This window comes from Anas acuta, chromosome 14, assembly GCF_963932015.1.
Source record: "Anas acuta chromosome 14, bAnaAcu1.1, whole genome shotgun sequence".
In the NCBI taxonomy this organism is placed as follows: domain Eukaryota; kingdom Metazoa; phylum Chordata; class Aves; order Anseriformes; family Anatidae; genus Anas; species Anas acuta.
This window is the reverse complement of record NC_088992.1, coordinates 5,725,343-5,965,058: the sequence shown is the minus strand read 5'-3', so window position 1 is coordinate 5,965,058 and position 239,716 is coordinate 5,725,343. Positions and strand designations below refer to the sequence as shown.

Here is a 239,716-nt window from a genome sequence, read left to right as displayed (position 1 = left end):
TATTAGCAGTTTTGTAGAGCTTCTGGATTACTGCGGGTAATCATGAATCACCCTCTGCAGCAGTGATATAGGGACTCTCAGCCTCCCGACAGCCGCCCTGCACGTTACGCCCCTGGCTGGGAGCAGAAAACCCCCGATGCCGACGGCTGGGCTCAAAATACGGCGCTCCGCATCCTGCTGTGTGCTTCGGTGCCAGCCTCGAGCCCGTGGCTCCCAGGAGTGTCCCACACATCCACCCCGAGGTCTCGGAGAGGGAGAAATCCCGTGCTGTGCCCCGCTTGGCTTCCAGCCCCCTCCCCAAAATGGGGTTTGGTGTTCTGCAGGCTGGGCAGCTGGGGTGCCTGACCCTAACCACGGGCAGGTTTAGAGGGTCTGGGGAAACTGCACACACTTCTAGGGGATTTGTTTCTAGTAAAGATCTCCAGGAAAACATACCCAAGGGCTAATAATCCTTAATAATAGGGATTTTCTACCTCCAGCAGTGCAGGAGATGATGCATCCCCTCCCCTCTGATCCCCTTAAAGGGTTCAGTGGGCTTCCCTGCAGACCCAAAAGACCCCTGGAGCCCTCCTGCCCTGCACCACGGGGACCAGCACCTCATCTGTGTCGTGTGTGTCATTTGGGTAGACTTGAACAAATAAAGCTCGCCCCGACCCGCTGCTCTGCGAGGAGCTGCCCCACAGCCTGTCCTTCCGTGGACAAATCTCACCCCGCAGAGCTCAGCCGCAAGCGAAGCGTGCTGCAAAAATCCCTCCCGGAGCTTCCCATTTCTGTGAAACCTTGCAGCGCGTTCCCTGGTAAACTCAGCTGATGGGAACTCGCTTTTCTTATTATTGTTTTGGTCCCGTTCCCGTTCAGGAGGGAAGAATCCGGCCTCCCAAATTTCCTCCAGGCTGCCTTCGCTGACGGAGCTCACTGCGCGGCTAGGAAAGGAAGCTCTGGCAGCCCTTGGACACGAATTTTGGGGCAACCTCCTTGCTCTTGGCTGAGGCCCAGCACCCAGACAGGTCTCGGGGTCTCATCATCACCCTCTCAGGCTCATGCAGGGGAAGCAGCAGCAGTGGCTGCGTTACGGGGCGAGGGGAACGCGGGTGCTGGAAGCCCCAGCTTTGGGATCCTGCCTTCCACCCCGCTAAAAGGGCTGTGGGCACCCGGGGCCCTGGGAGAAACTTCAAAGCAGGCAGCACGGCACCTCCTGGTAGCGGGGAAGCTGATGAATAATAGAGTGGACCCACCCACTCCCGCTCTAATCTGTCGTGTTCTGTGGAAATTAAGCCTTTCCCTTACAAGAAGGCAATTTGTGCTCTTGGCATCCTCAGCGCGAGAGCGAGCTCTCATCCCTTCCGCGGGGTTACGGACACCCTTTGTGTGCAATTAACGCGCCGCCTAATTGGGCTCTTTGCCTGCTCCACAACGCTGCCCCCGAGCACCCTGCGGGGTTGGGGCGGGCAGGGGACCCCCACTGCCTCTTGCTGCCACCGCAGTGTGTTTGGGGCCAGCTTTGTGCTTCGGGACATCGCTCCCCAGCCGCCCCTTGTCCAGCAGGGACACAACCCTTGGGGAACAAACCCCAAACAGGCGGCGCTTGCCCTAATGGGTTACAGGTGCAATTAGGACCGGAGGCAGGTGTGTTTTCCTTGCTCTGAACGGGACAGGGGGATAAACAAGCAGGGCAACGGGGACTGGAGTGCCCTGCTGCGAGCTCTCCAGGTGATAAAGGGCTCCTTGTCTGCGGCAGGCACCCGAGCTGGGGGATGTTGAGGGTTTCTCTCCCCTCCTTTGCTGCGCCCTGGCGGGGAGCGGAGCCCGGAGGCGTCCTGCTGCCGGCCCTCGCATCTCCTGCCAGCCCAAACCCACCGCAGGCTTTGAAGAGCCTGAACTTGAAAGGGGAGCTGGAAGGGAAGGGAAAGGATGGATCCGGGGGCTGCCCAGCCCTCGGGAGCTGGGGAGGGGAGCGGGGGGCACCGGGGACGGAGGTGCCCCCGGCCGTGCCCAGGTGGTGCCGGGAAGAATCGCTCCTTCTTAGCGAGCCAGGGGTGGCTGGAGCATGCTTTGAGGAGCGAGTGAGGAGCTCCTGTGTATCCCACGGCGAGCCGTGGCAGGAATGAAGCTGGGGGAGTCCAAAAGCAATAGGCTGGGCAAGCCAACCTCGGGGTCAGGCGGCGGCGCTGCCAGAACCCAGCTATGCTAAACGCTTAAAGCCTTCCTTCCGCCGCCTCGGGACCTTCTCTGCTTCAAAGGGGGCCCTTGGAGGCAAAGGGAGCTGCTGTTTTTGGGGGGGTTATTCGGGTAGGTGAAGCTTCTCCCTTCTGGGGGGTGGCAGAGTGAACACAGCTTCCACCCAAGGAGCTTGAGCTGATGGGATGAGGCACAAACCCACCTGCCTATGGGGACCTCTAGTTTTCCATCCCAAACTGCCCCACGCAGGGATGTTTCCCATCAGCTGGGACCCCCCCACCGAGCCCCGGGGCTGGGAGGTGGCAGCGGGGGGCACCTTGCTCACAGGGGGGGCTGGATTTGGGGTCTGGAAACCGAGGGCTGGGGGCAGAACGAGGAGGGAGAGCACCCAGGCGGGGCGCAAAGCAAGCCATAAGGCATGGGAAGGAAGCAGCGGTGCCAAACCCGCGGGCTCCTCTCCAGCTCATCAGCTCCTCAACGCGAGCACGGCAGTCGGGAGGGGAGGGGAAGGCAGCGAGCTGCTCACCCGGTGCTGGGGTGAGCCCAGGGGACAAACGTTGGAGCAAAGAGCGGGGCTGGGGGCTACCAGAGGAAGGGGAAAGAAAGGAAACACGAGCAGGAATGCGCACAGCTCATTTCATGAGAGAATCGTTGAAATGTGCCATCGGGGACCAAAAATGGAAGAAAAATTCCTTAGCCCGAGACAAGCTGACTCGTACTGAGAGCTTTTATTTCTGGTTTCAGGAGCGTGGGGAGCAGCAGTGTTTTTTGGTCAGGAACAAGCCCTGGCCAAGCCCAACACGTGTGCGTTAGGAGAGGCTTCAGGATGGTGCTGGGGCTTCTGGGCGCCTCTCGGTGATGGTGATTTTCAGCTGCTCCAGTGGCATGGAGGCGCTGGAAAAGGCCGTGTGGCTCCAAAACAAGATCCCAAGTGCTGCTGAGCCCTGCCACAGCCGATTCTATCCCTCTGTGCCCCATGGCCTGTGGGCTGTGGCTGCTCCATCCCCGTGGTGTTAGCGATGCTGCAGGAGCCGGTGCAGATTTGCTCTTTCCTCCCCCTCCAGCTCCATCTTCCAGGGAGAAAATTATGGAGTGTGTTAAAAACTGGGGGGACAAAGCATGCTGGCACATCCCACCCCAAAAATGCGCTCCGGGGGCCACCAGGGAGGAGGCAGAAGTGCTGCGTACCCGCTGTGCGCCAGGCAGGGGAAGGTCCCCTGGGTGATCAGACACGAGAGGAGCACAGAGGCAGGGAAAAGACAAGGACAGGAGCGTGATCCATCCCCTGGCCAGCAGCAGGACCCTCGGGGTCTCTCCGAGGCTCCCCAGGTTGATGGTTTGGCCCCAGCCCTGTCCCGTGCCGGCTCCCCGCAGGGCAGCAGCTATTGGAAACCTCTCACCCCTCTCTCAGAGGGCTTTTTATTGACACCTCTCTCCCAGCAGCCGACCAATTCTGAGACTTTCTCTTAGCAAAGCAGCTCACGGGAGACCTCTGGCTCCCAGCCCCCTTGGCCTCCCACCCGCCCCGCTCCCACCGAGCCCCCAAATCACCCGGCCGTGCCGCCCTCTGATCCTTTTTCCCCCCCCTCTAGACAAAATAACAAGCTCTCTCCTTTCTCGGGACCGCTCGCTTCTTTTCCAGACTTGCCTCGGCTCTTTCATCACGCCAATAAAAAAGAAAATGCATCACACGTTGGCCGGGGAGAGCGGAAACCCTTAAACATCTAAGAGGCGGCAGCGCCGGGCTGTGTTTGCCGAGGCCAGGCACGGCCCCCGATGCCCCGTTAGGTCCTCTGAAGGAGGAGAGAGGGGACTTATTAAAAAAAACCTTTCCTATTTCTCGCTCCCAGGGCCCGTTTCGGGGGGCCAGAGGCCGAGGCGTGAGCCGGGAGCGGGGCTGCCGAGGGGGAAGGGCAGCGAGCCCGCGGCGTGCAAACAGATTGTGCAATATTTGCCTCGCACAGAGCTCCCATTGTACGGCCTGGGAGTTCTGCTTTCAATAATTCCCCTGCTCATAATGCCCCATTGACTGGCGAGAGAAAGGCGGTATTGAGGGCTGGAGGGGCTCCGGCCCCGGGAAGGGTTAAAAAATAAAGAAAAGATGGAGGGATAAAAAAAAAAAAAAAAGAGAGAGATTTGAGGCTTGGTTTGAAGCTTTGCTGTGTGGCCCTCGTGGCAAATCGTGGCCGTGGAGGAGTGTGTGCAGCCTGTTTGCATAACCCGGCGTGCAGCAAGCGCCCTGGGAGCCAAGCGCAAGTGCGGCCAGAGCCGGGGGGTGGTGGGGAGAAGCAGCAGGAAGGGCCGTGATTATTTTAATTCTTGCCCCAGGCCGCACAAAATTAATAATGGAAAAAAAAAAAAAAGAGCTGATGTTCAAATATTTGGTTAGAGGAACAGCTGTGCAAATGCAGGCTGCTGTGCCAGCTGCGGGGACACGGAGAAAAAACGGCCGGGACGTTGCTCCAGGCTCAGCGCCTCGGCTCCTGGCCGAGGAGAGCACCCAGCACCCATCCACCAGGTTAAAAAGCACCAAAAATGGGCCATGAGTCCATAGGGATGCGGAAATATTTGGTTGGGACGTGGGATGCTGCCCGTCCCCGTGAGCAGGCGGAGGATGCTCTGCCCATGGGGTCGCTGCCAGCCCCGTGGGAGCACCCGGCACGGCCCCGTGGGGCTCCCCATGGCCTGGGCACCGCGGGTGGGAGGTGGCTGTGGGTGCCGCGGGGGGTTTAGGGTGGTTGTGCCCGGGGAAGAGGCAGGACAGAGGCAGGCAGCGGCTGTGGGATGGGACACGTAACGCCAGCCCGCTCCGCAGATGCAGCCAGGCCAGCTGCCAGGGGAAGCGTCCCCATTGTGCAATGCTGGAGCTCTCCAAGGAGCTCCTGGCTCTTGAGACATCTCCCAGTGAGGCCGGACAAGTGGCTGCCCCGAATTCAGGGCGGTCTGGGGGGGTGGCTACAGGCCCTGAGAGCTTTTTCCATGCGTAGACCTTGTGATGCATTAATCACCCACGGAGCAGCCTCGCAGCTGGCTAAAACTCCCTGACCCCGAGCCTCCAAAGCTGGCATTCCTCCCGCTGCCTCCGTCACGCTTCTTCCTCTCCCTCCTCCTCCTCCTCCTCGCTCCCGGCCGCTCCCATCCCATCCCTCCGCTTCGAATGATGCCAGCAGGGCTGCTCGGAGGGTCTGCGGGTACTTTTCCTTCTGTTTCTCCTGGGATCTGGAGAGCTCCCCATGTGCCTCTCTCCCCTTCTCACCCTGTCGCCGTGTCCTGGAGGGGACCCCAGGCTGTGCGCCCCTGGGACGCTTCTGCCCGCTGCCACCCGAGCCCTCAAAGCAGGGTCCCTGCTGATGGGTTCGGTGTTTGTGCTCTGCCAGCAGGGCCTTGGGCTCTTGGAAAACCTCCCCGAGCCGAACTAACCCGCTGGCTTCCCCCCTAGACCCTGGGCCGGCTGCTCAGGAGGTCCCCTCTCGGTGCCACCACGTGCCCGTGTCCGTGTCCTTCCCATCCTTCGACCCTCTGAGCTTCCAGCAGCTTAAATTCCCGGTGACTTTCCCAGCCCACGCTTCCTCTGCTGAAGGCGTGGGCAGGATGTGACCCACCACGGGGCTGCAGCGGCCGTGACGCCGTCCATCCCTGCCTCTCCCTTCCTGCACGTCCCTCCCAGCTCTCCAAAGTGTCCCCAAACGCTGTCACACCTGGGCTCGCTCCCCCAGCCCCAGCTCTGCCACAAACCCTTCCCTTCAGCCCCGACACCTCCAATAACTCCCCCTCCGGTCCGTAATTCAGCAGGTCCTGCAAATCCTTCCCCCCGTGGTTCGGAGGGGTGAGCGACGGCAGCTTTCGGTAACACCCTGCCATTAATTCCCAGCTCTGCTATAAACAAAGAGCGTAAACCAGCCGTGTTGGCTAAGTGGAAGCAGGCGGGCTGTGGCAGGGAAGGCACCGGGTTTGAATGTTTCCGAGAGGAACTCATCCAAACCAACTATTATTGAGGGTTTGGAAGGAGCTGGGAGCGCAGTCCCTGCCTCTAACCCTGCCCGTGACCCGAGGTTTTTGCGGGGAGCCACGGGAATGGGGCTGCACGTTGGGGTGCTCCCCGTGTCCCGCAGCCCTGGTGGCTCAGGGGGGCACGGAGAGGTGGGTGCAGGGCCTCCAGCCCCGGCTGCTGGGGTCCGTGGGGAAAAGGAGAGGAGCAGACGGGACCCTGGCACCCAGGGCCACCTCCTTTGTGAACCCAGCCCTCTTCCCCCGCAGTCAGGCCCAGGTTTTTCTGCGAGGAGGGAGTTGTTCCATGCTGAAGGAGAGCGGGGAAGGGAGAGGAGGAGCGGGCGGAAGAAAAGAGTGATTAACCCCCGGGGATTAATCAAACCTCGCCGAAGGGTTTGACCCAGCCCTGCAGCACTGCTCCGAGCGAGCGGGGATTTTTGCCAGTAGGGAAAGGGAAGTCTTGTGCACAGCTGTCCCTGTCCCCGTCCCTGTCCCCTCTGCCTGTTGTCTGATTCCAGCAGGGAGAAGCCCACCCTCCTTTCCTTTGGGTCCCCCCAGCCCAAGAGCGGGGAGCCCGTGCAGCACCTTCCCATCCCTCTCCCTGCTGGTGCTTGGGGTCCCCGAGGGGCAGGCTGGTATGGGATGGGGGGAGATTTGGGGCACGGGGAGGGGCTGGGGGCATCAGGGGAAGGACAGCGGCTGGGGCAGAGTAGGGGAGAGCCCAGAGAGGGGATGTGGTGGGGGGCACAGAGGAGGAGAGCCCAAGGAAGGGGTTCCTGGGGACATGAGGGGACCCACCGGAGAGCCCAGGGGAGGGGACGTGGAGGGGCCTGGCAGAGGGAAGCCAGGGGGAGGGGGCAGCGGTGGGGGGCCCGCAGAGGGGAGCGGAGGGAAGGGGGCCGGGGGGGCCCGCAGAGGGGAGCCATCTGGCTCTGCTGTGCGGCACAGCCATCCCAAAGCCCCCACCGAGCCCCCGCTGCTGCAGCCCTGCGGTCCTAAAGCCAGGCAGTGGCTTGGGGGGGGGGTGTGCTGGGGTGTCCCGTGTGCGGGGACCCTCGGACACGTGCACGTGCCCAAATGTCCCCCCGCATCTCCCAGGGCTCACCTCCTGGCTCCACGAGGGGTGGGGGAACACGTGTGGGTCCGTGCTACCAGAATCCCCCCTCCCCGTGCCAAGCCAGGCTGGGCCCCTATTTCACACCAACCCCTTCCCTGGGCTAGCAGTGGCCATGGCGACTCCAAGCAGCCCCTCTCTGCCTCAGTTTCCCCACCCACAAAGCGGACCCACCTCCCCCCCCTAGTGCCCTGGGGTGGCTTTCTTCCACCCCAGAGCTGTCCCCATAAAGTTTTTACATCCCCCTTTTGCCCGGGTGCCCTCTGGGTGGTGGTTCTGGCCCCGTGGGCGGCCGTCCCCATGGGGCTGGATGGATTCCGGGGGTCCGGGGGGCTGCGGGTGCGGGGTCCATGAGCTGCACGTCCCGGGGCTGAGCCGCAGCGAGGCGCGCAGCCACGCTTAGGACCCTGCAGGCTCGGGTCTTCCCAGCTTTTTTTCCTGGAGTTGCTGAGTGAGCGGGGAGGGGCCGAGCCTGCGGCTCCCCATAAACCTGGCCGCTTCGCTCAGGGCCCGGCAGATGTGGGGACTCTCCTCGTCCCCCCACGGCGTGGCCACAGGCTGCGTCCCGCTGCCCTCGGAGCTGGGCGCCTCGCCCACCCTCCCTGCCGCGCTGAGCCCGAGTTTCCAGAGCTCTTTGCACAGTTGGGAAAGACTTCGGGGCTGGCCGAAAGGAGCCGGGTGAGCAGAGAGGAAAAGAGGGAGGGAAAAGAAAGGAGAAAAAAAAAAAAAAAAGGGGAAAAAAATCATGGTGGTGAGGGCTTGCCAAGAAACGCTTCGGGAGAGGACGGTGAGAAAAGGAGACGGCGGCTGTTCCCCGAGGGGTGAGGACGGGAGCCCAGCACCTCTGGGCTTGAACTTTAGCACCCTCTTCTGCGAAAGCGCACGGAGCAGGATCGCCTCGTCCTGAGCCAGCCGGGAGAAGCCAGCCGCTCTCTCCAGCCAGGCTTTTTCGGTGCTGCTTGCAAAAGAAAACACCAGGAAGAGAGCGCAGGGAAGGCAGCCGGCGCTCGCGGCGCTCGGGACGCTTCGTGAGCAGCCGTGGGGCTGTTGGGAATCGCCGAGCGGGCTTTGGACTGAGCACACCCCGGCAGGGCGGATTTATCCCTTTGTGTGTCTGCCTCCATGGCAGCTCCCCCCGCAGGGGGCAGCCCCTAGGTGGGGGGCTCTGCGGGCACCCCGCGTGGCCCTGGGGCGATGCCGGCACAGTAGCGCCCGGAGGCAGGCTCAGGATGGCTGTGTACGCCCTGACGGGCTTCTCGCTGGTCAGCCTGCTGAGTTTTGGCTACTTGTCCTGGGACTGGATGAAGCCCGGCTTGGTGGCCGACGTGCCCACGGGCCCCCTGGAGAAATCGCTGCCCCCCGCCTTCGCCCGGCCGCCCCACATCATCTTCATCCTGACCGACGACCAGGGCTACCACGACGTCGGGTACCACGGCTCCGACATCCAGACGCCCACCCTGGACAGGCTGGCGGCTGAGGGCGTGAAGCTGGAGAATTATTACATCCAGCCCATCTGCACGCCCTCCAGGAGCCAGCTGATAACTGGACGGTAAGCCCGTGCGCCCCCCCTGCCCCACGGGTCCCCTTCTGGTCCCCTGCCCCTCGAGGTTTGAGCCCGGCTCACCGCGAGGCAGATGCCCCAGGGTATGGGGTTGTGCTGGAGGTCCGCTAGGGAAGGCGTCTTGCTGGCTCCGGGGGTGAAAAGTTGATTTTTTTTTCTGGTTTAATAACAGCACGTGGTGGGTCACCGAGGCCACAATGAGGATGGGGTTGGGGAACTGAAGTCATGTTGGGAGGAGGCAATCTGTGGCCATGAGGGCACAGGGAGGTGTCCTCAGGGTGGTCCCACGTGGGTGACACTGGGGTGCCCGGTCTCTGGGGTGGTTTGCTCTCACGTTGGCCCATGGGGATTCATAGGATCACAGAATCATTAGGGTTGGAAAGCCCTCCAGTATCATCTGGTCCACCCGTCCCCTTACCCTTAGCATCCCCCAATAACCATGTCCCCAAGCACCATGTCCAGCCTTCCCCTGAGCACCCCCAGAGGGATGGTGACCCCACCACGTCCCTGGGCAGCCCGTCCCAATCCCTCACCATTTGCTGCTGGGCTGTGGGGTGGAAGGATTTCCCTCCCCTGAAGATGCTGCCTCTCCCTCGGGCCCTGCTTTTCCTGCTGCTCATCCGATGCCGCATGGACCGGGTCAGGGGGAGGGAGGACGGGGATCTGCACACAGCTGCAAACCCTTTGGGATTGCTGAGCAGCTCCTGCTTGTCCTGGCAAAGAGCCCAACAACTCCGCCAGGCCGGCGGCAGCAGGGTGACTGCTGGTGGCATCCTGGTTTTGAAAGATCAGGAGCCCAGGGTACTTTTGCAATGTCTCCTGAGCGTGCACACACACACACTCTCTTTTTTTTGCACTTGCTTTTGGTGCTTTTGTGTGGGAAAGGAGTTCCCTGCTCTGGCACGGAGCTCATCCCGTGGGGTTGGGGTCCCAAAAACCACACGCTTTTGGGGTCTCCATAAGATGAAGTACCATCCCCCAGCACCACTCCCCACCACCACCAATCCCTCTTGGCTCTCCCCCGGCAGGTACCAGATCCACACAGGGCTGCAGCACTCCATCATCCGCCCCCGGCAGCCCAACTGCCTGCCCCTCGACCAGGTCACCCTGCCCCAGAAGCTGCAGGAGGCCGGCTACTCCACGCACATGGTGGGCAAGTGGCACCTGGGCTTCTACAAGAAGGAGTGCCTGCCCACCCGCCGGGGCTTCGACACCTTCCTGGGCTCGCTGACGGGCAACGTGGACTACTACACCTACGACAACTGCGACGGGCCGGGCGTCTGCGGCTACGACCTGCACGAGGGGGAGGACGTGGCGTGGGACCAGAGCGGGAAGTACTCCACCTTCCTCTACGCCCAGCGTGTCAGCAAGATCCTGGCCTCCCACAGCCCCAGGGAGCCCATCTTCATCTACGTGGCCTTCCAGGCTGTGCACACCCCGCTGCAGTCCCCCAAGGAGTACATCTACCGCTACCGCTCCATGGGCAACGTGGCGCGCCGCAAGTACGCCGCCATGGTCACCTGCATGGACGAGGCGGTGAAGAACATCACCTGGGCCCTCAAGAAGTACGGCTACTACGACAACAGCGTCATCGTCTTCTCCACGGATAACGGCGGGCAGACCTTCTCCGGGGGCAGCAACTGGCCGCTGCGGGGACGGAAAGGGACGTACTGGGAAGGGGGGGTCCGCGGCATCGGTTTTGTGCACAGCCCTCTGATCAAGCGCAAGCGCCGGACCAGCTGGGCGCTGGTGCACATCACGGACTGGTACCCGACCCTGGTGAGCCTGGCCAGGGGCAACCTGAGCAACGTCCCCGGCCTGGACGGCTACAACGTCTGGCCGGCCATCAGCGAGGGGAAGGAGTCGCCGCGCACCGAAATCCTGCACAACATCGACCCCCTCTACAACCACGCCAAGTACGGCTCCTTGGAGGACGGCTTCGGCATCTGGAACACGGCCGTGCAGGCCTCCATCCGCGTCGGGGAGTGGAAGCTCCTCACCGGCGACCCGGGCTACAGCGACTGGATCCCCCCGCAGACGCTGACCAACTTCCCGGGCAGCTGGTGGAACCTGGAGCGGCTCACCGACGGCCCCAGGAAATCCGTCTGGCTCTTCAACATCACCGCCGACCCCTACGAGCGCTACGACCTCTCGGAGCAGCGCCCGGACGTGGTCAGGGCCCTCCTGCTGCGCCTGGCCTACTACAACCGCACGGCCATCCCGGTGCGGTACCCCGCCGAGAACCCCCGCGCACACCCGGACTTCAACGGCGGCGCCTGGGGGCCGTGGGCCGGCGAGGACGATGTGGAGGAGTGGGAAGGGGGCCGGGAGCCCCCGAAGAGTCGGGGCAAGAAGAAGAAGTGCAAGATCTGCAAGCTGCGCTCCTTCTTCCGCAAGCTCAACACCAGGCTCATGTCCAACCGCATCTGACTGGGGGCTCCCCAGCGTCGACGCAGCCCGGCCGGGGGGGTGCCGGCAGCACCGTGGGGTGGGATGGAGGGAGAGGGACGTCCCGGGGGGTGCTCAGCGCCCTCCTGCTCTCCTTAGCCCCTTTGCTTTGGGGCACGCCGCCCCCAAAACGCTGCCCTCCATCCGGACCAGCAGCTGCAGGAGGGGCGGGTGGGTTGGTGGGCGAAGATGGGTGATGAGGCTCAAGGCTGAGCTGTGCACAGCCCCTTCCGAATTGGGACGCATTTTTTTGGGGACCAAATTGGAAGCTCTAAGTGATGGCCATGGCAGCAGCACGAGGTGGAGGTCCCGCCGGCCTCGGCTGCTCTGGCTGCACGTTTCCCTCGGCGTTGCGCTGTAGATACACGTTGCTGCCTTCCCACGTGCTGCCAAGCAGCTGTCTGCTTTGCTGTTGAGTTTCCAGGGCTTTCCCTAGCCCACGACTCCCAAATTTCCCCGTTTTACTTCCCTGCAGAAGGACGGACTCCTGACCACGGATGTCAGACCTGGAGCCACCAGGGCTGGACCCAGCCTTGCTGCCACGGGGACCCCGCGTGGGGCCACAGCTCCTCCGCTCTGGTTTGGGGTGGCCAGGAGCAGCCCTGGGGCTGTGGCCCACAGGGACGTGGCTGGTGGTGGTCCCCTGATGTGCACACAGAGGACAAATGGCTCCGCACAGCCCCACACATTTGGGGCAGGTTTGTCCCAAGCTCCGGCAGCCTTCGCATGGCTCAGGTTCACCCCAGCTCTGACCAGACCCCGCAGCTGCATGGCAGTGGGCACCCCTAAATTCCTCCCGGTGCATCCTCCACCTGCGACCAGCTGACTCCATGACCCCAGGACAGAAAGATCTCAGGAAGGTCTGCGCAGAGACGATTTGCCCTGCTCCACGACCACAAGACATGCAACCACGGGGACACGGGGAAGGAGCATCCCCCTGCACCCCTCTTCTCTTGCTGCAGCCACCCCAGGGACCCCGGAGCTGTCACTGTATCCCCTCACCATGGCCAGACCCTGCACCCCCAGCGATGCTGGCACGGGGGGACCCCCATCTGCCCACCGAGGGGCTCCAGGCGATGCCTTGGTGTGGGGCCAGGCAGCGCGGGCAGCGAGCAAAGCGCCGTGCCCCCGCGCCTTCCGCAGGGTGCGAGCGCGCGTACGTGCGCTCAGATGGGAGCTGGCTTGGATGAAAGAGGGTAAATAGCTTTAAAAGCATTTTGGATGCATGGTGCATTTCCATTTACACAATGTGTTTTACATTTCTCCCCACAGGTTTCTCTTGGTGCAGCGTGTGTAGGCGAAGGCCCTGCTGTGAATTTTGAAAATAGTTATTTTTGTCTCTGGAAAATGAGGCCCGTTAGGACTTGTCAGCTCTTGGATGAGCAGTGTGGGCTTTTTTTTTTTTTTTTTTTTTTTCCCCCTCTCTCTCCCTTGCAAAATAACATTCATTTAAAATCTGTCATTGAAAGATGTGACAATTGGCAGCATGCACGCTGAATACCTTTCAGTGCGCTTTCAAGCCCTGCGTGTGAGAGAGGGACGGGGACGGGAAGAGAATGCAATGACACGTTTGTGTTTCTTTTTTTTTTTTTTTTTACTCTTAGCTGGATTATTTGGGGGAATTGGGATTTTCTATAGAAACAAAGAAAAAAAAAAAAAAAGCTGACAGCAAGGCATAATACAGGAGGCCCTCTCCTTGCAGGGATGGGAAGGAGTTCGCAAAGCCGGAGCCTGGCTGTCGGTGCGCCCGTCCCAGCCGCTCCTCGCATCCCTGTCACCGTGTTGCTGGCTCCGTGGGCACGTCCCCTGCAGCAGGACCAGGGATGGCCTTCACAGGGTGCTCAGCTCCCCCACCAGCCCCACGATGCCCCATTTCCATCCCCAGCTCACTTACCAAGGTGCTCTGCTGGGACACCACCAACCCCGTGCCCATCGGCAGCGCGGCTCCAGCACCGGCTGCCATTTGGCAAAGCCTCCTGGCGAGAAGTTGCCAAATATAAACCGGAGCCTTGCAGGAGGAGGGTGCTCAGTGCTCAGCACGCAGGGGCTGAGGTCCCCCCGGGGTCCCGGCACGGGGCTGCGGGGCCAGGGGGAGCAGGCAGAGGGAGCGGGGCTGGCCCTGGGGCGGCGGCGAGGTGCGAGGAACGGTTTTCATTTCCATATTTATGTAAACGCGTCCAAGTTTAGTCCTCCTTTTATTTTTTTTTTTTTTCTTCAAAAATGGAAATTTCCATGAAAACGTGTTCGATTTGTTCTCCCTTCAGTTTCACTAATATCTCCATGAAAACTGTTCGCCTGGTCTTGTCTCGTTTCCAGTTTCTGATCTCCTGGGCCGGTGCCGGTTTCGCGCCGTCAGTCTAGCCAGAGTTTTAAGTCTGGGTTCTCTCTTTTTTTTTTTAAAGTTGAAATCTGAATTTTATCAAAAAGAAGCATTTGAAGGAAAGTGCTAGTCCCTGAAAAGAGGAGAAGTAGGCAGAAAAACCTCTGGGTGTTGGGAGAGAGTTGTCCCTCTCTCAGCGCGCCCAGGAGAGCGCTTGTTGTTCCCCATATCTCCAGCCCCCCCCAGCACCAGCACCCTTCCAGAGCTTTGCTGCTGTGCAGAATTTGCCCCTGGGAGCTCGAGTTAGGGAAACAGGGCTGGAGAACAGCGGGTGAGCAGCTGGAGAGCTTCATTTCAACGTCCTCTCATCCCCGTCCCAGCATGGCTCATGGATGGCTCCAGTGGCACCCAGTGCCGGGCAGCTCCAAGCTAAGGGCACAAAGAGAAATGTGCCAAAATCAGGTGTTTTCACACCATTCAGCCCGCTTGGGATGGGGTGGGATGGGATGGGATGGGATGGGATGGGATGGGATGGGATGGGATGGGATGGGATGGGATGGGATGGATGGGATGGGATGGGATGGGATGGGATGGGATGGGATGGGATGGGATGGGATGGGATGGGATGGGATGGGATGGGATGGGATGGGATGGGGTGGACGGGATGGGATGGGGTGGAGTGGGATAGATGAGATGGGGTGGAGATGGAGATGAAACGGGGAGGGCATGGGATGGATCAGGCAGGATGGGTGCACCTGGGAGCCTCTCCAGCCCCCCAGATCCCTTCAACCTGAGCGAGCCAGCACCCTGGGCGCTGCTTGCTGGGGAGGGGGTGCTCTGGGCAAAGGGCTGCACCTCACGCCAGACCCTGGTGTCAGGGAAAAAGTGGCCCTGGGGACCCTCATCCCACCAAAAACAGTTTCTGTGTTGCCACTGGCGTGAGTGCCGGGGCCCGCAGGGACAGGGCACGTTTGCAAACACAACCTTAAGTGTAAATCAGCTCTCCTTACCGCGGTATTTATAATCCCTTCCTAAAAATAACCGAGACTTTCAGCTTCCCAGAGGACAGCAATTGAGCATCCCCCAGACCCCAGCCTGCGCGTGAAACCATCCCAGTAATTTTGGGATCTCTGCAGCACGCAATCCTCTTGCTGTGCCTGTGAGAGGCTGCTGGGGGCTGTTAGGGGTGCAGGGGGGGGCTGCTGCAGGTCCTTATGAGCCCTATGGGGCCGCTGCTGATCCCACACGTGTGGGGTTTGCCATAATCCCAAACCAGACCCTGCTCTCTTGGGCAGGCGGCCGCGCTGGGGAGCCCGGCGGCAGGATGCAGACGCTGGGTGCCTGCAGGCAGAGCCGGGGGAGAGCGGGAGGCATTTCGGGAGAGGCAGCCCGGCGATGGAGAGGAGCCTCTGGGGATGAAGGTCTCCATCAGGCGGCCAGAGCCCAGCACGGCAGCAGAAGAGCAGCCCGGTGGCTGCATGTCGAGGGCCACCAAGGAGCGGGTTTTGGGGCTCCAGATGGCTGGGAGAGGAGATAGCAGCCAAGGAGAGGTGTCTGAGGAGGGTCCTGAGGGGCAGGGATGGGGTTTTCCCCTTCCCCTGGGCCCAGGGACCCCCCTTGCTGGCTCCCAGCCCGGAGCAGGAGCATCCCACCCGGAGCCTCGGTGCTGCGCCCAGGGACGGGGCTCGGCGCACGGCGGGGCCAGGGTGGGAGAATTTCGGTCACAACGCTCAACATGCTCGGCACCGAAACACCCAGCTCCTCCTCTCCTCAAAGAGGGAAAAACGCTGATAAAAAGAGAAAAAACAAAAAAAAAAAGCAAACAGAGAGGAGGCCAGCAAGGGAAGAAACCCTTCCTGGAGAGCCCTGCCTGTGCCGGGCTGCGCAAACCCCACAAACCCTGCACACCACAGGGGGCTTTAATGGGATGGGGGGCACAGGGGGCTGCTTTCTGCATCGGTGTCCATCCCTCCCCTTGGGGACAACCCCCCGGCAGGGACAGCACACCCACACTGCTGTGAAGGCATCGGGGTGAGCTCTGCTCCCTGTCCCCGTCCCACTGCCCTCGGGGTCCTGGTCCCCATCCCCGTGTCCGGCCCCATGTGGGAACGGGGCCCCTGGCACCGAGACTGGATGCGGGGCCATGAGGGTGGGGATGGGAGCGGGTAATGGTGCAATTAATGGAAAAGCCATTAGACCTTTCTCCTCCTCCCCCTCCTCTTCCTCACTCAGCCGCTTGCTGTCCTCCTCCACTTCCACCTCCTTTCTTCTCTCCCTCTCCCCGCTCCTCCTCTCTCTCCTCTCAAAGATTTCTCCCTATTTTTGTCTGGTTAGAGCCTTTTCTTTTCCTTTTAACCCTACAGTTCCCCGGGGGGGAGCTGCATCGGCCTTATCTGCCCAAGGCAATGCCTTCCGTGGCCACCCAGAGCCCCGGCTGCCGGGGCCCTTTTCCTCCTGCAAAAATGACCAAAAATGGGTTAAAACCCCAAATGGGGGCCAGAAACCGGGCACCTGCAAGGCTGGAGGTGGAGATGCCGGCAGCAAGGCGTGCTCCCCGGAGGCCTCGGATCTCGTTACTCCACTTTTATCGCCCTTTTTCATTTTTTCCCCCTTTTTTAAACCAAGGGCTCCCCTTGTGGTGTGTTTCAGCCCAAGCCGCTCTCCCCACACAGGGGGTGACCCCCAGGTGCTGGCGATCGGGGCCAGGCCCCCCCGGGGGACCCAGCTGCTGGCGGGGCGGTTTGGGGACCTGGGGACCTGCCTTGGTTTCGCTGCCTTCTCCTGACACACTTCTGCTCCATCCGTGCCGCCCGCCCCGCTCTGCACCACCCCGTCCCCCCCCTCCCCGCAGCCCCCTAGGGATGCTGCTGCAGGGCAACCAGCAGGGCCTGGATTTTTTTTTATTTTAATTTTCTTTTTTTTTTTTTTTTAGTTGGGGGGGCAGTTGCTGGGGCGACGGCATCCTCCTGCAGCATGGAAACCCAGGTTTCCATGGAAACCCATTTTTGCCCCAGTTCTGCCACCGCCACGTCCTCCGATTTGCCTGGAGGGTTGGCGGTTTTGGATTTGCCCCCCTTGCATCCCTGCAGAGCTCGGGGGGACCCCCGGGGCAGCCCCTGGGGCTGGGTCCCCCATCGGGGCCGCGGTCCCCATGGCGGGTGGCGGGGTTTGGGATGCAGTTGCCCAGGCAACGGGAGCAGGGCGTTCCTGGCAGCGGTGGTCTCCATGGGGACGGGGATGCTGACGAAGGCTTGCGAGGCTGAGAAGACAAATTGCCCTCATCATTATCTCCGGGCTTGTCAATCAAACATATTCCCTTATTTACCTCGGCGAGGAGAGAGCCCCGGGAGCACACGGAGAGGGAGGGAGCGAGAGGAGAGCTGCTTGCCCCCAACTCCGCACCGGGAGGGAGCGTCTCCAGCCCCCGGGGATGGCCACCATCACCTGCAACCGCTTCACCGAGGAGTACCAGCTCTTTGAGGAACTGGGCAAGTAAGTTGGAGACGGGGCTTGGATGCGCCCCGGCTGGGGCAGAGCCTCGGCAGGGCTGGGAAAGGACGGATTCAGGGCAGGATGATGGGCACGGAGAAAAGGGAGCAGCGGGGGGACCGTGGTTAGGAAGGGGTCCCCCAGCACCAGCCCTGCCAGCTCCGTCCCTTCCCGATTTGGGGTGCCGGGTGCTGGGTGCAGCTTTCCCCATGCCACATTTTGGGTTCAGGCTCGGGAAGGGGACGGCTGCTCCTCTTAGGGAAAAGCAGCTCTGGAGAGAGGAGGCTGCCGGCTCCCCCGGCAACTTCCCCAGCCAGGAGGAGGGACGGGACAGCCGGGGAGGGAAGCCCAAGCGGCGGGCGCCCCTCCGATTCCTTCGGGGAATTTCTCTGCGTGGATTCACCGGGGTTTGACAACTCCTGCAGGAGACCCAGCCCGCCTGGCAGCCCCCGGAGAAAGCCCAGCCAGAGCTGGGATTCTCCCACCCTCATCCCCAGTCCCAGCTGGGTGTGCGAGTGCCCCACGTTGAGCCACAGCCGGGAGGGGCTCAGTTTGGTGGCTGCGGGTGGCACCGCGTGGTGCCTGCCCGCACGGATCCGTGTGCAGGGAACGCCTGCCTGGGGGGCACTGAGCACCCCAGGGTGGAGCAGGGCGCTGGTCCCAGCACCGTCCATGCCCTCAGTGCTGGGCAGAGGGATGCTGCGTGGCTGGATACAAAAAAAAAAGAAGCACAAACAACAGGCGTGTGCCTCGGGTTCGGTTTCGGTGCCTCTTTTTTGGAGCTGCCGTGGAAATGTGGGCTGCGTGCCCTCGGAGCAGCTCGGAGAGAGCCCCGTGCACCGCGGGGTTGTCTCGGGAACGGGGTGCCCGAGCCTGCTGGCGGGGTGCTGGGTGGTGGATGTGCAGCTATGTCCGTCTGTAGGCATGGAAACTTGCTCCAGCCCCGCAGCCCCGCACCGCAGGGCAGCCTGCGCCGAAATGTGCACCCGCGCGCGCGCGTGGGCGTGCAGAACGGGGGCGAGAGAGAAAGGAGAGGACAAAGATGGAGAAAGCGAGAGGCTGGAACAGGGGGGGACTTCGTGCCGGGCTGAACACAGCTCATGTTTCCTGCCAAAATGAGGCGGGGGGGGGGGCAGGTGGCTGCTGCAAACAAGTGCAGCTCCTTGGAGGCGGGCAGACCCCTGGTGCTGGGATGCGCTGGTGTGCACGCACATCCCCTTCTGCTCGGGGGGCTGGTGGGGAGCAGCAGCTGGGGAGGCAGCCCCAGCCGGTGCTGCAGGCAGGGGGATGTGAACACCCCGAGGAGCTGGGCACGGCTGGGTTCGGGACCTGATTTTCCAGAGGTTTCTCAGCTTTTCTGGGCTCTGCGGGGTGCGCAGCAGGGTCAGCAGTGCCTGCAGGGGTGCTGCTGGGCCCAGCGGGGCAGGCAGGGGTGCAGGGGTCATGGAGGGGAGTTTTCAGGCTGGGCACGATGAGGAAGGACCAGGACAGCTGCTGGAGGAGTTCAGGGCACGAGGCTTTGCCAGGCAGGCACCGAGACAGCTGGGTGGGAGCCCAGACCCCAGGGGCACCCGCAGCAGCGCAGCGGTGCACCCGGGCAGATGCATTGCTCCACGCTCATCAATAAACAAGCAAAGGCAGCAGCAACAAGGCTCCCCGGCCCTATGAGCATCACACCCTGGGCAGCCTGGCCCACCCGACCTCCCCTGCTGCAGGAGGCGATGCAGGGGCTGAGCGGCTCAGCCCGGTGGCTCCTGCAGCTCGGAGCATCCCCCCTGGGCTGTGGGTAGCACCCAGACACCTTCCCAACCCCGGGCCCTGGCTGGGCTGGTCAATGCGCTGCGGAGCTGGTTGGGAATTTTCCACCGGGATGGTTTCCACTTGCAAAAACCCAGTGGTTTCCCATGGGGAAATTTCTGCTTCGTGGGCTCGGCAAGGGAAACCAGGACGAGGCGCTGCACGCCGCGCTCCGCTGCCGCAGCCGCTGCCCGCCAGCTCAGCGGGGGCACCCCCAGCACACGGCTGGCTGCCAGCCCTTAGCTGTGCCCCCTCCGCCCTTCCTGAGCTTCCCGCATTTCTCAGGGGGGTTTTCTACCCCAAAAAGGCCTTGGAAAGGTGCTGGGTGCCAGGCTGCTGCGCCCAACCTGCTTCTTTGCCACCTCCTCGGCTCCCGAGCATCCTGGCACTGAGACAAGCCGGGTTTTAGGATGATGCCACGCAGCTGATGGGGCTTCGTGGGGAGCAGAGCTGGGGAGGGGGCTCCACAGACAATGTCCTGCATGCACAGGCAAGGGGGTGTCCCAAGCAGGGAACGTGGAGCTGTTCCCGTGTCCCTGCTGGGGAAAACCTGCTCCCACAGCATCCCCAGGCAAAGCAGAGCCACCAAGGGGCTGCCCTGCTCCCCCCAAACCACCCCCACAGGTCACAGGAGCCGAGGGACAGGGCGAGGAGCGGGGGCAGCGTGGGGGGGGGGACAGGGAGAGGATCCTGCCCACGGCCACCGGAGTAGGACAAACAGAAAGTGCAGCTCCTCCGGCGCCTCCGAATCCGCCCCCGCAGCGGAGCAGGTTCAGGGAGAGGCTGGCGACAATTACCGAGCGGTACGATCAGCCCCTTGGCTCCCTGAGCTGCAGGAGAGGGTTTTCATTAAAAAGGGAGAAAAAAAAAAGAAAAAAAGAAAAAAAAAAAAAAGCTACGGAGGAACAAAAAATCCCCAGCCCACACTCTTCTCTCTAGAAAGGAGATAAAATGCCTCGGAGGAGGAGGAGGTGTTGAAGAGAGGGAGGGCGGCAGCAGCGCAGCCCGGTGCTGGCAGGGAAGGTGTGAAGAAGGGGGAAGTGGAGCATCCCCGTGGCAGAGCCGCTGTGGGGGCTGCAGGGACCCGAGGGGGGGCATGGGGACAGGGTCTGGGGGTCACTCCTGGCCTGGGGGACCCTGGCAGCAGCTGCGGGGCTGGGAGCCAGCAGCAGGAGGTGGCTGCGTGGTGTGCGTGGGCATGGCACGGCCACTGAGAGACCCCCAGGGGGGTCAAGCAGCCAGCCTGGGGTGCACAAACCTTTTCCTGTGCCCCATGGGGGGGACACCCACGTCCCTCCAGGCCCACGTTGGGTCACGCAGTGAAACCCTACAGCTGGGTTGAGAGCCCCGAGCTGGGTCAGGCTGGGGGTGGTGAGCTCTCCCCTCACCACCTGGGGTTTCCCTGCTGTGCTCATCGCTGCAGCGGGGTGCCCTTAGGGAAAAAAGAGCAAAGAGGGGTCACGGGGAGGAAAGGAGCCCCCAGACCTGGTGCACACAGAGCTCCTGGTGGGATGGGGCGAGTGGCACCGTGCGTCCAGCCCCATGCCAGCAGCAACCCCGGTCTCCCCAGGCTGGACAAGCAGCATTTCCCCCCTGATTTCCAGTTAATTCCCACCCTGGCTATGGGAATACGAATAACTCATCTCTTTCAGTGGCTGGGATGAGATGGCAGGGCTCTGAGCTCGGGAAGTGCCGGGCTCATCTCCTCTTTCTTCTCCCCAGCCCCTGCCTGGCACGTGCCGCGGGCGATGCCGCACGGGGCGCGTGGGCTGGCGGCTCCGCTGGGGCTCCCGCGTGCCCAGCCCCATCCCCTGCACCCCGCCGCTCGCCTATTCTGCTAAAGATCACACTCAGCCCCAAATTGCCCGTCTCCATCCGCCCCCACCGGGAAAAATCAATTATCCACCACTGCTTGGCAGCGCGCTCGCGAGCGCGGCCTTTTATTCCTCGCCGTGCAGCGGGAGCGGGGGCAGGTGGGGCGGGAGGTGGCGTTGCTTTTGATAGTTGTTATTTGAGCGATCGGAGGGGTTTGGCAGGAAAGAGAACCTGGTACAAAGGTTGTGCTCGGCGGGGCTCTGCGGGTGCGTGCGCGCGCGCCGCCGCAGCCCCGGCATCGGTGCCCGCAGCCAGTGGGGATGGTCCTGCTGCTGCTGCGGTGGGTTTGCGGCCACGGGGACCTTAAATCGGTCGCCTGCAGCCACAGCGAGTGCTTGTGCCCGCTTCTGCAAACTGCTGCTGTGTTTGCGAGGTCTAAAGCACGCAGAGAGATGCACACACACAGGGCGAAGTGGCTGAGCGCGGTGCCACAGCTGCATCCATTCCCGGTGTCCCTGGGGAGCCAGAGCTCCTGGTAAATCGTGGCCTGCTCTCTCCCAGGTGATGGACAAGGCAGAGCTTGGAGGGAGGAAAGGTGCACAGCGCCAGCGCTCTGCCAGGATGGTGCCAAGGGGCAAATCTTGCGTTCATCCCCACGTCCATATATGCCTGTCCCCACGTCCCCAAGGACAGTGGTGCCTGGGAGCTGATGGCACACCCACCGTGTTTTCCCCCCTCTCAAAAGCTCCTTCTCGTCCCCATCCCCATCCCCATTGCTGCCCTCACCCCGCAGCACATTAGGGCCAAGCCCCGTCCTCGCCCCCACGGAGCCCTTCACCTCCCTTCTGTCTCCCCAGGGGCGCTTTCTCCATCGTCCGGAGATGCGTGAAGGTGTTGGCAGGACAAGAGTATGCGGCCAAAATCATCAACACCAAGAAGCTGTCTGCCCGAGGTAGGTGCTGGCGGTGTTTTGGGGGTCGGCAAGGCTTGCAGTGGGGAGTTTGTGTCCTTTACACCATGGTGGGAGCCCCCTTGTCCCACCCTGTCCCCACCGCAGTGCATACTGAGCTCCTCGGTGGATGGGAACCAAAGGCACAAACATCTCGGGGCTGGGCCAGGGTCCCTGGGGACTCCTGCGGGGCTCAGGCCCCCATTTCCCTGCTGTAACAGCCCCAGCACCCCACACACCGTGTCGCAGCAAAGCGTGGTTACAGCCTGGCAGCAAGGATCTGCTGACAGCCCCGGCATTGGGCAGCAGGAATTTTGGGAGCATCACCTCCTGGAGAGGGTCCCATCCCATACAGATGCACACACATAAACGAAATGGGTCCTTCGGTGGGGGCTTTATTTCAGTCTGGAGATGGGCACGACCCCCTCTGTGGGGTAATTTTGGGTGCGCTGGAGAGCGCTGGCTCCGGGACAAGGCTCGTTCAGATCCGTGCTGGCTGCTCCTCGGGGCCAGGCTGAGCTGATCCTGCAAACAAACGCTCCAGCCATCCCTCGCCCCTGTGCAGGAGCTCCTTTGCTGCAAATATCTGGCAGAGGAGCTGGGTGGCGAGGTCGGAGGGGACCAGATGGCCCCTGCCACGTCCTCTCCACGGCTCCTCCTCGCCGGGCGCACCGGGGAGCGCAGGATGGGTGCTGGGAGAGTGAGCGCCCTGCCGGGAGGCTTTAATTAACTCCCTGCCTCTGCTTCTCTCCCTGACGCCACTGCTCACCTCTGAAGGCAGAACTGAAACGCAGAAAATGGTGACAAGCTCCTTGCTGACCTCAAATTGAGCCAGCGCTTGCCAAAGCAGCGCGGCGCTGACGCCCGGCGTTGCGCGGTGGGCACCCCCCCTTGGGAGGTGGATGTCCCCTGCAGTCTGCCCTTCTCCATCTTCTCCTCGGGTTTGTGCCGTGCCCTGCAATGGCTCCGTGTCCCTCTGTCACCTGGAGAGACCTCGCTCTGCTGGCCGAGCAGCAGCTCCTTTTGGAAATGTCCCCAGAGCCCCCGGCTGTGCAGAGATCCGGTGATCTCCGGCCTCTTAGAGCAAGCAAATCTGCTTTTACCAAAGAGCAGCAGCAATGCTGGACCTCCTCATGAGGAGATTGCCTCCAGCGGGGGAAAAACAACCCCAAAAAGGGTTTTTGAAGGGGGAAATGTCCCCACAGCCCGGGCACGCCAAGGCAGACGGGCTGGATGTGGGGCGCCCTGGGGAAGGCTGCAGCCCCGCGCGTCTCGGCGGCTGCAGATTTGCTTCGATGCAGAGCGAGACTGCGGGGTGTGAACTTGCAAGGTAGCAGCAAGAGTGCCGAGAGACGAGCAGCCCTAATTATATCCCTGCCTCTCCTGGCTGCTGGGTTCCTGCTATCACCAACTGCCTTCAGACGGAGCTGCGGGGAGGAGGCAGCGCGGGGCAGGGAGAGCGGCACGGGGTGTGGGGAGCGTGGGGAATTCGTGGGGCTGATGGCCCCATTGCCACTTGAATTTTGCTCCATCTTCAGGGGTTTGGTTATTAGATTTTGGGGCCAGAAAGGACCGTGCTGATTGTCTGTGCTCGGCTGAATGCGAGCAAACCCAGCAGGGCTGCAGGCAGCAACTGCCCAGGCACCTCCAAGAGCTCTGCGGGGAGCTCGGGGCTTGTTCAGCAAAGGGATTGGTGATGGGGAGAAGAGGGCGAGGAGAAGAAGCCCAGGACGCCTGCAGCAGCCGTGCCCAGGGCTTGGCTGGGTGCTGCGCCCATGCTGGGACAACGTCTGTCAGGTCCTGATGCAGAACACCTCCCTGCAGCCGTTATCCCTTTGAAACAAGGCAGAACAAAACCAAAAGAAGAGGCAGGTTCGCTCCTCGCCAGCTGCTCCATCCCCCTACACTTTTCCTGTGCTGGCAGCTCCACCGAGAGCACCGGCGAGACCTGGCAGCAGCTCGTTCCCTTCCCCGGCCGCTAATTCGGGGCCGCTGCTTCTTTCAGATCACCAGAAGCTGGAACGAGAGGCTCGGATCTGCCGCCTCCTGAAGCACCCCAACATCGGTAAGCGCGTGCCGCAGGCACCCGGCACTGCTGCCCACCCTGCTCCCCCCCTCGCCAACGCACCCCAGGCACGGGGGGGGCACTGGGACATGGGTCTGGGTGCAAAACCCATCCCTCCTCTTCCTCCTCTTCCTCCCCAGCTCCCTTCTCCAAACGGGGTCAGGCAAAGAGAGGCCCCCGGCGAGCGCAGGGGGATTTAAGTAGGTCCCAACTAACCCAGTTGGCCGCACGTCCCTCCGGGGGGAGCGGGGCTGCAGGGGGGCTATTTTTACCCCTCGGATGCTGTGTTCCTCTGCCTGCTCCAAAAAGCGGCTCCAGCTCCGAGCAGCAGCAGCAGAGCGGGGCGTGGGAGGAGCGATGGCGGGGGGGAAGCGAAGACTTTCCCACCGGCCGTCCATCTGAGAGTAGCCTCCTTCGGAAAAGCTGTTTCAGGAAAACTCCCGAGCCCCTGCAAAAGACAAAAATAGGCCAGAAGGAGAGAGAGAGAGAGAGAGAGAGGGGAGGGGAAAAAAATGCAGCAAAATTCCCAAAGCCCAGCCTTGACAGCGATGCTGATGCAAGCTGCCGGCACCCGGGGCTGGTTTGGGGGCCACTTTGGGGATGAAGCCCCTCTCCTCCTGCAGCAGCCCGGGAGGTGCAGACCTCGGTGGGCTCCTGGAGCTTTTGGGAAGGCATCTGGGGGTAGGAAGGGAGCTCTGCAGCCTTTGCAGCTGGGAGCAGGAGCGAGCTGAGCAGCGCAGAGCAGTGCTGGCAAAAGGGAGAGGAGCCAGTGCTGCCGGGGGTGCGGGAAAACTGGAGCTCAGTGGTCCCCAAAGGAGAAGACCTCATGCACCGAGGGGCTGTGCTGGCTCTTCGGGTTTCCTGCAGCACATTTCCATCCCTCGTCTGCCCTGGGAACGGTGTGCTGGGCAGCTGGGGGTGCAGGGATCCTGCAGGAGGGGCTGCACAGGGAAGTTGTGCACAGGGTGCCCACGACCCCACAGCACATCCATGGGGCTCGGTCAGGGACAGCGGCAGCTTCCCCAGGTGCTTTTACCTGGAGGGAAAGCTTGCTGGAGGGGCAAATTTTGTCTATGCCCACTCCTGGAGCTCTGAGTACCCATCCCTGTCTGAGTCAGTACCAAGCCGTGCCCCAAGCCCGGCTCTTGGCACCAAATGCGGAGCTATTTGGCCACCACGGCGCTGCTGCTGTGCTCTTTCTGACTATGGTCAGCAACAGATGCTTGTAGGACCAGGCTATTTTTAGGGCGGCTGCTCCTCGTTATACCCCCTCGGCTCCTGGCAGCCACGGGCTCTGGGACTTCCCCAGGCAGGGGATGTATCCGGCCCATCTGCTCGTGGTTGCTCGCGCCCTATCCGCACCAAAGGCGCCTAATCCCCCTCTGAACCTTCTTGGATCCCAGGCACAATACCCCCAAATCCCTCTCAGATGAGATGAAACGGGCGGAAACGTGTTTGTTTCAACGCAGGAAGGCAGAGGAGCTGGGATTATGTGTCAGGGAGAGATGCTGAGCAAACACAGGTGGCGGAGCACAGGGCAGCGAACGTCTGCGGGGGCCGTAGGGAAGAATGAGCCGTGAGCGGGATGAGCAACGCTCAGTGCCACAGGAGGGACCTGGCTGGGGTAAACCAGGCTGGGAGCAAACCCTCCTGCAGCAGCGTTTCATTTTCCTCCCTGGTTTCCCAATACAGACCCCAGAGGTGGTGGCAGCGGGATCGGGGAGCGGTGAGGAGGTGGCCCCAGGGCAAAGCGGGGTGTGGTGGGGGCAGAGGACACCAGCCTGATCTACTCACCCGTCTGTCTGCCTGTCCTACTTATTTCTGCACCTTTCCCCTCGCTGCGTGTCTGCCTGCGAAGCCGGGAGCAGGGAGCTCAGCCTAAATTACCAGAATTCAGCCCAAGGGGATGCGCTCGCACCCGGCGCCCCGCGGAGCAGGGCGAGGAGCCAGGCAGGGGAACGGGGCAGAGCGTGGTCCCTGGGCATCCCCAGAGACAGCCTGCCCAAGGAGACGAGGAAGGTCATGACCAGGAGGGAAAAAATAAATAAAAAGCGAGGTTAATGCCAGGGCTTGGCAGCCCGGCACCTCTCCTAATCCTCAGCCCTGGTGCGCACGGCCACAGCCTGCCCGGGAGCTGGGCCAGGTCCCCGCTGTCCCCGATTTGGACGTGACCTTTGAGCCTTGCACCACGGGGGCACTTGGCCGAGCGGGAGCCCCCCCAGCTAGCAGCGAGGGGAAGAAGAGGAGGGGGAGGAAGAGCATCCCTGCTCTGCCCTTCCCTGCTGGGTCCTGGGGGGTGAGCGCGGGCGGGAGCCGGGCGCGCCGTAACCCCCCTGTCTCTGCCGCAGTGAGGCTCCACGACAGCATCTCCGAAGAGGGCCATCACTACCTGATATTCGACCTGTGAGTGCTGGCTGAATGCAGCTCCTGACCCCACAGCCGCTGCGGGCTCCCCCCGAGGCCGTGTGCCCTGCGCCCCCTGCCCATCACCCCAAGCTCTGCTGACACCAGCTCGCTCACGGCTTTCTGGGGGGCGCATGGGGTGGGAACGGGGATGTTTGGGGTCCCCTGTCCTATCCTATCCTATCCTATCCTATCCTATCCTATCCTATCCTATCCTATCCTATCCTATCCTATCCTATCCTATCCTATCCTATCCCAATCCATGCCATGCCATGCCATGCCACCTGTCCCTCTCCCCCTGTGCACGGACAGGAGCACTTTGGGGAGGGTTTTCCAGGGCTGAGCGTGCTGTAAATCAACCCAGCCCCCCTGCGTGCCCGCTGTGACCCCCCTGTCCTCCTGCAGGGTCACCGGTGGGGAGCTGTTTGAGGACATCGTGGCCAGGGAGTACTACAGCGAAGCGGATGCCAGGTGAGCAAGGACGTGTTGGGCAGGGAGGGGACAGGAGGGGTCCCCTTTCCCCATCGCTGCCCCTTCCCAGGGCATTACCCACCCTGCTTGCTGCAGGACGAGCTCCCTGTGTGCTGAGAGCTGTTCCACAGCCGCCCTGCAGAGCTTGCTGATAAACCAGATGTGGAGAGCCAAAAAAAAAAAAAAAAGAGAAAAAAAAAGCTGGTTTTAACTCAGCTCCTGCGCCAAGAGCTGTGTGTGTTACCGCAGGGCTGGTGCCTGCACCCAGCCTGGGGCTGGCATCCTCCTCCCTGCAGCTGCACCAGAGCCATCTGCAAGCGGTGCTCTGGCATTCGCCGCATGAAAGCGCAAGGAGGAGCAGTCGGGGCTCCCAGACACACAGTGCTCCTGCAGGGAACGGGAACCAGGAACCTCTCAGCTCGGCGAGGGGGCCAGGACTCTCCTCGAGGGGTTTCAGTCGGGCTGTGGTCACCCACACGGCCTGGGAGAGCTCCTGGTGCAGCCTCGGCTGTGCCCCGTGCGTGGGGCATCGTCCATACAAATGGCCAGGGTGGTGGTGAGCTCCGTGCTGCTCCTGGCTGCATGGAAATATTCCCCATTTCTAGGCAGAAAGTGATCTTATTAAATGGGCAGCCTGCGCTGAATCCGCTTACAACCCATCCTCTGATTAGCGTCATCCAAATAAAATAAAATACATGTAAATGAAGGCCTTCTGCCTCGCAGACAGCTGGTTGGGAACAGAAGTGCTCATTGCCTCATCCTTTTCCCCTTCCTTTCTCACGCACGCAGCCGAGCCAGGGTTTAATGGCCTGGACACAAAGCGAACAGACACAGCACGAGCCACCAGCCTCAGATGGGGCTGGGGAAATGGGGCTGAAGTGCGCATCGGCTGCTCTGCCCCTGTCTGGAGACCGAACCTGGGCACGTGTGGTGTCCTCCCCGCTGGTCCCCAGCTCCCTGGTGTCACTTCTGGGGGAGCCCATGGGTGCACACATCGTCCCCGCACCCTGCTTGGGTGTCCAGCAGCCCCTGGCTGGGTCACCACCGGCACCTGGGTGACCACCAGCGTGTGGCACATGGTGGAGATGTGGAGAAGGGTGAGGGGAGGAAATGCAGCCCTGCGGGTGCAGCTAAGGCAAAGCTGCCTCTCCAGACACCTACGTGAGCTTTCTCCTCTCTCTTCTGCAGCCACTGCATCCAGCAGATCCTGGAGGCTGTCCTGCACTGCCACCAGATGGGGGTGGTCCATCGGGACCTGAAGGTACGAGCCGCAGGGGAAGGCCCCGTGGGAGGGTGTGGGGGCCCCAAAAGCTAATGGAAAGCTGCAGAGCAAACAGCAGCTCTGGGGTGAAACACCCAAAGGGAGAGGGGGCAGAGAGGTCCTGGTAGTCCGTGGCCCTCTAAGGAGGGTGCTCAATGGGACACAGCTCCCCAAAGCGCTGGGAGCTGCTCTGGGAACCTCCCCCTCCCCGGCACAGCAGAACCCCCGGGTCCCTTCTGCTCCTCTGCAACCTTCCCCTCCTCCTGCAGCCCGAGAACCTGCTGCTGGCCTCCAAGCTGAAGGGAGCCGCCGTCAAGCTGGCTGACTTCGGCCTCGCCATCGAGGTGGAGGGGGACCAGCAAGCCTGGTTCGGTGAGCGCCGGCTGCGGGTTTCCCCCCAGCCCTCCCTCGTGTTCGGTCGGTGGGACCACCGAGGCTGCCCCAGGAGGGGCGAGCATCCCCGGGGGGTGGTGAGGGAGAGCCCAGCAGCCTGGGAAGGGTTCGATGGCTCCCGCTGTGCCCCTGGGAGCAGCCCTGTGCCCATGCGCACACAGCTCGGTGGGAGCTTGGTGCGTCACCGGGTGTCCTGCTGAGACATACAGCCCCATGGCAGGGGTGAGGAAAGCCTCTTCCAAAAGCTGGTGGGCTCGTCGGAGCGCCCCGAGCTTGTGCACCGTCCTGGGGTGATGGTGCTCTTGCTGCTTGCTCTGCTCCCGGGAGCTGGGGGTGTTTTTGGAGAGGGGTGCCCATGCCACCGGGATGCTGCGGGCTGTGCTCGCGGCTCTGGATGTGGTTGTACGGGGAGGCTGGCTGGCTGCAAGGCATGTCACAAGCTGTCTGCCCCAGGTTTCGCTGGCACCCCGGGATACCTCTCCCCCGAGGTGCTCCGGAAGGATCCCTATGGCAAAGCCGTGGACCTGTGGGCTTGCGGTGAGTCTGACTGGGGCCGAAATTTGGGGAGTGGGCTGGGCAGCGTGGGACACCGCAGGCTGTTGGTCTGGCACAGCACTGACCCCACATCTCCTCTCCGGGCAGGCGTCATCCTGTACATCCTGCTGGTGGGGTACCCGCCCTTCTGGGATGAAGACCAGCACCGCCTGTACCAGCAGATCAAGGCTGGGGCGTACGATGTGAGTGCGTTTGTCTCGCTGCCCCCTTCCCTGCCCCTCTGTCCTCCTGCTGTCCCCACTCACCCTGGCCCCTTTGCTCGGCAGTTCCCCTCCCCTGAATGGGACACGGTCACTCCCGAAGCGAAAGATCTCATCAACAAGATGCTGACCATAAACCCCTCCAAGCGCATCACGGCAGCGGAGGCTCTGAAGCACCCCTGGATATCGGTGAGCCGGGTGGCACTGACCCCCAGGGGCTGAAGGTTTGGGGGGCACGGGGTTTGCAGAGGGATCCCGCACCCCGTGCCTGCCCTAAGCAGCTTCTTTCTCCTCCCAGCACCGTGCCACCGTGGCCTCATGCATGCACAGGCAGGAGACGGTGGACTGCCTGAAGAAGTTCAATGCCCGGAGGAAGCTAAAGGTAACTCACGCTCTCTCCTCTCCGAGTCGGCTGCAAAATGCACGGGAGGGTCCCTGGGGGGTGTTCGCCGAGTGGGGAAGGGCAGGGTGGGGTCTGTGGGTCGGCAGCACGGCGCTGATGGAGATTTGGGGATCCCGCTGTGAAGGAGAGACGGGAGGTGGGGTGGGGTGGTGGCACCAAGCTGGGGTTCCCCAGGGCTCAGAGGAAAGCTGTGGTGAAGCAAAGCGCTGAGCCACAGGGTGAGGCTGTGCTGGACACCAGGACAAGGACATTCCTGCTGGTGGCAGCACAAAAAGGTCCCTCTTTTTGGCAAGGCAGGGATCCCAGGGGTGTAGCGAGAGCCCTGGGCCAAGCCACGCTGCAGCCAAGGAGAAAACTCTCCCAGATTTGGGGCAAACCCCCCTGGCTCACAGCCCCACAGGCTTACACCTTTGGGATCTCCATCTCCCCACCCAGCCGGGTCCCCCACCAAGGGGCTTCAGGAGGCTCTGGAAGAGCAAATCTCTCCTCCAGACCAGTGCCACGACCCCTTCCCAGCACGGATCTGTACCAGACCCGCCAGCGTCCCAGCCTGAGCGCAGCGTGGCACAGAGCAGGGCGGCTGCAGGCTACTAACGTGATTATCAGGGAAAGAACCCGGCTATAAACTATTATTACTTTCCAGCTAGACAGGTAATCGAATTAGTTCAGGCGTACACTCCCAAATAGTAATCCATTACTGTAGGCAATTAGTCCTAAGTAATCTCATTACCCGCTGAGCAACTAGTTAGTTGAGTCAGCTGGAGAAGGGGGGAGTTTTTCGGGATGTTTTCTTTGCACAGCTTCCTTGAGAAGCCCCTGCCCCACTGCTCTCAGTGCAATTAAATCCCTCTCTGCTGCCACTGGCTCCCCTCGCCGCCAGCTGCCAGCCCTGGCCGATGGAGCCTGGGCTGAGAGCGGGGCAGAATGAGGCCAAAATGTGCCCCGGGGTTATTTAATACCCCTTTAATCTTTGATGGAAGGAGGTTTTGGAGAACGCAACCCAATGTTGGGGATAAGGAGCTGGGCACCGAGGGCTGCTTCTGATAGCAGGAGGAGAATATTAACAGGGGGACGGGTGACACGCGGGGCTGGGGGGCATGGGGACCCGGTGTTCAGGGCCCTGCACCCCCTTCCCTTCTGCTTCCGTGTGTTTCAGGGAGCCATCCTCACCACCATGCTGGCCACCAGGAACTTCTCCGGTAGGTGCCGTCTCCGGGCTCCTCTCCTCGCCCTGTGCCAGCACCCAGGGCAGGCCCGTGGGGGCCGTGGGGAGGTGGCTTCGCCCCCAGCTCTCAGTGGGGCTGTGGGTGCAGCCGGGTGCTTTGTGGGGTGGGAGAAGGTTGTAAGGCTAGGGCCAGGTCACCCAGCCCCTACGGGGTGGCTGCTGGGGTGGCAGAGGGTAAGGTCTCCGTCTGAGGCTCCCTGGAGGGTTTAGGATCTGGGGTTGGTGTGTGCCCACTCAAATTGCTTGTGCCCTGGTGGTGATGTGGGTGCTGGGGGTGGCGAGGGATGGAGGCAGCTGCTTTTTTGCCCTCCTGGAGATGTTTGTGGTGCAGGGAGAGAGCCTCAGAGACAGCGTCCTCTGCACCAGGTGAGCGCTCAACAAGTCTCCAGGTGCCACTGCGGCAGCAGGGTCCCTCCTGTCCCTCCTGCTTTGCCCTCCTGAGTCAGGAGGGCACAGATCCCACAGGGACACGCACTCTCCCTGCATCCCACATCCCCCAGGCTGCACGGAGACGCAGGGACAGGGACAGAGCGTGGTGGCCCAGCCCGTGCACCAGGAGAGGCCTTGGCACAGCACGGCATGCCACCAGGGTGGGCTTGGCATCAGCTTTTGGGGGAGCTTGGCTGAAGTGCCCAGGAGCTGGGTGTCGGGGTGGGCAGGGGGAGATGGGGGCTCCCCGGGGGGGAGATGGAGAGGTCCCTGGAAGGGGCTGGCATCCGCATTTGTCGCGGGGGGATCGTGCTGACAGATTTAGCACTTGTGGGCAGCGTGTGCGGGGCCGGAGGAGTCCGGCAGCTGGGGGGGATCCGGTTACCGGCGGCGCAAAGCATCAAAGGGCAGGAAATTCAAAAACTTCCCTCCAAACCCTGCCATCCCGCACAGCCCGGGGGCTGCCTGTCCCCACCACCCACCCCAGCTGGGTGACAGCACCCGGCGTGGGGCTGCTCCCACCTGTGGGTGCCTCGGGGTGCCTGGCACAGCCCCGGGGGTGGGGGCCGGGGCACGGCCGGCAGCCGGAGGTGGGCAGCGGGGAAGGCGTCTGCTTTTCATCATTGTCAAAATGTGGGCTGCAGCTGTCGGGCCGGCAGGCCGGCAGCACATGATCCCGGCAGCATGGGGCTAAAATTAGAGGGCGGCAGGCGGGCGGCCCATTCCAGCGCCGCGCCGCCAGCACCCCGGGGCGCAGCCCGCCCGCGGGCTCCCCGTGCGAGGCACCCCACGGACTCGGCGTGACGTTCGGGGACGGTCATGTCCCTGGTGGAGAGGCACCCCAGAAGGACTGGACGGTGCCGGTGGGGTCACCCCTGAGCTCCTGTGGCCGTGCCGGAGGCGGCTGGAGAGAGGAGGAGACCCGCGGGGCTCTGCCACCCGGCACCATGCTGCTGATCCTCGGCCTCCTGGTCCTGGTGCCCTGCCTGGCTCTCCTGACCTCCTTCCTCCTCTCTCCAGGAGGCAAGAGCGGTGGCAACAAGAAGAATGACGGCGTGAAGGTAAGCCCCCTCCTGCCCGCCCCTGCGCTCCCGTGCCGGCCGTGGGGTCCCCGTGGCACCGTGCGCTTTGAAGGGCGGCTGTTGGCACAGCTGTCCCCGCGTGTCCCCGGGCCACCAGTGTGTCCCCCGGGCCAGCGGAGCAGCGTGGAGGCTTTGCAGTGCAGCAAGGGAAGGGGCTGGAGCTGCAGCCAGCAGCAGGAGAGTGGCTTCAGGCTGTGGCTTCAGGCCATGCGGTGGTGGCCACATCTCCCCCATCCCATTGTGGTCCTGCTGCTGGAGGTGGTGGGGCTGGGCCAGGCTGTCCCCCAGCTCTGTCCTGTCCCCAGGTGGCACACGGGTGTGTTTAACCCTCCTGGTGCTGCTCCCAGCCCCCTGTGCCCACTGCAGACAGAGCACAGGAGTGCTCCAGCTCGGCGATGCGCTGGAAAGCAGCCGGTGCTCGGAGGGCTGCAGAGCCCTCGGGTTGCCACAGCTCTTCTCCAGGACCAGGTGGCTCCTGGAGGCAGGGAAATCCTGCTGGCAGCAAGGAGAGCTGGGATTAGCGAGCTGCCACCCTTCTGCGGGAGGCATGGCCCACGTGGAGGTCCTCCTCTCCTTACCTGTGCCTCCACGGACACAAACAGCAAAGAACTTGTGTGTTCACATCCCCACAGCCCAGGGCAGGGATGCAAGGTGGGAGGCACAGCTTCAGGACCCCAATTGCAGCACGGCCTGTTTTTTTTTTTTTCCTCCATCCCTTTTGTCAGGACCCTGCTGTTGGATTGTGAGGGGTGCAGGGTTTGGGAAGGGCAGAGCCCTCGGCTGGTTTCTTCCTTCCTTTGTCCAAAAGTCAAACCCGCAAGGTCTGGGACCACAGAAAACCCTCCAGACCAGGGCTCAGCTCCACGCACACACCCCCCGTTGTGGCCCTGCAGCCTTGTGCTGCAACATGAAGCTGCTGGGCTGCATTGCTCCCAGGGGACGTTGCCTTGGGCCGTGGTGTCGGGGTGCCGCGTGCCTTCCAGGACAGCACTGCGGCGCTGGCACTGCGGCGCTGGCACAGAGGGGACAGCCCCCAGGGGAGCCACCAGAAGCCAGCTGCCAGCCCTGCCAGCCTTCCTCTGCTGCTCTGCACCACCGCAGCAGGGATCCCCCGGGCAGAGGTGGCTCGGTGCGAGCTGCTGGAGCACAGGGGACAGCAACCACCAGCTGCTTTTTTCAGCATTGGCGGCTGGAGAGGTTCTGCAGAGCGTGGAGGAGGAGAAGACAAAGCCAAGCAAGGCTCATTCCCCACGAGCTATGGTGTTGGGCACCTCCAGCGTTACCATCCCCACCTCCTCCCGCTCAGCCTGGGGGGGATGTGCAGCGTAACCCCCTCATGGGGGCACACAGAGGGCCAAGGGGGGCTGGCCGCTGCTGGAGGGGCTCTGGTGGCCACTGTGGGCACCTGGAGGATGCCAGGGCATCACTGGGTGCTGTTTGTTCCTTTCCACCTCGCTGGGAAAGCCGGGCAGGAGCCTGGAAATGTGGGTGGGTGGGTGGGCAGCTGGGGAGGGAAGGGGAAGGGTGCTGCCTGCGTGGAGAGCAGGGCTGGGGTCAGCATGACGCATGGTTCGATGTGGGAAGAGTTGTCCCCACCCGGAGAAACCTCCTGTGCTGGCCTTCCCCGAGGGAGCAGGCACCTCCCTGCCTCCAAGCACCCTCCCGGGGAGGTTCCCCTTACAGAAAGCATTCACGGGACCAGAAATTCCTCTCCCACCCCTGCTCGGGGGTCTCTGGGAGGTCTGCTGGTCCCAGCAGCTCCGATACCTTCACTGCCCTGTGTAGTGTCCCATCTCGTCACATTGTAAACTAATGGAATCACTGCCCCATGTCGCATCCTGTCCCGTCCGAAATTAATGAGCTCACTGCCCCGTGTCGCATCCTGTTACTGTATGTCCCGACCCGGCGCGGTCGCTGCTTTGTGTTGCATTCTGTCGCGTCTGAAACTTCTGCAGTTTACTGCCCCGTGTCATGTCCTTGGTTAGCAGAGGCTGGGAGCCCGTCCTGCAGCTCCTCCGGCTCCCCCCCGGGGGTCCCTCCCGAAGCTCGGCAGCTCGCCCTGCCCTGTGGGACAGCGGCTTCCCTGGAGAAGGAGGGCTGAGGATTTACGCAGGGCCCAGCGAAGGAGGGGAGAGCCTCGGTGGTGATGCTGGTGGGAGCCCCCCAGGATGTGAAGGGGGTGGATCTGAGCAGTCCCTACGCCCCAGCCCAGCCGTACGCCCTCAGGGGTCCCCACTTGTTTTTTTTTTCTGAGAGGTTTGCGCAAGGCTTGCTCTTCCCCTGGTGGGGCAGGCAGGAGCGGTGCCTTTTATAGGTGCTGGCAAAATGCTCCAGATTTGGCACTGCAGCTTCTAGTTCCTGCCTCGGTGCCTCCCGTCGCCAGCTGGGGCTTGTCCCCGGGGAGCTGGAGGAGAGGAAAGGGCACGAGGCCAGGGCGCACGGCCCTTGGTGACCTGGTGGAGAGGGGAGCGGAGCACGGGCAGGAAGGAACATCCAGGAGGGGTTGGGGACTGCAGGCAGAAAGCTGGCTATGGGCTCTTACCCAAAGCCTAGTGGGAGAGGTTGAGGATGGAGATAAACGTGCATGAGTAGGAGCTGCTCTTTGGAGGAGACGTGGCTCGACCCCAGGCACCAGGACAGCTCCCCGTGTGGCACTCTGCCCTGCAGGGCCACGCAGCCGTAGCCACGCTGGCTTTAGAGCAGCCGGCTCGGTGCTGGAGGAAACCCTAGGTCCGAAGGAATGCAGCTCAACTGGGTGAGCACAACAGCCAGCGGCACGGGCAGATGCGCCCAGGGCAGCCCCGGTCGGTGAGCCTCCCGTTTGGTGCTCCCACCAGCCTGGTGGCCTGGGCACAAAGCCACCAGGGCGGCCACCTACTCCTAGCAGCCTCTCAGCCTAACCAGGTCCTTGGGGTGGGCAGAAACGGGGGCAGTGGCAGGCCAGGAGAGGCAGGGTGCCAGGAGGAAGGCGGGTGGGAGCCGGCACAGCCCCAGGAGCACCAGGTTGGCCCCCGCGCCTCTCGCTCGCCCCTCCAGGAGGACCACGGAGGGCGGCTCAGGAGCTGCTGCCTCTCACGTGCTGCTCTCTGCCTTTCTCACTCTGTGTCTCTTCCTGTTCCATCTCTTCTCCTTGTTTTTCCAGAAAAGAAAGTCCAGTTCCAGCGTTCAGTTAATGGTGAGTGTCCTTCGTCTTCCTCAATGCTGATATTGCTGGGCCTCTCCACATGTTCCAGCCTCCCCCCGTTTTTGGAAGTTACCTCGGGGTAGGGAAGAAGGGACAGCGGGGTTGGAGGGAACATCCTCAAAAGCCGTATCACCCACAAACCCCATTCACAGGGTTGGTGCAGGCACTCGCTGGCCGCCAGCTGGTGGGAAGCCAGCCCTGGGTGTCTTGCTGATGGGTTCTCATGCCGTTTCTCCCAGTTCTCCTGACTCAGGTCTGCAGGCTGCATCGGTCCAAGGAGCCTTGGAGAAACACCTTCCATGCCTCTGCGGGGACTGTATGGTCATGGGACACCTTGCCAACCTCCATCGGGGTATTCTGGGTAATACATCAGCAAGGCTCTGCTGGGAAGAGCTCGCAGAGCCATTGCTCTAGCTCCGCTAGCAGAGTCGCCTTGATGGGGCTCCTGGAGAGAGACGGGGGGTCAGGACCCCCATCCCCCCAAACACACACCCCAAATCTGTGTAGTTCGCTCAGCCGTTGATGGAAAGAGCTGTGTCTCAGCCTTCGGTGGTCCATGTGGGTCTTGGAAGCACTCTGTTGTATTGTACATTTCTCTCCCTACTCTGCGGTCAGTGTGGTCTCTCTCACTCCTGCACAGTCCCCCCTCTTTCTCATCCCAGCTCCTCCTCGCTGTGAATTCGTACATCTCTCTCTCTCTCGTACAGTCAACATGGTGTCTTCCACCCCTGCACAGCCCCCTCTCCCTGCCCCTCCTAGCACCCCGCCAGGCCACCCCGGACCTGCCCCGTCTCTGTCCCCGCAGGCGCCGGTAGGAAAAGGCAGCGCCGTCCCTGCGAGACCCTCCCCAGCCCAGCCCTCGTGCCCTCGGCTCCGGGGGCAGGGGGCCGGGGGGGGGCTCTGCGGTGCGATAGAGCTGAGGTTGAGGCCGGGTTGGACCTGCTGGCGCTGCCCTGGGGCGCCGGCCGTGCGCACAGCCGGGCGCTGTGGGGTCGGACTCGGGGGGCTGTCGGACACACGAGCTCCTCCTCGTGCCGGGTGAAGACCGGGCTCACCGTGCCCCCGTCTCCTCTCTGTTCTTTGCTCAGGAATCGTCGGAGAGCACCAACACCACCATCGAGGATGAAGACACCAAAGGTACCGGCGGGGGCACGAGGGAGGCGGGTAGGGGCACCCCGGGGTCGTTAGCCCTGTGCCGGAGGGAACCCCAGGGCCATCCAGAAGTGGTTTTCTCCTCTCCTTCAGAGTGAAATGCCAGCACAGTTGGTTTATCTGACTGCAAGGAGTGATCAGGACAGTGCTGGAGAGCAGAGAGGGCTCCCAAAAATGTGGAAGCTCCCTGAAATGTCATGGAAATGCCTGGCACGGCTGGTCCCCACGGGACCTCCTGCGCTCCCGCTGGGCTCCCGGGCTGCTCCCAGGCCAACAGCCCTTGGGGAAAAGCCTCCAGGGAAATCCCTGTCGCCTGCCTGCCCGAGCCAGCTTTCTAAGAATAACCCAGGGAATAATTTATCGGTGCTAATTTGCAAAGTCACTTGATGAAGTGATCCCTGCACAAAGCAAGGCGGGCTTGGGCCTGGCACTAACGGGACACGGGGCAGGGTGAGAGTGGCACCGCGAGGGGCGATGGACATGGACGGGGTCCCTCTCCTTTAGGAGTGACTCCTGGCACGTCCTTTCATTAGCCACAATTAAAAAAATAATTAAATTAAATTAAATTAAATCAGGTACGGCACTGATTCGGCAAAGAATATGCCCAGGGTTGCGCGTCCCATCCTGGGGTGCGGGGTGCAGGGGCTGGGAGCTGGGTCGGCCACATAGGGGGCAAAAATCTCTGAAAGATAATGTAACATGGGTGTTGTGGCTTTTCTCCCCTTTTTATTTTCCTTTACGCCGACAGTGAGGAAGCAAGAAATCATTAAGGTGACAGAGCAGCTGATCGAAGCAATAAGCAACGGCGACTTTGAGTCCTACACGTGAGTGTGTTGGTTCTGGGCTGGGCTCAGCGTCCTGGAGCGGGTGCCGAGGGGCTTGTGCCCCCCACGACAGCACAAACCTCGTGGTTCAACCACTGCCGTGAGCAGGGTGACCGGGCTGATGTGGTATTAGGGCATGGAGAGCACCCAGGAGACGCAGGGGACTTCAGTTCCCAAACCTTGCCACACCGCTGTGACTGCAGCTCTGCTCCGGTTAGCATGGCTGAGCCCATTTTCTGCTTTTGCAGAAAGATGAATAACTGTAAATGTGATTTATGGAGGCAGAAGGAACATCACATCCGCCGTGTCCATTACGCCCGGACTGCCCCAGGCAGCTTGGAAGCTGCTTTCTGCTCGCAGAGCTGCTGCTCCTCACGAGATGTTTCTTCTGCGTCCAGGGCCGATTTAATTAGCTGTTTCTGAGCGAGTGCAGGTCCTCATCCCTGCCCCAGAGGATGGCAGCGGGGATATGTTGATGCAGAGCAGAGGGAATTGGTTTTTCCCTGCTGTTTTTCTCTCGCCACTTACAAAGAAGGCGGCAGCACCTTGGGAGGTTTAATGGGAGGAGGTGGCCGAGGGAGGATTCGCCTCACCTCACTGGGGTCCTGGTGAAGTTGGGGGGCTGGAGACGAGGGTGGGGGGCTTCCTGCGGGGCCAGGACCAGGTCTGACTTCTGCCTGAGGGCCAAGGAAGGCTGCTGTGCTAGGAGCAGCACGATAACCTCTCCTCTCCCCTCCTCTCCCCTTCCTCCTCTCCAGGAAGATGTGCGACCCCGGGATGACTGCCTTCGAGCCTGAGGCTCTGGGGAACCTCGTGGAAGGCCTGGATTTCCACCGATTCTACTTTGAAAACCGTAAGCAGCCCCTTTCCCACCCCCCACCCCCCAAGGGACCCTTCCCACCTCCCAGGGCCGGTCTGCGCCTTGACCTCCAGCAGCTCGCTGGGGAGAGGAGGGTACGGGTGGCTTTGGGAGCACCCAGCAGGAGGTGAATCGAGCCTGCTAGGGCCATGCTGATGTGCCGAGGGGCTGTTTGGTTCGAGGCTCTCTAGGGGAACCCATCCTGAGCCCACCATTTACTCAGCCTAACCCCAGGATCTCCCCTTCCCAAATCGAGGAGCCACCCAAAGCCCCCCTTCTCCTTGTCCCCTTTCCAGTGTGGTCCCGGAACAGCAAACCCGTGCACACGACGATCCTGAACCCCCACATCCACCTGATGGGGGACGAGTCGGCCTGCATCGCCTACATCCGCATCACGCAGTACGTGGACGCGGGGGGCATCCCCCGCACGGCCCAGTCCGAGGAGACCCGCATCTGGCACCGCCGCGACGGCAAATGGCAAATCGTCCACTTCCACAGATCCGGCGCGCCCTCCGTCCTACCGCAGTAAGCCTGTGAGGCTCCGGGCACGGGGCAGGGTGGGCATGGGGTCCTCAGAGCACCCTTGGGGCAAAAAAGCAGGATTTTGCCCCACGGGGTGCGGGATGGCCAGGAGAGGGTGGTGGGAGCGGGATGCTTGGCTAAAAGGGGTGGCCGAAGCAAAATCCTGCTCTGTCCCTCGGTGTTTTGCAGCTGAAGCGCGGCCCGGCCCGTGTCGGGTTTGTCACTGACTGAGTGCCCGGGGAGACCCCTCCGACTCCCCCCGACGGGACTTTGGCTGTTGGCTCTGCTGCTTGGTTCCCGCTGGAACAACCCCTCGCTTCTCACCGCACACACCCAACGGCCCCGCCGGCGCCCGCAAGCACCCCACCGCCGTCCCCACCCGCCGGATGCGTCCCCTTTCCTCTGCATGAACCAAGACAAGAGACACCGCGAACCTAAACCTCAGCATTTGGCGCCTGCCGGGGCAAAAGCCTCTCCCCCCAACCCCGGGCTGCATGGCATTTCTGGCCCCCCCACGGCCCCGCAGCCCGGCACGGCCCTTGGACTCGGATAGGACTCGTCGTCCGCCTCCATCCCTGCCTCCGCTGGGAGCTCCCCGAGGAAGAGGAGGGCGCGGGGGCAGCTTGGAGCCACCCCGTGCCGCAGCCCCCCGCCATGTACCCGTGGATTTTGCCTTGCTGCTATCGAGGTCCTCGCTCGCCGCCGGGGCTCCCACCCTGATTTCCCACCTCCCGGCAGCCTCAGCCGGGGAATTTGGGTTTAAACCATCGGCAAAAAGTTCAGCGTCTGTGCGCCCTGGGTGAGGAGGGCTGTGTGTGCGTGGAGGGGTGAGTAAAGGCAACCCGGCGTTTTCCTTTCCACGGAACATGGGCCAGCTCCTTCCCAGCAGGGTAAGTAGGTTTGCGCCCCGGCTGCTCGCCCTCCTTCCTCCCTTCTCCCCTGGGAGCCGGGACCGGCGAAGCCGGGAGGAGAAAGGCAACAGCACCCCAGGGCTTGGCTCTCCCAGCCCTGCCGGCGGGTTTGGGGCACCCGCATCGCCCCCACGCCCTCCTCCCGTCCCTTTGGACCCCTTCCCCAGCCCCTCGCATGCAGCACCCGCAGCTCCCCGCGGCACAAGGGCTGGGGCAGCCGAGCTGGCCACCGATTCGAGACGCAATCCGCCATCGCCCACACGACACCTTCCAGCGAAGACGAGGAATGCAAGCTTTAGTAACCAAACTCTGCAGAAATCTGGTCGTGCTTCGAAGAAACAACCAAGCCTTTAGCTATCTTCTACTTTGAGCGCATGCCTTTTTATAGGAACAAAGAAAACCGACCTACCGTGTATTTCGTAACTTGATTTGGAGTATTTGCTGAAATGGATCTTTATGTAATAACTAGAAATGTTCAGCTGTTTAGGGCGGGGGGTGGGGTGGGGTGGGGATTTTCGGGGGTTGCTGTTTTTTCGTTGCGTTTACATTTGGAGAGGGGTTGCATTGCCGTGCTGCTCCCAGCACCGGGGCACCCATGTCCCCAGGGCACCCACGTCCCTGGGGCACCCGCAGGGCTGCCTGCAGGGCAAACCAAGCACCGGGGGCTCTTTGGAGCCACCAGGATGTGATTTTCAGGATGGAAAGCAGGGCCGGGAAGGGGGATTTTTGGTCTCGCCCCTTTGCCGTCAGGTCTGAGAGGCGCGAGGGTGGAGTTTTTTCCGGCAACCCTCCCGTTTCTGGGTCTGTTTTTCCGATGGAAGCTCTTGGCTCGTTGGCGTGGGGCTCCTGCAGCGCCGCCGCCCCGGGGACTTTCTAGCTGCACTCTCTTCATCTGCATGGCGTTTAACTTTCTAGACGGTGCGTGTGTTGAAAAACAAAGACGTGAACAACAACAACAAAAAAAGAAAAACAAAGAAAAAAAACAAGCGCTTGTTTTGGACATAAAAAAAAAAAAAAGGAAAAAAAGGAAAAAAAAAAAGGAAATGTTTTCTCCATGTAAATTCTGAGCGTGTATTTTGCCTTTTCTGTGGTTTTGAGTGCTTTGCTCTCTGTCTAGGCAGGGGTGGCTGCCTCGTGTAACGCAGCCACGTCCTTGCAGACTGCAAAAAATATTTTCCCACTGGATGGAGGGGCAGTAACCCAAAGCGTTGGGGCAGTGAGAGGCTGAGAGAGGTGTTGGCCATGTCCCGCCGTGCCGGGGCTGCGATCCTTGCTGGCAGTGTGCACAGGAGATGCCTTCTGGGGGGACAAATCCGGCAGGACTTCCATGGGCACAAACGTGTCCGTGCGCCCTTGGTGGACCTGTGCTAGGAGTGAGTCTGACTTGCATGAGTTGGCCCCTAAAGCAGGGAAATCCTTTCAGGGAGAGGATTAGCGTTTAAGGTAGATTTGGGGTGTTTTTACAGACCCGATTTTCCTCCTGTAGTCGTGTAGTGATGATTTTTTTTCATTTTTAAGGGAAGGACTCAGCTCGTTCACAGTCCTCTCTCCCCCTCTCCAGCGTGGCGAGTGCTTCATCCACCTCCCAACGTCAGGAGCATTTTGGGGATGGATTTGAGAGGAAGGAGGAGGCCATGGCAGGGCTCTGCGTGGGGCCATGGGGCTCAGCCTGGTTTTGGAGCTGCTGGCAGAAAAAAGGGCTGTGCTGGGGTGATGGGTGAGATGCTGGGGTAGGCACCATCTCCTTCCTTTGAGCCCTCTTTGGGTGGTCGCTGCTAGAGAAGAATATTTTGTGTTCCAGGGAGGCTTTGAGCTGTCCTCTTGGAGATGGTTTCTCCTCCTTGGGGTTTGCCTACCATCATCTCTCCGGGGGCAGGTTCTTTTGGAGGCACCTGGATGTCCTTGCAACACCCAAAATGCTCCCGATCCTTCCAAGGGAAGCAGAGTCTGGGGTTTCAACTCTTTCCAGTCTTCCAGTCGAGCTGAAGCCTGACCGAGGAAGACCCAACTTCCCAACCTGCCTGATGTGGCAGCGTTAAGCACCGGCACTTTAGGGGGCTGTTCTGCCTGGTTTCTCTCCCCACCTTGCCCTGGTCCTCCGGAGCAGGTTTCTGCATCCCCAGAGCATCTCCGAACGAGCGCTGCTAAACCACCCCCTTTTCTTTTAGTAGCCATGGTGAAACACCTCCTGTCCGTCTTCCTTTGTGCTTCCTGATTGTGCCAGAACTTGCAGGAAAACTGAAAAAAAATAAATAAAATAATTAAATTTTCATCAACTGAGCAAGGGCTGCTGCAGCCGCTGCTGGCACCATCCCCAGTGCCACCCCAGCAGCCCCAGTGCCACCCCAGCTGCGTTATCTCCCTCGTACACACGGCCTGAAGGGCCTGGCCAGCTGGGGCAACCTAAATTCACAAGTCCTCCAAACCGATCTCCTTTGCTGTCTCGCAGGCCACAGGATTTGTCAGGGTGAGGGCTTGCCACGATGGTCTCAGTCTCCCAGAGCCGTGGGTAGGGTTGGAGCTGCCCCTTTTCCCTTCCTGACTTTGTGCCCAGCTGCAGCATCTTCATTTCTCAGGTCTTGCTGGAAGGGGAGAGCCCGCTCCAGGGCCTCTGCTCTTTGCTCTTCTCCACACCCCAGCCAGGCACAGAGCTGTCTTCCCCCTTCCCGAATATATATTTCACCCTCCAGACCCCAAACCTGCCTCCTCTCCCTTTGCCCCCCATGAATTCCTGACCCCACGGAGACCCACAGGTTGGAGCTGGCTGCGCTCGCCTCCCCAGGAGGACCATCCGACGGCAGGACCATGTCTGAGAGCCCCATGGACCAAGCAGAAAACCCCATAACCATCTCCTCTGATCACCCCAGGAGCCGGGCTAACCCTTTATGGCCACCGTGGGACATCTCCTGGCCTGCAGAGCTCTTTTGGAGCAAGCATCGTGCTCCCACACCTTGCCACCGTCCGTTCCCAAAGGTGCAGGTCCCAGCCCCTCCACACCACATGGGGAAACCCAGACTTGGGCACATCGGAAGAGGGGACGGTGGCCCCCATGCCACTTGTCCCCAGAGGCCACACAGCAGCTCCCAGCCCCTTGCCTGTGTCCTTCCCTCCTGTGGGATGACAGGGAATGGGAGAGGGGGCATAGAGGGGGCTCTATGGAGCGGCTCCTTCCTGCTTTGGGTTGTTGTCCCTTTTTTTCTAACCGTTGCACAACTTTAGGGCTTTTGTAACATTTTTTTGGACGAGCAGGGAAAATGTTAACAGTGGTTTAAGAAAAAAAAAAAAAAGAAAAACGAGCTCTGTCTCTCTTATATAATATATATATAATATAAATATACACACAGGAATTCTCTATGGAAATATTTATTTAAGATGATTGCAAAAAAAAAAAAAAAGGTAATAATAATACTATATGATCATTCAGAGTATACCGGGCTTTGTCAAGTAACCCAACCCAGGCCCTGGGGAGGGACAGCCGCCCGTCCCCTCGTGCCTGGGGGGCCGTGGGGCTGCAGCCGAAGCCGTCGTCTTTTTGCCAGTGCCCTCGATCTGTCGAGCGGCGTGTGTTGGGTTCAGCGGGCCGGTGTCGGGGTGGGAATGGTTTTTTTTTTGGTGTCCTTTTCCTTTCTTTTTGGCACCTGCGTGAACAGGAGGCTCACTGCTCCGCTCGGATGCTGGAGGCAGGGAGGGTGGCGGGAGGGGAAGGGAAGGGGAGCAGCCGGGTGCGGGAGGGCAGGGCGAATGTCGGTTTAATTCTTGGTGTTGAAGTGCAATAAATAGCTACCAACTTCTGAGCATGGAAACGGGTGGCTCTCCCTCACTGTGGGGCCCTGCAGCCTCCCCAAAACAAGGTCTCAAGGCCCGGAGAAAGCTTGGGGTGGAGGCTGGAGGAAGCCGGAGCATCCCTGGTGCCGGGACACATCTTGGCACAACTTGGCACAGCTTGGCACGGCTTGGCACGGTTTGGCACAGCTTGGCACGGCTTGTCACGGCTTGGCACAGCTTGGCACGGCTTGTCACGGCTTGTCACGGCTTGTCACAGCTTGGCACAGCTTGGCACGGCTTGGCACGGTTTGGCACGGCTTGGCACGGCTTGGCACGGTTTGGCACGGCTTGGCACGGCTTGGCACGGCTTGGCACGGCTTGGCATGGCTTGGCAGGGCTTGGCACGGTTTGGCACGGCTCGGCTCGGCACGGCTCTGCAGCCTGCAGTGGAGCCGTGGCCCCGCGAGGTGTCAGCACAAGGCTGCTGCGGAGGACGCAGCCTCCGCTGTCTGCATAGGGAGGGCAGGGGGCAAGGGGCAGAGGGCTCCCTGCCACCCCCTACCCAGGCACTGGAGGGTCCTGTGTGGGGACAAGGGATGTGTCCCTGCCCCAATCCTTCCTGCTGTGCCTCCATCCGGGGGTGGCCACCAAGGGGGAGGCTGGCCGAGGGGCTCGCAGGGGCGATTTGGGGAGCGGGGACACCACAGCGGGAACGAAACCAAACTGGAGCCATGGAGAGGCGAGCAGGGTGCTCAGCTCGAGGAGCCTCCAGATCCATATTATGCCTCTCTCAGCCTCACCTGCTGCCTGCAGCACGCTGTGACCCCACAAAACGCCCACCCCCTGCTCCATCACACCCCGCAGACCCCCGCCCGTGCCCCCCAGCCCGGGCTCCGCATGCAGCACCCGCGGCGGTGGCTGGGCAGCGCCGTGACCTGCCGAGGCCTCCCGCTCTGTAAATAGTGTCAAGGTTAGAGCGAGGGATTCATTGGGGCCATAAATGTTTATGGCAGGCCCTCCCCGCTCCCCAGCCGCCACAGCCTGAACTTTCCTTCAGCGATGCTTTTATGGCCGGCCTCTAATCATTAACCCGGGGACTAGCGGGGGTGCTTTGCGGCACGGTCACGCTGCCAGAGCTCCCCAGGCCCAGAGAAGGGATCCGAGGGGGAAAAATAGGGCCAAAACCTGCCTGGAGGGGCTCCGGGGTGTGTTCAGCATCCCCAGCATGGGGACGTGGGTGGCTCTGCGTGGGTGCCGTGGTGACACGGCCGTGCTGGAGAAGCCTCGTGCCAGGGTTCGCCCTGGAGTTAGCAACCCAGAGAGAATCAGGGCATAATCCCAGCATAATCCCTATTTTTTTTCCTGTTTATCCTGGGTTTTGGCACTTACCTGACCAGGATGGCGATGTGCAGGACAAAACCCTGGGGGTCTGTGCCCCCCACACCCGGCAGCCCCCCTGGTTGTGCCCTTCCTGCTCCCACGTCAGCTCCTCTCCCTGGCAGGAGGCACGCTGGGGGAGGCAGCATCCCACTGCCCCTCTCTTGCCCCCCCAATAACTCACAGGCTGTGTCACACAAACTGCTTTTTAATGCAGAACTGATGGCACACGGGGAAGGCGCACACAGCAGCAGGGCGATGGGGACTGGCAGCATCAGGGCTGAGCACCCACAAGCTCCCCAACACCCTCCAGACCAGCAGCTACCCCAAAATCCCACCTGGGCATCAAAACCCAGCCCTTCACCTTCCCCTGGGGCAGCAGAGGAGCTACAGCAGCTCGCCCCCGGACCCAAGCAGCACCCAGGGCTGGGGACAGCCCTTGGATATCCCCAGGGATGGACACGGGTCCTCCTTTGGCACTGGGGCCAGCTGAGACCTGTCCACGATCTCCTGCATCTGTGGGGGTCACTCCGCCTCTTCCCACCCTTCAGCTTTTCCAGCCCTGCCACCACGGGGACCTACAAGCTCAGAATATCCCCAGCCAGCTTGTTTAGGAAGCGTTTTTTCAGTTCTTACTCTTTTTTTTTGACTGCTCATTTATTAGGTCAGGTTTCATCAGCAGGACACCGACGCGCCCCGGTTTTGCTGGAGTACCTCTGAGAGCACCGACACGCGCCTTCCTCAGGGCATGGAGGATACTAAAATCCTTCCTTACACCTCTTTGTGGGGTACTGGAGTTAAATACACGTTAGCAGAGAACGGACAAACTCAGCGGGCTGCTGCCCCTGCACCCAGCAACCCTGCACCCAGAAACTGGGCTGGGACTGGGGGGATCGGGGCAGCCCAGTCACCTACACAGACACCATCACACGAATGCACGGATTCATTACACAGCTCGCGACACTGACACTAACACCTTGGGGGGGCCGGGATGGTGGCAGGGGGACCAACAGGGGCAGCAGCTCCCCAAAGCCCCCCCCGCTGCCCCGAGCCGGCCTGAAGTGCCGAAGTGCAACCAGTGCAAAGCCGGGGGGCGAGCCCCGCATCGGGGGGTCCCCTCACATCATGGACTCCTCCTCCTCCTCCTCCTCCTCGATCTCCCGGTCCACCTCGACGGCCGTGTTCTCGTAGCTGGTGATGCCCCCGTACTTGCGCATGTGGACCATGAGTGGCTTGGGGGACTGGCTGCCGGCCAGGCTGGCCACGTAGGCACCCGTGCGGTTCTCCTCCAGCGACGGCCCCCAGTCCATGGTGGGGCGGCTGGCTTGCTGGAAACGCTGCGAGGGGACGGGCAGAGGGAGCAGGGCGCACGGCATCACACTCCCTGCTGTCACCCCCATGGGACGGGCAGAGTGCCCGGTGAGGGTGGGATGGGGATTTGGGGAGAGGCAGCTCCGTATCGGCACCCTGCCGTGGTTTGGGGAGGTGTCCTGGTCTGCAGGGGGTGCTGGGGAGGGCTTGTAGGGGCTGGGGGCTGTTGATCCCCCTAGGTGAGGGGACAGCGTGCAGCTGGGTGGCTCCTGGCCGTGTCACCGTGCCCCAGCTCCTGCCTGCAAGGGCTGCAGCCTGGGGAGGGCAGCAAGCTCTGCGGCACTGCGGGGAGCAGCCCGGGGAGAGCAGCAAAGCCAAGTGAGCTGGGGAGGCTGTAAGCAGCCAGCAGCTCCACGGCGCATCCCAGGAACAAGCCTTTTATCAGAGAACCCCCCCATGGTGCCTGGGGTGCCCCCATACTGCTGCTCCTCCAAAACAAAACCCCTCACACCCGTGCCCACCCCACACGAGGGACCCCATCTTTGCACCCCACAGGCAGCAAACCGCCGGAGAGCCCCGGCCAGGCTTGGGATGACCCCCCCAACATTTCTGGGGTGCTTTGGAGCCTCCTACCTCCCACAGCGTCCCCTCTTCTCGGAGCACGGCCACCAGCATGCCCGCGGGGATCATCAGGCAGGAGAAGAGCCCCATGAGGATGCCCAAGGCCTCGGCCCAGGCGGGGAAGCGGTAGGCGCCGTACTCGGAGGGCTGGTACTTGATGATGTTGTACACCAGCAGCGCCTGCGGGGGGGGGAGGCAAAGTCAGCACAGAGCCCTCGGGAGGTCTCAAACCCATGGAGACCTCCCAGCAGGAGCAGGGTGGTCCCCGGGCAAGGTGGAGGCCAGCAGGAGAGGCCGGCGGAGCGATGTGGCACAAGGGGAGGTCACCCAGGGGTGCTGGCACCACGCAGCACCACGAGCCCAGCGGTTACCATCATCGTGGCCGGGGACAGGACCATCCAGCACGCCCTGAAGTAAGGTCCTGGTTTGAAGCCCAGCATCATGTGGATGTCTCGGCAGAACCTCTTTATGCCTGGGGGATGCAGAGGGACAAGGGTTCGGCTCTGCCCCACAGCCGGGTGCCCGCAGCAGGCCGTGCCCCGTGCCCCCCTGGGGACAGACCCCGTACCATAGACACGTGTCACCACCAGGCAGGTGGCGATCACCACCACCATGAGCCCAAAGCCGGCGCTGTAGTCATCCAGAAGGACCAGCCAGTACATCCCGCCCTGTGGAACAAGGCACCAGTGGCTGGCATCGCCGGGACCAGCGTCCCCATAAAACCACGTCCTCCTGCCCCCCTAAGCGTTCCCTAAAACGAGCCCCTCCTTATCCCTGATGTACCTATCCCCACGCCTCACCTCTGTGGTGAGGATCAGCCCCATCAGGAAGAGGGCAATGCAGATGACAGCCGAGAAAGAAGCTTTCTTTGGCCGCAGGTAGTAGGGAAATTCGTCTGTCACTGCCGTCACGATGGTCTCCATGAAGGCAAACTGCACGGAAAGGACAAGAGGGACCCCTGAGCCTCCCCCAGGGCTGCCTGGTGCCACCGCTGGCTCGGGGGGCTCTGCTCTCACCTGGCTGTCCAGGCCCAAGGTTAGCAGCATGAAGAAGAAGAGGAAGGACCAGAACGGAGACAGAGGGAGCATCGTCATGGCCTGGGGGTACACCACAAAAGCCAGCCCAGGACCTAGGGGAGGCAAAGGGCAGCGGGGTGAAAAGGGTTTGTCGGGCACCTCCCCAAAATCCAGGTACAGGAGGGCACTGGGAGCCTGCGGGAAGGCAGCCAGGGAGGGAAATGCGGGCAGAGAAGGAATTTCCCATCTCAGGTCCTTGCTCTGGCAGCTGGAGATGGAGATGGAGATGGAGATGGAGGAGCTGCCCCTTCCCAACCCCGGCTGCCCCAGGCAGAGGATGAGGGAGGAAGGCTCCTCTTCAGCCTCACCTGCTTTGGCCACTTGGTTGACAGGGACCCCGAGCTCCTGGGACATGTATCCCAGAACGGAGAAGATGGCAAACCCCGCCAGGATGCTGGTGACGGCGTTGCCCAGGGTGACTATGAAGGTGTCCCTAGGGAGGACAAAGCAGATGCTCTCAACCTGCCTTTCCCTATACCTCACCGGGCTGGTACTTCCCAGGGGCAGCAGGACCTGTGTCTAATAACATGGGTCACACCACGGGGCTCCTCCCAAGCTTGTTTTTCCCCAGGAGAAGGGGAAAGATGCCCAGATCTGCGGCACCCAAAGTCCCCTTTTTGCTGGTGGTGCTGGGGACAGGCCCAGCAGGCACATCTGCAGCCTCACACACCCCCAGCCACCAGCACCTGCAGCCCAAAACTCCCACACCAGCTGCTGTCTCTTGATATTTAGGAGGTTTTTCTTCCACCAAACCCTCGAATCCCCCCGCAGCCTGGGTGAGCTTTAGCAGAGGGTATCTGGCTCCCACCTGTAGATGTTCTGATGGAAGGTGTTGTACGAGGCGAAGGTGAGCAGGCCCCCAAAGCCTACCCCCAGGGAGTAGAAAATCTGCAGGGCTGCCTCAATCCACACCTGGGGGGCGGGGAAACGGAGCTGAGCAGAGCAAGGTTTGGGAAGCCCCCTGAGGACTTTGGGTCAGGGGGTGGCCAGAAAAGCCACCCGAGTGAGGGCTCTGCCTCTGCCGCGTGCTGGAGGGGGCAGGAGGAGGTTTGGGTTTGTGTCTTGGGCAGGCTGCAGAAAATCCTGCTCACCTTGGAAGACAGCAAGTGGTCAAACTGGGGCGTGAGGTAAAAGCGGATCCCCTTCCAGGCCCCCTCCAGCGTCACGCCGCGAACGAGCAGCATCACCAGGATGAGGTAGGGGAAGGTGGCGGTGAAGTACACGACCTGCGGGAGCACGGGGGCGGCTGGGGAGCTGGGGGCAGCACCCAGCACACCTCACCCCCTGTAACCCCATCCCGGGACGGGACACCCCAGCACCCAGCACCCCTCTGCAGTGCCGGGGTCCTGGGGATGCAGCAGGGCCAGCAGCACCAGTGTCTGGGTGTGTGAGCCGTGCCCAAATCAGGCTGTGTCCTGCTGCTGTGCGCACGGGTCTCACTTCCCCACGTGCACAGGGAGGTGCAGACGCGGGTGGGCATGGCTGTAGATCCCCAACGGGACCACCCAGCCCTTACCTTGCCGGAGGATTTGACTCCCTTTAAGATGCACAGGTACACAATGGTCCAGGAAAGGAGCAGGCACAGACACAGGTTCCAGCGGATCCTCCCGGGATCCCCGATCCCGGAGCTCCCTTGGATGTGCAGAACATAGCGGCTAGGGGCAAAGGAGAGCCGATGGTGAGCGGCCACTGCTCATCCACCGAGTGCCAGAGACCCTCTCTGATCCCAGACAGAGGGGTCCCATCGCTGCGCCCACGAGCGCGGGCGCCCACGAGCTGCTCAGCACAGCCCCTTCGCCCCCAGCCTGTCCCCGGAGGGACACCCACCCCGTCCCCACATGGGGCCAGGCTCGGTACCTCCAGTACTCCTCGCTGGGGCTGACGGTGTTGGAGGTGTTGACGGGGAAGGTGGCGTTCCCCGCCTTGAGGACGTGGTGGTCCAGGCACAGCTCGGTGTTCCACCAGTTGCCGCAGTGCTGCCAGGGCAAGTCGCTTGTGAGGGATGCAAAGAGGTAGAAGAGAACGTAAGCAATGATCATATTGTAGTAAATGGCCACCAGGGAGACGATGAGGATCGTGCCCATGCCAACGCCTGGAGGAAGGAGAGGGTAAAGAAGGAGTGAGCCATCTCTCCGCGTCGGAGCACTTCCACGACCAGGGGCACACTCTGGGATCCAGCAGCCCGGTGGTTAACCAGCTCCGGGCCAGAGGTTCCCCTCCTGGGGGAACCCCTCCGTGCCCCCGAACATGCCCAAATTGTTGACCTGTTGCATTTTACGCAGGGTTTCACTCCAGCTCCGTGTCAGGAGTAAAAGCGTTGGGGCTGACCTTTTCCTGAAGGTCTCCACCTCTTACCTTTGCCTTCAGCAGCCACCGCGCAGCTTCCATGCTGTGTTTTGCACACTGGCTGGTTTAATTGCTTTCAGGCAATTTCTAGAGCTGATCATCGCATCCAGAGCCTCTGCAGACTGGGAGATCTTACACACAGCTGGCACCTACTGCAATGACCAACCCCGAAGTCCAGCCTGCTCCACCTTCCCCCAGGGCTTAACCTCTGCTGCTAACGGGAGCTTGGAGGATTTGGGATTTGGGGCTGACACTGCTGGTCCACGTCCTCCTCAAGGGGCTCGGGTAGGAGCCCGGCAGAGGCTCTGGGTTCCACGCACGCACCTTTAAAGAGAGGGCTGATCTTCCAGACAGCCAGCGGCCCCAGGCTGGAGAACTGCCCCAGCGACAGCTCCATGAAGAAGATGGGGATCCCGCAGATGGCCAGCATGATGAAGTAAGGAACCAGGAAAGCGCCTGCGAGAAGTGAAAAAAAAAAAAAAAAAAACAACAAAAAAAACGCACACAAAAAAAAACAAAAACACAACAAACAAACAACTAAAATTAGCACAGTGCCAACACCTAAAGCAAGGATTTGGAAGGAAATCGTTCTCGCCACAACCTCCCACTGCCTTCCTCACGAGGAATATTAACGGGGCAGCAAGGGGCAGCGCGCAGCCCCCCGCACCATCACCCACCCCAGCCCCACATCCCCAGTGCAACCTGCCCTTAGTGCAGGGGAAGGGGCTGTGATCACGCCTTGCCTCGTTTCCCCACACACACACACAGACACTTTTTCCTCCATGGATCTTTCACAACCACCACAAAATCCTCCGGTTATTATTGCAAGTGGCAAGCAGCTGCTCTGGGAAGCGTGCACCGAGCACTTTGTGCCATCGCCGCTGGGTTCTTGCATTGCAAAGGGGTCCATTTGGGGTCACATCCCACCAGCCCAGCCCAGCGAGGGGGAGATGCGGCCGGCAGGATGAGCAGTACCTCCTCCGTTGGTGTAAGCCCTGTAGGGGAACCTCCAGACGTTGCCGAGCCCCACGCAGTACCCGATGCAGGAGAGGAGGAAATCCAGGCGGCCCGTCCAGTTCCCTCTGTCCTCGGGGCACTCGGAGCCCAGGTCCCCGTCCGGGCTGCTGGGGCTCACCAGGAGCTCCGGTGTCACCGGCTGGAAGAGAGAGGGAGCAGGGGATGGGAGAGGCTGGGAAAGCAGCCGTCTCCATGTCCCTGAGGTCAAAGGATCCTAGGGAATGAGCCCATGGGGTGAGTCTGAGGGACGGGGGCAAGGATTTGGAGGCATCAGCCAGGAGCTGTGGGTCCCCCTGCACGCAGACCCCCGGGGAATGAGCGCTGGCTGGGGAGCAGAGCCCAGCACGCTCCCTGCCGCAGGACAAGGTGGCACAGTGCCTTCCTCCTCTTCCTCCTCTTCCTCCTCCTCCTCCTCCTCCTCCTGCTCTCCGGCCAGCCCTGGGGATGCTGCTGCCAGTTCCCATGGAGACAGGAGCGGAGCAGTGATGGTGATGGCTGCGTGCTCCCCCCAGCACCGCTCACAGACCCCTCGAGGGGCAGGAAACTTCCCCAAACCAGCCTGAAACGCTCACCCCGAGCAAAGGCCTCGCACCAAAACCCTGCAGAAGCCACCCCTAAATGCCCATCCCTGCTGGATGCCATCATCACAGGGCAAGAGCCGGAGGAAAAGCATCAGAAACACAGGCTGCAAAGTGAAACCGCGACCCAAATATAATGCTGGAGCTACAAAACCTCCCTGCCACCTGGCAGCCCTCCTGCAGTGCCTTAACGGGGCTCTCCGACGTAGCTACTCCCCCAAAACGTGGCCGTGCTGCTAATTAGCCCGGCACCTGCAGAGACCTGTGCTTGTGATGGACAAACAGCCCTGCAGCATCCCTCCTGGACGTGCCAGCTGCCGAGCCCTGCTTTCACCGAGGGCCCTGCCAGGGGTGACAGGGGTGGCCAGACCCCCACGTCACTAAAACCTGGTCTATTAGACTTAAAATAAATTACACAATGTGGTATTTAAGGATTCCAGCCCATCTCTGCCCCAAATAACAGCGAGCCGCACGCCGTGCTGATTCAGGTGGAAACCTCACGCAGCTCCTCGATTTTTTTTAGGCTCCTTTTTTTTTTAGGCCCTTTTTTTTTAGGCTCCCTTTCAGCCCGTGTCCTAACGGGGCTTTTCCTTCTGATGCTCTCGCGCTTTCCACGCTGCCATCTTCCAGACCGCGCTCCCGTCTCGCGGCTACCAACAGACGGGGACCAGCAGCTCCCTTGGCAACAGCATCCTCCCCCTGCACGGCACCGCCACCAGATGCTCCCAGCCCAGCAAAGGTCACCGAGGAGAAGGAGCTCTCCAAGCCCTGAGGAGGATGAGAGCTGGCTTCCCCGAGGAAATTTCCCCGCGCTAATTATTTCCCCGCAAGCCGCTTTGCCGAAGCCGCTACCACACTCGGCTGGCACAAGGCTGGATCTAGCAAGGCAGCCAGATTCGAGCTGTTTTTTTTTCATCGTGTTTTGCCTAAACTCGTACTTGGCAGCGTGGGGCTGTTTTGTCCGTGAGCGCCGAGCTGGGAGAGATGCCACCCGAAGGCAGATTTCTCCCCTGCGGCTCCGTGCAAGCACAGCGCGTCTGTGAGGCGTGAGTCACTTCGGATTAGTCGGAGGTGCGTGTTCATCTCTTTAAGAACAGGAATAAAAGCCACCAAAAAGAATTAATTAGGATGCAGAATGGCTTAGGAAGTGCAATAAATCCGAGTCTGAGCGGTGGGAAGAGCCCCGGGGGCTGTGCTCGCCCTGCGTGCCCCAGCTCCGGGGTCACGGCACAAGCCAGGAGAGGGAGCGAGCCTTGCTGTCGGTGGCCACAGGTGGCTGAGGCCGAAACAAACTCATTGCAGGGATGCCCGGAGCACGGGGAGCGTGCACAGCTCTGGTGACACCCACTGGGTGCCCCCCAGGACCCCAGCAGAGGGCAGAGGCTGGGATGGGGCAGCCCAAAGCCGGGCTCCTGCCCCGTCCCCCACCCTCACCAAATAACCCTCCAAGCAAACAAGCACTCGCTTCAAACAACAGCCACTGGGCTCTTCTGGAAATGCTCTTAGCAGAGCCCTGAGCAGCAGCAGCGGTGGGGGAAACGACCCGAGACATCTGCTGCTCATCCCAGCTGATCGCTGTGGGACTAAACAAAATCCTGAAAAAATGTTAAACGGGATCACCAGCGGCAGAGGAATTCGTTCAAGGGTCTCAGAAAACCTTTCCAAGGGGCAAAGGGAACTTTTAATGGACCTTGCAGTCGCCAAGTGAGCTGAATAAGCAATTTGTAGGGCAGAGGAGAGGAAAGAGCTGCCTCCAAACAGCACCGGGGACAGGTAGGCAACCTCAGGCTGCTGGCTTGCACCAGGCCAGTGCTGGTCCTAGGAATTTCCTTGCAGGGACACAGCTCTGCTCTGTCCTCTCTCATCCCTGAAGGCTGGGCACGGGTTGGAGCCCTCCTCATTTTGCCTTCAGCAGCATGGGCTGGCAGAGCAAAGAGGAGAAAGGCAGAGCCCGAGGGGTTCGTGGCACCCAGGGTGCCCGGGATGCTCCAGGGAGCACAGAGCCGCTGGCAGCAGCAGTGTGTCCCCGCATGGGACCTGGGGACAAGGAGGGGCTCAGCCCCTGGTGCAGGGACAGCTGGGGACCCACTGAGAGGAGCAGGAGTGGAGGCAGAGCCTGGCACGGGGGAAGCCTGAAAGCTGCCTTTAAAAAGGGTTCCCAGCAGGATTTCCAGCTCTGCCAGCCCACAGGGGGCACGAGGGGAGTTCAGGGTGCAGCACCACCCTGACCCCTCTAAACCCTGCAGGGAAGGAGGTGATCCCAGCTGCGGAGAGGCACTGCCCAGCCCTGTGTACTCACCCCATGGAGGGGGGACACCCCAAACCCTCCCAAGCACCCCCAACCTCCCCGTGCCCGGGCAGCCCCAGGCTGTTGGGAGCAGCATCCCCAAGAGCAGCACCACGGGGAGCTGGTGCTGAGCACCCACCCGCGGCCCCCCGGGGCAGCCTGGCCGTGAATCACCTGCAGGCAGGGCAGGGATGGGAGAAGCATCCCTCCGAGCAGGCAACAGGTCCTGAAAAAACGATCAGGATGCCCCAAATCCTCCCCATTTGCAATCTGTGTGAGGGTGCCAGGGCCGAGCCGTGCACCCATGGGTGCCAGCACCCGCTGCCCGCGCTCCCCGGGCTCCGCGAGCGGCTCTCACCTTGCGGAGATGCTGCTGCCGAATCTTCTTCATCCCCCAATCCTGTTGCTATGCGCTCCCCGCTCCGACACTTGGTTTTCTCTGGCTCCGCAGACCAGACGGCCTCTCCGGAGGCAGGGAGGGAGAAGAGGGAGAGGGCGAAGTGATGGCGGGCAGGGAGGGGTGCCGAGCTCCTCCCGGCGCCGCCGATGGAGGCGGGGGGCACGGGGGGACACGGCCCCGAGGGAGAGGAGCTGGCGGCAAAGGTTTTGCCTGGAGTTGGGGATGGCTGCGTGCTGAGCAGGCAGGGAGGGAGGGGACGGCTCTTGGCAGGCTGGGGAAGGGCTGTCTGTCAAATGAGCCCCTGCTGGGGGGGGGTCCAAGCCCTCAGCCCTCACCAGGGCAGCGAGGAGGAGCGGGTGCTGCTTTACGCACGCCACGGATGTGTCAGGTCCCATGGGTGCCCTGCTGCTGGGCGCCCAGTGTTCCCACATGTCCCAGGGGGTGGTGGCAGCAGAGCAGGTGCCAGAAGCGCCCAGCAGCTTTCTGGCTGGCCCCACGCTGGTTTTCCTTCTGGCAGGGCGCAGCTGGAGCCCGAGCAGCTCCAAAGTGCCTTGTGGTCGTGCTGTCAGTGAGCCCAGAGCACGGGGCAGGGGATGCTCAGCAGCCCTCGGTCCCTTTGGGCAGGACCAGTACATCCCAGTGCGCCTGGGGCAGGTCCCCAGTGCTGTCCCCAGCACCGGAGCACAGCTCCCATCCCCAGGGACAGGTGTTCCTGGAGAGCTGTCAGTGGGACCCTACAGCCCCAAAAGCAAAGGTAAAGGGGGCTTTTCCCCCTCGTGCTCAGCCAAATCCCCAGTGAGGGGGCAAGGAGCTGATTTCTGGCTCCTTCACCCACTGCTGCGGTGAGAAATGTCCCCAGCTTTCCTCAGCTGTAAGGCTCAGCAGGTGGCTCTGGGGCTGGGGGGGGGACACGGTTGGAACCGAGGCCCCACATCTCCCCAAAACCTACTGGAGGTCCTGTTTCTACAGCCCTTCAAACACTTCTGAATAATTTCCCCAAAAAGGAAAGAGATCACGGGCATAGAGACATTTCTGCAAAGCCCAGCGCTGGTGAAGCGCCTCAGCGTTTGCACAGCGGGTCTTTGAGAGCTAACATTTACCTGGGATTCCCGGGGGGGAAGGAGGAAGGAACAAACTGCACAATCCAACAAACATCTCCTTTATTCACAGACTCGCAGTTTCCTCAAAAAAAAATAATAAAAAAAAAGGCTTTTGGGAAGTCACCGAGCTGGGTTTTCCTTGTCGTGGTCTTATCCATCCCTTCTCCCTCTCCTGGGATGCGTGGGGAAAGCCGAGCCCAGCTGCCTGGGCTGGTGGCCCGGGGCCATATCTCGCTGTCCCAGCCTCGCCCTTCCTGCTCGGGGCAGCGATGCTTTGTTTGCTTTTGGTGCCCGTGCCATCTGAATCAGCCTTTTCCCTCCGGATCCACCTAGGGAGAAGTGTCCCGCGGGGGCAGGCTGGTGGCAGCTTGTTACGGCTGCCCCAGCCCTGTGTCGCCCTGCACAAACAGCCCAGCCCTCCGCGGGCACCCTCCGAGCCTCCTTCTTCCCATCTCTAGGGCAGAGGGCTGGTGTTACCCCAAAATTGCACTGATACTGCTGCCTGTGGGATGTTCTGTGCCTGGAGCTCCATTTTGGGGTTCAGCTGGTGCTGCTGTGTGAGGGCCACCAGCTCTCCATCCCCTGGGCCAGCAGGGTGTAGATACACATTGTGGGCACCCGGGGTGCTCCAGCTCCTCATTTCAGAGCTGACTCAAGCCTGGCACCACCCCAAAGCCACCCGGAGACCCATCCTGTGCCACAGCACCTGTGAGAGGCAGCAGGAACCAGGGGGGAGATCCCAGGAGGAGCAGCCTGCCCTGGGGACCCCAGCAACCCCAGGGGAGCTCAGGCAGAGGTGGCACTGCACTGCTGTGCCCAGTCCCCAGGACCTGGCACTGGGGAGCGCACGCACCTCTCCAGCCCGATGCCGGGCCTGATGGGCACCAGTGGGGAGGGAAAAAGCAGCCCCCTGGTATGAGGAAGCCCCCTGCCCACCCTGCTCGCAGCCCAGCAGTGCCTGGGGAGGTGCCTGGCAGCAGGACGGGGCCGTGCCCGGATCTGCTCCGTGGGGCACGGGGAAGGCAGCAGCCGCCGCGGTGCTCCCGTTCGTCAGCACCGGGAAGCGTGCCACGCCGGAGGCTGCTGCGCTGCCAGCCACCTGCTGTGCGTGGCCTTATTTTGAGGATTATTGCAAGATTTCTCTGAGGAGGGGTGCGGCCAGGCAGCGGGAGCCAGTGGGAAGCGCAGAGGAAGGAGTGGGAAGAAACTGCGGGGGCTTGCTGGGGACAGTCCCCAGGGTCCCACAGCAGTGCCACCCGCTGTCCCCATAAAGCTGCGGTGTTGTGTGGGGCTGTGCAACCCCAAAGGCGGCTGTCTGGGGTGCTAAAAATGTGCCTGTCACCTGCCAGGGGGCTGGCCATCAGGGTGATGCACGGCCAGGAGCTTTGGGTGCCAAAGCCGGTGGGGACACGGGGACCAGCGGGGACATGGTGACCCCACAGCCCTGATGAAATGGTGGCTGGAGGGAGGCAGGGGAGGACAGGGGTCCAGGGACGCAGCAGATGCCTTCCGTCAGCAGCCGAGGGGTGTGTGTGTGTGTTGGGGGAAGGGGTGCAGGGCGTGTGGGCGCATTTATGGCCCCTTCCCGCCAGCGCCTGCTCCCTGAGCACACACAGGCAGCAGCAACCCAAGGGCACAGCCCCGCGGCTCGCTGGACTTTTACCCTGCTGTGCAAACAGGCAGGCACCTGATTAGGGTATCGGTTGGAATTTCATCCTGTCAACGGTACCGGGAGCTTCTCCGGGGCGGTGGCAGAGCATCTTCCCTCTGCCCGCACCCTCCCGTGGGCACCCTGGCGCCCAGCAGGGCGCAGCCCTTTGGGCAGGCAGCCCGTCCCCTCCCTTCCACTCCCTTCCCTTCTCCCTTGTGGCACCAGCTCCGTTCCCGTTGCCTCCCCAGCCTTTTAGCTACCAAAACCCCATGTCCCCTTGTAGCAGGGCACACAGAGGGATGTGCCGGGCACCCCGAAACCGTGCCGGTGAGCCCAGCTGAGCAGGGTGAGCAGTGGGTGCTGCCACTCCTGTAAGGTCAGGAAAAAAACCCTTTGCTCTCTCCTTCTCCCTGCAAATCCACCTCATCCTGCCTCTGCTCCTCCATCTGCTCTGCCCAGGAGGACTTTATCCCGCACCAGATGTCCCTCCACATCCACCTTCCCTGCCCGGGCACCTCCCTGCCTCCTCCCGGCACGTTTTGGGGCTGGAGGAGCAATTTTGGGCAAGGATTTGAGGGCAGCCCCTGTCTTGGTGCCCTGCAGGATGGCTGGGATGTGGCTGGGATGGAGAGGTGATGGCAGCACGAGGAAGGGAGAGGATGGCAAAGCCAGCAGTTCCCCGGGCCAGGCCCACCCATGCCCGCTCCGTCGCGGCCGGGCACCGATGCCAGCTGTCCCCGGCGCTATCTCACATCCTCGTTCTCTGTTTGCTCTTCTCGGACAAGGAGGATATTCAGCCCGTCAACAGCCATAAAACGAGATTAGAGGCCGGGAGGCGCCAATCGGTGGCAGCCACGTCCGTGGGCAGCCGGCCTTGTTCTTTGGCCTCCAGCAGCCAGGCCCGGCCTCACCCTCATCCCCAGGATGCCCCCGGCACGGACACCCCCGCCGTGGCCATGGGACGGGACGTGGCCACCCCACGCCACCCCATGCCACCCGTGCCTCCCTCGTGCTGGGCACATGGCATGGTGCCACCAGCCCACGAGGCCAGGCTGCTGCACCCAGGCCTCTGTCCCTGTCCTCCCCACTTTTTTGGCCCCATTTGGGGACGTTGGTGTGGGTTTGTCCCCGCAGCAACCTCCCTGCCCTGCCGCAGCAGTGCCCGGGGTGCAAGGAAGCAGCAACGCATCTAGAGCACGCAGGATTCCTGCTTGTTTTTATTTTAACCAATGCCTAAAAAATAAAAAGGAAAAGCAGTTCTGCTTTATATACACGAGCCGTGAGCCGAAGTCCCCAGCCAGTGCCAGGGTTCGTCCTCACCGCCGGGCTGGCAGTGGTGGCCCCAGGGAGGTGTCCCCACAGAGGGGAGGTGTAAATCCTACGTGAGCTGGAGAGGGGCTGTGGGCACAGCGGGACTGCAGGGACCCACGGCGTCCTGCAAGAGCCACAGCACCCCCGGACACTGCTCTCTGGGCCAGAAGGGGCTGGGGGTGGGCAGGGGGCTCGGTGCATGGGCAGTGCTGGGGACATCTCTTGTCCCTGCTGGGGTTTGGAGGGACAGCGCTGGGAAAGGGCAAACAGGGCCCCTGCACCCTCGCCTTGGTCTTGGGAAGCTGCACACCTCGGGGAATCCAAAACCGGGCGGTACATCAGCTGGGCTCATGCGGATCCCAGGAGGCAGCGGGATGAAGGGCATTTTAGCTGCAGTTTTCCAGCAGGAAATAAAAGGGCATTGGTTACTGGCCTTGGGTGTATAGGGCGCACGAGGTGGTGCAGTGCGTGCAGGGCGACAGGGAGAACAAAATCCCAAGTCCTGTGGGTTACAAGAAAACTGTCCCTCTGTCCTGGAAGCTCTCCTTCACCTCGCACCTCCGGCCCTTCCTCTCCCCACGACAGCCCCAGCAGTGGCTCTGGTGGATGTGGCTGATGCCACACCTTGGTGCAGCAGCACGGGGCTGTGCCGGGGTCTGAGGGCTCGGTCCCATCCACGTTTCTCCCCCCAACCCCATCGGATGTCCTGCTGGTGAAGATGCTCTGCTCCCGTGCCATGGGGCTGCAGAGAGCGCAGCTCGGTGCGAGGCTCCGTGATGCTGGGGGTCGGCGTTTGGCCCCTGGGGCTGGCTCCTCTGCCCTGTCCCGGTGGCAAACCTTCTTCTTCTTGTCCTTCCCACCGTGGAGGGTGGTCTCAGACCTCAGCAGGGTGGTTCAGTTACGGGGTGGAGGTCCAGCACATCTCCTGGTGGCTCTTTGTGGCCACAGGGATGGAGCTGGGGACGCAGGCGTGGTGGCTGGGGGACACGGGGGGCACTTGCCCAGGTCATGCTGCAGCTCTCTGCTGTCTCCCAGGTTTGGAGGAGCCCCTGTTCCTCCTCAGCCCCACCACCGAGGGTCCTGCCCGGCTCAGGCCGTCCATCTCACTCTGCCGTGGTCAGATCCCGCAGCCCAGCTGGGATTTGTTCTGCCTCGAGTCCAGCCAAACGTTCCCTCTAGTTCAGTCTCGCTCCAACCACCCCCAAAAGCAGCAGGCAGCTGGATCACCGGGGCGGGGGGGGGACCGGGAAGGAAGCATCCCACCATCTCCACCCGATGCGCCCCCATAAAGCCATCCTCCACCACCACCACCTCACGCCCATCCTGCTGGCTCTGCAATCGTCCTGGGGGGCTCCAGCAGAGCCCAGAGCAGCGCGTTGCCCCCGGGGAGAGCAGCACGCCCTAACCCACGGTTTGTGTGCGGGACCGAGCCCACCAGCCCCTTGGGAAGGCGACGGTGCCACCTGGCCCAGCCTCGCTGGCTGCCCCCGAGCGCAGCCGGGGACAGGGGGGGGGTCTTTGGGCAGGGACCGTCCCTCCTCGGAGCACGGCGACCCGCGGTGCTTATCTCTCGGTGTCCGGAGCTGGCGGAGGGGGCTAAGGCATGAATTCCTCCTTGATGGTCAGCGGCGACGAGGAGACGAGGCTCGGGGCGCTGCCGCCGCACAGGGCACCCATGGGTCCTGGCGTGCCCACGGCCGGGGGGGTCGGCGTGGTGGTGCTGGTGGGCTGGCTCTGCTGCTGCATCTTCTTCTTGTTCACCTTCCGCTCCTTCGCCCGCCGGTTCTGGAACCAGATTTTCACCTGCAGAGAGACACCGAGAGCCGTGCAGAGGAGGGGACGCAGCTGAGGGCAAGCACCCCAAGACTGGGAGGGGGGGCGAATCCCTGGGGCTGGAAGCTTGGTGGGAGCAGCACTGCCCTCTCCCAGCCCCCAATTCCACCATTTTTTCCCCATTTCAGCACTGACCTGCCGCTCGGTGAGCCCCAGGGCAGCGGCCAGCTCGGCCTTGCGGCGGATGGTGATGTAGCGGCTGTAGTGGAACTCCTTCTCCAGCTCCAGGCGCTGGTGGTCCGTGTACACCACGCGGTATTTGTCCTTCGTCCTGGTCTTCCCTGGTGGAGGAAGCAGAGCCGGGGTGAGCCGAGAGGGGCTGGGAGGGGCAGGAGCATCCCCGAGGGCACGGGGGAGCTGCGCAACCCCACGGGTGGCTCTGGAGCAACGTGGTGATGATCTGGGACCATGGGGCGAGAGAGCTGGGGGCTCCTATGGGATCTGACACCCATCCTGGGTAACAGCAGGGTGTTTCTCTGTGTTGGAAAGTGCCTTGGGGCAGGGGAAGTGGCTCGGTGGGAAGGGCAGGAGGGGTTCAGCTGCATGCCAAGAGGGTGGGCTGTAAATCCCACGTGCCACGATGTGCCAGCCCCAAAAGGAGCAGCTCTGCAGCCCCAGGCAGGGAACGTGCAGGCAGCCCCCCGCCGCCCCCCAGCACACCCACACGGGGCTCTTGCATCCCAAATTTGCCAGCAGAGCGATTCCCAGGGGGGTTACAACGTAAATTAAATTTACACATAGTGAGCAGCTCCCTGAGAAACCACACACCCCCTCTGGCTGCGCCAGCCTCAGGGAATCCTACGAGATATCTGTTTTCTCATAGAGTTTTTTTCTTTCTCTTCCGAAAGCAAAACCTTTTCAGGAGAGATAATAACTGAAAAGCGAGCATCTTATTTGCAATATTACTATTTGAATGCCACTGCTTGGTGGAAAAAATAAAATAAAACAGCTGAGAAGCAACGGAATTGACAGCTAAAATAAAGAATACAGAAACAAGGTGGTTTGTGGATACCGCATATGCCAGAAATTTTAGCAGGAATTATTATTTCCTGCTGCAGCCACAAATAGATCCGTCACAGACCGTTTTTTTTTATTCCCTCTTGGTTGCTCGTCCCTGTCGGGTTCCCGGCTCTGCCCCGCTCCTTCCCCCGTGCCAAAAACTGGGGAGCAAACGCAGCCAAGCCAGAGATGGAGTCATTCACCTTGGCTAATCGGCGATGTTTGCTGAACTCAGGAATGTATCGTGGGTGATTCACAAGGAAAAGAAAGGGATTTGCAAGGAATACTGTTGACAATGAATAATGCAGCCCCCTTGAATGTCAATGCGGAGTTGCGCTTAGCTCTCCCTCGGCGGCCCTTTTATGGCCCTGTGAAAGGAAAGAGGAAATTTGGGCCGAGCCAGCCCACTGCTCACGGGGACCCCTCGTGCCCCAGTGCCACCGTGGGGAGCTCGGGGGCAGAGGGGTGGGGCAGCCCCCAGCCTTTCCAGTGGACCCAGTGGAGGAGGATGGGTTGTCCCGGGTCTGTGGCACTGCCCCTGGCTGCTGGAGGGAACACAGACGGGACATGGGGTGCAGGGAGCCTGGATTGCTCCTTGAGGTCCTACAAAGCGTCTTCCCAACTCCTGCCACCAGCCTGCCCAGCCCCATTGTGCATTCGCCCTTCTCGTCCCCAAAAGACCAGCCCAAAGAGCAGCTGGGGCAGCCAAATCAAGACATCCGTGGGGCTAAGTGGGAAAGGTTTCAGCACTGGGATCAAGGCAGAGCCTGTGGCTTCAAGGGGAGAGGGCATCGTTACTGCTGTTAATGTGTAACCCTAATAGCGCTCACCTGAGCCACGATTAGATAAGGGAATGGCTTTAACACGCTGCTCAGGCCCCGGAGGACACACTCCTGAGCGTGCACGCACATGCACTCGCACACGCACTGGGGGAGACCCCCAGCCCTCAGCCTCTCCCGAGGGCAGCCTTGGGGACGGGGATGGGGACCTGGAGATCCCCGCGCTGCACCACGGCACTGGGGCACCTCTGGGACGCACAGGTCGGGGTCACGTAGCCCTGGTGACACGGGGTTTTTGCTTCCCTGCCTCCAGAGCAGGGCAGAGGAAGGGAAAACCAAGCCCCAGCCCCGCACCGTTCATCCCCAGCTCTGCACCCACCGGGCTATGGAAGGCACTCTCCAGCCCCAGCCTGCCCAAGCGATGGCTTTTGGCAAGAAGCTGCACCCACACGGATAGGCAGGGGGTGTTTTAAGGCTGGCGTGGGGCAACTCTGAGCTCTGAACAGCTGAGCTCAGACCAGGGAGGAGCAGAGCCCTGCACCGTTTCCCAAAGGTCTCCATTTCACAGGTCAAAGCAGCTCCAAATTGCGGCGGCTGCGAGCCCTGAGCAGCGCCGCAGCCATCAGGGCTCCGATCAGGGCAGCACGCAGCAAGCAGGGGGACGGCAGCCCCTTGCTGGAGCCGAGGAGATGAGAGCTCACCGCCGCATCGGCAGAGGTCCCCGAGGCCTGGGGACACGGGCACGTGGCGGTCTGGGTGCCAGGCGCCTTGCAGGGCTCTTTGCACGGGAGGTGCTGGTGGGGACGGAGCCGGCGCCGCGAGGCTTTGCACGCCCTGCTGCACAGACACTCCTCGCATGACTGGCGTAAAAAAATTGGGCTGCCCTGAGGTGGCTTGGAGAAACACAGGGAAAAAACATCGTGGGTGAGAGTCCCATCACCAGGGAAGGAGCTTTCACTTGGCGATCCAGCTCCTTTTTTTCTGGAGCAGCATCTGTTTGCAAAGAGGATAAAATCCCTCCCCTATCCTAGGAGAGCGGGTGCTACATCTCTCCCCAGTGGAAGCCTTAATGAAAACTTTCCCTCTGCCCTGACGTAGCCAAGGCAGAGCTATGGATGGGGAAACTGAGGCACGGAAGCAATGCCAAACCCAAATGGAGCCCCAGGGTCAGAGCCGTGAGCCCCCTGGGGAGCCTAAACCCTCCCTCCACCCTCCTACAGCTCCAGAAGGGGAAAATGCAGAGAGGGGGCAGTTGGCACAGCATTGCCCCATGGCAGATACCCCGGGACAAGGGTTGGGATCAGCTCCTAATGCTCAGCTCCCTCCCAGCTGGAGCTCACCCGGCAGCCAGCTGTGCCCCAGCTGTGCTGCACGGAGGGGCCGATGCTCCCTCTGCCGAGCAGAGGCGACCACAGCCCTTGGTGCTGATGCTGGGGACAGACCGCCCGGCACATCTCACTGTCCCCAAACCTGCTGGAAATGGCAGCTCCGAAGCCTGCACTGCCTGCAGAAGGGGCTGAGCAACCCCCGCACACACTCAGGAGCCACCCAGAGCCCTGTGCCGGGAGGTTAAATGCCCACAGGACCCCTGGTGCTGGGACCAGCATGGGGTTCATGAGCCTTCCCCTTCCCTGCCATATTCCCGACCCTATCCCACCCGTCCCAGGAAGGACACGGCCACGTGGATCCCGATTTCTGAGCTGCTGGGCTGCAGGCAGGGCTCAGCCGTACCCACAGCCCCCCCCGAGCCAACACCGAACCACGCCGGGGAGTTCTTCCTGGTGCCAAACTTCAGAGGAAGCAGCACTGCTGCCACGGCCACCCCTCCCACAATAAAATCTCATTTGACTCGATAGGTCAAGCACTGGAAGTGTTTCGGTTACAAAACCACGCACACGGATCCCGATGGTTTTGTAGCCTTTGCGTGCAGGGGATCGAGCTCGGCGCTTCCAAAAAAGCCCTGTGGCTTTGCTATGAACACAACCAGGGGCTATATACCAGGATTTGGGGGCTGGCAAGGCTCAGGGAGCAGCCAAACAGGGGTGGTGAAGCTGGGAAGGAGCAGAAGCAGCCGGGGCAGAGCGGGGTGTGGGGAGCGCAGAGCAGAGCAGGGGAGCGCAGGCTGGCCCCGGCCGGGCAGGGTGCTGGCGGCAGCCACACGTCCCCATCCCAGCCTTGGCCACGGAGCAGCAGCCTGAGGTGATTCAAGCCTTTATTTTGGCAACGGGCACATTCCTGGGGCTGCTCCTTGGTTTTACAAGCACCGCCGGGCAGGCTCCTGCACGGGGTCAAAGACCGCGCCGCGAGGGTGCCAGCACGGAGCATCGCCCCCGTGGCACGGGTCCGCAGCCAGCCCCAAGGCACCGAGCACTGCTCGGTTCCTCCAGAGCTTCACGGGGCAGGAGACACAGCCTTGGACCCTCTCCCCCTTCACGGCCTCAGCGCCGGGGAAGGATCCGTCCCCTTATCCGGGCAATCGCAAAGCTAACAGCGCCCAAGCGGGTGTCCTTGAAGGGTCCCCCGCAGGAAATATCTCCATTGGCCGGGGGGTTTAAGTGTCCCTCGGTTAATCCCGGGGTATTAGGCAGCCCGGCCCAGCACGTAGGGACCTCCAGAGCTCCAGGGAAGCCCTTTTTGTTCAAGGAAAGTCGATTCTAGGAAAGTTTGAGCCGCCTGTACCTTGGCCAGCTAAGCATTCAGCAAACCCCAGCGGAGGCCAGGAGCAGGTTGTGGGTTAATAATTCAAGGGGAGAAGACCGGCGGGGCCCCCAGCGGCATGCAGGCACTCCGGGTGACACGGGGGAGCAAAGGATTTCGTGGGGAGCTGCCACATCCCAAAATTGGGGGCCTATAGGAGAACCCATGCAGGGACCTCCCTTGCCAACGCGAATCCTGCCTGCGCAGGGCTGCTGCATCTCATTCACGGGGGTTTTAGTGTTGCCTCCAGCTTTCAGCGATCTCGCTAGAGCCGAACAAGGAAAAGGGAGCTGGAAACAGAGAATGGAGTTGGAATTGAGGGCTGCACGCCCAGCGGGTCGAACCCTGCTCGTGCTCAGAGCATCCTCACCTGCTCTCCGCCTGGGCACCACGGGCACCACACCACGGGCACCCACCCCGTGCTGCCCCAAGTGCCTCCAGCTCCCCGGGGATGCCCTGGGCGCACTTTCACTTGCAATATTTAGCTGCAGCCGGCTCCATTAGTGACCTAAAGGCCGGCCCCGCGGCAGCACCCGGGCATTTACATAACTAACGAGCAGGGGGTGAACTTCAAAGTTCAGCACGCTGCCACTTCCAGCACCTTCCCGAGCTTTTTATAGAGCAGGGGTGCAATTCACAAGGAAGTTTGCAAATAATTGTGAATAAGGAGGAAGCGCGAGGCTTTGACACTCGGCTCGTGAAGATTTTATGAGCAGAAAAGGAGGTGATGCTGGGGAAGGAAAAGGAGGGCTGGGGAGGCCTGGTTCCCTCTAATTCCTGATTTCGAGAGCCCTGCATCACAGCCCCTGCTGCTGTTCCCTGGGCTGGGTTTTGCCCTCTGCCGTGGCTAGCTCAGGTATTTAGCAAGAGGTACATCAAATCTGCACCCCGTAAGCCTGACGCTGGGAGATTTCTCTCTGATTTTTCCCAGGCTCTGCTCCGTGCGTGCAGGACCCCCAGCACGCTCAGGCCGTGTGTGAAGTCGCCTCTCGGCAAGGCACAGCTCCTTCCCCAGAGCCTGCAAACTGCAGCCGATGGCTGTTTATACAAGGGAAGACGGAGAGGGAGCCGCGATTTACAGCCCTCTGAAGTATTATGATTTACGGCGTTCGCACAGAAACTCTTGATATTTATGGCAAGAAGGGACGCGCATTCGCTTCCTATTCCCACAGCGGCGAGAGGGGCAGTTAATCCATCCAGGCTGATTAATGCTCAGTTTATTGATTTCAATAAAACAATTCATTCCCGAGTCTCACCCTTATCTATGTCAAACCCATCTCTGCTCTGCTCATTTTCAAGCTTTATGGAGAAAAGCGTCCAGCACTTGCAGCTCGCTGCCTTACTCCAAAGGGAGAGAACCCCCCGGGGAGGGCATTTGCTGAAGGTGCCCGTCCAACCCAGGGGGGTTTTGCTCTGCTGCCCTGCCCGCTGGGACTGATCCTGCTCCACATGCAAGGGGATGATGGCTGGTTTATTTGTTCCTTTGTATGTGTTCAATCTCAGAGATACCAACTCAGCAGTGGCTGATTTTTGCAGAATTCAATCACTCACTCGCCACGTAACTCAATCAAGGGGCACTTTCAAGCCCCCGGTCTGTCTCCCCCTTGATCCAGAGGAGGAGAGTGCTGATCTCTTTTCTCCCCGCTTTCATTTTTTCATCTCCCCTCCCACCTCTCTCTAAAAAAACACATGAATTCAGACCAACAGAACCTGCAGAAGCTGTGGGGTCCCATTCACTGCCTAGAAGGAGGGGGCCATTTCTCCTAAATAGCTATATTCAGGGCTTAAAACAGGCCAGGAAATACCAGCCTGCCTCTCCCCTCCTGCTTGCAGACTGGCGCTAGCTGTTTGCACCCCCGGGATGCTCTGCCTGCCCACCACAGCCCCTGCTCCCTCGGGGACAGCCCCGATCCCAACCCCACCACGCACCCAGCACATCCACGGTGCAGTTTTCAATGCAAGGAGACCCCAAACACCTCTGGGCTGAGCCCCTTGGCACCACACAGCCTCTGAACAGATCTTGGGCATCACGGCCCCAGCACTGTGCATTGGCCAGCCCCACATGGTGATAGCGGGGAACCAGAAGCAAACCTAAAATGGGGACATTTTGCACCTCGATGTGCATTTTTCATCTGGGAGCCATGGCGAGGGAGAGGGTGGTGGTTTGGCCAGGCTGGGCTGGGAACCCTGGAGGGGAACATGAAAGGGCACGGGCAGGGCAGGACAAAGGGCCCCCCCCCCCCCCCGCACCTCACCTCGCTGCCAAAGGAGCCGGCCAGCATCTCCATGACAAAGCGAAGCCTTGTCAATTTGGGCTGGCCCCGAGGGGTGACTGCCCACCGCCTTTGAAGTGGGCAGCGGGGCGGCCTGCGGGCAGGGGGCTGCAGGGGCACAGACACTTCCCCCCACCCTGCCCCGGGTCAGGAGTTCAGCGGGGACAGGACCCCAGGGACAGGACACGGGGACAGCAGGGCCACCCGGTGCCAGGCACAGGAGTGGGGACACCCGCACCCACGGCACGCAACACCCTGAGCACCCCCATGCACCCTGCGCATGGCACCCAGTGCACCTTGCACACGCACAGAGCGTGTGGCATCGCCCATGCACACTCACCGACCCCGTGCAACAAGTGCCTTGCACGCAGAGCCTCGCACACCCTACACTGAATGTGCTCTTGCACCTCTTGACCGGGTGCACGGCCACGCTCACTGCTCACACGCACAGCCACAGCCTTGCACGCTCACTCTTGCACGCACCAACAGCCTGTCCGTCACCAACTGGAGCATGGACGAGTGCGCCAGCAGTGCAGGGTGGGGCAGGGCTCCTCCAAAAAGCCCCTTTGGGCTGCCTGCAGCTGGAGCACCCCACAACCCCACAGGTCTCCAGCTCTGCTTGCCCTCTCCAGCAGCAGCAGGTGAGGGCAGGGATGGTGGCTCAGAGGCTGGCTGGGACTTTCCAGCCACATGCAAGGCAGAAACTATCCACTAATCCCGGCTGCTGGCGATAAGGAAGGACAGGGCAGCCCACACGCTGGTACCCTCCATGCCCATCCTCAGCCCGTGCCACCTCGGTGGCCACACAAGCTCTGTCCCTCCCTTGCAGCCACAGACCCCACAGCACGACCCAGCCCTGCAGGACTTCAAGATGAAGGCTCCTCTGAGCAGAGGAAGGAGCTGGGGCACGGGGCCGGGGGTTTCCTTACCGCTGTTGCTGGTGCTGGGAATGCTGCGCCTCATCCACTCGTAGGGGGTGCGCCTCTGTGCGTTAGGGGACAGCTGGGGGACCGAGCTGCTGATGGGCGGAGGCAGGAGTCCAGAGCCCGGGGGCTGCATGGGGTTAAAATCCGGGGGGCTGAATCCGAACTGCCCCGGGTTTGCGGTGGACGAGGCGGCGGCGGTGCCGTACGAGTGCCAGTCCTCCTTGGCAGGGGTGTAGGGAGAGCCCCAGGCGGCCGCCGGCTGCCCGTGGTGCGGGTCGCTGTTAATCCCCGGCACATGGTGGTAGCTGGCGAAGTCCGAGTACTGGGGAGGCCCCGGCACGTAGTTCTGGGGGTTGAGGTTGAGGCTGGGGTGCCGGACGGGGCTGGGATACATGTTGGTGTCCTTATCCAGAAGATAACCTACATACATCTTCCCCGGCTGGCTCCGCGCTCATGCTGCGCCGTGCCGTGCCGCGCCGCGTCGGGCCGGGTGTCGCGGTGTGGCGGCCGCCCCTCCTTCTCCACGCTCACCTGGGCGCCTTGGGGAGCTGTGTCCCGGGGCCAGGCACCTCCCTGCCCACAGGCTTTTATTGGGCCCAACCTCTCGCAGCATTTGCATTGAAAGGCAGGTTTGCATTTCAAAGTGCAGGAACCCCGGCGGCGGGGCGATTCAAACCTCCCGCCTGCACCCCGCCGGCCCTCCGTCCCCTCGGTGGTCACCAGCCCGCTGTCCCCATGGTCCCTTTGTAGCAGCTGGGGCTGGGGACGCTCCAACACCTCCAGCACCGCACGTGAGGATGCCCCAAAGGAGCTCGTCCTGTCCCTAACGCCACTCGTAACCCCAGGAGCGGGGTGGCCTGGGCTGAGCCCGCAAATTAAATCCTGGCTGCAGGCTGGGGACAGGTTGGGCTGCACCTGGCGTTGGCCCCATCAACCATGTTGGGGACACCAAACCCTGGCTGTGGGGTGGCGCTTTCCCCCTTTTCCCTGCCCAAACCAGCTTCTGCCTGGCTTGGAAATGGGTTGGAGGGAAGGGGTGGCTCGGGGTCCCCCAGCTCTTACAGCATTTGGGGGCAAGCCCACCCCTCCAGCCCCATAGCCCAGCCCCAGAGAGCAGGACAGACGGACAGACAGAGCTGGATGCACGCTGGGGGGCACGGCCACTTCCACACCTCACCCAGTGCAGCCTCCCGGCCTGCCCGCTGCTCTGCACGGGGAAGTAAAAAGGAAACCCATAAAACACATAAAACACAAAAACACAACCCTCCTGGGGTCCGGCACAGCCCCAGAGGGCTGGCAGCCCTGCAGCGAGAGGAGTTTCTCGTCTGTTTTCTGTCTTAAAGGAACAAAAAATCCCCAACCATTTTTTTCTGATGGAGAAACCTCCAGGCACAGCCGTTTGCAGGCTCGGGCTTTCACTTTCAGCCCAAGCCCAGGCCCGCGGGGGCTGCCAGGAGGATGTGTCGGCACCTCCCTGCTCTGCAACAGCCCCATCCCTGCTGGGCAAGGGCTGCTCTGTCCTCATCCTCCCCGACTGAAACAGCCCAGACTTGGGCAATAAGAAACCGAAAGAAAGAAAAATAAAAATTTTTTAAAAAATAAATAAATAAAAGTGAAAAAGGATTTTGGATGCAATTGAGAGGAGGGGATAACCCAACAGGCTCTCTGCGCTTTTCCCCATTGTGGCTATGAGCCTGAGATGAGGTTTCAGGGTGGGGCTGCCTCCCAGATTTGTGGGGTTAGAAGGAAAATGGTAACAAAAAACGACAAAGCCGCTGTGGTTTGAGGAGCTCGGTGCACGCATGCACAGCCACTTCTCACCTGTCCCCCTACAGCTGGCAGGGATGTCCCTAGCCATAGCTGGTGGCTCCGGGACAGCACCCAGCCGCTGCTGCCAGCTTGCTGCCACCCCAGCCCCTTCTCCCTACAGCATCCTGATGTTGTGCCAGGAGTGGGAAACCACCTCCTGAGCTGGCATCACCCAGGCTCTGCCTCCTGTGACCTTGCCACCCCGGGGTGGAGGTGGCCCTGCAGAGCCCCCATGGCCAGTGTCCTCCCAGCCCCAGCACGGGGGCTCGGTACGGCTGTCTCCATGCCACAGACCAAGGAACCAAGGACCCCCAGCACCAACCCCAGCTCGGGGAGCCCCTTCCAGCCCTGAAGTCCTTCTGGAAACCCAGAGGAGGCCAGGCAGAGCGGCCAAGATTTCCCTGGCTCTCCAAGGGGCTGGGTGCTGCTATCTGTGATCGAGTGATGCCATCTCCTGGAAGCCACGGGGCTGGGGAGCGGAGGGCCGGGAGGTCCCCAGGGCCAGGCTGCAGCCAGCTAGCACAGATGGAGCAGCTCTGCTGGGGAGGCCACGGCCTCACCGCCTCCTCTGTGCCCATGGGGGAGGCACTCAGGACACAAACCCAAGCCCTGAATGTCCCCGGCTCGCTCCGAGCCCCTTGGTTCTTTCAGAGGGATGGGGAGATGCCCGCAGAGCTTTCCTTTCCCCCTGGATCCCCAGCACCCCCATGGGCATCCAACCTCCCCGCTGCCCCCCAAAACAACCCAAGGTGCCCCATCCCAGCATCGTGTGCCCCCCCTGCACCCCCAGCTCCTCCTGCTGCCCCCCTGCAGGCAGAGGAGAGCAGGGGGCAGAGCGTGGCTGCTGCGCATCGCCCCTGCCACCCGCCCCCAGAGCAGCATCCCGGAGAGCTTGGGGAAAGCGCAGCCACCCTCGGCCCCACTGAATGCCCCGAGAGCATCCTTCCACCCCTCTCTGCCCATGTGCAACCCCTGCCCAGCTGCAGGGTCCTTCCTCAGACCCCTGCGTACCCTCCTGGCCTCGTGCGGACCCGGTGGAGGCAGGGGCAGGGGAACTTCGCTCCCTCCTCGCCTTGTGCCGGTGCGGCGCGCGCAGAGGGTTAACGATTCCCACGTTAAGTGGCTGCAGATGTGTGGGAAAGTCTGGGGCGACCGGACGGCACCGTTATTAACATTCACCCCCCCGAGCCTGCCGCTGCCTCCCGGGGCCCCACGCAGCACATTTCATACCAGGGCTGGTGGCGGGGGCGAGCAGAGCGCGTGGGATGGGGGCGGAAAGAGGCTGGGGAGGGGGAGGCAGCGGGATTTCATCCTCTGCTGCTGCCTGCTGCCTCCTCCCAGCACCCAGACCCTGAGGAGGTGACAGGGCAGCGCCTGCAGGGACACTGCCCTCTCTCGTGGGCTGAGGCTCTGCCACCACATCACAGTGATGCCGAATCTGCCAGGCTGACTCGTGGCTGATATGGGCTCAGAACTGAAGCCACGGGGCCTCGTTGAACCTCCAGAGGAGTGGAAAGGGCTGAGAGCTGCTGCTCCTGCCCTACCCACCTCCCCCCTGCTGCCACACGGGACCTGTCGCTGACTCCTGCACATCCTTTCCCACCGTCCTGCCAGCTCACCTGGCTCAGGTGGCTTAAAAGAGCTTAAAAAAAGTGGCTTAAAAAAGAAATCTTTTTCCCAGGGTCCCCAGCTCATCCTGGGGTGGGACAGCAGGTCACAGAGCTGCTGTGATGCCAGAGCAGAGCACCCCAGAGCATCCCCATCCCGCTGGCTGCTGTGCCCCCCAGAAACCCAACACCACGCTGCCCTGAGCCCACGTAAGCTCTAAGGCCACTTATTTGGCCTTGCTGGAGGCCGGAGACCTCCGCAGAGAGCAGCTCTGGCAGCCTCCCCTGCAGCTGTCCCGGCCCCGGGGGAATCGCTGCGTCCCGCAAGCCTCATGGATGGAAGTGCAGGCGCCCAAAATAGAGGTGAGCAAAGCAGGGGGGAGAGGCAGGGGTCACCGAGCTGCTCCCCCCACTGCCCACGCACCCGCAGGCGCGAGTCCCTCCGGCGCTGGGGCTTCCTCCGTGCTGGCCTTTCCCAGGAGCTGCCGTGACCCCAAACCAGCGCCGGCCCCGGGTGCTGGCTGGGGACGTGCGGCGCCGCGTGCTCGCCGGGTGCCGTGGGCTCTGCAGGGCCCCCCGGCATCCCAAAGCAGCGGTCATCAACCCCAGCGGGCTCCTCCTGGGAATTTGGGGTGTCTCCATCGCCCTTTCTCCCAGTCTGGGGATGAGCACTGGGGTCACCCCTTTATAGGGGGGAGGGGGAGGCGCCCGCCCTCGGGATCAGGCTGCGTGCCGCACCGTGCCGGGTGCCTGTCCCCGGTGCACGGGGCCCAGCAGGATTGCACCGATGGGTTTTTCCCTCTCCTGCTGTTTTGGGAAGGGGGATGGTGCCGGGAAATGGCTCTGCCTAGCTGTTCCCAGCAGGGACCCAGCAGGCACGTCCTTATCCCTTGGGAAAAGCCTGGCAGAGAGCCCTGCGCGCAGCACATCCCCACTGCCTGCCCCCAGCTCTCGGACACTCCTCATTTCAGCTGGGGGGGCAGCCTGGCCCCTTGTGCCTTGTGCCACCAGCAGGTGAGCTCTCCAAGCACGAGCTCTCCACGTTGGATTGCCATCAGTGGGCAGCACGTGCTGAGATAGCGGGAGATAAGCGGCGATGTCGCGGGCTGGGGGGGCACCAGCTGTGCCCTTTGTGCGCGCCTTTTCCCGGCAAGACGGAGGGGCTGGCACTGCCTCGCAAACAAGCCGGGCCCAGATCTCAGCTGTGTTGTCTTTGTGGGAAGGGCTTTTTGATCCTGAAAGGAAAAAAAAAAAGGACATCTTTGCAGGGAAATGTTCTCTTTCAGGATGGATGATGCATTTTCTTCATTATTTTACTTGGATCAGACTAAAGCATGTCCCCAAGGCAGACACGGGGACAAGAAGTGCTGGTTCAGAGGGCAGTCTCCATCCAACCAGCCTCTGCACCTTGTTATGAAGGTGAAACAAATTGCAAAAAAATCCCTGTGCGGACAGGCTGTAACGTTGTGCCTCTCAAGAGCTCCTCAGAGAATTGATTTGCGCTCATCAGTGTGTGGGGGACTTAAAGCGGACCCATTAACCTGTTCCCCGTGGGCACTCAGCCCTAGGGTGCAGCACATCGGGTATAATGGGATGGCTGAGGAGGAGATGGGGGCTTTTAGGGGAGACAGCCAGGTGCCAAGGGCTGGGCTCACCCCTCTGCATGGCCACAGAGCAGCGTGGGGCAGCTCTGTGCCCTCGGCAGCCAAATGCCCCCATCCAGCCCCCACCATACCCACGTCCCCAACACCCTGTGCCAGGACAACCCCATTTTAAGGTATCTTTTATTCCCTTTTCCCCCTCCAAAATCAAAAATCACTATCCTATCCATATCATTATCCATAGGATGCTCTGCCCCAGGAGCATCGTGGGGAGGGTAAAAGTGGCCAAGGGCAAACATTGGAGGTCCGAGGGTCCGGATGGGGGCTTTGGGACTGGGGGGGACAATCCCAGCAGAGCCAGGGCAGGAGGTCCGGAGGGAATACGCAGAGTCAGTTCAGCACAGGCCTTCTTTAATAAAAACATGAGTCAGCTGCTGGCGTGGGCAGCGGATTTTCTAAACATCCCCTCATATCCTGAGAAAGGAAAAAAAAAAAAAAAAAAAGAAAAGAAAACGGGAGGGGGGGGGGGGTGGGCTAGAGAAAAATAAATAAATAAATGAAAAGAAGAAGAAGAAGAAAAAGAAAACAAGGGAAAAGGCCAGAATTGAAAGCAGACACAGGGAGAGGGAGAGCAGCTCCCTTCCCTCTGGTTTAAGGAGGCGAGAGCCAGGCTGGTCCCGGCTCCTTTTGTTTCCGCTAGCTGGGCCCTGCTGCTCCCCTGCTCGGCTGCCTGCGGCCAGCCTCCCCTCTCTGCAGCCTCTTGGCCTTCCCCTCCTTTTATTTTATTATTTTTTTTTATTTGTATTTTTATTTTATCCCTCCTCATCGCGCCGCTCCACCGGGCTTTAATCGAAAGTTTGGCTCAGCCAAGGGTCCCGCAGAGGGTGGAGGGAGGAAGTCGCAGGGACTCCGCTGGAGAGGGAGCCTCCCGCTCCTCCTCCTCCTCCTCCTCCTCCACCTCCTCCTCCTCCTCGCCAGGGCTCGTTTATTTATACACGCACACACACACACGCGTGCACACCCCTCTGCTTTTTCTGCACACCGGGGGCCGAAGCGGCCGAGCCCCCTCCCGGGGTGTGCTGGGGGCTGCGATGCGCTAAAGGGAGCAGCCCTGGGGGCTTGGCCGCAGCCCAGCCCTGGCACAGCTTTCCCTTCCCTTTCTATTTTCTTTCCTTTCCCTCCTCCCCCTCCTTCGTCTCTTCCCTTCCCTCTCTTTCTCCTTTAAGTGGAAGAGCCTTGCCAGCTGGGGAAGGCTGGGAGGGCAGCGGGAGCCTCGGCAGGCAGCAGATAAAGGGCGCGGAGGAGGAGGGAGAGGAATTTGGGAACCAGCGCCCACGGACACGCAGCACCAGAGCTTCCCCGGTGGGACCCCCACGCAAGGTAAGCCCTGGCGCTGGAGGTGGTGAGGGGCTTTGCTGCCCTGCAATAATTTGGGGGCTGGCAGCCCAAAACGTCCTGCCAGCCCTGGGGAAGTCGGGGTTTGGAGAGGGCGGCTGAGCGTGGTGGCATCCCATGGGACAACCTCTCTTGGTGAGCCCCTGGGGACCCTGCGGCTATGACAGGACCCAGGGGACCTCTGCTTCTCCCTGGGGAGCCCCCAGTCCCTCCCTGCACTGTGCTGGGCTGGGGGCTGCCCTGGTGCCACCTCCCAGCCCGGTGGCTGTCACGGGCTGCTCCCTGTCCCCAGCAAGGAGACCCTCAGGGGACACCCTGAGTGTGCTGGGTGTGGGATGCCCGCAGCCTCCAGGCTGTAGGGCCTGGCTCTGCCCCATCCAGGGCCCCGCTGGTGCCATGGGGAGGCTGGGACAGGGCAGGTTGGGGACAGGAGGCTCCTCGCTGAGCTCCACCTGGGCACAGGGTGGGTTTGCAGCAAGGGGACGGGGGTCCCTGCTGCATGTGGTGGTGCTTGAGGTCCGGGCTTCACCCCAAGGCTTTTGCTGACAGCTTCCAGGCAGAGCAGTGTCAGAGCATCCAAACACAGCCGGGGGCATCGCCTCTTCAGTCCCTGCTCCGGGTGGCCCTCCTGTCCCCAGGGGCTTGGCACGGGGAGGGACATCTGCAAGCCCCGCTCAGCGCCCCAGCTGTCAGCTGGGTATGAACCCACGGGGCACGGATGTGGGCAACCACTCTGCTGGCCCACGGGCCCCTGGTGGGCTGGAGCTGGTCTGGAGCAAAGCTGTGCTGGAACTGGAGCTGGGGACGGGGGTGGCAGTGGTGGCAGCAAGGCGGTGACAGTCACAGCAGGACTTTTTGGGGGTGCTGTGGGAAGAGGGCACCCTGCTCCTGCGCTCACCTGCCATGTCGAAATGCTAAATGGCTCTGCACGATTTGGGGAGCCTGTGCTGTGGGAACGGACCCGGGGGCTACGCCGGACACAAAGCAGATTTCAGAAGGGGGAAACCCACAGGGCTTCCTGTGGGATGTGCTGGAAGGAGTGGGGCTGGCTGAGCCAGCGCGGAGTGGTGCCCAGGGATGCTCGCGGGGAGGAAGGTTTGGGGAAGCACAGCAGGTGCTCGGGAAACCAGAAAAGGATGTGGAGAACTGAAAGAGGAGGTGAAGGAGGAGGTGATGGGGTTGGCTGGTTGCTGGGTGTTGGGGTGGCAGCGTGAGGTCTTGGTGCACAGGGAGAGCTGGTTCTTAGGGGGGTGAGGGCACGCTGCTGGTGAGCTGGGTGCCTTCAGCCCTGCAGGGTTCAGGGTTGGGGTGAGGGGGACGTGGGCACGGCCGCGTGCATGCTCCCCTTCAGAGCTCCATCAGAGCACCACGACGTCCTCCAGGGCTTGGGCGAGAAGAAACTGTCTCAGTGAGCACGGAGGTCAGCAAGGCTCTCCAGCAGCAGGCACCGTGCCGAAGCGGGGCGGTGTTTGGAGGGTCAGACCCTGGTGCCCAGCATCTTCCTGGGATGCAGCAGCAAAGGGCAGGGAGCAGAGGGGCAGCGGTGGCCGAATCCCCTGGGGGACCACGGGCTGGATGCGTCCTGTGGCTGCAAGGGAGGACGGGGCTAGGCACGTCTTGGAGTTTGTTTGTTTGTGCTTTAGCCGGGGAGAAGAAATCCCCTGGAGGGGAGTGTATAGACCGGGTATTGTTCCCTGAGAGGCTGGAAAGGCTCCAGGAGGCTCCTTCCGCTCTGCCAGGCAGATTGGACGTAACGAGACTTGTTTTAGGGGTTGCCTAATTAGCCAAGCGCACCTCTGCCCTGCTCTGCCCTCCCCGGGGACGCCTCTTCCTGGAAGCTCTGCCCTTCCCCGGGCCAGACCCAGTGGGACAGGGACAGGGACACGTGCCAGGGATGTGCAGAGGGGCACTGGGACAGGACACGTGCGGAGCAAGGGGGTCCCACGGGTCTGTCCCCTTCCCTACCAGGGCACAGGGGATGCTGCCTGTGGTGTCCTGGCCCCCAAACCCTGGTTTCTTGCCACCCTTGGGACAGAGGCTGTGGCACAACTTGCCCATATTTCACCCTTCCTCCACGCTACCACCGACCTGCAGGGCCAGAGGAGCGTGGCGTGGAGAGCCCACGTGGGCAGGAGTTTGGGAAATCTCCCACGGAGAGGCTGCTGCCAGCAAGCAGGAGCCATGGTGCGGGTGGTGCACGTCCTCCTGCACCCTCGGTGGGATTTGCCCTCCCCAGGGCACACCTGCAGGCGCAGGGGCACGTCCTCATCCCCCCAGGTCTCCTCTGGCACCCACAAAGGGCTTGGTGAGAGTGGGGTCCATGAGAAGAGAAGGTTTGGAGAGGGCTGGGATGCCCCAGTGTCACCCCCCAGGCTACCAACCGGAGGGGGCAGGAGGAGCCCTCTCCTGCTGAGGACAGGGACTTCTCAGCCCATCCCCACAGCCCAGGCAGGGGACGAGGCTCTGGATGGAGCCAGGCGATGGGCAAGGCGCAGGGCCCCCTCCTGCTCTGCCCTCCGCCTTCCCCCCTCCTGGCCCGGCTGCCATGCAAAGGAGGCTGTGACTGAAATCTTAATGCTACCGAGACGCAGCAATTGGCACCAATTAAATTGCTACATTCATGTTTGAATTGCTTTAACTGGCGAGACACACTGTCTTATTTATACAAAAAAATATGTTTGCTTGTGGGTTTGTCTGAACCGGGGCCAGCAGAAAATAAACCATTTCAAGCTCCGCTCTCTGAAAGCGCATTCTCCGCTCGCACGCTGGAAGTCACCTCGGTTTCGGTGTTTGCCGAGCAAAGGGCTGCAGAACAGAAACCCCGCTCTCCTCGGGGCCGGGCGCTCCTGGCACCTCGAGAGGGTCCCCCCCTCGCTGCCAAGTTTCTTTCTCCAGCCTGGGAGCGGTTTGGGAGAATATGGTCTGATTCGGGAAGGCGAATTTTGGCAGGCGCGGGGCTCGGTGACGATTTCAGAGCCGTGCTCGGGGAGGGCACGGGGTGCTGGCAGCTTGTTGGGGGAGCTTGTAGAGCATCAGCGCAGAGAGAAGCTGATTTTTTCTCCGTGACAAGGGGAGAGGAACCGTTGGGGGATATAAAGGAGCCTGCGTGCAGGGCAGGGCAGTGAGGACAGCAAGCAAGGCTCGTGCTGCCTGGCCAGAGCACGTAGGAAGAGATTTTCCAGCAGGGAGGCGTTGCTTTTGTATCCCTCAGGGGACGTGCTTGGCTCTCGGCCCCCATCAGCCACCCCAGAGAGCCCTGTTGCTGCCCCCAGATTGTTATAAGGACTTGGGGGCCTTGGGGTGCAGTTGCCCCCTGGGCTCTGACCCCAGCTTGCAGCACGGCACGGCCACACCGGGGACCTGGTGGCTTCGTCCCCGGTTTGCAGCACGGAGAGGGGACACGCGGAGCTGGGTATGGGGCAGGGGGTGCCACCACCCCGCTCCTCCTGCCCACAGGTGGATTTGGGGAGGAGGGCACAGGATCAGCCCCCGGCACCTGCAGCAGCAAGTGCTGGTCAGACTCCATCCCCTCGCCTGCACCGCCACTGTTTGCTCACCGTGTCCCGCTCCCCGTCCCATTCCTCCGCGACCGCAGAGCTGGCGGGTGGCTAATCCTGGCCACGAGAGCCTAAAGCCCCAGAACCAAGCGATTAAGCGCGGGTCCCTCGCAGGCAGCCGAGAAGAGAAGGGCCGAGGCATCCCTGCAGATTACGTCCTCCTGCTCCGCATCTCACGGACATTTTCCGGCGAGGATCAGGTTCGCCGGGACGTGGGGCTGGGGATGCAGCCACGCGCCGGCTGCTCCTGGAGCTTGGCTGGGGGGCAGAGGAGAGGAAGACAGCTCCGTCTCCATTCTCTCCCCTTGATTAGTGGTTAATTAGAGCCATCCAGGACCTCTGGCCCCAGCTCTGTTCCTGCCACCCTCACGTAGTGGTCGTGAGCGGTGATGGGGACTCCATCGTGGTGCTGGGGGCTATTTTCCTTGAGCTAAGGACTTTTCTTTAATTGCTGCTGGAAGGAAGTGAGGAAAGCCCTGGGGTGCCCTCATCCCTGCATCCCCCCAGCCCCTCTCCACTCCCCTGCATCTAGGAGAAGCTTTAGGTGAGGGGACAGGGATGCCAAGGTCCCCGAGGGACCCCCAGGCAGGGGACAGAGGGGGCAGATTTCTCTTCGAGCCACTGCTGCCAGCCAGCCCCAGCTGGAGCCGCCTTTTCCTGGGGTCAGCAGCAAAGCGCTGCCAGGAGCTGTGTGGGTGCTGGCCCGTGGTGTGCGTGCCCTGCACCCACGCTCATTGCTCACATTGCTCACACGCTCGTGCTGCTGCCCCCCCCCCGAAGGCTCTGCGCTGCCAGGGCTGAGGAGAAGCTGCAGGATGACCACGGGCAGCCCCGCTGGGCTCTGCCGCATCCCTCAGAGCAGCCTGGTGGAAAAAGGTGCCAAGAAAGCGCAAAACGCTTCTGAGGGGCCCATTCACAGCCCCGGGGGGGGGGGTCATTGTGCTGCAGGGGGTGAGATCCAGGGCTGAGCTGACCCCATAGCCCACGTCCAGCTCGAGCATCCCAAGTTGTGTGACCCCACAGCTCGGTCATGGTGACCAAGGGGCAGGATGCATCCGGGGCAAGGAGCAGGCAGCCAGGCACCTCCATCCAACACCCTTCCCTCCTTCCCGGCCCCAGGTGAGCCCCAGCCCCTTTGTCCCCCCCCTCAGGGTTTTCCCACAGCCCAGGCAGTGCTCGCAGGCTCGCGGGAGCAGCCCCGTGCCCGGCCTTCCGCAAGTGGAAGCGAGGGAGCATGCGTGGCGAAAGGGCCACGAATACCAACACTCGGGGCTGGGGGATTATTTATAACGCTGGCCCCGCTCCAAACAGATGTTTCGCTTTATTTTGAACTCGCACTAAATAGGTCACTCATTTCCTCTCTCTCCCATGGGCTTAAACCAGAGGGGGAATGCGAGGGGACCGGGGGTGAGAGCGCAGGGCTCGCCGTGCTCCCACGTCTCCCCATGCCGGTTCCTCGCCGTGCGCACGGAGGGCTCAGGGCACGGTCGTATGGTGATAGAGGTTGGCTGGAAACCCCTGGATGGGGAGTGAAGAACGATGACCCCAGACAAAAAGGGGCTGCGTGGGGTTGGTGCCCGAGTCCAAGCCCTTTTGGAGGCTCCTGACCCCACTGGAGCTGAGTCACGCCGCCAGATCACCCCCTGCAGCCCCCACACGGCTTGGCAGCACGGTGCTGGCTTTTGGCTGCCCGACAGCTGCTGTCAGAGCTGCCCAGGGCAGGGGAGGCTGCTGGGCTCACCCCACGGCTCTCATCCGTGGTCTCACCACCGTGTGTCTCTTCTCCAGGTGCCACCAGAGCTGGTTACCAGTGGCTGGCATTTTAATCCCTAAATTCACAGCCAGCACAGCCAGAAAAACTGCTCAGAGAGCTCAGGTGTTCACAGTGCTGTCTGCTAGTGTGGCTGAGGGATGGGGTTTACAAAATCCTCCTTGTAGATGAATACAAGAAGCCCCCAAGCCCAGGCACGGTGCAACAGGCACCCAGGTTTCTGAGCATCCCTTGGTCTCACCAGCACATGGGTGAAGTGTCAGGAGCCCTTTGGCACTGGCAGATGGCTGTGCAAAGAGGTTTTGGCCCCAGGGATGACCTGTGGGACCCCGGGGACTCCCCAGCCCCCCTGGTTTCAGCTTTCCAACCTCTGCGTTTTATCGTCAGCTGTTTACGGGGCTGGTCGACAGGCTCCCCATGTGTGCACGCCGCCTAATTCCAGCCATGTGCTGGGAAAAAGAAAAAGGGCTCTGTGATGATAATCTGGCCTGTGAGTAAACGTGGTGTCATGGGAGCCGAGGGACCCCAGAGGAGAGATGTTGCAACTCCGGCCAGTTCCAGCCAAGGAAAAAAAAAAAAAAAAAAAAGCTTGGTTTTATTTAGATTAAAGGGTGGGAAAGAAGCAGTCGCGGAGGCAGGGGGGAGGGTGGCAGAGGGAAACAGGGCAAGCCAAGGAGTTTTAGTGCTGGACAAGCAAAGCTGGGCTCTCAGGGGCCAGCAGCCTTTGCTTGGGGAGCTCTTTGCCTTCCAAAACGAGGACGGGCCCCCCCCAGGCCAGGAGGAGCCCCCAGAACCCAGCTGTGCATGGCATTGATCATGGGATCCACGCGGAGCTTTCCTATTGCGCATGGGCACCCGTGATCTCACTTAATGACTCAGATGCGTTCAGACAAAGAAGAAACGAAGGGTATTTGACTTGCCGCTAATTCACACCAGATGTCCTGCGCCTGCTTGGCAGGACCGTGGGGCCAGCGAGCGTGGTGGGAGCACCGGGAACTGCAGCCCGGCTGGAAATGGAAAGCCAGGGGAAGAGCGAGGGAGGGCAGCTCGATTTGCAACCCCAATTTCCAGCAGGCAGCACATCCCCTTGCTGGTGATGGGCTGCGGGGGGGCTGAGCTCCATCCGAGGAGCTGTGGGGCTGCTCTGCACTTCGCAGGCACCCAGAACCTTCCCTGTTCCCATGCAGAGTTTCGCAGGCTGGTTCCCAGCTCCTAAAGCTCTGGGGGTGCTCGCAGGACCCCCATATGGGTTTTTGGCATGGTTGTGGGGGAGAGGGGAGAAACGTGGTCGAGGCATACTCAGGCAATGGGCAGAAAATCGTGGTGGTCTCCTTGGCATGGATGCCCATCGGTATTCATCTCCCATGGTTTAAGGATGATGTAGGGCCAGAAATGGACACGTCCCACATGGGCAGTGCCCTACGATGCTCACACCAGCAGTGACTGCTTCATGCGCTGAGATGCTCTGCTGGGACACCACGCCAAACACATCCTGGGGGCAGAGGGAAGGGGGCTCGGAGGTGTGGCAGGGCATGCCGAGCAAAGTTCCTGCCTCGTTACCCCAGAATGTTCAAGACAGAGCCCACACAGCATATTTTGGGCATTAGCAAAGGCATATTTGCTTAGTAACATCCTTGAGCAAGACATAGGTCTGGGGCAGGGAAAATGGGAATAAATCAGTAGGTTTGGTGAGGCGTGAGGGCCTTAGCAGGGTGCTGTGATGGGGAGGAGTGGCAGAGATGGATGAAGGAATGGTCCTGCCTGGGTTTTTGGGGATCTCCCGAGCAGAAGCTGGATGCAGCACTTGCACTTCCTCACACCCAGCGCCCCGGGCCTCGCCCTGTCCGGCTGCAGAAACTCCAGGCCAAATCCATCATCCCTTGGCCACGAGCAGGAGGGAAGGCAGAGGAGAAAGCCGAGCTCCCATCCCATTTGGGAGGCAGGGAAACTGGCGCATGCTGCTGCGGAGAAGCCACAAAATCATGAGACTGGGAATCACGAGACCTGAGCTCTGTGGCCATGGCCGTGGTGTTTGACCGCTCCGCTCCCACCCTCCAGCCTGCGTCCTGCTCCGTGGGGGCTCAGCACCATGCAGGGAGCCCCATGCTGTGAAAGTGCAAGGCCAGAGGTGTGCAAATGTGCTTTCAGTGGGCGCCCTGGCAGCCCCCATGGTGCTTGTCCCTGGGACACGTTCCTGTCCCCAGCACTGGGACTCCCAGGGCTGGCTCAGCCCCGGTCTCGCCCACAGCTCTGCCCCTCTCCAAGGGCTCGGTGCGGAGGAGGCGATTCCAGACGAGAGATAAGGGCAGACAGCAGGGCTTTATCTCCTGGCGGGGAAGGTGGCGGTGTCTGCGCCTCGTCTGGAGCCCCTCGGTGCTGGGCGCAGCGCGGGGGCGAGCGGGGCCATGGGGCCACATCTCCTGGGCAGCCCGTCCTGCCTCCAGCCACCCGACCGCCCTCCCCTCTCCAGCCAAATTCCTCTCTTAGAATAACAAACAGGCAGCTCGAGTGAAAACGGACGGCCTGCCCTCGTGTCACAGTGCTGGAGAGGGGCCGAGGGAGGGTCTGTGCCTGCACCCGGGGACCTCTTCAGGGAGGAGAGGATGGCGAGGGGATGGGGACCCCGGTGGCAGGTTGCCAGTGCCACCAGGGCTGTGCCAAGGGCCTGGGAGGTAGCACTGGAGGTGCCCAGCAAGGACCTTGCCCATGGCATGTCTCACGGCTTGAAGATGTGCAGCTGATGGTCCTTGGGAAGGATGTAGGAATCTGGGGGTCCGTGGGGCTGTTTTCACCCATAGGGTTGGAGGAGATGATCCGAGGCAGCTGAGCACCACGTTGGTGTGGGTCCTTAGGTGCGATTACGTCTGTGTGCCTCGTTTGGGCACCTCCTCCTTGTCCGGCACGCACAGGGTGCACCTTGTTCCTCTTGCAGAGGACGAAAGCTGAGGCTGAGGAAGGAATCGAGTGCTCTCAAGGCTGGCAGTGATCGGGGTGAGTTTACCTCCCTTGTGAAATGCCTGTTTGCACAAAGTGAGCACAGGTCTGTGTGACGAGGAGAGAAAGGAAGGTCTGGCCGGCCGCTAGGCAGGCTCTGCAGCACGGGCTGAGCCTCTCACCCGGCCAGAGCAGACAAACAAGGGAGAGGTCGCTGCTGTTTGCGAGACGTTGCCACCCTCCCGCTCTGCTCGGGAAGGATCTCCAAGAGAAAAGCTTTTCTGCAAAACCAGCAGTTTTATTAAAACCAGCTCCGAATGCCGGGGAAGCAGCCAGAGGCAGCAGGCGGGGGCTGCGGGGCTCTCGGTGCTCGCTGTGATGCTTCAGAGTGGGGTGAAACCTCTCCACGGGGGCAGAGGGAGCCTTCAGCAGGGCCCGTGGCCACAACTGAGGTGCTGGACAAGAGCTGAGCACGAGCTTGGGAAGATCTCAGCCATGGGCAGGCAGAGATTTGGGGGGTGGACGCAGCCTGGCTCCTGCATGCAGGCAGGGAGGGCTGAAAGGAGACGGTGCCAGTTGTTCTGACAACCTTGAGCACTGGATAATGGATGAATGGCATATCTCTGTCAAGGAGAATTGGGAAACAAAGCTGATTGTTCTCGTGGCAGCGCCTTGGGGCACCGGGGAGATTAGGTTGTTCGCCCTCCTGGCCTCTCCTGCATGTCGGTGGGCACACAGCTCCGGTCATTTACAGCCTGAATTTCCCCTCCATCCTCTCATCCCATCCACCCCTAGCTCCTTCCCGTAAGTGCTTTCACTCCCTCCAGCAAACACAGAATTGAGGACTCACAGAGGGGTTTTATGGAGAGGGAAGCTGCTGAGTAAGCTGGAGACCTGCGAGGGTTTGCTGGTAGCTCGGGCTTTTTTTTTTTTTCTTCTTTTTTTCTTTTTTGGGCCAAAGCAAGAGAATAATAAAAACATCTGACAAGTGCGCGTCATTTAAGAACCATTTCCTCCCAGCATCGAGCAGACAGAGACACCACTTCAGGGCCAGGAGGCAGCAGAGCCACTCGGTAAGGGACGGTGCCTGGGGCCAGGCCAGCAAGCCCCTGATTGCCACCAGCCCTGGGCAGGCAGCTCCTGGGAGCTTCACCTCGGGGTCTGCCTTGGGAGCAGGTCCAAGACTCCCATTTTCCCAGGTTCAGGAGCTCTGAACCCCAGCTTTGGCTCTGGGGTCCCCATTGCTCACCCCGACGGTCAGTTTGCCCACAGCTGGCGCAGTCTCAGGGCGCCCTGAGCCCAGCCCGTCACCCCATAACGTCGGGGACAGACCCCACTGCTCCTAGCAGCCTCTCCTGGGCTGCTGGTTGGCACCAGGGAGGGTTTGACATGCTCTGCAGAAAGGGCTTTGGGAGAAATGTCAATAAAAGGGATGCCTGGATGAAAATATTCCCTTAAAATACATATTTGGGAAAGTGAAATACGAGACACATTTTTTATTTTATCTTTTTTATAATTTTTTGGTTTTTCTTTGGTCTTGTTTTGTTTTGTTGAAAGGAGCAGAAAATGTGGGAGGATGGCAGGGGGGATCTGTTTTCCAGCAAGCTTTATCTCCCCGGGACTGAGGGAAGGAAGGCAAGCGGCCGATCAGAGGGAGGCAGAGAGGCAGGGCTGAGCAAAGGCTGACACCACCCCAGCAGCCTCCAGCTCGAGCCCTGTTTGCTGGCAGGGAATGCCTTAAATCTGCTCCCTCAGCAGATCCAGGGCGAGGGGAACCGTGTCACCACCAGGAGGGAAAGGCTGAAAATTGGGGAGAGAGACAGGGGGTGGAAAGGGGACCCTGGCCCCGCGGTGCTGCGCTCATCCTGTACTGATCTTGGCAGGATTTGGCCGCCGGGCCGTGGAGCCCACCATGCTGTGCCCCTCTCTGAAGGCTTCGCTGCGGCTCCTCATCCTCACCGGTGAGTGGTGCGGCTGGGGAGGTGTGTGCAGGATCGGGCCCTGCCTGGGGATGCTGCCCCGGGATGCTCCCAGTTTTGGGGTGATGGGCAGGAGGTGGTTATGGCACGGGGAGGCACGGGGCTGCTCAGCATGCGCACCCTGAGGACCTGCAGCCACTGAATCCTGCTGAGTCCTACAGAAGGGTGGACACCTAACCCTAACTTGACCCTAACCCTAACCCTGACCCTGACCCTGACCCTAAGCCCACCCCTGGGGAGCACATTCCCTTTCCCAACCCCACGGGGACATCTGGGCGAAGCGAGGAGGCCAGGAGAGCCCTGGGCAGCCATTCAGGAAGACCTCGGCTGCTCTATTGCTTCCATAGGATTTCCTGCAAGGCTTTGCTTTCGGTCCTTTTTCACTTTCCCTCAGACGGACATTGTTTCAGCCCAGACTGTGTCACCTCTGACACCGTCCCTGTGGAGGGGCAGCCAGCAGAGCAGGGAAGTGCCTCACCTCCTGCCCTCCCCGCTCAATTCCCTGTCTGAGCTCCTGGAGGTGCACCTGGGACCTTCCTCTGCCCAAAAGACAGGCTCATTTTGGGGCAGTAGCACTGCTGTCTACACTGGCAGCTCCCCAGACAAGCTCATAGGATGCATAAAAGCTGAGAATTTGAGCAAACATTTGGGATATGCCTAGATCACCCCCACGTGCAGCCCTGTCCTCACCAAAGACGTCCCTTGGGGTGGTCAGCAGCAGCCTGAAGGGTGTCCCACCAAGGTCTGCGTTGGCAGGACTTTCCTGAGGATACACGTTGGGATCCAGCGTGGCTCTCCTTGGGTTCGAGAGGAGCCCAGCGAGGTCTCACCTGGCTCCTCTCCCAGGTCTGCTGGAGGTGACGACAGGCGGCAGCGGGCTGCGCATCGAACCCGAAAAAGCCGAGCACGTCCTCAGCCTCCACAGCACCTTCTCCCTCGTGTGTTATGGGGACAGCGCGCTGGTCTGGGAGTGGGATGGCCAGCCTCTCACCGCCTCGCTGGAGCACAGGAACGGTGTTTTTGTCAGCAACCTCACCCTCAGGAACGTGACGGGCCGTCACACCGGGGAGTACGCCTGCACCTACAGCCCCGACCAGGCTCCAGAGCAAGCGGAGAGGAAAGCCATCTACATCTACGTGCCGGGTAGGGGACAGCGCATCCTTCCCTTTGCATTTCCCTGGGGTTTAGCGACCAGGAGGAAGAGGGGTTTGAATTATGGCTTTGTCTCCAAGCACCCGACCTCCCCAAATCCTTCCCCTGTTGCAGGAGAGCCCCTGTGGCAGGCTGTATGGCTTTGGCAGGGCTCTGACGTGCCATGCCATAGGAGAGGTTCATGTGTCCCACGCAGGGAGGACGCAGGCAGCTTGTAACCGGTGTGCTCTCCCTCCCGCAGATCCCTCCCTAGCCTTCCTCCCCACAACCACCTCTGAAGAGCTCTTCATCTTCATCACGGGCTACAAAGAGGCCGTCATCCCTTGCCGTGTGACCGACCCGCACCTGCAGGTCACCCTCTTTGAGAAGAAAGTGGAGAACCCCATTCCAGCTGCTTATGACCCGCAGCAGGGCTTCAAAGGCTTCTTTGAGGACAAGACCTACTACTGCCAGACAATCGTGGATGACCAGGAGGTGGATTCAGACACCTTCTATGTCTACAGGATCCAGGGTGAGCTGCCCTTACCTTGGCATCCCTGCGTACCTGCTGTGGCTTTTCCTTCAAACCAACAGGGGTGGGACAGAAAAGCTGCCCCCGTCTCTCCTTATTCCTGATCAATTTGGAGGCTGAATTACAGAATGTAATTTCTCCCCTGTCTCCATCACAGAGCGAGTTCCTTTATTAACCTTTATTCCTTTCCTCGGCCCTCCCCACAGTCTCGTCTGTGAACGTCTCCATCAGCGCGGTGCAGACCGTGGTGCGTCAGGGGGAAAACGTCACCCTGATGTGCACCGTGAGCGGCAACGAGCTGGTCAACTTCAACTGGGATTACCCCCGCAAGCAGGTACGTGTGGCGTCCCCGGCCTTTGTCTCACGGCCATCACCCATCGGTACCCCAGAAAAGCTCGGGAAGCTTCACCCCACGGCAGAAGCTGTGTGATGCTGCTGCCCTTCACATGGGGAGAGCCTTGGATGAAGGCTGTCTCAGTGGCTCCTGGGGGTGTATGTTCCCTGTCCCCACTGCAGCCAGGCCAGGGTCTTCTCCCCTTTCTCCTGCCTCCTTGTGAGCCCAGATCTCTAGCTCTGATGGCACAACACGCTCTTGACTTCCCAGACTCTATCTCCTGTCCCCGTTTGCAGGCAGGGAAGGCTGTGGAGCCAGTGACCGACTTCCTGCCGGGGTCCTCCCACGATATCCGCTCCATCCTCATCATCCAGGACGCGGAGCTGGAGGACAGCGGCACCTACGTCTGCAACGTCTCTGAGGGCTACCACGAGAAAACAGATCGGAAAGACATCACGGTCCAAGTCATCGGTGCGTCGCTGCTGTGCGCTCAGAGCCAGGCTGCCCCGGGACGGCACCCTCTGCCCTCCTCTGCCCTTACTAACCACGGCAAAAAGCCAGCCCTCACCCCACAGCATCCCACATCTTGGCTTCAAAACCTCCCAGCTCCCCCGCCACACCTTTTGGGATCCTTTAATCCACCTGAGGGTGTGGGTGAGAGCTCTCCTGCGTGCTGTTAGGTGCAGTTGTCACCTCCCATCTGCACCTGTGCTCCTTTCCTGTGGGTTGAGGGAACCTGCTCCATCTCTACAGGACATCCACCTTTTCCTTCCACGTTACCTTCCCCTGAGCTCCCACCCACACTCTCCTTCAGCACAGGATTGAGACCTTGAGGGATGGGCCTGGAGCTGCTCCATCACTTCTGGATGCTCGGGGTGTTTTGTCCCAGATCCGTGCCTGTCCATTGGGGTGGAGAGGGGGCCGTGTCTCTCCCTGAAGCCTGTGTTCTTCTCGCCCCTCCTCAGAGCGTGGCTTTGTGAAGTTCCACACCCAGCTGGCCAGCACAGTGTACGCTGAGGTCCACAAGAGCCACACCATCCAGGTGGACCTGGAGGCCTACCCGCAGCCGAGCATCGTGTGGCTGAAGAACAACAAGGCGCTGACCATGGAGAGCAGCAGCGAGTTCACCATCACCAACAGGAACCTGTCCGAAACCAGGTGAGGGCTCACCGCTCCTCACCAGGGGGCAGGGAGGGGATAATTCACAAGGCAAACTGGATGGACATGGGGTGGTGGGTGAACATTGGCCTTTCTGCAAGTGGATTTTGTACATTCTGTACAAAATTCTGTACACACTGTGTCTTCAGGTACCAGACGTCCCTGGTCCTGGTGCGGGTGAAGCAGGAAGAAGGAGGATTTTACACCATCCGGGCTGCCAATGAGGACGATGTGCAGGAGCTGTCCTTCTACCTGCAGATAAATGGTGAGGGTGTGCGCACAGGCATGGGGCTGAGGAGTGTGGGGGCAGTCCCAGAGGATGGCTCCAACCTTTGCTGCAGGATTTTCAGGCTGAAGCCTTTACACCTGTCCCTACAGCTTCAGGGTGGTTTGAGTCAAAAGAGAGCATTAGAGTAAGAAGCATGCTCACTTAAAATATCTCCCACTGGTTCTCAGAGCAAGGGGGACACGGCGGCAGTGCAGACACCAGCAGTTTGGCCTTCAAGCATTATCCCAAGGCAGTAGATGCAGGTGTGACAGATGCAGGAGTGTCCAGGACTCTCCTCTGTGGACCCCCTGCTCTCCAAGCAAGCTAGATGGGGACACGTCTCCTTCATGACCACCTCAAACATTTCTTATTGCTGTTAGGTTTCATATGTGAAACATAATCGCTGTGATGAGTCCAACCTCACTTTGTCAGTCCTGGGCCATGCTAGGGATCCAGGGGGAATCAACTTCCCTTTCTAATCCGCATTCAGAGTGGAGGATTAATTCCCACCGGTGTCTCTTGGTTCCAGTGCCAGCCAAAGTGGTGGATCTCAAGGAGAACAGCAGTGCCACCAGTGGGGAGCAGACCGTAACGTGCTCTGCTGAAGGGATGCCCCAGCCAGAGATCAGCTGGTCCACCTGCAGTGACATCAAATGGTAAGTGGGCAGATGAAGCCTATGGGAACTTCATTGATCTCGCATTTATTAAAATAACCAATTATTTTGTTGCATCCCATGGTGGTGCATGGGTCCGGCTGCCTCTTAGGTGCTTTTATCCTCCCCTGACCAGGTGCAGCACCAAGGGGCAGCCCACCCGGCTGCTGGGGAACGACTCGGCAGAGATCAGCCTGCAGACCAACGCCACGTACCACGCGGAGCTGCAGGTGTACCGGGTGAACAGCACCCTGCAGCTGCACCGCGTGGACGAGCCCCTGCTCCTGAGGTGCACCGTGCAAAACTTCCTGGGCACCAACTCCCAGGACATCACCCTGGTCCCGCACGGTGAGCACGATGGGAGGTGGTCGAGCCGGAGGTGGGGAGAGGGGTTCTTCTCTCCTGGAGGTGCTGGGAGCCAGCACCGTCCTCTGACAGCCCTCAGAGGCAGGTAGCCTACCTCAAAGCTTGAAGTTTCTGCCCAAAATGAATCCTCCTTTGAGCTGAGCAGGAAAGGCTGCCCCAGGAGGAGTTTGTAGCCCCCGTGTCCACTGGCCATGGCCATTCTCCTCCCACCACTGAGCAGAGCTATCCCTCCAGGGAGGCAAGAACACCTGAAGAGGTCCCCAGTGTCTTGTTATTAGCCCGAGGGTCACTAGATGGTGCCACGGACCCAAACATCCCCTCACTGTCCCAAATACGAGAGAGGATGGTCTGAGGCCAGGTCTGGAGCTGCCAGCTCTCCCTCGGGGCAAAAAAACACCCCTAGGCTCCTTACACTCTCCTGTGGTCAAACCTCTCCCAGGGTTTTTGCTTTCCCCAGTGTGCAGGGGTGGAGGAGTCTGACTGCTGTCCCTGTGGTTATCGTTGCAGCCTTGCCGTTCAAAGTGGTCATCATCTCCGTCATCCTGGCCTTGCTGGTCCTCACCGTCATCTCCCTGATCATCCTGATCGTCCTGTGGCAGAAGGTAAAAGAGGGGAGTGTTTGCAGGCTGCTCCCGTGGTACCCCCATGCCAGGGTGGATGGGAAGAGCAAAACCGTGAGCTCCTGCTGGCATGGGCCTGATCATGTCCCACTCATACCAGAGATCATGGGCCTCCACAACCCCCTGCAGTCTGTAGGCTAGACAGGGCAGGCAGCAATTGCTGCAGGGAACGAAATCTCCCTGACAAAGCCCATCCACATCCCCTATTCCCTCCCTGACCCCCCAGCCTCTCAGATCTCTCTTGCTTCCTTGCTCCCCTCTCCAGAAACCTCGTTACGAAATCCGCTGGAAGGTGATAGAGTCGGTCAGCTCCGATGGGCACGAGTACATCTACGTGGATCCCATGCAGCTCCCCTATGACTCCAGCTGGGAGGTGCCCAGGGACAAGCTGGTGTTAGGTAAAGGCTCCGCGGGTCCCGCTGGGCTCCCGGCAGTCTGGGGGCAATGGGTGTGGGTTTGGGATCTCCAGAACAGCAACCCAGGCTGGGTACTGTGATCCTTGGAGATATGGCATGGTCCTGGGGCAGAGGGGCCATCTGGGAAGCCAGCTGCTCCCTTTGGCAGGAGGCATCGGGTGATTCCTGGCTGTCCTTCCCCGCGGCTGGCAGCTCCTTCCTTTCCCAGCCTCACCACCAAACACCATAACTCTCCATGTCCACCAAGGCTGGTTCCTTCTCAGACCAGGGACCTGCCTTTTCCACGGCCCTCTCCTATCCTCACCTCTCAATGATCACCCCCAACCTTGTCTCCTCGTTGTCCCCCTGCAGGACGCACCCTCGGCTCCGGCGCTTTTGGCCGCGTGGTGGAGGCGACAGCCCACGGCCTGAGCCACTCGCAGTCCACCATGAAGGTGGCGGTGAAAATGCTCAAGTGTGAGTCCCCCCCTGCCACCCTGTCCCCCCGTCCCAATGCTGTGGGGCCGAGCGGTGCCTGCCAGCTCCCCCCCGGCCCCACAGCTCACCCCGGCTCTGCCCCACAGCCACGGCCCGCAGCAGCGAGAAGCAGGCCCTCATGTCCGAGCTGAAGATCATGAGCCACCTGGGGCCCCACCTCAACATCGTCAACCTGCTGGGGGCCTGCACCAAAGGGGGTGAGTGAGTGCGAGGGGAGAATTGTGCAAAGAGAGAGTGAGTCCTGATTTCTGGTTCAAAATGGCTCGTCCTTCCCTTAGGAAAGCCCTGTGGGGCTCTGAAGCCTCCCTTCCCAACCTGCTTGGGACAGCAGGCATGTTTTTATTAATCCCACCTGCCTTCCCAGACAGAAATTCCACATCCCAAAAACACTCAGAAACAGCTTTTCCCCGTGGCCCTGGCCAGACATCCCGCAACCCCGTAACATCCCCGAGGGACAAAACTCATCAGGGTGCTGTCTCCCCCCCAGGGCCTATCTACATCATCACGGAGTACTGCCGCTACGGGGACCTGGTGGACTACCTGCACCGCAACAAGCACACCTTCCTGCAGGCCTACGGCGACAAGGCGCGCCGGGAGGCCGAGGCGTACGGGAACACGGCCAAGGACGACCATGTGCACAGGTGCTCTTCCCCACTGACCACCCCATCATAGCCCCCGGGGACGAGTATCCAAGAAGGATACCTGTGTACTGATCCTACAGATCAGTAAATAAACACTGGCCCAGAACAGGAGCACAGTGGCCCACCCTGTTACCCTGAGCCCAACCAGCCACCTCCAAACGGCTCCTGGCAGGCAGGGATTTAGCAGAGGCAATCTGTGTGTCCTGGAGGCTGCTTGCTAGCACACATGCCTGCTGCTCCATGCCAGCTGGGAATATTCCCTGGCACCGTTAACTTTACTCGCATAACCGTAGCAGTGAGTACAGGGAAGGCTTTCCCAGCCGTGTCTTAGCCCTTGGAGATCCCAGCTGTGCATTTTCAGGGCAGGTTGTGTTGCTACCATGCCCTAAGGGAGAAGTGCTAGAAGGAGTGCAGTTGCACAAGAGGTGCTCAGAGGAAAGGGAAACAGCCCTCCGTCCGGTCACCAGCTGTAAGAGGTGCGGGCACGTCAGTGCAGAGCAATGTTCCCATGGGAAGTTAGAAAGCAGCATTTCCTTCCAGCAGGCCGAAATACTAGTAGAGTAGAATAATGGTAGGACGCCAGCACAGCTGCCCCCTGCTCTTTCTGCTTGAAGGCAGCTGATATCTCCCTAAGCGCATGGTGCTGCGTCCTGAGCCCAAGGGGCTCCCTCCTGTGCCATTTGCACATCTCTGATGCATGACACAGAGCTCCCTTCCCTGCTGCGGGACATTTCAGAGCTGCAGATGAGGGTTCAGGAATCACAGTCCTTCAGGTCATTTCCCCCCTCCCCTGCGTCTCCTCCTCCCCCTGGGCCTGAACAGCCTCTTTTCTCCCCCTCCAGTCACCTCTCCTTGTCCGTCGAGAGCGACGGGGGCTACATGGACATGAGCAAGGATGACTCCCTGGATTACGTGCCCATGTCCGACATGAAGGGCGAAGTCAAGTATGCTGACATCGAGTCCTCTAACTACGGCACCCCGTACGAGCTGGACAGCTATTCCCCTTCAGGTAACAGCTCAGACAGCGAGAGGGAGAGGAGCGTGGGCTGCTGGATGCCTGTGCTTGCAGAGCTGGGTGGGACACATTGCAAAGTCACCTCTGGGACAAGTCCTGCAGTGGTGGCAGATGCCTCGATGGGAGCCCCCAGCTCTGTCCCCTTGTCACCGGAGGCAGAACAGCCCCCATAGGGCTGAGCCTTTCCTAGTGTCAGTCCGTGAGTGTGCCAATTAACGCTGAAAAACATCTCTGCTTCTCCTCCAGCCCCCGAAAGAACAGACCGGGTGACACTGATAAACGAGTCTCCGCTCCTCAGCTACATGGACTTGGTGGGCTTCAGCTTCCAGGTGGCCAATGGGATGGAGTTCCTGGCTTCCAAAAACGTACGTATGTGGGCTGGTGCCTGTGGCGATGGAGGTGAGGAATGCTCTGCTGTGCCTGTGGTCAGCTCCAGCTTACTGTCCCCTGCCCATGCTGACCTCCTCAAGGAGAAGACCCTCTCACCACGTCTCTTTGGAAGTACAGCCCTGGGGATCAGTGACAGCTAACCCTGACATAGACTGAGCTCCAGGCCTCCAATTTCCTGACTCTGATCTCCTCCAAGCCCCGTGCAGCACAGCAGTGACGTTATATCATCCCCCTCTGCTGGGATGGCCAGCCCCAAACAGCGGTGGCCTCCCCGTCCTTAGGCACAAGCCACTCCAGAGCAGAGCTGCAGCTCCCCATGGACACCCCTATTGCACCACATGCTCTAAGCCTTCCCAGGCCTCATCAGAAGTGCTTGTTCAGTGGAAATTAAGCCACCAAAGGCTCTGGGGGCTTCCTAAGATCTGGCTTAGCCCAGGGCAGGCAGTAATACAGGCTCTCCATGTGAAACAGCACAGAGGGTAGGAATAAGAGACAGGGTGGGGATGGCATGAATGACATGCTGAGGGAAATTCCTGGCTCTTTGCCTACAGCCAGATGTTATGATCCCAAAAATTGCTTGGTCAGTGCTCACCCACGGAGTACAGGAGCTCCCAGCTTTCCACATTCACGCTTTGCAGTGGTGTAACATCTAGTGGCCAAAGCTAGTGGCTTTGCACTATCGTTGTTCCTAGAGGTGGAGGAGATACCTCCAGGGATGTGAGGAGACTCCTGTCCCTGCAGCCACAGAAATGGGCTAGTGCTGGAGCTGGGCTGCTCCCCTGGGCTGTTTGGGTGCCCCTCTCAGTGCCCTGCCTCTCCCTGCAGTGTGTGCATCGCGACCTGGCTGCCAGGAATGTCCTCATCTGCGAGGGGAAGCTGGTGAAGATCTGCGACTTTGGCCTGGCGAGGGACATCATGAGGGATTCCAACTACATCTCCAAAGGCAGTGTGAGTACTGAGAGCCGTGCAACCCAGGGCTTTGTGCCTGGCACCACATACACCCCCCCTCTGTGAGCCTATCGTGCCAGGAGCTGTGCTAGGGCAGCACTCCCAGCTGATGGTGTTAACCAACAGCCACCCCTCCTGTAGCTGATGTGCTCTGCACGCAGAGCTGTGTGCCCTTATCACCAGGCTCTTACAGAAAAACCTGGGCAGCAGCAGCAAAACTAAGGACTGTGTCCTGTAAGGGGCTGCATCCCTTCCCTGTGTGGTGCTGAGCCCGGTCCTGAGCTGCAGGCAGGAGGGGGGCAAGGTTAGGCGGCTCGACGGTGGTGCAGTGAGTCACTGGCCACTCTGGAAGAGGTTCACAGACTTCTGCTTTAACCACTAGACCACAGGGTAAGAGGAAGTGTTTTCCTGCGAGCAGCTACTTTCCAGAAAGACATCTCCAATCTTTCGAGGCAGAAGAGGATGAGGCTGATTTTGAGCTTCCCCAGAATCTTCCCCGTGCTTTTCACAACAGCGTGTCCTCTCCAGAGCTGGGCACTCAGGGGCATGTAACCCCAAGCAAAGTAGGCCATGTAATTAGCCCTGTTTTGGCAGACAGGGAAACTGAGACTAGGGGAGCTGAGAGTGGTGCCAGGCTCCTCAAACCCCATGCTTTATCTACTCACTGAACCACTCAGCTTCTCGCCTGCTTTGTCCCATTTGCATGGGACGGCAGCCAAGTGCTGAGCGTTTTGGCCAGGAGGCCTTCCTGAAGAGGGGCTTGGGTTTTGCAGTCCAGCCTTGGCATAGCTGCTTTTCCTTCCAAAATGGGAAATGAAACTGGGCCCCTTTGCAATCCTTCCTGGAGATTATTTTGGTATTCATTGTGCAAGCAAATCCCTGGAACAGCAGAGCCAGTGCTGCACACAAGCTGATCAAGTGAGGCTCCTTCTAGTGCATCACTGAGAGTAAGAACAGGAAAAGCTGGAGCTTCAGCTCTTTTCTAGTCATCCCACAGCCCTATCCAGCCTAGTCTCAGGTTTCCAAAGTCTACATAGGCCTGGACTCCCTCTGGGAGTACTGTGGTCATGTTGTGCAAGTCAGTGAACTTATCCCAGGGATTAGGGAGCAGAGATGCACACCACGACAGCTCATTATGTCAGACAGGCTGTTGGCTGTGATGGCAATGGATGTAGCACACCTATTTTTCCCTCCTGCCTGCTGGGTTCATCCTGTGCTAAGAAAGAGAGAGCTGGTCCCTCCAAGAAGTGGCTGACAGCAAATGTCTTGGGCTGACAGGCAGCTCCCAGGGGTCTCCTCTGCTTGTAAACTGAGTGCCAGACTCTCCCCTGTTGAAACAAGTGCTGTAGATGCGGCTCACTCTCTTCCTAATCCATTTTTCCTCTCAGACCTTCTTGCCCCTTAAGTGGATGGCCCCGGAGAGCATCTTCAACAACCTCTACACGACCCTGAGTGATGTGTGGTCCTTTGGGATTCTCCTCTGGGAGATATTCACTCTAGGTAAGTGTCCTGGAGACCCTGGTGGTGTCTATAGGAATGGTATCACGTTAGCAGGATCCCTTCCCAAACCAAGAGGGTAGAAATCCATTCTAATCTTCTAATGCCCAAGCACTCTAAACCCTACCAGAATCACTTTATTCAGTATCTCCTTTTTTTTCTCATGCTGACATTGCTGTTTGGAAGTGAAATGAAACAGGAAAGGTAAAGAAAATAAAAAAGGAAACCTTGGTGTGAAACGCATGATGGTAGGGTGGGCGGCAGGCTTTGCACCAGTCTGATCCCCCGCTCTCCCTTTACACCCAGGAGGGACTCCATACCCCGAACTGCCCATGAACGAACAGTTCTACAACGCCATCAAACGTGGCTATCGGATGTCCAAGCCCACCCATGCCTCCGATGAAATGTAAGTGCTGCCTCTGTGCCTTTCCCCTGGGCCTGCCCTGCACAAAGGACAGGAGCATCTCAGCCTCGGGTTTCCTGCTAAGCCACCAGCGTGCCTGTTCTTCCCTCCTGTTAGCTACGATATCATGCAGAAGTGCTGGGAGGAGAAGTTTGAGATCAGACCGTCCTTCTCACAGCTTGTGGTGCTCATGGGGAACCTCTTGGTGGATTGCTACAGGAAGGTACGTTCAAGGGCCCTGAAATGGGGGGACAGAGCGGGTCCGTGCTCTGGGAGGGTGCTGCCTTGGTTAGGGCACTCGCTTAGGGTTTGGAGACCTTAATTAGTGATTAGTAGCGGCTGTGCCAGAGGATTTTGCTGGGATTTGGGCTGTGTCGGTTTGAGCAGCCAATGGAGGTGCTTTGGGCATCCTGGGGACGTTGCTGAGACAACTGGCATCGCCAGGCCAGCAGCTGGTATCTCAGCAACTGCGGAAATCAGGGCTGGCAGGAGACCAGAAAGCCGCCTCCGACTGATATTTTGGAGCTGCAGAGTTGTGCTACTGATCTCTCATTTAGGAAACGTTCATGAAATGTCTGTGCTGGAGTCAGGGTAGCTAAACCCCGCTAGATGTCAGCCCCTTTAGAAGAAGCCTAGCAGCCAGGGAAGGCAAACACAACGCCGGTGCCCTCTCTCCACTCACAAAACCTTCCCATCTTTTTGTCAACCCGCCCTGCGGGAGCAGAGGTACCAGCAGGTGGATGAAGAGTTCATGAAGAGCGACCACCCTGCTGTTGTCCGCACGAGACCCACGATCCCCGGGCTGAACAACACCAGGCTCACTCCCAGCTCCCCCACCGGCAGCATCCTCTACACGGCCGTGCACCAGAACGGGGGCGAGAACGACTACATCATCCCTCTCCCCGACCCCAAGCCCGAGGCGGTCTGTGACCTCCCTCAGGAGGCCTCCATCAGCCGTGCCAGGTAAAAAAAGTCACTTCTGAATGTTGGAGCAAATGGGGATGCCCCACTGAAGGATAGACCTGGGGTGGGTCTACTGGGAGAGAAGGAGGGCTGTGTCACCCCCATCTGAGGTGCTGCGACCTTGCATGAGCCCCCAGGGATGGAGGTGAACCAGAGGGCCTCATTTCTCTCCTCCTCGTCTCCCTGCAGCTCAATGCTGAACGAAGCCAACACATCATCTACGATATCCTGTGACAGCCCCCTGGGCACCCAGCAGGACGAGGAGCAGGGATCCGACCCGCAGCTGGGCTGCCAGGAGCCGACCACGGGGCACCACGAGGTGGAGGAGAGCTTCCTCTAGCCAGAGCTGGGCTGGTGGCACCCCCACGGCTGTCCCAGACGTCGCAGAGAGACACTGCTTGTCCATCGGGACATCCCCGCCTGTCCCAGCCTTCCTCCCTCCCTCCCATCTCCCGGAGCGGGGCGGGGGATTAGAGACGTTTCCCCCATTTCCGTCCCCTTCCCTCCTTACGAAGAGGTGGCTGAGTGCCAGCAACCTCGGGATCACTGCCACATCCTCCTCGGCGATCACACCGCGGCAGGAGGGAGACATCTCACAGCCCAATGTCTTCTTCTCAAGTTGGAGGCGTGGGCCAGATCTCGGCGAGAGCCACCGCTTTCCGCATTGCGAAGAGGATGCTCCAGCCCCTTCCCCATCCCTGCCCTTCAGGTGGCAATGGGTTTCAGCTCCTCTGCACCAGCACTTCTCTGACGGTCTCAGCGCCAGCCACGCACCGTGGTTCTGTGAAAAGCCACCGGGACAGACGATTTCCTCGGAGCCCTTTGCTGGGGTGTAGAGGAGCCGCAATACCCAACTCCAGCTGCTGGGGATCAAGAACACGTGGGGAGGGCTCTCCTCCAAGCACAGCCAAGGCCTGGACAGACCAGGCAGTCTCGGAGACACCGAGTCACCGTCTTCCTAACCTTCCAAACCTCTCCTATGGAGGATGGAGCAGGACAAGCACTGCAGGTACCCGTGGCTCTCTGGCGCACCCTGAGCCATTCTGTGCCCAGCCAGGAGCCCCAGGGGCACGCCAGGAACCCAGCACGCTCTCACAATGACTCTGTTGTAGTAGCAAAGAGGGCGGTCCGGTGGTGGTGTTGTCTGCGTGGACACTAAGCTGATTATTCTCCGCCGAAGATTTAAAGGGAACAAAATATATTAATCCACTAGCCAGGGCCAGTATAAGGAAGCGATATGGCTATTCATTAATCTTCCACTGCCACTAAGCCCAGCTCATCTGCTGGGAAATTTTATAACCCCGTTGGCTGCAAAATGTTTATGCCTTACCTTTGGGAAACAAGATCTCCCTCGTGACAAACTGTTCACCCAAACGCCGTCCGTCTCAGGACAGCAGGTCTCACCAGTCCCTCCCGAGTCGTAGCAAGACTACTGGGAGCAATAAGGATGCCAGAACACCAGCCCAGGGACATCACAAAAGACAGAGAGGCTGGGAAGCCGTTTGGCCATGGCTGTGGCATGTCTCATGCCCTGCCACTTTGTGGGGCCAGGCAATCCCATTCGCAGCTTGCCAGGGCTGCGGGTGAAGTGTTGTGGGGAGCCAAGCAGAGCAAGAGGAATAAGGGAGGATTCCTCTCCCTCGGGAAGTGTTTTGAAGGGCAGAGACCTTCCTCCTGCTTCTCTCCTCCTTCCTTGCTTCTCACAGGCAGGCTCAGGACCTCTTGTGCTCTCAGCTGGTACTTGAAGGAAGAGACTCAAAGCAGGAGGAACACCGGGCTTTTGAAATCAGCCGTGAACCCCACCTCTGCGGAGATGAAATCTAGACCCCAAAAACTACAGCTCTGACACCAGAGAAACCAGCAGGTTTTTCTAGCAGGTTTTTTTTTTTTCTTTTTCCCCAAAAGGAGAAGTTTCGCCTTGCACAGAGCTCTGTCTGCAGCATGTCCCCAGTCCCATTAACCCCTTTGCTGCCCTATGCATGCATATTTCTCTGTGCATCCTACAAATCTTATACAGGCAGGTTTAAAAATTCAATCAGCATATTTTGGATTTCATCCACCTCAGAGCCACTGAGTTTTTTGTTTTTTTTTTTAAATCTGAAACTTCTGCCAAAAACAAAAAAAAAAAAGGAAAAAAACAACCAGCAAAACAGCTTCTGTCTTAAGTTGTCTATCGTTGCAATGCTGCCATTTATGCAACTAAAAGAGGAGCAGATATTTCACGGGCTGATGTCCTTGTTAAAATGTGAACATAAGAAATAGCACTTTTATTGGCAGCCGGTGGAGCATATTTTCAGCCCTCGTGGTCAGACGCCCCATCATCTGTAGGAAACACACTGTGAATGACAACTGTTTTTCCATGCTAGTTCCTCCTGCCTGTCATGAAGGAGCCATCTTCTGTGGTTCAAGAAATGATCCTAACTGTGGAAAAGCAGTAACTTGTGCGATCCTCGGGGTCAGACCACTTTGTTTTCCTGACATGTAAGGTGCTTGGTAGGATGCCTGTAGCTGCAACTTGAGCCCATGGGGTGGCACATCAAATCATCCTGATAGCCCCTGTCTGCACCAGCTCCGTTTTTAATTTGTCCTTCCCTGCCAAGGATGACCAGAATTATCCAGTACTCCAGTAAGGTCAAGTCTAGACCTCACAGAGGGCATTAATACGTTCTGGTCTGTACTGGATTTGTGTTGCCTTTTCCCAGCCACAACATACTGGTAGTTTGGCGTCATCCTCTGACCAACCTTAGCACCTAGTTCTTTCTACTCCAGCATTTCTAACCAAGATACTCCCTGCTGTTCCAGACATTGGGTCATCAGCACATTTCATTAAGAAACTGTTATTTTTGGGGGCTGGACTGACTAATAAAAATACTAAATATTTTTGGCATCAAGAGCAACCCTAGAGAGCTCCTTTTACTACCTCCGTCCAGCCCAAAGATTTCCCCATCAATTAACTCCTTGTTGCCCTCCCTTTGGCCATTTGCTTATTCACTTCACAAACCCCATAATAACTCCATCTCATATAGCTGATTTACTAATTTCCCACTACCAAATACTATCCTACAGTCCTGAAAGAGGAGATCTATTTCTTCTCCCTGGTGGGGGAGCTCAGGTATCCTGTCCTATTAGCTGGGCATTAGCTACACTCGGATGCCTATTGCGTTTTTTCCCATTTGTACATTTATTCCAATTATTCTTCAAGTCAGAACTTGCTCTGGCTGCCAGTGGGGTCAGATTTCTCTTCCTTCTCAAAGCAGGTACGCCAGTCCCTTTGCATATGGTACTGTTCTGCACTCCAGAGAGGTGTGACCAAATATTTGCCCTTGGCCCTGCACTTTGCGGTACTTTCCCACCCTTACTCGCCTCTTCCCACCACACGTTTTGCTAAACACCCCTGCAGCCCAAGGCAGGCAAACTCTCCTCAAAGACAGGGCAGAAATGGTCGGCTCTTCTGGGCCCAGCAGTTTTGCAGCCACGGGTTCTCCGGTGAGATTCTGAAGGGAAGCAGTCCCTCTGGGTTTTTAGTTTTGATAATCAGTATTTTTTGTTTGGGTGTGTTTTCGTGTTTAGAGGTGGACCCAAACTGAGTGCCCCCCAAAGGGACACGAGCCACAGCTTGGGCCCACCTCTAGTGCAATATCTTTTATCTGTAGGTTATATTTTACTCTGCAGCTGTTGCATCGTTATCAGCACCAGTATATGCATAATCCTACTGCCAGTCACTATTTCATACATACCTACGTGTATCCCAGAACCTAAAGCGACACTCTGGTGTCTTTCTGTGTTCCAGATGCTTCTCGGATCGATGTGCGTGCAGGTTTTCAACCTTTTGTCCTCCTCAGTTTGAACGTGTTGCTATTTTTCTAAGTGAGAGTGTCCCGTTTAGTGTTTGTTTGTGTTGCGTTAAGAAATCTAGAGCACAGCGGACTTTACTTGTAACTAAATTCTCTCTGTTCACCTGTCAAGGGGACTGCAAGGAGCCCTGTGGGGCGTGCAGGCAGAAGCACAGTGCAGATGTGCGGCCGAGGGAAGTCAGCCAGAAGCAAGAAATGGCTCTTCCCCTTCTTCCTTGCCAGGGCTCCGGGCTGGGGCAGGCAGCACCGCTCAGCAGGGTACTGGGCAGTGGGTTTGGGCTGCGGGGAAGCCCCAGGTCTGCCTGTGTAGAGCTGGGCGGATCTGCACAAGGGGCTTTCTCAGACATCTCCGTCTGGGGGCTTTTTTCTAAAATGGCATGTCAGCTAACGTGCAAAGGAGGCAAGCCCCATGCTCCCACCTGCAGGTGCTTGGCTCTGCTCCCAGGAGCAGTGTGGCTGCTTCTCCATGCACAGCACGGGACATCCAGGCACCCCGGGCAGGCCAGCTATCGCTCCAAGACCAGATTTCATGGGTCAGCACTCGGGGTGCTGGGCTCCCAAGCATAACTCCCACCTTTCCCTCAGTGCTGAAGTCTCTGGGACGTGCAAAGATGGATCTAGATGGCTTTCACAGAGGCAGGGACCTGCTTTAGCCCCAGAGGGAACTAACTAGCAGGGGTGGGAGGAGGCAGGGAAGCCAAGTCTTGCTGGGAGGTCTGCAGTGTCCCATTGTTCCTCCTTTCCTCCTTCACGGATGGCACTGGAACTGTAAAGACCTGCAAAGCTTGCCCAGAGCATGCCCTCTGCCCTCTCCCCTTCCTGCAGTACTGGCATCGCGCTGTTACTCTGCAGCATCTCTGAACCGAAACAGCTCCTGCCTGCACTGCCTGTCAGAAACCACCCTGAGGGCAAGGGAAAAAACAGAGTTCGGACTAAGGTACCAAAGAGTTAACGTTTTCCTAGGTTTACAGATGTATTTGTAGGACTTGTACTATGTCACTTCTATAGCCATGAGATATTATTTTTATGCTGTAAACTTTTACAAATACATTTTTAAAGAAAGAGTTTAAAAATAAAGATGTTTTTTTTCTTTTTGGAAAGTGCCATCTTCTCTATTTTTTTTCTTTTTCTTTTTTTTTTTTTCCTGTTTTTTGTTGCTGCTACCTGCTCCTGCTCAGATGGGGTTGGGAATACAGCTTAGCCACATTGTGGGTGCAAGCTAAGCACGTTAATACGTTGTGCATGACCCCAGTGCTTAGCAAACACCAAGCTGGGAGCCAGGCAGAGAGAAGCACAGCAAGCCAGCAGCTGAGCCCAGAGATGGGGTGAGGAAAAGGGGCTTCAACATGTCAGGGGCTGCACACGTGCCAGGATCTGCTCCAGCATTCTGGTAACTGGCCAGCCTGTGGGCCCTGTTGCCACGGCAGGAGGTGAGTAGGGGGAAGGACACGAGGAACAGGTCCCATCTGCATTCCCAGTGCCTGAGGTTGGGCCAGCAGCCCCCAGCAAGGGCTCACCGTGCTCCATTGCTGGGTCAGATCAGGGGATGGACAGGGGAGGTGCCAGACTGAACAGTGCTGGGTGGGGGACACCACACTGCCCGTGAAACTTCCACATAATTTAATAACTTGGGGCAGTGAGAGTCAGTGGCTAGCAGTGGGGCAGGGCACCAGCAGGCTCTCCTCCAAGCTGGCTTCTCCTCCCAACCTTCTGTGATGAGGACTTAGCTAATACCCTTTAAAGATGTAACCCCAAAGTCTGTCTCCCACAATAGCACTCCCTCAGGCCCCCACCTTCCTCTGCTTTCCTCCTGCTCCCTCCACCTTCCCCCAGGCCCCTCCCCAGGAGTGCTGAGGTCCCCAGCCCCATGGAGGCACATCCAAGCCCCTGCAAGGCTCCCCTTTCCAGCACTGGGCTCCTGTCTCTGCTTGGTTTGCCAGAGAGGAGGTGTGCGGGCTGCCTGACCAGCTCAGGCTGATTCTCCCCAGATATGATCTGAGTCACCTGGCACAGCTCAGCCGTGACAGCCAGACAGGGCATTTTTCTCCAGAAGCTGAATCAGCAGGATAAAAAAATAAAAAAAAATAAAAAAAAAATCATTTTGTCTCCAGAGGCTGCAGCAAAGGCTGGGGAGGAAGCAGGGAGGGGGAGCTGGCAGACCTCAGCCCCAAGCCCACTGCCCAGTCCCTGCCTGCCAGGACTTTTTGCACGCAGAGATGCACCAAGACTGGGCCACAGGGCTGGGAATGAGGACATTTTCCCCACCCCAAAACTCCCAGCACATCCCCTTGGGGTCTCCACTGACATCTCTGAGCACCAAGTGATGCCAAGTGAGGCTGCAGCTCCTCTGCGAGCATCCCTGCTGTCCCTTTTGCTCAGAGCAGCCTGGACACAAGAGCCCCAGTAGCACTGCTGTTGCTGGATTACAGGATTTGGGGTGCAGGCTCCACGAGGAGCCTCCTCCAAGAGAAGAAGGGAGGCTAAGAGATTGCTTCCCTTCTCTGAATTAAACCTGTCTGGTTTAATACTTGTTCACACTGGTGAGTCAGTTCTCTCTGAGCTGGCATTTGTTCTTGGAAAAGAAAGAAAAAAAAAAAAAAAAAAGAAGAAGGAGGGAAACAAACATCCTTTAAAAAACCCCTTTGGCTCTGAAGGAGGAAAGAGTAATCAGGCAGACGTCTCCTGCGGCTCAGCCACTCAGCAGGCCCCAGCCCTGGACAGGAGCCCCCCAGCACACCATGGTGCCTCCTCTTCATGTTCTCCTTCTCCGTGTCCTGCCAGGAAAAACTGCTGAGAGGAAATCTTCTCTGGCCAAGCACTGCTGTTTCTTCTCTCTGGTCTCCCTCGTGCTCTCCAGCCATCACTCCAGCCAAAACCTAGAGCTTTCTCCATGTTCCCATGACTCTTAGTCATGTCCAGCACAGTCAGCCATGCTCTCATCTCTTGGCCCCAAGACCTTCTCTTCCTGGTACCTTTGTGATCGTAGAGACCCCCAAACCCCTTCCCCTCTGGTCTGCAGAGGCATGAGGAGCACTCCTCAGCCTGGCACCTTCGAATTTCAAGTCCAGGCTCCACAGCTGCTCTGTGCACTTCGGGAAAGCCTGGCTCTTTGTGCTTGTATTTTGCAGCCCCTGTCCCCGTCACCTCCTGGCGGACAGCAGCACGGTGAGGTGGCCACACAGGACCTTCCTCAGCTGTGCTAGCCAGCCTTGGCAGGTGGTGGCCACAACTTCTCAGCCCAGCACTGCTGTGAACTGGTATGAACTTGGAGTGTGCCACGAGGTTATTTGGGGTTTGAGCAGGGAGCGAGGGGCACCACGTGTCATCTCCCTGAATGTCCTGCTGACTCGACCATCCCCAGGAGAGTTGTTTTGCTTCAGTCCTACCCTCTATGTTGTGTGTGCTGCCCAGGAGAGTGTTAACAAAGTGTCTCATTACTGCTCCCAGGTGCCTGTCAGGCTGTTAATTGGAAGAAAGCTTCAAAAGGCCTCCTCACCAACTGGATGAGAGGGGGGTTGTGGGCAGAAAGGGTCCTTGCCTGAGCTCTGTGACCACCTCTTGGTGCTAGAGGAGCTGTGTGCTCCAGCCTGGAGCAGGGTATGGCAGTACAACAGCAGGGACCTGCCTGTGTCCCCAAATTGAGATGGGGACAGGCGAGGGGAAGGGGCTGCAGGGCCAGACCCCAATATGCTGGGCAGGGTGGTGGAGCGGGGTTTGGGGGTGAGCCCGTGTGGCCCCAGGACCCCTCTCTGCACCAGGGGCTGTGCTTTTGGTTAAAGCAAAATAATTTGTTGTCCTTACAGGTCTTTTCCCACCTGGGATCTGTGCCAGGCTGAATCCTCTTTGTGGGATGGTTGTGGGGGAAATCCACCAAATTCCTGCATAGGCCTGAAGGTATCACGAACCACCAGGCCTGAGGTGAAACTTGTCCTTCTGAGGTAAAATAGAGCCACCCAGGGGGGTCCCATCCTATCTCTTTGTGTCCCCAGGCAAGAGATGAGAGTGCTGCAGTGCCCAGGGGTCTGGGTGGCTGCAACCACCATATCAGGATTGCCCCCAAGCCCTGTGCAATATTGCAGCCCCCACCAGCCCTGGGGAGCAATTAGGTGCTGAGCCCTCTCCCTGAGGCAGGGTCTGTGGCAGGAGGGTGGCCCCGGTGGTGGTGGGGGCCCAGGGGCACGTTGTGAGCACCCAGCCTGGCAGCAGAAGGAGGTTTGTCACTGGTGACGTCGCAAAACACCATCTTTTTTTTTTTTCCCCTCCCGTTTCAAAAACAAACAAGCAACAACAAAAAAAAGGAATTTCTTAACTTGTGGTCAACTCAGAAAGGAGAAGCTCCTGCTGAGGGAGAACTGCGGACGGTGCCAGCGAGGAGAGGCGCCTGCTGCTCGAGCGGATCCCTCAGCCGTGTCCCCGCTCCCTGTGGGGACGCCATGGGCCCTGGGGACATGGGCCCTGGTCTCCTGCTGCTGCTGACCGCAGCCGTCATCTGGCACGGTAGGTCCACCAGCCGCCCAAAACCCTCTGGGTTCACCACATCTCTCTGGGGCAGCTTTGGGATGTGGTGAGGGTTTCTTGTGGGTGCTCAGTGCCTCCTTGGGTGGGGTGGGGAGATGGCCCCAGCAGGGCTGGGGAGGGGGAGATGCTGGGTTTGGATGGTGCTCAGCTCCTGCCTGCGGAGGGTGAAACCAGGCTCCTGACTGCATTTACCAAAATTTCACTGTGGAACGTGAAGGTCCTTGCTCCTGGAAGCTGGGGAGCCATGGGCTGGTTCAAGGAGCCTCAGTGAGGATGGACAGCAGGCAAGGGAGTATGTGTGCTCCATGGTTTGGAAGAGACACCAGCTTGGCCTTTATTGAGGACACTGGGGCAGCTTCCATCTAGAGCTGGCTGCTGCACCACTGAGGGCAGTTGTGGAAAAAAGAGTGTGCTGCTGGTCTGTGCAGCCCTGGAGCCCAGCTGTGTGATGGCTGAATTGGTACTACCTGCAACACTGCTGGGTACGGCAGTGTGGTATGGAAAGGTGCAAGAAGGGGAGGGAAAGTGGTGGTGGTGGTGGGGAGATGGGAAAGGGAAACTTTCCCCTGTTTGAGTCTTGGGGTGGGCTAGGAGGAAGATGAGGCTCAGCAGAAAGTGTCCTGAGGGAATCCCTCTCTTAAATAACCCTTTGTCCAAACTGGGCCAGAGATGGAAGTGCTTGGTTGACAGGTGAGAGTCAGGAACATTGGCTAAATCAGCACCTTCCTGTCAACCCCACGCCTGGCTGGAGATGTCTGGGGGTTGCTGTTCTCTGGAGGTGCTGGCACACATGTAGAGCTGGGGGTTAGACCTTATGATGGAAACAGAACTCAGGCAATCAGGAGGGGAAGGTGAATTTGAATGCGTTTTGAGGTTACAGAGATGGCCAAGAGGTGATAACCCGTCAACCTCAAGAAAGTCGTGAAGTCTATTTTGAGGTTTGCAACTAAACAGAAATCTGCCCCTATTCTGCAACCTGTACGAGTAGTCTGGTGTCTAAGCACTGATAACCTCACAGATCTTGTGTGGCTCTTTGCTTAATTTTCCTCTTGAGTTTGCTCCCCTCACCATGAGACTGGTGGGAGAGGAGGGGGTAGCCTGTGAGAAAAGCATTCAGGGCAGAAAAGGCAAGCAGCGTATCCCTCTTGAGCTGCTGCTGTGTTCATATTTTCAGCCCAGGAGCTGTGAATCTCTCTTGCTGTTGCACTCCAAGTCATGTCTTCTACATGCTGTGCAGGCTTTTACTGGGTCTGCTGTGCTGGAAGATGGACTTTGAAAGCTGCAGCGTTTTGTTACAGATCTGGTTCAGGGAGTCTGGCCCAAATTACTTGTTGATTGTTTCTTGCTTCAGACCCTTTCTCTTCAAGTCCCAGCAGCTCTAGGTTGACTCTTGAGGAGCAGTTATATTTAAACGTCTTTTAGTGAGGCTGCTTGTCTCACTTTCAGGAGTCTCCAAGGCCCTGATTTTGGAGGGAAGGATTTTAACAATTTCTTATCGTGCCCTGGTTTGAGCACAGGGCTCTGAATGTTTACATCTTGTATGATTTTAGCTGACTGGACAGAAGTGCTGGTGTGGGAGCAAACTGCTCTCCCACCAGTCACCTCACTAAAGAATTTGAAGTGTGCATGCTCAGACTGGCTTGTAGAAGCAATTTGTTATTTTTTTTAATATCATAGGAACTAGGCATATATAATGTATGTTTGTGAGATCATAATATCTGTCAGGATGTCTCCAGAGGTTCCTTGAAGCACTGGGCCATGCAGGTCACCAGCTGTGACATCCTCATCAGGCCCTGTCTGCCATGGCAGGGGGTTAGACACCCTTGTCTGAGAGTATCAGACAAGCACAGAGCGTGCCAAGGCTGTCCAAAACCATAGCCTCAAGCTGGAGCCTGACTGACTTCCTTCTCCTGCCTTGTGGATCTCAAGTGCATCTTTTGAACATCCCCAGGACTGATGTGGTGCAACCTCTGTGATCTGGGTTCTTGCTGGAGATAAGTCATGGGCTCAGATCCCAGCTGCAGATCAAACAGAGAAAGGATTCAAATCCTGAGCAGCTCATATGTGTTCTTGGCCGGCTTGAGAGAGCTTTCTGGGGATTCTTTTGCTTTTTTGTTGTGGATAAATTTCTGCCTCTGAAGTAGAACCCCAAGGCAGAGATGTGTTGAGCACCCCCCCCACACACACACACACACCCAGATACTGTATATGACTCTGGAGAAGGTGTCCTCAGAGACCAAGCACCTCACCTCCTGCCCCCATCACTGAGGGGAGAGCAAGGGGAGATGAGGCCTTGCATGAGTCCCTCCCGAGGTCCTCAGACCTCCAGGATCAAGTCAAGGCCCTAATGATGGGTGTCCGTGGCAGGGTTCCTGAGCCTCTAGGTCTTATCAGCCTCCACTTCTCCTTCCTCACCACTTCCACACCCACGGGAGACTAACGTAATGTTTCCCCTGGGATGGGAGAAGCAGGGATGGAGCCTGCAGCTGTAACTGGAGGTCATGGTTACACAACTCAACTGTGGTAAAACCTTCGGCCAGCAGTTACCGTCAGTGCTGCGGAAGCTGCCGAGGAGCAGCAGAGAGACATCCTCGGGCTTCGTGCGAGATTGCACGCTGGTCAGCAGGGAGCAAGCCTCCCCCCGCAGCCCTTCTTCCCCTTTCTGGAAAAGGCTCCACGGGTCTGACTCATCCCCCAGTGCACATGAAGGAGTGGACACTGTGGTGGCCTTCACCTGGCAGTGTCCTGCAGTTAGTGTCTGCCCCATCCATCCTTACCCTGCTTGTGTGGTGGCTGTGCCATCGGCAGGAGTTTGGGGTGATGGCCTGAAGGCTGCTGGCTTCTACACTGCACAGGGTTATGGAGAGTACCATAAGTATCTTGGGAGTTACTGGAGGCTGATGACAGCAAGGACACTGCATGACACAACTCTTATCCTCCTGCTGTGGTCACACCAAGGACCAGTTACACCATGGTCAGTCCGTGAGCTGGCTGGGATGCAGCTCAGAGTCGGATCTCGGCGGCCCCAGCCAACTGCTGCAGCCGTGGATGTGGAGTGACAGCTAAAGCAGGGAGGAGGTGAGGCAAAAGCATCCAGTGACAGAGCAAAAGCAGCAGAAACATGTCAAGCCTCCTAGAAAACAGATTAGCAAAGAGGGAGGAATGTTGTAGCTCAGATATGTGGAAAATGTGGCTTTGCAAAGGAATCTGGGATATGTTTTTCTCCGCTTTGGAAATAAATGAGCTTTTTCCTGTTTCCATAGAAAGAAGTGTCTCACTCACACAAAAAATAAAAGGGGGGGGGGGGAAGATGTCAAATATTCCATGTTCCATGCCCTCTGTTTCTTCCCGATGGGCCAGCAAGTTTGATTTGGGCCTTGTTTGGGTTTTCCCTGGGCAACTACATCACTGTCACATAATGGCAAAGCTCCCCAGGGCCTTGAGGTTGGCCCTTCCCTGCCTGGAGGAAGGCATCAGTCCGTGACTGCTTAAATAATGCTCTCCGAGTGCTGGTGGATGGGCTCTGGCATTAAAGCCCTGAGCACAGCTGGTAGGACAGGATGTGTCTGCCTTGGATGTTGAGTTTGATGCATCCCAAGACCAGAATCTGCCCTTGTTTCCACTGTCCCCACCCCAGAGGAGCCCTGCCTGCACTGCTCTCCTCTGCTAAGGAGAGTAGGCTCACAAACTGGGCAGCTCTATTTGTGCTTGCTATTATTTGAACCCTGGTGTGTGTTCCTTTAAGATGTGCTAGGATGGGTTAGTGGCCGTGAAGGAAAGCAGAAGTGGGAGAATAGCCCTGGAAGGGGGCCAGAGGGGGGGTGCAGAGCCCCCCGAGCACAGATAGCCCTTTGCAATGTGTTTCCTGTCCTCCCCGAAGGCCTGGCGTGGGGGTGGTGGTACGGCTTCTTCCCCAGCCCTGTGGCACTGATTCATTTCTCACTTCCCCCCACCCTAAATATAGGTGGTGACTCAAAGAACTCGCTGACAGGGCAAAACGGGGAAAAATATTTCCCTCTGACACTTCTGGCTGGAGTGGGAGCCTGGTTCCCCTTTGTTCAGCCAGCGGGGAAGCCATCTTCAAGGCAGAGGTGGCATCAGAAATCCAGCGGGGCTGCAATGCCAGCATCAGCACGGGCTGGTGAGCAATGTGTTACTGGAGCTGTGGGCCTGCGTGAGCCGTGCTGTGCCTCAGTTTCCCACCACCAAACATGAATAATAATGCTGACTAGCTCCACCGTGTTTTGGTGGAAACTGGGAGGAAAACACGCTGTTTGACTCTATCAATGATGTTAGGTGTCTTTCAAAATCCACTGCCCAGCAGCCAAAAAGCAGACTTCTCAAAATGCGTGCACTGAGCTCCTGCTCTGCTGCTCTCCAGGCCTGTTGCAGCTCATCACAGCACTGATGTAACAGAAACAGCACCATCCATGGGGTTTGGCCTAAACTTCAGCAAACGGTGTTCTGGGCTAGCCAAATTCACATAGCTCTAGCTCTGCCACAAAAGGAAAATGGTTGCAAAAATAGGCAAAACCCAACTGGAACGATTTTCAAGCTAGCATTCGGCCTAATCAGCTCCAGATGGGTGTTATTCCTCTCCCAGTGCTCTGAGTGTTCAGTTGTTGAGTTTTCTCCGTTTCCCGAGGTTCGTTACTTGGAGTATCAGGCTGTATTGGAGTGGTGTGATGAGGAATGATGTGAGACAAAATACCAACATGCATCCCAAGCCCAGTTTCTTGCTGATGCTGAGCTACTCCATTCTCAGCACTGTGAACTCCAGCAGAGCAAGATCAGTTTTTCATCCTCACCATCTCTTTCCTTTGCAGGCTCAGCATCCCCAGTGATCGACCCTGACCTCCCTGCTCTGGTTGTCAACACGGGTGACCCAGTCACCCTGCGCTGCTCGGGAGAGTCGCAAGTTAAATGGAAAACCCAAAAACACACGTCCAGCAGCCACACCAGCAGCACGCTCAGTATCCCGAAGGCCACCTACATGGACACAGGCACCTATGAGTGTGTTTACGTCAACAGCAGTGACAAGGGCATCGCGTCCGTGCATCTGTTTGTGCGAGGTAACCGTGCTGCCTTCCTCCCACGTATGCTGGCAGAATGCCCCCCTTTCAGGGAGCACAGCCATTGTGCAGGCCCCCCTCTATGTCTGTGTGTGTTTGGGGGAGCAGTGCAGGCTCCTAGCAGGGCAGTGGCTCACCCACAACCATATAAACCCACATCCAGTGGGGCCCATGGCTGGAGCACTGGGGTAAGGTACTGGGCATCTCTATCTCAAGCATTTCTGTTAACAGCTCGGACCTCTTCCTCCATTTACTTTGTCTTCCCTTCCTGAAAAAGCAGCGATGAAAATCTGGCAATGAAATTCTATTTGTTGTAAATATAGAGTGAGATCTGGAAAACAGAGAACTGTATTACCGGTACCATCAGTAAGGGAGAGTTGCACAAACCATGTCATTACAAGGTGAGCTGAAACCCAAGTGTTTCTCTACCCAGAATTTTTGTTCTGCTAGCTCCACAATTTGAGTTCATCTCTTCCTTTGTACAGGGATACTGTCCTGGATAGGGACAGCTGAAGGTCTAACAAAACTAATATCACAACAAAAAGTTTTATTAGGGATAAGTATACATCCCAGTCTCTTGTCTATGCACATTTGTGAGTTTCTTGCTCTGCTCTCCTCAAATGCCTTAGCTGGAATTGGGCTTGTCATGTGAGTTTTTGGAGGCTGAGTCAGGCAGGCGTTGAGCAGAGTTGCCCCAACATTGAACTCCCACTGAGCAGCAAAGCTGGAAACTCAGCTTTGCTGGAATGCGTCTCTCAGCTTCAAAGCATACTTTTCTGATCCCGTTCTCTGGCTTGCTGTGTCTCCTCCACAGATCCCGATAATGTGTGGTACACCCCGACTTTCCGGATCCCTGTGACCAGAGGTGATAATGTTAATCTCCCCTGCCTCATCACGGCCCCTGAGTACGGATCCAGAGTGACGCTGATAATGGATGATGCCTCTCCTCTCTCACCTGGAACCAACTATTCGTTCAGTACTGAGAAGGGAATAACGCTATACAATGTGCAACGCCATCAGAAGGGTTATTACCGATGCCAAACGGTGATAAATGGAAGAATAAAGAAGTCATCAAGAATAAGACTGATTGTGGAAGAAGGTAAAGGATTGGGATTGCTGCTGTCCTCAGGGGGACAGCAGTAGCTAAGTTGGTTGCAGTAGATAGTTAAGGAAAAGCTCCTAGCCAGTGGTAGAAAAGACTTTCTGAACCTGCAATCCTTAAAAGGTATTTAATGGAGGTAACATTCCTTCAGCTTTTGGCAAACTGTCTCCTTTAGGTGGGTCTCCGTGAGGTCAGCAGTATTCAGATTATTGTATTATCACAGACCAAAGTCCATGCATCTTTCTGAAGCCCTCAGGCCTTGATACTCGGGATGTAACCACGGCACAAGCATCTCCTTCCCTTCCACCCCACAGTGCTACCTGCTGTGATCTCCCCAGCCTGCACTGCCTCCCATAGACATGTGCACCAAGGGAAGGAGGTGGATTTTCTTAAAGAAATTGAAGAGGTTGGAAAGGAGATGGTGGCCAAGCCCTGGGGAAACTCCAAAGCACATGGTGTCGCTGGGCTAGCTGTTGTTGAGTCTTTCCCTGCTTGTCTTTTTGTAGCAGCGGAGAAGCCTGTATCGGTGACGATGGACCCAATAGACCATGTGCGAATTGTGGGTGAACCTTTTGAAGTCACCTGCAGAGTAATTTCTCCGTCCCACAAGTATGACATCAAATGGGTGACAGCAGCAAAGAATGTAAGTTAAAGTGTGCAACTTTGAGAGGTTATAGGACTTCTCTGGAAGACAGGAGGCATAGGGTGGTAAGGAGAGCCCAAACACAAGCCATCTTCAGCACAGCCTTGAACTGCCCAGCCAAAGTAGCTACTAAAACACACTGTAGGAATCTGCACATCCTTTCCCTCGGCTGATCTCCACTCAGCCCCACCAGGGCTTATAAAGCAGCAAACTTTCAAACCAAACAGCTTCCAAGAGAAAAGATAGGGTGAAGAAAGGGAACACACTTCAAAGTCTCTGATTGTCTGCTGTGCTGACTTTAAATAGCTAGAGGATAAGATTTGCTAGATGTCCTTCTGTGTGATGCCTTTATTAACGAGTTGAAATCAACCTATATGATATGTGTTTGGATCACACACTGTAAGGGCAACTTGGAGTCAGAAGGCTCACAATAGGTGTGACCCTAATTGCTGTGGAATATTTGCCCTGAATACTTGGGTTTAATACGCCTCTTGGTCTCCAGGCAGGTGGCTTTCAGTGGCAGGAGCTGTATAACAAAGCTCAGAACGGAGGGTGGTGGGTGTTTGTTATAAATATAATTCAGTAACAACCTCTGAGCTTCCAAGTGACTGGTTTTTCCTCTCTGCCTGACAGGTCAGGAGTACAAAAATCCCTACCTTTGTAGATGAGAACTATTTCATCAATGCCGTCCTGTCCATTCCAGCGGTGACTTTGGAAGACAGTGGGAAATACACTTGCGTAGCTAACAACTCGGCAGGATTCAAGAATGCCTCGACAATGCTTCGCGTAGTAGGTGGGTACTTCCCCAACAAACTAGGAAGGTGTGGACTGAGCCATGCCTAGCTTTGAGCATTTGCTGCTTCTCCCTCCAGCTTGTTTCTTGTTGCCAGAAACACCATTCTCACTTGTGCATGAAGGCTAATGTGAGAACTGTGCAGATGGTAGGAAAGGTGTTCCCCCTCCTTGTCCTGAGGAACAGGGGGACATTTTTTGGGGTTGATGAACAATCAGAAAGCTCTTCTCAATTTCTGTGTGTCTATAAACAAATTTAAAACAAAAAACTTGCCCCATGCAAGTTCTCTAAGATTCTCCAGCCCTCCTCAGGTAGGGTGTGATATGAGCCATCATGACAAAGGAACAACTTCCTAAAAGTACTTCTTTGAAAACATGAGACATTCATTTTGTGTTAATGCCTCCTTCCCTCCTGCCGTCTCCTAGCTGAGGCTGCTCTTTCCAACAATGGTCTATTTATGAAGCTGCTGTAAGCTTGTCTCAAGTCTCTGTGGATATGCCTGCTGATGGTCATGATCTCATCCATCCTGCAGAGAGAGGTTATATACTCCTGACCCCAGTGCAAGCCACCAGCCAAGAAGTTGCTTTGGGAGAAGATTTGAAACTCCAGGTCCAGATTGAGGCTTATCCAAAACTTGTCAGCTGGCACTGGGAGCACAAAAGCCCCTTCAAGAACTCAGAGAGTACCAAATTTGTGGGCGAAATGATCTCTGGAAACAACTGGTATGTGCTCTCTCTCTCTTCTACACTGGCCACAGCATGTTTCCAACAACGCTTTCCGTGTGAGACAGGCAGACCCCTTGCTACTGGCTAAGAGAAGACTGGGTTTAAAGAGGGGAACTGTTTTGCCTTTCTGTGTTCTCTTTCCAGCATTGTTAGCAAACCACAGTGAGAAGGTCTGATCAGGTCAAGGAGGACACCACCTCTGTCTAACTTAACAGCTTTCTCTTTAGAAAACTTTGTGGAAGTCACTATTGCATTTGCGGTCTTGTTCAAGTTCGCACTCTCCCCACAAGAAGAAATTGCAGGGGTGGGTACGCAGAACAAAAAACGGAGTTCCCTTGCTGCTCCTCAGACCTGTCCCATGTGCTGTGCTCCAGAGGGTGTATATAACAAGAAGTACTATGTGCCCCATGTCAAGAGAAGCCAGATACATCCGTATGAGGATATGACCTAATGGGGGGACGTAGCTGTGCTCTTCCAAAGCCTACAGCCAGCTGAGGCCAGAAGAAGTATAAAGGAAAGAGAATTATCCAGTTTAGTGGGGAGTTTTGGCAATTTCCCTTTCATTTCTTTAGAAACCTAAAATAATCCTCTAGAGGAACTGTCACTCTGCAAGCATAATGGCTTTAAGGTGAACGCTTATTTGCACTGGGGTCTGAGAGATGTGCTGGGGAGAAAGGAGGAGGCACGTGGGACCATAACCTGATGGGCTAAGAAAGTGAATAACTCATCCTCTCAAAGACAGGAGGACCAGTGTCTTCTGGCCTTTCCAAGGCAAAGATGTAGATGTTAAACTCTCCTTTCTGAGTATTCACCCACCCATAGCCTTTAAGCATACTGCACTTTGTGACGGCAAAAGGCCTTTCCTCTGAGGAAGAGCTTTTCAGCAGTGCTGTAGGATCAGACACTGTCTGCTTCCCATGGAGAAGCAAGAAAGCAGATTCCCCTCATGGGCTGGGGAAGTGTTGGGAAGCGTTCACCCACTCCATGGCGCAGCAAACAGCTGCAACTCACTGAGCAAAAACTGTCCGAGTGCCTGAGTTTCCTCAGCATCGCTTTCTTCATGGTGTTTGTTCTCTCTGTGGGAGCAGGTATAACAACACGCTCTTCCTGAGCCGCCTGCAGGAAGGAGAGAGAGGTCTCTATACATTTTATGCCATCAACAATGAGACCGAAGCATCAATTAACTTCAGTATCTCTGTGAAATGTGAGTATTTGGCATTGCCCCTTCCTAAAACCTGCTCGCCTTGAGCAGGGGTCAGGTTCCTGGGCACCTCCAGCCCAGTGCCCACAGGAGACAATTTCTAAACCTGGGACCCAGCCCAAACCTGGGCAAAGCACGGGGATTCCTCATGTTTTCTGGTTCCACAGGGAATGCATTCTTCCTCTGCTCATAGCACTTGCTGTTTCTCTGCCTTCCCCCACAGCTCCCCCGAGGGTCTGCAACGTCTGGGTGCCAGCCAATGACTCCGGCAACCTTCACTGCACCGCTGCTGGCTACCCTGCCCCACGCATCGAGTGGTACCAGTGCCCCACTTACTCCGACAGGTAAGAAATACTCAAGATATTGGGCACCACGAGATGCTGAGGTGTGCGCTTGCCCTGGAATTTGCTGAGCAGCACCACAGGGGCTTGTTTGCAAGCAGTTTGGCCCGTTCAGTAACAGTAATGTTACTGGATGTTCAGGGAGAGGTCTTCAGCTGGGATGAGAGTGACATGCCTCACAGAGCTGCAGCCCTACTGCCCAGTGTCTCCTCCCTAGCCTGATACAGGCACCAAGTCACTCCGAGCCACTGCACTGCAGAGAAACTCTCCTTTTCTCCTGCTTGGTGTCTCTGCAGATACAACGAGGACTATAAGCTGCTTCTGAACGACTCCAGTCCCCAGGTGATGAGCATGCTGTCCTTCCAAGAGGTGGAGGTGGTGAGCGTCCTCCCGTTCCAGGACCTGGGTGCCAATTTCACCTTCTGCTGTGTGGCCGTTAACAGGGAGGGGAACACCTCTGACATGCTTCACTCGATCTCCAGTAAGATCCCAACTTGCAGCATAGTGGAGTGGGGGACAATTTGGCTTTTGGGGACCTGTCTATATGTGTTTCCTTACTGTCTTGTTAGAGAGGTGTGGAATAGATTCCCCAGGCCCTCTGTCCTCACAGGAGGTGGGAGGCTTTGGCATTTGCTACTCCTACACGCCTTGTGGGAATTGCTGGCTGGGCAGAGCCTGGTGCCAAAGGCTGAGCCGTGCCATGAGAGCTTTCTAACTGCAGCAGCACAGCCTGCTGTTGCTCAGCCTGCTGGTGTCCAGGAGTCACATTTTTTGGTGGGTCTGTTCTTGCTGCAGAGATTTTGGTCCAGATGCAGCCAGACCAGCGCCTCTTCTGCTCCTGGTGCTGTTTGTGTAGAAAGAGGGATGCAGCAGGGGGGACTGGTGCACCCTTGGGTTTTGTATCAAGAACTCCTCTTGGTTTCCAGCAGCAATTTTGGGTGTCTCTGAGGCTAGCGCTGCATTGCATTGCCTGTATGGGAAGCTTAAGTGAACAGCTGGGTAAAATGTTCCCAGAGATGGGGCATTAGGGACTGAAACAGGAGTGTTTATTTATCCCCCTTTTTTTTTAATCCTCCAGAACATGTCATGGCCCCTCCAAACAAGCTCTTCAGTCCCATTCTCTCCACCTGTGTCGGCACATCGGTCCTGCTGCTCGTGCTACTCCTCTTCCTCCTCTACAAGTACAACCAGGTCAGACTCCCTTTTACACGGTAAGGGCTGCGGGGCCAGCCCAGCCTGAGCCCACGCTGCCTCGGCTGGCAGCCACAGTCTAGAAGCATTCAGCTCGGTGGTACCAGGCAAGGCAAGCCAAGCTACCTGCCTCATCCCCACTGCCTCTCACCCCACTATGAGTTTCCTGCTGCCGGGCAAGGCTCATGCCCCAAAACTGGTGCATTAATGCCTCTCCCACCCTGGTCCCTCAGTCTCATAGCCCAGAAATCAGTGCAGACATTGCCTGGTGCCAGACAAAGGTGCTCACTCTGTGCTCTTGGTTGCAACTGGTTTTGCTCTAGTCACCATGAATATACAGATTTAATTATCTAGGAAAAAAAAAAGTGTTTTGCAACTTGCATCTCAGTTTTTCTCCTCCCTGCTTTATATAAAGCTGTCTTTATGGGGATACAGGCTGATGTTAGAAGGCGTTTGTCTCCAGGAAGACTTGGTCACTATTTTTATATAAGAACTTAATCTGTTTTCTCCACAAGACTCATCTTTAGCATTGGTTTCCTTCTCTGTTGTCTCTATAAATTCCACCAATCAATAGCCACTTCTACTTCATCAGTGGGTGAAAATCTCCTCTTTTTTGGTTCTCTGGCACTCTCCCTTTGACAGATCATTCAGGCTGCAAATTTTGCAGCAGAGTTCTGGTGCTGGTTGTCGAAAGACCCAGCAGAGCCCACTACCAAACAAGCACCTGCAGTTTCACAGGCCAGTAGTCCGGGAAGAAAGAGGGATGGATGGATGTGTAAGCACAGCTCTGAAGAAACAGCTTTTAGGAAGGCCTTGCAAGCCCAAGAAAAGCAGAATATGTTTATAAATCTTGTATTTTGTATGGTCTTCTCAAGCCAGAACTGACTGTTGCAATGCTAGGGGAATTATAGAGCAGAAAGCAATGATGCTTCCCCTCCAAGAGCAGGCAACAGTGCATATGCCTAGTGCATGTGGTGTTTTTTATGAGGGACCCCCGTGAGAAGCTGTGCTGCTTGCAGCCTCCCATCAGAAACTCTGCTTCTTGCAGCCTCCCATGTTCAGCTCTTAGGCAAAGAAGCAAGCGTGGGAGAGAAAACAGAACCAGCTGCTTTGCATCAAAACTGCAGGAGATCTGTTTGCCTCAGATTTTGTCCCTCATGCCTGTGCAAACCCAGCTTTGAGCATCTACCCGTGGTTGCATCCTCCTCTGCAGCTATCCAGGGGAAGTGGTGAGGAGAAGCGTGTCCGCACACACCTCCCAGTAGCTAGGACATTACATGATTCATCACAGCCATGGTCACTCCACCCACACTTCCCCATGCCTGAGACCACTGTTGCCCCTCTGGGCTGCAGGCATGCCTCCTTGTGAGAGCAAAAGCCAAGCGCAGTGCTCCCGTGCCAAGCTCTTTCGCTGCCTTCCTCTGTATTTGTGCCTCCAGCCCGGGTCCCCAGGCCTCGCAGCGTGAATGACAACACCCAGCACAAGCTGGCAGCTGCTTCTGCCCACAGGCTCTGGCGCTGCTTCTCTCTGCCCTCGCCTGGTTACTTCTGCCGTGAGATTCATGGAAAAGAGAAGAAATTCTTACTTCTATTTCTCCATTTTTTCCCCTGCGAGGGAAGCAGGGCTGGGCCAGCTCCGCTCTTCTGTGGTGCTCAGCAGCCCGGGGTGCTGAGGAAGGAGACGCAGCGGGGACATCTCCCCCTGGGCACTGCTCAGCCACCAGTCTGTGGGCACGCTGGCTTTCCCAGCTCTGTCCCAAGCGAGGGCAACAGGCTGCTTTAAGTGAAAAATGCGAGAGGGCCTTCCTCATACATGGGTGAGGGCTGGGGGGACTTTGTAGGAGCCAAGGGACCAGGCTGTCTAAACTGAACATCGCTTGCTCAGCCCAGATTCAAAGCAAGAAATATCTGATGGAGTTAAACCTAAGGCTTCTCTCTGCCTGGGGTGAGAGCTACAGCTCCTGCAGGGACTGGGGAATGCTCAGGACTCGAGTAACTGGAATCTCTTTTTTACAGAAACCTAAATACCAGGTGCGGTGGAAGATCATTGAGGCCTGTGAAGGGAATAACTACATCTTTATTGATCCCACTCAGCTGCCATACAATGAGAAATGGGAGTTTCCCAGGAATAACCTCCAGTTTGGTAAGAAACTTTCCCTGCTGGCATGAAGCAACCCACAGAGCTTAAATACTCCAAAGGACAAAGCTAAAGCAATCAAGCAGCATCCAGAGCTGCAGCCAGACATTACAGCAACATCATCAGCCCGGCCTTGTTGCTCTCTTCCACGCAGAGTGGCAAATGCTAGGGTACCACCTCTCTTCAGCCCTCTATAACTCTGAAAAATGTTGAGAGGATCACGTCCATCCTCGTACATCTGGGGTCATCCCTTAACATGCACAGTTCATGAGCCCATGTTTGCACTTGGCCTCTTTCATACCGTCCCTGCTCGCAGGAGAGTTCCCCTTAGACGTTCACCACCTTCTGACTAAGGATTACTCACCCTGTCTGGGCCCTGCAGGAACCCCCCAACCTGTCAGACCTCCTTCCCAAAACTGAGTGCAGGACAAGTGCTCAATTTATTTTTAGAAAGCATCTTATAAGCACATTCATTCCCTCTGCAGGGAAAACTCTTGGAGCTGGAGCCTTTGGAAAAGTGGTAGAGGCCACCGCTTTTGGGCTGGGCAAAGAAGATTCGGTTCTCAAAGTGGCTGTGAAGATGCTAAAATGTAAGTAAGTCTGGGCCAACTTGCAAAGGCTGAAATCCCCCAAGTTTTATTGGGCAGGATTTAGTGTGTGTTCATGAGTTGGTGCTCCCAGACTGCAAAACCTGGTTTTCCAGATGTTTGTGTGTAAGTACTGGGTGCTGGAGTCACACTGCTGCCATTATTTGTAGACACGTGGCCAGAGGTTTGGGCAGTGGAAAAACTTCCTCTCTGCATGTCTCCTTTTGTTCCATCTCTCTGTTGATACCTCTTTTTCTTTTGTGTCCCCGTCATCTCTTCCTTGTCCCTCGCTCCCTCACCCAGCCCTTCTCCTTATCTTGCAGCATCGGCAGACACAGATGAGCAGGAGGCGCTCATGTCTGAGCTGAAGATCATGAGTCACTTGGGGCACCACGAGAACATCGTTAACCTGCTGGGAGCGTGTACCTATGGAGGTAGGATCCCACAGACCTGCACCCCAACAAAACCCTCTTGTGGCCTGCTCCTCAGATGCAGCTGATGATCCTGGTGGTGTTTTCTGATCCTATAACTTTGCAAGGGTCTGTGGGCTGGCCATTTCCAGACACGTTTATGTGCTGCATGGGTTCTGCTGCCCCTTCAGCTTCTTCCAGCTACCTCCAGGGATTGGTTTCCAAGGGAAGACAGTCTTCAGGACAGTCACTTCTTAACAAACCCCTTCTGCCTCTCTCCCAGGCCCAATTCTTGTCATCACCGAGTACTGTCGCTACGGAGACCTGCTGAATTTCCTGCGGAGGAAGGCTGAATCCATAATTATCCAGGACTCATCCCTGGACACCTCTCTGGACAGCACTGCTGATTACAAAAACATTGACCTGGAGAAGAAATACATCCGCAGGTAAGAGCAGAGCTCTGGTGGCCTCAGGGCTGAGCAAGACGGGGCCTGGGTGTCTGCTGGGAAAAGTGTGCAGGAGGCTGTGCTGGGGAGAGGTCAAGGCCAAAGCTCTGGGAACTTGCAGAAGATCGGGATGCCAAAGTCACTGGGGATGCATGCATTTGGTTCTGGTTCCAAGTTTTTCAGTCTTTTAAAACAGTTATTGAATACGCCAGAATAAATCCAGGTTTCCTTGCAGTCTGCAGTCCCGCAGTCTGCAAACAGAACTTGTTGGCTTCCTGCACTGCTGGGCACCTGGATTTTATAGGGCAGGAGGCTGAGCACCCCTCAGCACTCCGTGGCAGTCCCTTTGCAACAGGGGATCAGTACCTGGAGCCCCACACCACAGGGCACCCAGGTCCCCTTTCTGAACCAGTCTCAGCGCTGACTTTCCCTCTGCCCCGAAGCCTCTCGCTGAGCCACTTCCTGCAGGCAGGGATGTGGTTTCTGCACCCAGTGGATGCGGAGAAGGGCAGAAGGCACTGCTGGGAGGCTGCTAACAGCCTGCCTCTGTCTCTGTTGCTCTCTGACTCAGTGACAGTGGCTTTGCGAGCCAGGGTTTGGAAACCTATGTTGAAATGAGGCCCGTATCATCATCATCATCGTCAGCGTCATCAGATTCTGCGCAAGGCCGGGGTGAGTTAAAGGCCCATTTCTCTATTTGCATGATTTCGTCAGTCTGGCCATTTGGTCTGGCTTAGCTCTTAGGAAACTGGGATACAGCAGAGCCTGCGTTATTGACCATGTTTTTAGCGACTCGAAAGCTGCTGTTTGAATTTCAGGGAAAAGCTCAGAGGAGGAAGTTGAAACCAGAGAGGACCTCCGGCCCCTCAATCTCGCCGACCTGCTCCAGTTCTCCAGCCAAGTGGCCCAGGGCATGGCCTTCCTCGCATCAAAGAACGTGAGTACTAACAGGGCAGCCATGCCCCCGGGGGAAACACCAGTGCAGCCAGCAGGGGCCTGCTGTCTTGTCCACACAGGGCTCACAAGATTTTTAGATGGGGCAGCCAAACCCAAGCAAGCTGCTGAAAATTGGCCTTTCTCCTCCACCTGCTGGGTGCAGACACGCTGGGCTGTGGTGACTGGTGTTTCCTTCGGGGCCTGTGCCTCCCATGGGTTTTGGGCAGGGCAGCTGTCCAGGGGGAAGCCAGGGCTGTAGGAGTTGGTCCCAATATTCCCCCCCAGCTTTTACATGAGGTCGGGAACCTTGATGCAGAGCTCTCTCGCACTGGCAGCTTTCCACTGCGACAGGGAACTGAAAGTGGCCGTTGAGCTATCTGCCAGAGCTGGCTCAGTTAGAGTATCAGAGAACAACTGTGTGATGGTTTCAGATGGGGACGCCCTGTGAACAGCCTCTGCTTCTGGGTCTGCCCCCACAGGGAAAATGAAGGCCCATGACTTACAGGGCATGAAAGGCCAAAATGTTTTAGCACTGCAACTGAAGTGGTGGAAAGGAAAGAGCCCCTACTCCTTGTCCAGGACACAGGGCCTCTTCCACGTGCCTTACACTCAATACACGTTGCCCTTGCTTTTGTAAGAGCTGTTTTGGTGGCAGCCCCACGCTGCAGGAAAAGGAGCTGGTAGTGCCAAGGGACAGGAGCTGGGTCTCAGCTGTGCTCTCCTCCCCAGTGCATCCACCGTGACTTGGCAGCCAGGAACGTGCTCGTATCAGACGGACGAGTAGCCAAGATTTGTGACTTCGGCCTGGCCCGTGACATCATGAATGACTCAAACTACGTTGTCAAAGGCAATGTAAGTAATTGAAATGGGGACAGGAGGAGGTACAAGGGTGGCTGCAACTGGAGCGGGAAGGACAGGCTACGGCACAAGCTGCCAGCTTGCCCCAGTCTGCAGGACTCTGCTTTTCCAGGCCCGGCTGCCCGTGAAGTGGATGGCCCCAGAGAGCATCTTTGACTGCATTTACACAGTGCAGAGCGATGTGTGGTCATACGGCATCCTTCTCTGGGAGATCTTCTCACTTGGTAAGGAACAGGGAAGCTTGCAAGCCTCCCTCATTTTCCATAGCTTACCACTAACTTAATGTCTCTGCAGAGAAGTTTTCCAGAAAGAAGGAAAGTTGGCAAAAATCTAGGATATATCAAAGCTATAAAACACTGCGTTCAGTTTCCAGAGGGATGATTTGCTCTAACTCAGAACTCCCTGAGAAGGAGCAGCACTGGCTCAGTCAATTCTGCAGGCCACATCTTACCACCCCCATGGCTAGGGTGTCGGAGCCTCTGAGCTGAGCACCACCTCTGTTACTGTCACAGGTAAAAGTCCGTATCCTGGCATGGTGGTGAACAGCAAGTTCTACAGCATGGTGAAGCAGGGATACCAGATGGCGAGGCCTGACTTCGCTCCCTTGGAAATGTGAGTAGTAGATGCATGCAACATCTGAAAGGGTGAAAGGGGGACTAGAGGTGCTTTATGGGGAGCTCTGTGACAGCACAGGGACCTTGGTCCCAGAGCTGCTGCTCCTCCCAGACAAGCCCTGGGTTTGACGTGTCTGTCCGTGAGGTTCCTCCCTGCTCATGTAGAAAAAGACCCGGGGCAGTTGGTCATGATGCTCAGCCCGATATCCCCCATTTCTGGACAGGAAGGTGGCAGAGCTCACATAATCTCTACCTATCTGAATTTGGCAGCTTTTTTCTTTTTTCAGTCAGTTGCTTTTGACTCTAGCCTGTAAGAAGACAAGCCTGAGTAGTTTACAGGAAGGGAAGCAAGTTTACGCTAAAGGAAAAATACTGAGGCATAAAACCTCTTGCAGATAGATGAGGAGACTGGAAAAGTTTGCTCTCTGCTCCAGTGCTCTCCATCCCCTGGAGCACTTCCCATGTACCAACCACGGGTTTTACAGACAGGAAAACAGAACAAAGATAAGGGGCTGCTCAGTATTGTGTGCCTGAAATACAAAGCAAATCACCCTGCTGTGCTGCAGTGAATAGCCTGGGGGTGCAGACTCTTCAGCAGCATTGCAACAGTTCTGTTCCTCTTGGGCTGTGCAGGTACACCATCATGCAAGCGTGCTGGAGCCTGGAGCCCACACAAAGACCTACCTTTGACCAAATCTGCTGCTTTATTCAGAAAGAACTGGAAATGCACAAGGAACAGGTGAGAGCCTTTGGGGAGGGACTTTCTGCCTGCAGCAACATAGCTTCTGCACAGATTTCTGTGGTGACATTCCCTACCTTTTTATCTGATGGGAGTAGCTTAGTAACAGTGAAAAGAGAGGCATCCAGATTTCCCCAGGGACTGAAACGCATTTTTCTTTTTTGCTTTCAAGGACCAAACAAACCTCCCATCCACTGCTGAGGAAGACAGCGGCTGCGACACCTCTGGCTGCTGCGAGGAGTCCTGTGAACAAGAGCAGAGTGGCCAGCCCCTCCTTAAGAGTAACAACTACCAGTTCTGTTAGCTGGTACCACTGCCCAGGGTGGATCCCTGCTCTCCCCGTTCTGCAGAGCGCATGATTCCGCACAGGTGCCTTCTGCTTTGGCTCTCCCCTCTGTGCTTTCTGAAGTATGAGTGTTACTGACTCCCTCGCTGAAAGAACGGTGCTGGGGTGATTCAAACCTAAGACTTACCATGGGGTCTCGAAAGTCCCGTCTGCAGCATGCCTATCCTAATAACTCTACAAGGTACAGAGGTCCCTGTCACCTGCCCCACCACCACCCCTGAAGGGGATTAGGGGGTGTTCTTGTTTTTTAAATACCAGTTGCAGCCTACAAAGACATTTCCAAAAGCCGCTCGCATGACTGTACCTTGTGTCTTATGAGGACATCTTGAAGTAAATCCTGCGGTGGGAACTGCCTCACGCCAGAGGCAGCCCTCTTTCAGGGTGGTCCTGCTCTCTTCCCCTTGTCTGACCCTGGATGTTGCAGAGCGTTTAGATAAAGGTAAAGCCTCTACTAAGCATTATGTATTAACCTCTTGCTTTCCTCATACAATCTACCTCTCTGCAGCTCCTGCAGAGATTATTTGGGTGAAGTGCAACAAGGAGATGAGCCCAGGGCTCTGTGAACTTTACCTGCCCCAGTCACAGGAGAGAGGGGCAGTTGTTTCTCAGGCAAAATACAGGAGCAACATGTGCTCTTCCACAGGAGCACTGAACACAATCCCAATCCAGGAAAGAATGGCAGCTTAAACAGATCTGGAAACAATCATCATATTCTACGAAACCTTTGAATTATTAAATATGTAGCAATTCACTGCCTTTGTCATGATTACAGATGTGCTCTTATATATTTTCTTGAGTGTATTTTAATAGTAAAGCTGAGGTATATTTTTTTTCATAAGCTAGGGCCTAATGCCCTTAAACTTGTTTCTCATCTCACCCTTGTTTGGGGTTACTAATGCCACAGCCACCTGGTCCTGTGTAGCTATCAGAAGTAGCTAATGAACCTTCTTAGCTTCACCTGACTCAGCTGGTGAAGGATCAGCATTACAAATACAAGCACTGACACAGCTCAGGAAAATGACAGCAAGACAAAACTACTGTACAGTACGTGGCCCCCATCAGATCATGGGCGGATCACGAGGTGTGGGCCACTTCTGATTATATTAAACCTGTTTTCATGCTAACACCAAGTGATTCATTCCTCTTTACTAAATAAAATACTAATGTATTTCTACCTGTCAGCATTATAAAGAATAAAATATGTTTAACAGAACAAGTTTTCCTGGGGCTTTAAGGACTGTTCTCAGAGGTAAATGGATCAGAGCAAGTGTGACACATTGGCCCATCCTCTCATACCCTACAGCTCTGCGCCAATTCATCACACTTCTCATTACCAGGTCTCAAAACCACTTAATCTTATGTAATGCCAGAAACAAAAGCATTAAAAGCAAGGTTTTAAAGCACTTTGCTCTGAATGGCCTTTCTGTAATTCAGAAAAATGACGTAGTCACATGGAGTGGGGGAGCAATTCCAATCATGATGATGGGATAACTGACAACACTCACTGTAGTTGAGACATGGGAAAGGCAGCTCAGTGCCCAGGGCAGAGGCAGAAGTCTGGCAGAGACTCGACCTTACTGCAGGAGAACCACCTGTAGCACTGGCTCAGAGGCAGCAGGAGCTCCAGCTCAGGCCCTCAAACACACCCTGAAGTTCCTGTCACCTGCCTCAGAATCTCTCCTCCAAAAGTCACCAGGAGCTGCCCTGTGCAGGAACTGCAGAATGAGAGAAGGTAGCTTTGGGGAGCTGAGACCAGCTCATGCCCACAGGTCTGCCAGTGCTCCCCTACCCTTATTAATTCAATCTGCACTCTGCTGAACCTGGAGATAAAAAAATGAATTCAGATCACTTTTCAAAACAACTCTGTGTGCTGAGATTCATTCCAAGCTACCTAGACCATAGAAACCTTGACAATACTGAGAAGTCCCTTTAAAAGAAATATACCCACAGAAAACCCCAGGAGTTACACAAGGAACATTCAAGCTTCAACTCACATTCAGAGTCAAAAGGGGGGATATGACACCTATGCTTGTGTTTTAAGTGCTAGAAGTGATCGTTCTAACTGCAGAAACTACTTTCTTGCTGCTTAAATAGGGTGAAGTACAGTTCTTACAACAGGATCATCTTGTTCTGAAAGGCTTGCTTTTGGCACTAGTGAAAGGGCCCAAGGAATTTCTTGAGCTGCCTCTCACATTGCTTTGAGGCTTTTTGCTACCACCATGGTAGTGCAGACTGGAAGCATGATTTACACACACCGTATTTGTGCCCTCTCCCACTGCAGTCCTCCAGGTGTTGAAGGCAAAAAACCAACTCACTTGGCCACAGTTTCACCCCCAAAATTGGAGATAATTTATTAAATTTTATCACTGACTGAAAAAGTCACTAACATCTCTTATAATAAGTTAATATTCTTAACAGAAAAACCCCAAGCCGTAATTACTGCATTTGCTCAGACTTAATACATTTACTTTTACAGTACGGTACTCAATAGGTTCCCCTTCACAGAAGGGAGTTTTCAACCACACCACAAGCCTCTGAATCTTCCCCACTGCTCACTCAGACAAAATAAACTCCCTGGATGGCAATTTAGCAGTCCAACATCCCCCTCCTCTCCAGATTACAGCAGAAGTGTTCTTCAGCTTTGTTGCCTGCAACAGCTTCACAGCAGGCAACGCACAGCATTAAAACCAGAGCCTAAAGTGTTCTTTAGACATGCTGTAGGAGCAGAGAAAGCAACCTCGGCAGCAAGAGGCTCCTCTAAACCACAAGGGCTGTGTGGACACAGGCAGGGCAAATATGACACTTGACAGAGTGCTGTGATTGCACATATGGATGCAACTCACCCAGGGCCTCCTGTAAGGGAGGACTGCAGAGCTCTGCTCACTCTGGTGACCCTGCATTCATTGCTTCTCCTTGATCCCACAAACTGTCTCTGTGATTCAGTTCTAAGAGAATAACAGAAATTCAAGTCCTCAAACAAAACAAAACTAAAAAAATAAAAGTGTCCAGGAGGACAGCATAGAAATGTGAATATCCTTCCTGTTTCCATAACCACCCGATTAGCTCACCCGATCACCTCTTACCTTAGCACACAGAACACCCTTCACTCGTTATGTGTTTCAGCTTCTATATCATTAGTGCTCACGTGAGGGAACAAATAATTCCAGGAACCTGCAGCCAAATCACCATCCTTGATACAGGACAGCCTCCAGAGAGGCTCCCCTTAGAGGGCATCTTAAAGCTGCGTGGTGGCTCCTCCTCCTCAACTAAGGACTCTTTGCAGCCAACACGAGAGCTCTGCAGGATTTCCAAGCAGGAATCAGTGTCCTAAACTCATCTGTTTTGAACGTTTTGAGGAGAATTCTTAGCTGTCCGCCTTTCGTGCCTGCTTCCACACCCCCAGCCCTGCCACCAATATGCACAAAGAAATCAGCAAGCAAGATTCAGAATTAAGAAACCTGTGCGCTTGACCACGCGTACTCCCTGCTACCAGAAACACCTCTTGCTTCTCCACTCACCAGCGGCAGGGAGGACAACATTTCACAGAGCTGAAGAGTGAGTCCACTGCACACCTTGGGAGGGAACTGCAGCCTTCAGCAAGGAGCGTGGCACACCCACTCACAGCAGCACTTGTGACACGCTGGAAGCACACAGCTCTTTGGTCATTAACAGCAGTCAAAGCCACCAGTATCACACCTCCAACCTGTAAAAATAAATTCTCAAGCCAGACAGCTGCCCAAACCTTGAAGAAGCTGGCCCAGCCCACCCGTCCACACAACCAGAAAGAGAAACCAAGTTGTTTCGTTACTCAGCAATGTCTTTATCATCCTCCTGCTTCTCTTCTTCATCCTCTTCCGTTTCTGTTTTAATCTGGGCCACTCCGAGCCGGTAGAGAGCATCCCGAATCACCACCTCCCCTGGCTGGCAGCTCTGCACGATCTCCTGGATCTGCCGATTCACGATTTCCCTGCTGGTGAGGAAGTCCATGAGGCGGTTGTAGAGGTAATAATGTGTGGCATTCTCAAAGGTGATGGGCCTTTGGCGGACGTTGCTAGTTTTGCTGTCACTGATGGCGGCAATGATGGCGCTGTAAGGCTCCAGCTCCCGGCACAGGGAGATGCAGTGGTGCTGAGATGTTGGATCTTGGTGACTGTTCTGCTCCGAACCGGCGTGAACAATTCGGCGTGCTGCTGACTTGGTGATTGGGTGCTGAACGGAGTGCTCAGCCACAGTCATGTCTACGCTGTAGTGCTGGTCTAACAGCTCAGGGCAGGACACGTACTGGGAGAAAGAGAGAGAGATGCACACCAGGTAGAACAACCACCACCTTCCCCACAGTTAAGAAGCACAACGTAAAACTACTCTTCAGCTCAACTTCGACCAGATCTACAACTTGGGACAGGGGGAGGGCCAAGTCATGCTTCCCCTGCATGCCACAAAGGTGGTTCTATACATTCCCTTCCCTGCCCTTTTGCTCTGAGAGATAATCCCAGGGCACTAGCAACTCTCTTCCCCTCCCATTTCTCAAGAAATAGCAGCAGTTTGAGAGGAGGTGCTGGGACAAAATAAGCTACATGCTCCAAAATTCATGACTTGAACTGCTGCAGTGCATTTCCAGCACAGCTCTCCCCATTAAAGAGTGCGAACCTAATACAACACAAGCAACACAACACTTTCAGCTCTGCTCAGGAGCTATGCACCAGCAAAGCTACGAGTCATGACATAGGTGGACACAACTAACCATTGGAGGATCCATAGGGTCAGAGAAGCAGCCCTGGTTTTTGCCCCACATCTGGGAAGCCAGGTCAGGATAGCAGATGTCTGCACACAGCGCCACTGAAGAGGCCGTATCAACAACGTACACTGGAGGCCAATGACGTGAGGAAACCAACAGGTCCACGTGATCCCGTGCGTTTTCTCCTCTTACTATGTACTTTGAGCCACACACAACCTGGAAGGAAAGGGATGAGTGCCACACAGAACAAAAGAAACTAGGAAAAATAAATTCAGCTTCCTATCAGGTATTCCAGACAATGCAGTGACCAGACAACCACTTTTTCTAAAGATATTATTTCCTCATCAAACACATCACTTCATCTTGTGCAGAACTTCCCCTCAGCAGCAGTATCAGACACAGGTTTCAGATCCCTGGTCAATATTGAGATATCTTGCAGGACTGCTCACACTCCAAGCCCCCAAGGCAGCATGTTTCATCCAGGGCTCAGAGAGACCCACCCCACCGTTTCTGTTTCACTTGATAGTGAATAGCAAGGTAAGAAGGACCACTGCTGACCCCTGCCCTTCTCACCTGATGCGGGCACACTTTGTAGACTTTGCCTCCTGTGTGATGAGCAGAAGCTTGTTTGATGCTTGTCCCGTTCTGGACAAAGCTGTAGAGAGCCAGGAGGGAGTAACAGAGCTGTTTCTAGAAAAGACAGGCCCCAGAGAAAGTCAGTACATGACAAACTAACGGACTCTTCAAAAGAGGGAGCAGGCTGCAGGCAAGATCTTCCAAATCTTAACTTGCACATTGTCCAATAACCTCCTAATCCCACAGTCAGTATGAGGTTGACAAGCAATTACCCGATATGGACAAGGTAATTACAGGCCTCCTTTTTTTTCCAGCCTACAGAAGTTCAATTTCTTTCACAATGTGTTAGCAATCCTATGATCTGCAGGCGCTCGTTTCTAACTCACTCCTGCCCCAGTACAGTCAGATGAGAAGTTTATTATCTAGCATGACAAGTGAGAACTAAGGGAAGATAGTGACAAACAGTTCCATTCCTAAATAGTGGTGTGTGGGTAAACAAGCCGTTACCTTTGTATCTGAAGCCTCCCAGGGGATGTCACACTGTGTCAAAAAGCTCTGCAGCTCTTCCTCGCTGTAGGAGTTTATCATCTCGAGCCTGAAGTTTTCTTCCTGAAGTAGCCTCACCAAGGCACTCCCATTACCTACAAAGGCAGGAACCAAGTCTAAGCATTTGTTCTCAGGAAGGGAAGTCACCAAAGTAATTTCTTTGGAAGACTGCAGAAGCCACGGCCCATACTTTGCTCTAACCCTTTGCTAGCGAGGTTGCCTCCAAGCAGACTGAGCCCAGCACAACTAGGGGCTCAACGAGCACTTGCTCAGCCTGTTGCTTGTAACCTTTAACTAATTGGTTGGACTGATGTGAGTATAAACAAGTGACAGCAGATCACAGAGAAGCGTGACTGCTGCTTTTGGACTGAGCAGCTCCACGCTTGCCATTCACATCTCCTCCCTGGTTCTCTCTCTGTAGCTCCACTCCCACGAAAGCCCACGTAGCCCTTCTGCAGCTCAGCTCTCTACAGACAGCTGTAACCCTGGCTGCAAAGCCAACTCAGTCTTGTTAAACATACAAAGCCAGTTTTCTTCTCACAAATTTCAGAATGCCTAATACCTAAAATGCTAAGGAACCGGGTGCTGACTGAATTTAGCTCTTGTTCATCTGAGCTTATTCATCTCAGGGCTTCTTGTTACATGCAGTCCATGCCCTGAATATACTGAATGCTGACCACACTGATCAGGACTAACACATCCATCTCCGAGGCTTTTTTCACATCCTGCTGGAGACTTATTCCCCTTCTGAGAGTGAGATACCAAGCACTGCCTACAGCTTTTACAACAGCAAGAATCGGTCTAACATGAAACAATACTGACTGGCATTCAAGTTGTGTTTGTTTCCTTGCATTTAGACCATGTTACTTCATTCAGGGTGCAGTGTTCTCATGTCCCCCATATTTCAAATGCATCAGAGCACAGCAGTGTATTCAAGATTCACTTTGCAGGTCCAAAGCTCAAGCTGCTCAGTATCCTGAGAACAGGTGGACCGCTCCCAGCAATCTTCTCTTACCTCAGCAGACATACCTTTTATAGAGTCACACAGCTCTAAACATCACCAAAATACTCAAGTCATCACATCAAGTAGTTCTTAGTAAGTACCGCAGCAATTACCTGGCACTGGCTGTGCGTTCAGGTTCTTGTCCTTCTCAGAATTGACCACCACTGCTCCTCTCATCAGTGGAGGGAAGAAAGGAGCAACAATAGAGGCATCAAACTTTGTGATGGGGATGCTAGAAGGAAAAGCCACCTGCTCAATCACTTCTGTCTCCATTGTGGACCAGAAGTCTTCCACATTCACTTCACTTGATGCCAAGAATTCTGGCCAAGTAAACTAGAAAGAGCAAGAAACGCACTGGTCAAACACAAATAACCATAGCTCATTTGAGATTTTTTTTTTAATCAGGCTCACTCAAAACACAAGGACTACCCAGAACTGTGCTCAACCCAAGTACAACAGGATGACATCAGGCTCCTTTTCTGTCTTGGAGTTCCCCACAATCACTTTTCTTTGCGTGAAAGTCCAAACCAGTTATTTGACATAAAAGCCAGACGTGCTACATACTACTACTAGGGCATTTTTCACCATTAGGGAAAACAGCACCTCAAGGAAACTGCTGTTGGGAGAAAAAAAAAAAAAAAAAAGGAAGAAAGATTCCTTCATATCAAAGGAAGAATGCCAAGTCCTGCAAAATTCATCAAAGATTCCTACTATCAGAGGCTACTGGACCAAAGCTGTGGTCCAGAGACAGAAGATCTTGTTTTCCCCAAACACCTCTAAGAGGAAGTACAGGCATCACCACTCCAGCCACATCCTCTTGTCAAGCATCAGCAGAAAACTGGTCACAAAGGCTTCGTGTAATTATCATGCATTACAAAGACCAGACTCAGCAGAAGTCGTTACAATCTGATTTGAACAGGATGCAAAGTTTGTGAAAAGCTTACCTCTATGTTTTTCAATGCCAGGACATTTTCCACATTCCTCTGGGCTATCTCCACCTTGGGGGTTATGCCACAGATTCCACAGATCATGTCGTTGTAATCCCGGACAGTGAGGCACTCAAAGGCCCAGTAGCCATTGCACAGCAGTTCCTGGAGCTGAGCCTGTTCATCAGGGCTCAGGCTTTTTTCTGAAAGGAGAACATGCCACTGTTACAGCTTTCACTTCCTAAAGGCAGCAGAGAGGTAGCAGAACCTCTCCTATGCAGAATAAAAACAAACCTGTCCTCCAGAGAATTGCTACAGAGAACTGGTCACAGAGGTACTGTTGGGTTTAGGAAGTGATTTAACAGAAACACACCACACCAGGAGAGGCGGGTTTTCCCTTTTTACAACCTAACAATCATTAGCAGGTCACAAAGTTTGGTGTGTTATGGTTAGAAAAAAAAAAAAAAAAGAGGGAAAACCCACCAGTTTGCTCCTGAACGGAGTTAAGAATATTGCCAACAGCCACTCCGGGATCCTCTCCAAGTTTAATGTGGTTTCGGATTGCAAACAGAAGATCCAGGCTCACTAGCAACTTGTTGCCCACATTGAAAAGGCCTGCAGTTAAAACAAGACAGTCATTGTCTGTCGGGTTCCAGATATTCCTCACAACGAAACATATTCCTTTCTTAATGATATGCAAAACACTTTGATGAGTACAGTTCAGAGGATCAATGAAAACAGCTCAAAACAGCTTATGTGACTATTCCCTTTGCACATTAGCACGAGTAAATTCTTTTCTAGCCTTGTCTTTAAATTAAAAAAGCTACAAGGAACAACAGCCAATCTATCTCCTTGGCTCCATGCTGCCTTGCAGGAAGCCCACAGTGACTGCTGCTCAGCTCTCACCAGTCAATGCTATCAAATAAAGCACTGCAGAGATGTCTTTGACTATGAACTCAGGGACTGCCTCACAGAACCCAACATTTAACACTTAGACAGAGGAGACCTACAACAATGAAGCAGTGTATGGTGCTCCTCAGAGTATTCACATGTTTTCCCCACACATATAGGTTTACTTACGGAAACTGCAGAATAATTAAAGTAAAAAATAGTTCAAGTTTAATACAGTGGAGTATGCAAGAGAGTTTTCTGTGCAATGACAATGTCCTGATACAGTCCCTCTGCTTCTGAAGGGTTTAGTCTGTACTCATGCTGTAAGTTGGTACGCTCACTTTTCCCTACCTGTATAAATATCCATGAAGCTATGGAGGGCCAGACACTGCAGGTTCAAGCACACTTTGACCTGAGCTGTAACCACCTGTAATCTATTCGCTGTCAGTAGCCAGCACTCCTGAGGACCAGCAAGAGAACTGTAACAGACAAGCAAAAGACAGCTCAGAGTTAAGCCAACAGATTTTTCAGTCCAGGACTGCAGTAACTTACGTTGTTCTAGTTCAGATCAGTTGGTTAGTATGTCAGTCTAAGCCAGTTCACATCAATTCACAACACAAAAAAAAAAAACTACATTTTTGAATGGATTCCTGGGACAGTCAGGTCACTGTTCACGTTCTTTTAACAGCACTACAGGATCACCCCAGCTCCACGTATTGAGTGCACAGGATTTGAGAGGTGAAGAAAAGCTACAGCCTCAGCTGTCACGAGAGCAGCATCAGCCCTGCTGCTGTAGAGCAGCAAACAGTGACTAGTAACATGCTCTGCCCAAGTCTGTCCCAGCACACAGATACTGAAAGGCCACCTCCCTTACAACAAGGCTGCCAAGGGGGAAGTTCAGACAGGAAAATGCCAGATGTGCCCTGGTGGCAGAAATGTTAACTGTCCACCTGAGAAAATGGGAATTAAATCCAAAGCTAGTTCCTTCCCACTGGCAGCAGCTTAATTAGAGCCTATGCAGGCACATGTGAGAGTCCTGCACTCAGAGCTGCAGAGCAGAGCAGCACAGAAGTGAGGATTTACAATGCACAGTTTGTAAGTGATAAAGTCAGGGACAGGGTACAACATGGCACTCCCCTGCAAAAATGACTACAAATAAAAAGCATTTCTGCTAGAAGATTCTCAGATAGTAATAGCACAACCAAATCAAACACCCTTAACTGGTACCAAGAAAATCTTTTTGGTTCCAGAAAAGAGAAACACAGTAGTAAACTACATGACATTTTGTTTTGGAAATGTTTGAGCTCAGGCTTTAGGCAACAGGAAGATATTTGGCAGACTCAGTGAGGAAACATCCTATGGGCTTTTACACAAAATTAGGTAAAGTAATCCAGCCTGTACACTAGTAGTCTCTGAGAATCTTTCAGGTTTCAATTTGGGTATAGGTTCCAGAAAGGATTCACTCAAGCCCACGCTAAACCATAAAAAGAATGAAAACATCATAAGCAATAAGATCCACACAGCAAACATTCAGATTGGGAAGAGGAAAAAAGGAAATCACACAACACACATCTCTAATCCCACAATTTTGCCTGTCAGCCTCAAAAACATCAGAATAGAAAACAAAGAGGGGATGACTAATGAAGACTCCATTTCAAAGAAAAAATTACATCTAGACTTAGCAGCTAGGCTTTGATCAAGCTCTCCTGCTGTACGGAAATGGTAACTATGACAAACTAAACAGTACAAGAGAAACAGAAACTGCTCACAGCTATCAAGCTACGCCTTTTCCACAGACACGTAGCTTATTCACTGCCAGTTACACCAGCTTCAATATTGGAGCTAAACTAAGTATTATTTCAGGCATTCTTGTAACACAGAATATCAGCACAAGGGTGAAAGAGTCACAAGTCTAAAACAGAATCTTACTTCTGTCCCCCTTTGAACAATGGGCTGTTACAGAGGAGGCACTGCGCAGATGGAGACTCATAGTAGTTTGACCAGGAGGTCTGCTCTATGGTGACCGTCTCCTCACTCACGTTGGACAGGATGAGCCGTGAGCTGTTCAGTTCGTGGATGAGCGTGAAGACCTCGGCCAGTTCTGATTCATTCTCAGGGATCTGCATTACTTTGCGCAGCAACTGCAGGGTGGATTGGCGCTGGATCTCTTTCTGGGATGGGGTTAAGGGCTCGCTGGTGTTCAGCACATCAGACTGGCCTGGACTGACCTCCTAGAGAGCAAACAAAACATATTCCCAATGAGGCATGTGTGGGGACGAAATATAAAGAAGTCCAGAAAAGTCACAAGAGGTAGGAGAATCACAGTAACCTTTGTACCCAGTAGGCTTGACTTCTACTTTTCAGCTCCATCAGTGATCGCAGGCAGTAGCTTCAAGCCTAAGCTACTTTACCTAAAATTATTCATTACAGCCCAGCCTTTCCAGGAACTCCAATTATGTTGCTAAACCACCCACAGACTTATCACTGTACTGGATTGTTATTGCAGGCATTGAGGATTAGGAAGGGGAGGACAACCATCAACAGGCACACAAACATTTCAATACACTCAGCAACCTATGGAGAAAGGCAGCAATAATTATCAGGCACATTCTCCTATACACCATGCTCAGACAGCCATGGCAGCCTGCATAACTCTCCAGGAACTAGAACAGACAAGTGTTAAACTAGAACTGGGGGTTGCAATGCATGGAATACACAGATCGATTACAATTGATCAGCCACAGTTTCGTACAGGTGCACACGCATGGGAGAATTGAACTCCAAGTGACTCAGAAGAACAGAGAGAACACAAACAGGCTCAGCTGTTTGATCATATAAACCCTTCTGCTAACATTTCAACCCATTTTTCTGTCCAGTCTAGCAATGAAATAAACAATCAGTCCAAAAGCAGAGACAACAACAAACTGTGTGATAGGAATGTTAAGCACAACTAAAACAAGAAAATTAAAAAAAAAAAGAGGAAGAGACAAGCCACATGCCTCTCAGAATGTCAGAATGCAAGCTGAGCTAAGCGTACTGCTGTTCCCTACACATCTGCTTACATGAGGATTTCACACAGGCTATTTCAGTTTATTTTTTGCTTTATGTTTTTAATATACAAAGTTATGTACTTCAAAATATTTTTTTTTTAAATCAAGCAACAGAGTAAAACTACTGCACAGACTACAATGCAGTTGTCTGTTTATATGCTGAGTGTGCATTCCAGCTAAGAACAGGACAGCTTTTTCTTTTTTTTTTTTTTCTTAAATGGCAAGACAATTCTGTACAAGAAAAGCTAAACTTTGAAATTTTGGGAAAAAAAAAAAAAAAAAAGATTACCTCAGAAGCAAACAAAACAAACTCCACAACACACTATTTATATCCAAGTACAAGAGCAGAAGAAATCTTGAACAACATCGTTCTACAACAGAATGAAAATACTACATCCAGAAATAAATTCAGCCTGGAAGTAAGTCGCACTACAAACCCCTAAAAATAGGAAGCTTGAATACAAGATGTACTAACTGAGTTGACATTTGCCACAAACTGGTCACAAAGCAGAGCATGCTTGGGAGTTTTTTGATGAAGTCTGAAGTTCCACAAAGCTGACACAACAAATGTGACTTTAAGGGTGATTTCCCCAGCATGCAGTAACACACTGTAAGCATTTTAAGCTACAGAGACATCCAGTGGTAGAACTGAGTGTTGTCTGTCTCACTGTGAGCCTGAAACATCACTATTGCAGAAGCTGAACAGTAAAAATATCACCACGAGCATTTTCAGTACGACATTATTGTTAGAAACAGACTTACCATAATGGAAAAAGAAAATGAACATGTTCCCATGGGAACTTGCAAACTAAGATACTTCCCCACCCACTCCACAATGTTGGTTTGAAAAACAAACTACTCTGAAGCTTACCAGGGATTTTGCTGTTTTCTCAGCTCTGTCTTTGGCAAGATTGTAGCCACAGCTTGGACAGATTCGTGGCTTGTGCCTGTTTGTGTACACGTAACTACAGGAGGGGTTCTTGCATTTCCCTCTGCCACGTGACGTTGCCAGTCCCAAATCCTGGAATGACACAAAAATGATGTTTGTTAACCGTGACTTTTACATACTAACAAGACTGTACAATAGTCTGCTTGAATATTATATGCTTTTCTCCAGTTTATAACACTTAGAGTAAAGGTTAAATAGCAGGCCCTATCGCTTTATACATAACATTTGAACCAGTACCCAAAAGTTTTGAGACAAATCCCAGAGACCACAGACACTTCACACAATAAACTCCTTCAGCAAGCACTGAACCTCCCCACCTAACTCAAGGGGGCGATGCAAATTACGCCAGAGTATGAAGAAAAATCCATTTCTTAACACGGTCCCAAACTTGATTGCAACATGGCACAGACAGCCCAGATTAGGTCAACAGATGACATATACAGCACAAATGGTCACGTTAAATACAGGATAATGTTTTTGCAAGTCAGTAAAACAAAAGCCACAGAACAACCTCATCCCAGAGATGACAACCCCACAGCGCAACTCAGACCATCTGACAAATTCTCACCAAAGTTACAGTGCAGCTGTACTTATAGGAAGGGAACACATCTGGCTTGACCTCCACTACTTTAACCTGCGATGCACTGTTGGGCAAAGTGCTGTGGAGCTAGAGATTGAAAGCAGAAGACAAAAAGAAAAAAACAACACCTATGAGACACATACTACTGAATACACACATCCTGTAAGCAAATACCTATTAGCATTTTCTTTCCCCCAGGAAATCTGGTAATGTTCATTTAATATCGGGGGACTACAACATGCTGTTCTGCATACTAGGGCTTTAAAATTCTGGTAGAAGTATTCCAGCATCTTAGCAAGCTTTGCTTCCTACTCAATCATCTTTCACAGGGAAAACGGAGTCCCTTGGTAGCCAGTATTACATGTCAGATTCCCAAACCACCACCAGATCCTCAAATGTCTTCTGGAAGTAACCAGGTTTTCAAAGAAGCCAGACAAAGGACTGTCCACCAGCATCTCTCAGCCAAGTTCCTACTCTTGACCATCCAGTATTCAATCTGCTTCAGAGCCATCTCATAAAAACTGTCGGTCACAACTTCCATCATCATAAGGGTGCTACATTCTCATATGCTATTCCTCAACATCCAGCTCATACCCCTCATTTGGGGAAAATAATCCCAAGGAAAGAATTGGGCATTCGAGAAACAAGCTATAGATACCTTTTGCTCCTCAGCACTCGGTGGCTGCAGAACTGCCTGACCCAATTGTTTCAGCGTACTGGGCTTCAAGCCTGACGTTCTCACAGGGGGATGCTTGTCTTGAAGAAAGAAAAGAACGCAGCAGGTTAGGTAAGAAAAAACAGGTCCTGTTTTCTTCTTCTTCGGTAAATGAAACCAGAGTCACAGATTTTTTTCCTCTGAACTTGAAGTGACACAAGCAGGTGTTTCACATCCCATTCACCTGCCCTTCTGGTTAGAAAGAAATCATGGGTGCTTGTTTGTTTTTTTTTTTTTAAACCTAGGATAGCTCACTATCTCCTTTCAGACACATCTTATTATTTGACAAAGACCACTTCAATATAGAGAGGAAAGACAACCACTCCCAAAGCATACCAGAGAACCAGTATTTTTACCAGTATTTGCAAACGCCTGTCTCTTGCTAGCCTGCTCAGTGCTGGCTTCTCTCCCCACGCTGGCTGGTGCGGGCAGAATTGCTCGCATGGGCCTTGCTGCAGCCAGCAAGGAGGGCTTCGGTCTTGGTTTACTCTTTACTTCTTGCCCTTTGTGTGCAGCAGCTGGAGCATCAATTCTAAAAGACAAGAGCTACAATTGGAAAGAAATTCCATGGTTTCCCTCTCACCCTCAATTTTCTCCTCTCTCCTGTGCTTTATTAGCGCAATAATCACAGCTATTGCAGTAGAAAGGAGAAATAATGCTAAAGATACATCTGCCCTGTGACTACCACAACAATTTCATTGTCACTTTAAAAAAAAATAACTTTGATGGACAAAACCATTTCAAAAGAACAATCTTGAAGTGGCAGAAAGCAGACAGGACACAGAAGGTCTTGCATGAAGCACTGCCAACAGCCTTCAATTTCTTGGATTAGTTCCATCAGTACACATCAGACATCATACACCTCTGTAACTCACCCCACTGGCTTTTTTGCAGAGGTATTTGGACTCAGCACCTCAGAAGACGGTGGCACTCCCAGCCCTACACTGTCTTTTTCTGCCTGCTCTGTAGAAGAGTCTCCTTGCGGCTGGCTCTCTTGACCAACCCTTCCTCCTGCAGCAGTCCCTCTGTCTTCAGCAAGCACACTGTTGGCAAGAATGTGAGCCTCTGAGACGATCACTTCCTCCCACTCCGTCTCCTGCATCTGCCCTCCAGCAGGCACAGCATTCAGCAGCTGGCTGACCGCTTCAGAGCTTTCCAAGGCAGACTTCGAGGTGCTCTCACAAACAGCTGCCGGTTCTGTGAGCACCGACTGCTGACCTCTTTTGGTTGCTGGAGTTTTCAGAGAAGTGCCTGAATTTGGCTCAGATTTGACTTTTGGTTGCTTTTCCTGGAAACAAGAAGATGAGCACATTTCAGAGATTTAGGCTTTCACAGGTAAGTAGGTTCTGTTCACATAGCCTGGTTTGCCATGGCCTATTCAACGTTGGATCAAATGACCAAAATCCTGAGTGTTTAAGCAATGGATTGCACATGAGAGCAGAAATATCTTCTACAACTGGAAAGACCTTGATAACATTTTATTTAACCTCCTGACAGTTTTACATTGAAAAATCAGTCTTCCTTAAACTCTCTTAAATATCACTATCAGTGCCAGCATCACAAACTCATCCACCACTCTCTGGAACAAGGGCCCAACTCCTACGCTCCCCTTCCCTACCTTCAGCTCTCTGATGCTGTCTGTTCTTCCATGCTAGTGAGGAACCAAAGGGAGCTAGACACAGAACTTGCATCTTTTGGATTAAATTGCAGTGTAGTGCAAAGGGGTGTAGGAGCACTCAGCAAAGCATTAATCTGAGGGAGCCAGGAAATACAGAATTACTCAGGAAGGTTTTTCAGCTTTAAGCAAAGTTTTACCTTCAAGACTAAGGCTACAGGAGCTTTGTACTGAGGTCAGTAAAGGTAAGGTGGAGCACTGAGCTGGTAATACACAAATGCTATCAGAGAAGCAGTCAAGAGCTTCTGGTGTGATAAACACATGGATTCTAAGCTTTCTCAAGAGTTTATGCTCAGCAGAATATTCTAGGTTTCTAAAAACAGACATCTAACGTAATCCCATTTTAAGGAACAGGAAGGTATGTATGTACTTAGTTTCAGTCCTACTGATGTTACTACCAGTAAAAAAAACACTGTTGCATGTTTTTCTCCAAGGCATGACACCATAAGAATAAACGGAACTGTTTATGCAAGCATGTTTCCAGAAGAGCAGCATATAACTGTAAGACAGAAGGAAAACCTTCCCCCTAGAATGTTTCAATTCAAAACAGCGTGAGATTTAACAGAGCAGGCATGCCATATTCAGGCAGAAACACCTTTTTGCAGCTAGCCACCCATCTACTTCAGCAGGTTTCCAGCACAAAAGATATTGTTGCTGTTTGTATCCCAGCACATAGTAAGCTCTGCCATCAGGTCAGACTCTACAGTTTGCGTGCTGAGAAAGTTCTTTCCCCTAAATGCTTACTGAATCTAGACACATCGGTTCAGGACAAATGCACACACAATCACTGAAATTTTAACAGCCAGAACAAGTTTTCACACTGAGAACATCCTTTAATTTGGGCCTGAGGGGCCGTGTTGCAGATAAATTTCATGAACACATCTGTTCAGAGCTCAGTTAATTACCTTTACATTACCAAGGTTTAAGGAGCAACTACTTGTTGTGCATAGCTAGTGGAGATTCCAGTAACTTAAGTGAAGTGGGCATCACGTGGATAAAAACTTTTCAGTTCAACAACCATGTCCACAACTACACCAAACTCCTGAAATCTCCTTCCAAAGGTCAAAACATCAAGAATGATCAGACAGCCACGAACCAACAATACCTGACATTTCAACTCCCACTAGACCAGCTATTGTATGTCTCCCAAATGATCACACACCTACCATTGCTCAGATTTATTGTTTCTTTCTGTTGATAAAACCATGTTAAAATTCCACCACAAAAATCTCAATTTGTAGGATAACTTCAAACACAGGCCTAGAAATATCACAGACATTCATAAAACCAGCACTTTTTGACTGAAGAGAACAAGAAGGAAAAGCGAGTTTACCTTCGGGATCCATTTCCCTCCCAGGAAGTTCCCACATGCTGGGCATTTTGGTGGCTTATGTCTGGTGACATAAGTGAAGGAGCAGCCAGGGTTGGTACAATTCCCATGTCCCCTGCGAGTATAGGTGGTTGTCTGAAACAAGAGTTGTCAAGAATTTTTCCAGCTCTGTAGAGAGAACACCAAGCTGTGCTCATCGCTCCCTTGCTCCCCGGTGAGCACTTCACAAACATTATCTAGCAACTCTGCCAGCCCTTTGCTATTATTCATTTTACTGATCAGCCACCACACAGCTGTATCAGTGACTCAGCGCCGCAGTTAATGCTGAATTTAAGTGTTCAGTCTGTACACAAACCTTCAGTATTACCAGAATTTGGATCAAATTGCAGAGCAGAGGTGAACAACGCACAAAACCTCCAGGAGAAGCTGACCTTATGCTTTCCATGACGTTAAGAGCTCTCTTATGAATTTGAGTCTTAATAAGACAACATAAGAATGATTCAAAATGATTCAAGCAGCAGTCCACAGAGAGGCAATGTGCAATTAATACATTCATGTCAGTGACAATATTTGAAGACAAACACTCATGATATGGAGGTATTTTTCATCAGCAAGGTAATTTGTTGTTCTATATACTGGTAAAATACTCCCTGGTGCTTTCCCGTAACTACCTATAAACTGCTGCAACAGCAGCAGCACCAGCAGCCACTGCTCCTAAAGACAACTGAACCAGTCTTTGCCAGGACTGCTGCACCTACACACAGCGTTTTTGTCAGCACAGCACTTCTCAAAATTCTGTACCTGCCACTCCTGAGGGAGCTGTTGTGCCATAAGTCCCTTGCTAGGACTGGTTTTCCTAGAAACACAAGTGCTACTGTTAAGGAAAAGACAACTTAAGCTAGGTTCTTCCCAGGAACAAAAACCCGATGCATCTCCATCCTCCCTAAGACACCAGGACAAATATCAGGCTAGGTACCCCTATAAATACCTGCAGTGTTCCACCAGCTGGAAGCACAGAGAACACAGAAAACAGGACTTCATGCGACCTTACGCACCACAAGGAGCTGCTGTGCTGACTGCACGGTGAAGTCTCACAATGATTACAGACATGCAGGTGGTCAGAGCAGTGAGATTAGAGAAATAACAGCACTGTTCCTCGTGCAACAAGCCACATGAACTTCTCTTCAGGGGTTTTCAAAATCTTAGGTTACTGCTCCTCTCCCATCACGTGGGGATAGTGACAGCCACCACATGACTGGGGAGTTCACGTGTTCCTGTCACAAGAGCAGATTCTTGCCCTCGAAGGGATAGACGCCGGCATTTTATGAAACAGATATGCCTCCGAGTAGAGGCCATACAAGGCTACACAGACCTTGAACCAGGCAACAAAGGAACTGCTGTTAGCCAGGGGGGTTGTGATAGCGTTATGCACTCCCACCTGCTTCCAAGAACTCACTTAGGAAGAAGGCAGCAGGAATATAACTCAAAGACCTCCCTTAGCATACACAAGGCATAAAGGCAGGGACAAGAAATGTATCGACTGATGTTATCGTTTCATATCGGGCTACCTTCAAGAACTGGACCATGATCAAACCCTTCCCTACTCTACTATCTTTAAGACAGCCCTACGGTAACACAAGCATATCTTGAGATACCACAAGACTGAATTTCTTACCAATTTAATTGATGTTGGGTTCTCCACAACGGAATGAGCTGGTAAAGGTACCATAATGAACTGTGTAGCAGGTGTGGAGGAGGTGCTCTCTTCAGTATCCTAAAATGAAGGGAAATTACATGTAAAAAAACAAGACACAAAGCAGCCCGTGTCCCACCCTTTCACGAACGCTGCTGTTGAGCATGTATCTTGAGGACTGGTGAGACCAGAAAGCAGGAAAGTAGAGTGGTTGTTTCAAAAGCCTTACCAGGCCTGCTCTGGAAAGCATCAAACTCTTCTCAACCTGAACCTGAAAACAGCAGACCCAAAACTTCATAGCATAACGTTTAGGTAACAAATCCCTAACACCTCAACTTAAAACTCCCTTCCGTCTGCAGCCAAGAAAACAGCTCTGAGAAGCACAGAGGGAATGTAATTCTTCACCCCAAAATCTCGTAGTCCAACTGTGGAAGCCACCCCAGTTATTGTTAACAGAAGTAGTTTTTAAAGATTCTAGGAGTCATCTTAAGACATAAGTGATGACAGCATACAGCAGAGAATCTGGAGGCAGAGACGCAGCAATCACCAAGATAAAAAAGCTGCTGTTTGCCACACTACTGCACAGCACCTCCTGCAGCCACCGAGAATCTCAAGAAAAACACGTTAAGCAGCAGCCAGACATCTCTCATGAGAAGCTGACAGGATTCCGAGGGTCCCTAGGGTAACTCACCCTCCCGGTCACCACGGTCACCACAGACACACCATCTGAGACCTGGGGACGGGCCACAGCGATGCTCCCGTTGGAGATGTCCGTGGAGCTGCTAACTAGAGTCTCTTCAATAACGACCCGAGTCGTCTGGTAGGGCTGCCCTTCTACTTCCAAAGAAGCCTCATCCAGGAGGACGTCTCCAGCCACTTTATCTGTCACGGGCCCAACGTAGTGAGAGAGAACCTCCGATGCCACCACTTCTTCCACAGCCTCTGCCTGAGCAAAGGAAGCCGTCTCTTCTGACAGTCCTTCGATGGCGATGCACTGCTCGGAAATGCCAAGGTGGCTCGAGTCCACAGAAAGGATGTTCTGCACAGCATCACGGGGGACATTTGCGATATTGGGGGAAGCTGTCAAGCCTTTGGGCGCTGCCTGACCCTGCGTCACACACAGCTCCAGTGGCTGCCGGCTCCGGTCCTCCTGAAGAGTGGTTTTGGGAATAATTACAACATTTGAGCGAGGACGAATCTTACGGAAACCTGGAATGTCTGGAACTACTGCAGTCTGAGTGGACACCTTGGAGTTCTGTTGGGAAGAACAGAGCATGGAAAACATGAAAGAGGGAAAAGGGAGTCAGTTCTCAGTCCTGCCTTTCAGTATTTTAGATCTTAAAGCTCAGATGGCTTCCTGAAGTAGTCTGCCAGGAAGTTCTCCACATGACAGCCCGCAGTCCCTCTCATTGCCGCTTTTATCACCCACTTTACCGCCCATCACCCTGATGACATGACACAAAAACCTCCTGTTCTCATCAGCAGATACCAGACATCTCCGTCCCGAATTTCAAAACACGATCCCTTGATTGAACAGAAGGCAAAAGAAAGAAATCCACTGCCTCACACGCTGCTTCTGCTCAGGGGGTCATAAAACAGAAACACAAACTGGAATCTGCAGCTAAACGACTCTCCCATGGCCAGTGCTGTGTGAGCAGTTAAGTGCTCCAGCTACCAGCCTCTCCCTCTCTTTACATGACAAAGAACTGCAGGAAAGGAGACTTACCGGGTCCAGTCCCTCTTTCTCTAGCTTGGCTTTCTCCAAATAATAGCTTTTATCAGCCACGCTGAGCAGCCTCCAGCTCTCGCTGATCTTTTTGTTGATTTCAGATTGAGGGAGGTGGGGCAGCTCTTGCTGTACTTTCAAGTAAATGTCATAGTAGTACAGGAGGTAAGCGGATCTGAAACACAACCAGCGACAAGCATTAATGGCATTCTACAGCAGCCCCTTTTGAAAAAGAACTTCCTAAGATTTACACTGGTCTCAAGGACAAATTATAAGCATGTTCACTTCTATTTGCAAAGGCATTTTTTAAACCAAGTAAAAACTAAGATTTTGAAGAGAACCTCTGCAGTGAGGAGAAAGAGCCTAAGGGAAATTGTTCTAGAGGACAGAGAGATCAAGCACAGATCAAGCACTGTTAGCACTCAAAGGCACGCCAGAGTGAGCCCAAAGTGTAAGGCTAAGTTTTTTTGTGTTTTCTATGCTATTAAGTGTTCCACATGTACTACAAAGTTTATTCTTATAAACTGAAGGGAGAAAAAATGCCCCCACACTCAAGACAGAAAACAAACGAAGGCAGAAAGAACTCACCTAGGCTTTTTGGCTTTTTCTCCATGATCACCGGGGCTTTTGTATTTCTTCTTCTTCTTGGAAGGCACGGGCGACGCGTAGGTGTAGGCGCCCTCTATTTCCTCCATCACCACGGTTACCTCGGTGCCATCGTAGGGAGCCTCCATTGCTGGGAGCACACAGCAAGCACACACCTCGTGTTATGGACGTGCAGCTTTATGGAAACCTCTCCCCCTCCCTACAGCCTGCTCCTCTCCACCCCTTGTAAACCAACAGCAGTTCTCGCAGGCCTGACTTTAACCAGCCCAGAGAACTGCGAGCTGCCTCATTATTTAATTTTAGAAGAAAACACCCATTTTAGCGTGACTTTTACACCGCGCTGTGAGCGCACCGAAGGGCTGCAGCGCCTCAGGAAGCCCTGAAGGCACCTCTGGCCATCCAGGGCCGCCTCACCTCGCCCCGCTGCCCCCCGCCAGGCCCCGGGGAGCGCTGAGGGAAGCGGCGGGGCCCCCACAGCGGCCCCTGGGATCCCCCCCCCGGGCCCCACCGGGGCAAGGCCGGCGCTCACCGGGCGGCGGCGGTCACATCGCAGCCGGGGGAGCGTGAGGAGGCGGCGGGGCTGCGGGCAGGCGGCGGGGAGGGCCGGGAGGGCCCCGCATGGTGGGGCCGGGAGCGGAGCCTGGGCCCGGGCCGGGAGCGGGGGCGAGGCGAGGCCGCACCGGGCCCTCAGCGGCCTCCCGCCGCCACCGGAAGTGCTGCCGGGAACCGCTTCCGGCTGGCGGAGAGGCGGTGGGGCTAAGCCGCCTGCCCGGAGAAGGGCGGAAGTGGTGGGAGAGGGAGGGACGGTGGCTGGGAGGGGACAAGGTTATGAAGGAAAAGGCTGTGGAGGAAAACGCGTTGTGGAAAATGAGGGCTGGGTGGCTGCCACGTGCAGCGGGAAGGGATGAGTGTGCACAAGCAGCACCCCATGGGCTTGTTTGGTGACACCAAGCAGGCTGGTGAGGCTGTCCGCAGCCGTTCTCCAAGCACCACACATCACAAGCAGCGCCATATTGTGTTCCCCAATGGCACCGAGCAGGCCGCCCGCAGCCCCTCACGAGCACCTCACGCCCCTCTCCCTCCTGGTTCTCCACAAGCAGTGCCCAGAGCTGCCCCCTTCTCCTCCTGTAATGGGGAGGTGCCAGGGCACAGCGCTGCTCCTTGTTTCCCCGGCCTCCCAACACCCTTGGTCCCACTCCCATCCCCAGCCACAGGGCAAGTGAGGTGGCAACCCAAAATTCAGACCCACCCGAACGGCCCCAAAAGCACAATGCCAAGGCGGTGGTTGGTCCAGAGCCAGCCGGTGGTGAAGACTTTCCTGGCACGAAGCGTGGTGTCGCCCCAAGTGCAGCCAACCCAAACGCCCAGGGGATCTCCGAGTCCCAGCATTTCTCCAACATTTGTCTCTCAGTTCTGAAGAACAAAAGTTGCCATACAAAACACAGTACATGTTTTCTTGCTGTTCACAAGCACTGAAAATTAGCATTTTGCTCTCCGGGGAACAAACAGCCTTATAGGGCTATATACACGTAGCCAATTCTTTGAACCCTCTGGAAAGCGGGGTATCGTGCAGCTATTACTTTAACACGTTTTTTAAATTACACATTTTGGCTTTTTTTCTATTCATGTCTATTTCTGTGTTTTACATCATGAGTTCTAACTTTAGAGAAATGTAAACCACATCTATCTTCTGCCTTCTCAGATCTCAGAGAAGCAGAATAAGGGCTCCTCTTGTCTAGTAAGTCATTAGCAAAACCCACAAAGTAGTGATATGACAGCCAGTATTAAATCTGCAACCAGTTATTTATTCTCCTGAAGTTCTGCAGCCGTTTATGTGGTCTGCTTGTGTTTATGCACAGATAATTGGTGCAAACTGTCTGTTCTGCGTCAAACCCTATGCAGCTTAATCCAGACCATGTACATTTCCAAAGCTCCATATTTTATCCAGATCAATATGCGACTCCTAGAATTTTGTTGGAATTATTACCTAGCCAAATGTTTGGAAGAAAAGGCTGATTGGCTTCACAGGACCAATGAACTGGAAAAAAAAATAATTTGAGAGAAAAAAAATGGGGGGGGGGGAGGAAAGCAGCCCTGCTTCCCTCATTTTTCACAGAGAAGCTTCTCACTGCATGAACATTGTCCATTGTGTCAGAAACTCAAGCTGTTTCCTTACTTGGGCATTTTGACTCTTCCATGGACACACTGCTTTATCTCAGAAAAGCGATATTAGCAGTGTGTAAATTAATTTAACTATTCTGTAATAGTATTCGGAGGAACAAAGGAAGCTGCTGAACAGCAATATCTGTTGTAAGCCCGAGGAGTGTTGCAAAGGAGCGCCTGCTGCTTCAGGAGGGAAGCGTTGCTTTGCTCTCAGGATGCTCTGAGCACCGTTGCCTCGCAAAAGAAAACACTGGAGATTAAACAGGGCTCTCCCGTTTCGTTTTGCTGATAAAGTACAAGGGCCACTTTGAAGGAGTTCAAAAGACAACTGCTGACCTACAGCAGGTACCAGCATTTGTTTCTGAATTGACTTCAGAGAGACTTGACTTCAGAGTCTGCTTAAATAAATGAGATATCGTAGCAGATTATTATTACTGTCAACCATCCAGACCTCCCTCTTCTGTGAAGCCTTGCAAGGCTCAATCCTGTCTCCTGTTCAATCAACATCATGTCGTTCAGGTACGGAGGGGCCAAGGCGCCTTTTCCCAGTGAGTGGCATGCAATTGGACATCATCTCTGCATTAGCCCTCAAGCAGAAATGCTTTCTAAGATAGTGACCATGGGGTTATGCAGCCATTTGAGCACAAACACACGCTGAACTAGTTCAGCCATGGCTCTGCACACATCTGCTGTAGCTCCCATCTCACTGCCACTCATGGTTTTTGTGCTGACCATAACTGCAACGACATGACAGAGCAGCAGTCGGAGTAATGGAGACAAAGAGTGAGCATCAGTCTGCCTGCAGAAGGTTAAAGGAGCCCATTTTCCCTCATAAATGTGGCAATTAAAATGTTACTATTTTTAAAAAGGTACCAGTGTAAAAGCACAAAGGGATTTGTTATATTTCTGATGAATTCTGGTATGTTTGGGAACTGTTTGCAAGAACAAACACCAGGGATCTCAGAAATGTTAACATTTGCAAAGTTTCTAATTATATACACAAGTTTCTGGCTCTTAAATGTGGCTGCCTTTGTTGTATTGAACAGGTAACTCACAGCACAAAATTATCAAACAAGAAAAGAGACCAAAAGTGGTACATTTGGTTTAAATTAGGTAGCAAAAAGTATTTTCTTGTTTTATCCATAATGAAATAACTGTTAAATCGAGAGAGTTATTGTACCAACCTCTCATTTAGTCTTGCAGGATCATAAAAATTTCAATTTCTCAGCTAGGTTGCTATAGCCTCACATAGTGCTCAGGGTTCCTGTATTTTTTAAAGCAGGATCCGCCTCTCTTCTTTGAAATGGCTTTGGTTTCCAAGTCGCCATTTAACCAAATCTATTCAACCATAGTCAAACTAGCACATATTTTACAATAAGTGAAATGCATTTCTTTCAAAGGGGTTATATAAAACATGTTCAAGACTTCCATTTAAATTTTCCTAAACAATAAAATAGGAACAATGCTTCACATTACTTCTCTATTCTAGTTATTTCAGTAAAATTGTTACCAAGGCTTAGAGGCGCCCTTCATATTTCAAAGTAAAATATGATCTCTGCCCATTTTTCTATCAAATGAGGTATGAAAATATTATATGTTAGGTGATGAAAATAATAAAAGCTATGAGAAGAAGCACAGTTAAAAAGACTAATACTGTCTAGAGGGTTTATGAAGAAACCTAGCTGAGGTTGTGATACATTTGTGTAAGATAATGAACAGCACAAAGGAGGCTAGTCAGACATTCCTGTTCCTTCTTTATTACAGTTAAAGGAAAAGGGGAAGCTTCTGAAATTCAAATGAAAATTGAAATTTTTAATTCCATTCAGATTTGGAAAGTGGAATTGAAGGGTAGCCATTCACAACCATCACGAAGAAACACCTCCAGCTTTGCTGCCATTTCGTCACAGAGGAGCACGATACCTCTGCAGGTATCCAAAAACCAGTACAGCTTCATATGGAGAAAGCAGCCATCTAGGAAACTGCGTCAGGATAAACAAATAAAATGACTTCCTGTTTAAGAATAAGCTCACCACTATTTAAAAGACTAGGAAAAGTTCCCCAAAGCCGCACATCACCACAAGAGTACTTTTCAGAGAGTGGAATACAGTGCTGGGGGCTCTTAGAGGCAGAGTTGTGACTATGACACTGTCTCTGTAGGGCCTTGAATATTTCTTTAAATAAACTTTTTTATTCTACTCATTTCTTTCCCCAGGAACACTGAGAATAGTGTGTCCTTGTCCCTGGTTTTGCTGGCATTCTTCCTGGAGAACAAAAAAAAAAAAAAAAAAAAAAAAGGGAAAAAAAAAAGGATGCCGCCTACCACTTCAAGAAATGGATTCTGAGTTGTGTTGTGTTCACTGCTTGCTCCCAAAACACCCGGTGGAGCCCTGACACCCTGCACATTCACGACAGCATCCAGGCCCCAGCAGAACTGCAGAATTAGCCGTGCAGAAAGCAGATCAGCTCCGTCCAGAGCAGGACTGCCAGCCAGGACAGGGCAGGCTGTGCAGGGCACAGCAGCAATGTGCTCTGACAGCAGCCGTGCCCATGCGAGAGGAGGGAGTCGTTAAATTTGGGGTCGTAAATGAGAGTAGGAGACAGAGCCGGCACAGGGCCTGACAGCTCATCCCCCAGAAGGCACATGAATTCTGTCCTTCTTGCAATTTGCAGCTGTGAAGTGTTATTATTTTCCAGTATTCACGCTGTGCTGCTCTCTCTGACAGGACGTATTGCCTTATATTTTTACAATTTAGTTAAGTAGCATGTAACACTTTGCCGAAATTAGTCAAGATAACTGCCTCCATTCTTTACTGAACATGGTAATGAGTTTGATCCATGTTGGTTTTTTGTCTGTTTTTTTTTTTTTTCTTCTTTTTTTTTTTTTTTCTCTCAGAGCAAAGTGTTTGCCCAGATCCTTTCACAGTTTGTAAAGTACAGAAATGGGTTTCACTGAGTGGTAAATACATTCATTAGGGAGGAGCTGCCACTTACAAAGTCATCACCTTGGGAAATTAGTGTCCTTGGTGCCGAGCCTGTTAAATGTGATAAGCTTGACTTGGCCTATGTGGTCCATGAAGGAAAAGCTACTTGAAGACTTGGCATTTGCGGCTGCAGCTCTAATGTGGCACTTTAGCAGCAAAAGTAGTGAAACTTACCCTACAGCAGTAATTAAATATGTCATGCGAGGCAGGTAAACACTGCTGCTCACTCCCCATTTTAAAGATGAAAAAAAAATGAAACACAAAAAGATGAAGAAGATTATCTGAAGATCAATATCCCATGGTCCTACTGAATTTGCTCACTGGTTGACACATAGTTGATTCTAACCCTATCTCAGTTTTTTGGGGGGATTGGGAAGGAACCAGTCCCAGATTAACTACCATATAATAATTAAATTTGTAGACTTTCTCCACCTATGTCCTACAGCTTTCAGCAAACCTGCATCTCTGAGAGTTCAGAACAATATGTGACATGTAGGATGTCCTAAAATATTCCCAGCCCACGACTAGTGAACTGGACAGACATCTATTCCTGTCCCTGTGGAACTGCAGCGTTTAGCACTGCTGCCCATAGCCGCAGCTGTCACCAGAACAGCAGGACTCCAGGGTGTCCCCGCATCACTTCTTTCTCAGAAACACTCGGACAGCAAGGAAAAGGAATCTTCAAATCCTAGTCAAGGTCTTGGCCCATATTTTCTGGCTGAGAGTGTCTAAACTCTTTTTCTACAGCGCAGACAAAAGGCCCACGTGGCAGGCACACGGCTGTAAATGAGTTGGCACGGGCAGGGATTTGGGAGCTGTGGAGCTGCAGCAGCAGGCTCCTCTGGAAGAGCTGGGTAATTATTCCTCAGGAAGACCAAGGACCAAGCCCCAGTGTGTCACAGCACTGCTGGTCCTCGCCACGGCTGGATTCAAGCTGACTGGGAAAGGCTGGCAGAAGTTACCGTCACTGCAGCGTGGATGTGCTGTAAAAGGCTGTGCAGTGCCAGCAGTGAAGGCAAACCCCAGCAGCTTCTCTCCTGGCACGGCACAGCTGGTGGCCTGCAATAAAGGGTAAAACTTCCCTGGGTAGGAGAGAGCAGAGCCCTGTGAGAGCTGAGCTGGGATTGCAAACTGAGCTCCCTCAGGACCTGGGAGCCGTGACAAACTCCATTGGTTTCTGGTCCCAAAGCAATGGGGCCCTGTTTGTTTGTTTTTGTTTTTAATCTTGCCTCCTGCAAGATAATGAAATACATATTTTTTAAAGATAGCCACCAGAACAAGGCACTTCTTGCACTCACGTCTTGCCCTGGAGAAACAATGGAAGAATGTGAATCCCTTAGTGCTGTGTCACAGAGTACTCAGACACCAGTACAGCCAGTTCGAGATACACAGGGTACATGGGAATCCCTCCAGAGTCGTGTTCATTCTCCTCTGCAGTGTATATGAAAATGATGAGGGATGCTGACAGCGTGCAGAGCTGCAGGACCTCGAGCAGCATGGCCAGGAAAGAAATCTGTCAGCTTCCCCTTCCGTGGGAGCTGATGGCTTGCCCCACGCTGGTGGTGTGACGAGTGCTGAAGTGCCACGCACCCAAGAGGAGGGCTGCAATTTTCCTGAGCACAAAAAGCAGCTCTCACTGTCAAATACAAAAGGTGCAATCCTGGACTCGGTGATGTTAATCTGTTTTCAAACAGAGCAGCTGAGAGAGGAAACAAGTACCCCGATGGTTCGTGTTTTCACAGTGACATTCAGAACAACTGCTTCTCCTGGTGTTTTGGACAGGATAATGCCACTGCTGAGTGCAATATTGTTAATCTTCTGCTCGCTGTTTCCACTGAAGAGGAGAACATCAAAGCTTTAACATCTGCACCTCCTACCTGGTATCTGCCTGCTGTCTCTCTCCCCTCCCCTCCCCGGTTCCCTGCTCCATTTCAAGCTCAGACACTCGCCTTATCGCATTCAGCAGTTGTCTGTTGATTACAGGAATTAAAAAAAACATCGAGCCGTGGCTCAGCTTGCACGACATTTCTAAATGTCTGCAAGTCCCTGGCAAGCAGAACTCGGTGCCAGGGCCTCTTTTCCTATAGCACCTCACGGTGACTTGGCACGTTCGTCCCTCTGGAGGGCTCCTGAGCAGACCCCTAGCAGCGCAGAGCACATGGAGAGATGCAGTCAAGCTGCCTCCAGCCGTCAAAGCTCCGGTGCCTAAAGAGGTTTTGTAGTCTGTAAAGTAGGACGATATCCAGGAATGAAGTCACACCCCCAAGCTTGTTATAACAAGTGCTGGCTTGTTTATACGGTCTCTTCTGAAAATATACCACGAGACAGTGCCAGGCAAAGTCATTTCTTTGTCACTCTGGAGGGGCTGCACCTGTTCATTAATGCCCGGAGGCATCTGTCTCCCATGGATTAACACAACCACGCAGGGGCAGAAGAAATAAGCTCTGTGTAGCATTGTGCTAGCTCTGACCCTCAAGAAGTCCTGCCCTTTATAAAAGGGCTACAAATATCCAAGAGAGTTTATTAATACAGCACGTTCTGCTAGCCCAGTGCCAACAGTTCAGTAGAGATAAGAATTTTTAAATCAAAACAGACCGATAAAAAGAGAGCGTATCCTTGCAATTCTGGATTGCAAACATCGGATCTGCACCGAGTTACAACTACTGAACAACAACGGTATATTAAATTGTGTTTAGGAACTACATTTTTAACTTGCTTTTGTAAATCATTTTTAAGTCGTGTGAATGCATAAATGAAGAATTTTTGCTGCAGGATTGGCATTCTGTTTTCTGAGCTGGCACAGCGAAAGGTGTGCATGTGAGGAAGCAGCTAATTGATTTATTTCTCCTAGGACCGAGCGGTACCAGAAATACGGGGGTATGACCAGACATGATAAGAAGGCTGTAACAAAAGGGAAATACACGCTGAGAAACAGAAAGCAGCTTCCCACAGCAGGATCTATTCATCTGTGTAGCAGCCCAGCAAGCAACGCGGGGGAACCCATGCCTTGGGCTCTGGGAAACAGAGCTCGAAGAGACAAAGCAGGAGTGAATGCATTGGAGAGAAGGAGGAGATTCTGCCCCATGACAGGACTCCCGTGCAGTTGGTGCCATGCCCATTAGTGTTTGCTAACGAGAAGTGAGCCAGAGCTCAGAGCTGCTATGTTCAAAAGTTTTGTGCAAGAACACAGCAAGCAGAGAGCAGCACTCATGTGAGCTCACACGTCACTAGGCACCAGAGCGAGAAGCCTTTAGGAAACCCAACTTTCCTGTTTCTGAGATTCACCAAACTGCTTGCTAATACATGTGCTATGAGCTGCAAGTCACACTTCCACAAAGAAACGCTCAAACACCTCCCAAGAGAGACTCCAGCCTCTGGGGGAACATGAAACAATTTAAAACCCTTGAATAAAAGGGTCACAGGTGGGGAAAAAGTATTTTCCTCAAAAGAGAGAGAGAGAAAGAGAAATAAATGTCTCCACCAATAATTGATGCAATACAGACTGCAGGTCAGTGAAGACGGGACCCGATCAAAAAAGCCATGACAACGGGCTGCTTCATAGCTTCCCAGTCTGGCTGTGATAGATGTTCTGTCCCGGGAGGTCACCTCCACACTGTTCCAAGATTTAATTTTTTGTTTTGATGATTGCTGGGGTATGCACGAGACATTGTAAATTTGCTCTGTGGCAGCACTGCCCCACGCTTCTCTTCAGGCTGCCCACTGATGCACGGAGACTGTCATCTTCCATGGTGCTTTCAGCAGAGGAAGCCACTTCTTCCAACTGCACGTTTGAGCAGTCATCAGAGAGAGGAATAAAAAACAGCATAAGACAACAATACAAATTAGCTAAAAATTGCACTTTTTTAATTAGATTCCTTGGAACATAAAATAACAGTGTCGGGGGTTGTTTAGAATTATTCTTGTCCAGACAATTCAGAAATGCTTATGAGCAGTGGAGCAAAGCCTGTGGTCATCCTTCAGTAACTATTCATGGTCCACATTGAAAGCAGCAGATGCTGCTGAAAAATTCCAGGCACTGTGGCCATTAATAACCTTCCCACACCTGGATTCACAAATCATTCCTTTTCTGATAATCTGAAATAAATATTTACCCCTGAGAATTCAAAATTTGTTTTTCTGTGAGTATTTAGCATCACTTTCCAAGTAAAGTCTGTCTTCTTAGTACACGATTGATGGAAATGTAATTATAATGTGTTCAATTATAATGCTTTTTACGGCAGTAGCACTGTTCAGCTAGCATATGCGACATGTTTTACAAGCCTCCGAGTGCTATAGTTACCTTGTTTCACAGAAGAGGAAAGAAAGGCTCAGCAGTTTATGATCAGTTCATCTAGGATTTGATAAAGCTGGGAGAGAGAACCAGCTGATTTTTTTAAACTTTCTATCCACAATACAAGGAAATGCAATACAATACAGTACAAGGAAGTACAATATAAGAGCTGTTCTTTGAGGGAAAGTGGAAGAAACAGCAATTAGAGCTGCCCTGCACGGGCATACCGGGACAGTGAGAAGCCAGCACTGCCCACATTTTGCTGGTCTGCAGGGAGAGCTGTTTGCTCAAGCACCTCGGCGGAGCTGAGGCTGCAACCTCTTCCACCAGCACCTCTGGATCAAGGAGCAGGGCTCCAGCTACTGCCTGAAGTTTTTTTCTCTGGGCATGTTTGTAGATGAAATGGGGTAAGGAAGTGAATACTGCACTCAAAATGGGGATGGAGAGTGCAGAAAGCCACCAAGTGGCACAAGAAATAGTCCTGAGGTTGACTCGGAGAGAGACACCAGCTTCTTTGGGAAAGGCAAACTTGGACACAGTGACCATCCGTGGTGTCCCATCAGTTATGTCACTGCATCCTGGAGCCACGTGTGTGCTCGTGCTATGGTCGTACCCAGAGCTCCACACGAGGCAAGGCTCAGAAGGGGCAGAGCTCTGCAGGACCGGTGCCACTCGCAGGGTAAAGTTTGCTTCACGGTGGGTTTCGCCTGGCAGGGTTAGACTGGTGCTGCAAAGTGCTGCTGCTTTCACCCATATAGAAACAGCCGTCGATGAGTCAGAACATGGAAATAGCTCTGCTGTCAGTGAAACAAAGACCCTGGGCTCCTGCCACAGTGTAGAGGCAGCCACTGTGTTTGGAAAAGAGCAGTTCCCAATTATGCATTCCAGTATACATGATTGCTCCAGGAGCCAAACATTTCTACAGAACCCTTCTGCCTCCTTCAATCCTTTTGTTTGCCTGCAAAACTGCTGGCTATTGAGCACAGAAAGTCCAGAGAAGAGCAGCAAGAGCAGGCAGAGGTACAGCAGATGAGCCCTATGAGAAAGAAAAGGAAAAACGGCTTGCTTTAGTCTAGAGATGGTAGAAAAGGTGCATAATACTCTTTAAAAAGATAATGGTGTGGTAGAGAAGGTAATAAATTCCTAACCTTGTGTACCAGGAGACAAGAGGTAATGGATTTCAGTAAGGGAGGTCTGTTGGTTAGATATTGTGAAGGGCTCAGAGCAGACCGAGCAGGGAGTGCGTGAAATCTCCATCACAGGAGCCTCGGAAGAGAGGAGGCACCCTGCAATCAGAAATGGTTTAGGCAGAGGAGTTCCAGGTCTCTTCAATTTATTTCCTATGATCTTTTCTTATACTATTCTTACAGCATGCACCTGACTAAATACCCCTGAACGTTTCCCCGCTGTCTGAGAAATCTACAAGAAAAACTTAAATGGCTGCATTTCAGGGAGAGAAGCTCCTACCAGTCTGCTCGGGTTGTGCAGATTAGCTCATGTCCTTTTAATGACATAATTGCAAAGACCAGGACTTCCAAACAAACCACTGGGTATTAAAGGCCCAGCTCCCACTGATTTTGCTTGAAGCCAATTGGAATTTCACACAACGAAGGCCTGCAGTGCCAGGCAGATTTTATGTAGACCGACAAGCCCTGTGCTCTAGTAAGACGTCTTTGTTGCTGCAGCATTCTTGTGTTCCTACTCTTCTTCAAGCAGCAGACAGATTCAGTCAGTTCTTGCCATGCTAGTTTTGCTACGTTCGCTCTGCTTAATTGGGTACTGCAGGGTTGTCTTGGAGAGTTGAGATCTGCACTTTGAAACCACTCGATTCTTTTATCTAACCTAGGAAACAGAAATGGGATTTCGCATAGCAAAGTTGTCAGTAACAAAACTGGACCAAAAACGCTGAACCACTGCGTAAATGCATTAGCTGGGGTCCACTTACTCAGCCATCTGCTGAGTTCAGCCCTGGAGATTAGCTCCCAGCAACTGAAGCCCTAAATTATTGTTTTAATAATCACGTCTGAATTCCTGTGTTAGGTCAGCCACTACGGCAGAAAGCAAGTCAAATTTTGCCCTGGCCTCGCTGCCTGGCTTTGCTCTGAAGGTCAGTGCCTGTACCTCCACCAAGCCCCCAGGCCCGAGTGCCTCCTCCCTGGTTTTCACAGGCAGATCTCTTGTCAATTCCTCTTTTGAAGGTTTTTGTTTCTGGTGCTCCAATCTTGGCTGACAGGAATGCAACCATGCTGTGTGCCGATTGCAGCTGGCAGGTGGATTAGAGCACATTCAGATGGCTGTGAAATGCCTCTGTGAGACAGAAATGGCAGAACAATGGATTATTTCACCATGAAGAGCCCAGAAAGTGATGCAGACAGTCACGTTGAGGAGACAAGCTGAGGAGCATGCAGACATAAAGCACTTTTTCCTTCCATCAGCCCCAAGAGCTCTTCCCAGCTCAAAGTTTTGGGGACTTGCTGCCAGTTCTCTTCCTCCTCAGCCAAGCTATTGATTTCTCCGAGGTGCAGGATGTTCTCAAATTCTTCCAAAATATGTGGGAGCGACAGTTGCCGAGTAACAAAAACTTGTCACTCCTTTCCTGAAATGCACAATTCTTCACAATTCTGCTTTGTAGAACGGACAGATGAAACTGTGATTTAGACACTAGTTGGGGGTCAGGATCACTTGGATCTCAGCCTTGCCCCTGGATAAATCTATCAGATCCAGAGTTCAAGGAGAGGTAGGGATCTGCCTGCCCTTGTTGCTTTGGCCTTCAAAAACAGACCTGGGGATGCACTTCATGCCTCACTGAGCTGACTCGTTCACGGGACTTAGGAGCAAAATTCAGCCCTTTCTGATATTTGTGGGCCTGGACAAGGTCCACAGAAGAGTAAATAAGATGATCAGGAATTAAGAAGCTGCCTTAGGGGGAAATGAGACTTGAGCTGGAAGAAGAGAGGTCTGGAGAAGGAAGATAGCATCAAGCTGTACAAAATGAAGAAAGCAGTGGAGAAGCTGAATGTCCAGCTGCTGTTCAGCACCGTGCCAGAACGAGAGGGCATTTGCTGAAACTAGCAGGGACAGGCTTTGACAGATAAAAGCACTGCTCCTTTACAAAGTGGGCAGTGAGCTTCTGGAACAGGCTGCCACGGGAGGCTGAGGAAACAGCCGGAATGGTCAGGGAGGGATCAGACAAATTCGTGAATGAAAAGCCTAGAAATGGACAACAAATGGTCTGGGCAGGGCTGTTCCCCTAAGATCTCTACTACAACAGTAGTGGCTGCTGCTAGGAGTATGAGGGAATGGACCACCAAAGTGGCAAAGTTGGCACCCATTCCTAAACATCTGTTATTGCCATGGTCTAAGACAGAATACAGGGCACGATGGATCCAGATTTCCTCTTTTTTCTTTCTTGTCTCTCTTTTAGTAGAGGCCCTGTTCTTCCTGCGCCGTGGCAGAGTTCAATCCCCTTTTGATGTTACTCATCCTGGTCCCAGCAGAGCCAATAATCTACCCCGCGTTTCATAGAGAAAGACATATTAACCTCAACATTTCATCCAGGGGCACATCCTCTCTTTAATAGCTTGAAATCTCGTTCTTTGACCCATCACCCTTCTGCCTTCCACACCGCAGCGAGACGCACCTTGCAGCTGAGCTGCCCTCCCGTCCTGGGGACAAGCAGCGTCTGAGGGCTGGTGGCACATTAGCAGAGTGGCTGACACATTAGCAGAGTGACACGGCGACAACTCCATGCTCACGCACTTCAATAAGCTAGTTAGAAACAAAAGGGTTTCTCCTCTAATGTTCACAGTCCTTGCTGCCACACTGGAGAGGACTGAACTAATGAAGGTCTCCTCCTGTGAGCTCCATGAGGCGTCCGCACTATTCCTCCTATACTCATTACACAGAACAGAACATAGACCAGAAAAAGCATTCTTTGCTGGCTATAAATCATGAGTGACACTAAGGTATTGCCATTAGCAGCAGAAAAATGCTTTCCTCCCACAGCCTCATTCAGCCCCATATTCATGTAACACTTTGGCAAAAGGTGCTGGGGTGTCTGGATAGAAAATTAAATAGAGGTTGTGTTGTCTGAAGATAAATTGGTACCTCCCTTGGTGTGTGTGAGTGACTTTGTCTTTTTCTGATTTGTCTTTTAACTTGCAAAACACTGAGACTAGAGATAACGACGAGCATTAAAAACCTATCCTACTTCCCCTCCCAGGCCCTCCTGAACAAATCCCTCCACTGAAATGAGCTCAACGAGAAGATAAATGTTCTGGCAGTAATATGCAATATTATTTTTGGCACTTGAAGAATCTCAAGCTAGATAAGGGAAAACTGAAAGGAAGACAAAGCTTTGCTTTTTCCAATGCAAGGGACCAAATTCTGCTCACCCATTCGAACCCAGAATCCTTTCCTTTTCTGGATTATTGCAGTCATTTCTGACTTTCACCACGTTGGCTGATCCTGAGGCCTTGTTTAAAATCCAGCACATTCAGAGACCTGGTGAAATCACACAATAGCAGAGCTGAAAGACAAAGGCGTACAAAGAAAGCGCCAACTCTACAGCTCCTGCCCAAACAAAAGGCTAATTTGGTTTCAGACCGGGTTAGCCGCAACAACAGTAAGATTAACACCTGATACCCAGGGAAACGCTGAGCTGTCTGTGACCTCCTTCAGCAGAAGGGCTCTCCGGCCCCTCTCGTATCAGCATATGTCAGAGGAGCTGCTTCTTCCCCCTGTCTGCCCGTATTTCCCCACAGAGCCCCTGTGAAAGGCTCAGAGCAATGTTTCTGCCGATACACTGGTGGGCACGTTGAATAAAACATGTGCCATTTGACATCGTTCGCTTGGGCTTCCGTGGGTAAGGGGAGAGGACACACGTTACTGCAGGACAGAAAGGCACCAGGGCACGGATCTGGCCTTCATCCAGCGGGACGGAGCACGGGGTTGTGCAGGAGTGTGCCACGTCTGTGACACCGACAGAGCCCCGACAGAACAACCCCGCTCACCCCGCATTGATCTAAACGCCTGCTGTATGTATCGCCTTAAGCCAAGGAGAAATAAAAACCCCAAACCTGTGCTCTCTGTACGAGCTTTAGCTTGTTACCGACATATCTGCTCGGGAAATCAGCTGGGAAAGGATTCTCAGAGCAAACTTAAGTGTTTCAGAGGTGAAATTTCCAGCGCTCCGAGCCTCAAGCACAGCCTCTGCTCTGCAAATGTCAGCGTGCTTTGTCAAGCCTGGAAGCCTGATAAGAGACCTGGGGACTCCCGAGAGCTCTCGGAGCAGTCAGTAATAAGGAACAGGTTACCGGTGGTGCCGTTTTTAAATGGCAATGTTGCCGTGTCTCAGCTGCTCTCACGTTCCTCTGGCATGTGAGTGACCATTGCGTGGGGTGGTTGGAGGCACCCCGACCTGTGGTGTCGATTCCAAGTTAATCATCAGCTAGCAGCCAGTGACAATTAAGAAATATCCAGAAAGAGATATTTTTATAATTCAAGAACTGTATGATGTCAGGAGGGAGGGTGGTCTAGCACGAGAAGCAGGGTGTTTCACGGGGAGCTCAGCACCTCTCCCAAAGGCTGTGAAGTGTCTCCAGGCCAGCAGCATTTCCAGAAGGGTGACAGTGACAGTCAGGAGGCTGAATGAATCTCCTCCTAGAGGAGATTCTTTGGGTCACCCACACTGGCTTCAGACAAGCTTTGATGAGCCACTCAGCCCTGCGGCGAGGAGCCTGGCTCGGTGGGGACTCACTGATGTGCCTTTGGCTAGGAGCCGGCAGTGGGAAGATCCCTTTGACTCCAAGAATATCTGTAACTGCTAGAGGATCTGCCCTTGACACCAGCAGAGCAGGGTCATAGCCTGTCCTCAGCTCTAAATAGTTCGAAAACTTACAGTGCTGCCAGCCTTTGGTTTCATGGAAGTGTCCTTTTGGCAGCAAGGACATCTTTAGCGGGGAGAAAATATTTGGGGAAGCTTCGTCTCCAACAGATTTTTGTTTCATGGAACAGATTCGTTCCTCTCCTCTATCACAAGTCTATAACATACTGTTTATTTGCCCACACCAGCCTTCGGAAAGAAGCTTTGCTCCCTTTCTCTTTCTTTCTCTCCACCTCCCCTTGTTCCCAGTCGGACAGTGGGCAGTAGGGCTGCCTCCCTCCACTAGGGCACCGCGGCTCTCCATAGGGACACCCATACACAGCTTCGAGCTGACTTCCCTGCCCGCAGTGGGTGTGGAAGGATATATATTCTTCAAATCACAGGGAAAAAACAGCAAGCTCACAGGCAGAAATCCATTAGTAAAGCCGCACGAGTGTATAAAATAAAGCAAACAGAACTTCGCCGTTACACTCCAATAAATAGTTTCTCCTTCTCAGTTTTCTCCAGCATAAAAATCCCTCTGTTCTATAAACGCCACTGCCAGTATTTATTTGAGAAGAGCTGGGACCTGTTTATTTATTTATCCATATTTAGTTGAAAGGCCTGGGCTCAAAATTAAACAGCCATTCATAATGTCATTATCTGCCCTGCTCCAGTCAGATACCGTGTGTGGTGTCACAGGACAAAACCTTTGGCAAGGCCCTCCAAGAGCAATTTAGCTCCTCATCCATCTCTGCCTGGCAGCGTGATTGGCTCCCAAGCTTGCATTGCTGAATGTGTTGTTTAACTCTGACATACATCATTGAGTGTTAAATCACTTTCTGGAGCATTTATTGGTAATAGTTGAATTCTTTCCACTCATTTAAGCTGCTTTTGAAAAAATAAACATTTCCTTGTACCTTGGAGTGCGATGGAAACACAGGGAGAGTTGCTTGGGTGGTTGGGTTGTAGACTGACCAGTTCCTGAGGTGGGGACAGAGTTTACCAGTGCTGTGGAGGAGAATATCAAACATCCAAACATCAGGGTGGAACAGCAACTCCCAGCATCACCCCATGGCACTGCACGTGGGGAAAGTTTATTTGTGTCCCGGTTCTTCCATCATGTCTGTATCTGGCCTGTCAGGAATCAGGCAACTCTCTTAGTGAGACACTGACCTCCTGGCAGGATCTTCAGAGATCCTTGCACAGAAAAATGTGCTGTGATGTGCAGAACCAGGTGCCGGGTCATTTGCCATCTGCATGCCCAAGCAGGGCAGGTTGCAGACCCCGCCTGGCAGCAGTCCCCCTGGAAGGAAGCAGAGAGCACTTTCTTGTGTTTATTTAGGAAAATGGAACGGGGAATGAGACAAAAAAATAAGCAGAGAGATTAAATTCATCTAGTGTGGCAGCGGGAAGCGAAGCTGGAGAACAAGAGCCAGAGGCAGGCCAGGCTGGGAAGGAGGCAGGAGAGCAGGGTTTGCAAACAAGCCCATTGACAGCTCATCTCTTGAGGACTCCAGATGTGACAGCCCAGCAGCCTGCTGCACTTGGTACTGCGAGTCCTCCTACCTCTTGTCCTTGCTCCACTGAAGACCTAAAATCCAAGTTTTTCTTTGCTTTTTATCTGTAGTGAGGAGGTCTGCTGAGTCCCTATCCTGCATCTGGGAGTTACTTTCCGATCTGATGAGCCCTGACTTTAGAGGCAACACCAGTGACGAGCTGCTGAGATCACAGTAGCAATCAAGCCTCCTTTGATGGCAGAGCTAAAAATACGCTCCCCAGCTGACAGAGCCTCGGGGAGGAGAACACAGAGTTTGGTTTGAAAGAACACATCTTAGTCTCCAAACCATCTTCTGCAAGAGGACACCACCTCTGCAACAACCGTGCAAGTGGGTTACTTCTCTCCTCTGAGCAGAAGCACCCATGTAAGACCCAGAGCACCTCCAACCCCAGAAAGAGAAAAGCCTTAAAACCCTCTGAGCACTTTGGAAGATGCTGTCACCAGTGTGTTTTTTTGTTTGTTTGTTTTTTTTCCTATCTGTCCCTCTGCCTGCTCTGCACATGGGCACTGGCTAATGAATATCAGCTTGCGTGTCCCCAAAGCCTTGCTTCAGCACTTGCAAAAGAAGCTGCGGTAAGTAGCATCACTGCCACCTCCAGGGCTCGCTGGGGACAAGAGCTCCTCCCCTGGGCTGCAGGGAGGATTCGTGCAGGTGCTGTGCATGGATCCTCGATGGCCCAGCTCCATCCTGCACCCTCCTGCTCCCCTGCCACGGCCCTGGCAGCGATGGCCCCGAGCAGCCCGTGTGTCCCGGGGAGAGCAGGTCTCCCTCCCCTCGGAGGCATTAGCTAAAGATGGATCAATACGGCTTGAGGCTGGGAGACGTACAGACAAACAAGCATGCACGATAATGGTTCTCCATCATAATGTGTCGTGTCAGGGGGTAAAAGGTTGAACAGCCCACTTTGGCAAATGGAAGTGGCTAAAAGGGTGTATTTTGCTGGCTAAATGGAAGCTCCCTCTGTGATTTTTCATGCTTCTGCATGCATCGCTTAAACACAGAGAAAGGAAAAAGTCATTTGTTTGGTCAGACAGAAATACACCAGATTTATTGTACTGAGAGATACAGGGGGGGTATTTCCACGTGGCTGCAGTAGCTATAAAGTTTTGGCAGCACGAAAAAAAAAAAAAAAGGCATTCACCAAGAACGTCTCTGGGCTCTGCCAGCCTCAGTCCCAGGGGTGCACATCCCATCCCTAAACCTCTGTGGGCAGCGGCCCGTTGCCAGCAGACTGCTTGATGCTCCCGTTTAGGGTGTTGGCCCTGAAGATGTACGACCTGCCCCTCACCGAGCCCTCGGTGTGGAGGCTCTCTGGCTTGTCCTGGCAGCGGAAAAAGGTGAGGAAGCCGTTCCTGTAGTTCTTGTTCATCCATCCATACAGCAGGGGGTTGACAAACGTAGAGCACATGGCCCCCACGTGGAAGACAGTGTACAGGAGTTTGTATTCGTGGAAGATAAGAACCAGATCAAGATCAATGGCGAGCTGGAATATGTGGAAGGGGAGCCAGCAGACTGCGAATACCACGACTACCATCACTAGCATTTTGGTGGTTTTCCTCCTCCGGCACTGGTTTTCATTCCTAGAAGTGGGGCTGACGTGGTTTTTCAGCTTGAACCAGATCCTGGTGTAGGCATAGCAAATAACTGCCAGAGGGAAAACGTACTGCAGGAGGAGCATGGACAGGCTGTAGATGGTGGCGTCTCTGTTGTTGCCAGAAGGCCATTTTTCGGAGCAGACTGCCATTTTGAGGTTGATGGACGGGATTTCCTCGTAGCGGTACTCCCTGAAGATGGCCAGAGGACCCGCTAGGACCGCTGCTGCCAGCCACATGATGGCTATGATGGTGAAGCTGAGCCTCTTGGAGATCCTGCTGTCCAGGTGGAAAACGATACACCGATACCTGTCCAGGGCTATCACGGTGAGAGTGAGAGTGGACACGTGGACGCTCAGGGCTTGAGCGTAAGGGACCAGGTGGCAAAGAACAGCTCCGAACTTCCACTCGTCCAGCAGCGTGTACACCAGGGTGAACGGCAGGCAGAGGGTGTCCACCATCAGGTCTGCCAGGGCCAGGTTCGCTATGAAGAAGTTGGTGACAGTCCTCATGGTCTTGTACTTCACGATGATGTAGATGACCAAGGAGTTGCCGATGAAGCCCAGCAGGATGATGAGGGAGTAGGCAGCAATCAGAACCACCTGGACCCCCAGGATCTTGGTGCTGTCCATCATAACGCTGCGGGACCCGGAGAGATCCTGGCTAGGGGTGACAAAGTCCTTGGTGTGCCAGCCCTGCGGCAGTTTCTCCTCTAATGCTGTCTTCTCCATGGCGAGAGTGCTGTTGGCTCCCTCCAGCAGTCCCATGCCTGGCCTGGGCCCTTCAGTCAGGAGAAGGGGGGCTGGAAACATAAGCACAGCAGAAGTGAGAGCAGGGGAGGCAGCAGAGCATCACAATAAGAGCTGAGACTCGAAGGGCATCTCCCACACAGCATTTTGCCATGTCACAGCACCAGTGACATCCTTCTGCCTGATGTTTACCCCATATTCTTCCTCACACCGAATGGCCTTTCACCTCTCTGACACCTTCTGTTAGAGCCTGCTGTCAGATGGACGCCAATTCCTTAAGGAAAATTCAGGGCTCACGTTACTTGTCACGAGTTTCTGGGATTCTGTGTATCTAGATTGAACAGGGGAAAAAAAGCCCAAATGAGACAGGGCCAGACTGGTGGGTCCTGAAAAGATCGCCTGCTCGTGGAGCCCCTCCACATGTCTCCTGCTCCCTCAGGCTGGGCTCTGCAAAACAGAGAGCTGATTCAAACACATCAAAAATTTGGGACCTCCTGGGGCTGACAGAAGAAATCAATGATGGTGTCAGTCATCTTTGATGAGATTTACTTCCCTATAAAAACGCCCTGAGTCCTAATTCCTTAAGAAGCAGGAAAGCAAACCAGACACTCTCAAATTCAGGGTGCTCTCCTCCTCCTCTCCAAAATGCACTCTCTGCGGATTGTGCGCCCAGTTTCCTTCGGTTTCTTGTTTCTCACCTCTCCAGCTGACAATACCTGTTGCCCCATCCCCACACGAGCATCTCACACTGCTCCAGCCACCCAAGCCAACACAGGCAGTGGGTGCTGAGATTTTACAGGGAAGCGCAGGAGCCGCAGAGCTGCACAGGGGCAAGCAGCTGGAGCTGTGAACGAGCCTCCTGCAGAGCTGCTGCTGAGTGTCCAGGCACAAACATGCCCCAGGGCCAAAGCCAGCCAGCCTCTCACCACACCGTGTACGAACGCCTGCACCAACACAGCTTTGGGAGCCAGGAGTGGCTCAGCCTGGAGCCCGTGGCTGGTGTTTGGTGCCGCCGTAGTGGTAGGGCTTTTGCTCAGTCCAAACACAGCAGGAGAGAAGCCAGCTCTGCCACCAGCTCCTTCCAGCCTCCACGTCTCAGAATTGCTGCTGGGGTGCATGGAGAGGAGTGGGCACGGCCCCCTGCACCTTCCCCTCATGCACACCACATCGAGGTCAGAAGGTGCACCATGCCCAAATGGGGCTGCCCGCACAGCATCGTGTTTCTGTGATGGAAAGGGGCAATTCCCTGCTGCCCCTGAGGAAGGGAGGGAGGCACAGGGCTTAAACGAAGCTGGGAACTGGGGGCCTGGTCACCTTCTCAGCCTCCCTGAGGAGTGAACTGCTCTGGGTTTTTCCCAGGGGTGACAGGAGTTCATCTGACTGGGTGCTGGTGGGCTTCCCACAGGTCTGTGCCCCACAAGCTGAATGTTTGAGGACAGCCTGTCCGTGGGAAGGGAGGATGCTTTACCACACTCTGTGCTGAGCACATTGCATTTAAGCTAGTTCTTTAAGCAAATAGCACAAAATAATGGTGGCAAGATGGCAAAGGAGGCGGCAATTACATCGCAAAGAACAATAAATGGCTGCGTGTTCTCTCCTCGTTCCTCCGCACGGGGCTGCGATCCCCCGGGAGCTGCTCCTGGAAGCTGCCTGCAGTAGCCTGGCCCTGTCCATGCCGCCCTTCTCCTGCCCTCGCCGTGCCCCCCAACTTGCCAGACTTGCCAAACTCCAGCACCAGCTGGCCACTTCATGCCAGCAGCTCCTGGGAGTGAAGCTGTCGGCTCAGACACCGTGGAAACAGAGCCCAGAAAGCTGCTGGCAGGGTAGGAAGGAGGCTTTGAGCTGCAGAAGGAGCAAGAGGGCCAAAGGGCTGGTGAAGGAAGCAGAACAAGTGCAGGGTACGCTTTCAGTGGCTGCACTTCCCCTTTTTGCTCTCAGGCTGGATTTCTACGCCTCCCAGATTGCCCAGCCTCACTTTATCGGTCACTTTTTATCTTCTTTTCTGTGTCTTGTCCATCCCGTTTATCTCTGGTACCTGCATCTTGGGTGCTCCCTTCCCTCCGTCCCCACTGGGCTGCCAGTTCCCACATCCACATCTCGGGCTATTTCCTTCCACTGGAGACTGGCAGCTACCCACCATCTGTGAGGAGCCAGGAACACCATGATTAATGGAGCCGTTTCGCTTCCTAACAAAATGGCCTTAATGGAGTTATTATTTGATTTGGTTTGCTTTGTTGTTTCTTTTTTCCCCCCCTTTTTTTTAATTTTTTTCCAAAGGGGAACTATTAAAAATCAATTAAGGCATTTTAATTAAGAATCAAAATGGTAATAATAAGTGTTCCTCCTCCGGGGGCTGCCTGGCGGTCACAGGGATGCTGCCGGAGCGGACCGAGGTCTGTTCCAGCCGGTAATGGACGTGCAGGCTGCTGCCAGGCACACGCTGCCATGCTCGGCGGGCCTGCCAGCATGGGTGGAAAATCTTTGGAGCTGAGATCTAACTGCTTGTGGGAGAGCAGAGCAGCAGAGCAAGACCAGGGGGAGGCAGAAATACCACCGAACCCAGAGCTCGCTGGTTTAAATTCCTCTGTCTCGTCCAAGCTGTGGGACTGGGGTCATGAAGGCAGCAGGCACGTGGTGTGGGGGCACGGCGTGGAGGTAAGGACAGAGGTGGCTCTGAGCACGGCCAGGAATCGTGATCCTGCCACGGTTATCACTGATTGGAAAGGAGGGAGCAGAAGGAGTCAGGCAGCCTCTGCTCCCTGCTCCAAACCTGGCTGGTGACAGCCACAATCTCCTTCTCCAACAGTACTAGAACACGAGGCCTGGGGCTGATGGGTGTTTCCACGGCCTGGCTCTGCTCCACGCTGTGCCCTTTCTCCAAAGCATTTCGGCTCCATGAAGCCCCTCCATCTCCAGCAGCCTGCTCTGGAGCATGGGCTCGTCTCATCCAGCAGCAGTCAGGGCCCATGGCGAGGAGGCCTGAGACCATCCCTCCTTACCACAACCTCATCACCCCCTGGGGATGTCACCTCCTGCTCGAGGGGCAGCCATTTCCAGCCCCGTGCCCACAGCACACACACGAGGGAGGAAACCACAATAAATGGAGATGTGGAGAGGCCAAACGGCCTGCCCGAGGCCTCACAGCGAGCCCACAGCAGGGCTGGGCATGGAGCCCAGGTTTGGTAACTCCATCCTGTGCTCACCGCCAGAGAGGGCTCAGAGTCCCTGGGGCTAACTGGCGTGGCTGAACAACGATTGCAGGAGCTGTGTGAAAAGTGTGAGTGATGGAGGGGAGGGGGTTTCACCTCCTCTGGGTGGTGTGCTGGTTTCAGGGCAAGTGGCAGCTCTGTGAGGATATCCCGAAGCCAAAGAGGGGATAGAAATCGTCCCAGGCCCTTCCATCTCCAGAGAAGGGGAAGTTGCCCCACTGTGAGGTTCTGGCAGAAGGAAGACCCTCTCACCTGGCCCTCATCTGCTGCAGTGTCATCAGTTGTCTCTCCAGAGTGGGCCCGCTGGTGCAGAAACCTTATGGCATTAATCGGGCACTGCCACCCCTGCTGCCAGCAGACCCTGGGGTAGGACTGGCCCTGGGGACGAGGAGATGCACGAGGGCTTCTGCATAGTTCCTTGTCAAATGTCTGTGTGCCCCACAAAAGAGTCACAAAAGACTCTGAAGGGGACGAGGAAAGGAGGATGCTTTAGCCACTCAGCTCAGGAAGAGAGTCAGAGACAGCCTGGCAGGAGGAACCTGGTTAAAGTGGGGAGCCTGGTGCCTCTGGAAATTCGGGGAGCATGGGGTAGATGAGACAAGGGACGGGATGGAGACAACAACCCCACTGACAGAGCAACCAGGGACCAGACCCCGTATCCTGCTTTGGGACGGGCCAGAAACTCAGTTTGCTGGTGAAACACAGGCTCCAGCAGGACGGTGAGGAGCTCTGATCAACACTCAGCATGCAAGGAGTGCCGAAAGCAAGCCAGCACCGATTCCCCCCTGCAGCCCCCTGTCTCTGGGGGCCGGGACCCCTGGCAACGAGCCGAGGGCTGGCATCGTGTGGGACCCCAGCAGCAGCACCCAGGAGCTGCCAGAGGTTTGCAGGGAGCCACGAGGAGGCAGAATGCAGGGGGGAGGAGGGTTTAAGAGCCAAGCACCTCAGCCCCACACCTGCAGTGCTCTGTAGCTCTACCTGCCTGGTTTTGGCACACCCCCCCCGGAGCAGCCTGCTGCTCAGCATCCCCCTTCCCACGCTCCCTGCTTCTGCTCCAAAACTGTGTGGGTGTTCCTGGTTCACTTTCTCTCTATCCCAGCCCTCAGGGTTGTCAGTCCCTGGATCCAGTCTCCCAGGGATGCTGTCGCTCGAACCACACCGCGTGGCCAAGAGCTGGCCCCATCTCAGCCCTCCCCGACCCACCTGCAAAGGCCGGAGCGTCCTCCTTGTTCCTCCCTCGCCTTAGGGTCTCATTGCTGGGACGCCCCTCTTCTTCCTCTCTGGGAGTCAACCTGTGGCAAGGGGGGCGAGAAGCACTTTTCTGCGACTGTCCTCGGAAAGGCAAGGAAGTCAGGAGAGGATCCGGGCTGCTGGAGGGTGCTCCATCGCCGGGGAAATTGTTGGCACCCTGCTCCGAGCAGCCTCCTGCGGGGTGAGTGACAGCCCCCGTCTCCCCGAGCTGGATGCTCTGTGAGCTCCTGAATGAGAGAAAGGCAGGGAGCGTGTGTTTAACAAACAGAAATGGAAAGGGGGAGGGAGCCTGCTGCTGCTGTTTATACAGTGCTCAGCCACTGAGGGGCTTCTTGCATCGAGGAGAGAGGAGCTTTTCCACCACATCCAGCTCCCTCTCCGGGGAGACGTGGTGGGAGCTGGAGGTCTGCAGGCTCCTGGTGGTGCTGCTGACCAGGGTGAGCATCCATCCACCCCGTGCTGCAGCTCCCCTGGGCTCTGACCCTGCTTGGGATTGAAATGGTCCTGTCTGGGCTGGGTGCCCCCCATGCAGCAGGGGAGCTGCAGGTCCCACAGCTCAGCAGAGCCACCACAGCCTCCCCGCAGCCACCCCTGCTCCGTGCTCGTACAGCACCCACAGGAGCGGGCTGCTTCTTGGGGCAAGCTTTTAGTTACTTTTTTGATGCAAATAAAACTCATTTCGAGAAGTTTTAGCCACTTTGGCAACGGCTGGGGCTGCTCCAGAGCCAGATTCAGCGTGGAGCTAGGAAGTGGAGTGAGCTTCTATTTGAGGGTGCTCAGCACTGCCCACACACCTGGAGCAAAGGGAGGCAAAAGCAGCAGCAGGGTGTCCAAATCTGCGAAAACCAAGCTCGCAGGAGCCCAGGCAAGCATCCTGCAGCCAGCACGGGGAAGCAGGAGAAACAAAACTCCCCACCTGGCCAGGCTAGGAGCTGCTCCCCGAGGCTAGGGAGGAGGAGGACGCCTCTCCTCACCTCCAGCAACCACAGCTGGAAGTTTGTCGGAGTTTTGCTGTTCACCCCCGCAGTGAGCTTTGTTTTCCTTTTCTTTATGAGAACGCAAACCAGGAGGGATTCTAGCCGACTTCCTCCACCACAAAAGTCATGATACAGCAAGGAAAAGCTCTGATGGCTCAGCAGAAAAAGGAGGCTGCTCCATTCCTGAAACAAGCCCCTCTGACAGTGGCGCTTGGACCCAAAATTCAGACAAGGCTCCCTGTGAGTCCTTGCCTGGGAGCTCTGTGCCTTCTCCCCCTTCCTTTTCCTTGCAGCTTTTGATTGAGCTGCTCTGGATGGCTGAGGGTGGAGGGGAGAGGACAGCCAAACCGCTTGGATGCCTGAGCTGCTCTGAGGCCATGGCTGTGGCCCTGCAGTCCGCAGGGAGAGGCGCAGCACAGAATGGAGCACGCAATCCCCCCGCTCCTGGTGGATGGATTTCCTCCTCTCCAGGGTCCTCAGCAGTGCGCAGCTGATTTCTACGTGTGAGTGGGAGACTTTTTTCCTCCTTCCTCTTGTGGCACAAGATTTTTCTTGTCCGTTCCCCAGAGCCCTTTGCTACAGCTCCCTGCTCTTCCCCTTCCCCGGGCTGCTCTGAGGTGCCTGGGGAAAAGCAATGATTGGCGGGAGAGAAACTGCACAGCTCGGAGCTGCGAACCTCCATCAGGACCAGGGGGTGAATTCCAGTCATTTTTGGCACTTGGCGTTTGCTGGATGACAGCAAAGACAAAGTCTTAAATCATGGATTAGTGCAAGTCCCCGGCCTTGTCCTCTCCCACGGTCTCAGAGGTCCAGCGGAGGATTTAGCACCAAAACTGCTGCTCCCCAGCATCACCTCTTCAACCAGGATGCAGATAACTTTGTTGGCATGAGAACCCCTGTGTGCTTGGCAGAACAGACAGAACGTGGGCAGGGGGAGCTGCCAATGACCCCAGCAATGCACACAACCACGAAATGTCCCCCTGCGAGCCATTTCTCTGCAGCACAGAGCCGTGCAGGAAGGGAAGGTCGAGCACTCAGCAAACCTGGGGATTCACCCAACCTGCAGCTACCGAGCCAAGGCTCAGACCCCTCCGAGCTCCCTGGGAGCCAGGCTCTTCCCACAGCACCGCAGACGTGGGCTGCTTGCCAGCCTGCCTAATCTCACCCAGCTACAACATAATTACTGCCAGCGGCAAGTGCTCGCAGCGCAGCCCCGGGGCTTCCCAGCCTCAAACAGCAACCGTGCCCCGAAGCAAGAGGATGGGGAAATAGGAGGATGCTCCCTTGTACTGCCCGGGGCTCCAAAAGGCTCTGCCACCCTGAGCAGAGGTGCCAGGACCGCTGTGTGAATCGCTTGGCCTCGTACCCCAGGGATTTGCAGACAATCTGGGGACATGCAAATGCTGGCACAAGTGCCCCAGGAGCCTCGTGTCCGTTCGAGTGAGAATTGTTCAAACAATCTCTGCAGCCCCAAAGCCTTTCCCGGGGGTTGGGCTTTGATTAGGCGAAAGTGAGTCCGCTCGGCCGCTCTTTTGAGAGCTCAACAATGAATGTTGTGCTCCAGGGAGCAAAAAATGATGTCAAAAAGCTGAGAAATGGGGCAGAGGAGAGGGCTGGCTTTTCATCGGCCCGTGCTCTGCCGTGCCTCTGAGAGCAGGCAGGCCCTGGGTCTGCACACCTTGCAGCAGCGAGCTGTACTCTGTAGCTCCACTTCTGTCATGAAAGGCACATTATCTGATCACTCCCAGGGAGAAATCACTAAGAAATCTGTTACCAAGGCTTCCAGATGCTCCAGTTCATCCTGCTTCATCTGGAGCAGCAACACTGACATACTTAAAGCAGCAGCTTTTCATTTTTCCAACATCTGTTTAATTCCACCTGCGTGTAGCCAAAATATTTCCCCTGCTCCTTCCTGTGGTATCAAGCCTGTGTTTTGCAGAAGAGCCTCAGAAGCATCAGCACGTTGTGGTAACACGAAATCCACTTTTCCATTCGAGCCCCGGAGTTCACGGATGCAGTGGATTTGGGAGCCCGTGATGCTTTGGGGAGCTAAATCAGCCACAAAGCAGCTCAGAGGTGGGAGGGAGGATAGAAAGCTGTCTGCACCCTCTCTGAATTTAAAAGCAGGTTCTCATTTCGTAACCGCTTTTTGTCCCCATGTGAACATTTCTGGAATTAGTGGAGGAGCAGAGGCAGCACCAGGAACAGGGCTGTGCTGAAATACCTGACTGATCTGACACCGGGATGACAGGCAGCGGAGAGGCAGCAGGAGCACTGGGCTGGCCAGGGACTGTCACAGCCCTGCCTGCTCCAGGGCAGGAGGGGACAGGGACATTGAGGTGTCTCCATGACGAGGGCAGGGAGCCGGGCAAGAACAGCCCAAAAATAAAGCAATTAACAGGGCTCGTGTCCCACTGAAGAGAACACACTTCAGCTTCTGGCAGCAGATCAGGACAGGGCTCATTTAATGGGGCTGCCTAGTGCTGGGGAGGGTCGGCCCCATCCAGCCCTTCCCACCCCAAATGTCCCCACGTCCACGCAGACCCTAGTGCCTCCATGCACCACGGGTGCCTTCCCTCAGCTGCCGTTTCTGCAAGTCACTGCGCTCAAAGCTTGGCTAATTTATTAGAGGGATGTTGCTTGTTGTTTGTGTACTGAGCCAGCTAGAAAACAGCTTCTGCAGAAGAGGATAATTGCAGGCAGATAAGCTCTTCGGAGCCGGGATTGCAAAAATATGATACATGGTACACCAGCGGTTGTCCAGATAAACCAGAAGTCTAGCTGAGTTTTGGGGTGGGAGTGTGTTTGCTGGCCTGTCACAGGCTCCCTGCCTGACTTTGGGCAAATCGGGCTGTCTCTCAGCTCCCTGCAAGTACAAGAGGTGATAATAGGGGATTACATGCTCCAGGTGGCTGGGTGCTCAGAGGTGCAGCAGGACAGCTGCGAGATGCTCCCGCTGCCCTTGGGGATTTCTTTCCGAGTCGCCCACATCACTTCGGCAGTGATGAGAGCCGTGTGTGCTGCAGCCAGGGTCTTGCCCTCCTGGGATGGATGCTCGCAGTGCCAATAAGTTACAGATCTGCAGCAGCCTGGCACTCCAGAGATGGCAAACACGATGCACGTGCCGGGCTGTGACAGCAGGAGGGGACAGAGCCAGGTGCGCTGATGGCAGCCCCAGCGTGAGCTCTCCCTCAGTGTCAAGGCTGAAGATGATGCAGGTGTGAAGGCAAAAAATCGGTGTACAACATGTTTTCTGTGGGTTTGGTGCTGTCGAACAGCACCAGCGTGGCAGGAGCAGGATCTCTGCCTGGTGCTGCTTCTCTACCTGGTGCGCATCCCTCCCGCTCCTTTGGGGACCTCATCGCTGTGACCTGGAGCTGTTCACTCAGCGTGCTGCTGCACAAGGGACAGGTCCATGCCTGGTACAGCACCGAGGGGTTGCCCACGAGGCCTCTTGGCTCCATGTCCCCCAGAAACGTGACTCGTGAGCCACCTTCTGACACCAAACCCCTCCCCGGAGCAACAGCGGTGTCCCCAGGGCACGAGCGGAGCACGCACACGCTGCGCGGGGACGGTGCTGGAGAGCACAAAGCCTTATAAAGGCAGAGCTCCGGGTTCATCCTCCTTTCAGCTCTTCCAAGCGATGAAAAGGACAGCTCACAACCCTAATTAGCTGGGACACGCTAATACCGCTGAGCTTCCTTGGCCAGCACATTTGGCACGAGGAGCGCGGGACGCTTTCCAAGCAGCCGCTCAGGGGAGCGCGTGCCTGCAATTCATTATTCGACGAGCAGTGTTTCCTCTCTGCCTCCGCTGAAGAGCTCAGACCAGACACGAGAGGGAGATGAGTCTGGAGCTTGCAAATCCACTCGGAAAGCCACTTCATGCTGGAGAGAGAGGAGGCGTACTTCTCCCCAGGCATTAGAGGTATTTAAGGTGCCAGGGGAAACGGAGCTTTGCACAACACTTCCCAGCACGTGGCACGCAGCTTCCCGGGGGGAAAGCCCTGCTCCTGCAGGGTGACATTACTGTGGGCAGAGGACACGCAGCCTCCAGGACACCCTGTTCTGAGGGCCCAAGTGGTTTGTGGTCATCTGCAGAGCCAGCCCTGGGAGCAGGAGAGAGGGGAAGGGTGGTGGGGCCCTGGCACTGTGTTTGGGGTGGGTTATTCCCTATCCTGACAGATGTCCCATGTGAGGCTGTGCCCCGGCTCCTTCCCCTGGAGAAGCTGCAGCTCCCAAAGAGCTTCAGCCCACAGGGCTGCTAGGGACACAGACAGACAGCAGGGATGGCTGCCTCGCTCTGAATTCCTTGGGTTTGTGAAGTGCTGGTTCAGCTTTCACTGGGCAGAGGTAAGAAAATGGAAGGGGAAAGGTGGAGCAAAGTGCCATGGGATGGTTTTAAATCCTGTCTGGGCTCACAGGGTGACGCCTCAGGGCTGAGGCTGCTGAGCTGCAGGTGCTGATGAGCCCACGTTTCTCCAAAATGAGAGTTTTGGAGCACAGCTGCATCTTTCTGGGATAGCAAAGCCCAAGGAAAATGACACGAGGGATCGTTTATACCCAGAAACTCACACTGTGCCTGAAATGCTGCACTTAGAGATCTTCTTCTTCTTGCAGGGTCTTCTAAAGAAAAATCCTTTGGGTTTTGAAGACAACGTGATGGTAGATGAGTTCTCTCCATCTCCACTGAATGATTTGAAGATTTTCGTATGTGACATCTGGGGGTGCTGTAGCAAACTGGGCTCTGTGGCCACCTTTAACGCAGGCAATGAACAGAGCAAACGGCCTGGAACCAGCCGGGGAAAAGCAATCCGGGGATGTGATGTGACCGCAGGGCTGGATTTCTCAGCTGCTGTGTGCTGACCGTGGAATATGGATGATAACCCACAAAAAACTCGAGCACCTTGAGCAGCCAAGCCTGTCCAGCCAATTTTGCAGGCTGAGCTCATGACGACCTTTCCCACATCCCCGAGGTCTGAAACCCCAAAACCAAATGCCCACATGCTTCGGGCCCTGCAGAGGCAGCTCGAGGTGTCTGTGAATGCTCAGAAACCACACTGTGAAGCAGGCATCTGGGTGCAGCAGGGGAGCATCACTGAGCATCCTTCACCCAGGGACTGGGTACAGGGCTCAGGCATGGCCCATCCAGGGAAAGCTGAGCAGACAAAGCTGTTTTGGCTAAACCTGTGCTGTGTGTGGAACATCAGAGGGGTTCGTGCACAGCCCAGAACAAACAGGCAAACAAGCGGCAGCCAGAAATGTTAATATTTGCAGAAAGCTCCTGGTTTTGGCGCCTGGGCGCAGGGAGCTGGAGGATGCAGGTGGAATGCAGGAGAGGATTCCTGGCTGCCGGTGGGGCGGCGTGGGGAATCTCACATCTCAGCCTGTCGGGGCACCTGGCAGGCCAGCTCAGGATGGTTTACACGAGGAGTCCTGGGGAGAGAGGCCGGGCTATGAAGTTCAGCAGCCCCTAGGAACTGAGCTATTTGAGCATTCCTGGATAAAAACATCATTAAGCAGCGTTCATCCTCCTGTGACAGTGTTCAGCCCTCCCCAGAGCTAAAAAGGCTCAGAGGAGCCCCGGTCCCGTGGTGCAAAGTCCCTCCACGTAGTATGGGATGGACTGCTCCATGCTGACCCCAGCCCTCCTCCACGAGCTGCTGGTCCCAGGAGGGAGAAAATGACACCGACGGTGCTTTCATGGCATGGTAGGGATGATTTGAGCCTGTTCACCACCTCTCACCATCTCCATCTGGAGCTCACCTGGACGGTGGTGAGCAGTTCATCTGGGTTCTTGGGGCCAGACATCTTCAGAGCACGAGGCTCCGGGCTTGGCAAAAGCGCGGTGTCATTTGGGCCTGGGAAGAGAAAATATTGGCAAATACTGGCCTCCCCCTTGGTCTCCTCCAGCTCTTTATCCAAAGATATCTTATCACGGAGCATTGCTTCATTTCCTGCTTGCTTCTCTAACCAAGCCCTTTAAATCGCGTCCCCACAGCGAGGTCATGGAGGGATGCGTAAGATCTGTTAATGGTGATGTGGTCATTACCTCAGTTCACCTCATCTCTTCTTCTTCACTTTTTCCTTTCTGCTTGCTCCCATGTCTTCCTCCCTCCTGGCCCTTGACAGGGCTGGCAGCAGCCAGCTGGGGATGTCACAGGTTGGTGATTTCACCCAGGCCAGCAGCTCCATCAGCTGGGAAGAGCTGGCTCCAGGCTGGGCAAAGCGTCCCCATCATCACCCCAAAGAGCTCATCCCCAGGGGAGCACACAGAGAAGACCAGATTTAATGCAGCTCAGGGTCTGAAATGTGGAAATAAGGACTGCAGAGGAGTGCAAGCACTCGGGGTTTGTCTGCACTCTGCTTTGGGACAAACAGGGAAAGCCAAACGCCGAGCATCTCAGCCCTTCACCTCCCTCCATCCCTGAGGCCAAGCAGTGCTGCTGACGCCAGTCCCTGCGGGGCTGAGCATCACACAAGCAGGTTCGTTGCGCAGAGAGGAGACTGCAAAGGGTTTTGGACCCAGCCCAGGAGCTTTCTGCCAGCCCCGTCCCAGTTCATGACATCCTTCATCTCCCCAGTGCATTACCGGGCTCTCCAAACAGCGCTCTCAGGTGCCAGCCCCGAGCACAGAACCTCCTGAGAGGAGCGCGCTAAAAAAAGAAATGAAAACGTCTCGCTGCCAGCTGAAGTGAGTGCTGACAGGAGGGAGATGCCAGGAGCACTTAAACAAGAATTCGAGACCGGGGGACGCTCGGGCGTGTGTTTTCAATTGGCAGATGGGAGCCGTGCTCACTGGGAAACGCCTGCCGCTCGCTGTTAGCTTCAGATCCCGCAGCTGATGGCCCAGGAAGCTAAACGGCCGTGACGAGGACATCCCCACCTGTATCACAGCTTTCTTCTGGGCCTGATGGATTAGGGAATAAGGCGCCGCTCCTCCTTTGGCTCCGAAGTCTGTGTTTGCAGCTCAGACCTACTCCTGCTGCACATCAGCTGAGCAATCCCAAATTCTGCTGGTTAAGGGTAAAGCTTAAGTTATCTGGGTACAGGGGGACCTGCAGCTGGGTGTGGAGACGTGGGCTGGGGACTGTCCCCTCCCTGGGCTCTGGAAGCAGCCCCATGGCAGGACAGCACGCTGCCGGCACCGCAGGCATAGAGACATCTCCCAGCGCTGCTGGGGGCACCTAGCAGAGCACGTTCCAGATCCCAGCCCAAAGGCAATTATTGATGCTTTTACCACTGTGCAGAGACGTATAAATAATGGAGCGTGTCGCTGCGAGCTATAGCAGGTCAGGGAGCAACACCCCGGCTCGCCCTGGGCTGCGTGTGTGCGCCTGGGCATAATCTCCAAAGTTCCCCGAGAAACGGTGACAAAGGCAGGAGTTCAGAGGCTGGACACGGATGACGAAGCCATTTCCCTCTCAAAAGGATGCAGCCAAGCGGATGATTCAGCCTCCATCCAAAATCCACCAGTTCAAAGCCGGCTGTTTCTCGGGGACCGCATGGCACGAGGAGGACACGCACTGCCACAGCTAAGCAGAGGCTGCTCGGTCATCCCTGGATCCCCGTGTCATCCCCAGTGTCACCGCCCCAGTGACATTCCCATGGGGACCAGGCCAAGCTGTACAGTGGTGACAGGGATGGATTCAGCCTGTGGGAAACTATCCCTGCCTCGAAGTGCTTCCTAACCCTAAGCTCCCGGGGAGCACGTGGTGCTGAGCATCCCTGTCCCACTACCACTGCGGGGACAGGAGCAGGAGGGGACAGCCAGGCTGCCTGGCTCAGCCAGCCACAGCAGGTCCTGAGCCCTGAGAACAACCGGGTTGGGGCCAGCAGTGAATTTGGGCACAGTGGTTTGGGGTTTATTTGCCACAGCACCCTGGGGCCTGGCAGCAGCTACAAAGCTACAAAGCCCTGTGTAGCAGCAAGGGCTTGATACTGGAGGAGGGCAGAGGGGTGGGGAAGCCCTGCAGGATCAGTTTAGGAAGGACAGCATCCTGTGGGAGGGATCCCACATGGAGCAGGGGCAGAGAGGGACCGAGAAGGAGCGGCGGAGGCGAGGGGTCAGGAGCTGACCGCAGCCCCCATGCCCCATTCCCCTGCACTGCTCAGGGGGGAGGAGGTGGGAGAGGGTGGCTGGGGGGAAGGCATTCTTGGTTTCTTTCCCCTGTTTCTCACTTCTCTAGCTTGTTAGTAAGTAATAAACGTTATTAATCTCCCTACTCTGAGTCTGTTTTGCTCGTGATGACAACTGCTGAGCGATCTCCCCATCCTTATCCCAACCCCGCAGCCCTTGGTGCCGTATTTTTTCCCCCTTCCCCTTTGAGGAGGGGGAGCGAGGTGGGGCTTGGCTGCCCACCCGAGTAAAACCACAGCCCCCTGGCAAAGGGAGAGCAGGGAAAGGGAAGGAGCTGGGGCAGGACAGCCTGCCCGGTGCCTGTTTCCAGTGCAAGCCCACTTTCACCCTGCAGGCTGCTTCTTTGGTTAGTTCCTGACAGCTGTAAAAACCTCTCCCGTGTCTGAAGGGCAGGCAGCAAGGCAGAGGGAGCTGGGAGAAAGCAGTGGCCTTGCCACAAGGACTGAATTTGGATTCATCACGGAGCTCGGAGGGGATGTGATGAGCCCAAGTGTTTCTCCCCGGGCTCGTAGTATCAGGCTGCCTACTTATCAGTGATCTCTGAAGCGAGAACAGCCACAAACTGAGCTTCCTTCTTGAGTGACACAGAAGTATTGAAAGCCAAGAAAGGGAGGGCTTAAGGAAAGCACAAGTGGTTTGTAGGTGAGATAAAACCGAGGGTCGATGGTTGTCTGATCGGGTGCGTCAGCACCGGCATCTGCTAGAGCATAAAGAGGCTGGGGTGCCACGGCTGGTAAAGCTGGAGGTGTGCACTGGGGGGGATTGTTTTCCTGATGGTAAAAAGGGAGGTGCATTTCAGTAAGCACTCCTCAAGGAAGTAATGAGGGCTAAGATTGCTCCTGGAGATTTGGAAAGAAAAAAAAAGAAAAAAAAACAACTCTGGAAAAGTAAGAGCTCCAGTACTACATGCAAGCAAATTACTGGCATCAAGCAGCAGACCCTAGCATGAGGCAAAGTGTTTTAGGACCTAAATCTGGGATGGGGAGTGCCCTCAAGGAGCATCAGTCTGTACCTGGAAGCTGCTCTTGCTGCCATCCCTCTGGATTATCTGCCCGACCCCTTTGAGTCCGGAGGCTTTAGCCACAAAGGGTGCAGTGACATAGGTGTAATGAGTCTTGGGAGCTTTCCTCCTTCTGTCACCTCCAAGAAATCACCTCGGCCTCAGTGCTCAGCCAGTTTCCCCCGTGGTGGCTGGGTCCTGGGGGCTTGGTTCCACTCTGTGACAGCAGGAGGCAGGACAAGGGGTTTATTTGTGCAGCTGCATGAATTGCAGACGGTGACTGCTAATTCTCTCTGCTCCTGCCTGCAGGTGGAGAGCCTGGCTATCAGGTACATGCCTGGCATGAAAGAAGCTGATTCCCTTTTCAGGAGCTTATCTCTGTCCCTGGCTGGGACCAGGTGGGAGAGGGATCTTATCTCGAGTTTTAAAAGCATCACAAACTGCTCAGCAAACAGCTGGAGGGGGCTGCTCCCCAGCACATGCTCCCTGGGGAACATGCATGTTGAGACCTGCAGCACTACGGGGACAGCCACGGTGGCTCCTTGCTCTACATCTTCTGGGGGCAGGTGCTGCAGCCTGGTGGGTGCAAGGGATGGATGCTCTGGGGCAGTGGGATGCAGTTGAGGGACTGGGGATGCTCTGCAGAGGGAATTCACAACCTGCAAACACAGTGCTTGACTTCACAGCTCCAGCCACACTCACCTTTGACCCTGAGCCAGCCCCCCCCCAGCTGCTTTTCTCCGGAGACCTGATGGCAGTGATGGAGCGGGGATGAGCCCAGCCTGTCCCCAGGAGCCCCCAGCAGTGTGTCAGCATCCTGGGCTGTGCTCTTCTGACTGTGGTCGGCACTACTGGGAGGTGTGGGTGGGAGGCAGGACCAAGTGGGACCTGGGGGTGGCTGCCGAAACTGTGGATTGGGATGTGAAGGTGAAGCTGTGCCAGAATGGCTCCTGGACGTGGAGCCTGAGGAACAGGACAGAGTCCGGGGCCACTGCCACCCCCTGGGTGCGCCTGGCTTCCCTGAAAGCTGGGGTCTTCCTGGGCTGCCAGGAGGGCACCGTGGCCTTCTCTGAAGCCAGGGACGTGTCCCAGCTCTTCACCTTCGGAGAGTTACTGCCCCTTCCTCAGCCCCTGCTGAGGTAATGGGACGGACAGCATGAGCCCGTGCGCCTTGCGAGCACTGGGGAAAATGGGGTGATGTGCCCCAGAAAATCCCCCTTAACGTTGGATTTAGGCTGCCAGCCCTTCCCTGCTTCTGTTCTCATGTGTAAAAGCAGCAAAGGCCGCGGGAGGTGGTTGCAGAGCCGGGGGGGGCGATGTTACGGGGTGCCCGCCGGCACCGCGCGCTGGGGACGGGCAGCGGGCTGGCGGCAGGGGGAGCTCGGCGCACAGCGCTTTAATGAGCATTAACGATCATTAAAAGGCTCCCGTGGTGCCTGATGGTGACTCGGGGTCTGCAGGGTCCTGCCCTGCTGGGGGGCGGCACAACCCGGGGCACAGAGCAGCTCAGCTCCAGCCCGGGCGGCTGCCCTCTGCCTGCGGCATGGGGGGCACAAAGCTCCAGGGGGCTCAGGGTGGGGGCGAGGGTTTGGCAGTTGTTGGGCTGGGGCGAGTGCTGGAGGCAGGGTGGGTTCTTCTGCATTCAAGCAGCTGGGGGGTTTGGGTGCTTTTCAGATCCCAACAAGGGGTTTGGACTTAGGAGCAGTGGGTGCCAGTGCCTGGCCAGCCCTTTGGAGTGCTCCCCAGACACCTCTCTGAGGCTTTCAGCTTTTTGCAGCTCTTTAAACCAGGTGTGAGCAGTGCTGGCAGCAGGAAGCAGCATTCTGCAGCCCTCCGAACAGCTTCACCTGAGTCCCATGCTGGAAACACTTCCCCTGCGGTACAGCAGCCTTGGGCTCCTGGAGGGGGAACGTACCAGGTTTTGGGGCTGCCTGATGCCCGTCCCAGGACAGGAGGTCACGTAGCGCTCAGCTGGAGAGAACAGGGCATGGCCCACGCAGGATGAGTCCCCAGATGCTCAGGCAGCTGTGCTGCTGAAACCCAGCCTGTCCCTGAGCTGCACAAAACCACAGGCGAAGCGGCAGCTGGCCCCGGGGCGCGGTGACAGCGGTGCTGGCAGGAGAGGAGCGCAGCCGGCGGGGAGGAGGAGGAGGAAGAGGAGGAGGAGGAAGCAGCCGGCTCTGCTGCTCACCCCTTCCAGTGCTTCCCATGTGTAGCTGCGGCGGCACGGGCTGCGAGCAGCTCGCTGCGACGTGTGCCATCGCTGCCACCTCCTACACCTCCCCGGTGCCAGTGGCAGAGCTGGCGAGCAGCAAAACCTCCTTCTCTCCCACTCCCGGGCTGAGCAGCTCCCGAGGAAGCACGTCCTTCCTCCTCCTGTGACCACAGCGTGCTGCTCCCAGCCCCGTTTTGGGATGTAAATCCTCGCCTGGCCCTGCCAAGAGGGGAGAGGCTCTGGAGAGCCTCTCCCAGCACGGAGCACGGGCGCTGTGCTCGTACGTGCAGGGAGACCTCTGCTCAGAGCTGCTCTACATGCAGCCTTAGCTTGGTGCGTAAATACTGCCTGCCCCTCGGTGCTATCTCAGAAACACATTTCACTAATAAATGAAGCAGAAACCCCAGGCTCGGTGTGAGGGCAGTGACCGCAGGGCCTGGCCCTGGGTTTGGGCAGGAGGGGTTCATGATGGGGATGGCCCCAGGGCAAGCCGGGTGAGAAGCACCCACCTCTGCTCCAGCACCCTCTGCCCCAGGAACCGGCTGTGTTTTCCTCAGAGTCACCTTGTCATTCTGTCCCTGGGTGTGCTCAGAGCCACCCCAGTTTGGCTTTTGCACAGCCACGTCTCGGGCTGGGACATGTCCGTGCAACGTGTCCGTGTCCTTTACCCTGCGCTTTTGGGAAGCCGCTGCTCCCTTGGGTGCCCCGTCCCCCTGTGCTGGGAGGGGGGCGAGATGTTAAAATAAGATCCTTTTGTTTCCCAGGGCGGCAACAATGGAAAGGTCCCATCGGTCCCACAGTCACCCTGTGTTTGTGATGGAAAATTCCCCGTTGCGGCGGGGCTGAGCCCTCCCCCGCGTCCTGCCGTTAGATGGCAGCACGGACGGGCTGCTCCCCGCCCGGACTGCAAGGGACAGAGGAGCCGGCTGCCAAAATCCCCGAAGTTTTGGAGTGGCAGAGGAACCCCCCGGCCCCGGGTCAGACTCTTCTCACACTCAGGTTCTCCAGGCAGCCCTTGGGCTGTGCGTTTCGTCTGGCGTCTTGCCCCTACAGAGGAGCAATGTGATTCATCCCCCCATCACCACGCACACCTCACTGCCTCCCCGCTCCCTGCTCGTGTCTCAGGCACACGCCGCTGCCAGGTGCTCGCTGTGGTCCCCAGAGTGGGTGCTGCCCCATCTCTGATCGCAGTCTCGAGGACCTGATCCCACAGTCTCAGCTCTTCACCCCACGGTGGTGCTGCCCCTCGGCTCTGCCCCGTTGTCCCATCGCCAGTTCCACTGGGGAACTTTCAAAATCTCCCTCCAGAAACTTCATGGGCTTTGGCACCCACCTGGGATGGAGAGACACCGACACCTTCTACTCCTTCAGGATCGAGGAGGAGGGTGGTTCAAGATGAGTGTGCTGGAGAGCAACTTCAGGGTTAAAAACTCATTAATTGGGCGGGGGGGAGCTGGGTAAAATAACCACCGTGGCTTGGATTCCCTCTGACAGTGCCAGGAGAGGGACAGGGCGATCCCTTCCACAGGTTTGGCAGCAAGAGCAGTTGAGCACACAACAAGTTTTCCTGCGTTTTAGAAGCCACGAGCACATGGTTCTCATTCAGCCTCCCTTTTTTTGTGTGTGTGTGTCTACAAGCGTGTATAATCAATAACCCTCTGGGGCGCAGCGTGGGGCCGTGTTTATTTATCTACTCGGTGTTTGGTGGGCATGTGGGCAGGCAGCAGGGGCTGTGCCCACTGTGCTGGTGCTGTGCCCACCGTGCTAGGGCTGTGCCCGCCGTACCAGCACGCTCCCGGAGCTGTGCCATCGCTCCTGACCTCAGGGCATTCACAGCCCGTTTGCAGCCAGCCAGGGGAGCACACGGGGAGCCGTGCCATCCTGCTGCCAGCACCACGATGCCCAGCACCTCCAGGCCCAGCTGGCATCCCACCTCTGCCACCGTCCTCTTGCAGGGAGATGAGCGTGTCCCAGGGTGTGAAAAATGGGTTGGAAAGGGGAAAGGAGAGAAAAGAGGACTGTCTGGGGGGTTGCGGGAGCTGGTTCATCACGGGGTGCATGGATTTGGGTGGATGTCCGGCTGTGGGGTTGTGTGTTTGGGTGTGGGGGTGCCCTGGCAGTGAGGTGTGGGGCACTTAGTGGTGCTGGGCAGCACCAGGGCTGCCTCAGGCTGATCACAGTGTGTGTGGATGGACAGCATGAGCAGGTATCCCTAGCGCTGTCCCACATGAGCAGGGGTGCAAGCGTGCACACAGGTGTGAGAACGCATGCAGGCACCTTTGGGTGCCCCCATGGTGTGCAGGACTGCGTGCCTAGGTGTGCACACACAGGTACGGGCTTTTGGGGAGCATGCAGGCATGAAGACGAGACACATGTGGCATGTGCATGCTGATGGGAGAGGGCATTTGTGTGCCTTCCCCGGGTCTGAGAGCTCGGGCTGCGCACTCAGGTGAATGCGTGGAAGGGGGCAGTGGGGGGATGTCGGCAGGCAGGGGCGGGTGGGATGCAAACACCCATGGAGGGGTGGATACACGGAGGGGATGCTCACAGGTGTGGATGTACACAGGAGATGCTCACAGGTGTGGATATACACAGGAGATGCTCACACCCACGCAGGTGTGGATGCACACAGGGGGGATGCTCTCACCCCCGCACCCCCTCCCACAGCCCCACCGGTGCCCGGAGCCTCAGGTGCGCCCCCCCCTCGCCGCCTCCCACCCCGCCCCGCCCCGCTCCGCCCCGCCGCCCGCCCGGCGCCCCGCGGGCTCGGCGGAGGGCGGCGGGCGGCCCGGGCGGGCGGAGGAAAAGGAAACGGCCCCGGTGCTCCCTCCCCGCCCGCCGCCGCGCGTCGCCGCAGCTGGGGCGCGGCGGGAGCAGAGCTCGGGCGCGGGGCGCTCCGCACCGCTCCGCACCGCACCGCCTGCCCGCAGCCCCGGAGATGAAGAGAGTTTGCACGCTGCCCCTCTGGCTCTGGCTCGGCATTGTCTCGGAGGCAGGTGAGCAGCGCTCAGGGAGCCGCGAAGGCTCCGTGCTCCGGCGGGGGGATGCGGGCTGCCCGCCCGGCACCTGCGGAGGAGCCGGGGACGCGGGGATGGGGCTGCCCCGACGGGACGGGCACCGGGAGTGTCCCCCCTCCGGGTGTCTCCTGGAGCCGGCAGGGAGCGGCGCTGCCCTCCTCGGGATCCCCGAGCCCCGCCGCGTCCCGCCCCGGTGGCCGCCAGCCCCGACGGGACGCGCCCGGTGCCCGCCCGGTGGCCCCGACGCAGGGGACGGGGGAACGCCGCCACCTCCCCGCACCTCCCGCGGGAAGGAACCGCGTGGGGCTCTCAGAGCAGGGATTTCTCCGCGTGGGGAAGCACCCGGAGGCCGGCTCCCCGCCCGGTTTATTTCTGTTTCGTACTCGGAGGCATCGCTGGGGAGCGCCGGGCAGCGCGCTGGGGAGGAAGGCACCGGGAGGCGGTGGTCGGTGCGCGCCCTCCGCTCTCCCCGCTGTCCTCCCCCCCAGCCGCTTGCTGGTGGCTCTGCTCCCCCCGGGAAGCCCCCCAGGGCAGGTGGCTGGGGAAATACTTCCCACAGCGCTGGGGGAAAAGGCTGGTGGGCAGCGAGCTGAATCCCCGGGGCTGTGTGCGCTCAGGTGGCTGCTGCACCGCGGCACAGAGGGGGCTGCGGAGCCCTTTTGGGGAGTGGGGGCCGTGGGGCAGAGCTGAGCCGGGTGGGCTCGTGTGGGTAAAGAATTTACAGGAGGAGAAAGTTAGCAGTGCAGGGAGAACCTGGAAAAATAGATTTGGGGAGTATAAATGGAATTTTCTCTCCCCTCAGCTCAGTGACTCACTGTCACCAGTGGCGTTTGCTGCTGTCGTCGAGACGAGCTCGCGGGCGGGCTGCAGGTCTGGCCGCAGTGGTGCAGAGCGGTGGTACGGGCAGAAATTGGGACTGTGACCCTGCTCTGCCCAAAACCCCCACAGCTGGTTCTTGTGCTGTAGTGGGCTGCAAGAGCTTGGAGAGCTTGAGCAGGCAGGGACCCGCTGCTGGTGGCATCACGGCGGGAGCTGCAGCTGTTCAGAGCTCTCCTGTTAGCAATTTGTAAAGCAGCGTGTGGCTGTCTCGGGTCCTTTCATCTCCCAGAGGTGCAGGGAGCTGTGCCTGAGAGGCTGTGGCCGGCGTGTGGCTGCGGGAGGTGTGGGTTTCATCAGCACGGGGCTGTGCGGGGCTTTGAAGCTCCCCGGCACTGCCTGATTAGTGCAGCGGTGAAGGGCAACGTGGAGCTCAAAGGGGGAACTGAAGCCCCCTTTCTCTGCCTTTTTTTTCATCTTTACCTGAGACAAATTTTTGGTGTGTATACCCACGTCCTCCCAGCTGGGTGTAAATATTTACTCCCCTTACAAACGGACAAGAGTGTGAGATTGTTCCACCTGGGGAGGATGAAATAGTTAATCTGGGGGCCGTGAAGGGTCTGCTCTGGCTCTGCTTTGTGCATCCTGCCTGTTCCTGCACCCCATCACCCTGTTAAGGGGTCCGTTGCTGGGAGGGGACGGGCTCTTGCTGCTCCCCAGCTCCGTGGTGCCCCTGGGACGGAGCAGAGCTGGGGTGCTCCCCTTGGAAAAAACAGCGTGATGGGGGGAGCATCCTGGGGATGCATTCCTGGGCTCCAGCACCAAGCCACGATGCTGTGGGCGCAGAGGATTGCTGGCCACCCCTCAGCCAAACAACCTCACCGCGTGGAGCACCGTATCCCCTAGGTGTGAGGGAAGGGGCCCTGCTTTTGTAGGACCCGAGCCGAATGTGCTGGCGGCTGCTGCCTGTGGACCTCCCCGGCCGGGTGCGCCGACAGCCCCGCCTGGCCGTGCCAGCAGCAACATTTGCGTTCGCAGCTGGGATCCGAAGCGGTGGCTTTATTGCGAGCAATAAACACGGGGCCGTTCCAGCAACACCCTTTCACGCAAAAGCCCAAGCGTGCGCAACCAGCCCCGCTCTGCTTGACCCCGGTCACTCGGTGGTGGTGAAGCGGAGCTCGGAGGCGGGTGTTGGGAGGGCTGCAGCCTGTGGGGATTGGGGAGGGGGCCCTCGTGCCCTGCTGCTCGCTTAAGGATAATTTTGGATGAATGGGCTGCTATCACCGCCCTGGGATTTGGCTTGGGCACGCGAGCCCGCGGCTCGCTGCCTGCACAAACAGCCACGAGGATGTTTGTTGCTGAGCTCGATTTGACATCTGGCCGGGGTTTTACGCACCCCCAGCAGCACAATGTCCCCGGCCAGCGTGGGCCGGGTGGGAGGGGGCTTCCTGCAGCATGGCCCACCCCGTGCTGCCCCTCGCCTGTGCGCTCAGCTCCACGCAAGGTCTGCATCCCGCAGCCACGCAGAATTTTCCAGGGCAGGCGTGGGAAGGGCAGGTGCTCCCGGCCAGGAGGGAACACGCTGTTCCCAGCATCCCGGGGCAGTTCCTGGGGAGGGAAAGGGAGAGCGGGATCCCACGGGAACGGCAGCAGGAGGGGGCTGTGGCCTGGCAGCCGCTTCTCCAGTGCCGTGAGAGGCATCTATGGCGCTTGGGGTGTCGCTTTGCAGAATGACTGCTGAAGAATTGAGGATTTTATGGGTGCCAGGGTCTCAGTGGCTTTGGGGGACAGTGTGAGCCTGACAAGATTCACCCCATGGAGGAGTTTCCAAATGAACATCACCTCCATCTGTATATTTAGGCTGCTGGGATGAAACAGCCCCAAGCAATGGGGGCGAGGTGGGTATTTATACCAACCACAGCTGCAGCAAGCCCATGGTGATGGGGATCCCAGGGGGTCCTGCAGGATCAGGGAGAAGCAGAGAGCCCCGCAACAACCAGATCCCACTGCCTGTGAGTGGAGGAGAGCAGCCGAGGTTTCTGTGTGGGGAATGACTAAACACCACGGGGCTCTTCCACTGGGCATGGCGTGGAGGGCTGCAAAAATCCCTGTTCACCAGGAGAAAGCAGCTCCTAGTGGGTCACTGCGGTGGGAGGATGAGGAGCTTGGCACCATGTAGGACAGAGGCACCTGGGATGTGTCTTGCCTCAAGCTCCTGCTTCTCCCCACCCGGTGGGATCTTGGCATGACCCCCAGGAGGGTCCCACGGAGAAACCCCCAACCTGGCATGGGGCTGGGGCTGCGCCTTGCCCTGCACCGGGGCTGGGCTTATCGTTAGCCCTTCATTAGCAAAAGAAACCCTGCTGCAGCTGCACTGGCATCTAGTGCCTGGTTAAATTAATTCCAGGGTTTTATTGCCTCTGGCTACCCCAGACCTTTGTTTCTCGTTTCACGTTGTTACAAGGGAGGGTTCTCCGAATCCCAGGGGGGCTCTTTCACTCCGGTCAAAACAGTTCTGATGTTTTCGGCACAAAGTATTATTACTGCCCATCTGCGGTGCCTCATTGTTCACGTGAAATAGTGGAAGCGGAGATGGCCCGCGGTCAAGTCGGCGAGGAGGCAAGGGCCCCGCAGCCTGGTTTGGTCGCTTGTGTTCATGGAGCAGCCGCGGGCAGAGCTCTCGGGCTCGAGGTGCGAGTTCAGCACGGGGAGGGTGAAAGCCTGGCCCCGCGGCAGCCGGTGGCGAAACTCCCCCCGAGTTTTATAAGCAGAGAATATTAACCAGGGAGTCTCTCCTGGAGCCGTTTCCATGCTGAGGTAGCAGAAACAGGTTTCAGCCAGTGACTTGTATTTCACCTTACAACTTCTCCCACGTGCTAATTGTTTTTCTTGCTGCATTTCTGCCCCCGCCTCCCCCCGGCGAGCATCTCCAGCGCTGCCTTCGCGGGCCAAGCCTGGAGGTGCCGTGGGACGGACGTCATGCGCTAATGAGGGAGGATCAGCTTAGGGGGTCATGAAAAGACTCCGGACGTACGGGACGGGGTGGTGGGGAAAGGCAGTCAGATATTTTGAGCAAGTGCTTCTCTGGCTGAGCACAAAATAACAAAACAAAAAAACTTTTTTTATAAGGAAAGGAGCAAGGACCCCAGGGGTATCCCCAAAAAAAGGGCTGCAGACCCTTCTGGTCTTTGTCCTCAGGTGCTGATGGGCAGAGCCCTGGCGTGAGCAGAGATGAAGGGAACAGATGAGATTTTTACCTTCCTGCAGGCAGCCCAGAGCTGCTTAAAGCTCTCCGCAGAGCTTGGAAAACCACTGAAACCACAGCCTGGTGGCAGAAGGCTGAGCAAGGAAATCAGCTCAACCCTGCAACCACCCACAGCGCCATGCAGGGGGAAGCGAGCAGGCGCGTGTAAGGAACCAGAGCAGCTCAGGGATGCTCTCAAGACCCAGCAGAGAGGCCAAACCTCGTGTGTAGGGGTTAAACCTCCTCCTGGATGTGGTTGGGTAGGAGCCAGCCAGCATTGGCGTGCGGTGCTGGTGGTGGTGACAGCGCCCACCTTGTCCCCCCACGGCCGCACACACGGGCACACCTTGGGCAGCCCCATGGGGAAGGGTTAAGCCAAGATAAGGGGTGCTGGTGCCAGGCTCGGTGTCCAGGTTCTCCCTGGCGGAGGTCAGCGGTGGTTCATGGGAAAGGAAAAATTGGCAGCTGGGCCGGATGTCCCTGCATTTCCCCTCTTCCTGCAGCCGCCTGAACGATGTTCCTTATTTAGCTTTCCTGACGGACAGGAGGAATCCGATGGCGGAAACTGTCACTGCCTGATAACAGCTCAGGGACCTCTTTATGATGGGCGGCACGGCAGGGAGCGGGGCAGCGCTTGGCCTCGCCGGGCGGGCAGAGCCAGGCAGCCGGGGGTGCCCTTTGCACCCTGGTTTGGGGGTTGGTTGTGGGTAGGGAGGGCAGGGCGCTTGCAGCCCTTCCCTTTGGGCTGCTGTGTGTGCAGCCCCCCTCGGTGCTGCTCAAAAGACTCTCAAGGCCAAGAAGCAGAGGCAAATATATGTTATATATGCATTTTTTCTTCTTTTTGGTGAAGGGTTTGAGCTGGTGGATGGGGAGAGTGGAGGCGTGGAATGAACCCAGTGGGCAGGGTTCGAGGCCAGGCATGGTTTTCTGCTTGCAGATGATGAGGGTGTGAATGGCAGCCAGGGCTGGGGGGCATCAGCAGGAGATGGGCTTGAGCAGCGCCAGGAGCTGTGGCCAAGCACACCCATCAGTACTGGGATCAGCTCCCCGCGAGGATGCTCCAGCTGAGCAGATTAACATTGCAGAGATGTTACTGCCTGCTGTACCGTCCCCTGCTTTCTCTCCATGGAAGATGGCATCTCGCTAGTGTCTGAGCCATTTTCATATATGTGCCCATGGTGACCAGCCCCAAAACCACAAAAGGTCCCGAAATGCAGCCTGTATTTCAATGTATCCATTGATTTTTATCTCGCATCTGTGGAGGCCACCAGGCTGCTCCCATACCAATAAGAGCATTGTTTCCATGGCAATTAATGTATTTTAAAAGGGCAGAATGTACAGAGAGACTATTTTTTAAAGAGCAAGCCCTAAGCAAAGCAGCCCTTACCCCCGGACTGGACGCTGGATGCCAGGTTTGACTCTGTGCAGTGCACGGATCGGCGATGCTGTGCTGCGTGCTGGGACACCAGGCACGCTGAGCCAGCTGGGCAGGGTGGCATGGGGCTCACGTGGACCCATGCAAAGAGCCCACCATGGCCCCGCAGCCCTGGGATCATCAGCCCTCTGCTGCTCGGGGAGTTTTTTGTTCCCTGGGGCAATGAGCTGCTCCAAGGTGCGTGTCTAAGAACTGCAGATTTAGCTGAGCAATATTAAAAGTCTTCTTGTGAGACTGCAGACCTCGGCTGGACCTCACAGGAGTAATTTCTGAGCCCTCTGAGCAACCCCTACCTGCCCAGCTCACCCACCTGAGCACCTGCAAGCTGTAGGATTGAGGATCTGGTCATCAAGCTATGCTGGTACCTCGGCACTAAATGCTTCTCTCTTCAGCTAAGCTCAAACTCCTTTTGTGTTGGCTTCCTGTGATGATATGGCAGGGAGATGGGTGTGCAGGGAGCTGCTCTCCCAGGCCGGGTGTGTTGCTGCACTGGCCACCAGCAGCAGTGCCAGGGGTGCGCGCAGACCTGCCGGCTGTGGAGAGGTAGCGGGAACCCCAGCCTCCTGCCCCAAAACCAGGGCGCAGCTCAATCCTCATGGGATATAACAGGGCCTGGCATCCTCCCTGGCTATTCCGGGGCAGAAAATGCAGCATAACTCATGGTGTGAGTTATTTGTTTAAAATTACGCACGCTTCTCGTGGCGTCACTTCCTAGCGTGATGCGCGGTCCCCAGCACAGCGCAGTGAGCTCACTTCCCACTGCACCTTCCTGGCACAGGCGTCACCTCGCCCGGCCACAGCCACTTCAAAGTTTAATGCACAGTCTTGCCCTGCAGCCAGTGGGACAAGAGAGGCTTATTTTTGGTCTGCTCCATCCTCAAAGCAGTGGCAAAGGATTTGCCCCCGGGAGGTACCCGGAGACGGCACCGTCCGTGCCCTTCTCGCACCATGGTTCAGCTCCTCCATGCCAGGGATGGGCAGGCTCCTTTAGGGGGTGAAGTGAAAGAGCCTCCTGCACCAAAATAACTGATGGCCCCCGTCTCGGGAGACGAGGCCGGGAGGTGGTGGGATTGTGTGAGCGAGCAGTAGACAATGGAAGGAAGTTTTTATTACTGGGCCAAATCCTGAAGTCCTTTGGTTTCATTTAGGCCCGTGCCTCAGTGGTGATTTCAGTGGAGACCGGTCTGAATAAAGAGAGAAAAAGGGCTTCAGGATCTGGCCCCTGGGTAATTGTGTCACGTGGGAAGCTTATAAAGAATTTGCAAGCTCATGATGGCTTTCCTGCGGGGCTGGTGCTAGGGCTGATGGCAGCTGGGCCTCCTGCCTGGGTCACCGTCCCCATCCTTGCTGGGGGTGCAAAGCACCAGTCCCACTGGCTGGTCAGCTATTTCGGCTGCTGGCAGGATGGGCAGAGCCCACGGGGCTTGGACGTGTGAATTAAGGTTGGTCTGCGCATCCTTCAGACCCACAGAGGGTTTTAGGGTCCTCTGGATTTCTGAGTTAGGGGTGGGTGGGCTCTTTGTGCATCAACAGGTCTTTAAAGACTTGCTGCTCTCCTGTGTCCTCCTGCAAACAGCTATGAAAAGCGCAGAGCTGCATAGCAGGGCCTGGAAAATGCTTCAGGGTTTCCCCACATGGGAAAGGTGCGCGGGTCCCACATCAGCTGGGGTACCAAATGTGTGTGTGTCCATGTAGACACGTGTGTGTGCTGACCACAAGGGCTGGCTCTGGGGCTCAAATCCCCACCTGTGACTTGTTTTCCCCATTTCTGAAGTCCTCACATCTACTGAGATGGATGTTAGATGCAGTGACCTAAATATCTATAGAGAGAGAAACAGAAGTAAGGGTAAAGTCAATAGTTTCTTTGGACAACAACAGTAAATCCTGGTATTTACCGAGTCAGGAAGTTTGGGCACGAATTGTGGTTTATACTTGGATTTGGGAGCTGCCAGCTCAGAGTGATGGCAGCGAGCAAAATGGCATCCAGCAGGGGTGACGGCATCGAGCGCCCACAGAAATCCATCACTCTCGCTGTGGGTTGGCCCGGCCCGAGCAGTCCCCAGCGAGGCGTAATTTGGTCTAAGTGGCCATCAACCCGTCACGGCGCTGCGGCGCTCGGCCCTTGGGAAGCAAAGGGCAGAAGTTTAACGGCACGTCCCCAGGGCAGGGGGCCGGCTGCGGTGTGAGATGCTCCTGCAGGAGGTGCGTGCGTTCACACCATGAAAATCACCGAGCTGCTGGCAGACAGCGTGGGGTCGTTGTGCTGGGATGACATGGAGATACCCAGCAATGCTCGTGTAAAGCAGTTGAGCTGAGATGGTGTGCCTGAGGACTCCACTTTTGGGATAAATTGGGGCATACGCTGTCCTTCTGCTCCTCCCCATACCATGAAGTCCCGGCATGTGAGCTGGGAGAGCCACTTGGTCAGGTTGATGCCTGCGTTTATTCACTCATGTGCTATGAGCACTAATGGAGACAAGGATGGGCAGTAGCATGGTGTCCCTGGCTTGAACACGGTTGGATGGGTTTTGGTGTCCCCAAACCTCCCATGTCGGAGGGAGGCAGGGACCTTTCCCATGTCATCGGTCGCTCCAGAACTGTGCCTACCTCAAGGAACAATGCCCAACCTTGCTGCTCCGCCACACTCAGCGTTTCACAATATTTATGGCCCCTTCTCACCCCTCGCTGCTTAGACAAATAAAGCCTAATGCAGCCTGAGGCTGTTAATCCCTGGCTCTCCAGCCTCCCAGCAATAACAAGGCCTGGGTGGCATTTCAAAGAATGTACCGGGGCAGAGGGGGAGTGGGGGGATCTCTCTTTTATAAGACGGTGGAAATACAAACCTGCCTTCATCAAAGATAAGCAGCGTTGGCTGGGCTAAGCTCCTGCTCAGGGGTTAGGGCGGTGATGGAAGGCAGGAGACTCCGCGCGGCACTGGCCCCGCAGTAACCTTTACCAAAAGAAAAACACTTCTTAATACAATAGGAGGTTTTTTTTAAAAAAAAAATAAGACAGAAAATTAAACAGGGCCCCACGTGAACTTAGGAAGCTGTGTTAGCTCAGTGAGAGGTGCCCATGCTGAAACATCCCGAATGGCATCTGGAGAGGCTCCGGTCCCCTGACCCACGCCTGTCCTCAGCCCCTTGGTCTGGTTCTTTGCCGAAATGGCCCTGCTGCCTCCTCTCTCCTGCCAAATGGCTCCTCCTGCCTTTGTCCAAGCCAACGCATCTTCCCCTCATTCGGTGAGGCTGCTTCAGGCTGTGCTGCAGCTCCGGGCACGGCGTGGTGACCAAACAGGGACAGCCGAGGAAGTGGCGTGGAGACTCTTTAGCACAATTCCCCCCCTGTTAGTCCTCGTGCTCCTTCGGTGGAAGTCATTAGCATGTGTAAACGCTTCCTTCCCATCGCGGCTGCTTGCGTGCTCTCCCCGCTGAGCTGCACGGCAAGGGAAACACCTTTGAACGGGAAAACAAGTCAGCCTCTGGGTATGAGCAAGGGAGTAACTGGGTGTTTATGAAACTTGGTAACCCTCTCGTAAGCTGTTGTTTTTTTTTAAAGCAGCAGAAGGTGTTTTAGCTTGCTGGCCTCCAAATAGCACCAGAGTCCAATACTGCCATTTAGGCTGGGTGTTTCATTGTCAGAATCTCGCTGTGATATACGGAGTGTGACATTTCAAACTCAGCCGTTCTTGGAAGGGAACGAAGTGAGTTTCATATCTGCATGAGGGGTGTTATGAGGAGGTGGAGAGAGAAATCTGTGCAGATGTTGAACAGCCAGCTAATCTCAAGTGACGCGAATGCCCCGATACACTTTGGCTCTGGGAGCTGATGATTATCATCTCTTGCTGCAGCGGGTCCTGGCTTGTGGTCGAAGCCATGCGCCAAGAGAAACTGGGAGCGTGCATGTTTGCACCGTGCCCTCGGCGCCGTGGGCAGCCCCGCGGGGCTGGCTGTCCTCACAGCACCCCGAGTTTCTCCATCTTCGTGTCTCCCAGCCCAGCAGGGAGCAGGTGGAGTCACTGACCCAGGGTGAGGAGCAACCCAGCAGAACCCTGTGTGCTGGCAGAGCCTCGCCGCACTCTCCTGCAGAGCCCTTTCCTCTTGGGGACCCTGTGGAGAGCAGAGTAAGATTTTTTTATTACCCACATCAGGGAAGATTCTGGGTTTGGCCAGCTCCAGCTGCTTTCAAGGATGGCAGAAAGCCCATTGTGCAGTGTTTTTCAGGCAGGCTGAACTGTCTTATCTCCTACATGGCTGTAGCAGCACTCACCCCAGGGACCAGCACCTCCCGTCCTGCTCACGTGGATGCCAGGAGGGCTTTTAGATCTGCAGCGAGCGCTCAGAGCTCTTCCAGCAGCCTTCCCTGCTTGTGCACGGCTGACCTCGTACCTGAGGTTTCCTTCCTCTGCCGCTACCTCTGATGACTAATTCTCCTTTGAAGCATGTGCCTGTGATCTTCCTGCCTCCCCTCGTGCCCACCCCGTCAGAGGAGGCAGAGGGGTCGTGCAGCTGCGCACGTGCGGGCGTGCATGTGAGGAGCTGCACGTGGAGGGGGGCCCGTGCGCTCGAGCTCCCCAGGCAGCAGGGCTCTCTCATGCCCGTGACCGCTCTTCCCTTTGCTTTTTTTTATTATTATTATTATTTTTAGATTATACTTGATGCTTGAAAACCCAGCTTTGATGATCAGGAAGTTAAAATTCCTCCTGCCCTTTGCTTGCGCTTCCTCCTTTCTGGACCCGTCTTCATCTAATGTAGCTTTTTCATGTCACATTGGCTCTGGGATAAATCTATTTTCTTTGTTCCATGTTATCTTTCATCAGGAGCTGTAAGGATTCCTTCTTTTTTTTTTTGCTTGACTTTTTTTCTTTTTTCTTTTTTGTTTCCTAAGCTAAAGCAGCTCAGTTCCTGATGCTCTACCCTCTCTGGAGGGCAGGGATGGAGGTGCAAAGAGGCTGCGTGATGGGCTCTCAGGGAGCCTGGAGCAGATGGAGGATTGAATCCAGGTTTTCCAGGGCCAAGATAATCATCTAATTGCAAAACAGTTTTGTTTTTTTCCCCACTTGCCCTGCTCATCAGCTTCTCCCGCACTCAGCAGCCGGAGATCAGCTTGAGGATGGGTCATGCTGTGGAGAACAGGCACTGCCAGCCCCGGGGCAGCTGCGTGGTTTGAGGGCTCTGCATTGATTTCCATTCACAGCTAAGTAGCAAACATCTGGATTCAAACTCCAGGGACAGGGAGACGGAGGAGCAGGTCTTTTCCGCTTGGCGTGGTGCCTCCCAGTCCAGCTGCATGGCTTGCAGGCCCCCCAAAGAAACCTAGCACGGTGTGCCAGGCTGCCCCAGCCTGGCTAGGGGGCTGGCAGGGGTTTCAGGGGGGAAGCTGGCCCTGATGGCGTATGGGGTTTGCTTCGGTGTCCTGCTCAGCCCATCCGTAAGCTGACAGGCTTGGGAAGAGCCAGACTTCAAAGGCCAGCAATTAAGCCCACACACATCAAGGAAAAAGCAAACCGGCAACTTGATTTTTTTTTTTTTCTTTCAAAATGCTGCTGCCTTTTTCTCTCTGTGCTTAGTGCCGACCCTCGGGCTCTTCCTGACTTCTTCCTGACTTCCCGGTCAGCTGCCTCCACATCTCCCACCGACAGGTAGATGCCAAGGCCTCTCTTAGCTTGAACCCTCTCTTCCCTGCTGGTACATCTCCAGCTCACTTCGAAGGGCACTGCACCAAGGCACAGCTCAGGGATCAGCTGGTGGTGGAGATGTCGTTAACAATGTCAAAACTGAGGATGCACAGAGACCCTGTTCTCAGCACCATTTCTCAGGCTTTCCCCCTTCCCTGTGCCCACCCTGCCTGGGTGCTGGGCTGGGGGCTCTGCCCAGGTTGTCACCAACCTCAGCATGGCAGGGGGCTCCTGCTGATGTGCCCACTCTGTTTTTGGCAATGGGTGGTTCAGGACCTCCTAGACCTGGGTGTTTCACCCAGCACACTGGGTGTAGGTTGGTGGTGACTTATCCTCTGGGAGCTTATCTGTCTCCTTGGGAATCTCTTTATGGATGTCTCACAGTGGCAAAATCCACGGTTTAGCTGAGTTGCATAAAAAAGTACCTGTTATCTGCCTCGCAGCTTCACCTGGTACAGTGCTAGGAGCAGAGAATACCAATTTCTTTTAGTGGCTTACCCTGTGTTGTTATATAGGTTATAATTTTTTCTCGGTGGCTGAAGATCTCTCTGTAGCATCCCATGGGTCTGTACCCACTGCGGCCAGATGTAATTCAGCCCAGTGAGGGTCCTGCTGGATAGAGGTGGGTTGGAAGTAAACGCTGAATCCTGCTGAGCAGTTGCCGGTGGGTTAATTGGAGGTGGCAGCACTGTGAGCTCATGCCAGACCTTTGGGATGTCTCCAGCTCATCCTGAGCACCCACTTGTGCTGGCAGTGCCTGTACACCAGGTGCCAGATTTGGACCCACTTGTTTCACACAAGCTGGGGACCATCTATGGCATCCCTTCAGGTAAAAGGCATAATAAATGGTGCTAAAGCTGTTACCAATCCCCTAAAAACCCCCATGGTTTAGCCACGCACCCTATAGGGGCCACTGGAAGAGGGGTGGCCGTGTATGCTAAGGTTGCTCTGCCCTGGGGTCCTGCAGAGGTGGTGGCAGAGTGGGAGCTGTCGCAGGTTTTTGGGGAGGTTTGAGGATTTCTGACCCTTGGGGAGCAGGTCCTGTGGGCAGAATAGGTCCCGTTCCTGTCTGGAGGAGCTGGACTCCCCCTCCCCTCCCCGCGCATCCCGCTGCGCCGTAGCTGCCCTCCGAAATGTCAGGGAGAGGAAGCAATCCTCAGCTTGTTAGTTTCTACAAGGAAATAAAACACACAGATGGCTCGAGCATCCTCTATCTCAAAGGCAGGAAAAGGATTCTCCGGGCAGGAGCAGGCAGCCAACAAACCCGGAGCGATCCAGGGAATGAAGGACCAAACAAAGCAGTGTCTGGCCAGTCCCTGGCCAGCAGCAGAAAGGGTGGGCCGGCGGCTGCGAGGGGAAACGGGCTCTGTGATGTGCAGGAGCATCCCTGGCCGAGCCAGAGCAGCAAACAGCCGCTCCCCCGGGGCGCAGGGAGGCTGCTGACAGCAGAGATCCTGGAGGAGGTCTGCAGGGTGGCCCCGGCTGACCCGCTGCCCCAGGCCGGACATGTGGTACCTGACAGAGGCTAACTTTGGCTCAGGACGCAGCCTCTCGGGGAGGATGGAGTAGGGAGCGAGCACCGGGGGGAGGGAGAGGAAAGGCGGCAGGAGACAGAAACGCAAACATGGCCTGAGAGCAAGGGGGCAGGGGGAGGGGAGGAGGAAAAAGCAGGGTAAACCTGGCAGGATGGAGCAGGAAACCGGGCTGGAGCGAGCAGGGCGATGGTGAGATAGTGCTTCCTGAGGGGGGGAGAGGGAGAAAGGCAGACAGATAAACACCCCCAGACGGGAGCTCGGTGGCGGCCTTTGGGATGCTGCAGGGACGTGGTGGCAGGTCCCCGGGGTGTGGGTGGCTGTGCCAGTGCAGTCCCTACAGCAGCAGTTTGGGTGTAGGCACACCGTGCTGCCTCAGGCAGCTGGGCTGTGAGATATCCCAGTTTAAATCCCCACCTGGAGGCAGCCAGGGATGGACACCAGGTAACTTTACTCCTGAGGATGTGCCCAGCTCTATCAAAAGGGGCTCTGGAGATGAGCTCCACTGTTTCTGTCCCCTGATGAGGTCACCAGCTTGCAAATCCAACAGCTAAAGGAGCCCGGAGGGTTCACGCCTCATTCCCCCTCAGCACGGGGGTTATGAGATTTTTGTGCCTTGCCAGAAAAAAACAGTTAAGTCTGTAAGTACTGAGAGGAAAAAGAGCCCCTGGGATGCGTGCACTGAGGCCAGAGCAGCCTTTAGCGGCTGTTATGATTTTGTGTTGGACAGCAGGGCTCAAACACCCATTACGTTTTGTGAGTATTGATTGAATTCCTGCAATTATTAATCCCTTACCTCCCCTGAAGGAGGACAGGCAGCCCTTTTTGGAGCCGAGAAGCACCTAATGCTTTGCAAGTATCCACAAAAAGGTGAGGGCACAGCTCTACTACGCTTGTATGTGATGACATTTCAGGGATTTGAGGTCTGTGGATGGAAACCTCCCTGGCCAGGGGAGTGTTGTCTCACCCAGCATCACCTTGAAGAACTGAAGGAGCTCCTGGTGCACAGGGTCAATAGTGTGCCAGGGACAGCAATGCTGATCCTAACACAACATGGAGTGCAGGGGGGGTGATCCTGCATGGAGTTGCACAGCCTCTGTGTCTAATCCTTTCTGGGATAGGTCTGAAGCTCTAGTCAACGATGGGTTGCAGAAAAAGGAGCACTAATGAAGTTCACGAAAGATGGACCTGCTTCCTTTGCCCTTTCTGTAAATGTCTGGGGGGGTGTCTGCCTTTCTGTTGTTATCCTTTTAAATGTATTCATTGCTCACGCCTCTGCAGGCAATGTGGAAACCTTTAGCACAACACCTCCATCCTTCCCCTGGCCCCATGGTGAGCATGGGTGGCTGTTGCCCTTTCTCGCAGCCCCTGGCAGAGCCAGCTCCGTTTCGGTGTCCTTTCCTACCATGTGTCACCCTGGCCACTGGCAGGCTGGAGAGAAAACACCTCGTGTTTCATCCCCATGGCAGCTGGAGCATGCCATTCATTTCTCATCCCCGTGTGATATCTCACCTCTCTGCAAAACAAGTCTTCCTCCATGCCGGTGAGCAATGGGAGGAGGAAGAGGAGGAGATGACAACTGTGCGTCCAAATTCCCCCCACTGCTCTGCCTGTGTGCGTGATGTCTGTGCTTTGCCGCTCCAGCCTGCAGCTGGATGCCTGCCCCGTGTGTGAGCAGGAGCTGCTCCACGTGGGAGCTTCACTCCCTGTTTCACAGCTGCCTGCGAGGTACTGGTATTTTATTGTTGGCTTGCCAGGAGCAGGTCTTTGCTCACGTAGGAGCTACGGTGTGTGATGGCATGTCCAAGTGTGTGCCTTAGCCTGCTTGTGAAGGAAAAGTCTCCTCGCTGGGTCTGCAGCCTGCAGGAGCAACTTGGAGCAGTCAAGGGTTCGGGATTGGAGTGAGACCCAAGAGGAATGGGAGATGCAGTGCAAGAGTAGCTATGATGGGCTATCCCATAACACCAGGCCTTGAAAAATCCCAGGGCTGCCAGGGACAGCTCAGAGCAGCTGCCTGAGCCCAGCAAGGCCAAAAAAGGCTCATCCATGGTGCCTTGTGTTGCAGTCTCAGCGTATGGGTAAATTCAGGGGGTCATCCTGGAGTTTTGGTCTGGGGATTTGATTAGCTAATATAAATCTACCTTTTTCTAATTATTATTACTATTTTTAATTGAAAGTGTTGTCCAGTTCTTGAGTTCCTGCCTTGGCTAGTAGGGATGTTCACTGATTGGGAATTTCTGCCTGAATGCAGACTTTGAATGGAGTCATCAAGAGCAGGTCCTGGGGCGCTTTGCTCCATGCAGCTCTGGTCACAAAACCCCGAGGCATTAACTTTGTTGGCAGGAACACGGTGTGTTGGTTTAGCTGGGGACATGCGGTAGCCACAGCCAGAGCGATCCAGCCCAGCGCTGGGGAAGGAAGTCAGCGAGAAGGACAGAGTGTGAACAAAATCCCTCTCCGGAAAGGCGCCCCGTTAATCAGTCAGCAGGGCCGACTCAGCAGAGAGGGGAGGGAAGGGGAAGCAGAGAGGGGCTGAGGTGGTGCGTGGGGCTCAGAGGCAGGATCCGACACAGGGCTTCCTGCAAGCTGGAGCAGACGGAGAGCAGGAGCTGTGCCATGCCTGCACCTCCCCTTGCCCTTCCGTGGGTTTCCAAAGCCATCAAAGCCATCACTTGCTGCAGCAGGGTTGGCTGTGGTGCAGGCCTTGCTCCACGGTGATTTAGGCATCTGCAGCCATCGCAGGGGAAAACTCAGCATGTGCTCAGGGGTGGAAAGTGATGAGGGCAGGCACAAGGCTGGAGCAGCAGCCTGCAGGCCCCTAGGTCTTTGTGAAGCATCCTGGGGTGCGTAAAGCTTACCCAGGGGAGTGTTGGCTTCCCACCCAGGCATTGCAGAGCCCCAGGGCATGGGACATGGCTGTGCACCATGTGGACAGCCCTGCTGCCACACCAAGACCTGCAGTGGTTTTAGGGTGCAGAAAGAGGGGTGGAGGGGGCTGGAGAAAATGATGGAGCCAGTGGCGATAAGGAGAAGGTGCAGCCTGGCCCCTTTCAGAGCTGTGTGCTGAGAGATCAAGGCTAGGAAAACCGCTGGGAAACACGCTTCTCTGAAAATAGACAAGGTGTGAGTGGCTGTGGGATCCTGCTTCCTCTCCCCGCATCCCATCAATCCCCTTCTGTTTATTTTAATATCCTGCTGCCAACTTGCTTGGAAACCATCTTGAAAAAACAAAGCTTGCCGGGGCTGCTGCATGCCTTTTTAATTACATTAATGCTCTCCCCGCACAAGGACGCACTTTGGTGTGCACGAGCAAGCCAGGTTTGCTCAGTGCTTTATCTAAAGCTTTGCCGGGGCTGGAGGTGGGGAAGGAGGGACTCAGAGGAGAGGGGATGCTCCATGCTCTGGAGACATCTCCTTCATGCCGTGGGATTTGCTGGAGACACAAACCATCTGTACGTCGCTTAGCGGAGATTTAATGGCCCAGATCAGTGCTGGGGGGAGAGAGGCACAGGGGAGAGCTATGGTGGGGCAGTCACTCCCACGGGGAGGGAAGGGGCAACAGGGGGATGGATACAGCTAGTAAGCATGGGGGGGGATGGAGACTGATTTTTGAGAAAGCTGATGGCTTTGAAGATGCTTTTGTAGTCTGCAGATGGCTCTGTGCATCCCTTGCCTTGGCTGGATGCTACAGGTGGCTATGGGCACTGTCACAGCAAGGGGCCAGCCCCAGTGTGGGGAGTCCTCAAAGCTGCCATCAGCCTGAGACCAGTGAAGGGGCAGGATGGCCACCAGGGCCAGCCTGGAGCTGGCTGCCAGCCGCAGGAGCGTCCCTAACCCTGCACCGCGGCGCTTTCGGAGCAAGCCGCGGTTCCTTTTCCTGTTGTACTTGTGGAGGGCCACAGACAGGATGCATCTGCAGGAATCCCACAGCCTCAACCTGCACAGATCGTAGTTTTTCTCTCTTCCCCTCCACCCCCCAGTGCTGTTTGCAGCAGGTCACCGAGCGGCACGTGAAGGGAGGCAGGGGGTCGCTTCCGCGGCCGTCCTGCCACCCCCAGCCCCAGCGGCAGTGCAGGCACTTACACAGCATCAGCCAAGAGGCTCCTGCCACCCCTTCCCATGTTTAGTGGTTCAGGTGGTGCCAGGATTTGGGGATCAACTTGCTGCTTGCTGCCCAGGGCACCAGACAGATGAGTGAGCTTGTCAGCCCTGGACAGGCCCACAGCGAGCCCGGGTCTTTCCCCTGCTCGCTGGGGCGATGGACTCACAGGCTGTGGCCATCTGGAGAGCTGTGTTTGCACGGGGATAAGCGTGTCCGGCATTAATAGGAAACGCAGCTTAGCGGTCAGATTTCTCCCCGCCTTTTTTAATAAACCTCGTTACATTTTTGAAGGGATTTTACCAAAAATGCGCTCGTTTATTTTCACAGCCACGGGGCGCATTTTTGTCTGTGACATCCCCAGCCCTCCCTCGGGGAAGGGGAGGTGGAGGCGCGAGGCAGGGTGTCCTCCGCGGGGGCTGCCAAGCGCCGCCGGCCCTACTCGCTGGCTGAACACCGAGCAATGGCTGCTGCCATGGCTGACTCATCAGTGAGACAGACAGTGTCTGTAGGACATGCCATGGGGACCCCATACAGACAGAGGAGGGCCAGGGCAGCCACTGGGCTGACGCTGCCTCACGTGCACACAAGGGATGCCCCTGTGCCTGGCAGAAGATGGCGGCAGGGCGGGGGGAACATGGCCTGCTCCCCTCCGTTGCCATGGGGGCAGCCGCGGGGATGGCCGCTGCGGAGCCGCGTGAGGGCGGGAAGGAAATGGAGAACAATTGGGGAGAACAAGGCCGGCGGCCCCAGCCTGGCCGTGCCGGCGGTGCTGCTCAGCACGTCCCTCTGTGTCCCCCTCAGCGGCCTCTCCCGGCAGCCCTGGCTCCTCACGCTGCCCCTCAAAGGCCTGGTGCCAGAGGGGTTGGCGGCCATTTGGTGTCCCTAGGAGCCGGGGGCAGGTTTGGAGCCTTCCCCGCAGGTGTGGCTCTGCTTTTTTGAGGCCTGTGTCCTCAGGCCATGGTTTCGAGGTGTCATGCGGTGTTCCAGCTGGTTGTGAAACCCCTGGAAACATCACGTGCCTGAGATCTCTGCCAGGTTTCTTTGTAATTGATAAATGGGTTTAAACGGTATGGAGGAAGGAGACAGACATGAGCAGAGCACGGTTGCAAAAACCTCACACTTCATAGAAAATCAAGCTAGCAACAATTATTGCAATCTTTTCTTCATTAGCATTTAGCATCTACCTGAGTCGCACTTACACATTTCACAACTCTTTTTTTTTCCCTCTCTATTTCTGGTTAGTTTGCTTGCTTGCTTTTGCAGTCACTGTTTCTTTTCTTTTAAATTATCTTGCGTCTCCAGAAGCTGGAGTTTTAAGATAAAGATCATGAAGTAATGACGGTCAGAAGCACCATGCTAATGAAAAACAACGGGTACGTCTCTGAGAGTAACCGGTACTTCAAGATGTTTTGTCCATGAGGAGCTCACATAGGGTGCGTGTCTTGCATGCCGGAGATGCAAGCACACCAGAAGTGGGACTCTCCCAGACAAAAGCTGGGAGAAGAAGTGTGTGATAATGTTTATCTGCACATTCTGTAAGCCTGGATAATTTCACTCCTGAAATTCCTGTGGTGCAAAGGAAAGGGCACTGCTGTAATCCCCAAAGTTACAGTCCCCTCCAGGTGACTATGGGTGACTCCTGCCAGAGAAGGGTCTGCTGTTTCCTGAGAGCCTCTCTGTACAAATACAAGAGTTTTGTATTTGTGGTATCTGTGCAGGTGGATTTTTTGTCCCTCCTGATTACAGCAAACTCCGCATGTACAGAAAAATTGCCTTCAAGACTCTCTCTGGTTAGCAGATATGATCATTTCAGAGTGCTAGTCCAAGTGAGCTCAGCCTCAGTCACCTGGTAAGAAACAACCAACACTGGACTCCCTGATTTCTGGTCTTCCATTCTTTTTCTGGCCCTCATCTGTGCTAGTCTATCTATCTGGACCCAGGAGCTGTCAGGCCCTGGCTCTCAAGATGTTTTTCATGAGCTGCTTGCTAGAACTAGGAGGGCTGCAAATGAATCACTTATGTCCCAGTGAGCTAGCATTAAATTATCTTGTAGGAGCAGCCTCGTAGGAGATATTTCCTTCAAGAGGCTTTGCTCCTGTCTGGGCTTGTGATGCCCAGCTAGCTGCTGCCCACAGTGGTGGGTCAAGACTAGCAGATGTTTGCATCATCCCTTTTCTCCTTTCTCTCCCCAGATCTGGTGAGCAGCTATTCTATGACCCCCCCTGCTCTTAGCATCACCGAGGAGGAACACGTCATCAACGCCAAGGACACGCTGACCATCACCTGCAGGTAAGCTGCAAACATACGCGGCTCTGCCTAGGCTGCTCGTACCTGGTAGGTGTTGGAGGACCAGGCAAGGAAAGCCCATCAGAGAGATTTAAGCTGCAGCATACCTGCAAATTAGCACGGCTGGCTAGAAATCTGCCACATTAACCCAGTGTGAATTGATCTAATTAATTAATTGAAAAAGAAGCTGAAGGTGTCTCAAAGGAGATGGTGATAACCTCTGCTGTAGTCTTGCAGGCAGAAGGAAGATAGAGAAGCACTTGCATGATCTGACAGTTTCCTTGGAAGTTTTTTAGGGAAACTGGCTTCCTAACTCTTCTGGTCTTTTCTGTGACATTGCTTGCTCTCACCTCATCAGGGACTGCTAGGGTTGGAGTTCTGGTTTCTAAATCTGGCAGGTCATCTGGGGGACATGGAGAAACATCCTTGGGAGAAGGCAAAGCTACACTTAGTGGTTGCTGTGAGAGTCTGCCAACTTTTCTGGGATTTAATGCTTTGCCTTGTACGCTCAGGGGTGAAGAGAAGCCCCAGCCAGGCCAGGTGAATATTTCTTTGAAAGGACCAGGAGAATCCCTGGTCACTTTGGAGCCTGCGGGTCTGAGGTGTTGTATCTAAACAGATTTGTCCCATGCTGAGCATTTGGCTGTGTGCGGTCTCATTGCTACTTATCTTGAAAAGAACAAAAAAAAAAAAAAAAAAAAAAAAAGCAGGGGAGTCAGTTCTTCTGACAAAGCTGGAGTTTCCCTCCAGCAGCTGAAAGTAGATCTCTGCCTGGGATCTGAGCGCTAGGGCCCAATGGGGGTATAAATTCAGCAGGGCCTCAAATGGGTATTTCTCCGTGTTATATATAACCACAGAGCAATTACTACAAACGCTTGGCTTGTATTGTGTTCATGTCTTGTCACAAACATATTTAACTTTTCCTGGAACAGATGGCATTACTCTTACTTTGTGAATCCGTTCCTAACCAGGGAATAGGGACAGAGGAAAGACTGTTATGTCCATACTGAACTGACTCCACCTAGTCTGGGAAGCTAAGCATTCATGGGCTTGTTCATATGGTGGCCTGAGGAGGGTGACCTCTCTGATTCCCACAGAGCAGGGTGCCTGTTCATGCTGCCTGGTCGCTGCCCTAGCACACAAGGCCACGTCTGTTTCCCCCATGTGTCATAGCCCCAGAGAGATATTGGCAGACCTCTCAAGTTATACCTCATGTGTAGTACTAGATATAGGGACACCCTCTGTGCAGCAGACTCAGCAAGGTGTGCCCAGGTCACCCAAGACACTTCTGGCCACCATCACCCAGTGCACATTCACCGTGTATATCATGTACGACAAAACACATCTGTGTTGCTAATGAAGCTTCAGGCAGGGAAGCCGAAGGATGACCTGTTGACATCCATAACAGGGACAGCCCTGTTGATTGCAGGTCGACCCAAGGCTAAAAGACATACTGAAGTTCAAGGTATTATTAGAGTGTCTTCCGCGGTCAGGCATGAACATACCTATTTAGCAGCATGAATCGGAAAGCCTTTCTTTTCAGGTCACCCTCCTGGACTGGGAAGGACAAGATTGCCCTTTCCTTGTGCCCTTGTTAGGTATCAATTAGTGTGAAGGAAAATCCCACGAAGTGGAAAAAAAAATCCTTTTTTCCAGCACTGACTCTGCATGGCCTGCTCTTTCAGGGAACATCATACAAACTGCAGAGGCTGTCCAAGTGGCAGCAAGCTCCCCATTTCCTGCTGAAGTGCCAAGGTTTCTCTTTCAGGCTCAATAGGCAGCATCCACAGAGTGTGCTGGCATGGACACAGCTGAGATAAACAAGGAACATTCCTGCCCTTGGCTCACAGATGCTATGTGTGACTGAACTGGACATCTGAAGAGCAGCAGGGCCATCTGCAAACAGTACTAAAACCCACACACCCTCTGTCCATGTGCTCCCTGGCTGTCCCCGGCCTTTGCTATTCCAGATGTGCTCTTCTGGGGTTGTACAGTGTCCTTTACACCAGCCACAGGTGACAAGTCTCAGCACCTCCTGCACAGCTCAGAGGTTCCCCATCTCCCTGTGAGCCCTCAAGCCTGAATTTGTCTGATGTCTTGAGGAGAGGATTTTGCCTGTGGGACACAGTTACTTCATTTGAATGAAAGTAAATCTTTCCTGGTCCCTGGATCTCTAATTACACCCAGCTGCTACTCCAACCTCTTCTCTGGACCATGGCCCACCCTGGGAAAACCTGGCTTGTGTTAATGGGAGCTAAAGGGAAAAACACGCAGACCACCAAGAGAACAGGCAAAGGAGAGGGTGATGGGGCAGGGTAGGGCAGAAACAAGTACAAAATCATGTCCAGGATCCAGGGATTCTTTGCTGAGCATCACGTTGGAGGTGGCTTCAGTTTGACCTTGCTCTTCCCTTGAGAACAATGTCCTCTGGCTGCTCTTCAAGCTGCCCTGGAGCCAGGAGCACGGGCGCGCTCGAAGCAGCGCTGCAGCATAAAGCTGAGCTCAAACCCCCACCGTGTGAGACTCCTCAGAGACCTCTCGAGCTTCACCCACTGAGCGTGAGAGTCCCGCAGCCAGCTGCGCTCTCAGGCTCCCCTGCAGCTCAGCCTGGATCTCACAAACCCGCAGCTCTGCAGCCCCTCTCCTGACCCACAGCCCGCCTCGCCTCGTTGGTGACCGGAGTTCATGCCAGGCCATGAGATAAGTGATCCTTCTGGAGCTGGGCATGTTTAACAGAGGCCCAAAGATGCAGCATACCCACGAGGAGTCACTGGATGCTCTGCTTTTTCAAATGTCCCCGCATGCAGGCACATTCCCCCATCACCCAGTGCAACGCACTCTTGAAAAGTCTGTACAGAGCAGGGGACCTGTGTAGGAGCATTCCCAAAAATGCAGATCATGCCAGGGCTGGCAGAGAGCCACGGTGATGTCTTGATTGAGGCATGTGGCACAGCAGGGTGAAGGAGTCGATGGACAGTGCGTCTTTTATTAGCTCCCATCCTGAGAAGGAAGGAAAGCGTATTGTCAATCTCTGCATTCATGCCCTCGGCAGCCTGCGCTGGGGAGAAGCAGAGAGCCTGTGCCGTTCTGCCTCATGAATATTGGAGCAGAGCCCACAGGAGCTGGCTGCACAAAAGCAGAAACGTCTGGAGGAATTGTCTTGGTCCTGGCTGTGCCAGCCCGGCCCCAACCATCCCATCCTATCCCGCAGGTGCTGGGCACTTGGCTGGAGAGGGAGCATCACACAGCCCTGGTATATAGAAAGGGAAGGGCAAGGGTGTCCTTTGCTGCCCAATGGCTTGTTGATAGAGCCGACTCGCAGATGCTTGTGGATGCACAAACCCTACTCTAGCAGAAAGGAAGTATTTGACCCTGGAGCCCTCTTGGCTCCTGCAGAGGAAATGAGCACTGCGGCGAGGCTCTAGGAGCCTGAGGACAAGACAATGCTTCACCATGGCTGCTCTGGAGCAGTGTGCAGGGACACGCACCACCTGCTGCTCTCTCCTACATACGTGTGGCTGCTGTGAGCATCCTCTGTGGTGCTGGGATCTGTCTTATCCCAGCTAAGCCACAGCTAGCTTTGCCCATCATACCACACTCGGGAGCTTCAAAGAGGATTGAAGAAAAGTGGTGCCAATTGTAATATCTCCTTTGAAGAGCATCTGTCCCGAAAAGATTTAGGAAAACAGCTGTAAAGAAGCCTACGGTGCAACTGTTTCCAGCTGGCATCAGCAGGCTCCGTCGCCCAGAGACATGTTATCACTGAGCTGAAAGAAAACAACTTGGGGAAAAAAAAATCTTCAAAGGTGACAAATAGGAGGGAGGGAACAGTCCAAAACTATTGCCTGGATCTTTTCCCAAATGCAGAGGGTAGATTCAGAGAAAAATCCAGGTGAGCCTGGCCTGCCCTCATCACTGCCTTCTTCCAGTCCTCTTAACACAGCAGTGACACTAACTTGGACTCTAATATCTACGCGTTGTGTCCCCACTGGAGCTGGTTGGGCAGCACATGATGCAAGGAATGCCTCGGTTCAGAGCCACCCGCAGGCTGGTTGTCAGGTCTGTTTGCACTGGCCCATCCGTGTTTATATAAATACGTGTCACTCAGCTACTGCTGGCCTTGATGGTTAATAAAACAAGTGGATCTGATAATGCGTGAAAATCCCAGTGGGTAAACAAACAGAAAGCGGAAACGCTGGAGACTTGTACAATTACTCTGCTCCACGCAGAGTGCCAAAAATGCTTGAGCAAATGCAAAGGGCTTTGGGGCTCCTTTGCACAACTGGGACCTGGGGCTCTCATGCGCTCTGCACCCGATGTAGTGGGGACGTGGGCACGGGAGCAATGGGCGTGCACAGAGGCCACTGGATGTTACTGGTTTGGAAATGAGATCTACTATTATTTTTCCGTGTGCATGCATAGGAGGGGAAAAACTCAAAATTCAACAATTCTGTTCTTATTGAAGCGTTTGTGAGACTGATCCCTTGGAAAAGTCTGCTGTGATTCACGGGCACAAACAGCCAGGGCTGTAGTTCTCGTCGTGTCTCAGGCACTGATGGCATTTTTAATGACTGCAGAAGTCTGAGCTGTGTTAGAGGGGCCGTCCCCAGGAGCATGTCAGTGCCTCCAGAGCCCTTGTAGCTGGTGGCATGGGGACACTGCAGCGTGCTACCTCCAAACTCATCTGCGGTGAGCCAGGCAGCAGGAGGTGGAAGAGCAAAATCTGCAGGAAGACCAATCAGCCGCTGAAGACGAACACAAAGGGGCACGTCTTTCCCCCACGCTTGGACAGAAATCCTGTGCTGACTGCGTCTGAGCCATTGTGCCCTCCGATGGCACCTTATCTTGCTTCCTCCTCGCTGTCCCTTGCCATCGGGATCCAGCTATTGATGACAGTCACGGTCTGGCTGTGCTTAAAAGCATCTGCCCCAGACCTGCCCTGGCAGTCCCCTGGCAGAGGAGCTGCCTGTGCCAACATGCCCATTCCCAACTTGCATAAAAGATGAACCCAGTTTCCCCTAATAGAGCAAACAGTGCGACAAAAAGCCATTTTTTACCCCACAGCTGTCTCTTGCGATTCCTTCTTGTTTTCCATTTCTTTTCTGCGCATTCTTAAGTGACTCTCAGCTACACTGGCAAACTTTCAAGCGTGCACTGGGCCATCTTCTGAAAGGGGCTCTGATTTCACAGGAGGAAACTTCCAGCACGGAATAAAAGCTTGTTTTGTTTGTAGTAAACAAGTGCAGTTGTAGCGAGCTGTGGTAGGGCGCCCGTGCGTACGTGTGCGCATACAAACCTCCTGCACTGGAGATCGTTGGCTGTATGTAAAGACACACAAGCAGGCTCTGTCTGGAGGTTTCTTACAATTCCTGGACTTTGCTGTTTGTCCTTGGGCCCCTCTGGGTGCGAGGCTGAGGAACGGGCTCTGCGGTCGTGCCCTGCAGCTGGGTGCCTGTCCTCGAGTCTGCGGAGGAAGGGAAGGGGCAGCAGCCCCAGTCTGTGGGGAGCAGGATGGGGTCAGGGGGATGCAGAGAGCTGGGGAGGGCAGGGAACCCCATCCCATGGCAGCAGGGAAGGAAACGCAGCCGGCAGCTGAACAGAAGGCAATCAGCTGAGCCTCCCTTTGTTTTCTCCTCGCTCTCCTTTATCCCTGACTCCCCCCTGCTTTTCTCTTCCTCGTTTTCTTTCCAGTCTGCTCTCCTTCCCTCACTCTGTTTCCCACTCCATTCATCACCCCGCGAGTCCCAGCCAGCAGCTGCACTGAGCCAAGGGAACTCATCACATCCGTGTGTTTTCTTAATAGCTCTGGACCCTTTTAATAATGAGAGGGAATAGAGAATAAATGGATCCTTTCCCTCAGGGCCCTGTATGGCTCCCGGTACCATTTTAAGTATCAGTAGGACGAAGTCATGGGAGCAGGAGACTTGCTTTTGAGCAGGCTGATACCTTGCATACCCAGGAGGTGACCCGGGGAAGGGGGCCAGCCTCTGCTTGCCTGGCGCTGATTGAAGCTGCTTGCCACCTCCTCACACCTGTTTTTCTCCGTGGAGGAGGGCTGTTCCTCCATGCCACAGCCCGAGAGCAGCAGCTATTTGGGTTATGAGCAGAGCCGTGCATGCGCGTGGGAGGAGAGCACAGGGCCATTAAACCCCCACCACGATCACTCTGCTCGCCCCAAAGCTAACTCTCCTTTTTGCCCATGTCCAGAGGACAGCATCCTTTGGAGTGGTCGTGGCCTGGGGGCAAGGTGGACCCCACTGGGAAGGAGAAGGAGACGGAGCTCATGGCCTCGGCAGCCCCCAGTGCTGGCCGGGCAATCCGGGAAGAAGACTGCGAGGGCACTGGCACGAAGCCGTACTGCAAAGTCCTGGTGCTGACGGAGACCCAGGCGAACGACACGGGTTACTACCGCTGCTACTACAAGTACATCGATGCCAAAATCGAGGGCACCACAGCGGTCAGCGCCTATGTCTTTGTGAGAGGTAAGAGCCATCCGGCAGTGCGTGCTGGGGGAGCTCAGGTGCAGCCCAGGCACCAGCACAAAATCCGAAAGCTTAAAAAGCCCGACGTGCCCGCCAGCCTCCCAGGGCAGAGCAGGGCTGCAGCAGGCTTGGGGAAGGGTCCAAGGGCTGGCTCCTCGCGCTGAGGAGAAAGCAATATCCGTCCACTTCTGGGGGATGGCAGCAGCGCCTGGGATTCAATTATGTCCCGGCCTGGGGGCATCACTCCAGCCAGGCTGGAATGCAGGAATTTAAGGAGCGAGAGCCAGGCCTCAGAGACGCTCTGCCGCTAAAAAAAGCACAAGAGTTAGCTTCTGGGCAGCTGGGGGCTCTCAGAGATGCTAGAGGCAGAAGGGGCTAGGGATGATAATGCTCCATAAAGCTGAGACTGAGAGGAGGAGCAGCACAAACTCGTTGTGTGCAGCCTCCTCCTGCCCCCGAGCTGGAATGGCCCTGGAGCTGCTCCCCTATGGCAGCCCCACACGCTCCTCTCCAGGCTGTCTGCACAGGAGCTGCCTTGCGTAGACAGGGTTAAGAGATGTGTTTTTGAGGAGGAGGGCTCTCTGCCAAGCTTGGAGCCCAGGCCTCAGCTCAGCAAGGGGCTGCGGGGCCGATTCTCGGCTTCCCTGTGTGCCCCAGGGGCTCCCCCTTCGCTGTCTCCCCCACCACTTGCAGCACACTCCAGAAAGATAAATGAGCACTGTCCCCTGGAAACAGTTGGCTGAGCTATTTCTCTTTCCGCCCCCATTTATTAGTTGGTGCAGTTGTCACGAGCCAGGCAGGTCATGACACACAAGATGCGTTTTTCAGAAGTCCCAGGGCAAAGCCAAATTTGCCTCTGCAACTATGCACAGAAAAACGTAGGGGCACATCAGAAAAAGCTGGGCAGCTGCTGGACAGGAATTGGAGTCTGTTTGGGCAATTGCTTCGTCTTACTGTGGGTTTCCCTTCTAAAAAAAATGGATTTTGAATCTCCAAGTGTTTCAAGTCAGGTGTGGATGTGCAGTCCAACAAATGCCACTTTCTTTGTCCCCTTGTCCACCTTTTCTTACCTCCAGCTCAGTAATGGTTCTCCTGTTTACCAGAGAACAGCAAGTGTGCATGTAGGATGTAGCTTAGGGGCAATAAATCCCATGCTGTCAGTGTGCATGGGACTCACAGGGTGCCTGTGGACAGCATTTGTGCAGCAGATCCAGCCAACACCTCCCAGTGTTGCTTTGCACATGGCTACAAAACACATGCTCACGCTCATTCCGATCAGGCTGTGCCCTGTTATGGCTATCAAACATCCAGGAAACCTCAGGATCTGCCTGGACAGACGTCCCAGGCAGGAAAAGTGACATGTCCAGGAAAACCCAGGCATTTGGTAACCGTAGCCAGTGCAGAGCATCCAGATAAAGCCCTGCCTGTTCCTGCTGAACTGGGCTGCAATGTGAAACTGTCCCTGGAGAGTTTGGAAGGGCTGATGTAAGTGTTGGGGATGTTCGGAGACAGCACGATCAGACCTTGAGTTTATCCACCAGCCTCATTTCTCATGTTAAGAGCTTGGTGAAATTGCCAGGAGCAAAATATCTGAGTTTGGCTGGAAACATGGGCTCTTCTGTATTTTACCTGCAACTCAGTTTCCAAGTGAACTCATGTCTCATTTCCCACATGTCTGGTTAGGTGTGGATTTTATTACACCTACAGATAGTGCTGTAACCACACCGAATGCCTCATCAGGGTGGAATAGGATACGTACAGCCCCCATCTCATAAGGCTTAGCATATATTAATGAAGACGACGCTAAATTGTTCCCATCCGACCCATTAAGACAGCCTTATAGAAAATATGTGATGTGATCAGAAGGGGAGGTAGTGCATGAATCACGAGCTTGTTGGCAGCAGGACCTGCCCAGTAAATCAGTCAGTTCTTGGCTACCCTCTGAGCTTGGAGGGGACCTCAGAGCCTCTCACCTCTGGCAGTTGTGTGCCTCCTCCCTCTCACGTGCCCAGGGCTTGGAAGAGGAATGAGGAACATGTTCACACTTTGAAACAAATCTGTGAGTTCAGAAGACAGCAATTCTGTGCTAGTACAAAACCCCAGGAAACAAAGATAAGGATTCTGTGGGCACCCGTATTTTCACTAAGAGCTGGCCAACACGTTTCCTGTGTGTGGTTTGTTTCCCCTAAGCTGTAGAAAAGCACATTTCACCCAGAGTAGGGTTTTGCAGCCTGACTATGACTAAAGCAGCAGTTTTATAGACCAAAAATTGAAATAAATTCCTTTATGCACTTACCAGTGGGAGCACTGGGTTGGATTGAGTTGGACCTAATGTGACTTGAGCAGCAGAATCCCCAAATGGGGATGATCACTGCTTTCATCTTTGATCTCCCAGGTGGGGACCCACCGCTTCTTCGCTTCCTTATGGACCCCCCCTCACCCAGGGGATGGTTTCCTTTAATGAAACCAGACATGACCACATGCTGGGTGGATGCTTCCACAGACGTGACTCTTACAGAGGAAAGATGCTGCCCAGAGCAGGCATCAGAGACACCAGGGAGCAGTCTGCGTTCAGAGCATCCCTTGATGCATGTGTCCCTGTCGAAGTGGGCAGGCGGGGGCTGCTATTTCAGAAGAAATCATCCATCAGTGAGGCACTGCCAGGGGACACCAAGCACTCTTGTAATTCACTCTCTCTTCCAATTTTGTCTTCATCCCGCTTAGTCAACCTCAGGGGCTGCTGCTGCTGCTGTGCCCTGTGTGGGAGGGTCCAAAGAGTAGAAAACCCTTCAAAGTGAAATATAATTTTTAAAGAAAAGCACTGCCAGACAGGTGAGGTACTACAAGACAAGCCTCACCCTTCTGACCCTCTGTCTGGACACAGCTTAGGATAGAAATGTCTTTTGCATCTTGGTTCCACCAGTTCTTTCCAGCAAGGAAGAACCCAAAACAGGGTCGGTGTTCTGTGCTGCCCTGTTGGCTTGCCAGCTCTTGGTGTTCTGTATCTAGCTGGTGCCTGGCACAATGGCTCAGGGCTGTGGTGGACCTCTACACACTGCTGTCAACCCAAGTAGAGCCCCACAGAGACAACGTGCTGAGCAGGACAGGACAGACCCCTCTCCAAACACATTCCTTCTCGGCGCTGGCTCCACGTGGAGGAGTTCAGTGTGACACCCCTGGACTCACCAAGTCACTTTGCTGATTAATTCGGGCGGTTTGGCTCTTCCTGTCAATATTTGTGCTTGCTGCAGTTAGGAGGCAGCGGGGTGGCAGCCCTGGAAATCTCAGCTCATCTGTTTATCTGCCGGCCAGGATGGCTGCAGGATGACATCTGCATACCATTTAGCTGCGGATCACTTCCTCGCCCTGGAAGGTCGCGCTGCCTGCCGCCGCGCCAGGGCGGCACAGCCCCAGCACGGGGCCATGCACAGGACCAGCTGGGCAGACGCTGAGCACCTCCCATTTCACAAAGGGTCAGACCCAGGCAGAGACCTCAAATGGGCCGGGAAAGGGGAGGTCGTTTCCAGCACTGCCCAAATGGCACAGAAGTGCCACTCCACCAGTGTTTCGCTCCAGTGTTTGGTGTGGGGGATTCAGACAGCCCAGGCACCCCCCCAGGCTGCTCCCCTTGTGTTCAGGGTGTCTCTGCTGCCTGTTGCACATCACAGATGGGGCTGACCCACTCAGCACCACTCCCTCTGGCAAGCTCATGCTGTGTCAAAGAAAGCCAGCAAGCCTCCTATTCTTCTGGTTCCTCCCTCTTCCCACTTCTTCTCCTGCCTTTTTTTAGTTTTCTTTTCCTTATGTCTTTTAGATTACGAACAGCCGTTTATCAACAAGCCGGAAACGCTCCTCATCAGCAAGAAGGAGAACACTTGGGTACCATGCCTGGTGTCCATCCCAGACCTTAACGTCACTCTAATCTTGGTGAGAGCTCCTTTAGTGGGAGGCCGGGGACTGACATGCATCGCATTTGTTGTGCATTTGTAATTGCCTGAGTGGAAGCAGGACAGGCACTGCCAGGAATGGAAAATGCATGGGATACATTTTCCGTGGAAAGTACAAGCCACTGGCTTCCTCGTTTTATTTGCTGGTTGAAGCGGTGTTGTCCAGTTCCCTTGGGCAGATCCTGTGGGTTTCCTGCCAACCGTGCTCCTCTTCCCTGGAGCTCTATGAAACAAAACAAGACTTTGTTTTAATCCCATAGCATCGCCTCTTTGCTCTGGTCTCTGTGATCTGCAAACCCTCTAGGTGGTCAGCAACCCCATGGGAAGGAGGCTGCAGCTCTCTGGGGCTATTGACTAAAAACAACTCTATTATCAGCTTGCTTATACCTTTTTTTTTTTCTTTTTTTTTTTACAATGCAAATACATCCTTCCAGGATGAGTGTTACTATTGTACAAAGGCCTCCAGGGACACTCCGGGGGCCAGGGGCCTTTCCCTTGCCCGGGAAGGACACTACCCAAGGTCAGCCCTCATCCCAATTGGGCTGATGTTTGGGACATCAGCATCAGCTTCCTTAGCTATCACTATCAGTTTCCATTCCTGGAAGTTTCTGGCCCTCTCCGCGGATGGGGAGGCTCGCAGTGCAGGATACAGCCGCTTGGGGTTTAGGGGAGGCTGGAATTCCTAGATGACAAACCCTCTGGGGGAGAGAGCAGGAGGCCAGCGTAGCGTGATGCTGCATAATTTCGCTCCACCAAAGAGAGGTGTTAGCCAGCATGAAAGAGGTGGGGTGGGAATGTTGTTACCCTCTCATTTCACTTGGCAAACGTGTTGTTTTTTCCAGCAAAATTCCCTCATCCACCCCGACAGGAAAAGCGTTTTCTGGGACAACAAGAAAGGTGTGCAGGTACCCACTCACTTGATCAGGGACTCCTTGTTCGTCCAGTGTGAGACTGTCATCGACAAGAAGGTCTTCAAATCCAACTTCTTCATCATCCACATAGCAGGTGAAGGTTTGGGGAAGTGCAGGGGGACAGTCTGCAGTCCTCTGGTGTAGTTCATGGGGTTGTTACGGCCCTGTCTAGCTCCATAGACTCTGCAACGTGCTTATATCTGTGCTGTGCACCATGCTGAGATATATTCAGCAGCACAAGTTCACACCCAAGCCTCCTGTAACTGCACAGCCCGAGCTGCAGATTCCCAGGTTGCTTTTCTGTTTTGCACTGCTTTTCTGAGAAGATCCCAACCTCAAAGAATGAATAGATCAGAAATGTCTTTTCCTTGCCTCTTCTGCATCAGGGAGTGAACTGTACGACATCCAGCTGTACCCCAAGAAAGCCATGGAGCTGCTCGTGGGAGAGAAGCTGGTCTTGAACTGCACAGTGTGGGCCGAGTTCAACTCTGGTGTCCGCTTCCAGTGGACTTACCCTGGCAAACAGGTACTGGCAAACAGAGCAGCTCCCCATGCACTGAAACACTTCCCTCTGAGTTGTCCCATCCTGCACACTCACTGTTCTTCTTGGCATCATTGGCAGGGCAAATACTGGCTTCATTTCCACCAGTGTATATACAAACCAAGCATCCTTGGCTTGAAAGGAGCTATTCTAGCCTCACAGCCCAGGTTTACCAAGAGCCTGCAAGGGGATCCCTTCCCCCTGTGTTTTCACTGTGTTTTCAGACTGAGTCTGGCTCTTGTGAACCGTGAAACAAGGGATTTCCCCAAGGGCATTTTGGTGTTCACATACTTACATAGCTCCAAACCTAGCTCCTGGGCTGCAGACCAGAGCAAAACCTGTGCTAAACTCCTACCCAGCCTTGGTCAGTCAGTCACACAGGGCTCACTGCCTTCCCGTCTGCAGTCAGTGGTGGAGATGCCTTCCTGGGGAGAGGCAAACACTGAACAGCAAGAAAGGCATTTATGAGGATCCCACCTGCACAACCCTAACCCTTTGATATCTTTCACACCCTGTTCTCTGCAATCTCCCACCAGACACAGCGAGCAGTGATAGAGCCGGAGCGCCGGTCCCTGCAGACGCACACAGAGCTCTCCAGCATCCTCACCCTCCACAATGTCAGCCAGCAGGACCTGGGCAAGTACACGTGCACTGCCACCAACGGCGCCCAGATGCTGGAGGAGAGCACCGATGTCATTGTGCACGGTAAGCTGCCTTCTGCTCCCTCGCAGAGCCATGGCCAGAGCCAAGCCGCAGGCAGAGTAATCCCCACATCTCTTAGGAAAGGCTCGACCCAGTGCTTAGTAGTGGGGCTCCTGTATTTCCATCCCACTCTGCTTTAGTGAGACCCAGCCTTCTCCCAGTTCCTCAGCACTTCTGCGCTCCAGCACCGCACTGGGAGCACAGTCACACTCAGCAGGATGCCCCAGTGGTGACAGAGGGAGAAAAGCAAACATCAAATTGGCCCAAATGACAGTGGGAAGGCATGATGTGACCTCCAGGCACACAAGGCACCATCAGCACTGGGCAACCTGCTCCTGGCAGTGGAAAAGTTGGGGTCAGCCCAGCCTCCCTGCAGCCCTGATGGTTTCCATCAGAGGGGCAGAGGCAGCTCGTCAGCTGCTGGAGCTGCAGTGTTGTCCTGGCAGCCCTGCCTGGCACCCATCCCTCTGTCCCCTTCTGCTCCAGGAACGGGGGCTCTGCTGGGAACAGGAATTGGGAAGAGGGAACTATAGCAGATTTCAGTTATTTTGACTTCACCATCACAGCAGCAAAAGTTGGTTCTGCCTGTGCTGCGACAGTGCCCCAGCTGGCCTTGGTCCCTGCTGTTTGATCCTGCAGGAAGCACACAGCTTGGTGACAGCCTGAGTCTTTGTGCTTCCTCCTCCATACTCGTCTCTTCTCTTGCAGAAAAGCCCTTCATCAACGTGGAGTGGAGGAAGGGCCCGGTGATAGAAGCCACTGCAGGAGACGAAGCTGTGAAGCTGCCCGTGAAAGTCGTGGCTTACCCCCCACCAGACTTCCAGTGGTAACGCACCTTTCTTGGCCCAAGACACCTTCTTCTCTCCTCTTCTCTTCTCCTTCCCCCTGCCCAGTAGGAAATCCTAGCCTGGCCTCCTTGCTAGGTCTCTCTGAGGCCAAGGTTGTCCTAAATGTCAACTTTTTCCACCCATGGAGGGGCTGCCCATGTTCCTGGGGTATTTCCCCATGGCCCGCTTGCCCTGGCTCTCAGCAGCACAGCTTGAGGGGTGAGGATGTGAGATATGGGGGAGAAGCAGCAAAGGTATTGGCCTGGCTTGGCAGCTCTCTGCTGTCTGGAGAGGCCAAATGGAGCTCCCACAGGAGCTGCCCCCTCATGCCCCTGCAGCAGGAATCACAGCTGCCTAGAGGAGTGAGACAGAGGCAGGTTGTGTCCTGCATCCCACTGTGCTTCCTCCAGAGCTAGCTGGGAGCTTTGCACCCAAGCTCTGCTTGAGGCTGAGTCACAATACTGCCAACCCCACACACATCCACAAAGGACAATGTGCAGACCCTTAACTCAGGTCTGAGGAAGGCCCAGGGGACCCTCGAGAGAGGACCGTGCTTTGGTGGGGACCAGCAAGCCCCTGCCTGGCTGCCGGTGGGACACTTCCTCTCCGTGGCTGCATTTTGTCTCTGCCTCCCCGCAGGTACAAGGACGGGAAGCTAATTCCCAAGCAATCTCAATCTTCAATGCAGATCAAGGATGTGTCGGAGCAGCACGCTGGGACATACACGCTGGTTCTGAGGAACAGGCTGGCAGGGCTGGAGAAGCGCATCAGCCTCCAGTTAATTGTCAACGGTAAGGGAGGGGGCTGGGGCCAGGGGGAGAGCGCTGAGCCCATGGCCCTGGCCCTTGGGGTGCTCCGAGACCAAGTCCCTGCTGCTTTCCTGAAGCAGTCGGTACCTACATCATCAGAGGGATGCTCTGTTTACAGCAGGGCTGCTTCCTTGTGGCCTGGGTGATGCAGCACAGGAGTGGAAATCAGGACACTGCAGTTTTGTTCCCGGCTGCATTGCTCTGGGCAGGGTATGTCCTTGCTCAGGGCATTTCCCAGCGGTGGCTGGGGCTGCTGCTGAAGGTGATCCTAACTGATGGGGACTTGAGAGCAGGGCAGCTGCAACCCACATGGAGCCTGCAGCTGGAACATTTTCCCTGGGTGTCCCGTGGCTCCTGGGGAGCTTTCCTCTGGTGGAAATTGGTTGCTGTCGTGCAGGAATCAGGGGCCAGCACAAGAAGCAGTAGAAGGGCACTGCTGCTTGGGGATTTGTCTCCAGCAGGCTCTGTAACCTTGTGCTGGGGGCTACTAGGCAGCACTGGGAGTGCTGCAGTATCCAGACAGTCACACCCCGCAGGGGAAGGAGAAATGTCATCCTTTGAATCTGCCTAAGCATAACCCACTCTGCCTTACAGGTCTGAGCTCCTTGGGAGCTGCCCTGAGAGCCTTTAGTGCCTGGTCTCTCTATAGGCAGGGGAGGGCTGTGCCCGGCCTGGGGATGCAGCAGCTGAGCCCGGGGCCCCTCACTGTGTCCCTCTGCTTGCAGTGCCTCCACGCATCCACGAGAAGGAAGCCTCTTCCCCAAGCATCTACTCCCGGAGGAGCTCCCAGGCCCTCACCTGTACGGTTTATGGCATCCCGGCACCAGAGGTGATCCAGTGGCAGTGGAGGCCGTGGATGCCCTGTCGGATGTTCTCTCGACGCAGCCTGTAAGTGCCATTTCTCCCAGCACCCTCATCCTGCCAGGCCACCAGCACCAGTTATGGGCTCCTTGTGACCCTGGCTGCATCCCAGACCCCATCTCACTGTTGTCCTTCCAGCCGTGATGTGGTGAGAGCAGGATAGCAGCAGCTGGTGGCTCGGAGTGCCGTATATCCACTTGCCCCATAGAGAGGTGGAATGGATCACACCAGAGCTGCTTGCTGTGCTGCCTGTGGGACTTCTGCCCAGCCTGGCTGGTCCCAGGCACCAAGTGTCTCCGCAGCTTCCCCTGCCCTCTCAGCCATCTGTGTCCGGCAGGGGATGTCCATGGCCCAGCCACACCTCACAGCACCTGCAGTAACGCCCACTGGCTGGTGGCAAAGCTTGTAGCCCCCTCAGGCCGTCTGCCAAGGGCTGTGCAAATGGGGAAACTGAGGTAGATTGTAGGAGAAATGGTCTCAACCCCTTGGTGAGCCCCAGAGACAGCAGCTGGGGCTTGCCCCATTCCTGCCCTCAGGTCCCTGTGGTTTTTTGGTCTGTAAGGGTTCAGAATCCAGGGGAAGTGCCAGCTCTCTGCCAGCTGCCAGGCATTTTGCCCGGAGGGTGATGGTGCCAGCAACACCACTGGATAGGCAGGAAGGGTGCATGCCCGCTGCCTGTTCCCCAGGAAGCGGGGGCAGCACGAGGCAGGGCTGCAGTGGTATTTTTTAGCTGTGGCCTTGCAGGAAGAGGGAAAAGGAATGCCGGAGAGTTGTAGCCAGAGCAGTCAGGGCAGAGGACACCAGGTTGCCTGGAGGAAGCCGGGTCCTGCAGCCCCGTGCAGGCTGTTGTTGAGCCAGGGACACCGGAGCGCTCTCCATTGCATGCGAGCGCACCGTGGCCCTGTCAGGAAGCAGAGGGGCCCATGAGTTATGAGCAGTGTCTCCCAAGGCCGCCGTGTTTCTGCCTAGCTTAGCTCCAGAGGATGCAGGAGGCTTCTTTCTGGCTTCCTGTTGTTTACACAACTCACCGGTGTGCTCGCCCCGCTGAGCGCTCTGCCGGCACTGCCAGCAATGCGCCCTTGCCCCTGCTCCTGGGTGTTCAGCTCCCCCCTGCCTCCCTGCCACTGCGAGCCCTTTCCCTCCTCACCTCCCTCCCTGGATTTTGGGCAGACCCTCCCGTCTCCCTGCTCCATCTGCATTTCAGAAGTTCCCTACAAGCTGCAGCATCTTGGGGCTTTGACAGATTTGGGCTCTTTTCCCTGCTCGCCTGCCTCAGCCCCAAAGAGCTGTCACCACGTCCCCGGGAAATGCCAGCAGCATCTCTCCTTGGGATGTTTCCCTCCCACTTTTGTGGGATCAGGGGTAGCAGGTGCACTCTCAGGTGCTGCATACTCTGCTCTCCAGGCCAGCACCCAGCCAGGCTGTGACATCCGTGAGTCACAGTCCCAGCCAGGCCTCAAGTCTCTTTTTTGAGCTAAGTGGCACCAGGAACTGCCCCAGGCACACACAGACAGTTTTCTCTCCTTCCTATCTCCGTCCTTAGCAGAGGATTATGAAACCACCGGCCTGAGGGTAAAGACACTGCCTGGGACACCAACATCTGGTTCCTGCTTCAATTTTCATATCTGTAGATAAAGTTTGCCTCACTGGTGATGGCAGAGCACTCTTACAAAGCACACTAGGACCACGTAATAAAGAGACCCAGGAAATTTTGCAGTCGGAGAATAGGAGCATTGGTTCTGAGACACAAAGCTATTTTTGTTGCCTTCTTCCCAGCTGACCCTCTCTCCATTTCTCTTCTCTTTCTCCTGTTCCTCCCTGGCTGCTGGATTAGCAACAGCAGGCACCGGGCAGCAAGACGCCACCAGCGAGACCGGATGCCCGAGTGCAAGGACTGGAAAGATGTGTCACAGCAGGACGCAGTAAACCCCATCGAGAGCATCGACACCTGGGTGGAGTTCGTGGAGGGACGGAACAAGGTGAGGCCACGGCCCCAGGCCCATCCTAGAGCAGGGAGCAGGAGTCAGGCAGCCTCGGTGGCATCCATCGCTATCAGCCCGCAAAAGTGGCCTGGAAATGAACCTGGCAGAGACGGATTTGGGGAGTGCTTCACACCTCTGCTGCTAAAGTAAACCAGAAGCAGCCATCCCCAGCTCTGGGGCTCTGCGGTACCAGGCAGCCCCAGGGCGAGGGAGAGCTGTCGTCTCTGAGAAATTTCCCTGCGTCCAGAGGGGCTCCCACTAGGGCTGACTGCAGAGGAGAGATCACACTGATCACTGCTGAACTCGGGGCACCCAGCTCGGGGAGGGCATGGGGGTGAGGCTGGGGGGGCTCTCAGGGGCATTTCTGAGTCCTCCTGTTTTGGGAGAGTCAAACCCAAAGAGCAGCCTGTGAAACTGGGAAGGGAGAGGAGGAGCCACACAATGAACGAGAAATCTCTGGCCTCGGGAACATCCCTGTGTGTGGAGGGCATTTCATCTAGCTGCCCCCTTCCTCGTGGGGTGAGGGTGGCATGGAGATGCTGGCGTCCACCCGCAGCAGGTTTGCGAGGGGGAGAGCACACGTGTGCCCTGCAGATCCCACTTCTCCATCACACAGTTTCCTCTCTGGAAGGAACATCTCTCCCTCGTTGCGGTGTGTGACCTGCAAACAGCTGGACAGTGCTCGCTGCCTGTTTCTTTCTGTCCCTCTGGTAGCCGCAAGTGTCAGGTCTGTGCCCCGCGCCGCAGCAGGGTTCCTGTTCCCGCTGGTGTCGGGCACCGGCTGCTCACAGAGGGATGCAGAACAAACAAATGGGCCCCCGTTTCCGAAAGTCACTTCCTGTTTTCCTACACACCTCCAAAGGCACTTCCCGTTCCCCGGCCTGGCCGGGAGTTCGTCACTCTGCCAAAAGGGTGGCAGGGGCAGACGCTGCTCCTCCCAGAGCAGCCGAAGGGAAAGGCAGCGATCAGCCTCCCCCGGGGAAGGGAGCGGGGGTGCCGGGAGCTCCTGGGTGAGATGACCTTGTGTCCCCCTCCCGATGTGACTCTCATCTTGGTTCTTCTGTCTCTCTAGACCTTTTGCTGTTTCCCACGTTCATTTTCCCTCTTTTTTTTTTTTCCCTCTTCCTCCTGTTCCACAGCAGTGCCATCATTCCCTGTCTGTTAGGTGCTAACCGCCCTGCAGGTCCCACTCAGGTTGTGCACACCAGGGACATGCAAGAGCTTCAGGAGAGGAGAGCTCTTCCACTATATCCACAGAGCTCCTTTCTCTCCCTCTCCTCCTTTTTTCTGACTATCTTCTTTTACCATCTTCCTCTGGTTTTTATTCTGCCCATAAAGCCCACAATGAGCCACCATGCGTGCAGTGCATGGCCGTGCACTCTGGATGGCAGGATGATGCCAAACGCAGACAAACCCAGCTTAAATGTAACGGTACCCATTAGAGGGAAAATCCACAAGCATTAAAGGCTGCACTCAGAAGTGCCACCAGTAGGGTCACTTCAGCTGTACTGAATATTCCCAGGAAACAGAAAAGGCAGCGTACAAAAGTGCTAGTAATAAGGTCACTTGAGCTGTAATGAATATGCACGGAGTGAATGTCTGCTCCTTCTGATTTACACAAGCTAATATATTGCCACTTAGAATTAAAATCCCTTCTGAAGTGTATGGGATGAATAGTAAAGACAAAGCACTTTCCCTATAGGAACTAAATCTTTTGCATTTTAAGCATTGTCTCGTTAGAGGGATCATTGCATGTAATTACCTTGTCATTTCACTTGGGCGGAGGGAGAAGGAGAAGCCTGTGCTTCAAACTGCAGATCTCCTCTAAGGGGAGTGCTTGTAACACACTTGGCAGCTCACATGTGTGCAGTGTGAGCCGGGAGGAGGAGAGCCACCCTCCTCCCCCTCTGCCTTTCCTGGCTCCTTTGGAGGCAGCATCTCCTGGGACCGAGCTCCCAGGACAGCAGCCAGGCTGTTTGCCCAGCCTTACTCATGTCTCGCTGGAAGGACAGATGAGGAAGCTTTTAAGATCGTGTCTATACACACTTGGAATGTAAAAGGACGATAGCTCTTCCTGAAGTGGTGAGAGCTGGGATGCTTCCAGAGGGCTGATTTCCACTTATGGATAAAAGGAGGACTAACGGGTCTGTAAGTACCTGTAAATCCCACCGAGCTCTGTGGGACCCTGAGCAGTCACCTAACCAAATGCAGAGGGCTCAGGGAACCAGTCTCTGTGTCCCTTCCCTTTCTCCCCACTGTCAGAAAGGTTGGCAGGAGCTTAGCCATCCCCTCATCATGTTCACGTCTCCCATACTGGGCACAGGCTTGTCCCTGTGGTGGCCAGAGGGGCTTAGCAAGCAGTTTGCTCCCATGGAGGTGCATCCACCCTGGCTTGGCTCTGTGAAAAGGAGCAGAAACTGGGGATAAAACCACACTGCTCTTGCTAGAGTCAGCAGATGAGGCTTGAAATACACAAAAGCCTATTTTTGCTTAACCCTTTTCCAGGTACTGCTGCCCTCTGGGGCCAGGCTTGTTGTGTGTTTTGCTGTCTGCCAGAGAGCAGCGCTGATCCTACTTTTCTCTTCCCCTTCATCCTTCCTAACTTCTTCTGATGCTCTCTTCCCCCACCAGACAGTCAGCAAACTGGCCATCCAGGAGGCCAACGTCTCAGCCATGTACAAGTGCATTGCCTCTAACAAAGTGGGTCGGGACGAGCGGCTGATCTACTTCTACGTGACCAGTGAGTACCGTGGATGTCTCCACACGTGTTGGCTGGGCTCTCTGCCTGGAACAGGCAGGTCCCTCAACCTGCCAGATCCTCTCCTTCACATGTAGCACCTTACACAGTGACCAGGAAGGCAGCAGGAGAGCAGGGGTGCCCCACAGCTCCGCCAAGTAGCAAAAGCTTGGAGCCCTGGCAGCAGATAACGCAATCAGATCTGGAGATGAGCCGGTGTGGCTATGGCTAAGGGATGTGCCTGGTCCGAGAGCATCCTCTAGTGGCACTGCCAGAACCACTCCCAGGCAGGGTCCTTCTGGCCACAGCCCTTGGCACGGTCCCCACAGGATTTTGGTGGTGGGAGAAAGCCAAGTTTGTAGAAGCTGGAGCCCAGCAGCGTGGGCTGGGGTCTTGGCCCATATGGGGCCACATAAGCTTCCTGCCAGCAGTACCCTGTGATGGCAGGAGCCTGGTTGTGCCTGCTGGGGACAGGGAACCCAGCAGGGGCACAGAAGTGGGCAGGGGTTTATCTTCAGGCCTGTCTAGAGAGACCCCAGAAGCCTCGTAGGCAGTACCCGTGCTGTCAGCAGCCTTTGTGGAGGCAGGTGAATACCTGCAACCACTGAGGACAGCAGGGTCTTAGAGAGCTGAGCCCAAGGAGACAATTTCAATGTGCGTGCCTGGTAGCGGAGCCAAGAAAACTCATCCACATGTTCATTTCCTTCCCGAAAGCTATTCCAGATGGGTTTGAGATTGAATCCCAGCCCTCGGAAGAGCCCATAGAGGGACAGGACCTACAGCTGAGCTGCAACGCAGACAACTACACCTACGAGAACCTGCAGTGGTATCGGCTGAACCTCTCCAAGCTCCACGATGAGGAGGGCAATCCCCTCGTGCTGGACTGCAAGAACGTCCACCACTATGCCACCAAGATGCAAGGGGAGCTGCGCTTTCAGCCAGACTCCAACGACGCGACCTTGCTGCTCACCATCCCCAACATCTCCCTGGGCGAGGAGGGAGACTACGTGTGTGAGGTGCAGAACCGCAAGACCCGGGAGAAGCACTGCCACAAGAAGTACATCTCTGTGCAGGGTGAGGGCCAGCAGGATGGGTGGGAGTGATGGAGGAGAGCTGGAGCTCTTGCTGCAGTCAGCTTCCCAGTCCATCCCTGGGAGAAGCCATGCAAGCAGGGGTTAGACACCCAAAACCCACGATGAATTCTTTTGATCAACCAGTTTCCCATTTTCCCCTCCTCTCTGTGCTGCTCCTCCAGCCCTGGAGATCCCTCGCCTCAAGCAGAACCTGACAGACATTTGGGTGAATGTCAGTGACTCCATAGAGATGCGCTGCAAGGTGGACGGCAACCACGTTCCTGACATCAGCTGGTACAAAGACGAGAAGCTGGTGGAAGAAGTGTCAGGTACAGTGACGTGGGGATGAACCAAAGGCAGGGCATCGTGGCTGGTGGCCAGAGAGCTCAGCACTGCTGGGTTCTGGGAGCTGCTGTGCCCAGGCAAAGGCACCTGGTTCTCTGAATTGTTTGAGCTCTGGTTTTAATCGTGTTCTGCCCTGGTTTGATGCATGCTCACTGCCCGAGTCTTTGCCCTAGAGCCTGGCTCAGCACTGTCTGTGCACGTGTATGTTCAGGTGGAGAGCAAAGGGAAATGCATCATTTTTCTTCTTACACTCAGCTCAGTGCTGGGCACCTCTGCTAAAGCAGAGACCAACCCGTAACCCATGGAGGGAACATGGGAAGTATTCAGGCACATTGCAGAGGGAAAGGAGCAGGCCCTGGAGGTGAAGCAGAGCTTGACACACCATCTGGATGGCCTGAGCACTGTTGCCATCCAGCATTGTCTGTAGGGGTTTCGTTCCCTCCATACACTGTCTGAGGGAGACCCCTCTAGGGTAGTTTTTGGTCTGTAAGGCCCCAGAGGAGCTCCTCTGCCAGCTGGCGCGATTTCATTCTGCCATCTGAAATAAAACAGCCAAAAAATAGAAGCTTTATTTTCAGTCTGAATGAGTCCAATATGCGAATCCCCCTTTGCTGTGAGTGACCACCATAACCCTCCGTGCCTTACAGGGATCGACCTGGCGGACTTCAACCAGCGGCTGAGCATCCAGAGGGTGAGGGAGGAGGATGCTGGGCTCTACCTCTGCAGCGTCTGCAACGCCAAGGGCTGTGTGAACTCCTCAGCCAGTGTCTCCGTAGAAGGTACCAGCAGCCACAACACCCCTTGGGGATGAAACCATCTGATAGGAGTGTGTCCAAGGTCCCATGCCTCTTCCCTGGGATCTCAGACAGCAAGGGGGACAATAAAAGTCCCTTAGAGCACATCTGTAGTCCAGAGAATATTTAGCTTGGGAAGTGTCAGGCTACTCTGCTCTTTGCAAAGTCAGCCTGCTCAGACAGGCTTAGCATGAGGGAAAACACCTCCCTGGTCTCTCCACATCCTAAAGGATGGGACAGCCAAGCTGGGGCAGGGAACGGGCATCTCTGAATCTGCAATTCACTCCCGTCCCACAGGCTCTGATGACAGGACCAATGTGGAGATTGTCATCCTGATCGGGACTGGGGTCATCGCTGTTTTCTTCTGGATCCTCCTTATCCTCATCTTCTGTAACATCAAAAGGGTATGTGGTTGTGGTTGTCTCTGTCCCGGGGCACGTAAGGGCTGTAGTAAAGACGGGGACAGGGAATGGCCTTTGCCAGGGGACAGCAGGTTGAGGCAGGCGAAGGAGGCATCTCCTCACCTGCTGTGTTGGCTGATCCCCACAGCCTGCCCATGCAGACATCAAGACTGGCTACCTCTCCATCATCATGGACCCCGGCGAGGTGCCCTTGGAGGAGCAGTGCGAGTACCTGCCCTATGACTCCAGCAAGTGGGAATTCCCACGAGACCGCCTGCGCCTAGGTGAGCTGAGCCCCATCACTGCATCCTGCACCCAGAGCTTCCCACCAGCCCTTCAAACTCACCCTCCAGGCTTCTCACACAATTCTATGTAATTAATGCCTCCTCTCTGCCTCAGGCTTCTTATTTTCTTCTCCGTACTGTCCCTAAAGCCCAGTTGTGCCTGGGAAAATCTCTTTGGGTCTGACTTTGGGTAGGTCTGAGCCAACTGTAAGCCCAGACTCTCGCAGCATTGCCACACAGGCATCTCTGAGACCATGAGACCTCTGGGGATGCTTTAAAACACACCCCTGTGTTCTCCAGCTGCAGATCAGGACACAGCAGCCCAGTTCACGGGAGGTACCCTGAGTTCAGGCCCAGGAACGCAGCCATCATCCTCCTCGTGCTGAGACACCCACCTGCAGTCCCTTCCCTCTGTCTGGGAGGGTTAAAAGGGCTGCAGACTGCCTTTGATGCACTGAGCAGTGACGTTAGCCCTGGCTGTTCTGCTGCAAGGTGTCACAGTTACCTTTCCCACACGGCTTGTTTGAGGGCAACAAACAGCCTCTCGCTTCTGCAGGGCCGTTTCCTTCCTCCACTTTGTCCATGCCAGCTCTGTCTCAGTTCCTCCCCTCATCCTCTCTCTTATTCTCACCACCAAAGCAAGCAGCCACCTGGAAAGGGCATATGTTGCACTCCTTCCTTTTCCTTTATAACCCTTTTTCTTTCTTCATCCCATGGTTTCCTGTAGGGTTTTTTGTTTTTTCGTCCCATTCTCCATGTGCTGCACCTGCCTTCTTTCACACTGCCTCTCTCTTTGCCCATAGGTAAAGTCCTGGGTCATGGTGCGTTTGGGAAGGTGGTGGAAGCATCAGCATTTGGAATCAATAAAAGTAACAGCTGTGAGACTGTAGCGGTCAAAATGCTGAAAGGTATGTGGACAGCGAAGCAGAATGCATAGTCCTTGTGGATATAAAGGGTGCCAGAGACAGTCTACCTTGTAAATGACTGACTTTTGCATGAAACATTTTCCAGGGCCTTAACAAATGCCTTATCTCCCTTAAGCACTCCTGGGTGCTTCTGCCTGAGCCAGCGCTGAGCTAGGGGAGAGGAGCTGGAGCCAGTCTTTTAATTTATGGCTTCTTGGCCTCTACACATTTGATCCTCTTGGCCTTCCCTCATGAATGCTTTAGCCCCACTCAGCTGCACTGGGAGACAAGTGGTGGAGCAGACAGCAGGGACCTGGGGAACTCAGCTTTCAAGGAAAGTTAACTGTCTGCAAAGGCAAAGAGTAAGATCTGTCTCAAAGGAAGAACAAGAATCCAGAGCCCCTCTCTGGCAGGTCACCAAAGAAAATGTTGCTCCTAATTGCCTTCCTCAAAACATTCCTGTATTTCATGTTTATGGGCCAGGTTCAGAGCTGGGTAAAGCATGCTGCAGCTCTGGAGCTTAGGAGGGCTGAATTGGCTTTGCATCCAAAGCTTGCTCAATCCACAGTGAGATTTTAAGCCGCACTTTCAAACAGGCATCCGGAACATTATCCTGTAATTTGGCAACCAACAAAATATCAAGGCAGTCCCCGGTCAGCACTGGCCTGTATATAGAAACTGAACCGTGGCTTGTCTCGGCAGCACTTACCACTGCAGGTGGACAGGTGATCTGCATGACAATTGCAGAGCAAAGCCTGGCCATACAAGGTTGTTTTACAATCCTTTGAGGCATGGCTCTTACCTGGCCCATCAGCTGCAGCTCAGGAGGATGCTTCTCTATCTCAAACTAAAATTGCAAACTCCCAAGGAAGGCAAAATGCATGTGGGGAAGGCAGAGAAGTATGAAAAATGCACACAAAAACAGAGAATGCACCTTTAGGGTAAAGCAGAGGAGCAAGAATTGTTGCAAATTAGGCAGTCAGAGAGAAAAAGCAGTACAGAGAGCTGGCAGGGGCACAATGCTGCTGTTTGCTGTTGGAGAGGAATTATAAAAAGATCTTCTGAGGTAGCTCCTATCTTCAGTCACAATCAAAAGACTCAAATGTCTTTGTTTCTAATTTTCCTTAAAACTGTTTTATAGCTCGTTATCTCTGCTTGGAGGCTAAAAGGGCAGAGATTCAAACATGTGCATCTGTATGTAAGCCTCAAGTAATCTTTTTTCCTGCACAACTATCATAAGGAAAAAACTGTTGGACGCAGGTTGTGTTTGCTTGGGTCCCTGCACCTGCAGGATGCACCCTGTGCGTTACAGCAGGGATCCTGGGAGGCTCTGCCATTTCATTTGGAAACATGCAATAACAAAATGTACCAAGGCTTTGGGGTCACAACCTCCCCAGCAAGACTCACATTAACGCCGTGCTAAGAAGGGGTGAGAAAAAGCTGCAAGGAGGCATCATCATGACGTGGTTTGTGTGTTTCCAGAGGGAGCTACCGCAAGTGAGCACAAGGCACTGATGTCAGAGCTGAAGATCCTCATTCACATCGGGAATCACCTCAACGTGGTGAATTTGCTGGGTGCCTGCACCAAACCCAATGGTAAATACCCCAGGGCGACAGGCTGCTCCCAGAGATCAGTGCTTGTCCCCCGTGCCATTTCTGCTGGCCACTAGAGTGACTGCAGGGACATGTGGGGACATTATCAGTGTGTAGGTGTGCGCTTAGCCTTGTTGCTGCAGCATAGCAGCACTGCATATAATGTGAATCGGGGCAAATTCTGACTATTCCAAGTCCTTGCCTCTTTCTGACATTTGATTTCTTCTCCTCAGGTCCTCTCATGGTTATCGTTGAGTTCTGCAAGTATGGCAACCTCTCCAACTACCTGCGGACCAAGCGGGAAGGGTTCAGTCCTTACAGGGTAAGTATCCTCCTTTGTCCCTAGGGACTTGTTCCATGGCTAGGGAAGGAAGACATGCAGCCAGGAAATTAACCCGACAATGAGACAAAGACACCCACTGTCTAGCAGCAGGTCAACCTTACACAGTGATGTTGGCTCATGGGTAACATCAGGGAAGAAATTTCTGTCTGAAGTGGGGAATGGGTGCTTCCAGACCAGAGTTACAGCCTAAGAGCAGGATGTGTAGCTTGTGAGTGCAGGGACTGCAGTGTGTGTTGCCTGCTGAGGTTTTTGTTTTGATCTTCTTGCTAGGAGAAGTCTCCCAGGCTGCGTATTCAGGTCCAGTCCATCGTGGAGGCAGTGAGAGCAGACAGGAGGAGTCGTTCCAGGACTAGTGACAGTGCTATCTTCAACCGCTTTCTGATGCACAAGAGCCAGACAGCACAGCCGATCCAGGAAGGTAATACCCCTGCCTTGGCAGTGGCTCCTCACCTAGTATTTCCTCACCAAGGAAATGCCAGACTTGCCTAACTTGGGAATGGGGAGAGCACAACAGTGGGCAGCTGGGACCCAGCTTCAACGCCAATCACTCCACTGTTGTGTGGCAGTTCCCTGAACAGGGCTATTATATTCATCACTTGTCTCTTGGAATAGACTTTGGAAACCCTAAAGGGAGGATTAAGTCACTTAAATTTTTTTCTTTACCCTAAAGAAAGAAGAATTGAAGGGTTTCCTCAGTGGGTCCTACCTAGGGCAGGAATGATGAGCTGACCTTCAAAGTCCCTTCCAGATGTTTTACTGAAGTATTCTGGAAGTTGAACTCATTCTCCTCACACTTGAACAGGTTCCTGCTGTGTGCTTTCTGCCACCTAGGCAGAAAATCCTAGATGGGAGCCACTTCCTCCAGTTAGCACCAAGCACTAGCTGTATCTCAGCAGGGGTTATTTGTATCCTGCAGTCCTAGAGAGGGGCAAGGAGGACAAGAGACCGCTCACTTTCTAACCATTTTCTTGTGCTCCTGGGCAGTGGATGACTTGTGGCAAAGTCCCTTGACTATGGAAGACCTGATCTGCTACAGCTTCCAAGTGGCGCGTGGCATGGAGTTTCTGGCATCCCGAAAGGTGAGCTCAGCATTTCCCCTGCTCCTTTCTTCTTTTATGCATGCCTGACTAGAAAAGGCCTGGTGTGGTCCGTCCCTGTAATCACAGAGCCTCCCCCGTGAATAGCCAGGCTCTTTGACTGGCTGTGTCCCAGTCTCTAGCATTGCGGGGTGAACTTGTTTTGTGATTTGTCTCTGTAAAGCCTTGCACTCAGGGGGACTGCCTGCAGCCACTTTACAGGTGACAAACAGAAAGATTCAGTGATCTGCCTCATGCCCCTCAAGAAGTCTCAGGCAGTGCAGAGAGGGGAACTTAGTCCTCTTGCATTTCATTTTCTCCTTAATTATCTCCTTTTATTTTTTTTGTCTTGAGCACCTCCCTGTTTCCTCTATTCCCCTATTGCAGCTCAGGCTGGCAAGGGAAGGATAGGGGTGGGGGGTGCTTTGCTCTTTATGATGGTGGTTCCTGTCCCTCTGATTTTTCCTCTTCTTCTTTGTGTGCCTTCAGTGCATCCACAGAGACCTGGCAGCTCGCAATATCCTGCTGTCAGAGAACAACGTGGTAAAAATCTGTGACTTTGGCCTGGCCCGGGACATCTACAAGGACCCCGACTACGTCAGGAAGGGCAGTGTGAGTGCCATTACTATACCTCTGTTGAGGTGTTCATAAACTACTCTGGGGTAGAATAAACTGAGGAAAAGATAAAAAGGGAGGAGTGGAACCACTTGTGTGGCTGGGACCAGGGACTGTTGGCCCGGTGATGGAGGTGCAGTCCTCCACCACCACCAGACTTCCGTCTCCTTCCTTCTGCCCCTCAGCCCTCCAGCACTATTCTATCTTTATACTCTTTCAGTGTCTTCTTCCCTCCCTCTGGCCTACATAAGCCTCCAGTCCTCCATGGAGGGAGGCTCAGGGCTATTGGATCTGGTTCCTGAATGAGCAATTGTGCCCCTTGTCTCCCTCCTGCAGGCTCGCCTCCCCCTGAAGTGGATGGCTCCAGAAAGCATCTTCGACAAGGTCTACACTACCCAGAGTGACGTCTGGTCCTTTGGGGTCCTTCTCTGGGAGATCTTCTCGCTAGGTGAGTGCTAATGAGGGCCACATGCTGCTGAGGGAGGCAGGACCTTCCTCCCACATAGCACCTTGGTGGGTCAGTCTGTGCAGGAGCCTCTGTCGCTCTGCAGCGTGTCTGAGGAGTGATGGGGAAGACATCAGCGTGGGCAAATGAAATATGAAGGTCATAACTGTGAACAGGGTGACGGGAGGCAGCCTCCTCCCCGCTGAGGCAGAGGGGCCTGTCTCAAGCAGCATCAAAGACGTGGGCTGCGCATGAGAAGTGACCACAGCTCCCGTGTGTTTTGGGAGGAAGGGCAGTCTCAGGACACGGACTGTTTTCTGCTGGCACGCTTCATGTTCCCGCTTCTCACCCCTCTTCAAACCTCCTTTAGGGGCATCTCCGTACCCTGGAGTCCAGATCAATGAGGAGTTCTGCCAGAGGCTCAAAGATGGTACCAGGATGAGAGCCCCAGAGTACGCCACAGCAGAAATGTGAGTCAGACACCCCATGGATCCCAGCAGAGGGCAGGGCAGGCCAGGCCCCTTTGTGGGATGCAGAGATTTTTCAGCCAGGGTTTGAGCCCATATCTCCTTTTCTCTTGGTTTTGAACGCGGGACAGAGCTATCTAGGAACACCAAGCCCCTTGCATACCCACACTGGGATGGTTCTGTAAGCAGACAATGTGCTTTGTCCGGATGGTATCTGAGGTGTAACCAAGCTGTCTCTGTCTGAGCTAACAGTTATATTCAACACAAAATGATCCAGCCCCATTGCAGCCCCCTTCCTGTATGTCCATGGCACAAAACGTGCTGGGTACCGAGCTTTTCTTTACACTGCCAGCAGGCACCACATGGGTAGGAGCTGCAGAGCCGGGTAGGAGGGGATTTCTGTGGTGTAAGACCAGTGTTTCTTCTCGGCAGTTACCGTATCATGCTGAGCTGCTGGCATGGTGATCCCAAGGAGAGACCAACTTTCTCCGACCTGGTGGAGATCCTGGGGAACCTTCTTCAGGAAAACGTCCAGCAGGTGAAAATCTCTCTGTGTCCCCATACAGCTCCAGACTGCTAGCTCCCCCACTGTGCCCTCCTCTGACACCCCAGACGATGCAAAGCCTTTGCATAGGCCAGGGAATGAGACAGTGTTTCCTGGATCAGACAAGTCTGTCCCCCGGGGGTACTGGAGACAGGATTTCTGCAGTAGCCTTCTCACTGATTCCTAAAATAGCCCCACTCCTTGCAGGGCGGGTGCCCTCTCAGTCGTCATTCCAGCATTTCCATCCTAATCCCCAGATGATTATTTGAAATTTTTCAGCTGACTCAAGGCCCTGGCACTCCTGCCTCCCACATGACTGCATAATGAAAACCGGGACTTCACCAAGGTTTCTGAAACTCTATCTTCAGATCTAAATGTCAGGGCCATGTGAACTAAACAACTGTTCCATTACAGCAGTCAGATATCCACAGTTCTCTGAAACTATTACTAATCACTGCCATGCAGTAACTCACCAGCACTTTTAACTGCAAGGAATGTGCAGCTCTGCTATTAACTTTTTCTTGGTGTTATCAGAAGATATCTGAAGATGAGAGCTAAATGCTTAAAAACGAGTACTGACCTATCCTGCCCCTCTGATTTGAGCCTTTCAGCACTGGATCCCAGCACAGGCATGACTAAGTCACGGTGCTTTGTCCATGTAGGGTGGAGAAGTGTAGGTGCCACCGGACTGTGTTGTTTTCCTGCTCACACACACACCTCCGTGGACCTGCAACACTCACAGCCACATAACTCAGAAATCTCCAGGCAGATATTTTGTCTGAGAGAAACAAAAGACATAAAATAGGCATGTTCTTCCCCAGCTCTAATAGTTTCTGTTTGTAGAGCCCTTTCTAGCAGGAAAGGCCTCCCCTTCTTGTAAAGCCACTCACTGTTCTTCCCCCCAGGAAGGGAAGGATTACATCCCACTGAACGACTCTCACAGCTCCGAAGATGATGGTTTCTGCCAGGTGCCTTCCTCTGCCCAGCAAAACTCAGACGAAGAGGACTTTGACATGAGGATACGTTGCCACAGCCTAGCAGCAAGGTGAGCCCCTGAAAAGGGCTGAGGGAGGCCAGCGGGCAGCCAGTGACCTGAGCTGTAAGGAAGCTTGAGGGATATGAGGAGAACCCGGTAGTGAGAGGTTGGAAAAATCTGGGGTGATCAGGTGTGATCCAAGCACTTAGGCCATGGTATCTTACTCATAAAAACAAAATCACCTTCCTTTGCTGAGGAACAAGAGTCGCCAATGTCTGAGGCTGACATTCCTCCTCTTGCTTTGAACTACAGAGCATCACATCCTACCTGCCAAAGGCATCCCAGCCCATCAGGCAGATGAGGAAAGAAGGTGTCAGATGAGTCTCTGCCTTTCTGTTATTACCCTAACCAGCCTGTTCCTAACTAACCCAGACAGGCCTAGGCTTCCTATCTCCAGGGAGCTGTGATGGTTTTCACCTGAGATCTATGTGGCATTACTCTGCTTATCCAGAGTGGAGAGGTAATCAGTGCCTGATGCAGTCAGGAAGTCTGGGTGCTCCCTATTGTATAAGGAGGGGGACAAGAGGCCTAAGGTGACCATATTCTCCTCCAAAAACACATCATTTGGGTCATTTACCTCCCTGCATACTTTGGTTGCAGGGAGAGGAAGTTGAATTCAGCTCCTGTTTGTTCAGGACGTTGGCTCTGTTGGTTTTACTGAATACTGTACGCTTCTGTTGGCAGATATTACAACTGCGTCTCGTTCCCTGGTTGTTTGACGGGAGGAAATCAGATCAGGTGTCCATCCAGGATAAAGACATTTGAAGAGTTTCCCATGACACACACAATGTACAAGGCACACCCGGTGAGTAGCACCTGAGTGGGGTTGAGCAGAGGGGCAAAGAAATGTTCAGCTGTTTCCTTACACATTCGCTTTTAAGATCATGGAAGGAAAATCACTTCTATCTAATGTCAGTCTGTCTGCGTCATGCCTGTTCAGTCTGTCCAGCCCTATGCACATTCATTTCTTCACCTGGCACATGGGGCTTTTTCAATAGCACAGATCCTACTCTCTGACTGTGATATAGGGAGGCTTAGATCTGCAAGCAAGGACTACAAAGAATCTCAGAGAAGAGCCTGCTCTTCACCCTTCTCAGATCTGTAATCACAGCCTGGTTAAGCAGACTGAAATCCAGCCATGACTAGAGAAATTCAGGGTGCTCGTCTGCACCTGCAGCTCCCCTATCCTGATTTACACAGCAGTGTGCAGTAGGAGCCCTCCTGGCCTCTGTGAACTGGTCTGCTACTTACATCTCCTGTGGCTGCAAAACTTAAATCATACCATTAATCTCACCTCTCACTGGTTTCATGGTAATGCATCTTCCAGGCAGGGAGCAATCTTTTTTTTTTTTTTTTTTTTTAAACCCCAGAAGTAGTACTGAATTGCCCACACAAATCCTACATTTGAACGTGTGGCTTAAAAGCACCTAAAAGTCACCTAAGAATGTCACCAGCATGCTCCTTGGTCTTTCTGGAAGTAAAATGCACCCACTCCTTTTTCTCATCACAGATACACATGATCTCATCTCCCAAACGATTCCTCCTCCCTTCCCAGTTTGATCAGTTGACAGGGATGTTACTGATAACTCCTGTTGCTTCCTTCCAGGACAATCAGACAGACAGTGGGATGGTTCTGGCATCTGAGGAATTTGAGAGGATAGAAAACCGACACAGAAAAGAAGGTGGATTCAGGTACTCCTTAAGTCTAGCCACTCAGATCTCCCTGCTGCCAAATGCCCTGAGACAAGAAGGAGCTCTTGGCAGCTCTCTGTAGGGTATGCTTCGTGGGGCTCTCCGCAGCAGCAGAGCTGTGGGCTCTGAGCCAGAGAAGTCCGTGCACACGTTAACAAGAGGCAAAGTGCACCAATAACAGACCTGCCTGCTGCTTCTTAGGTTTTAAAAATATAAACTATGCCTTCAACAGACCAAAACAGGTTCCATAAGGCATGAGACTAAGATGATGAAGCACAGTGGCATGACAGTGTTATCAGGGCTCTTTATTTTGCCAGTAATAATTGGCATTTTCTGGTGAAGTGTATCAGGGCTTCTTGAAGCAGTGGCAGGTGGGGTGGACTGAAACTTCGTGGCTGCCACCTCCTTGGGGTTCACCCCAGCCCTGCCAAGTTTCCTTCAGCCCTGACCCATGTGCTACAGGGCCCTGCTGGCATGGCAGGGATGGTCCAGGCCTTAGGACCGTGCTGGTACTGAGGCTGGCAGGTCAAGCTGGCGCTCTCAGGGCTGAGGATGTTACGGGTGGTTATGTCCTTGCCCCACGCTTGGAGCCTGAGTGAGAACATGCCCTGCTCATCTCTGTTCGGTGCCAGAGCAGGCTGAGACCTTATCTCTGTGACTGGATTGAGTGAGCCATGTCAGCACATGCATAGACAAGGCCAGTCCCAAGCCTCTTCCTCTCCTCCACTCCCTCCCAACATCAGACCAGGCTGGTCATTGTCCTTGCCCTTAGCCATAGTCCTATGGCCTCTCTGCTGCTGTATCAGACTGTCTCCTGCTTCTTGTCCTTGTCCTCTTTTCCCTAAGGCACCTTCCTGTTGTCTCCTACACCACGGGCTTCCTGAGGGCCCATCCCCTAGCAAACACTGCCCTTAAACCTCCCCTTGAGTGTGTCCCTTCCTTCGCTCTTGTGACCTCTTGTCAGTCACCTGGTATTGGCAGGCGCAGAGGTGTGGTTGCTGCTTTCCTCCCACATCCTCTTCGTTGTCTTCCTTTGTTTCTTTTGCCCCATCCTAGCTGTTGGCATATATCAGCTTCTCTTACTCCTGCCAGGCCTAGGAGCAATTGAGGTAATGTCTCTTGCCTCGCCCTGCTTGTTGGGGTCCCAATCCTTCCCTGGGCTTCCCAGAGCTATCTAGAGGAGGTGAAATAACTCCGTGGTTGGGTTACACGCAGGGTTTTTACAACGCGTGTGGGCTGTGCTGAAGTTTAGAGCGAGACCTGGTGGTGTGCTTTGAAGTGAAGGTGTGTGTCCGTTTCTGACCCCACTGCTGCCCCATGTATTAACAGATGGTATTTCCTGAACCTGGGCTCTCTCTAAGCAGGACAGAGGCTTTCCAGGAGTGCTCAGACTGACCGCCTTTGTCTCTCTCCCTCGCAGCAGTAAAGGGCCCAGCCGAACTGCAGAGCTGCCGGGGGAACAGTCAGACCTGCGGGGCAGATGTCGGCCGTTGTACGGGTCCCAGGTCGGAGGCCAGACTTTTTACAACAGTGAATACGGGGAGCTGTCAGAACACTCTGAGGATGGCAGCTGCACCCCGCCTGGAGAGGGGGCCAGTCCCCCCGCTCTCCATGCTTCCTTCTTCTCCGAGCAGTACTAACGGCATCAGGCCCCGGAGACGCCCTGCTGAGGCATCCCCTTCCACCCTCCAGGCACATCATCGGGGTCACTCAGAGCTTCCCCTCCAACCTACACCCAGCCCCAGCAGGGAACCCACCCAAAACCAGCTGGGGAACACTGATGTCCTTGGAACCGCAGCTTGACGGCCCACGCAGCACCTCCAGCTGCAACTTCTCTGTGCCGGAACTGGAGAGAGCACCTTGCTGATTCCTCGGGTTTCTTTTCTTATTTCTGTGGCTCAGACAGATGCATTCTCCTGGCGAGTGGGTGCCTGTGTTCAGCACTACAGCACCTTCTGCCTAGCATCCAGCCTCCGCTCAGATCAGCTTCCCATTCAGAAAGCCCGTTTCAGGTCAGATATAAATAGATCTGCCTTAGTCTCGAGTTTCTTCCTGGTGTGCAGCCTGAATGTTTTTCCTTGGATTGCTTCCTCCTCCTCTCCTCATGATGTCAGCTGCTGAGTCGCAGAGCAGAATCAAAGGCAAGAAATCCCTAGAGGTGTTAGCGGCAAGAGCAGGACGTTTTGAAGAGGGGTACAGAGAGATCCCACAGGATCTTTGTAAATGTTCGTGCACGCTGTTCACTCTGGGGAGGCACCAGCGTACACCCAGCCTCTAGATCCTCTGCAAGCAACACCCACACCCCTCTCATCTCTGCTGCTGGCGACCTGTCAATCTGCCTTACCACTGTTTTTTTTTCAGCCATCTCAACACAGCCAGTGCTGAGTAGGTCACCAGCTGATGGCTGGAGGCCTCCCAGTGAGATAAATAGCCACTCTCTGTGCAGGCGCTGTGTGAGATGGGGTTTTATATTCTCTGTGCCGAGAGCGGGTTGCTCACAGGTCTCCTGCTCTTGCCTTCCCCTTCTAGAGCAGCGCTGAAATCATTTGTTGCTCGAGTGAGAAATTAAAGCAAAGCTGTGTTAATTTCAGCTGGCTTCTAAACATAGAGCGAAAACGGGTTGTTTGCTGAAAGGAAAAGCATGTAAGTGGTAGGGAGTGAAATGTTTATTTTCAAGTTGCTGCAAGGGGTTTTGAAACAATGGCAGGAACACGGCTCCAGCAACGCGGTGCTCTGGGCTGCATCTCCTCGTGTGCTGGCATCGCTGAGCACCAGAGGGCAGTGCCTGGCCACGGCCCAAGCCCTAACCCTTCTGGATGGACAGTTCTGCACCATGACCTTCCCTGCCACCCTGGTTCCCTGGCTCTATGGAGACACCATGGGCTCCTCTCCAGTTTCCATTGCAGAGCCACCAGCGCAGCGTGCCTGCCTCTGGAGGACTGACAAATATTTATTTACTGAGGAAGCATCTCATTGCTCGGGCCCTTTATTTCTGAAAGATGCCACATGAATCAGAGCTCTGGGGAACCTCCACAGCCCCTCTCAACAGATTTCTGTGCTGCTGCCTCACTACTTTCCACCTACTTCTTTCCATCCTGCTCATAATGCAAGAGCTCAGCCACAGAGCACGGTTACATCACCACCAGGAGTCTGGGCGAAGAGGCTCGGCTGAACAGCTTGTCATCTTCCCTTCTCCCACACGCCAGGGGCTGGCAGAGCTCCTTGCACCAGGGCATCTCAGCACCGGGGAGTTTCTGCCTGCAGGCCACACCTCTGTGCATACAGGCAAGGGTTTGGACTTCTAAAAATTGTGTTTCCTGCCAGACACACTGTTTTCCCAAAATGTACTTCTCTTACAGCAGAAGGTATTTCCTGACATGAGCCTGTGAGTCCTTATGGATGACTTTCCCAAGTCTTAATTATAGTTGTCTGCACAAGTGTAATGGGGAAAATTTATTTAGCACATGGGAAAAGCATGGCTGTCATTCAGATTCCCTAAGCCTGTGCAGAGCACCCGATGCTCCCCGCCCATTTCATGTCAGCAGGATGATATGGCTGTGATTTCCATGCAAAAAGAGGCACAAAACTGGACCAGCTTGAGCCAAGCTGGCTCAGGACAAGGAATTGGAAACTGCATGTGACAATTAATTCCCTGATTTCTACTGGCGTCCCCCGAAGCTGCCAGGAATTTAAGTATCTTTAAGTAATTGTTATGACTCAGTAAGAATCCTTCTGGCAGGAGATGCTGGAGAGCCAGGCCAGGGAAGCAGGATAGCCAGTGGGGTCTAGGCCAGGCCAAATTCTCCTGCCCTTGTCTTGCCCCGGTGTTTGGATGGGTGTTTTCCTTGACAGAAGGAAGGCTGCCTGTGCCCTGTGCTGCTGGGGGTCTCCCCCGGGATTCACATGGGTGGAAGGTGACAGACAGAGCTGAATTCAGGCTGCTCTCTTGGTAATGTGCAGTGTAGGACCCACATTCTCTTGTTTTCAGTGCTTCACAAACAGTTCTCTGCCTAGAAACATGGCCCCATCTGAGAGAAGGCCCAAGAAAGATGCCTATAAATTAATTAACAGTTGAAAAACATAATCCCGAAGTAGCTACAAGTGAGGGTTAGAAACGTACTAGCAAAGCCAGGCATTTGCAGAGCACTGTCAGGATTCCTCAGCAGAAATGGGATGGAGGCATCTGAGTGCTCTGGCTGTCTGTCAGCACTCCCAGTAGGCTGGGACAGCTGCACTGGGGCTCTAGGTTCAGCTGTAAATTGCTCACAAGCATCATTGTGGAGAAGGGTTACTTCATTAGAGCTATTGTTAAAGACCCCCTGCTTCACACTGGGGAAAGCACTGAAGTGACATCTGATTTTAAACATTCAAATCATCTAACCCCACAGAAGTTTATTTTCTCTATTTTATACCATCTTGGAGAGAGGAAAGAATCAGATTGGATTGTATCTGCATCAATAGCCTGGCACGAACAATGTAGCCTTAATACGAGCAAATGCAGGCTCCTCTTTCAGACACTCCTGATGAGGAGGAACAATTGCAGTGTGGGATACTGAAGAGTTGTTGAGACAATTGTACTTTTGCTCTCTTAAAAGTATACTAAAATTAGAGTGTACAAACCTGATACCCTTCCCCACACTCTTGCATTATTTCTGGCGTTATTTTACAGTCTTCAGATAAATGTGAGCATGAAAAGAAGCTGGTTTGTTCTGGTTTTGAGGTGAGAGGCAGCAGCGTTGTCTGTCTTCCCACAGCTACAAGAAGTATTTCAGCTTTTAAAACCCAGGTTCGATATTTGTGCCTGTTCTGTTCACAGTGCACTGTTTCGTTTTGTTCAGGCCTTTTACTGGAACACGTAACTGAAGCTAAGCTATTTATCATCATCCTCTTTTAAAATGACCATTCCCAGTCAACACAGTCTCATTTTTCCCTAGAAAGTGTTGGTGTTGAGAGGACATTCCTCCTTCATGAAAACAAAGTGTTTGGTCCCCTACTTGCAAATACACGTGCGTCTCTGAAGAAAAACCTGTGTATCAAGTAACACTTCATTTATATTGCAATATTTTAACCTGGTACCTGTTGTTGCTACAGCAGCATTCAATGTTTCAGTGGACTGCCTCCGAAGCAAGTAGGTTACAACATGGGTTATGTGTGAGTACAAAAGCGTGGTTTGTGTGAGTGTTTTGTGGGTGAGTGGGTGTTTGCATGCGTGAGATTCTCCTCCCAGTGAGCGTACGTGAGTCTTCATAACTCCTGTTGAGTCTTGTCTCTGGAAGTTCACGGTTATGTATCAAACCAGTTAGAACACTGCTTTCTTTCCTCTCCTCCTATTGTACTTGTTATCCTTTGTCATTAAGAGTTTTGTTGTAATATCTAAATGTGAAAATGAATAAAGTCATAACTGGCAGCAGTGCCCTGGTTCCTGGAGGCGGCCGCTGCCCACAGGCTCCACTCGGCCCCAGCTCCCAGCGCAGCTCGGGGCAGCCCTGCACAATTAGCACATTTCACTTTATTATTTTTTTAACTTTGGCGTCCCTTTGCATTTCCCACATCCTCAAGGAAACAGCTGGGCCTGGTGGCACTTCCATGCAGGATGAAACTCGGCCCTTTCTCATGACGAAGCCGGATGCGCGCTGCTTCAGCTTGCTGACAGGAGCAGCACCCTCACCCCTCCGCCATCTCTCCCACCCCCTCTCCCACCACCCCAGGGCCCGGTTCCTGGCCTCCAGAGGCCTCCCCTCGGCCCTTGTCGCCCTCCTTCCCCGCACTGCGGTGTCCCCCCGGGTCGCCCCCTTCTCCTCAGCGCCCCGGAGCCGCCGCCTGTGGCCGGGTGCTCCCCGGGGAGGCCCCGCAGGTGGCGCCCTCAGCCCGCGGGCCTCGGGACGGCAAAATGGCGGCGGGGCTGAGGGCAAGAGGGGGGGGAAGCTTGATCCGCCATGGACGGGCTGTGGGATGTGGGTTAAGGGAGAGCTGGATGCAACGTAAAGGGGTAAATGGCCATTTCTCGCCCCCAAAAATAACGACAGGGGGCAAAGTGCAACCAGGCGGTGCTCCATCTTCACCCACGCGGTGACCTGTGAAGACCTCAGAGCCATTTGGCTGGCAACAAAAGGGGCCCTGCGGCACGGCCGCCAGCACAGGCATGGCTGCTGGGTGCTGTGCCTCAGCGTGAGGAGAGGCAGCCACCGCAGATGGAGCCAAGGGAAGCTGTGTCTGTCTGGAGGGCTTTGGTTGCTGCCAGGCTGCAGGCAGGCGCTGAGAAGCACTCATGGCCATG

At 55.6% G+C, this 239,716-nt stretch overlaps 9 protein-coding genes and 1 long non-coding RNA gene across 17 annotated transcripts; 6 read left to right on the top strand and 4 right to left on the bottom strand.

Annotated features, from left to right (window-relative positions):
* Positions 1-7,727: 7,727 nt before the first annotated feature.
* ARSI (arylsulfatase family member I) lies at positions 7,728-13,591 on the top strand. Its single transcript, XM_068697868.1, has 2 exons — positions 7,728-8,831; positions 9,872-13,591. Exons 1-2 carry the CDS (start codon positions 8,512-8,514, stop codon positions 11,271-11,273), a joined length of 1,722 nt encoding a protein of 573 aa, XP_068553969.1. The 5' UTR covers positions 7,728-8,511; the 3' UTR covers positions 11,274-13,591.
* Positions 13,592-16,675: 3,084 nt separating this feature from the next.
* On the top strand, positions 16,676-40,586 carry CAMK2A (calcium/calmodulin dependent protein kinase II alpha). Of its 4 annotated transcripts, none has more exons than XM_068697870.1 (19): positions 16,676-17,103; positions 21,570-21,664; positions 23,667-23,726; positions 26,075-26,129; positions 26,535-26,600; positions 27,789-27,861; positions 28,131-28,233; positions 28,708-28,791; positions 28,897-28,991; positions 29,076-29,198; positions 29,308-29,391; positions 30,569-30,611; positions 32,087-32,127; positions 35,291-35,323; positions 36,421-36,469; positions 37,233-37,308; positions 38,067-38,161; positions 38,464-38,700; positions 38,879-40,586. In XM_068697870.1, the coding sequence occupies exons 1-18, from the start codon at positions 17,042-17,044 to the stop codon at positions 38,694-38,696; spliced, it is 1,470 nt and encodes a 489-aa protein (XP_068553971.1). In that variant the 5' UTR covers positions 16,676-17,041; the 3' UTR covers positions 38,697-38,700; positions 38,879-40,586. The 4 variants fall into 4 exon arrangements, with proteins under 4 accessions (XP_068553971.1, XP_068553970.1, XP_068553973.1 ...); XM_068697869.1 differs by having other exon boundaries at positions 16,679-17,103; positions 38,464-38,692; XM_068697872.1 differs by lacking the exon at positions 35,291-35,323 and having other exon boundaries at positions 16,679-17,103.
* A 3,936-nt stretch (positions 40,587-44,522) lies between these two features.
* Positions 44,523-54,767, bottom strand: SLC6A7 (solute carrier family 6 member 7). 2 transcript variants are annotated; one of them, XM_068698479.1, is made up of 14 exons: positions 54,337-54,762; positions 51,072-51,252; positions 50,421-50,552; positions 49,608-49,842; positions 49,267-49,405; positions 48,842-48,976; positions 48,559-48,662; positions 48,059-48,183; positions 47,691-47,803; positions 47,475-47,606; positions 47,243-47,342; positions 47,046-47,146; positions 46,687-46,854; positions 44,523-46,079 (listed from the first exon to the last, which is right to left on the bottom strand). In XM_068698479.1, exons 1-14 carry the CDS (start codon positions 54,367-54,369, stop codon positions 45,861-45,863), a joined length of 1,917 nt encoding a protein of 638 aa, XP_068554580.1. In that variant the 5' UTR covers positions 54,370-54,762; the 3' UTR covers positions 44,523-45,860. The 2 variants fall into 2 exon arrangements, with proteins under 2 accessions (XP_068554580.1, XP_068554579.1); XM_068698478.1 differs by having other exon boundaries at positions 47,475-47,803; positions 54,337-54,767.
* LOC137864402 (uncharacterized) lies at positions 48,505-50,351 on the top strand. Its single transcript, XR_011101487.1, has 3 exons — positions 48,505-48,597; positions 48,821-48,946; positions 50,177-50,351. It is a non-coding gene; the product is annotated as an uncharacterized lncRNA (long non-coding RNA).
* A 5,261-nt stretch (positions 54,768-60,028) lies between the features above and the next one.
* Positions 60,029-68,529, bottom strand: CDX1 (caudal type homeobox 1). Its single transcript, XM_068698398.1, has 3 exons — positions 67,951-68,529; positions 60,409-60,554; positions 60,029-60,243 (listed from the first exon to the last, which is right to left on the bottom strand). Exons 1-3 carry the CDS (start codon positions 68,375-68,377, stop codon positions 60,037-60,039), a joined length of 780 nt encoding a protein of 259 aa, XP_068554499.1. The 5' UTR covers positions 68,378-68,529; the 3' UTR covers positions 60,029-60,036.
* A 5,680-nt stretch (positions 68,530-74,209) lies between these two features.
* PDGFRB (platelet derived growth factor receptor beta) lies at positions 74,210-101,359 on the top strand. 2 transcript variants are annotated; one of them, XM_068698483.1, is made up of 24 exons: positions 74,218-74,344; positions 83,642-83,694; positions 84,505-84,582; positions 85,447-85,743; positions 85,994-86,263; positions 86,470-86,597; positions 86,894-87,068; positions 87,563-87,755; positions 87,905-88,020; positions 88,553-88,679; positions 88,813-89,024; positions 89,550-89,644; positions 89,928-90,060; positions 90,430-90,534; positions 90,642-90,752; positions 91,043-91,196; positions 92,039-92,205; positions 92,458-92,576; positions 93,427-93,549; positions 94,938-95,049; positions 95,353-95,452; positions 95,567-95,672; positions 96,174-96,412; positions 96,602-101,359. In XM_068698483.1, the coding sequence occupies exons 3-24, from the start codon at positions 84,534-84,536 to the stop codon at positions 96,750-96,752; spliced, it is 3,282 nt and encodes a 1,093-aa protein (XP_068554584.1). In that variant the 5' UTR covers positions 74,218-74,344; positions 83,642-83,694; positions 84,505-84,533; the 3' UTR covers positions 96,753-101,359. The 2 variants fall into 2 exon arrangements, with proteins under 2 accessions (XP_068554583.1, XP_068554584.1); XM_068698482.1 differs by lacking the exon at positions 83,642-83,694 and having other exon boundaries at positions 74,210-74,344.
* A 2,404-nt stretch (positions 101,360-103,763) lies between these two features.
* Positions 103,764-124,328, top strand: CSF1R (colony stimulating factor 1 receptor). The gene is made up of 23 exons (XM_068698484.1): positions 103,764-103,863; positions 104,070-104,204; positions 104,549-104,763; positions 109,611-109,856; positions 110,671-110,955; positions 111,465-111,601; positions 112,235-112,394; positions 112,927-113,116; positions 114,208-114,323; positions 114,544-114,664; positions 114,958-115,142; positions 115,740-115,852; positions 117,869-117,995; positions 118,475-118,579; positions 118,900-119,010; positions 119,270-119,432; positions 120,004-120,104; positions 120,251-120,369; positions 121,098-121,220; positions 121,339-121,450; positions 121,739-121,838; positions 122,474-122,579; positions 122,752-124,328. The coding sequence occupies exons 3-23, from the start codon at positions 104,700-104,702 to the stop codon at positions 122,881-122,883; spliced, it is 2,916 nt and encodes a 971-aa protein (XP_068554585.1). The 5' UTR covers positions 103,764-103,863; positions 104,070-104,204; positions 104,549-104,699; the 3' UTR covers positions 122,884-124,328.
* Positions 124,329-125,245: 917 nt separating this feature from the next.
* HMGXB3 (HMG-box containing 3) lies at positions 125,246-144,659 on the bottom strand. Its single transcript, XM_068698480.1, has 20 exons — positions 144,456-144,659; positions 143,909-144,056; positions 143,321-143,495; positions 142,286-142,849; positions 141,577-141,675; positions 139,905-140,036; positions 137,772-138,184; positions 137,253-137,428; positions 136,840-136,937; positions 136,170-136,268; positions 135,524-135,673; positions 133,532-133,833; positions 131,954-132,081; positions 131,195-131,326; positions 130,730-130,914; positions 129,899-130,118; positions 128,744-128,877; positions 128,234-128,350; positions 127,667-127,876; positions 125,246-127,206 (listed from the first exon to the last, which is right to left on the bottom strand). Exons 2-20 carry the CDS (start codon positions 144,052-144,054, stop codon positions 126,730-126,732), a joined length of 3,957 nt encoding a protein of 1,318 aa, XP_068554581.1. The 5' UTR covers positions 144,055-144,056; positions 144,456-144,659; the 3' UTR covers positions 125,246-126,729.
* A 17,002-nt stretch (positions 144,660-161,661) lies between these two features.
* Positions 161,662-167,665, bottom strand: LOC137864251 (neuropeptide Y receptor type 2-like). Its single transcript, XM_068698191.1, has 2 exons — positions 167,540-167,665; positions 161,662-163,180 (listed from the first exon to the last, which is right to left on the bottom strand). The coding sequence occupies exon 2, from the start codon at positions 163,143-163,145 to the stop codon at positions 161,982-161,984; it is 1,164 nt and encodes a 387-aa protein (XP_068554292.1). The 5' UTR covers positions 163,146-163,180; positions 167,540-167,665; the 3' UTR covers positions 161,662-161,981.
* Positions 167,666-182,665: 15,000 nt separating this feature from the next.
* FLT4 (fms related receptor tyrosine kinase 4) lies at positions 182,666-238,846 on the top strand. Of its 3 annotated transcripts, none has more exons than XM_068697963.1 (30): positions 182,666-182,914; positions 201,934-202,030; positions 208,235-208,509; positions 212,324-212,436; positions 213,299-213,461; positions 213,754-213,893; positions 214,445-214,613; positions 215,319-215,436; positions 216,077-216,228; positions 216,972-217,134; positions 218,942-219,086; positions 221,721-221,829; positions 222,541-222,900; positions 223,082-223,228; positions 223,892-224,023; positions 224,336-224,442; positions 224,588-224,723; positions 225,527-225,631; positions 227,111-227,224; positions 227,455-227,543; positions 227,835-227,982; positions 228,549-228,643; positions 229,130-229,252; positions 229,592-229,703; positions 230,071-230,170; positions 230,600-230,705; positions 231,617-231,756; positions 232,432-232,552; positions 233,354-233,439; positions 234,863-238,846. In XM_068697963.1, exons 1-30 carry the CDS (start codon positions 182,857-182,859, stop codon positions 235,077-235,079), a joined length of 4,140 nt encoding a protein of 1,379 aa, XP_068554064.1. In that variant the 5' UTR covers positions 182,666-182,856; the 3' UTR covers positions 235,080-238,846. The 3 variants fall into 3 exon arrangements, with proteins under 3 accessions (XP_068554064.1, XP_068554065.1, XP_068554063.1); XM_068697962.1 differs by having other exon boundaries at positions 182,667-182,914; positions 234,860-238,846; XM_068697964.1 differs by lacking the exon at positions 233,354-233,439 and having other exon boundaries at positions 234,860-234,999.
* Positions 238,847-239,716: the final 870 nt, after the last annotated feature.

Coding starts and splice junctions, on each gene's coding strand:
- ARSI (XM_068697868.1), top strand. CDS start 8,512: ATGGCTGTGTACGCCCTGACGGGCTTCTCGCTGGTCAGCCTGCTGAGT. Junction 8,832..9,871: donor AGCCAGCTGATAACTGGACG/GTAAGCCCGTGC, acceptor CTCCCCCGGCAG/GTACCAGATCCACACAGGGC.
- CAMK2A (XM_068697870.1), top strand. CDS start 17,042: ATGGCCACCATCACCTGCAACCGCTTCACCGAGGAGTACCAGCTCTTT. Junction 21,665..23,666: donor CAAGAAGCTGTCTGCCCGAG/GTAGGTGCTGGC, acceptor TGCTTCTTTCAG/ATCACCAGAAGCTGGAACGA. Junction 29,199..29,307: donor TGAAGCACCCCTGGATATCG/GTGAGCCGGGTG, acceptor TTCTCCTCCCAG/CACCGTGCCACCGTGGCCTC.
- SLC6A7 (XM_068698478.1), bottom strand. CDS start 54,369: ATGAAGAAGATTCGGCAGCAGCATCTCCGCAAG. Junction 49,406..49,607: donor CCCAGCGAGGAGTACTGGAG/GTACCGAGCCTG, acceptor CTTTGCCCCTAG/CCGCTATGTTCTGCACATCC. Junction 46,855..47,045: donor TGTCCCCGGCCACGATGATG/GTAACCGCTGGG, acceptor CCCCCCCCGCAG/GCGCTGCTGGTGTACAACAT.
- CDX1 (XM_068698398.1), bottom strand. CDS start 68,377: ATGTATGTAGGTTATCTTCTGGATAAGGACACCAACATGTATCCCAGC. Junction 60,555..67,950: donor TCCCAGCACCAGCAACAGCG/GTAAGGAAACCC, acceptor TTCCTCCACCAG/GGAAGACCAGGACGAAGGAC. Junction 60,244..60,408: donor TGGGGCTCACCGAGCGGCAG/GTCAGTGCTGAA, acceptor GTCTCTCTGCAG/GTGAAAATCTGGTTCCAGAA.
- PDGFRB (XM_068698482.1), top strand. CDS start 84,534: ATGCTGTGCCCCTCTCTGAAGGCTTCGCTGCGGCTCCTCATCCTCACC. Junction 90,061..90,429: donor CAGGGACAAGCTGGTGTTAG/GTAAAGGCTCCG, acceptor GTCCCCCTGCAG/GACGCACCCTCGGCTCCGGC. Junction 96,413..96,601: donor GCCTCCATCAGCCGTGCCAG/GTAAAAAAAGTC, acceptor GTCTCCCTGCAG/CTCAATGCTGAACGAAGCCA.
- CSF1R (XM_068698484.1), top strand. CDS start 104,700: ATGGGCCCTGGGGACATGGGCCCTGGTCTCCTGCTGCTGCTGACCGCA. Junction 104,764..109,610: donor CGCAGCCGTCATCTGGCACG/GTAGGTCCACCA, acceptor TTTCCTTTGCAG/GCTCAGCATCCCCAGTGATC. Junction 109,857..110,670: donor CGTGCATCTGTTTGTGCGAG/GTAACCGTGCTG, acceptor TCTCCTCCACAG/ATCCCGATAATGTGTGGTAC.
- HMGXB3 (XM_068698480.1), bottom strand. CDS start 144,054: ATGGAGGCTCCCTACGATGGCACCGAGGTAACCGTGGTGATGGAGGAA. Junction 136,938..137,252: donor ACAGGCGTTTGCAAATACTG/GTAAAAATACTG, acceptor TCTTTCTTCAAG/ACAAGCATCCCCCTGTGAGA. Junction 132,082..133,531: donor TTGTTCAAAGGGGGACAGAA/GTAAGATTCTGT, acceptor TGTCTGTTACAG/TTCTCTTGCTGGTCCTCAGG.
- LOC137864251 (XM_068698191.1), bottom strand. CDS start 163,145: ATGGGACTGCTGGAGGGAGCCAACAGCACTCTCGCCATGGAGAAGACA.
- FLT4 (XM_068697962.1), top strand. CDS start 182,857: ATGAAGAGAGTTTGCACGCTGCCCCTCTGGCTCTGGCTCGGCATTGTC. Junction 215,437..216,076: donor CCCCCACCAGACTTCCAGTG/GTAACGCACCTT, acceptor GCCTCCCCGCAG/GTACAAGGACGGGAAGCTAA. Junction 227,225..227,454: donor TGCCTGCACCAAACCCAATG/GTAAATACCCCA, acceptor TCTTCTCCTCAG/GTCCTCTCATGGTTATCGTT.